The 288,358-nt window shown below is 42.8% G+C and overlaps 1 protein-coding gene across 9 annotated transcripts; it reads left to right on the forward strand.

Moving 5' to 3' along the window:
- Positions 1 to 2,208: 2,208 nt before the first annotated feature.
- On the forward strand, positions 2,209 to 233,326 carry QKI (QKI, KH domain containing RNA binding). 9 transcript variants are annotated; one of them, XR_009555581.1, is made up of 9 exons: positions 2,209 to 3,224; positions 68,823 to 68,965; positions 109,756 to 109,872; positions 144,229 to 144,372; positions 184,894 to 184,981; positions 222,082 to 222,105; positions 222,396 to 222,689; positions 224,961 to 225,797; positions 230,204 to 233,326. XR_009555581.1 is itself a non-coding variant. In XM_060241968.1 (9 exons), the coding sequence occupies exons 1-9, from the start codon at positions 3,083 to 3,085 to the stop codon at positions 230,218 to 230,220; spliced, it is 1,044 nt and encodes a 347-aa protein (XP_060097951.1). In that variant the 5' UTR covers positions 2,209 to 3,082; the 3' UTR covers positions 230,221 to 233,326. The 9 variants fall into 9 exon arrangements, 8 of the variants coding, with proteins under 8 accessions (XP_060097951.1, XP_060097970.1, XP_060098000.1 ...); XM_060241968.1 differs by having other exon boundaries at positions 225,723 to 225,797; XM_060241987.1 differs by having other exon boundaries at positions 222,417 to 222,689; positions 225,723 to 225,797.
- The last annotated feature ends 55,032 nt before the right edge of the window (positions 233,327 to 288,358 follow it).

A 288,358-nucleotide genomic window follows, 5' to 3' on the forward strand; every position in this document is an offset into this window, starting at 1 on the left:
ACTGGACTTTCAGGAAAATATGCTTGGTATAAGAAGCAATCATGAAAAAGTTTTCTTACCTAATCTATTTAGCTGTGCCTTTTACAATCTGGGCCTATGGATGTTTACTTGGAAGTAAGTTTTACTCTGCTTTATGGGCCTCACTCCCAAGTATGGAAGCACAAAATTGTGTTCACAGCAAAGATACCTTTTGAACACGAGAAATTAATAAGCCCTGACAAATTTAACGCATGACAGCACAGTCCAAACTTCCAGTTGGGAAAGACGAACTTCTCTGCTTCTACTGCCTCAGATTCAAACTACTGTTTATAATAACCCCAACATTTTAGGATTTTTTAAAAAGAGGGAAACGCATTGCGGAGAGCAGGAGATAGGCAGAGTTATTTCTAGCCTTCTGCCGCTGCGGAGCTCTTGTTAAGGTCTGAAAAGAAAGAAGGGCGAGGGGAGGCTACAAATACTGCAGACAGTGACATGTACAGGATCAGGTAACCAACGTCCTTGGCAGTAGGACACAGGAGTTCAAGGGAGGCAGTAAACGGCAGACCGTCACTTTTGCAGTCGACCCTGCCGGGCTAGCGGCGGACGCGAGAGTAGCTGCTCGAGCTGTTTTGTTGGAGGCGACAGGAGAGATCCTGACTGGCAGAAGCGCCACGGTTGCGCCCCAGCCCCAAAAGCCGCGTGACCTATCTTTGTCGGTTCGTAGCGTTCAAGAGAGCCGCTGCGAGCCCCTTGTCGTTCGGCGGCCGGACTTCAGGAAAGATGATACTATGACAGAGGGAAGCGTGCCAACCCGCTCCCGGGCGACCGAGGTCCCCTCAAGACATTCAAATCGGTCCCTCCGGCTTCGAGACTCGCCAGCCACAAGGAAACGGCACCAGCGGGAGGGGAGGGAGGCAGGCGGAGCGAGAGGCAAGGCGGCGGCGGCACCACCACCACCACCACCACCGTCTGGCAACTGAAAGGGAAACTTCTGTCCGGACTTGCAAACAGACCACAAGAGGCTAAGGAAAGAGCCGACTAGACAGACCCGGCAAGCGTGACTGAAAACTTCTCGTGCGAACGCACTAAGAGAGGGAGAGGCGTTCAGGTAGCCCGTGTGCATGGCCGCTACCAAACGGAGCACCAGCGGGTGCTCAAAACACGTCAGCCTTCGTGAGCCGAGCGGGGGTCGGTCTCATGTGTTGCTGGAAGAGGAAATGGCGCAGCTTTGTGTCAGAAACGTCAGACTCACAGACGTCTTCCCCCCGTGTAAGATATACACCTCACAACATGATTTCGCCGAGAACAAACGGAACACGCCGGAATCTGCTTAATAGGCCAGAGTGTAGGCTATTCTGCACCCCCCCCCTTCTTTCTCCAAGTGCTAGCTTGACCTCCACTGCCCGCAGCCACTTCCACAGGAACGCCGCTCTTCTAGGCGGCCCTCGGGGCCACTTTAAAGGGGTAGAGAACAAACTGCTCCTCGTGAAGCAACCCCCTCCTTGTGCCGCCCGCGCAAGCGCACCGTGCTCATCTCAGCCCCGCCTCATTCCTTACACCTTAGGAGAGGAAGGGCTGCGGCCGCCGCGACACAATTGAAAGCGCGAGCCCGCGCGCTCGCTCGCCCGCCCGCATATAAATAAATATATATCTGTGCGTAAGAAACCGTGTGAGAGAAAACACTGCACGCATGCGTGCTAGTTGTAACACAAAAATCGGGACTTCCCCCGCTAGCAGCACGTGACCGAGCACCTCCCCAACGTTAGGTCGGTGAAGTAACAGGAGTCCCCCCCCCCCCGCTCCCTGAGGAGTTTCTCGTGGTCTCTCTCATTAAAAACAGAGGGAAGGGGAACACGCACAGAGTTTTCACTCCCCTGCAAAAACCATCTGGAGCGTGAAAGTGTAGTAGGCAATACCGTGAGCCTTGCTGTGTATGTGGCCGCGCGCCAGTTAGTCACACCAAAGCACAGACAACTGGGGAACGGGAAGCCGCGAGCCCGCTCGCTCGCTCTGCGATTTTTTTCTGGCTCACACCAACAAGAACCTCTCTTTCCCCGGCCGTCCCCCTCGTGGGTAGTCAGCCGAGTCCCAAGTCTCTCAAGCGAGCGGCAGGGGCGGGGCGGGCTGAATCCGCCAAGTGGCGGCGCCGCCACCGCCCTCTGATTAACGGCCGCCCCGCCCCTGCTCCTTGGCTGCTCCCTCCCCGGCCCCTGTCCCCTCCCCTTCCCGCCGCTGTTGCCTGCCGCCGCCAGCACAGCCTGAACTGAAGCGAATTGAGGAGGAGGAAGAAGACGGAGACGACGACGACGAGAAAAGAGGTACGGCGGCTACAGCTCGGTTGAGATTCGCCAGCCACAAGGAAACGGCACCAGCGGGAGGGGAGGGAGGCAGGCGGAGCGAGAGGCGAGGCGGCGGCACCACCACCAGAAACAGAAGCACCACCGGTGACCGGGAACAGCCTTACAAGCAGTGGCGGCGGCGGGGACTCCTCGAGAAACAGTAGCCAAGCCCGCCCCCATTTGCCTGCCTGCCTCCCTCCCTCCCCTGCCGCGGAGACAGACCGGGGGGCGGCAGCAGCAGCAGCAGCAGCAGCAGCGCCGAGGAGAAGGAGCCGCGACCAGCGTCTGCGTGTGCTGAGGGGAAGGAGAGCCAGAGAGGAAGAGGAGGGGGAAATACCGACGACTGCGCCGGCCGCTGGCGCACGGCGCTGGGGAAAGGCTTCCAGTGGGAGCGGCTACAGGAAGAGGGAGAAACGGCGGCGGAAGATCTCTGAGTAAACGAGCTGGAGGAAGACTAGGGCGCAGCCCTCGACCGTGGCGAGAGCGGAGTAGGGGTTGGGGGGGTGGCGGTCTCCGACTTTCCCCCCGTATTTTTCTCCACCGCCTGGGACCCGGCGGCATCTTCCGGTGGCTTCTTGGTCGACGGTCACGGCACCCCCTTTTTCCCGCTCCCTCCTCCCCCTCCCCAGATTTTAGGGGGGGAAGAGGCCTTCCTCCCGCCCCACATACACACCCTGTCTCTTCCCCGCCTGGCGGGCGCCCAGTGCGGTGGTTGGGTGAGTGCTGGTGCGGGCGCTCGCTCGCTGTCTCCGTGCGCTTGGAATATGGTTGGGGAAATGGAAACCAAGGAGAAGCCCAAGCCGAGCCCCGATTACCTGATGCAGCTGATGAACGACAAGAAGCTCATGAGCAGCCTCCCCAACTTCTGTGGGATATTCAACCACCTCGAGAGACTGCTGGACGAAGGTAAAAACGGGTGGGGAGAGGCGGACACAGAGAGCGTCCAAAAGCAACTCTGTGATAGTGGCTGAGAAGAGGGTGGGGAACAGACTGACCCCCCCCCCCCCAGTTTAGGCCCTTGTACTCTTATATGGATCCCTTTTGCTCTTCCTATTTCTGGCCCGGAGATGAGGGCGGATTCTCTCCCCCCCCCTCACTTCGGCCCTTCAATGGCGCCTCTTGGCCTTGCATCCCGCCCCATAAACAAAAGACGGGAAGCGGGAAGTCTTTCCACCGAAGTTTCAGCCTTTCAGGGTTAAGAGCCTGGGAGTCAATGAAATCTCTCTTTGTGTGCTGGTGTTCTCTTGTTATTTTGCTCCTCAGGGGAGACGCAGACGCCGCATTTAGAGAGACGAGAAGTAAAAAGCCCGAGAGGTTATGGGGAGGGGGGGGGCGGCGGCAAAAGGGACACAGACTCCTGAATCCACGTTATGAAGTGCGAGAGCGTAGATGACTAAGTGGTGGGACTTGAAGAGGTTTTTATAGGCAACTTAGTTTTGTAGACTAAAGAAATGAGGAATGGGGTGATTTTGTTGAGATTTTGCTGTTGCTGGGAAGTGGTTGAAACGTACTGACAAGACCAGAAGGCTTAGTTCTCTCCAGGACATTTCCCGGTCGCAAAAAAGGAGTAAACCCTTTCAACTTGATGTGTGTAAACAGAGACTGAACTTCCCTGGCTTGTATCCTGAAGGATCTGCACTGGAACACCAAAAGTAAAACACTAAAAAGTGCTTGAATACTCACTCGAGATTCCAGCCTATACAGTGTGGGGTATACCTCTCTTCCACTATCTCCCAGATCAAGATCATGGTTGCAAAGAGTTATCTTGGTCACATTTTTGGTATGCAATCTTGAAACAGTTTATTCCAAATTGTTCTGTAGATTTAAATTACTTGAGGATTGCAACCAGAGGCTTCACAAAAATGTTTTCTAGTATATTGTCTTAATTATATATTGTATTGAGTTTACTTGGATTCTGTTCAAGATGTAGATTCTTTTATTTTTAGTCAAAATATGTGGAGCTTGATGGCTGGTAATCTTATGGTTGGATATGAAATGCATTGATTTGCAGTTTCAATTTCTGGTTGGGGTACTTTGATTTGCTTATTGTATGCAGAACTCTTCCTGCTCTTAAGTATTTCTTTACATTTGGAATGGAAATGGTATATTTAGCATTTGGTTGAAGCAAGTGGCTGCAGAGAGCAAATCAGACTGGAATTATATTCATGAATAATCGCTATTTTGATAGCTATGTTAAAAACTAGATAGGTAGTGCAAGGATGCTAGTTTGAAAGTTGTTTCCATTCATAAACATTTTATGGAAATATTCTGTAGTAAGAAGTTAAGAAATTAACTCAAACAGGGTCTAAAGAAATGAAATTGAATATTATTGCGTCAATGGATTTTTAAAAGTTTATGAGTTAACAAAATCTGTTTTTGGAAACAGAGATAACAGCACCTCTGTTACAGGAACTAAGGGAGTAGAATGTCTCTGCACTCAAAAATATACTGCAACAAGAATGTGAGGTCACAACACTTCTTGAATATGGAGCTATGTGTGTTTTTGTGTAGCAGAAAGTACTTTGTTTAAAAGTTCAAAGCCAGGACTAGAAGAAAACAAGGCTAAAACTTTTTCTTGTTCTGCCTCTTCCACCCAATCTATTCCCTTTCTAGGTAGCCCAAAGGAAAAGTTTAGCTGTCTCTTTAAATCTTTCTGCTTTTCCTGTTTGTGTTGGCTCATGGGTGGGAGAGCTGCAAAGGCAGAAAACTTTCTGGAATGTTAAAAAAAATGTTCTATGCAAATTCAGTGACTGATCTAAATGTTTTAATATTTGGACACTAAGGGGCGCCCGTTCTTTCTTTTCGGGGAAAAAAAGAGGTTAAAATCCAGTTAATTTATAAACCTTTATACCAAAATTAGCTAACTTGCAGAGGACTTTAGAATTGTGTGTGATGTGGAAGTTAAAACACTGACATACATGCTTTAGTTTTAACTTTGTTTAGTGATACACTTTCACACTCTCTTCTCTAAAACATGGTAGGTAGGTTGTGCAACTTTTAGAAGTCGACACAGTGCCATTAAATTAGTGTAAACACTAGTCTTCAGAAACTCTAGAGAAGAGAGAGTTATATTTTTTCCTTGGGGATATCTGGAAATTTTCATATTCATAGATATTTAATGAGAAACATTAAACACATTGATTGCTCAATATTTTTTAAAGTAGGAGACAGAAAGTTAACGTATAGCATTGGTGTAATTCGCTGTTATTTTTTACTCTTAACTATTAAGAAGGTTTTTGCCGCTATTCAAGCTTGGAAAAAACCATACAAAGCAAAAGCTGACCAGCCGAGGCTTAGAACATTTGATTGAAATGGTTAAAAACTGTATATCCTTTCATTACTAAAGGCTCAGGATTTATTACATAGTTTGAAATAACTTATCTTTTAAATATTATGAGGTAAAGGGAAGATATTTGAAATCATTTGCAGCGAGCAGGTTCTTATTCTCTTAAGCATTAAGTTTTTACTTGGTAGTAAACGTTGTATTTAATAGAAAGGATCTCTAGAGAGATGAATAAACATTAGCTTTTTCTGTTGGCTAATGGCAGCCTGTAGAGGAGAGGAGGAAGGCTTTCATTAAATTGAGGCTTTGTTTCCTGCAATTGTTTTCTGGGACCATGGATTTTTCACAGAAGCATTTTCAAAAGCGGAAGTTGTTCCCCCCAATGGAAAACATCAAATTCATCTTACATCATGGTCCCCCCCCCCCAATCATCTGAGTGAGATACTTAAATCTTTTGTAAGGGATCCAGGTATTATCTACCGACTAGCGGTATGTTAAAAGAACCAGATGTTGTACACATTTCAGATTTTCTTAAAATCTGGAATTTTAAATATATTTAGATTGAGGCCCCAGTGAATTTTAAGCCTTTAATATAATTTCAGAATTGAATTTAGTAAGAAATTAAAATGAGTGCATAAATGCTGCGGTCAGACATGACAGGTTTTTTTAAAAAAAACCAACTTCATGGCTAGTGCTACTTTCATATGGAATACATACCAGCAGAAAAAGAAAACCAGTTTTGTGTTCATGGATTCTGAATCTCAAAATGAAATTATTTGTGAAGTCTTTTAACTATTACAAATTTTGTTTACCAGAGCATTACCTTCAGGAAACTATTTAAAAACTGTACTTGTTGAAGGTGCTTGCTTTAGTAAACAAACTGAAGATAAATGATTTTGCAGTACTTGTAATATCTCTGACAGTGAAAAACAGGATGTTAATATCACCTGGAATCCCACTTACATGCTCAGTTATTAAAAGAATTGTTCTGAAGTCTTTATGCATCCAGTCCTTAGCTGGCTGTGGGAACTCGCTTTATTCCAGTCTTTATAAGAATCTTTCTTGAGGTTATAAATGGAAGCTTTTTAAAAATAGGAAGATTAAATTACAACTTCGATGAAACTGACATTTTCATCATAAACAAGAGCCTTGAAAGTAGTTCCCCTCATGTCTAGACAAACAGTAGCATGTATTAAAATATCATTTTCCCTATTGCTTTCATTCTTCATTGGGAAAACATTTAGGTTTTGGGTCTCAGTGGTGACATGTACAATTCTGGGCATGATGGTGGTGGAGTTTAAGCACCTTTTCAGACTATCTTGCTTTCCTTTTGTCTTTAGTGAGTCTTTTCCAAAACAACTTCTCTGTACGAGAGGACCCTTTGTATGTGTGTCAGTTTTTAGCAGAGATGAGCAATCAGAAGCCTAGTACCTTGGCTGTTGCAGTTTTTTCACCCAAAGTAGCACACACATGATCATTTCTGATGTCATATTTTATAGGCATTATCTGTTTTTTCCTCATATCTCTGCATGCTGTTGAACCGAAGCATGCAAGCAACTGACAATAAGGTTCTGCATCAGAATTTCATATCCAGCTGGCTTTCGTTGCAACTCTCTCTGACACATACTCTCTAGCAACTAAAATTCATCTCTCAGAAGTAAAAGTATGGCTCAGGCCTTGTGGTGTTTACACATTAGTAGTATACTATGTTCAGGTATTTAACCACTAAAAGGATCTTAATAAAGGCCACATTGTGGTCACACTAGAAACAAAACTACTTTTGCCCTTGAGAATGATCTGAAATATTCAATGTTTCTTACATGATATTAAAGTCAAGGCAAATACCATTTAGTAAGGAAACGTTTCCCCCCAGTTTGCTAAATAACACACAACTCCCTTTCCGTGTTCCCTCTAAACTGAGATAGCATGAGCTAGCTCACAGATTTTTAGCCTCCAGTTCACACATTTTTGACTTGGCTCAGGAAGGATGACCCCAGAGCACACTAATTTATGCAGTAGCTCACAATTTAGTGCCAGTAGCTCAGGAAGTAGAATTTTTGCTCACAAGACCCTGCAGCTTAGAGGGAACATTGCTCTGTTTGTAACTATAATGTTATAACATGGTTGAAAAAAAGTTGTACTTTTCATGGCTTGTGATATACTGGTGTGTCAGTTAGCATGGTTCCTTCTAGCATACCAAACTTTGGGATTTAATACTTTTTTTCTGTTTTAGTTTAGGGTAAGAAATTAATAAGTGCATGAGTTTCCAAATACACTTCATACTTTTATAGTTGAGCGATAAAAAACATTCTGCATGATATGGTAACTACAAGCTGTTGTAGTTTATTACTGTTGTATTGTGTATAGCATCTGGCTTTTTGAAAATATGTTTAACATCTATTCACTTAGAAGCACATGTAAATGTAGTTAGTTATATTTGAAAAATGTTAGTAACTCTTGATTTTACTCTGTGTTACTGAATGTGTTCGTTATTGCATATGAGGAGAGGTCCTTTATTTCTTGTTACATTTAGCTCATAGTATTCAGCAGAGGGAAATGTAAATCTAGAATTTTATGGATACATATTTATCAGAATTTCTTTCCAGTTACTGGTGTTTAAATTACTTCTGGGGTCCCTTTTAAGGTAAAGGGTAATATACCTGCTGCATGCAAACATCCAAGGAGCACGGGTTTTAATGTTTTTTCTTTCCCTTTAGTTACCAAGGCACTTTGGTATAATTGTTAAATGACAGGACCTATTTATTTTTTAGAAAAGAGAAGTTATGAAATACTCTGGGTTGGGTCCTGCATATCTGTTTTGGTAATAGTGGAACCTCTTCCTCTGATATAAGGAATAGTTTACTGGTAGAAGAGGTTTATCCACTGGTACAAGACTTCTTGAACTACTGGAATACTTTATGTGGGTTCCATTAGTGGAACTGAAATATAGGAACCAACATTTTGTGTTAATACTTGTTAAACAAAATTCTTTATGTGGGTTCCATTAGTGGAACTGAAATATAGGAACCAACATTTTGTGTTAATACTTGTTAAACAAAATTCTAGGACTTCAAAATTGTAGTAGGAGACTTTGCTGATAAACCAACTAGTTGTGTTAATCTTGTTAAAGCACAGGATACCCGTAATGTTGATCTTTTAGAATCCTTGCTGTGATAAAGCTAAGAAAAGAAACTAATGGATGAAATTTATGCTGCTTTTGATTAAATGGTACAAACTCACAAGAATTTTGGCATCCATTTGTTGTCCAGATCAGTAAGAATACATTGTTATTTACATGGAAAACTAGTGCTTATTTTAGAGAGAGAAACAACATAATCAAATTTATTTAAAGGAGGATCTCACCACTGCCTTTCTAGAATCTCCGCTTGTGTTACCCAAGTATCTCAGTGCTAGGGACAAATAGCACAAAGCATTATTCATGCAAACTTTCCTGTTAATCTTGTGAGTTTAGATTTCAATATAGTGCGACATTGTCAGTATTGTGAGTTACAAAGGTATAAACTAATGCTAAGTTATAGTGTTTATAGATATTTCAAGCAATTATTTTCTGCCTTTCTCCCTAGCATCATTTATGTTTGTGTATGTATAATACTCTGTAGAAATTATACATTGAAAAAGTACTTTGAAACTAGAGATTTATTGTAGGAGATTTATGCACTTTCTTATGATGGTTAGAAACGTGAAACATGTGATTGCATTTGTAAAATTATTAATAAATTAAAGTTTGGGAAATTCTGGCTCTGAGTTTGTTGGCAAATGGTACCAGGAAACTTGTGGTGGTAAGTTGCAGTAGCAAAAAAAACTAGTGGCGCAGTAAAAGAGTGACTTATTTGGTACAGTACAGTGTTCACTGCTTAGAACTTTACCTGGCCTGATGCTTGAAGCAGTATGGAAGTTGCTAGGGGCGACGGTGTGAGGACAAGGTAGGGAGCAGTTGAAGGAGGTTTATTTCTTACAATAACCTTGATTTTTACTGTGTTTCAGGGTTTTTGATTGACCCCAGAAAAGCTACCAAATTAATTTTGCATCCCCAAAAGGGATCTAATCTGGGTGTTTTTTTTTTCTTGAGGGGAAAGAAGTAGAAAACCCCACTGAGTATGCCCGAACAGTTTACTAAAATAGCTATTTAAATACCGGTCTTTGTTAGGCAGTGGTCCATTGTTAGCTGAATTGCAACAAGTAGAAAGAACAACTAAATCTTTTGAGGTGTTGCTTTTCTTCCAGAAGTAGGAGAAATTTAAATATTGAGCTGTGTAGGATAGATTTGATTTTCATTACTTACAAAACTGCTATATTGTGAATAAGTAAGAAATAACAGGCACTGTGAGCACGTCTTGTTTTTCAGAATATGTAAGGATGAAGAAATATTCTGAGTGTGTGTGCAGTGAGACCTTTTATGATAGGTCAGTTGTCTCAAATGGAATTCTGTCTCTTTACTTATGTGTTCAGAACTATTGTTTGGTGTCTGATGAAGGGAGATTTGACTCTGAAAAGCTTATATCCTGAAACTCTTGTTGATCTCTGAGGTGCTTCTGGGCTCAAATCTAACTGTTCTATTGCAGACCAACACGGATACCATCTGAAGCTATTTGGGGAGATTGAACTTGGAAGTATTTGTTGTAAAATTGCAAAATGTGATTTTATATGACATAAGAACTAGAAATATAGGTGCTCCTAAGGAATTATTGCATGTTTAAAACAGGATAGAAAGTGAGCACATAGTGTAAATAGCTGTGTTCTGAGTACAGATAATAAACAGTATGAGTATGCGAGCACAATACTGTAGCTGTTTTATAGTTCCTTGTGCGAAGTACCTTGTCTTGCTACTCTGTGGCTCCCCCACCATGTTTGAAATTACTAACATTTTATCGAGAATTATACATTACACAATGAAACAGAAAACCATGGGTATATCTGATAATTAAGTTTATGCATACATCATAGTTGTTGGGGTGGGTTGTCAAGGGGGATTTCTGGTTCCAGGCTTTGTAAAGTTATGTAAGGAAGTTTTTGTGTAAAAGGTAGTGTTTGCATTTGCTGGTGCTACTGCATTTGGTGAGGTGACAGTAGACCAGAAGAACCCCATTTTCTACAGTGATCTTTTGAAGACAGCAGTGTGCTTCTTTTTCAATCCATTGGTACATGCAGGTACATTTTCTCCATATGCCACACATCAAATGTCACCTTCTTTTGAGACTTTCATAGAAGCAGTCATTTTATTCCATAATGGTGTTGCAGCCTAAAATTTCAGCTTAAATAGAATTAATCCTATATTTGGGCTTTGCAGTTAGACTTACATGAAATTCTTGAAAAGTATGACGGGTGATTTATTTGGGCATTGTTACTTTGGTCATTAATGCAAACATAATAAAATGTCAGCAAAAGGTGCTCAACTTGTGGTGCAGAAACCCAGCAAGACACCTTCTGACACCATCTTATTATAGCCAGTTCTATTATTAGGGATATGGCCAAGTAGAAACTTTTGCTGTGTTTGATGGGAGTGTCCAACTATTCAGCAGTTTTCTGACTTGGCAGGTGATTTTTGTTCAAGAACTTGTCCATTTCAAATCTGGTATAAATGTCAAACTTGATGATGATGATATTGGATTTATATTGGATTTATATCCCGCCCTCCACTCCAAAGAGTCTCAGAGTGGCTCACAATCTCCTTTACCTTCCTCCCCCACAACAAACACCCTGTGAGGTGGGTGGGGCTGGAGAGGGCTCTCACAGCAGCTGTCCTTTCAAGGACAACTTCTGCCAGAGCTGTGGCTGACCCAAGGCCATGCTAGCAGGTAAAAGTGGAGGAGTGGGGAATCACATCTGGTTCTCCCAGATAAGAGTCCACACACTTAACCACTATACCAAACTTCCATTAGGTCACTTTTTTGAGGGAGGAGATTAAGAGGTTGCTCTTGCAGAAATGAGCCATTTTTCTAATGTTTGCATTCAGTTTTAGTGGCCATAAGTGACAAATGAAAATGCCAAGGCATATCATAATGGTGGATCTTGTTAGTCTGCAGTATTGTAGAGTTGAAATTGGGATGGGGAACTCATTTTTAAAATGGGTTTTTTAATTAAAATAAGATTTTAAATTATTTTGAAGCTTTAGCTTTTGTAACATTTAAAATAACAGATTTAACATGAAATCTGAATTTAATGCAAATATATCTCTTAAAATTGAGTCTTACCTCTTATGAAAGGCCTCTTTTCTTTGTAGAAAGAAAATACTTAAATTATGGCTTAGCAAGTGGGAGGACCTGCAGGGACTTGTGGGGGATATCTCATTTCCTACTTTATCCTCTTTACATTCCCTGAAAGCTCCAATAGCTCTCCCCTTTCCCCACTTCCATGTCTTTCCCACCCATTAGCCAATCTGCTTTTATCTGCCGCACTCTCTTCAGCTTTCCCTTCTTCCTTCCCTCCCTGAGAGGAAACCACATGGTTCTGTCCTCTGGGCTGGGCCAGTTGTGCAGTGGGGAATCTTCAGAGACTTGTGGGGGGCACTGCACTTACCCGATGTCTCCCTCCCCTTGCAATTTCCTCTTCCTAGCAGCCCCCGTAGCCTCATCTTACCTTCTTCCTGTTCTCCTTCCCACCCTCCAACCAACCTTTTATCTGCTCCTAATTTTCAGCTATATATTTTTTCTGTTACGTCACTGGATGACTATGAATTTTTGGAAGATGTCTGGAAATCAGTTTTAAGAGAGTATATCAAGAAGGTCCTGCTCTTTCTTCCTGCCTAAGATTCCAAGTACTGCTTAGAAATGAGAAGAACTAGGGGGAAAGGGGGGGGAAATAGGGAAAAGAAACATAACTTCTGAAATTCTTTTGGGTTTTTTTTCTGAATTAAAAATTGCATGATTTGGGGAGCAATGGGGTGGAACCCTCTGATGATATTTAAAACTTTTGGAATTAGTTAAATGCTTTCAAAGGCAAAGTTTACTAAAACTGTGTAGCATGAAAGCTATGTAGGACTGTTGTATGCAAATATACTGTTGCTGTATACCAGCTGTTTTGAAAAATACATTTATTGTTTAAACATGCATTTTTGTCAACAATTAACATTCTGTGGCATGTTTGATAATTAAAGATTTCAGTGTTTTCAGCATTACAAAGTTTTGTTTGATATTCCAGTATGCTAGTGACTGTATGAAACTGGCTGTTCAAGCAGACTTTCTATTCTTTATATGGAACTTGTTTTCTAATTTCAGCATCTCGGTTTCTCTACTGTTCTGATGGCAGAGAGCTAAGATGCATATGCTAGGGTAACAGAAGTTGCAACAGTTTGCATCTTTCTCAGCTATTGGGCATATTTACAATTTAGCTAATGGAAAACTAAGGCAAAAATGCATAAATATGCCAGCTAAAAACAGAAAAATAAATTGTACTTGATGGAAAAGTAGGTCTTTCATATATTCCCCCCTTGTCCCACATTTCTGTTTTTCAGAACTTCCAGAAATTTCACATCTTTGTTGTGAAATGTTTACAGCTTTGGGCAAGCCTTAGTTTCCATTTGTAGCCTTGCTTACAGGGTATTGGTAGAGTTTGCTGTTGTAGTACACATGAAGTGCTTTGAACACGTATTTCTATAGTGTTTTTCTTAAGCACTGTTTTTCTATTCATTCTTAAATCCATTTAGCCCTACACTTTGCCATGTTTACCCTTGATTCCCTCCTTGCCTCGATTTGTAAAATATTTCAATTGCTTAAGCCTTTTATTCTTGTAATTAGATGCACTGCAAACTATGTTTGTTTTATTGTACAGTACAAGTTTATATCCCCAGTCTATAATTTCAATTCAGTTTAAATTTTCAAAAGCAGATGGGTAAGGAGACTGTCAGGAGGTAAAGGGTAGTTGCATGAGAGGATTTTGTAGGGCAAGCAGGGGAATGTGGAAAAGGGTGCATTGGAAAGGAATTTGTTAAATTATGGAAGGCTTGCAGTGTATCAGGGTTGAACAGTGAGGGGTACCTTTAGAAGCTAACGGATAGCTCCTCTTTCCCATCAAAACCTTTCTTTGGGGAGGTGAAAAATCATTGAAGTGGCTGCTGAGCAGTTTGGTCCTTTATCCTTTTTGAGGTAGATATTCCTTATTTAAATTATTTTGGCAGCAGTCTGGCCATGATGATTTCTCTGCAAGTTTGTAAAACGTTAACATGTTTGAATATGTATTTTCATTTGTTTGGGATTATTCTTTTTAAATATTAAAGTTGAGCATATTTTCTAGTTCATAGTGCCTTATGGCTGTTGTACTGGTTTTCTTATGTGATTTACTAAACTGGCACTGAAGGGTTTGTACCAAAAATTCTGCTTTCTATTAATAGTTTACTTGGGGATATGTGCCTAATGCAGATCCTATATACTATTTTTGGATACTGTCTACTTAATCTTGAGATGGAAGTTAATTTGAAATATTGAAAAGTGACTATTAATGGGAACAGTAGATAACCCAAGAGAACTAGTATAAGGCCTATTCCACATTTATCTGCTAATAAAACTTTTTATTGTAAGGGCATTTTAGGCTGGTTCACTGTTTAAACAAGATGTATTATGGTTGTGTTGTTAGGGCATAATTTTAAGCAAGTAAAATGCTTTACTTTTTTACACAGTTTGTTTCTTACATTTGTGTATAATTAATTCATAAGACTTCAGGAAATATGTTGGTTTCCAGTGGGAGATTTAATACACACTGAGTCTACTTGGTAAGTACTGAGTTTTAATGTTGCCAAGAGCTTTTCAGTTCATAATGACACATTTACATCAGTTTCAGATTAACATAGGATGAATAGCAAAGTCATTTATCAGTCCAGAAGTGCTGAGTACTGTCAGCAAGTTAGTTGATGGTAATGAATTGAATGGAAGTTGGTGCTGTAGAAGATAGCCTCCTAAACTGCTTCTGAAGTTAGTCTTCAGGGATAGCAGCTAGTTAGTTATACGGAGGTAAGAGAGCCAGTTTGGTGTAGTGGCTAAGTGCATGGACTTTAATCTGGGAGAACCAGGTTTGATTCCCTACTACCACATACAGCTACTGGTACGACCTTGGGTCAGTCATAACTCTCTCAGAGCTGTTTCTCTCAAGCAGTTCTTGGAGAGCTCTCGCAGCCCCTCCTGCCTCACAATGTGTCTGTTGAAGGGAAAGGAGATCGTAAGCCACTGTTGAGATTCTGAGTGAATGGTGAGGTAGAAATCCAATCTCTTCTTCCTCCTTCTTCCTGACAGAGCAGTTCCTCAGTGGAACAGGCTTCCTCTGGAGGTGGTGAACTCTCCTTTCTTGGAGGTTTTTAAACAGAGGCTAGATGACCATCTGACAGCAATGCTGTTTCTGTGAATTAGGCAGATCATGAGAAGAAGAGCAGTACTTAGTTCTTGTGGCCCTTTCTTACACACCCAGGAAAATGCTGTGACACTGTGGAGTCAGTTAGAAATGTTTATCCAGGCTGGATTGGCAAGGGATCCTGGAGGATTATTTTTTTTTTGCTGTCTTTTAGGCTTGGAGCAGGGGTCATTGGGGAGTGTGTGTGTGTGTGTGTGTGTGTGAGAGGAGGTATTTGTGAATTTCCTGATTTGTGCAGGGGATTGGACTAGATGACCCTGGAGGTCCCTTCCAACTCTGATTCCTCCTCCTTGTGAGGGATTACAGTCCTGTGCTTTACTAAGTAAAAAAAGAAACATTCTGTCAGATTTCCATAGTTGTGTATTCAGGAGTCTAAAACTGACAGAGGCTGTAATGCCAGTAATCCTGATGTTTTCTGCTCTCATGGTAAAAGTGGAGGAGTGGTTACTCCCATCTTTAATTAATGAGAGTCTTGTAGCACCTTAAATAACACATTTTTATTGTAGCATAAGCTTTTGTAGACTAAATCCTGCTGTTGTTTTTTGGCTGCAGTAGCCTAACACTGGTTATTCTTGTGGAATTAGTGCCACCTTTGATTTGATTATAGCACAAAGGTGGTGGACCCCATATTTGTTTGTCTTAAAAATGTTTTGAAATATTAATCAGGAGTTAGGCACACAAACCATTGCATAATTAAAAATAAATGGCCATTTTCTTAATTTAACCAGGTATACTAGAGCACGTGCACCTGTGGTAATTCTTAATGATTATAACAGCAGCTTGTGTTGATAAAACTTATGATGTATTTTACTGTTTTTAAGATGTCCATTTGTAAAGTAAACATCTTCTATTGAAGGTATTCAGCATTCAAAATTTTTACATAGTAAGATTTTTTTATTTGAAAAGAAAAAAATACATCTTCAGGATAGACATTAAGATTGCTAAGGAAGTAAGACTCTATTAAAAGAGCACTCGTTTAGTCTTCTTGTAAAGATTTTAACATCTGTAAAACTGTTAGTGAATTGGATTGATTCATCTTTCCTAGTTGTTTGCGCAGCCTTTCACTAAGCTTCTTGTATGGGATATGACATTTGGGTTTTTTGAGTGATGAAATAAATTCAAACAACTCTAAAAGGGCATTTACCAGTCCTCAGCCTTCTATATGTTTAAATATAGCTAATGACTGAGCCATGAAACTAGATACTTATTAACAATCTGAATGCATGTTTATTCCCCCTAATGTGTATAGGACTGAGACAAATGAATAGAAAAGGATTAGTTGGATTGCAAATAATTGCAGTCGGAGGTTTGTCAGGTCTGATCTTTTGTCAGATTTTATTTTACTTTTGTTTTTCCATATTTTATAAAGTAACTTCTGCTTTTGTCTCAGTTTTTGGCTTGCATTGTTCAGCATGGCTGTTAATATTAACACATAGCATTACAGTTCTTGTGTTGATCAAAATATTCTGTGTTGGCAGTGGACTATGTACAGGGGTGTCAAACTAATGTTATAAAGGTCGTATTTGACATAAATGACACCTTATCGGACTGGGCCATGTGTGTTATAGAATGTAATACCAGGGAACGCAGATATAAACTTTATAAAGGGCATAAACAAACACAAAGTGTTTTTTTTTTTACTTAAGGTATGTTTAAAACATTAGCACTCTTGCAGTATTTCGTTTAACAGTCTCTGATAACTTCAAGTTTCAAGTTTATTTCAATTTATATCCCACCCTTCCCACTGAAGTGGCTCAGGGCGGCTCACAGCACATAAAATCTAACATAAAACATATAACAGTGGTCTATTAAAACTACACTCAGTTTCCAATGCCAGTTAGTTATAGGCCAGCCGGAAGAGGGCTGTCTTACAGCCCCTGCAGAACTGGCCAAGGTCCCGCAGGGCCCTCACCTCTTCCAGCAGCTGGTTCCACCAGAAAGGGGCCGTTACAGAGAAAGCCCTGTCCCTGGGCTTCCTTTGGCCCGGGGATAACGAGCAGATTTTGAGATCCCGATCTCAGTACACTCTGGGGATCATGTGGGGAGAGACGGTCCCTAAGGTCTTGCTCTGAACTGTTGCATCAAAAACTGGAGATAGTGTCTGAGTTGTAGCAATCTTGTGTATGCTGTTCAGGTGTTGTTCAGGTGTGTATCTGTAAGTTGCAAACCTACTTTTGATTTATTGACATTCATTACAGAAATCTCATGGTTACTGCTTCAATCCTAAAACCCAGTGGAAAACATGAAATAGCTGGGCATTGTGAGCTTTTGTACATGTTGTCCATCCCTGGACCAAAGGAAGCTCGGACTAGGGCTTTTTTGGTGGCGGCACCAGAAATGTGGAATGCCCTCCCAGAGGCCATAAGGGCCCTGTGGAATCTTTCACAATTCCGCAGGGCTTGTAAAACTGAACTGTTTTGACAGGCCTTCAACACCTGGATCCGGGAGAGAACCACCACCTCTCATCACTGAGGAGCTATGAATATCATGGGATCATCAACAGAAAAAGATCCCGCCATATCAAAATGTATAGCACTACAAAATGTTTTAAATGTATTTTATTGATTTTAAATAGTTCTACATAATTGATTGTTAGCCGCCCTGAGTCCGCTTGTGGAGAGGGCGGGATATAAATTTAAATAAATATTTATCTGCTATACCACACACTGGATTTCATAGGCTGGCTGCTGTTGAACAGTAGCCAGCAGCCAGGCCTAGTAGTTGAGTCATGCAATTTGGGTAGTATTAAGAGGTTTTTTCCAGACCTAAAGTTCCCAACCTCCAGGCGGGAGCCATAACAGAAACCAACACTGTGTTACAATAACTACTACTGTGTTATTATTGCATACATACAACAGTACCCTTAGTGTGCAATATAAATGTCATAGAAAATAGTTGCTTTGGGCAATTGCATTATATTCAGCTGGGGTCTCTCTGCTCCCCAAGCCTTGCCCTCTCAAACATCATCAGAAAATCCCCAGAAATTTCCCAACTTGGAGCTGGCAACCCTAGTTAGGCCTTGCTGTGATGGCTCCTCCCTCAAAGGCCAAAATAGGCCTATAAAGGCCCCTGCTCCTGCTTTTATTTATAAAGCTTGAAAACTGTGGTTGCCTAGCAAGAGCCACTTAGGGAGTCTGTTACTTAAACCTACAGTCACTGCTTTGATCATTTTGACATTATTTAAGCCACCTGAGTTTTTTTTAAAATAGATTTTATATTTCTCTTTAAATCTGAGGCCTTTTTCAGGTTTGTAGAAAGATCTGTTTTGTCCGTTCACAGCTCCAGTCACAGAATTTAAGTATCCAAACATGGGTTGACTTCGCTATTAGAGCAAAAGATTTTGATGTATGAAAATGAGAGCTTATAAACTCTTCAGGTTTGCTTGATGCCTCCATTCTTCTTCATCTGCCAGGTACAGATTGAAGACTTCCTCATTTGATGCAAATGGGGTTTCATTGTGACATATGAATTTGCCTGATTTAGAAGTGTCAAATTATGGTTTACATTAAACAGGAAGCTTTGAATCTGTCCCCAGATGAAAGAAGGAAGGTAGGGAGTGTGCTTATATTAATTACAAACTAAGTCTGTCTGTAGCCTGTGATGCTAATTTCAGCTGAGGTATGTCAAACTTCAGTGGTTTCCATTGTCAGTATGAAAGTCAGTTTCACCTTGCAAGGCAAAGTTATCTGCCAGCATTGTGTACAAACTGGAAGGAAAACAGAGGGAAGTAGTGTTCCTATGCAGCCTTCTTGGCAGTGGAATCTTTGAAAGTATAAAGTTTCTGCTTTTTTCAGCCCTGTGGATGGTAGGAATAAATATTTTAGTTTTATTTAAAGTATTGACGGTACTAACAGCTCAAAGCACATGTAAGAATATGATTTCTTAATAAACAAGAAATAGCAAAAGTTATCAAGTCATACTGAAAGTTATATTGTTAGCCTCTGCAGATCTGTATGTGACTTGTAAGATAATGTATACAGGAGTATGAAGTTTTTCTGTTTAGATGCTGATTGCTAAGATGTCAAAACTTGCCCTTGACAGATATGTAAAATTATTTCTATTTTTCTTGCAGTATGTCTGTTCCATCTTGTCTTCTTATTGGGCTGGTGTTGTGCCCTTCATTTGGCTTTTTGAAGTGTGGCAAAACTGAGACCTGAGTTGGGGTAGTAGATCATAGAGTGTTCATTTAAGTGGCAAAAGGGGGGAACAGAAATAAGGTGGAGGAATGAGAGATGAGCTGCTTTGACTTCTGCCTCTCCTGAGTGGAATCTAAATATTGTAAATTAAACATCCATGGCATTGATTTGTCAGACTGGTGGAAAACCCCCACAGTAAGGAATGATAATGGTGTTGTATAGCTCATTGAGATTTAAGTACAGGACAAGCTCAAACATAAGCAGTGTGAACTGTTGAGCTGACAGGAAAAACTTGGCGCTTGTATTTTTATGACTAGGTAAACATTAGGAGTTGCCTAATGGTTTTATGGTAAGGCTGTTAGGCTAATTAAATTTGTTTATAGCAGTGTATGTTTAGCATTATGTGATTTCTAAATTTTAGATGCTTGCCTTTCCTTGGCTCTTGGCCATTAAAGAAAGTTTACAAAGAAGCTATTGTATATGTATATTGTGTGTGTGTGTGTGTATTTATATATATATATATATACACACATACATAATTGGCTGAAAAGTTGTATCAAAGCAGGGTTGCCACTTTCTGGAAAGTCAGGGAAATGGAAATTGGTCCGGAAAAGTCAGGGAAATTGGTCTGAAGTCAGGGAAATTGTGATTGAAATATATTCAAGCTGTGGATTTTTGACCTGCTGCTGCAAGAGCATGATCTGCTCTTGTGGCAACTGGAATAGGGAAGTAGCAGAATACAAGTAAAACTTAATGATGCTATTTCCCAGCTCCACCTTTTTCTCAGCTCCACCCCCAGTAAGCAGCCTAATGTGTTTGTTGAGCTCTTTCCCTGCATGATTTCTAAGGCTAGTTTAAGTTTAGCAATATACAAGCTTTAAACATCTGTTTTTATCCCTACCTGATAGTATTGCATTTAACTTACATATAAAAATAAGCATGTTTTTGGGTCATGGTTGTGTATGGAATGAACGTTTTGTCTCTTTCTAAACCCAGCACAGAGTTGCAAATGAGTTTTGCCGCTGTTGGATTTCACAGACAGCTAGCACCATGCAAAGTACTCTGCACCATGCAAAGTAAATTTTGCAAATGTGATTGCTTGTTCCTGCTGGAGCTTACAGGCTCTCTCACCCTCTTTCCTGACTTCTCTCATGCATAAAGGTTGTAAATGAGGGTTGTCTGCTTCTCTAGATTGCAGAAACGCCACCTCCTGTCTTGCTGCTGATCTGCTCATTACACTTTCTGGAACCAAATCTGCTAACATCTTGGTGCCAGGCAGGTGGTTCTGTGTATGGCTGTATCTGAAACCACATTTTGAAGATGGCTTCTAAGAGGACAGTTTTAATATGCAGTGGCTGGATTTCAAGCTTCATCCTGACTTTGTTTTGTGGCTATCACCAGTTGCTGGAGACAAGTGCAAAGATTATTGTAAAGTGTGCTGCAAAACGTTTGAACTAAGTAATATGAAAATTAGAGCTGTGGAGTCTCATGCAAAAGGACCATTACATCAAAAGAACCTGAAAATTAAGTCAACAGTCCATTGTAATATGTTTAAGTTCAAAACCAAATACATGTTCAGATAGTAAAATCGGAGACAGACCCTGTGAAAACTGGAAAACATGATCAGAGTGATGAAAATGGCAAAGAATTACCCACCACACAAACTAGTATGACTGTCTATGTAATCAAGGACTGTGTCAGGACATCAAAGTGCCTGTGGGCTTTGCAACTGGTGATGAAGAAGATGTCATTTATCTCTTGTAACATCAGTGAGTTATTCAAGCGAATGTTCTCAGATAACCAGATACTCAACAGTTCCATGTTGGAAAAACAAAATCAATTGTATGTTGTTGTTTTTGGCTTGGCACCATATTTCTCTGATCTTTTACTGAAACAATGCCAAACATTTGTTATCTGTTTTGATGAAGCTTTGAATAAGGTGGTTCAAAAGGAACAGATGGATTTAGTGATTAGTTTTTGGGATGATTACTGTCATAAAGTTTCCACACAGTATCTAACCAGTGTTTTTCTTCAAACTGCTACTGCTGAAGACCCTCTTCAGAAGTTTCAAGAAGACATGTCTTTCTCAGTTGCAAAATTATTACAAGTATCTATGGATGGGCTAGATGTAAATCACTTTTTTCTGAGAAAACTAAAAGAAGAAATTAAAACCAATCTTGACTGTAAAGAAGGAAAAGAATTGATTGACTTTGGAACTTGTAGCCTTCATGTTGTACGTGAGAGTAAAAGGACAGGTAAGAACATAAGAACATAAGGTCCTCTTGTGGATCAAAAACTGGATAATTAATAGGAAGCAGAGTATAAATGGGCAGTCTTCGCAGTGGAGGACGGTGAGCAGTGGGGTGCCGCAGGGCTCTGTACTGGGTCCCATGCTCTTTAACTTGTTCATAAATGATTTGGAGTTGGGAGTGAGCAGTGAAGTGGCCAAGTTTGCAGATGACACTAAATTGTTCAGGGTGGTGAGAACCAGAGAGGATTGTGAGGTACTGCAAAGGGATCTGTTGAGGCTGGGTGAGTGGGCGTCATCGTGGCAGATGAGGTTCAATGTGGCCAAGTGCAAAGTAATGCACATTGGGGCCAAGAATCCCAGCTACAAATACAAGTTGATGGGGTGTGAACTGGCAGGCTGACCAAGAAAGCGATCTTGGGGTCGTGGTAGATAACTCACTGAAAATGTCAAGACAGTGTGCGCTTGCAATAAAAAAGGCCAACGCCATGCTGGGAATTATTAGGAAGGGAATTGAAAACAAATCAGCCAGTATCATAATGCCCATATTGACAAATGTTGGTCAGGGAAAGCCAGGGAAATGAAAAAAAATTTTTAGTGGCAACCCTGTAAAAGTCTACACATAATATGTATGTCCACATGAGATTGTGTTTTCTCAGTCTAGCGATGCAAAGGTGGGCTGAGTGGAAAAAATTAGGAAAATTATGGAAATCTGTAGCATAATGATACATCCTGAGTATACTGTAGACATATACAACATAATTTCATGTATATATTTATTTAAATGTGATTAATACTGCTCAAAGTTGGTATTCTGTAAAGTATATGATGACATTGCGCTATTGAAAGTACTATCTTTAAATGTACTTAGCCCTATTACAACTAGAGATGAAAAATTTCCAGAAATTGAAGCTGGGTGGGGGTGGAGTTTTTGTTCTTTTCAGGAAGAATGGAAATGTTGAAAAAATTGAAACATGTAGTGCTTTCCTTTCAAACATAAACTTTTGACTTGATTTATCATCATGTAATGAATGATTTATAGTTTAATATAATAAATATTATTTAGTGTAATATCTGGTATATTTATGGAATTTAAAAATATATATAAATGTCTTAGAGTTCTACAAGATAAATTGTGGCCCTGACCTGCATGATCCAGGTTAGTGTGGAAAATCCTGGAAGCTAAGCAGGGTAGGCCCTATTAGTATTTGAATAGAAGTCCACATGGAATACCAGGGTTGCTGTACAGAGGGGGGCAGTGGCAAACAACCTCTGAACATCTCTTGTGTTGAAGACCCTATGGGTCACTGTAAGTTGGCTGTGACTTGATGTGGAGGGGGGGATGATCAGTTGTGAGCATATCTAGTGTTATAGAAAGAGATGTAAACTGCTGCACCCTTTGCTACCATAGCATGTGTAGCTTAATTTTTACCATCTGGGAGGTAGGAAAAAAAATAGGTATTGAAGATAGAAAACAAATTCTGTAGCAAGCAAAACCCCCTATATTATTTTGACTGAAACACAATGAGTTAAACTTTACTTTTAAAAAACCCAGTGTTTCAATGTTATAATGTATTGTCATTAAGCATGAAACAGGTTAATTGTTCACCAAATTAGATACATTTAAACAAAAAATCTTGAAAATGCTATAGTGTCTACAGTATATGTAGGAATTGGCATTATCTAATGCTGTAAATTGTCTTAGGTTAAAACAACCCACAACATTTTATCTAAGGTTAAAAAAATGCAGTTGGAACAATGACACCCGAATTCATCTGCACAGCCTACTGTGCTGGCCTTCATCCTTGCCTTTACCATACAGTATTCCCACATGTACAGCCTTTTGCCCTGCTTACCTCTATCAACTGTCTCATCTTCAGCCATGCAAGGAAGTCACTTTTCTCTTCAATTTCGCCAATAAACATTTTTCCTTCTTCTTAACTGCTGCTCCTGTATAGCAGTGTGGAATATGATGCATCTGTGGCCATGAGAACAGCTGTATTTATTTGGTTTCATGTGGTGAATATAACTTCAGAAAATATTTTCACTAAGCTTGGAGTTAGTTGGAAAATAGGTGGACTTTTTTGTTCCAAAGTAACTTCAGATGTGTTTCTGTATACCTTCATGATGCTTTTACAGGTTTAGTTATTACTTAAGCATTGTATACAGCAGAATAAACATGTCCCTGACATAATATTTTATAATCTAACAAGCATAGTGCAGAGGGGGAGTAAAGAGAAGAGGTAATTAAACACATCGTGTACTGTTAAATAATGCTTACATAATGATCAGATAGAATTGTTATTGCTGGAGATAATTCTGGAGAAATGGTACTATATGGCAACAGGTCCTGGTTTATGCTCATGGCCTTGCTATTTTGCTTTCTCCTTGTAGCGTATTCAGATATGGATGAAGATAATTCCGGGAGAAGAACTAAAGTTGCATACATTTTAGATTGTGCACTTTAATAAGGCAGATGGGCAGTTATAGATATTAACTTTTCATTGTCTTCCTTTGCTGTATTTATATTATCTAATAAAAGGAGAGAAATCAGAGTGAATGGATTTTGAAATGTTTGATGTCAATCCTGTGCCTAACAATTAGATCAGATGTCCAGTTTTTATGGGATGTATATCAGGCATATGAGGTAGAATTTTCAATCTAGTTTATTGTTTTCTTTGCAACAGGTACAATTACTTTTGCCTGTGTGATACCACCATATTTGAAAACTATCCTTTTTGTGTTGGTGATATACCTGGTAATCTTTAATGTAATTGCTTTTATCAGGATAAAAACAGCCTTATCGCTTTTATGAGTTGCAGTAACTGTATGGTAGATTAAGCTGCTATACTCTTACCATGTAATCTGACTTTTGGTGAACATAAAAAGCTGCGTATAAATCAATACGTACCAAATTAGCCTACTGAAAATTATTTCTAAACTAGCTTCCAGTGAATCTTTGATATCTATGTTAAAGAATGTGCTGTTGGGGACAATTGCAGTGTAACAGGTAACAGGCAAATATACTTGGCTTCCCCCGTAGTTATGTGTAAGATACTGATCTGGTTTAGTTTTATTGATAAGACTTGAATGAAAGTTAGGGACAATCGTGCAAACCCTTCCCCTGACCCTTCTGTATGGTGACAGTTACTCCTGCTTTGGGACAGATCAGTTTGCCATTACATTCTTACTGCTACTGTTTGAAATTCTGGTTTGCAAAAAGTGCATCTTTTGGTCACCCAGTTCAGTAAGCCTGGAGTTTATTCAAAGCACACTTGTATAGTAATACTATAATATACAAATATGCTTGGTGTGTTAGTAAGAGCAACACCATTCTTTAACAAGAGTTATGCCTCATTATTATCTGCTGGTGATTATATCTTCAGATATTTACCTATCAGAGCCTCATATAAAATGGTAGCTCAGTGGATAGAACTAGACTCAAGAGACATCATAGAAGTTGGCCAATCCTTATTTTCTGGGAGATCTTCACAAAAATGGATGGTTTTTGTTCACTGCAGCTTGTCACATTCATCTTCCTTTGATGTTTTTCTTGTAGTATGCACATTTAGGAATAAAGGATGGGTTGCTTTTGACAATGTGTTCAGCCCAGGATTGAGCCAAGGCTAGCCACTGAATCTCTGGCAGATGATTCTTTTTAAAGGAATAGGAAGTCAAGCTAGTATTTTAAGAACAGTCATGCCAGTATTTAAAACCGTGCCCATGAATCAGTCAAGTCAGTTTGCGCACATTCTAGGCCTACCTCCTCAGTAAGAGAACCAATTTAATAGCATCATCCAATGCATTAATATGGTAAATGTGGCACTCATGAGGGATATTGGGTTTGCAGTTAATCAGATGTACACGGAAATGAAGTTTATTGCTCTGTTTATTGCCCCATCCAGAGAAATACGGCATCCAGATACCACTTCATTGAGAGCACCATGGCTACAGCCTTCACACCTACTGGGAACTCTTCACCTTCTCCCTGAGCCATAAACTAATCCTACTCAGCAGGCAGACAAGTTGGCCTCTGAGTCGGAGGCCATCTTGGGTGCTTTCCACCATCTTGTCAGGGAGGCAGGAAATAGAATAATTCTTCTTCCTCTTCCATGACCCTGGAGCACCAAGATCTCCTCAGTTTCTTTCCTGTCTCTAAAGGGAGAGCAACTAGTTAGATGAGCTCCTAACAGATAGGAAGCAGCTTATCCTTTTTTCTCTATTTTCTTACCTAATTCTTCACCTTTCAACCTTACTTTTTAAAAAATATTATACTCTTCTCTTCTTTACCTTCCATCTTCCCTCATACCTCCACAATCAGTGAGGGAGCGATGCTATCACGGCCGCTTTAAAGTGGCTGATTTTTTTTTTCTCCGCGGAGCACTGCAAGAGGAGGCAGATGGAAAGTTTCGGGGATGAATTTTTGGAAGACACGGCTTCCCTCAGCTCTCACTCCAGTACTGTGGGAATGGATTCTGGGACTGGCATGACTTCTCAGCTTGCTGTGGTTCCCGGCAATGTTTCCTGCTTGAGTGACTCTAGTCACCACGGGCTGAAGCATCCAGGGGCAACAGCGGATGGGCTTGAAGTCCCTCCCCATCAGAAACTTGCAGTTGGCAGCAGCCATCTTGAAGAAGGATTTTTGGCGCACTTTTCACCCGATAGGCGCCATGAGCCTTATGCTTCGCCCCATGGGATGGTTGCCAATCTCCAGCAGGGAGCCACCACAGGAGGCCAGCCCCTGTTGGATCAAGCCTCCACGGTTGACCCAGCCCTGATGCAACAGTGTGGTAATGTACTTCACCCCAAGGGGCCCTTCTCCCAAGAATTTATGTCTATGCTCCAGCAAACGATTAGGGCTGAGTTGTTTAATGCTTGCCAATCAAGGGCTATGGGCATGGGGTCAATGGGATCCAGATCTCCTTCCTCTCCTTCCTCCTCACCTCGCCCAGAGAGTGCACTTGGCCAACTAAGGCAGCCAGAAAAGAGATTACTAACTCTAGATTAATAGAGGAAGATTCAGAGGAGACTCATTCAGATGTGAAGTCACAATCCAAAGATCAAGAGAGTTTTATTTCAGATGAGGAGGTGGAGGATGTTTGTGTCCCGGAACAGTTAGTTCATTGCTTTAAAGCTGATGATTATCAATATTTATTAATCAGGGTTATGGCAGCACTGGCGCTTCAGGATTCTTCCTCTGAGGAGGAGAATACTAGTACCAATCCCAATCCCAGGAACAAGACTACTGGGGATAGGGAGTTTTTTCTAGGGTTACACACAACTACTAAGGTTTTTCCATTTCCACAATTCTTTGAGAGACAACTCAAAGCTGAATGGGGAAAACCTAACTCTAATCGTCAGTTTCCTGATTTTGTAAAAAAAGTTATATGATTCGCCTGTTTTTGCTAATGAGATGTTACAGGTTCCAGTAGTGGACGCCCCAGTGATGGCAATTCAGAACCCGGGCTTGGTGTCAGAAGACGGTCATGGTTCCATCAGAGATAATTGGGACAAGAAAATTGATCTGGCTCTAAAAAGATCTCACGAGGCGGTAACCATGGCAATAAAGGCATGTACAGTATCCTCTACTGTATCCAGAGCAGGTATAGTCTGGGCTAGGAGACTCACCCAGCTGTTACCAGAAAACAATAACAAGTTAATTGAGGGAACCACTAGGCTGCTTAAAGCAGCAGAATTCACGGCCAACACTTCCTTAGACACACTCACCTTTTGTTCCAGAGGTCTGGCCTCAGGGGCAGTAGCCAGAAGAGGCATCTGGCTGAGAGCATGGCCTGCAGACAACCAATCCAAGCAAATCGTGATATCTTATCCGTTTCAAGGAGAAAAACTTTTTGGTAGTGCCTTAGACAAGATTTTAGTGGAAACTAAAGACAAAAAGGCCATGTCAAAGAACATTCGGAGACCTGATAGAAGACATTTTTATTCTCAACCCTTTTGTTCCTCACACACCTTGGCCAGACCAAGACCATATTCAGATAACAAAAGATCATCTTGGAATCAACCAAGACAACCCTTCAAAAAAGGATTCAACAATCGATTCACCAAGCAGAACTCAGAACGTAGAGACAAGCAGGACCAGGAATCAAAGTTTAACAAGGCGTGACTGGACTTCAATTCCGGTAGGGGGAATACTACAGTATTTTCAAGACTCCTGGGAGACTTTCCAGACAGACTGCTGGACATTAGAGATCGTGTTTTGTGGTTATGCAATATAATTCAAAAACACCCCACTGGAACGTTTTCTGATATCCCCGATCTGAAAGAATTTGGCAAAAAGATCAATAATGAACAAGGCCATTACACATCTCCTATAAATCAATGCCATAGAATATGTACCAACAGAACAGGTGGGTCGAGGTGTGTATTCAATATTCTTCCCTGTCCCCAAGAAGAATGGGGATTGGAGAGCAATACTTGGCCTAAAGTTTCTCGATTCATTCATCTTCGGCACTTTCGTATGGAGACTCTGAAGTCAATTACAGAGGCTGTACAACCAGGAGAGTTCCTCACGTTATAGGATCTCACAGAAGCTTACCTTTACATCCCGATCATGTTATCGCATCAATGGTTCCTTCAATTCTGCGTGGGGCACAGACATTTCCAATTCAGAGCACTTCCCTTCAGCCTAGCCACAGCCCCCAGAGTCGTCACAAAAGTGATGGTGAACGTGGTGGCACATCTCAGGCAATGGGATTCATGTTCACCCATACCTAGATGAACTTTTGATCAGGTCAGCGTCCAATCGGAAAGCTCTGTCAGATGTCCAAACAACTATCCAGTGTCTACAGGAACATGGTTTTCTCATAAACCTAGCCAAGAGTTCTCTAGAGCCAACACAACGGTTGGAGCACCTGGGGATGATCAGACATGCGAAAGAATTCACTTTTTCTTCCAAACGACAAGATCCAGAGAACCAAACAGCTCGTGAATCTGGTCATCCGGAATGCCCACACTCGATTATTGACCTTAACCAAGTTATTTCAAACATAGATGCAGTTCAATGGGGCAGACTACATACAAGACTTTTGCAAAGCTTACTCCATTCCATCAATACCAGATCATGGAAAAACAGAATCCACAGATAAAGGTCACACAAGAAATTTCTCATGTGGTGGTCCAAGGACTCCAATCTTCGACAAGGGAGAGTTTACTACCTTCCCAGAGAAGTACAACTGTTCACAGATGCCAGTCTGTCAGGATGGGGAGCAACACTCGACATCATTCCAACACAGGGTTGCTGGTCACTGTCAGAGACTCAGCTCCCAATCAATGTATTAGAGTTACGAGCAATCCGTCTAGCCCTATTATTCTTCAGCGATCTAGTGCAGAACCGACACATTCTAGTACGAACAGACAATGTGGCTGCAAAGTCCTACCTGAACCATCAAGGGTGCTCGAGATCTTCAGCTCTGTCCAGAGAAACAAAGACGTTATTCAGCTGGGCAGAACACCACCTTCTGTCCCTTAGGGCAGAACACATCAAGGGCATTACCAACATCCAAGCAGATTGGCTCAGCCGAACGACCATACAACCAGGAGAATGGAGATTAAAGACATCGGTATTTCAACAGATAGTCGAACAGTTTGGCGAACCAATCGTGGACCTGTTTGCTTCTCACAAAAATTTTCTAGTACCAAGATTTTACACCAGGTTATTTCACCCGGCTGCAGCAGCAGTGGATGCTCTGACAGTGATTTGGCCTCAGGGCCTACTGTATGCCTTCCCTCCGATTCCAGTGTTATCAAGATTTCTTCGTCAGGTGCAGCACCAGAAAGCGCGGGTTATCCTAGTAGCTCCGTGGTGGCCACAATGCCCATGGTTCTCCGTGGTGGCCACAATGCCCATGGTATCGTTCACTCAACCCCTTCGGTTGGAGATCTCTCTAGACATGTTGACACAGGGTCCAGTTTGGCATCCACACCCAGAATGGCTGCAATTGACCGTGTGGAAATTTAATGGTCTACATTCCTGAAGTTAGGTTACTCTTCAGAGATTACTAACACATTATTGGCCTCCAGAAAGGAGTCCACCACCAGGATTTACAATACTATTTGAAAGGCTTTTCATAGGTGGTGCCGCAGAAAAGCAAGGGATCCACTAAACCCATCAATTCAATACATTTTGGAATTCTTACAAGATGGACTACAATCTGGTCTGAAACCAGCCACTTTACGTAGACAAGTAGCAGCATTAACTTCTGTATTGGGACTGATACAGGGAAAAGATGTCTCCAGGCACGCGCACGTACAGAGATTCCTAAGGGGGGCCACACTCAAGTGCCCTCCACAGACTCACAGATTTCCAACGTGGTGTTTACACTATCTTGTCCGCACTCGCAAAATCACCCTTTGAGCTTATTCAGGACATTTCTCTAAGATGGCTACGTTTGAAGACCATTTTCCTGATAGCGATCACATCAGCGAGAAGGGTTTCGGAGATTAATGCGTTGTCTGTAAAGAGCAAACTCTGTATTTTTCACAAAGACAAAGTGATCCTTCGTACAGATCTTACCTTTCAACCCAAGATTGTATCTAAATTTCACAAATCCCAGGAACTACATTTGCCATCATTCTGCCCAAATCCTAAACATCCCAGGGAGCGAATGTGGCACAACTTAGATGTTAGATGTTGTCTGAAGACATATTTAGTCAGGACTGATCCAATTCGGAAGATGGATGCCATGTTTATCAATATTACACAACCAAGATTGGGCCAGAAGATGTCAACCTCAGCCATCAGCTATGCTATTAGGCAATGTATCACGGAAGCATATAGAGTAATGAAATTAGAAGTACCCAGAGGGATTACAGCACATTCAGCCAGAAGTGCGGCAACTAATGCGGCCTTTAATAAATGCTTCAGTAGACGAAGTGTGCAGGGCTGCAACATGGTCTTCTATTTCAACATTTGTTCAACACTACAAATTAAACACAGTTCAGCAGAAGCAGCATTTGGCAGAAAAGTGTTACAACATGTGTTTCTAGAAGAGAGCGATGCCGCACCCAGTCATTAATCTACTGCTATAGGAGAACCCAAGATGGCCTCCGACTCAGAGGGAGAATGACCATTGGTACTTACCGTGAGGGGTCATTCTCCTCGGAGTACAGGAGGACATCTTGCCCACCACGTTGCATCGCTCATACTAGGGTCTGTTCTGCCATATCTTTTTCATTTTTTCTTGCTGCTTTACAGTTCTTTCTGTTATGCTTGTTGCATCTGAACTTGTTGTTATTACTGTTTAATTCTTCTGAGTAAAGTTGATAGTCTAGAAACTGCTTCTCGGAGTATCCCAGCTGAGGAGATCTGGGTGCTCCAGGGTCATGGAAGTGGAATAATAATAATAATAACTTTTTATTTGTATCCCGCCCTCCCCACACAAGCAGGCTCAGGGCGGCTCACAACATATAAATGTAATACAATATAATAAAATCATATAAACAATAAAATCATCTTAAATCAGTATACAGTTACATTAAAATTGACATTAAGGTGCTAAATGGATCTTAAATTCAGTAGAAGAGCAGAAAACATACACAGCGACGTTATCTTAGCTCGGCATGGGCGAAGGCTATTTTGAAGAGGTATGTCTTACAGGCCCTGCGAAATTGATTTACACATCACAGGGCCCGTACCTCCTCCGGGAGTTGGTTCCAGAGTAGGTAGTGGGGCCGCAACGGAGAAGGCCCGATCCCGGGTGGTCTTTAATCTGGCCTCCCTCAGCCCAGGGATATTCAGCTGGTGCTTACCAGCTGACCTCAGTGCTCTCTGGGGCTCATATGGGGAGAGACGGTCCCTCAGAAGAATTATTCTCTTTCCTGCCTCCCTGACAAGATGGTGGAAAGCACCCAAGATGTCCTCCTGTACTCAGAGGAGAATGATCCCTCATGGTAAGTACCAGTGGTCATTCTCCCTAAGCCATAAGCTAATCCTACTCAGCAGGCAGACAAGTTGGCTTCTGATAGCTTGAGGCAGCCTGAGGAGGAAGGAGGCTCAAAGGTGTCAAACTCATTTGTTATGAGGGCCAGATCTGACATAAATGCCACTCTGTTGGGCTGGGCCATGTGTGGCTTAAAATATAATGCCATATTCTGGAGATACAAACTTCATAAAGGACACAGGCAAACCCAATGTTTTTTACTCACAATGCAAACATACTTAAAACATTAACACTCTTATAGTATTTCCTTTATTTAACATTCTTTGATAACTGACATCTCTTGCTCTGAATTGTTGCATCAGAATTTGGAGCCTGTTTTAAATATTTGGTCACATGCTGGCAGGTGAAAGGGAAAGGCACTCTTCACTCCTTGGATTCTGCCCATAAGAGAAAGGGGAAGGGGGCAAGGCACCCAACAGCTCTGCAGCCATGGAATAGGTGCTTTTCAGTAGCACTGAAGAGGAAATGTGCCTGGGCAAGTGAGAGTTGCTCACGTGTTAGTGAGAAGGGACTGGGAGGGAAGTGCCATCCACAATAGTGGGCACTGGGTGGACTCTGCAGGGTTCAGTGGTGTGAGGAGGAACCAGCCAGCCAATCTACCTACATACCCACTGTAGCAAGAAAAAAAAGAAAATACCCCTGGGCAGGCCCAAAGCTAGAATTTATTTTTTGTTAGGGGACAATTTTTTTAAAGGGGGAAGCCACAGCAGAGAAAACACCCCACTCACAACACTCACATGGTTGCATCCAGGGGTGGTGAGGAGTGTAACTTGAGGTTTCCCCTCTTTGCAAATCCCTTTTTTTGTACTGCAGTTCGTCTTTTGGAGGCCGAGGCAGTATGTTGCTTTTAATTGGCAGGGGAGGAGGAATCCGGTCTTTTAGGTAATTTTCTTTTAGAGAAAAAAAGATAAAAAGGAAGCAGTTGGGGATCAAACAGATCATGGAAATTAAAGGGGAAGTTACGGGACTCTTGAGCTGTGCTTCTCTTAACTTTCATTTCAGATTTGTTCCCACAATGCCCTTCCTTCCACCCCCTGCAAATAGGCCTCTAAAGCCGGAGCATTTGATGGATGGGGCTTCCATTTCTCCCTGGTTAGGGGTGACAGTGGCAAGAGAAGATGCTGAGCTGTGTGTTCCTTGGCTGGGGTGAGGTGGGGGAAACTTGCGGGATTGAGTCTATCTACAGCTGCCTCTTCTTCCCTGTAGTTTTCCCCACCACACCACCCCTCTACCCTTTATGACTGACTGGCATGGTTCTGGATGTGACACCATGAGGGGGTGTTTCTGTTTTCCCACCCCACTCTGCTGTGTGTGCCTTCCCTATGCTCGTCTCCTGTAGAAGGCATGTGAACAATTAAGGCAACTGATATGAACCTCTTGGGATCTGTTTTCCTGACCAAACTCCCTATGCATAATGACCAGGGAGTAACTGAATGCAGAGGGGCTCACTTCCAAGTTGACTTTCCTAGGATTGCTCTTTTCACAATGCAGCCCTTATGTAGTAGGACTCTACGGATTTCAATAGACCCAAGTCACTCTGCAGAGGATCCAGACTAAGCACCACAAGCTCCAGTAAGGAACTAAGCAATTCGTAGTGGAGGCCAAAAGGTGACCAAGAGGCCTGACAGCCACTTGGTTAGGTTCCTCTGCAGCTTGGATGTGCCCTTGAGGCTGCTGCTTTGCACTGCAGGGAGGGACCTAGGGGGAATCTGCCCCACTGTTGGGTGCTGAGCATCCTGAGCACCATTCCAAGGGAGGAGGCCTCTTGGCCTGCTCCCCCAAGGCCTTGCTGAGAGAATGATTTGTGGGCTGACAGTTGGTGGGAGGGAGCTCTCCCTCTCCATGTGGTTGAGTGGGGAAGAAATCTATGAAAGTATTGAGGCTGGCCCTGACCCTTCTAGGTATAACAGAGGGGACCTTTTCCAAAGCCAACCTGCTGGCTGGGAAGGAGGGCACATTTGGAGTAAGGTGTTGCCCTTGTCAGCCTCGAGTCTGCCTCTGGGACTCACCTTTTGGACTCTTAGTTTTTGGTCATGCTGCTTGTCCCTTGTGCTACTCCAAGAAATGAGGGGTGGGATTTGAGTGGGAACAGAGAAGTGGTTTTTGGCTCTGTCCACTTCATTCATGTGGGGGAAAGAAGAGAGCCCCAAAACTCACACTTCCCTTGGCAGCTGAAAGGGTGGTTCTCTCCACTTTTCTCCCTCTTGCCACTTGTTTGTGGGATGGATTAAAGCCCTGGGTGGGTTGGTTCTGGCTCACAGGTCATACATTTGACACCCTACACTAGAGGATGTTGATCCCTGGCAGTGCTGCCTGTCAAAAGCCCAACAGAAGCTGGAGGCATCATAATGGGTGGTTAGAGAGGCAGGAAGAGAGTTCAAGCATGTTGAAAAAACCAAGGCAAGGTGGCTGAGAAGGAGGATCTTTGTAAGGTTTTGTTCTGAGCATCAGTCAAGTGGGTTTCTCAGGTGAATGCGGAAACAAACACTTATGGAAGGACAGCCTTTTCTTGCCAGAACTAAAGTAAAATGAAACTTTTGACCAGGGATATAAACTATTATTTATAGACAGATGACCTAACAGCCCCAGACTTACATGCCAGAATTCTAGGCAGGCATATCCAGCACCAAAATATATTTTAAAAGAGTTCTCAGGTCTATAATGTTTTGGATAAGTCATGGTTGCACATTCCAGTCCATAGCTATCCTCTGTCTTCTGTTTCTAGGAGATGGCGATAGCAGGCAATTCTCTCATGGTCACTTCCCTCTTTGGGGCCCCTTAAAGCAGTCTCTGTTGGTTACTCGGAAGTATTAGATATACAACATAACGGTTGATGAATACAAGTCTTATAGATATATCAGTTCATGATTCACATCAGATTATGCCACTATATAAACAATACGAGAATGTATGAACAACTCATAAGTAAGGACAATACAGCCAAGAATATGATTCATAAGCAGTGAAAACGCTACAGAGAATATCCAGTTAATCAGACCGATGCAACTTCACTATTAGCATACAGGACAATTGTCAGGAGCCCATCCTGATGATTTTGCTTTCTGGGGTGATTCTGGTTAACTGAATATTCTGGATAGAAGAGATTTTACTGTGCTTCAAAATGAGTGTTACTGACTTCAGATTAAAGTGTGTATGGTTGAAGCTTCAGGTGTTATACAGAAAACAGCACTGTTATTAGTCATATTGCATTTAGTGCCATAGAGCATGGTGATCTTTCTTTGCTGAAGATAAATAGGATTTTATAGGAGATCTGACTGCATTTGATAGTCATTATTCTTTGGCCAGCAATAAAGATTGATCAGACTATAGAAGAAATGAAAAGCAAAGGAAAACAAAAGTATTGTGACTGAGATAATAGTGCTGGGTGAGCTGTGACAAAGGAGCCAAAGGGAATGGAAAGATTCTCAGAGTTGGTGCCTAGCACTTTTGATGGAGTGATGATGAGAGGTAATAGATAGCGGTAGGAAATGCAGATGGCATAGACCTTATCACCTAATTTTTCTGAGAACAGTAATACTCCTATTAAGTGTCTGCTTTGGGACCAAGGTTGAAGGTATAGAGTCAGATTTAGGGGAAGGAAAACCGTGACTGAGGGAGAGACACAGATAATGGAGAGAAAAAGTCTGTCCCTCCTCTGCCATGCTAAGCAAGTGGAGAAATTATTTCACATATTAATAAGAAAGAAAATAAGCAGAAATAGATCACTTGAATAGAAATAGTGAAACAGCTTCAAGAGGGGAATGGATAAGCATATGGAGCAGAGGTCCATCAGTGGCTATTAGACACAGCTTATTGTTGGAACTCTCTGAGGCAGTGATGCTCTGTATTCTTGTGCTTGGGGGGTGCACAGTGGAAGGGCTTCTAGCCCCACTGGTGGCCCTCTTGATGGCACTTGGTTTTTTTGGCCACTGTGTGACACGGACTGGATTGGCCATTGGCCTGATCCAACATGGCTTCTCTTATGTTCCTATGTTCTCTTAGGTGCAATTCTGTTGATGATCTGAAAGTATTGTCAATAGTTCTTTGTGCTGTTTTTTTTTTTTTTTTTAAAATAAGCAATACAAGAGAATCACATGCTATTTTTACAGGTATTATTCCAGTAAAGGTAATTTGTACATAAAAATGGAATGTAACATGTTCTTATGTTAACTTTCCTGATCTGTTGCAAAGCAGCTGTTGATTGTGTTTGGTATGAGTGGGCATGAAACAAAAAAAATGAGGTTCATGGTTTGGGGATTTTCATGAATCACAAGTTTCCACAAACTGGTCAATTATATGAAAACTGGCTTAAGTTTTAAAATTGTAATATTCATTCTTCTGTTCAGGAATGAAATGCCTTCATTTAATATACTTTCAGTTATGTCAAAGGTTTGGTTTGTCGATTGATGCTGAATAAACCCTTACAGACAAGTTCTCAAAAGTTTTTGTCCCATTAATGTGTGCATTAGCTTCAGAAGCAGTAACAGTGGTAGTCTGCTGTATGGAAATAACAAAAGATGTGGCACCTTGAGGAGAAATTTATTGTGGCATAAGCTTCCATGAATCAGAATTTCTGTCATCTGGCACATGAAGTGGAAGTGTTGCATTCAGTTGGCAGAGAGATATATGCTCATAAATGGCAAAAGGGGTGGGGTGTGGGGAAGTAATATTAGAGTCCAGGAGGCCCAGTTTCCAAGAAAAAGATATGCTACATTACATTGCAGAGCATAGATGAAGATGAAGTCCAGTCAGGAATAAAATATCCACTTGGAGTTGGTTTTGAAAACTCCCAGATGTTGAAGAATAGGCAAAGTAAACTACAAGGAGTAGTTATTTATTGTAATGAGTAAACTATCCAAAGTTGCTGTATTGTCCAAGCTCATAGTTTTATCATATCAAACCTGCGTATAAATTCCAGTTCCAGGCCAGTTGCTGTATATCTCTTATTAGTGGTATGGGTTTTCTGGAAAAAAAATCTAGAAAATTTTCTGATGCTCTAAATGTGATCTGATTTTGCATATTTTGTTGATTCTTTTTCTCTCTCTTCAGCACACATTCTCCCTCGCCAGGCAACAACCCCCCCCCCCCCATATTTAGTAAACAGAACAAAAAATGTAGCCCTTGCTATTTTATATACAGTATAAATATATCAAAAGTTTTCCCAATAGATACAAAGGATTTGAACTAAAATTACAACTGAAAATCAGGAAGACAAAAGTAATGACTCCTAGGGAATTACACAATAGTAATGTTGATGACAGAGATTGAAATTGTTAAAGGTTTTCTGTACCCTGGCTCCATCAACTAAAAGAGAGACTGCAGCTAAGAAGTCAGAAGGAGACTGAAACTGAGAAGGGCAGGCATGAAGGAACTAAAAAAGATTTTAAAGTGTAAAAATGCATGTAATGGGCTGCCAAGTTCAAGTTAGTTCATGCCATAGTATTCCCCATTATTTTGCATGGGTGCGAAAATTGGACAGTTAAGAAAACTGATGGGAAGAAAACTGATTAATTTGAAGTGTGGTGTTGGAGGAAAGTTTTATGGATACCATGAACCACCAATAAGTAGGTTCTAGATTAAATCAAGCATGAACTGTTTCTAGAAGCTAAAATGACTTAACTGAAGCTATCATACTGGTCACATTGAGAAGACCAGAGTGACTGAAAAAGATAATAATCTTAGGAAAAGTTGAAGGCAGCAGGAAAGCGGAAGCACCAAGTGAGATGGGTAGACTTTATAGTGGAAAACATTGCCCTCAGTTTTCAAGACTTGGGTGAGGTTAGAACATTTTGGAGGTCATTAGTTCATAGTGTCACAATAAGAAATGAAATGAGTCAGAAACAAAACTTAACAAATCTTTGATTAGAGCAGGGATGGCCAAACAATTTAAGAGCCACATAGAATAAATGTCAGATGGAAAGAAGGAAGGAAAATTGATGGGGAAGAAGGTGAAAAGAAAGCAACTTTTAACTTTAAATGCATTTCCTAACCTGCCAGCTGGCTTGGCTTGGAGGAGTGATTTAAAGAGACAAATATCTGATCCAAGCCAGTTGATGGGGTGGTGGGGGCTTTGAGAGCCACACAATATGTGTGAAAGAACCGCATGTGACTTCCAAGCCACAGTTTGGTCACCTCTGGATTAGAGGAATATTAAATTAAGCCCATTATAGTTTAAATATTTTTTATACAGTATAAAGACATTGGAAGTTTTATGCGGAAACTATTTTAGTGGAGTACTTGTAAAAAGATTTCAGGTTTTCACGGCTGGTAACATCATTAGGGTTTGTAGAATCTTTCGGGCTCAAGTGCCGTGTACTACTGGAGAAAGTTTTTCTTCCAGACGTTTCGTTCTCGGCTGCGGAGAACATCCTCAGTGGCATTGCAGCCGGAGCAGGCTCTCTGCCCTTCTTGGCTGCTGTGCATTGAGTGAGGCCAGGGCTGCTGGAGAGCTGCTATTTCTAGGCTGGAGGGGGTGTGGTGAAAGGGGAATAGGTTTGTGGATGTGCCCATTGTTTGGTGGGGCTTCCTGGAAGGGTAGTGATAAGGAAACTGGCTGTTGAATGTGACCATTGTTCTGTGTTAATTGCTGGGAGGGTTGGAATGGGTGTGAAGATAAGGAAGATGGGTGTTGACTGTGCTGATTGTTCTGTGGAATGTACTGGTTGTTCTGTGAATTTCTGCAATTTATAGTCTGTAGGGTGTTTTGCAGAGCTGGATACCAAGATTGGTGGATGGAAATGCCTTCTTCCTTTCTGTTAAAGTTGTGCTGGTGTTTGTAAATCTCAATAGCTTCTCTGTTCAGGCGGGTATGATAATGTGAGGCCGTAGAAAGGACTTAAGTTCTTTCAAAGTGGATGATGTGGTCTCCTTCTTGAAGTGCATGTTCAGCTACAGCTGATTTTTCTGGCTGAAACAAGCGACAGTCTCTCTTGTGTTCGGTGAGGCGGGTGTTGATACTGCGTTGGGTAGTGCCAATGTAGACTGCACCACAAGAGCAGGGTATTTTGTAGACTCCAGGGGTTGAAAGTGGATCTCTCCCTCCAGCCTAGAAATAGCAGCTCTCCAGCAGCCCTGGCCTCACTCAATGCACAGCAGCCAAGAAGGTCAGAGCGCCTGCTCCGGCTGCAACGCCACTGAGGATGTTCTCCGCAGCCGAGAACAAAACGTCTGGAAGAAAAACTTTCTCCAGTAAAACACGGCACTTGAGCCCGAAAGATTCTACAAACCCTACTTGTAAAAAGGTAAAGAAGCATAGCTTATACTTCCGTTATATTTTTTGTTTACATATAAGAGAAACATGAAACAACTGAATGTACTATTTTTAGCATAGCCAAAGAGCTGTACCTCTTTCATTCTTACATTCAGGTCTTGAATTCAGCAGGAGCTCACAGGAGCACAGCTCCTGAAACTTTTGCTCCCCCTCCTCCTACCTATCTTGTCCATTGAAAGTAGGTGCAGCTGCATAATAATCCCTGGATGAGCTCCACCACCTGTTTTTTTACAAAATGATCCCTGCTTACATTTATAGAGTAAACAAATCTTAAGTAAACCATCCCCTTCTCAGCAGGATGAATAAGGCACTGCTCTTCGTGTTTGAGGCTAGTGAAACTAAAAGTCATCATAGTTTTAGCTTGTTTTACTTCCGCTGTTGTTGAATGCTAGCAAAAAAAAGGAGACAAATGCACCGTTTGCTTCTACAATGCACAAGAAGGAGCTGTTTTTCATTTCCTCCATGGGCAACTGAACTGAACATTGGGACTTGACAGTGTTTCGTATTCTACATATAGCCCACTTAATGTGATTGATTTACAGCACAACCTACCTGACAATGATAGATGAACAGAGACAAAATTTATATGTTCAGGGAGGAAATTTTTCTATAGAAAAATATATATAATTATAAAAATTCCTGCCCTACATCACTGATCTCCAATTCTAATTAAAATAATGCCAGCAAACACACCATGCATAACCCTGGTCAATGTACAAGGATTGGGGATTGCCCATTCTTCATATCGCACATTTAGAAAAATTGGTTTGGAGCACAGCAGCTCTGACAACTGCAGATAAACACGTGAAATTTGTATATGTGAGGCAGAAGAATTTTCACAGAAAAATATAGCATCACAACATTTTCTGCATTTTTTTAACCCTACTTTACTGTGGTTAGTGGTGTTTTGGAAGTATTCCTTCAGTCAAAGATGATAGGAAAAAAGAGTTTCCAAATTGCCACACAGCTATAATTTGTCTGAATTTGGTGGATCATTTGCCTTGCTCATCAAAGTTTGTAACTAGAAAGGTTGACAGCATTCCCAGTGGAGTCTATAATAGCTGTGCTGTAGTCCTTGTAGGGGTGTCTCTTTTTGTAGAGAGAACGCCCGCTGTAGGTAGTATGTTTTCTGTAGTAAAAGTCTTGTTAAGTGCAAACTTAGCCGGTATGTAAGCCAGTTCATTATCTGAGAGCCAATGTCTGAATGATGGTTCCTAACCATCTGTTACTTGCTGTGCAGTGGTTTCAGAAGATTTTACTCCAGTAGCACCTTAGAGACCAACATGAATTTCAGGGCATAAGCTTTTGAGAGTCAAAGCTCACTTCATCAGATACGAGTGAAAATGGACTCAGGTTGTCTGATGTATACTCTGGTTTAGCATGTTTATTTTGACTCACGCTTAATAAACACATTTAAAAAGTTTCTCATATTAATTTCTTATCCCGAAAGAAAGAAATTCTTGACTGGAAATATTTGAATAGGGGAAAATAAATCAAACATGCTTTCAATGGAAATGAGAAGATTAACATTCACTTCTCTTTTAAGAAAAAACTGTCATGCTGATTTAAGCACCGAAGAACTATTAATGATACACTGTGGATCATGTGGCCATTGTTTATCTGTTCAAACAATATTTAGGTCTGTTCCACAGAGATCTTTGGGGCATTTCATCAGTTGGATTGCTTTGTGGCTCTGTATCAGATTGATTACATCAGGAGAATTAATAATTTTTTTTAAAAATTGAATTATTAATGTATTGTGGTTGCTTCACTCTCTGCTATTTGCAAATCCATAAAACACTGTGTGTCTCACATGATTCCTAGTGATTATCATGTGATCAATAATAATTGTAACTGTAACCTGCCAGGCAGGGAGAATAAAACTCAGTGACTTTAAGAAAAATTAAAAATTGAATTTTGTTTGATAAAATGCTTTTTGAAGAAAAATCTAACTGAATATAGCTTTCTATTTAAGACTATATCCCAAGGTTTTTCATCATGGACTAATGTTATTTTGAATTATGTATAATGAGACTTTGTTCATGCAACGTTTACAATTTTTTGTAAATGAATTCCATTAATTCATTTATTAGGGGTCCAGTGCCATGCTCTCTCAGAAGTTTCTGTAAGATTATTTTAGGTAATTTTTCTATTGTCACAGATGTTTGGTTTTACAGCTCTCAAAACTGAGATTTTGTGTCCTCAGAGACAACATGCCATTTCTTAACAGCAAAAATGTTTTAAAATAATCATATGGAGTTGTTCCTCTGCATATCTATGTACACCAAATCAACCTTTTACTGAATCGAGGTCTGCAATCTTGTCTCAACGACCTTCCCAAGATCCTCCATGTGGTTTCCGGTGGTTCACTGCATCTCATGGTGGGGCATGTTGGCAGCATCCATGGCAGACACACTGGCACCAATAATTTACAATTGACAAAGCAAAAGGGGGCGGGAGGATGGACTTCTCCAGGCCTGGGAGCTCCAGTAGTGGCCCTCTAAGGCTCGACAGGCAGTGCTGGTGTGACGGACTGCACTTTTAAGAAGCTTAGAAGTGCTGTACAAACAGCTAAACGGGACAGTGAAGGGTTAATTCTTCACAGAATTCAGAAGGCCTTGAGTGATAGGCTGTTCCAAGCAATCAGATTTGTTAGCATTAGCTGAGCAGAGAAAGACTTCTGAATTGCATGCTGAGGAGAGATTCAGTCAGATTATTTTAAGGTAGTTTAGGGAATAATTCTAAGCAGGTCTACTCAGAAATAAGTCTCATGTTATTCAATACGATTTATCCCCAGGAATGTGTTTTTAGGATTGAGCTACAAGATGCTTGCACAACATCAAATCCAGATGGCCTTAAGAGAGCTCTCTCGCTGATAAGAGAGCTCCTATGGGAGCAGAATGACATAGACCATCAGCTCACACATAGCCATTGCTTTCCATTGGCAGCCAGCATGCCACATATTAGTTATAGAGGCATAGACAGTGAGGGAAGGGAACTGGCTGTGATTTCCCCAGAAAGCACTTTCCTGGAGGCACCTACTTTGGTGGACTGTTTCAGCCTCCCTAAATCTAGTCCTCCCCAAACTTGGAGGGCAGGTAGAGGAGAGTCAGCTGGAGACTTGCTGTGAGTTTGGCATCTGTAGCCCAAGGAGGGGGGGCAGTTCCTCCACATCACAAACCTCGTGAAACAAACCAGTTTCGTAAACAGGAAGGCCCATGAGGGGTCATGGTTTGTGTGGCCTCACTAACAAAATGAATGTCCATTTTCCCAGTTCATGCCCATCCCTACTCCAGAAGTCTTGAAATCTTTGTGAGTGTAGTGTCAAGAATATTTAAGCAAATACAAGAATACATACGCTATAGAATGTTACTGATTTAGTTATTATTGTTAATGTTTATTTTTCCTTCCAGTGAAGTGTAGCAGAAAAGTTGTCCATATACAACTAACCTAGTAAAGAAGAAGACTGAAGATTTATACCCCGTCTTTCTCTCTGAATCAGAGACTCAGAGCAGCTTACAATCTCTATATCTCTTCCTCCCACAACAGGCATCCTGTGAGATGGGTGGGGTTGAGAGGGCTCTCACAGCAGCTACCCTTTCAAGGACAAATCCTGTGATAGCTAAGGCTGAAGCTATGGCTGACCCAAGGCCATTCCAGCAGCTGTAAGTGGAGGAGTGGGGAATCAAACCCGGTTCTCCCAGATAACAGTCCTCACACTTAACCACTACACCAACTGAAAATAGTTCATATCACGGTGTTTTCAGAATTATTTGTTTCAAATGGTTAATAACCAAACAATCATTAGTTTTCTGACATAACTGTAAAACCAATCTAAAAGCTTATTCTAAAAATGAAACCTTAATCTGGTTTGTAAACATTAAGGTTATAAAAACCAGCAAGAATGTGAAAAGGGTGATGTAAATAGAAACTAACTAGTGATTTAAATTGTGATGTAAATCAGTTTGATTCAAATCAGTGAATATCTAGAAATGGAAAATAAAGTACCGTCTACTGGACCCTAATTGACAAATAGTCACACTCAGTGCATTCGTAGTAGGCTGCACTGAGTAGGCAGAAGGTACAAAATAATCTCTTTCTCTGGTTAGCACAACTTAATTGATGGGATAGGGAGAAAGGGCAGCTTAACCCTCTGGTCGGCATAGCTTTGACCTCCTTGGCCTGCTGTTGGAAGGAGAGGAACCTGACAAAGAACTCTAGTCCTTGTGCTGATAGGGATAGCTGGTTGAATCTAGTGATCTGTCTGCATAAGTTATTTTGTGAGGTTGATGGATTTTGTTTGGTCCTAGCTTTGCTTGTTTTGGTATTTTTTAAAATGTGTGTGTATGTATGTCTGCACCTGGAAGTCATGGCAATCTCTGGTGACTGATCCCTGCTAGATGTCCAGAGGATATTCAGAGATGTGGCTGAATAAAGATTGCCCCATCCTCTGGACTGTATTTCAAGGAGGTCTCTCATCCAAAGTTGACCCTGCTTAGCCTCCAAGATCTGACTGGGCTATCCAGTTCAGGGCATTGTTTTGACATATTACATCCTGAAAGGTTGGGGGACAAAGTTATTGTTGATTTAAAGGTTTATGTTGCTTTAATGGCATTTCTTATGCCATTACACTTGTAAGTGGATGAACACCTACTTTCAAATGTGCTAAATGCTCAGTAAGGATCACAATTTGCTAATCTAATTTCTGAAGGATCCCCAAATTGTGCTTTAGTACTCTGAACAAAGTATCATTGTCAGTGGAGTTTTACACACATATATTAGGTCTTCTGGAAGTAGTCATTCTTAGTATGAAGAATGTGTATGTTGGATTCAGGGATGTTTTCTCAATTCAAATAAATGAACAAGCTTGTCCAGATAATCAGGTAGTGCACTTTCTCTCATGAGTGATAAGTCTTGGTCATACTGGAGAAGTGAATATCTAAAGTAATGTGATAGAGTGAAACTGCTTTTACCACAGAAAAATATCTTTCTTACTGTTGTAGAGTGCAACACATTTTTATAATAAAGATGATGAATTTAATCACAAACTGGCAGCCAAATGGAAATTGCAAACCTCAATACTGGGAGAAAATTGCCTATAAAGCAACTCCTGAGAGAGCAGGCTTTAAATTTATCCACCCATTTCAACATTCAGTACAGGATAAGAATTGCAGGATATTTGCTTGTCCTGCTTAGTTTGGATGTATGTTGGGTAGTTCATTCTCCCTTTATTTATGGACTAGGGAGAGTTTGTTAAAAGAATGACCTTGTTGGCTTATATATAAAGCATTTGGCAAATGGCTTTATGAGGCTTTTGAATGTTTGTGCCTCAATGTATTATTTAATATCATTCACAAGTGGGAAAACTATTCATTGATTCTCATTATTTCTCAGTTTTTAGTTGCAGGACAGATGCAGTTTGAAGAAAGATTAAAAAATATGAAGCTGGCAAAATAATTTTGTAAGGTATCTGTTTGTTTTTGCACATTTTTAGGATTTTTGTAACTTCAGATTTCCATCCAAGGCATGAAGAATATTGCTTCCTAAATATATTAGGCTACACTGAGGACATCAGAACAAGGCCAAAAAAACTCTTCATAAATGTATCCAGCTCTGTCCTTGAAGTTAATGAGATTCTATGATCCTGGAGCTGTGCAGGGAAACTATTTCATATTTTAATGCTCCTAAATTTAACAAATCATTTTCAGATTCCTAATCTGAATTTTCTTATCTAGTTCTTCTGAGAGTATTTTGCAAAGCAATGCCATGTAGAATTACTCCAGCATAAGCCTGTCAAAAACTTTGTGTAAGAGAGCACAGTTAGATATTTTTCTCCCTATTGTGCCTTTTCCTAGATTATGACAAGCAGAAGTTCTTTGCTAAGATGTTACCCTGGTTGTGCTGTATGTACTCCTCTTGCAATGGATCAGTTTCCCAGAAGGGCTATCTATATTGAAGAAATGTTACCAAACCTTCTCCACCTTGATTATCACTGCTGCTGAAGAAGCCAAATTCAGCCATCTGTGTCCTAATAAGAGACCCTTTGCTATTGTTGTTTCTGCCCTCTGAAGGGAGAAAACAAAAATAAAGTTTCAAAGAAAAAAAAGGTAATCTTAATCAGGTAAAGGTTGCAAAAGCCATATCAGTTTAATTTCATAAATAGCAGTATGCATGCCAATGTAGGATGCATCCCACAGATTTTAGCAGTGTAATTGATAAGTTTTCCTCTTTTCTGAACTGTAAGGGTTCCTGCTACTGTTTGCAAAACAAGGTGAAACTAGTGACTTTGGGAATGTCATAGCAAGGGGGAACATAATTTTAGAATGGGTAAGGTTGGGGTGCTGGGTTACATATTATTAACAAGCATGTTACAAAGCTACAGGCTATATTTCTAAACCAAGGAGGTCCATCTCAGAAAGGACAGTGCTACAGGTATGATGAAAACTTGCAAAAAATGTCTGGACACATGGAAAAGAAGCCCTGGACATTATTGGCATTTTGTGACTTTTACCCCACCATCAACCCGACAATGAACCAATCTATGCAAGAAATACATTTTCTGGACACTACTGTAAAAATACACAATGGATGCATAGACACCACCTTATACCGGAAGCCTACTGACTGATAAACATACCTACATGCCTCCAGCCACCAGCCACAACATACAAAATGATCCATGGTATACAGCCAGGCTCTATGCTACAGCCACATCTGCTCCAATCCTACAGACAGAAATTCCCACCTGAGGGATGTACAACAACCCTTTTTGCAACTAAAGTATCCACTTGAAGTCAGGAAACAGATTAACAAAGCCAGAATGGTACCCAAAGAAAACCTGTTAAAAGACAGATCCAAAAGTGACCTCTAGTGGAACAGATCCAAAAGAACACCTCTAGTGGTCACATACAGCTCTCAACTCAAAACAGTGCAGCACATCATAAATGACTTACTCTACTGGACAGTGACAGCTTTCTTTAACAAGTACTGGGGGGCAAACCTCTTCTTGCACACAGACAACCCCCCAATCTCAAAACTGCTTACCCACAATAATGCAACATCTAATTTGATTATCGATACTGATATCAGAGCTTACAATAAACCCAGATGCTGACTTTGCTGCCACATACACCAAGACAAAACAGTCATTGGACCCAACAATGTCAACTACACCATCTCATGCTCATTTACTTGCTCATCTACTAACATTATATATGCCATTAAATGCTTACAGTGCCATTCAGTTCTCTACATTTGACAGACCTTGGGCCAAAGGATTAATGGACACAAATCTCACACCAGGAATCACAAGATTGGGAAACCTGTAGGAGAATGTTTTAACCTCCCAGAACATACAACAGGTGACCTCAAAGTAGCTGTTTTATTGCAGAGGAACTTCAGGAACAGAATGGAAAGGGAAATTGCTGAATTGCAAGTTATTACAACACTCAGAACAAACACCGATCCAGGACTTAACAGGGGTATTGGTTTCTTATCTCATTATATATACTAAATTAATTCTCACCAATAAGAACTATACATCTTCTCCATTTTATGCATTCCCCCCCCCCATAAATACTATATATCCTTTGTATTTTTATACATCCCCCAAGTAAGGACTATATATTCTATGATTTTTTATGCATTCCTATCTCTCTCTTCTCTTTTGAATAATATAATGGAAATACTGTTGGTAATAGAATGCAGTATATAGGTACAGATTTTTTCAACATATTGGTATAGTATTTAGAACAACATAGGAATTGTTACTTTCATGTTTGAGGGGAGGCAGATGGGCATCATAAAATTAACTTTCCTACAATTAGAAAATATTTTGACCCTGTGTATTAGGTTTATTGTCTCTGCTTCATCTCAAAATGCCTATATCATGTTATATCCTAGTTTGTTTTTCTTCCCCAACCCTGTCTATAAATTTGAATGGTTTTCTCCCATTTCATTGTATCCGAAGAAGTGTGTGTGTACACATAAAATCTTATACCTTGAATAAAACTTTGTTGGTCTTAAAGGTGTTACTGGATCCTAACTTTATTTAGCTATAAACCAGAAGTGCAGAAATCATTTAAGATTCTATCCAGGAAAAGCTATAACTTGGATAGCCCAGGCTAGCATGATCTCATCACATTTCAGAAAGTCCTATCCAAATATTGACTCAGACAAATACTGAGTCAGTATTTGGATAGGACCACTAAGTAATACTGGAGTTGCTACGTAGAGGCAGGCAATAAATAGAAAATTACCTTTGGATGTCTCCTGCCTTGAAAACTCTACAGGGTCACCATAAATTGGCTGCGACTTCAATCCCCTTCCCCCCAAAACAACAACAAAAACTGGCATTGCCATAGTTGGGAGAAATTTAGTCTGAATTCTTAGAAATAAATGAATGAGTTTATGGCATTGATGTCAGAAAGAACTCTTGTTTGGAAGCATTGTTTGATGTACTTAATAATGTGTGTGCCTATGTAAAATCATCCAGACTTGTCAGCTAAGCAGGGCATATAGCTTTTCAAAAGGAAAGTTTTGCATTTGTCTGATCAGTCACTCATATTTGCCACTTCAATATACAAGCTACCAAAAAGAAATATAACAGTTTAACTACTTCTTTGAATAAATTTATTAAATTTGCTTTTTCTCCATTGGAAATGCTTGTTGTAGTTAACATGCATTGTGGGCTGAGGATAGGAGATATGTCCATGCCACTGGACAATAATTGATAGATAGGCTTTGCTGTGTAATGTACAGAAATCATAGTTCTTTGTACTTATTATCTGACACCAGGGTGATTTTGGAGTCTTCCCCTGATTCAGCAGTTTTTAAAAATTGTATTTTGTTCAAATTATTTTAGGAAGATAATACATACAAGCTCACTGTTCCATCCAGTACAAATATATCCATTTTTGATGGAATTATCTTCCTTTTCTTGTAGAATAAGTTAATTTCGTTAGAAAACCAGGTATCTCTTTCCTATTATACTATTCCATAAGTGATGGTGCAGTCTTTGATTGTCACACATTTGTTATGCACATCTTTATTTCCATTATTGTCAGATCTATTACACTGTTCATTTCCCTCCAATAACAGTATTTGAAGTTCCTTTAGTATCTTACCACCTGTGATAGTTTTAATGCTCCCATAGCTGCTTCCCCCTTGCCCATTAATCTTTCTTACATTAGCTTAGAATCTCATGATGTATAACCTGCGCATCCTGGTCTGGTATCTTGCCACAGTTAACTGATCTGTAGACGGTTTGGAACTGCAATCAGGTTTAGGCTTGATTCTGTTCCATTGTCAAGCTAAGGTTTGTTGTTTAGGAGCATCCAAAAGTTCTTGCTTATACATTTTTCTGCTTATCTCAATTCCTCATTTTTGTATACACTTGGCTTTTCTATTGTCTAATGTTAACATCCACACTAGTTTAACCATAATTAGTCTTTAAACCAGGGATTGAATCTGCTCATTGGAGTAATTAATCAGCTTCCACTATTCAAAACCAGAATTTTCTACGTGGTTTACTCAGTATTAGAAAATTGGCAGAATGTTTATTAATTTATCTTTTTCAACCCAGAGCTTCTAAACATACTCATAGTTTAATAGATTATAGCATTTAAATTACCATGCTAATGTTACCTGTTTGTGTAAGTAAAGGTAACAGCTTGCTGAAGAATGGCATCTTCAGACATGCGCAAAACTCTGAATGAAATTGCAGAAAACCACAACATTGTCTATATTGAGAACAGTGTTGTGCGTCACATAAGAAATACAGCATTAATGTAATGTATCACAGAGGTACACTTTTGTTCCTTTGCTTTAAAATATTTTATAACATTTTAATAGAAATCTTATTGGGATTTCCACTCAAACATAAAACTAGAGTTTTGTGACACATTAAAAACCAAGAACTTACTACAGGATAAGTTTTTATGAACTGGAACCCACTCATCAGATGCATAAAGTGCTGTTTGATAGATTTATATGTATGTTCAGGATACAAGCAAGAAGCAGATGAGGTATGGGAATTACAATTATTAGCCACAGTGTGTGTGTGTGTGTGTGTGTGTGTATATATATATATATATATATATATATATATATATATATATATATATATATATATTGGCCACTATGTGACACAGAATGTTGGACTGGATGGGCCATTGGCCTGATCCAACATGGCTTCTCTTATGTTCTTACAAAGGGAAGCCAGAAGGCCCAGTGTTCCAAGGCATAGATTTTGTTATGATATATTTCAGAATATGAATGGGAGCTAGATCCAATCAAAAGAATAAACAGTTTTGTTGAAGCACATGTGATCTCTCCCAACTACTGATGAAAGGTTATGCAACAATAAATTTGTTCATCTTTAGAGTGCCATAAGAGGTTGTTCCTTTGGCTGCAGCAAATTAATAGGCTGTTCCTCTAGAGTTTGTCATGACAGGAGTGACTGCAAGTTGCATACTTTTTCTATCCTTCCTTTGTAGGTGGCAGCTGGCTAAAAATATCAGCAATGCAACTTGCTGATTTAGGTATTCCTCTTACTAAACCAGAAACTTCACTGAATGGTTTTATAAAAAATGGAATTTAAGGTTCTCTGCTCCCAAAATAGTCCAGTGACACCTGTTTACTTTAGCTTTTTTTGCACTGCGGGCTCTTGTCAAAGTCTTTCCATTCCTTTCTTTTTAAAAAAGTTTAAAACAAAGTGATGTAGGAGTAGGATACACTTTTTAAAGGACAAGTTCTTTCTCTGAGATAGAGGACATCTTGATTGAGGGTGATTCCCACTATCTGATTAAGAGAGGCAGGAAATAATTTTTCATTTTCCTGTTTCTAGTCTTGTGTGTGTGTGGGGTGGGTCCTTGTCTCTAGTTTGTTCTCTACCTCAGAAGGGAGAGCAAAAACAACAGAGTTCGGGTAGCACAGACACACACCGTATAGTCATTTGCTCATTATATTGCTCATTCCATATACAGAATCCATTCAAACATATTCTTAAAGTCCCATCCACAAAAGTCCACTATATTTCGAAATTTGCTTTGAGATGCAATCTTCAATTTCTTGTAAGAAGTGTTGGAGAAGAAAATAGAAACCGGTTTCGGCCACGCCTTTCTCAGTCATCACTCACAACGCAAATTGCTGTGTCCACCTTCTCCTTAATACAAAACAGAAAATAACACAACACAATATTCCAAGAAAATGCAAACAGCGATGTCAAAATACAAAGTATAAAATACAAAAACAGACCGCCCTTATCCTTCACCTACCAATTTTTTGGAACGATCATTCGCTAAATGGGACCCAGTCCTGCTACATTAATGGGCATCGCCTCACACAGATTCTACGGCTGGTTGCATCCCTAATCATCCATGGTCACCATTGAACCTCATATAGCCGCAGTAAGAACATCACTACTTATCACTACCCTTCCAGGAAGCCCCACCAAACAATGGGTACATCCACAAACCTATTGCCCTTTCACCACCCCCCCTCCAGCCTAGAAATAGCAGCTCTCCAGCAGCCCTGGCCTCACTCAGTGCACAGCAGCCAAGAAGGTCAGAGCGCCTGCACCGGCTGCAACGCCACTGAGGATGTTCTCCACAGCTGAGAACGAAATGTCTGGAAGAAAAACTTTCTCCAGTAGAACATGGCACTTGAGCCCGAAAGATTCTACAAACCCTACGAAAGAACATTGTTAAAACATTACAGCTGTGTTCATTTAAAGAGACATCCATACTAAATCATATTCATTCAACAAACATCCTATCCATATACAATGCTTTCTGTTTTTACTATAACAATAATGACTGAATCACCAGGAGTAACATGTAACTTACAAAAATACAGACCAATCCAAACTTTGATTCTAGCCTCTTGGCGTCATAGTTTTTAGTGTGTATTCAGTAACTTTCATGTCTCAGGAGATGTTTTTGTATATCAGTTCTAATGTAGGGGTGTGATTAAAATTTTCTAGCACCAAAAATGAAAAATCCGTAGCTAAATGGTTTGCTTCAGCAAAATGTTGACTTAAAGGAACATTGTTTTGTAAATTTCTTCATCTTGAATGGTGTTCACAAATTCTAGTCCATATAGTTCTAATTGTGGACCCCACATATAATTTGGAACATTTACATTTCAATAAGTACACAGTCCTTTTACTTCCACAATTTGTCCAAGCTGTTAATTTTTTCTTAAAATGTGGCAAATTTATTTCATTCATACGCCACACTAAATCACAAACTGAGCAACTTCCGCCAGGGAAGTGCCCTTTAAGTGTACTCATCTCCTCATTCCTTTCCATTTTTGCATCAGCTCTAATCAGCATATTTCTGATGCTTTTTGTTTTCTTTAAACCAATAAAAGGAAGATTCTCACATCCTGATAATCCTATACCAAATGCCAGTTCCTCTCTATGATTCTCTTTATTTCATAGGACCTGTCCCATCATTACACCTGCCTTACAAAATCTCCCTAATAGGTTGAGTTACATCGAACCCGCAAAATTGTCCATAGGGCAAAGAACTCATATTTGAGGTATAACTCACATCATCCATTACATTTATGCAAAAATTTGCCCTGTGGACAATTTTTGCAGGTTAGACGTAACTCAACCTATCAGGAAGATTTTGTAAGGCAGGCAGGTGTAATGATGGGACAGTTTTGAGATCGGGGTTACCCTAAACAGATTATAGACAAGGCAAAGGAAAGAGCAGAACAAGGGGATAGAAAACAATTATTAATGGATAACAAAAGAGAAAGGAAATCTGGGACTGTCTCATGCGCCTTTAATTTTGATAACAGGTCCTATGAAATAATGAGAATCATAGAGAGGAATTGAGGAAGCCTCAGCTCTTTTCAGGGCAAGGAGACCAGCCTCAGTAATGTAAGGCCCTTGGGCTCAGTTCAGTGTCCTCCTGATTTGTTGAATTTTCTCAAGCAAGCGGTGAGGGCGGAATTTAGGGATCTCTGGCATAGCCCTTCCCCAGGGGTCATAGAAAATCTAGATCCTCCAGCAGACAACATAACTCCTCTTCCTGTGCCTGTGGCACAGGAAGGCCTAGTAGGCACAGGTCACCTTGTCACCAAGCTTGGCCAACTTAAAAATCCAGAAATCTCATCACTCTGACAAAAAGGCAGCATGTGGCCATTGATATGGGCTCAGATTCTACCTCTGACTCAGAGTTGGTGGAAAGAGAAAGGGGATTTCTTATCTGATGAGCAAGATTAGAGTATGGAGATCCCAGAATGATGTTATTGGGGGGTTTTTTATGCTGAGGATTACCAATACTTACTCCCAAAGGCTGTGATTGCCCTAGATCTACATGAACCTTCAGAGAAGGACATGGCCTCTGTTTGACACAAAACAGAAATCTAGGCTCAAAAGGGAACAGAGACTTGTTCCTCAGATCAGATCTCCCAGAAAGAGTAGGTCCCTTTCCCAGAGTATTTTGAGAGACAGCTGAAATGGGAATGGGCTAACTCAGGAGTGTCGAATAATAATATACAATCAAAACAGCACAGCTGAATAAAATATAGCATGTAAAGGACACTGACAAACACAGTTAAAGATTTTTTTTTAAAAAAAACTTGAAATAAAACATGCTTAAAACATTAGGGGCGTTTCGCACTCACCTTCAGCCGGCGCGACCCCCCTTTTCACCGCGCAGGATCTGCGTGGATTTCGCACTAAATGCTGCGGAGCAGCCGGAAGAGCCGGAAGCTCCCGGCGCAAAAGCCGCTCAAACGTAAACCGCCAAAAAGCAGTCTCCGTTTGCGCGGCTTTTGCGACGGGAGTTTCCGGCTCTTCTGGCTGCTCCGCGGCATTTAGTGCGAAATCCGCGCAGATCCTGCGCGGTGAAGAGGGGGGTCGCGCCGGCTGAAGGTGAGTGCGAAAACGCCCTAGCACTTGTTGGTCTTAAAGGTGCTTTTCTTGTATTTCTCCCATGGGATCCAGGGAACTGGGCAAATAAATCTCTGACTCTTTCCTTCCTTCCTTCCCCGTGGGACCATGAGGGAGAGGAGCCTCAGTCAATAGAAGGAAGAATGGCTTGGCTTAGTAGCTCTGCTGTGTGATTGAGAAAGCCTGGCAAAGCAAGCTCTCCCTCCTGCCTTCCACCCCAAGGGAGGAGTCTCAGCCAATGGAGAAAATAGGGGTTTTGCTCTGTAGTTCCTGTGCTATTGAGCAAGCATTGCAAATCAAGCTGTTATGCTGAAAGGAGAGGGATAAGGAAGCAGACGACGGCCAGTTGCTTGGGGGCCTCATAGGAGCTCTCCGGGGGCCTGATTTGGCCCCCTGGCCACATGTTTGTTCACCAGGGGTTAGCCCAGGAGTGTCAATGTCCAAACCTCCTTAGGAAATCGTATGCCATTCCTTCATTTGCCGGTTAGCTTTTGCATGTACCGCTGGTAGCTTCCCCTTTTACAGCACTTCAGTTTTCAGGCCTTTTAACAGAAGATGGACAAGATAACATCAGGGAAGGCAGATTTCACCCTGAGAAAAGCTTACTAAGCCATAACAATGGTGATCAAGGCTTCCACAGTAGTATTTGTTATTTCTAGAGCTGCCATAATCTGGATCAGGAAGATATTACAGTTAGTACTGGAGTCCAATAAGCACTTGAAGGAAGGATCATCTAGAGCAGGGGCATCAGATGTGCAGTCCGGGGGCCAAATCAGGCCCCTCAGCAACTGGCTGTCATCTGCTTCCTTCTGCATCACTGCTTGCTTTGCAAGGCTTACTCAATTGCACAGGAGCTACACAGCAAAGCCTCTATTTTCTCCATTGTGTGAGGCTCCTCCCTTGGGGAGGAATAGCTTGCTTTGCCAGGCTCTTTCAGGTGTACAGCAGAGTTACTGAGCCAAGCCTCACTTCCTTCTATTGACTGAGGCTCCCCCCCCCCCCGGGGAAGGAAGGAAAAAGCCAGAGCTTCCTTTGCCCAGTTCCCTGGATCCCATGGGAGAAATACAAAGAAAGCATCTTTAAGACCAATGAGTACTAACGCTTTAAGCATGTTTTAAGTTTTTACAAAATACATTTGTGTTTGTGTCCTTATATCTCTGCTACTTAATCTTAAATAGGTACACACATGGCCTCGCCCAAACCAACATGGCCCGGCCCAACTTGGTCTCATTTATGTCAGATCCGGCCCTCATAACAAATGAGTTCGACACCTCTGATCTAGAATCCTTAAAGCAGTTCTTTTGTAGCAGACACTACTCTGGATTCCCTATCTTGGGCCATTTATAAGGTGATGTCGTCAACAGCCACATGACCAGCTGATCTTCACTCTAAGGCCTTAATCATTACTACTTCTTTACTGGAAGAACAGTCTTAGGTGATCGCATTATGCAGAGCTCACAAAGTGATGACCTATGCCATTATAGTTTCAGTTGCTACCTCCTGCATAGTTAGCGCTTGTATCATGGCTTTTGCAACTCTTGAGGGAAACTTCAAATTTATCAAGGAAGCCCACTGGCGGTCTCTCTAGAGCAGGGGTCCCCAACCACTTGGCCATGGGCCGGTACTGGTCCGTGGCCTGCTAGAAACAGGGCTGCAGAGCAAGGCAGAGGCATCGCACCCCTCCCTCGCCTGGGACCCAGGTGGACAAGAGAGGCAGCACAGCCTCACACCAAGGCAGGGAGACCTTGCTGCAAGGCTCCTGTGCCTAGCCCTCATTTATAGACTCCCACAGATCAGTTGATTGGCCTTCTGCCACCTGGCCACCTAGTGGGGAGGTGGCAGAAATAGCCCCAGTATCCCTCCCCCCATTTAAAGATCTCCATGGGGGTCAGGGATGAGGCATGGGTGGAGGGGGCAGCCTGGGGTGGCAAAAACCCCAGTTCTGCTTCCCCCACTAGTCCATGGAAAAATTGTCTTCCACAAAACCGGTCCCTGGTGCCAAAAAGGTTGGGAGTCACCGCTCTAGAGAACTGCAGCCTTCATTGCTGATGCCGTTTCTGATTTTGTGACATTTTCTTTGAAGACTGTAGCCTCCAGTGTGGCAGCAAGAAGGAATTTATGGTTGAAGAAGTGGATTGTGGATGCTGCTTCTTAGGTGAATGTAGCCATATGGTTCAGGGTGTGAACTATTTGGTAATGCCCTGGGTAATATAGAGACCAAGGATAAAAAGGAGACTATGCCCTTTTCCTCCAAGAGAGAGTATAGGTGACAGAAGGGGTTTAGCTCCGTGTCCTTTTGCAGTTCTAGGACTCTTCCCAGATTCTGTAGACTGTAAAAGACCGATGTAGTCCAAGCCAAAGTCTTCATTCCGGTCTAACTCTCAGTCCATCTAGGGCCAAAGCTCAAGCACAGAAGCAACAAGCCTCACTCATAGCACCCCTGATGCTAGGCCTCTGCCAATGGGGAGCAGATTTCAACTATTCTGGAAGAACTGGACTACATCAGCATTTGAACTGGGGTACAACTCACCATCAAGCAAGATTATGTGATCAAGTTCCCCTCCCCCCAATGCACAAACATTTCTTACATTCCAACAATCCTGCAAAACTGCATCAAAGGCATTCAGGTGTTTAATCTGGAGATGCTAAAATTAATTGTGGAGGAGATTAGACCAGGGGACTTTATGACATTGATAGACCTGAAAGAGACCTGTTTACATGTCCCACTTTCTCCACACACAGAAGTTAGTCTGCTTATTTTGGGGAAGGGTTCACTACTAGTTCAGGGTCATGTCCTTTGAATTAGCATTGGCCTCAAGGTTGTTCATAAAGGTGATTGTTGCCCTTCTAGCAAGTCTCAGATCTCACAGTATCCATTCACATATCTACCTGGATGATAGTTTTATCAGGTCGTCTTCAACAGAGAAGGCTGTCAGCTCTGGAACTATCCTCAAAGAAGGCTTCCAGTGTGATCAGAAAGTTGGCTTTATTGATAGATAGGACAGTAACAATACAAGACAGTGTCAGAACTGGCTCACCTGTGAGGTGGCTAGTGTTATATACCCTATCTTGGGCCATTAAGCAGCTCACCAAAACTACAATGCAAAAGCTTGTGCTTAGAAATACAAACCGGTTCCCACCAACACCTCTCTCATACCAGACAGTGAGCAGCAGAACTGCCTCTACAAAGAGATAATATGGCCTTGAAAGTCCAGCTTCATTCCCTTGAAGTGAAAGGCAAAGCAAAGTGAAAGGCAAAGCAGGAATGGCGCACCCTCCCCCATCCTTTATACATTCAACTCACAGAAATAGCAAAATGACAAGGGCCCTTGACAAAGGCTTCTCAGGATGTACAGTCCGCTATACATTATCTGTTGTCACATGGCTTTCTCATTAGCTTCAAAAAGAGCCAGTTGATCCTGTCATAGGTGGTGACTATCTTAAATGCAGTTGTGGATGCACCCACATGAAAGTCTTTTTTCCCACCAGAAAAAGTGACAAAGGATAAAGAGTGTAGCAAAACTAGCCATTGTCTCAAGGTTGGTAGACCTAATGTTTCTTACCTTGCTCCTGGACTCCACAATCCGTTTGCTACAATCCCATGGGCTCAAGTGCACTCCAGGAAACTTTAGTAGTTCTGACTTCCTCATCAGAAGTCAATTGCTCTCAAGCACCAGTTGAGACTGAGAGTTGATCCACAGTTGAGGAATTCCCTTCGTTGGTGGTCTGTCTCTTCATAAAGAGGTCACAGATTACCACAGATGCAAGCTTCTAGGGCTGCAGAGTCCACTGCACTCTGGGTCACATCCAGAGAATAGGGTCAATCTTAGAACAGGCCATGAGCATCAGTTTCCTAGAAATCAGGGCAATTTTCTTGGTGCTAAAATTCACTTGTGTATCAAGGGCTGAGAGTTTTACAGTTTTAAAATTCACTTGTGTATCAAAGGCTGAGTGTTTTACAGTGGTAGTGAAGTTACAATATCTCCTTGTAGCAGCCTTTCTTGGCATACCCTGGTAGTATTTTGATGTTTCATTTGCTGCTCACTATGTTGCCTGTTACTTTCGAAAAAAGTTTGCTATCAGAGATGGGGTATGAACTGAAGAATGAACCAAAATTTCTGCCGCATCTGGCCAGTTTGTGCTTCAGGAATGAGGGGTTTGGGAGAGCGTGTCTTCTCCCACAATCCAGCCATGAACCTCTATGAAGAAGAAGAAGAAGAAGAAGAAGAAGATATTGGATTGATATCCCGCCCTCTACTCCGAAGAGTCTCAGAGTGGCTCACAATCTCCTTTACCTTCCTCCCCCACAACAAACACCCTGTGAGGTGGTTGGGGCTGGAGAGGGCTCTCCCAGCAGCTGCCCTTTCAAGGACAACTTCTGCCAGAGCTATGGCTCACCCAAGGCCATTCCAGCAGGTGCAAGTGGAAGAGTGGGGAATCAAACCCGGTTCTCCCAGCTAAGAGTCCACACACTTAACCACTACACCAGATAAGAGTCCACACACTTAACCATTACACCAAACTGGCTTGAGGTTTGTGTCAGCTGTGAAGGCATTTATATACCTTTGGAGCTTCTAGTCCAGCAGCTTGGCCATAAATGAACTCTAAAGGCATTTAAATGCCTTCAGAACCCACTTCCAGGTTGGGCTAGCCTGACTGAGCCCCACAAGTGAGTTCTGAAGGCCCTTTATAGGCTTTTGGAGCTCGCTCTGGAAGCTCAGTTAAGTTGGGTTGCCTGACTCAACTGAGCTCTGAGCTCTGAAGGTATTTTTAGGGCTTCAGAGCCCACATGGGTGGGTGTGGCCTGTAAGTGGGTGCTGAAGCCCCATAATGACCATCAGAGAGTTCCAAAGCCGTTTACTCTCAAGAATATCTCTTGACATAAGCACATCCATGTTGGGGCCAGACAAATGCTGTAGCGGGAGCTGCTATTGAATGGAATTGCTGCGTTTAACCTGCTTGCTAGCTTATCAACAATATTATGTCTGTAACATCATACAAGTAGCCTTCTCACCCTGAGTGCATGGTACAACTTTGAGTTGAAGGCCACAGCTTTGGAGACCTTTGCTTTTGATGAGCTGGTTGTGATAACAATGTGTGTGGGGGGAGGGGAATGCTTCATTGGTAGGAAAAAGGCCCCTAGTGCTTCAAACTTGTAACGATCTGGGTCGCAAGGGTATAATTGTAATCCTGAGTGGCCCAGTCTCATCAAAGTCTTGGATCTGTAACATCTTCATTTAGTGAATAAAACCTACTCTGATTTCACCATAGATGTCGTCATTGATGGAGATTGTACAGCACCTGATATTTGCAGGCCTTCATAGTTCACTCTCAGAGCTCAGTTGGGGTGCTCTGACTGGGAGGTGGGCTCTGAAGGTATTTAAATGTCTTTGGGGCTCACCTCCAGTCTTGGGGCCTGACCTGGAAGTGGGCTCTGAAGGCATTTAAATGCATTTGGAGTTCACTCAGGTGAGGGTAATGTGCTACAACAGCATTTAAATGCTTTTGAAGGTTTCTTCCACAAACTCCGCAAAGCAGGAACTGGATTGTACAATGGAGAAGTTCATAGATGTTCATGCTTGAAGGTTCATAAGAACTCCCGAAGCATGAACTTCCACAAACCTTCATTTTTCCTGTTTGTGCCCATCCCTACATAAAGGCTTTGTTTATTGAGTTTCAGAATTCTGTTTTTATTTGGAAAATTTCTGTACCCTTGCTTCAGAGAACCTGCTTGAGACATTACATTTTTAGGCTTACATGGTGCAATTGTTTGTGCCCCTGCCCGATCCATCCATGTAAGGGAAACAAAACTTTTTCAATGACATCAGCTTACTTGCTGGTAGTAGCTGTGGGAGTGCTAGCTGCAAATCTCAGGGTGACCAATAGAATGGTATCTCAGTGTTCTAATGATATTATGTAATGTAATATGTAATAAGAGTATCTCTTGACAGTGTGATGTACTGCTTTTCTGGAGGTGCTGTAATGGTGTGGAAGTGGCTAAATGTAAAGCTAATTAAGGGGTTTGTATCAGTATTGATTGTAGTTTTTTGCAGTTTTAACTAACCAGTATATTTAAATTTAAGAACTCTCCAAGAACTCTGAATTATACTGCACCATTAATAGAATTTTGAGATGGCAGTGAAAAGTTACTAAGGGCAGTGTGTGTGTAGAGTACATCATTGGTAGAAATATGGCCAGTAATGCCTGCAAAAAACATGCAGAGGTTCATTTTTCTCTGTTGAATTTTCAATTTGTAAATATTGTTTCATAAAAATAACAATGCACGAGCATCATTGACAACACAATATTATGCTCGCATAGGAGCTTAAGAGTTGCAATTGCTAATTTTCAGGTGATTATTCCTAGGAGTTGTTGGAGTAAATGTGTATGTTTTGTAAACGGGTGTGCATGATAAAATCACAAATATGGAATTCCAATTTTAAAAATCAAGTTACAAATTCTCCTGGTTGGCTTGCTGGTCAAATCAAAACCAAAGCTAAAGTTCTTAAATTATGCTCCTTCTTTCATGGTGGAAGCGGTATCATAATTCCCAGTTGGATATGGAACACAAGAAATGCTAAGGGATACTATGTAGAGTAATAGCGAAATTAAGATGCAAATGGAAGATAGCTCAGTTTTGAACGGATGAGCAGACAACGATCATGGTATATGATGTGAAGCAGTGAAGTGGCTAAGTTTGCAGATGACACTAAATAGTTCAGGGTGGTAAGAACCAGAGAGGATTGTGAGGCACTCCAAAGGGATCTGTCGAGGCTGGGCAAGTGGATGTCAACATGGCAAATGAGGTTCAGTATGGCCAAGTGCAAAGTAATGCACATTGGGGTCAAAAATCCTAACTATAAATACAAGTTGATGGGGTGTGAAATGGTGGACACTGACCAAGAGAGAGATCTTGGGGTCATGGTAGATAACTCACTGAAAATGTCGAGACAGTGTGTGATTGCAGTAAAAAAGGCTAAGGTCATGCTGGGAATTATTAGGAAGGGAATTGAAAACAAATCAGCCAGTATAATAATGCCCCTGTATAAAGCGATGGTGTGGCCTCATTTGGAGTACTGTGTACAGTTCTGGTCACCACTCCTCAAAAAAGATATTATAGGATTGGGAAAAGTGCTGAAAAGGGCAACTAGAATGATAAAAGGGTTGGAACACTTTCCCTATGAAAAAAGCTTTAAAAAGCTCCTGGTTAATTAAAGCCTGCCGGGAGGAGTTAAGATGTCCTATATGGGACATCATAAATAGATCTCTTTCGGAGGGCTATTTTCCAACGCCCTTGAAGGAGGCAGTGGTCCGCCCTCTCCTGAAAAAGGTTACATCCGATCCGGCCGAATTGGCTCATTACCAGCCGGTCTCAAATTTGCCCTTTTGGGGCAAAATTATTGAGAGGGCTGTGGCGTTGCAGTTGCAGAGCTTTCTGGATGACACTTTCACCTTGGATCCATATCAGTCCGGCTTCCATCCGGGCCACGGGGTGGAGACGGTATTGGTCGCCCTCATGGGTGACCTCCGGCGACATCTGGATCGAGGCGGCTCGGCGGTATTGCTGCTGCTAGACCTATTGGCTGCGTTCAATATGGTCGATCATCGGCTGCTGACCCGCCGCCTCGCCGACGCAGGAATCCGGGGGTTAGCCTTACAGTGGCTTTCCTCCTTCCTTGAAGGTCGGGGACAAAGGGTGGCGGTTGGAGGAGAGATGTCCCAGAGACACCTACTTAATTGCGGGGTGCCTCAGGGGGCAGTTCTCTCCCCAATGTTGTTTAATATCTTTATGCGCCCCCTTGCCCAGATTGGCCTGGGCTGGGTTGCCATCAGTACGCTGATGACACTCAGCTCTATCTATTGATGGGCGGCCGACCACCGACACCCCTATAAATTTGGGCTGGGCGTTGCAGGCTGTGGCAGATTGGATAAGGCTGAGTGGGCTGAAGCTGAACCCAGCGAAGACAGAGGTCCTTTGTGTGGGTTGCTGCGGGCTGGGAGGGGAGATCTCCCTACCGGCCTTTGACAGTGTGTCACTGATACCAGTGTGCAGGGTCAGGAGCCTGGGAGTGCTACTGGAGCCTTCCCTGACAATGGAGGCACAGATAGCAGCCACTGCTAAATCCGCCTTCTTCCATCTTAGAAGGGCGAGACAGTTGGCCCCCTTCCTAGAACGTAGCGACCTAGCAGCAGTGATCCATGCAACGGTCACCTCGAGATTAGACTACTGTAATGCCCTCTACATGGGGCTGCCCCTGTGCCGAACTCGGAAGTTGCAGCTAGTGCAGAATGCGGCGGCCAGGCTGCTACTGGGACTACCTCGGTGGGAACATGTGCAGCCTGGGCTGAAGGAACTGCACTGGCTTCCAATTATATTCCGAGTTCGCTACAAGGTGCTGGTTATCACCTTTAAAGCCCTATATGGCCAAGGACCTGCCTACCTTAGGGACCGCCTCTCTCCACCTGTTCCCCAGAGAGCACTAAGATCTAGCTCCCAAAGTCTTTTAAGGATCCCTGGACCAAAGGAGGCCAAACTGAAAGTAACGAGGGAGCAGGCCTTCTCTATAATGGCCCCCCACTGGTGGAATCAACTACCGGAGGAAGTGCGAGCCCTGCGGGACTTTAATCAGTTCCGCAGGGCTTGCAAAACCACCCTCTTTCTGCAAGCTTATAAGGAACCCTGAAAGCGACATCTAGCCATCGGAATATACCTATTGAATATAGCACCTTAATTTATTGTAGTTTTAAAATTTTATGTAACTGTTTTTTAAATGTATTTATTAACTGTATTTTATAATTGTTTTATATAATATCATGGTATATACCATGTCCTGTTAGCCGCCCTGAGCCTGCTTCGGTGGGGAGGGCGGGATATAAATAAAATTTATTATTATTATTATTATTATTATTATTATTATTATTATTATTATTATTATTAAAATGCTTGGGGCTCTTTAGCTTGGAGAAGCATTGAGGGGTCACATGATAGAGGTTAAAACCTAGATGTGGAACTCTGCATTTTCCTTGTTAAATTGAATCTTGTTCACATCACCCGCTTTTCCAGGATGTTGAGATTTCATTGAATTTTATATCTTCTGGTGTGTTTTCTGTTTCTCCCATGGTGGTAGGGATTATGAAGGGAATGAAGGTAAATAAAAAATGCTCATTTTATTTAAGTTATGGAATACAGTAGAACATAACAAAACACATTGACCTACTGCATGCCTATTAGTGGTGAGTATCTGTGTGAGGAAAAGCCTACTGCCTGATGTCCTCCAAGAGAAAATATCATTGACTGATGTGAGGCGAGCTGTAAATCATTGATAGGTTGGAACACTTCTAGCTGGTGAGAATTGTACCTAAATATGATGGCCTGTCATTTCTCCTCCTTGTAATGTTCTGTAACTTCTGATAATCCATGTAGTCTTTTAGTTCTGTTTCTCTACTTAATTGGATGAGTATTGTAGTTTGGCAGATTCAGCTGCAGCTGAATTGTGTGATCTCTCTGATAGTGGAAGCATGCTGGTATACCTACAGATATAAAATTCTGGGAAATTTTGAAGTCATGGAATATACCTTTTTGGAAAAAACTGAAATACATACAGTATTTACTTTTCCTACCAACAGATATTACTGCTCCAACAACATGAAATTGATCATTTAGTTAACATACACAATTGCATTTTTTGGCATATTTATAAAATTTAAAAGTGTTAATACCTTAGTTTTCTACAATCATAATTGTGAAAACAGCCAACACGAGAGAGCTGCAAATTGCAGCACTGTGTGCCAGTTTGGCGTGTGGCTAATTTTTATAATCTGATAAGAAAGCCCCCTGTGAGGGATCAAATCAGAGGCTTACTCAGGAGGGGGACCACTTTAAATTTCTCCCTGGTCACCTTCCCTCAGTCCTTCAGTCAGACTCACAGAAATCCCGTCAGAACTCTTAATAATTGGCACCAGACGGTTTTAAAGTCAAAAACCACAAAATATTTATTAGGTAGCAAAAGGCCAGGGAGAGGGATAAAATAATATTAATTTTAACTGTTCACTGTTAAAAAGGTAAATCAGTTGGCAGCTGGTTGGCAGAATAAATCAATTACTAAATACAGAGACTTATCAGGCTGAGGTAAAATATAGCAATTACTTTGGCAGAAGATCTTAAAAATAAACAATAAACAGGCAGGCTTCAGAATCTTACTAGATTCTACTTCAGGCAGGCAGTGCCTCTGGGCACTCAGAATGCTGTTACTTCAGTTGTTTAACCCTAGCTTTGGCAAAGCCAAATCATAAAAATAACAAACTTTAATCACTCTCACACACACACACACATAGAGAGCTCCTGACTGGTGTCAGTATATTCTCCCTCACAGATCCTCCCACACTAGCTGTCTTCCAGGACTCGCACCCTTCAATACCGATGCGTCTCAACCCCACAGCTAGTCTTGGGTAACCCTGCTGACCACCAGAATCCAGTTCTCCCCTCAGTGTGTATTTGTGTGATCTAGTTTGTACTTGGAGATTGCCTGATGCACTGGCAAAATCTCCCTCAGAGAGTTTCAAACTGCCTGAAATCTCTCTCTTCCAGACAGAGACCACTCAGCTCTATCTCCCACAAGGAGCCCAGCCTCTCTGGTTGCTCTCAGCCCTCGTCCAGTTGGTTTTATGATTGCCCAGCCTAAGCCCACCATCTTCACTTTAGATTGGTTCTTTGAAGACTTCTCTCAAAGACTCCCTGGCTCAGATTCAAAATCTGAGGTGCTTTACTGCTGAGCAAACCTCAAATGGATACTTTTTTGTTGCTTGGGCAACGTTCCAGCCAATTGCTGCAAGCCTGCTCCCCAGCTACTCAGGCTAAGTTCCTGAGTCTGTCACCCCCCCCCCCATAAAAATAGAAAACATTGTCAGTGCTGTACATGATTTTGCCAAGTCTTCATGCTATACATTTTGTATGTCATAAAAAGCATTTTGCTCATATGTCTTCAAAGGAGAGAGCATTTCATAGGACATCTTTTAGTGTATTCAGGAGGGATTCTCCCCGCCCCCATTCACCCCCTTTCCCCCAGGTTTTTATGTCTCTCGTTACGTCTGGTGTCCAGTTAGTTTTTGATAAGATGGTATTTTGTTTGTACTGTGGTGTACATAGTGTGCATTCTGCCTGGATTAGTGTACATTTAGATTTATGATGAGATCTGAATCATTTCAGCACTGGTAGAATTCTACAGGGGCTTCCTTTCTGTGAATCCAGATAACATCACCAGTGTACTTGAGAGAGGGGAGAGAAGGTGTTGGGAAGCCAGAATTTTGTGACTAAACTGGCACAAGATTATTAGGAAATTGGGCTCATGAATTAAGCTTTGTCAGGAGGTATATACTCAACAGTGAAATCAAATGGGCAAATGATAAATGAGATGGAAAATTTTATTTTAAAACGATCAAGTCCTAAATGTAACAGTTAAAAACAAAGAGGGACAAGTGTCAGTAAAGTGATGCCAAACAAAACAAAAAATTTATCTGTTACATTGGGAAACAATGATAGATGGGGACAGATAAGGAGGAAGAAGTGAATTCTCCAGTTTTGTGTTGCTTAAGATACTCTAAGGCTTATACAAATTGGAAGAAGATATTGTATTTATATCCCGCCCTCCACTCCGAAGAGTCTCAGAGCGGCTCACAATCTCCTTTACCTTCCTCCCCCACAACAGACACCCTGTGAGGTGGGTGGGGCTGGAGAGGGCTCTCACAGCAGCTGCCCTTTCAAGGACAACCCATGCCAGAGCTACGGCTAACCCAAGGCCATGCTAGCAGGTGCAGGTGGAGGAGTGGGGAATCAAACCCGGTTCTCCCAGATAAGAGTCCGCACACTTAACCACTACACCAAACTGGCTCTCCAAATTGGAAGTAATGACAGACAAATGACAGACAAGTGGAAATAGTTTGGTATTTGCAAGCAACATCTGTGAATCTTTGAGCATTTTTAAATATCTGTAATTATAAACTTAATCCTGTAGGACAAATCAAAATAATCTACACAATGGGGCAGGAATAGAAAAATATTGTTTCCCCTAAAAATATGAAACCTCCATGTTTGCAACAACAATAACAACAAAACAGCAACCTGACGCCAACAGTTAAATGTTGAATTTTTGAAGGAGCTGAAAACCAGAGAAACTGTCTGTGGAAGTTCAGACATCATTCAGCTTTTTAGTGGCAATCTCATAAGATAAGATAAATTTATTTTTATATCCCGCCCTCCCCCGCCAAAGGCGGGCTCAGGGCGGCTCACAGACATGGAAGACCATGATATACGTGAAATACAATATAAATGAACAATTTTAAAATTACAATTCAGTTAAAATACAGTTACATGATTAATTAATTAAATAGATAAAACAGGTGCTATAAAGTGCTACAGATCACAATCATGGACAAGATGGCTGGATGGGTACAGATCCGTTTAGCCAGGTTCTTTCTCAAAAGCAAGTTGAAACAGAGAGGTTTTGCAAGCCCTGCGGAACTGATTCAGGTCCCGCAGGGCTCGCACCATCTCTGGAAGTTGATTCCACCATCGGGGGGCCATTGCTGAAAAGGCTTGCTCTCTAGTTATCTTCAGTCTAGCCTCTTTTGGCCCAGGGATTTTTAAAAGGTTTTGAGAGCTAGATCTCAGTGTTCTCTGGGGAACATATGGGGAGAGGCGGTCCCTAAGGTAGGCAGGTCCTCGGCCATGTAGGGCTTTAAAGGTGATAACCAGCACCTTATAGCGAACACGGTACACAACCGGCAGCCAGTGCAGATCCCGCAGCCCAGGCTGCACGTGTTCCCACCGAGGTAGTCCCATCAGCAGCCTGGCCGCCGCGTTCTGCACTACCTGGAGTTTCCGTGTTCGGTATAAGGGCAGCCCCATGTAGAGGGCATTGCAGTAGTCTAATCTCGAGGTGACCGTTGCGTGGATCACAGTTGCTAGGTCGCTGCGTTCCAAGAAGGGAGCCAACTGCCTCGCCCTCTTAAGGTGAAAGAAGGCGGCTCTAGCAGTGGCAGCTATCTGGGCCTCCATTGATAAAGAGGATTCCAGTAGCACTCCCAGGCTCTTGACCCTGCGCCCTGGTATCAGTGGCGCACCGTCAAAAGCCGGTAGGGTGACCTCCCCTCCCGGTCTGCCGCGGCCCACACAAAGGACCTCAGTCTTCGCCGGGTTCAACTTCAGCCCACTCAGCCTGAGCCAGTCAGCCACGGCTTGCAACGCCCGGTCCAGGTTTATAGAGACATCACCAGTCCGGTCATCCATCAATAGATAGAGCTGGGTATCATCAGCGTACTGATGACAACCAAGCCCGTACCTCCGTGCAATCTGGGCAAGGGGGCGCATAAAGATGTTGAACAACATTGGGGAGAGAACTGCCCCCTGAGGCACCCCACAATGAAGTGGGTGTCTCTGAGAGAGCTCCCCCCCAATTGCCACCCTCTGCCCCGACCTTCAAGGAAGGAGGAGAGCCACTGTAAGGCTAGCCCTTACAGTGGCAATAAGCATTGCAAGATCTCAGTGGCAACCAACAATAACCTAACTGATGATGGGAGGAGGGAGATGTTTGAAGGAGAGAGAGGTCTTCCTGTTTTCTGCTCCAAGCCACTGCTGTGACTGCTGACAGGGGGGTCTGGGCTTGGAGCAGAAAAAATATTGAATATGATTTCTGCTCCGAAGCCAGCTGCATAATGATTTGGATAGTGGAGGCACTATGAATCATTATACAAGGGCCAGCAGATGCTGCAAGAATGGGATGCCCCTTCCGCATGAGTCCTTGTGGGTTCCCTGCTTCTCCTAAGCTACTTTTAATATATTTGCATATTGTCACATGACTGGGAAGGGTGCAGCAGTACTTTGCTTAGGCAATCATTTGATACTCCCTTCTCTGCCGTGCATCATAATGCCATACATTAGCTTGCTAAAGGGCTGATTCCTATTTCATTTTTGTTAAAGACTGCAATTACATGATACTTGCCCAGCTGATGGGGTCTGCATGTAATTCCTGGCTGTACTGACTGCTTGAGTCATAATTCTCAGAAGGAGTCAAAATACTGTTTTGTGCATTACAGTAAAAGCATTCATGGGGAATGGGTGTATGTGTCAGTTAATCAAATATTATAGATACTCAAGCTTATTGCTGTGCCTCACCCCCTATCCAGAGGCATCTGCAGGAGCCAAGCCTTTCCCATTGGAAGTACCAGGGCAATAAGCCCCCATGTCTGGTAGGCCCTCCATTTGAGACATGGGCTAATTCTATGCAGCAGGTAGACAACTATGCTAAGTTCCTGGGAGTGCCATAGGAAAACTGGCCCCAGTCAGCTTCAGTGTTAGTCTGAGTGGGAAAGACACCCAAGGTCAATACCACTTGCGGATTTGGCTGCTAGGCCCCTAGCAATAACCAAAGGCATCATATTGATCAGCTGCAGAGGTGAGAGTGGCTCATATTCCTAAAGATGCAGTAGTATAGTGGCTGAGCGAGAAGAGCTTGCCTTTTGGGCAGTGCCAGTTAACTGAACTTTCTAGATAATCTGGGTCATAGTTTTTAAAAAGTCAATTTCATCAATTTACTTAGGAAGAGATGTATGCCCCACTTTCCTTTGTGGCTCAAAATTAAAAAATGTGCAAAATATAGTAAACCCCATAAACTCCCTTTCCCAGGAAAATGCCTGCATCTTAAATAACGTTACCGCCCCCCCACCCAAAAAGAATAAAAGCACATCTTAAAACTTCTTAAAAATGATGCCTCCTCACTTCCATGAGGGTGCTCATTCTGCAAGGCAGGAGCCACTATACTAAAGGAGTGTGCTCTGGTAGAAGCCAAGTGGGCCTTCAAGTAGGGCAATAAGTGCTCCAGTACAGCAGCTGACGTGAGTACCTTGAGGAATGTAGACCACATAAGCTTCAGATCATCAAATGAACCTATAATCTAACAACATAAACCCATTTCTAGGGCAAGGAAAGTCATATCGAACTACATTGGAGTACCGTAAACTGGGTAATGTTGCATACAGAATCTGTTTTTGAGAACTTTTCTCTATATGTCTATTTTAAAATGGGCTCATAGGTATGAATGGACTCATAAATTGTCTGAAAGTGGTGTCTTCAGGAGATCCGATAAGGAAGTGTTTCTTCCTTACCAGCAATAAAAGCTGGCTTTTTAAAGATGGTTTTGCCACAGATGACCGACGTGTAAGATATGTTTGTTTAGATGAGTTTAGAAAATATGTAAGCAGATAACACTCACGAACCTAATTTGCAATGCTGTTATTGAGACTTAGAGCATTTTCTTTTTATGTCAAGTGTATCTGTTAAATTTCTCTAAAACTTGACTTCTTTTTTTGAAAACAATTTAGTTATGATATTACACTTTCAGTTTGCTTACTTGAAAGTCCAGCTGTATTCCTGGTTTATTCTACTGTGCAGATTTCTGGTTAATGCAAAGTCATTTTCCAGCGAAACAGTCTTCTATGATCTGATCATAATAGTGTGTATTGCAAAGGGCAGATTGGACCGTAGTAGATGAACATCCAATGCTTGCTGAAATGGTTTATTCTGGATTCTTAGTTTATCACTTGATTCCTATAGATTGTTAGGAAGTTGTATGTGTTTGTATGTACATACATTCTTTCTCATATGTATCAGTGTATAAAGCTGACTTATAAGGAGTCAGTCCATTGGTCCACTTAGCTAAGTATTGTCTTTTGACAGGCAACAGGCCTCCCATATCTTAGAGACAGAAATGTCTTAATAGCTACTTTCCAGCTGAGATCCTTGAGAAATAATTGTGATTGAACCTGGAATTTTGTGCACGTAAACTGCTTTTAACATTTTTCAGAAAGAACAGAGAACAACAGTATTCCCCTGTGTCCCAAACACCTCCTCATTTCTGTAATGGGATATTAGTTTTGATCAGTTTAACAGTAAATATATAACATTGCTATAGCTTGCCAAATTGAAACTTAGCTGCTTTGAATGATTTGACATGGTGTTCCATACTGAACACTTAAATGGAGAAGGTCCATTTATTTCCTTTGTACCTTAACATAATTAAATGATAATTAATAGTCAACAGTATATGCAAAAATGCCCTTGTCAAGATACATTTGTACATATGCACTTACAATATTGTTGACTAGAGTGTAATATAATACATAAAGAAAATACAAATAAAATTTTCTGAGAGGAGTTTCTGTATCCAGCTTCTGAAAATTTTATAATTGGAAGTGTGTGAACTTCCCATAGAGAAGGCAGTGTAAGTAGTAGAATTTTTAATGTCTCAAATTATATTTTAATACACGGTGTATATTTTTCTTCCCACAGAAATTAGCAGAGTACGGAAGGATATGTATAACGACACGTTAAATGGTAGTACGGAGAAGAGAAGTGCAGAATTACCTGATGCTGTGGGACCTATTGTACAGTTGCAAGAGAAACTATATGTGCCTGTAAAAGAATATCCAGATGTAAGTACATACTTTTAGTGAACCTGTCTTCTGGCTTTGTTGATGCCTTCTCATGTGGTCTAATTTTTGTAAGTTTTGTTGATCCAAGAATTCTGCAATGAGGTAAAATCTGATAATTAGAGTAATCTTTATTTGCTATTTTATGGTAAGTGTTGCTTTTGCTGTTTTTCTTGATTTAGAGTAGGACAAGTAAAGCAGTCATGATGACATATAGCATTAGCTATGATCAAAATATACATTTACATTTTGCTGGATTGTAGACACTGTGCATGCAATTTTTTTAGGGTGCAAAGTTCTTCCTCACAGCAGCTGGCATTTATATGCTCTTGAACACACACTACCTGTCATACAGATGGTCCCCAAGGGCACCAATCACTTACTGTGTAAGTGGACAGGCCAAACCTAGCCCACATTTCAGATCAGATTTTACAAATTGTTTTGTTGTTTCTTCTAGACTGTGTGGACCTTCAGGAAGTACACTTAAAAGAACAGTGTGGTATTTTACCTGAATAACATATTTGAAACTTTAATTACTAGTTAATTTCTGTGTAACCCAATAAACGTTTTGAGCTTTTAAAATAAACAGTGTAATTTAGGAGCAGTTAATATTACTGAAGTATTTTAGTATAATGGTTTCTTCTGGACTTGTATTACTGTGAGAATCCTTAGATGGATGGTCATTTAATATTTTCGTTAGTATGTTATGAGATAAGACAGTAAACATTAACAATAAAATATGACCATGGTGAATCCGTTGAAGAAGCATCCAGACATTAGCCTTTCCCCACGGTGATTGGCAAAATATCTGCCATCACCTTCCCGCCCTTGGAAATCTTATGCTATGTTGGTGTGCTCTTAGGTAAAATATGAGTGTGGGTCCATCCCATCTCAGCTTCCCCCCTCAATTTTATTAGGATTTTTAACACAACATTCATTAAAAAGAGGAAAAAACCAGAAAGCACAAGAGATGGAATACAAAAAGAAAGGGAATAGAATAAACATAAGAAATAGGAGGGGGGGAATATTTTTGATTTTCATTTATGACAATTCTAATCACCTTCTCTATAGCTATGTAATAAAACTGTCCTTTATCTATAATCTTTTCCCTCTTATTCCTCAAAACCATAAATCATCAAATTCATCTTTTTCTGTTTCATTCAAAAAGTCTATAAGGGGTTTTCAGTTAGCAATAAATGTGGATTGTCTTTTCCAAAACCAAAGAAGTAAGTTCGACCATCATAGCAAGTTCCACCATCTTCACCAGCCATTCTTCTATTGTGGGTAGTATTGAAGATTTCCATTTCTTAGCATATAGTAATCTTGCTGCCATGATCATATATTAAAATAAAATTCCATATGTTTTTTCTAACTTTCTGTCCATCAATCCCAACAGAAAAGCTTCATGTTTCGACTGTTTGTTAATCTTTAAAATCTTCTGTATAGCTGCCCCATGGCACAGAGTGGTAAAGCTGCAGTACTACAGTCTGAACTCTCTGCTCACGACCTGAGTTCAATCCCAGCAGAAGCTGGTTTTAGGTAGCCAGCTCAGGTTGACTCAGCCATCCATCCTTCCGAGGTCGGTAAAATGAGTACCCAGCTTGCTGGAGGGAAAGTGTAGATGACTGGGGAAGGTAATGGCAAACCACCCCGTAAAAAGTCTGACGTGAAAATGTTGTTAAAGCAACGTCACCCCAGAGTCAGAAACGACTGGTGCTTGCACAGGGGACTACCTTTACTTTTATCTTTATATAGCTGTATGTATTCTAAAATATTTAGCTTTAGTGCATGTTCATCATAAATGCTAAAATCTCCCTTCTTGTTGGTCACATTTGCAATATTCCTTTGAAATATTTTTATACATTTTAGCTAATTTTTTGGGAGACATATACAATTAATACTTCATTTTATAAAAATTTCTTTCCCTGCAAGTGATGCTCTGTGTGTATTCTTGGTTCTGGTGTGGGGGGAAGCAACAGTGGGAGGGCTTCTAGTGCCCTGGCCCCACTGGTGGACATTCTGGTGCCTTTTGGGCACTGTGAGAGAATTTTGGACTGGATGTTCCACTGGCCTGATCCAACATGGCTTCTCTTATGTTCTTTCTTTCCATGTCTTTCTTTCCTTTTCCTTCCATTTCATTCTTTCCCTTTCCCTTTCTTTCTTTCCTTCCTTCCATTTTTACTGGATGAAACTTTTCTGTTCATCATAACTGTTGTTGCAGACATAGGAGACATAGAAGCTCTGCTGATGAAAAGTTGGGACCCTCACTTGTAGCCAGCTGGCCTTTCTATGAGATTTTTTCATGAGTGAGTTAGAGTGAGAGGTGTGGGGCAGAAAGAGATTATTGGAGATATACAGCAGTCATGGAAGTGATGGTACTATGAACTTGCTACCATTTTACTGCTCCTGCTTTTAACAGCTGTCTGACACCAAAATTAAGCTCCTCCTGTAGATATTAAAAAGGATGAAAGAAGTTCACTGGCTAAATATCTGCACAACAGGTTGCTTTTAAAGGCATGGGAAACACAGCCAGTAAAAAGCTGCAAGCCCCTCATAAATATCCTTTTTGGGATAACTGCAGAAAAACTTGTAAGAACTTAATATAACTTGAAATTAATACATTAATTGCAGTACAATTCTCTGCTACCTTTCACAGCAATTTCCCAGTGTTTCAACCAAGGAAAAGTATGCAAAATAGCTGTCGAAAGGTTTTCTTGAAACCAAGCAAGCTTGGTTGTAGCTTGAGGCAGGGTTCCAGTAGTAGCAGCTGAAGGAAGGGCCTATTAAATGTGTCAGCATATTTTGAGGCAGGGCAGCTGCCAGGGCCCAGTGTGGGCGATACACAGTGCTGCCATTCCTGATGGCAATGGCAACAGCTCTCCGAACTGCATACAGTGTCCAGTGCTGTTGAGGAAGGGGTGTGTAGGTGGTGCAGGCAATTGAACATGGGCATTAGGAGTGCTTGCAAGCTGGAGAAGATCACACAAATGGATTGGTACATGCAGGTGTGGGGTGGAAAGAGAGGACACTGGGAATGTATGAAAAAGTTGCAGACTGCCCACTTTCCACACCAATTTTGGCTCAGCATGAGTTTCAGAGAGATTTTTCTGAAAATGAAGTTACTTCAGAAGAAAAGGCAGGTTTGGGGGAGTGCCCTGGAAGTGACATTACAGGAAGAGGTGGAATTTTGGTTCTCCCTAAGAGGCGGAGGACATCTTGGGTGTTTCCCACCGTCCAATCAGGGAGGCAGGATCAAAAATCTTCCTCTTCCTGTGGCTGTGGGAACCACCCTCTTGCTCAGTTCATTTCCTGCCTCGACAAGGAGAGCAAGTTTCCAGGATAGGCTCCTATCCCTTTTTTCCTTACTTCTATTCTTATCTTACAAAAAAAAAAGATCCTTACCTTCCTCTTCTTCTTATAATTAATCCCTTTTTTACTTCTTGCCTTTTCTACCTTCCTTTCACCTTCTTTGGACTGTTTCCCCCCCCCCCCCCCTTTACCTCAACTCTGAGGGAAGGGAGCGCTGAAAAGGCTCAGGGCCCTTTAAGGGACAGCCGCGGCACGAAGAAAGGGCGGGATGCAGCGCCGTCCCAGGGACGACTTTATGGACGATCCCGAGTCAGATGCCTGGCACGGGGCCGAAGACCGGGGATCCTCCGGAGCTGGCATGACCCGAGGGCTTGCGGCGGCTACCGGCAACGGGCCCTGTAGGGGCGGGCCGCCGGCGAGCGGCAGAAAGCAGCACTGGTCGTCTTCGGCCACTGAAGAAGCGCGCGCTGCGCTCTCTTCCCCCGACGGCCATTTTGAGGCGCGAAAAATAGCGCGAAGCGGGCCCGGGCGGCGGCAGTCCTTTGCTGAGCAGCAAGGACTCCCAGAGGCCAACCTCCAGCCAGGCGACTTCGACCATGGCCTCCAAGAGAATGCGCAGACATCTCAGCCCCTGGGGGGGCAGGGTAACGTACCCACAATGGGAACTACTACTACTTCTTTTGCTTTTGATTTTTTAGAATGCATTAAACAGACGGTAGACAGTGCAGTCAGAACTGCAACTCATAAAAGACCCTATGCTGCAAGCTCTATCTCATCTTCCAGGTCCCCCTCCCCAAAGAGGCCCAAGAGTCGTGCCTGGCTCACCAAGGCACAGAAAAAGACCCTAGCAAGCGAAGGTGCAGGGAGAGTGGGATCACCCGAAGTGGATCAGTCAGAGGATTCTGAGAGGGAGGACCGGGAGGAGGGCGAGTTTATTTCAGATGAAGAGATAGAATGCAGTACAGACCCAGAGCCTTCCTTAAGGTTTTTTAAAGCAGAGGAGTACCAACCACTCCTAGCTAAAGTGCTGGCAGCTTTAGACCTCTACGAATCACCTGAAGAGCAGGAGGCTAGTTGCCCCCTAGCAAATCCTAAGAACAAGCCTAAGGGGAACACAGAGTTCTTCCCTCGGTACCGATCCATGGACAAGGTTTTTCCTTTCCCTGAGTTTTTTGAACGCCAGCTGAAGGCAGAGTGGGCAAAGCCCAATTCTAATCGCCAGGTGCCAGGCTTCATTAAAAAAATTGTATGCACTACCTTCTTTTGCCAGTGGCATGCTGCAGGTACCGCTGGTTGATGCACCAGTGTCGGCCCTACGGTCACACGGACTCCTGTCTGAAGACGGGCATGGATTGGTTCGAGACAGCTGGGACAGAAAGATCGACCTAGCTCTGAAAAGGAACCACGAGGCCACGGCCTTAGCAATTAAGGCAGCGGCTACAAACTCTATCGTGTTCCGTGCAGCAATCGTTTGGGTTCGCCGTCTAACCCAACTACTTCCCAACGCAGACAGGAGGATTCTCGAGGGCACCAACAGGCTTCTGAGAGCGGACGAGTTTTCTGCGGATGTTTCTTTGGATACACTTTCCTTCGCCGCCAGAGCAATGGCATCATCGGCAGTAGCGAGAAGGGGGCTGTGGCTTTGGGCCTGGCCGGCAGACATTCACTCTAAATCTATAGTGTCTTCCTATCCCTTCCAAGGTGAGAAGTTGTTTGGAAACGCTCTGGACAAGATCCTCGTGGAGACACGTGACAAAAAGAAGGCTATGCCTAAGTATCTCAGACGTCCGGATAGGAAGGGCTTCGGATCCAGCTCCTTTCGGACCTCATCCAACAACAACTCCAAACCGAAACAGGACTTTCGGAAACCACCCTGGGGGCAGACCAGACAGAACTTTCGCAAGAACTTCGGGAACCAGAGATTCCAGAGGCACCAGTCCGACAGATCGGATAAGCCAGACAGGGACTCCAAGTCCAGTAAAGCCTGACTGGACTTCCATTCCCATTGGGGGTCGCCTTCTACATTTTCATCAGGCTTGGGCGACCTCGCAAGCCGACTCTTGGACTTTAGAAATTGCCTCCCAGGGATATGCCATAGAGTTCCGGCGAACTCCCCAGATCGCTTCCTTGTCTCCCCTCTTTGTTCAAACCCAACCAGGAGAGACATCACTTTCAAGGCAATTCGTCACCTTCTGGAATGCGCGGCAATAGAGCCGGTACCGCAGAATCAGCGATGTCAAGGTGTCTATTCGATTTTTTTCACAGTTCCCAAGAAAAACGGGGACTGGAGAGCAATCCTGGACTTAAAATTTCTGAACAGAGCCATCAAACTCTGCCACTTTCGTATGGAGTCCATCAAATCCATAACGGAAGCTCTTCATCATCAGGACATCCTTGGACCTGACAGAGGCATACCTACACATACCGATTCTGCTGGCACTCCGCAAGTTCCTGTGTTTCTGCGTGAATGGGTCGCATTTCCAATTCAGGGCTTTACCCTTCGGCCTCGCAACGGCACCCAGGGTGTTCACCAAAGTACTGGTGAACATAGTAGCTCTCCTCAGACAACAGGGGATACATATACACCCGTATCTCGACGACCTGTTGATAAGATCACCATCAAGGAGGAGCGCCCTACGAGATGTCCAACACACCATCAATTGTCTGCAACAGCACGGTTTTATAGTCAACCTCTCCAAGAGCCACTTAAGCCCGACTCAGAGGTTGGAACACCTGGGCATGGTCATCGACACGAACCGGAACGCCCTCTTCCTTCCAGAGGACAAGGTGCTGAGAACCAAGACATTGGTACAACAGGTGATCAGGGAAAGGTCGTCATCCCTGCAGTCCTTAGCAAGGCTCATGGGGCTGTTGGTCTCGAATCTTGAGGCGGTCCAGTGGGGGCGTTTTCACACCAGGTCATTACAGATGTTTCTACGCCCTTACCAGCTTCAGATTATGGAGAAGCGTGCCTTGTCTCTCACAGTACCTCTAGAGGTGAAGGAGAACCTACATTGGTGGACAATAGATGCCAACCTACGCCAGGGGAAGATTTTCTGTGTGGAGAAGGAGATGCAGATCTTCTCGGATGCCAGCCTCTCAGGTTGGGGGGGGCGACCCTCAACGGGAAACCCACGCAGGGCCAGTGGTCCCCCAGGGAAACAAAGCTCCCGATCAACCTATTGGAGCTCCGGGCCATCTGGTTGGCACTGCTTCACTTCCAGGACCAGGTCATCGGTCAACATGTCTTAGTCCGGATGGACAACATAGTGGCCAAAGCCTACCTGAACAATCAAGGGGGATCCAGGTCCTCAGCTCTCTACAAGGAGACTGTGAAGTTGTTCAGCTGGGCGGAGGAGCATGTGAAGTCAGTCAGGGCAGAACACATTCAGGGAATCTGCAACATCAAGGCAGACTGGCTCAGCAGAGAGAGCATTCAATCCGGGGAGTGGTCACTCAACAAGATGTTCTTTCAAAGAATAGTGGATCACTTTGGTCTACCAGTCCTGGACCTATTTGCCTCAAGTCAAAATCACCAACTTCCAAGGTTCTTCACGAGGTTCTTCCACAAACAGGCAGAGGCCACAGACGCTCTAACATCCCCGTGGCATCAAGGTCTTCTTTATGCCTTTCCTCCGATCCTTGTCATTCCAAAACTTCTCAGAAGAGTCAAGCTACTGAGAGCTGAGATCTTGCTGGTTGCTCCCTGGTGGCTGCGGCGTTTGTGGTTTTCATCAATCCACCAGATGTCAATAACGGAACCGCTCCACCTGCCAATGTGGCCAGACGCGCTATTACAGGGACCGGTGTGGCACCCACATCCTGACTGGCTGCGATTGACCGCGTGGAGGTTGAGAGGAGATCGTTGCTAGATCTGGGCTATTCAACGGAGGTAGCAAGCACTATCCTAGCATCCAGAAAGGACTCTACTACGCGGATATACAACGCCTCATGGAAAGCCTTCCACAGATGGTGTCGGAGAAAGGAGGTGGACCCTTTACAGCCTACTATTCTGAAGATCCTTCAGTTTCTTCAGGATGGTTTACGTTCGGGGCTCAAGCCGGCCACACTTCAACGTCAGTTGGCAGCCCTATCATCCGTGCTTCAGCAGGTGGAGGGGGTCAAGTTGTCATCTCACCCTCACATTCGCCGTTTCCTGAGAGGAGCTTCGCTAACTTCTCCTCCTCAAACTCGTTTTCCTACATGGCGACTAAATCCAGTGCTGTCAGCTTTAACTAACCCACCATTCGAACCTCTAATGACGGTTCCTTTGAAGATGCTGCGTATGAAGGTTATCTTTCTGGTGGCAGTAACATCGGCCAGAAGGGTTTCCGAGCTCGGGGCTCTATCTGTCAAGCGGGAGCTATGCGTGTTTCACAAGGATAAGGTGGTCTTCTACACAGACCCTACCTTCCAGCCGAAGGTCTCCTCTAAATTCCATAAAAGCCAAGAAATCAACTTACCATCTTTTTGCCCAAATCCCAAGCATCACAAGGAGCGAGCATGGCATACACTTGATGTACACAGAGCAATCAAGATTTATCTTGTCAGAAGTGAGCAAATTCGCCAGTCAGAGTCTATGTTCATCAATATAACATCACCCAGACTGGGTCAGAAAATGTCCAAGGCAGCAATAAGTTATGCCATTAAACAGTGCATAGCGGAGGCTTACAAAGCTATGCATCTCAAGGTGCCCACTGGAATTACTGCTCATTCGACAAGAAGTGCAGCAACCAACGCGGCCTTTGAGAAGAACGCCTCAGTTGAAGAAGTTTGTAAAGCAGCCACGTGGTCATCTGTTTCCACATTCATTAGACATTACAAGCTAAACGCCTCTGCCTCTGCGGATGCAGCCTTTGGCAGAAGAATATTGCAGCATGTGCTGCCCGATTAGGGCGATCCCACCCTGACTAACACACTGCTCTGGGAGCACCCAAGATGTCCTCCACCCAAGATGTCCCCCTTGGCACTTACCGTGAGGGGTCCTTCTCCTAAGAGGATAGGAGAACATCTTGCCCTCCCGTCTATCGCCCTATCTGTGGAATGTTATTTCTCTTTTTTCCTTCTGTCTAGCACCAAATTTCCAATGTTTATTAGGTCAAGTACTATGACCTGTCCTTTTCTCTTTATACCAGTTGTTTTTTCACAGCAATATCTTTCAATTTAAAGTTGCAGTTTTTTGATGTTTATATATAGGTTAAGGTATTCATACTGCTGCTCGGAGTCACCCGAACTGAGCAAGAGGGTGGTTCACACAGCCACAGGAAGAGGAAGATTTTTGATCCTGCCTCTCTGATTGGACGGTGGGAAACACCCAAGATGTCCTCCTATCTTCTTAGGAGAAGGACCCCTCACGGTAAGTGCCAAGGGTCGTTCAGTGTGCTCTGGAAGTGACATCACTTGGCCGTTGACCTGGAAGTGACACCACAGGAAATGACATAATTCCTGTCTCCTGGCTCCACTCCAGAGTCTCCTGGTTCTACCCCTGAGTTTTAGTGGGCCACGAATGAGAAGTGTAAAAGTAACCGGGCCATGGGGGAGGGGGAAGTTTGGGAAACCCTGGTTTATACATTTCTGCAAAAACATGCTCATCATATACAGTTCTCTTTCTAATTCTGTCATACATTGTTGAAAACTATTAAGATAGAATCATAGAGTTGGAAGGGACCTTCAAGGTCATCTTGTCCAACCCCCTGCACAATGCAGGAAACTCATAAATACGTCCCCCTAAATTCACAGGATCTTAATTGCTGTCAGATGGTGTCAAAGACACACACACACACGAGGGAAACCTACAGCTGTTGTTGTTGTTACTAAAACACCCAGCTGCTGATTTATAATAAACTTAATAAAATGTAGGTTCTTTTTGGTCAGGGTGTTACCAGGTCGCAGGTCTACCAGGTAAAAAGACAAAACTTATAGAAAAATATATATAAATTTTATTCACAAGATAAGGGGAAAAGGAAAACACAAAATGGGATGATAAAAAGCAATTAAAACAAACATACTGTGCACAAAGGAACACTAAACAAAAACCTTAGGCAATTTGCCTATCTCCCTACACTGGACTGTGTAGTAGTCGGCTAATTCCCTGGACTAATACTCACTGATGTTTTTCTGCTGTCAGGCCCACAACACCAAAGAGACATGTTCCAAAGTCCCGTTCTCATTCCCCTGGTTGTGCTGTTACCTTCTCCTAGATCTCCTGGAGAAGACTCTTGGCTTCTGACTTGGAAAAGTAGAAGCTCCTCCTTTTGTGGGCACCTGGCCTGATTTTTTCCAGGCTGGCTGATTGGTCAGCCAATCACTGACAACATCTAATTTACAAGCCGTCATCTAACCTTGACTCTAGATACTAACCTGTCAAGGCTAGATCTAAACTATCTATTCACTTGTGGGCTGACTTCACAGGTGTATCTAGTTAGTCTCCACCTGGGACTACTTAAGTACCTATTAGCTTTGACATAATGTTGGTGCAAATCCTGAAACACTTATAAACATATAGACATTGAGTACACAAACACTTAGGTGTCTCTCAGTTTCTTCACAGATGGCCATCTACCCTCTGTTTAAAAACCTCCAAGGAAGGAGAGCCTACCACCTCCTGAGGAAGCCTGTTCCATTGAGGAACTGCTGTAACGGTCAGGAAGTTCTTTCTAATGTTGAGCTGGAAACTCTTGATTTAATTTCAACCCATTGGTTCTGGTCCTTCTGGGGCCACAGAAAACAATTCCACACCATCCTCTAAATCAGGGTTTCCCAACCCCCCCCCCCCCGGTGGCTCGGTTATTTTTATATTTCTTCTTCGTGGCCCACTAAAATTCGGGGGTGGAGCCTGGAGACTTTGCGGTGGAGCTGGGAGACAGGAAATGATAGCATTTCCTGTGGTGTCACTTCCAGGTCAAGGGCCAAGTGATGTCACTTCCGGGGCACAGTGAACCAAAACATCTTCTTCGTGGTCTCTGTGCATTCACACATATGGGTAATCCGCAGGATTGGCCCCGACCTCGGAGAGTTCAAAGCAATCTTGATCGTAGATCTGGCGCGCCTCCCACTTGTCCTGGGAGGAGACAGCTACTGCGCATGCCTGGACAAGGGGGAGGTGCTTAGCCACTCAGTTTCTTCCTTACCGCCGACCGGATCGCACCTTCCTCGTTGATCTCCAACTTCTTCATTGCAATCTCCAACAACTACCTTCTCTTCGCTTCAATTCTTCATCTTCTACTTCTCCTGGTATCGTATAAAAAAAAAAAAAAAAAAAAGCCTCCTCTTACTATCTTTCTGGACTTTCCCCCTCCCTCCCCCCCCCCTCCCGGGCGGATGGAAGGAAGGGACAAGATAATCTTTAAACGCTGTACCAGCTGCTCATCCAAAATCCCCTCGTCCGACGGCCACTCTCTTTGCCTGTTCTGCCTTGGAGAGGCACACCGTCCAGACTCCTGCGTGCACTGCAGCCAATTTGGTAAACAGGCCCGCAAGAACCGCGCCGCGAGACTCAAGAGCCACCTCATGGAAACCTCACTCCGACCGGCCATGCCGCGTGGCGGACAACAACAACCCGCGCCATCTTCCCCACACCTCGTGGGAGAGGCGCAGTCGGCAGCTTCCGTGGCACAGACTCCCTGTAAGCCTAAGACCGGCAAGCACTCTAAGAAGTCGGACGACCCCAAAAAGCGCCGCCGCTCCGATTCCGCCCACTCGGACCCGACGGGTAGCACTAGCTCAAAAAAGCATAAGACCCGCCCTCTCGACTCGGCCTCGAACCCGACCACCAAACCGAAGGCCCCGAACCCGACCGCCACTGCCTCCGGATCGATGCCGAAGACTCCGACGTCGAAGTCGACGGCAACACCGTCAATCACTCCGCTGGAAATCATCCGCATCTCATCAAAGTCGCCGTCCATTCCGAATTCCCCACCAGACCAGCTGCTGGATACGCACTCTACCACATCCGTTAGGACCCACACTCTCGACCCCACTAAATTCATAGATCTCTCACAGCCGATAGACGCCCACGCGCTCACCAGAGAACCCTCGACCCCGAGAGATCCCCTGACTAGACCTCGATCTCACAGTCGCAGACGCACCAGGTCCCGCAGTCGCCGACACACCAGGTCCCGCAGTCGCCGACGTACCAGGTCCCGCAGTCGCCGCCGCACCAGGTCCCGCAGTCGCCGCCGCACCAGGTCCCGCAGCCGCCGACGCTCTCGCAGCCACCGCAGGGGGAGACACTACTATTACTCTCCATCGAGATCTAGGTCTCCATCCCCACGGCACCGAAGACGGCACCGACGATCACCATCCCACGATCGCCATTACCACAGCTACCAAGAGTCTCCGCGCTACCGAGATCGCACACACAGACTCCAAACTGCATCGATCGAATCGCTTCACCACCATGACGACCCTACGGACCTCGGCGCCGAACCGAAGCTCCCGTCACCACTAGAATCCCTACACACGGCTCCCAAGACAACACCTCAGCCCGACCTACCTCAAGGAACCGACGACGGATCCGAGGAGGAACTCTCCGACTCCGACCACTCTTCGGGTTCGGACCTACAATCCCCAGACTCCGACATAGCCAAGCCAGCAGACTTATCACCGTCTGAAGGCCCAAGATCCTACCTCGACCTTGTAGCAAACATGGCAAGCTCGCTAAATCTAAAGCTCAATACAGACGCTCCCAGAGTCTCGGACGTCGTTTTTGATCTAGTCCACGCGGATCTTCCATCCAGCTCTTCTCTCCCAATGCTCCCCGTTCTACTAGAAACACTCAAAGAAGCATGGGACAAACCGGCATCGGTACCGCCAACATCCAAGAGGGTTGAAGCGCTGTACAAGATACACGCACCTGATTCCAAGTTCCTGTTCACCCACCCGGCTCCGAACTCGATCATTGTACATTCGTCCTCGAAGTCGAAGCAGACTAGACACCCGGTACCACCAGAACGGGAGGGCAAAAAACTCGACACGATCGGAAGAAAGATTTACGCCCTCACTACAGCCACAACCAAAATCCTCAACTACATGGCATGCTTCTCCGCATACACCCACAACCTGACCACCTCCCTCGCCGCATTGGTACCATCCCTGCCCGAGGCATCCCAAAAGTCAGCCACCACCACCCTGCAGGAGATGGCCAGAGTAACCAAACAGCAAATCAACACTGCCCGTCACGCTGCACAGTGTTCCTCCAGAACCTTGGCCTCAGCCATAGCACTCCGCAGACACGCGTGGCTCAGGTCCTCCTCCCTCCAACCAGACATCAAATACAAAGTTGAAGATTTGCCCTTTGATGGCCTTGGCCTGTTTAGCTCCTCTACAGATGACATCCTCACATCTGTAGACGATGGCAGGAAGAGGGCAAGACGACTGGGAGTCTCCCAACCTCTGACCCAAACCAATCGACAAAGGAACTGGAGGTCCAACCAATACAAAGGGAACAGATCCCCACGGCAACAGGAACCATGGAAGCGCAAACCACCGCAGTCCAAACCTTCCTTTCAACACAGACGCCAAACAACCAAGAAACCTTCAACCACACCCAAACCGTCTCTCTGACCTCCCTGCCCCGAGCCGTCCAGTCTCCCTCCATCAGCCAAACCCATCAACACGACTACAACCATTCTACACTGCCTGGAGGACCATAACATCGGACGCCTGGGTCCTCGCCATCATTCAAAGAGGCTACCTAATAGAGTTTACGTCCACTCCAAAGCACCACCGGTTCCTCACCACACCCCCGTCCGCACCCCTGCAGACGGAAATCGCGTCTCTGCTGGACAAAGGCGCGATAGAACCAGTCCCACCCCAATACCATCGCACCGGCTTCTACTCCCGGTACTTCCTGGTGCCAAAAAAGGACGGAGGACTCCGACCCATTCTCGACCTCCGCAAACTCAACCTACACATAACCTACAAGAAATTCCGTATGGTCACGCTTCAGGCAATCCTCCCGCTCATCCCAGAACGAGCATGGATGGCGTCCATAGACCTCCAGGACGCCTACTTCCACATTACAATCAACCATCATCACAGAAGATTCCTCAGGTTCGCCATAGGGAAGCAGCACTTCCAGTTCTGCTCCCTTCCCTTCGGTCTCTCCACAGCACCAAGGGTCTTCACCAAGTGCATGGCAGTAGTAGCAGCCACATTACGCCAGCAGCAGATATCAATCTTCCCGTACATAGACGACTGGCTGATCGTCGCCCATTCCAGGGAGCAACTACAACTGGACGTCTCGACCACCCTCTCCACCCTGGCCACCTTAGGCCTCCTAGTCAACCTCTCAAAATCCAAACTAGTCCCTACCCAGAGGATCCAATTCATAGGAGCAGACATCTCCACGCTCTCGCAAACGGCTTTCCTACCTCAGGACAGGGCACTCGCCATAATGTCACTGGCCAACACTATCATCGCCCAGCGCTCCCAAACAGCGCTCACCTTCCAGAGAATGCTAGGCCTCATGGCAGCAACCACAGCAGTTCTGCGGTTTGCGAAGCTGCACATGCGTCCCCTCCAAATGTGGTTCGTAAGAACTTTCCGCCCTCACACACAACATCAATCCACACTGCTCACCCTTCCACTACACATTGTACCATCCCTCAAATGGTGGACCAAGGAACGTCACCTCTACAAGGGCATGCCATTCAAGCAGACACCGCCCTCGGTGATTGTAACCACAGATGCCTCCAACTGGGGATGGGGAGCCCACTTGGAAGACCTCACGGTGCAGGGCCAGTGGACAGACTACGAACGCTCTCTCCACATAAACTGCCTGGAGCTCATCGCAGTGCACAAGGCTTTGCGGTCCTTCCTCCCATCGCTAAGGAACCAGCACGTCCAGATCACCTCCGACAACATCGCCACAGTCTTTTACATCAACAGGCAGGGCGGCACCGCCTCCGTCAGACTCTGCAAGAGAGCCCTAGCCCTGTGGCATTGGAGCATAAGCCAGGGCATCTTCCTCACGGCCGTACACCTACCAGGGGCCGAGAACACCCAGGCAGACGCCCTGAGCCGCCACTCCACCAACAACCACGAGTGGTCTATCAACAGCCGATACATCAGACAGATATTCAGCATCTTCGGACAACCGAAGATAGATGTATTTGCTTCACCGTCAAATGCCCAATGCACCCGCTTCTACATGAGAGGTCCTCCATCCCACCTCTCCAGGGGGGATGCCTTCATACAAACTTGGAAAGGAACACTCCACTACCTCTTTCCGCCCATTCCACTTATCACCAGAGTTCTACAGAAGATTCAGGTAGACCACACAAACTGCATCCTCATAACTCCATGGTGGCCGCGCCAACCCTGGTTTACGACCTTGCTGCTCCTGTCCAACAATACCTTCATCCAGCTCCCTCAAACACGGGATCTCCTCTCTCAACAGGGCGGCAGGGTCCTTCACCACAACCCGGCATCGCTCAAATTAACAGCCTGGAGAATCAGTTTCTAGACTTCCCTCCGGAGGTCCGTCAGGTCCTAGTGAACTCCAGAAAACCATCTACTAGGAAATCCTATCTATTTAAGTGGAAACGCTTCTCACACTATGCCTCACAGCACAACTTCGACCCCAACCTCGCCACTATACATCAGGTACTAACTTACACCCTAACGCTCTCCAGAGCGGGTCTGTCATATTCTTCCCTGAAGGTACACCTGGCAGCCATCTCTGCCTTCCACCCCCGCATCGATGGCACAACGGTATTCTCTCACCACGCGACCAGAGCTTTCCTCAAGGGCATCATTCGCCTACACCCACCAATCAAACAAGTTCTACCCACCTGGAGCCTGTCCCTAGTCCTGAGCCAACTCATGAAACCACCCTTCGAGCCCATGGCCTCCATCCCACTACACCTGCTGTCATGGAAGACGGCACTACTTACGGCCCTCACCACAGGCAAGAGGGCCAGTGACATCTGCGCATTCAGAGCAGACCCACCGTATACGATATTTCATAACAGTACGGTGGTCCTCCGACCTGACCCGACCTTCCTACCCAAGGTCGTCTCTACCTTTCACCTAGGAAGACAGTCCACTATACCAGCCTTCTTCCAGCACCCCGCGGACGCGGGACAAAGGGCACTCCACAACCTGGATGCACGGAGAGCCCTAGCCTTCTACATAGACAGAACCCGCCAAATCCGTAAAGACCCTAGACTCTTTGTCACCTACGCTACCCATAATAAGGGCAGCAGAATATCTACTCAGAGACTCTCCAAATGGATTGTTGCTGCCATCGAACTCTGTTACCAGCTGGCAAAACAACCAATCCCTCAACATATACGAGCCCACTCAACCAGAGCCGTGGCTACCTCGTCTGCCTTCATGAAAGGCATCCCTATAGAGGACATATGCGCTGCAGCCGTCTGGTCCTCCACATCTACCTTCGCCTCGCACTACGCTCTCGACGTCCGTGCCCGGCGAGATGCCTCCTTCGGACAAGCAGTGCTACGATCGATCTTCGACTAACCACTGTGAGTACCACTATCATTACGTTACGCTCTAACCCTTCATGTTCTTACAGGTCCAGCACCCACCTCCGAAGAAATGGCTCGCTAATCACCCATATGTGTGAATGCACAGAGACCACGAAGAAGATGGACAGGTTTCTTACCTGTAACTGGTGATCTTCGAGTGGTCATCTGTGCAATCACACAGACCCACCCAGCCTTCCCCGCTGCTGGAAGCTAGTAAGCACAGTTATTTCCACCTATCCGGCGGCGGGAAGAAACTGAGTGGCTAAGCACCTCCCCCTTGTCCAGGCATGCGCAGTAGCTGTCTCCTCCCAGGACAAGTGGGAGGCGCGCCAGATCTACGATCAAGATTGCTTTGAACTCTCCGAGGTCGGGGCCAATCCTGCGGATTACCCATATGTGTGATTGCACAGATGACCACTCGAAGATCACCAGTTACAGGTAAGAAACCTGTCCTTCACCTCTTTCTGTGATGCCCAATACAATGTCACTTGCTCATTGTTTTTTGGTTTGCTTTCTCATATTTAAATTGCAAACTACTTTTTGGCAACTAAACAGAAAGAGCAGTACATTCTTGCACTAAACACAGAAACAGATGCCCCAAATTCTGGAGAAATTCTCTAGTTTATAAATTTGAGTTTCATACCAACACGCATGGAAATTGCCTGGATCTGATGCTGTAGGACAGTCTTAATGATTGTATCATGTTTTTATATTCTATTTATGGTAAAATAATTGCTTATGTTTACAGTTGTTGTATCATGCCCTGAGCTTGCTGGGCAGGGAAAGCAGGTTAAAAATAGAATAAAACAAATAAATACATTCACAGCTGCTTATCACCAGTGTTCCCTCTAAGCTGGGTTAGTGTGAATTAAATCACAGTTTTTTAGCTTCCGGCTTGCACATTTTTGTCTTTGTTCAGGAAAAATGGCCTCAGAGCACATTAATTTATGGTATATTTATTATATAAACCTACAATACACAGATCTCAGGCACATATTCAGAGACACCCTCATGCCTGACAGGCATCAGCCAACTCCTCCCCCCACCATGTTTGGTGTGCACCACTTTAAGGTGGGGTGGGGGGGGGGAGGAGAAAGCCAAGATTTCTCCCTCTTCAGGAAGACAGTCAGCAGTATAAAAAACCTCTTCTCTGCTTGCTGTCAGAAACCATTACAAAGGGGTGGACTGTCTAAAATCCTGAATGTTCTTTTGGTGGCTCAGATTTATAGATCAACCTACCCACCTTGTTGCAGGTGATACAGCCCCTGTGAAGAATAGGGTTGCCACGTCTGTGTTGGAAAGTACCTGGAGACTTTGGGGGTGGATCCGGGAGAGGCTGGGGTTTGGGGAGGGGAGAGGCCTCAGGATGGTACAATGCCATGCAGTCAACCCTCCAAAGCAACCATTTTCTCTAGGGGAGCTGATCTCTGCCAGCTGGAAGTCAGTTGTAAAAGCAGGACATCTCCAAGCCCCACCTGGAGGCTGGCAACCCTAGAAGAACCACTATGCTAATTTATGGCTAGTGGATTGAAGGATGAAAACAAATACTTCACTCTGTGTAGGAATCTAAAAAACTGTTTCATACACGTATGGGCATAACATTAGGAAAAAATGAAGGCAGCGGAAAAAGAGGAAGACCCAACATGAGATGGATTGACCTGATCAAAGAAGCCCCAGCCCTTAGTTTGCAAGACTTGAGCAAGACTGTTAGCAAGAGGATGTTTTAGAAAACATTAAGTCAGACTTGACTCACTCAATAGACACACGTGTAGACTGAAGGCAGATAAACAGGTAAAAAGCCCAGTGATTGATGAGGGTCAGCAGGGCAGCCAGCGCAGTCCCCTCCTTCGTTAGTTAATGGTAAATGGAGATGATGTCTGAACAGCCTGTGAGAATGGGCAGCAGTGTGTCTTTCCGCACTAGTTTTAGACCAGCAAGAGAGAGACGACGCCCTCTAGCTCCGCCATCAACTTCCACCAGTTCAGCTTTTTGCACCCAATTTGGGACGTCTGCACTGAGCAGACTGAGATGCTGCATTATAGGAAGCACTGTCTGTGGGACAAAGAGCGACTTAAAGTCTTCCTTTCCACCACTACCACCCCCCCTCTAACCCCAGCTTTAGACGGCGCGTGCCTCCTTTCCTTCTGTTTTGCTTCACTTACCCTGCACTTTGGTAGGGTTGCATTTGTCCAGCAGCTGCGATCCCACCCTTCTTGAGAACTTTGGTGGCAGGGGAAGCCTCTGAAGATCCCATGGAGGGAAGAAGGGAGGGGAAGGAGAGCGAGGCAGACACTGAGTGCATCCACTGGCAGGGAAGGGGAGGGGCTTTACCTGCCTGGACGATTCTGGCAACAGCGCCAAGTGGATGAGTCACACACAAAGGAGGGTCAGGTCACTTTGCTGTTCAAAAGTCCTTTCCCCCAGGGAACAGAAAATCGTGGTGAGAGGAAAACGCGTGCGCAGTTGCTGAGTATCCGAATGGGAATAAATTCCCCCAGTGGGCTGTGAGGGGCGCCCAGCAAGACCCACCTTCAGTTTCACTTTTTCTTACACACGTGGCTGGCTTCCTTGAAAAGTTAGCCACTTGCCTCTTCCACGAGACAGCTGCAAAGTAGAAGCCCCAGGGCAGCTAGAAATGGTGCCATTCAAAAGAGTAAAAATGCATTGGGGCGAGATAAGATTACGTAGCCGCTGCTTCGCATAAGGCAGGCAGAGGGGAGGGGACGAAATGCCAAAAAGACACCCCTCCTCCCCAGTTAGGCAAATTTTAAATTCCAATAGGTTTGGACGGGTGATCTGTTAGAGCAGGCATAACAAGGAGCTTTGTGCAACTGTTAGACTAATGCAATTAGCGAGTCTTTAAGGGTCCCAAGTCAGCTTGGGGAGAGCAGAGACGGCGAGAGCAACGGTGGCAGCAAGGAGAGCAGGTCAGGGAGACCAACGGCAGTGGCGGGAAAAGCAGGGTGGGGAGAGCAATGGCGGCGGCAGGAAGGGCGGCGGCAGTGGGGAGAGCGAGGATAGCGAGAGCAACGGCAGGAGATCCCAGCGGGGAGAGCGGCGGCAGCGGCGGGAGAGCTGGATGGGGAGTCTAATGCGACCAGGTATCGAGGCATCCATGGCCTGGTACTGGGTCGGGACCCGGCAAATGAGAAACACTACTCTAGATTACAGCCCTTCAAGATGGTGATCATATCACTTCTCAGCCACCTTCTCTCCAGGCTAGACATGCCCAGCTCCTTCAACCTTTCTTCATAAGACTTGGTCTCCAGCCCTCTCACCATCTTTGTCGCCCTCCTCTGGACCCGTTCCAACTTGTCTATATCCTTCTTCAAATGTGGTGCCCAAAACTGAACGCAATGCTCTAGTTGAGGTCTTACCAGAGCAGAATAAAGCGATACCATCACTTCATGTGATCTGGACACTATACTTCTTGTTATCTATTTCAAACCTTTCCAATAGTTGAGCATAAAGAAACCACTGCCAGTTATATCCTTGTTCTATCAAGTCTTCCCTTGATTTCACTTTACAGTCTCCTTGTATAAATTCTAATATATCTCAGTATGTTAACCATTTGTGCTTGATTACCATCTCACATCTAAGAAAAGCTTCCTGTGTTGAAAGCTACAAATGTGCTTTTTGACAGAACCTAGGCTTATAGTTATTCCATATTTTCAGGATGGCACACCTAATATAACGGTTAGGTTATTAAAAATCAATATTAAGTTTTACTTTATCATACCACAGATATTGTTATCATTTCACCCATATCTCAATTCATGATCTTCTAGTTCTAAGAATTGTTTGTTTCTCAACAAAAGCCAGTCTTTTGTCCACATTAAGCAGCAAAGTATAATTTCAACTGTTGACCCAGTCCTCCTCTTTCTTTCACATCTTGCAAAATTCTTTATTTACTATGTGGTTTTTTTAACTTGCCATACAAATTTAGTTTATCAATTGTAATATTTTCTGCTAATTCTAAGTGTCCTGCAGGAATGAGTCTGTTTCCTAGTTGTCAGAAATATGTTTTCTTGAATATTTGCTCTCAGAATGGATGTGCAAATAGACCATGGCTTAAACTGGGCGGCTAAAAGAATAACAGAAGAACTCTGCTGAATCATAGAAGAGGTTCATCTAGTCTAGCACACTGCAAGAGACCCTGTTTCGTGCAGTGACCAATCATTGTCCTGGAGGGGCCAAGGCATTTCCCTGATGTTACATCCTTGCACTGGTATTCAATATACTGCGTCTGGTCTCGGAATACTTTAATCGCCATGGCTGCTAGCCACTGATGTACCTATCTGCTATAAATCTGTCTAATCCCTTCTTAAAGCAATCTGTGCTACTGGCCTACTTTGAGGTTAAATCTTTCCACTTCATTTTTTTCTCCCACTTCAGCACTTCCTTATGTTCTAAAAAAATTACCCTGTTTTATAGCAGATAGTATACTGACACTCCACCATTATACAAAGGGAATATATAAATGAAACTTACAAAAATGCAAATCCCTTCTCTCATAAAACCAGCCATGCTACACTCTCGCAGCAGGGCAGTCAACAGAAGTACTTTGGAGGTAGGATATACTCAGGTGGTCTTTTGATACTGTACTGTCATTGTGCTATAGCAGTCGTAACAGGATGTCTTATCACATTTGCGAAAGACTAATATAAATTGTCTTCCAAAGTTCTACTCTCTCTCTCTGCATCTTGAAAAAGTAAGGAGGTGTTATTTTGCCTGTGATTGTCATTCCTGTTGAGGTTCACTTGGTGACTACGTTCTTTTATGTGCCAAACAAAATTTTCTTTTCTGCCCAGACTTTTAATAAAGAATTGGTCTTTTAAAACTTTTTTTATAGAATATATTTTAATCTGGGAATTAGTTTACAAGATTTGTTTAATCAGAGTTTATTAGGAGGTTTGGAGTTGGATGTCACCATTATATAGATCAAGGAACAAGGTATACACCTCCGAAAAACCAGCCTAAAAAAAAAATAACAAATGATACCAATGTTTATAATATAGCAACCAAACATATAAAGTGAAATTAATCATGAAATAGATAAAGACCACGTTCACACTCAAGTCCCTTTATAGGCGAATTAACTCCAAGAAGATGAGTAGTCCAAGTTGTGGCAAAGGTAGGTTCTTCTAGGGAGTCCAACGCTCCAGGACGTCCTCATAAATTTTAAAAATGAAATAATCCAGTGCAGCAGGACACGAGAAACGCAACAGGGCCGTACTTGATCCCGTTTCACCAACAAGCTTCTATGAGCTTTGGAAAACCATCATACATTTTACAATAGAGCAGATCTTAACAACGTTTCTTGTGCCCTGTTGCACTGTTGCGTTTCTTGTGCCCTGCTGCACTGGATTATTTCATCTTTAAAATTCGTGAAGATGTCCTGGAGCGTTGGACTCCCTAGAAGAACTTACCTTTGCCACGACTTGGACTACTCTTCTCATCTTGGCGTTAATTCGCCTATAAAGGGACTTGAGTGTGAACATGGTCTTTGTCTGTTTCATGATTAATTTCACTTTATATGTTTGGTTGCTATATTTATAAACATTTGTATCATTTGTTATATTTTTTGAGGCTGGTTTTTCGCGGAGGTGTATATCTTGTTCCCTGCTCCATTTTTCCGTGAGTCTCTGTTGGTTGACCATTATATAGATGGCTCTCAGCTCTCCTTACTGCTGAATAAGCAGCAGACTGCACTGGCGGATCTGGCCTGTTGCCTTGAAGCTGTGATTCATTGGTTGAATAGAGTTGGTTGAAGTTAAATCAATTCAAGATGAAGATCATATGGCTGGGAAGGTCTGAACTTCCAGGGGGCCTTCAGCTCCCACCTCTTGATGGGGTCCAACTTTCATTAGTAAACTCTCTTAAGAGTTTGGGGGTCTGGCTTGACTCCTCCTTGTCCATGGAGAGGCAGGTGTCAGCACTATTTTGCTGTGCACCAAGCCTGCTAATTGTTTTCATATCTATCCCATTATGACCAACCCACAGTGATTCACACCATGGTCATTTCCCGCCTAGACTACTGTAATACATTCTGCATCGGCACTCTGAAAGTACAGACTGTCCAGAACACTGCAGCAAGATTGTTGACGGGTTCTCCTTGGAGAAACCATGCCTATCCTGTCTTGAAACAGCTGCAATGGCTGCCTGTTGAGTTCCAGAACAGATTGAAGGTGCTGGTGGTTACCATTAAAGCCCTAAACCGTCTGGGACCTTCACATCTGGCAGAGATCGCACTTCATATCTGGCAGAAATCTCACTTTTGACCTACGTTCTTCAACTTGCTGTGTGTGGTGCTTGGCCTGCAGGACATTCACCTGGCACCTGCTAGAACAAGGATCCCTTTCCTGGTGGAATCAGCTGTCAAGTGATACATGGGCCCTGCAACTTATCTAAGTTCCACTGGGCCTGTAAACAGAACTCTTCTGCTTGGCTTTTAGTTAATCAGGTTTTGGTTTATACAGGCTGCTTTCTAGTTTTATTTGGATTATATTTTTAACCTGAGATTCAGTGATGTTTTAGCTGTTATTAGCCTGCCTCAAGACTGTCTGGCATCAAGAGGAGGCATATGAATCTAATAAATATTTAATGCTCTTGCTGAGGTATTTAATTTTGAGTTTTTAATAGTTTGTTGATTTTAAACATTTTTAATGCTGTTTTATGTTATATTTTGTAAGCTACCTTGAGCAGGTTTTCTGGAGAGGTAATTTAGTTTTTTTCTAAATAATTTTTTTTATTTAGAAAATTTATGTTCTGCATATCCAGGTGATTCTCAAATTTAAAAAATGCCATAAAACATTAAACAGCACATTGTCAGTATTAATAACCATTTAAAAAAACATAACATTGAGTAGCCTAAAACAAAATTCGTAATGGTCATCAGGCTAGAAACAAATCACTATCATTTGGATACTAACACTTCAGTTCTCTTAAAGTTACAATACCATTTACATGCTTGCTCATGTATTTTGTCTATGTAATTTGTTTACTTGGTACTAGAAAGTGATGAAAATACATATTCATTTGGAACACGATGACAAAACATCATATAAATGTTTGATTCACAAAAATACATTTAACATGTTTAGCTAAAAAGGCTATATTTTCTCTATCACAGGATGTAATGTATGTCTAGAAGCATTATGTTCTTCACTTTCAGAAAAGCTGTATACTACCACAACTGGGCAATATGTTTGTTATTTGTATCTCTTTTTAACTAACAGCCCATAGAAGTTGCCTTCTCCCTAAGAGGCGGAGAACATCTTGGGTGTTTCCCACCGTCTAATCAGGGACGCAGGAATCTAAAATCTTCCTCTTCCTGCTGGCTGTGAGAACCACCCTCTTGTTTAGTTCATTTCTTGCCTCGACAGGGTGAGCAAGTTTTAGGGTAGGCTCCTAATAATAACCTTAACTTTCTTCCTATATTCTGTTTATTATATATATATATCTTTCTCCTCCTTTTAGTCTCTCAACTAAGCCCTTTCTTCAATTCTTCCTTCTCTTTAACCTTTTCTTCCACCCTCAATTACTGAGGGGAACAGCGCTGATGTGGCCTAGGGCCCTTTAAGAGGCAGCCGCAGCGTAAAGAGAAGGCGGGATGGCGTGTCGGCCAAGGGGCGATTTTCTGGATGACCCCGCGTCAGATGCCTGGCGCAGGGCTGAAGATCGGAGGTCTTCCGGAGCTGGCATGACCCTGGGGCTTGCGGTGGCTGCCAGCAACGTGCCCTGTAGGGGCAAGCCTCAAGTGGGCAGCAGAAGACAGCGCTGGTCTTCCTCGGCCACGGAAGAGGCGCGAGCTTCACTCATCCCTCCTGACGGCCATGTTGAGGCGCCAAATTTGGCGCGAAGTGGGGCCGAGCGGCGGCAGTCCTTTCCTGAGCGGCAAGGGCTCCCAGATGCCAACCTCCAGCCGGGAGACTTTGGGCAGGGCATTTTTCAACCTGAACAAGAGAGTGCATGGTCTTCTCAGCCGCATGGGGGGCCGGGTAATGTACCCACAATGGGATCTTCTTTTGTTTATGAATTTCTCGAATCAATTAAGCAAACTGTAGGCAATGCAGTTAGAGCAGCTTCTCATAAGAGACCCTATACCCCAAGCTCTCGCACATTGTCTAGGTCACCCTCTCCTAAGAGACCCAAGAGCCATGCCTGGCTCACTAAGGCACAGAAGAAGACCTTAGCAAGTGATCACCTGGGGGGTGAGAGATCACCGGAGGGGGCTCAGTCAGAGGACTCAGAGAGGACTGGGAGGAGGGCGAGTTTATATCTGATGAGGAGATAGAAAGCATTACAGTTCCAGAACCTTCCTTAAAGTTTTTCAAAGCAGAGGAGTACCAGCCTCTCTTAGCTAAGGTGCTGGCAGCGTTAGACCTTTATGAATCACCTGAAGAGCAGGAGGCCAACAGCCCTCTGACTAACCCAAAGAATAAGCCAAAGGGGAACATGGAGTTCTTCCCTCGGTACCGTTCTACGGATAAGGTTTTTCCTTTTCCTGAGTTTTTCGAGCGCCAGTTGAAGGCTGAGTGGGCAAAGCCAAGTGCTAATCATCAAGTTCCGAATTTTATTAAGAAGTTGTATGCATTGCCTTCCTTTGCTAATGAAATGTTGCAGGTACCTTTGGTTGATGCTCCAGTCTCAGCTCTACAGTTGCATGGGCTCCTGGCTGAGGACGGACACGGCTCGGTTCGAGACAACTGGGACAGGAAGATTGACCTGGCTCTGAAGAGGAGCCAAGAGGCCACGGCCTTAGCTATTAAGGCAGCAGCTACGAATTCTATAGTGTCTTGTGTAGCAATCGTATGGATTCGGCGCCTAACTCAACTGCTGCCCAATGCAGACAGGAGGATTCTCGAAGGCACCAACAGACTCCTTAGGGTGGCCAAATTTTCTGCAGATGCTTTCTTAGATACACTTACTTTTTCTGCCAGAGCAATGGCGTCAGCTGCGGTACCAAGAGGGGGTTTATTGCTTCGCGCCTGGCTGGCGGACATTCATTCGAAGTCTATAGTTTCATCCTATCCCTTTCAGGGTGAGAAGTTGTTCGGAGACGCTCTGGACAAGATCCTGGTGGAGACACAAGACAAAAAGGCTATGCCTAAGTATCTCAGATGTTCAGACGAAAGGGCTTCGGATCTAGTTCCTTTCTTGCTTCAAACAGCAACTCCAAGACAATACAAGAATTTAGAAAATCATCCTGGGGGCAGCCCAGACAAAACTTCCGCAAGAATTTTGCCAACCCGAGATTTCAGAGGCATCAGCCCAACAGATCAGACAAATCAGAGAGGGAACCCAAGCCTAATAAAGCCTGACTGGGATTCCATTCTGGTAGGGGGTCGCCTGCTACATTTTCATCAGGCGTGGGCGACCTCGCAAGCCGATTCTTGGACTCTAGAAATTGTATCTCAGGGTTATGCAATAGAGTTCAAGGAAGCCCCTCTGGATCATTTCCTTATCTCTCCTCTTCGTTCAAACCCAGCCTGGAGGGAGATCACCTTCAAAGCAGTTTGCCATCTATTGGAGATCGCAGCAATAGATCCTGTACCACGGAATCAGAGATGTCAAGGTGTCTATACAATTTTTTTCACGGTTCCCAAGAAGAACGGGGACTGGAGAGCAATTTTGGATTTAAAGTTTTTGAACAGAGCCATCAAACTTCGTCATTTTCGAATGGAGTCCATCAAAACCATAACGGAGGCTCTACACCATCAGGATTACATGACATCTCTGTACTGAACAGAAGCATATCTTCACATTCCGATTCTGCTGGCACACCGAAAATATCTTTGTTTTTGTGTGGGTGGATCTCACTTCCAGTTCAGAGCCCTGCCCTTTGGTCTGGCAACTGCTCCAAGAGTGTTCACCAAGGTATTGGTGAACCTGATAGCGCATCTCAGACAGAAGGGGATCCATGTGCATCCATACCTCGACGATTTGTTGATAAGGTTGACATCGAGGAGGAGCGCCACACAGGATGTCCAGCACACCATCAGTTGCCTTCAGCACAGCTTCATAGTCAACCTCTCCAAGAGTCACTTACAACCGACACAGAGGTTGGAACACCCGGGCATGGTCATAGACACGAACCTGAATTCCCTTTTTCTTCCAGAGGACAAGGTATTGAGGACCAAGACCTTGGTACAACAGGTGATCAGGGAGAGGTCATAGTCTCTCCAGACCCTGGCAAGACTTATGGGTCTACTAGTTTCGAATCTCGAAGTGGTTCAGTGGGGACGTTTTCATACCAGGTCGTTGCAGACGTTTCTCTGCCCTTACCAGTTTCATATCATGGAGAAGCGTGCCATGTCCCTTACGGTACCTATGGAGGTCAAGGAGAACCTGTCTTGGTGGACAATAGACGCCAACCTGCGCCAGGAGAAGATTTACTCTCTGAAGACAGAAATACAACTTTTCTCCGATGCCAGTCTTTCAGGTTGGGGGGTGACTCTCAACGAGAAACCCACACAGGGCCAGTGGTCTTCCAGAGAAGCAAATCTCCTGATCAACCTACTAGAGCTTCAGGCCATTCGATTGGCATTATTGCATTTCATGGACCAAGTCAGCAATCAGCATGTTTTAGTCCGGACAGACAACATAGTGGCAAAGGCATATCTAAACAATCAAGGGGGATCCAGGTCCATTTCCCTCCACAAGGAGGCTGTGAAGTTGTTCAGTTAGGCGGAGAATCACATGAAATCAGTCAGGGCGGAACACATCAGGGGAATCTGCAACATCAAGGCAGACTGGCTCAGCAGAGAGAGCATTCAGTCCGGGGAATGGTCACTCAACAAATCGTTGTTTCAGAAGATCGTGGATCATTTCGGTCTACCGACCCTGGACCTATTTGCATCGTCTCAGAATCACCAGCTCCCAAGGTTCTTCATGAGATTCTTCCACAGGCAGGCAGAATCTACAGATGCTCTGACATCTCCTTGGCCACAAGGTATTCTTTACGCCTTTCCTTTGATTCCAGTCATTCCAAAACTGCTCAGAAGAATCAATCCACTAAGAGCCGAAGTCCTGCTGGTTGCTCCTTGGTGGCCTTGATGTCCTTGGTTTTCATCAATCCATCGGATGTCAATAATGGAACCGCTTCATCTTCCAATTTGGCCAGACATGCTATTACAGGGGCCGGTTTGGCATCCACATCCCGACTGGCTGCGATTGACCATATGGAGGTTGAGAGGAGATCGTTATTAGATTTGGGATATACAAAGCAGGTAACAAACACTGTTTTAGCCTCCAGAAAGGACTCCACTACACAGATTTACAACGCTTCATGGAAAGCGTTCCACAGGTGGTGTCGACAGAAGGGCGTGGATCCCTTACAGCCTACCATCCCGAATATCCTTCAATTCCTCCAGGACAGTCCGGTCTTAAACCAGCTACACTTTGGCGTCAGTTGGCAGCTCTATCGTCTGTGCTTTAACAGGTGGATGAAGTCAAGTTATCATCCCATCCTCATATTTGGCATTTTCTTAGAGGGGCTTCACTGAGTTCTCTTCCACAAGTCCATCATTTTCCTACATGGTGACTCAATCCTATCAGCATTGACCAACTCACCATTCGAGCCCCTAATGTCGGTCCCATTGAAAATGCTCCGTATGAAGGTTATTTTTCTGGTGGCAGTAACTTCAGCTAGAAGGGTTTCCGAACTCAGAGCTTTATCTGTTAAGCAGGAGTTATGCGTGTTCCACAAAGACAAAGTGATTTTCTACCCAGATCCTACCTTTCAACCGAAGGTTTCCTCTAAATTTCATAGAAGTCAGGAAATTAATTTGCCATCGTTTTGTCCAGATCCCAAACATCACAAAGAGCGCATATGGCATACTCTCGATGTACGTAGAGAAATCAAGATTTACCTGATCAAAACTGAACCAATTCGCAAGTCCGATTCTATGTTTATCGACATAACAACACCCAGGTTGGGCCAGAAAATGTCTAAGTCAGCGATAAGTTATGCCATTAAACAGTGCATAGCAGAGGCATACAAGGCAATGCACCTCAAGTTACCCGACTAGAAGTGCAGCGACCAATGCAGCCTTTAATAAGAACGCCTCTGTTGAAGAAGTGTGTAAAGCAGCTACGTGGTCTTCCATATCCATGTTTATTCGCCATTACAAGTTAAATGCATATGCCTCCGCAGACGCAGCGTTTGGCAGAAGGATCTTGCAGCATGTACTGTCGGAATAGGGCGATCCCTCCCTGACTAACATACTGCTCTGGGAACACCCAAGATGTCCTCCGCCTCTTAGGGAGAACGACCCTTGGCACTTACCGTGAGGGGTCCTTCTCCTAAGAGGACAGGGGGACATCTTGCCCTCCCTTCTATCGCCCTATCTATTTGGAGGTTTTTCTTCTCCTTTCTTCTCCTTTCTTCTGACATCTGTTTCCAGTGTTTGATATTTCAGGTACCGTTACCTATTTTTTCCATGCATTAATGTTTCATAGCACAATTTTTTCTAAGTTGTCAGTTACTGAGTTTATATAGTTCAATTTTTTCTACACTGTTTCTCGGAGTCACCCAAACTGAGCAAGAGGGTGGTTCCCACAGCCAGCAGGAAGAGGAAGATTTTAGATCCCTGCCTCCCTGATTGGACGGTGGGAAATACCCAAGATGTCCTCCTGTCCTCTTAGGAGAAGGACCCCTCACGGTAAGTGCCAAGGGTCGTTTTCACGTTACTGCATTCTCTGTAAGGCTTTCACCCTGAAGACAAGTGCTGCTTTCCTTCTAGACTCACAAGACTAAAAGTTATCTTTTGCTACAGGATTAAAATCTTCAAATCCAGAATGGCAAATGAGAACTGTATATGTAGTTTTCATGAGTTAGAAGTAAGTACTATGAAGGCTGTATAACATGACTCTTACCACTGTATATTTATGGTTTTAATAGAAACTCCTTATTGCCTCAAACAGCTGAGCAGTTGCTAAATTTCAAGACTACTTTTAAAAAAGTGACATTAACATTCTAGTGATTCTGAACTCTGGAAAAGCTTCAGCCCACAGAGGTACCATTATGCATACTCTGTACAAAGTTCTAAAGAGTGATAAGATCCAGAGACTGTTGACAGCAGCTGATTATGAGAGAAAAGGGTGAAATGAGACTCTGAATTTAAGAGGATCCTGGATAAGAGTGAGATTTTGTGGGATGGGTTGGAATTTTAAATCCACTCTCCCCTCAGTGCAATTTCACAGAGTGCCTTTTCCACGTGTACAGTTTATTTACACTCTGACTTTTTCCCTTTAGCATATTTCCCCCTCATCAGGCTGTTTTTAAGGTCCCACCCTTCATTAATTTACAAAGCCACTCCACCCCCCCTAAATAGCAGGGGAGTTGCCCACATATGGAGAGTCCCTTGCCTGGTCTGTAGGTTATTGCTTTTGTTGCTTTTGTCATCTGACAGGAAACAGCCACTTGCCTATTAGATGAAATACATCACATTTGTGCAGGTAATCATACATTATCTGCCTGCCTCTACCTGCTACTTGAGAAGAATGCAGTTCAGGAGTACTGCTTTGTTTCCCCATGCAGGGTTTTAGGAGGTGATCAGAAATCCTATTCAGTTCCTGGCATGGGCTTAGTGTCCAGGTCTATAGTTTTTTGGATGCAACCACAAACTTGTTTACACTTGGCTGCCTGCAAGAATTGCTGTGCATTTACCAAATAATGTTATAGCTTGTGATGGTGGGGAGCTTGCCTCCTAAGAAAGCAGCATAACTTTAAAGTTTAGAGCAAGGAAGCACAATTTAAATCTTTGAGGAGCACTGTGGTTTAATCCATTGTAACCATACTAATTTGGGATAAAAGACCTGATGGCACAACTTGATTTTATCTCTTCGCTAATTTTTGGCTTCCTTATGCTGAAGAAGATACAAACAGTTTTCATAATGTTATGTTATACAATATGTAGGAGTTATGAAGTCAGGATATACAAACAATCTCAGGACATACTCATTACAATTCCTCAGAAACCCCTACTCTCACTCTCCTGGTGGACTACACAATCTCCTAGAGGGAATGCGATTCACTCTTCTTCCACCGACTGCCATCCAATGTTCCTTCTAAGCTGAGTTAGTGTGAGCTAGCTCACAATATTTTAGCTTCCAGCTTGCATGTTTTTTGTCTCAACTCAGGAAAAATAGCCCTAGAGCAAACTGATTTATGCAGTAGCTCACAACTTTAATGCCAGTAGCTCACAAGGTAGAATTTTTGCTCATAAGAATGCACAGCTTAGAGGGAACATTGCTGCCATCATGACTACAGACACCTCAGTGTGAGGCTGGGGAGCCCACTTAGAGGACAGGACTGTCAGAGTTCTTTGGACCCTATAAGAAAAGAAGTTGCACATCTGATCCTTCCTGCCTTCCCTAGCTTGTTGTCATGTTCAGATTTCTACAGACAACATGGCTACAGTTTTTTACATCAACAAGCAGGGGGGAACCAGATCCACCCATCTTTGTCAAATTGCCACTGTCCTCTGGGATTGGTGCATCATGAACAATATCTACCTGCCTGCTATTCATGTACCAGGAATGGAGAACATTTTGGCAGACTCCCTGAGCAGGATCTATCTTGACAACCATGAATGGTCTCTCAACCCTCTTTTTAAAAACCCTCCCACCAAAACTTGTTTGTTTTTTTGCGCTCTAACCTGTCCTTCTTTGGGTTGGTTGTAGTAGTCTGGTAAAGTTTAAGAGACTAGGTGATCCTGCTTCTACCTGGCTACAGATTTTAAAAGGCTATCTTGAATGAAGGCAATCCTTGTTATATCCTCCAGAGGTCGGAGTGCTGGAAGGCGGCTGTGGAGTGGCCCTACACACAAGTGTGGGGGGAAACTGATTCCTCCACCTCCACCTCCTGTCCTCGCAAACTAGAAATCAGTTGTCCCCTACAACTAGAGAGAAGCTGTGGTTTACCCTATGGAAATCTAAGGAAGCAGAGCTTTCAGTGGCTGAAAGCCAGATGCACTGCAACCCTAGTCTCTTTAAAAGGGAGCCTGAGGTAGCTTAGTAGTCAGGCTGCCTTTTATGAGAAACCAAAAATCTTTTTAAATTGCTGCTATCTGGCCTAGATGAATTTTGAAAGAAGATAAAGCCCTAAACTGGATTAATTTTTTTTTAAATTTTAAAAAACACAATCCCTAAAAACACTATTTTTAGTGGGGCAGCCTATTTAGTGGCCCTAGCCAAACAAAAAGCACCCACAGACTCCAAAAATAGCTCTATAAAAACATGAAAGTGACCCACCCCACACAGCCGACACACCAACCCCCACACCAACCAGAGATAATTTTAAAAAAAAGTGACAGAAAGAAACTTAACTTTTAACCCCCCCCCCTGCACCCCAAAACGAGAACCAGGAAAGGAACAAAGGACAGATCCAAAACCAACAGCAACAGATCCAAACAAATCCAACTGAGATAAGGCCAACAAACTCAACTGTTAACAAACTCAACTTTTACCAATATAAAACCTCAGGCCAAATCAGTCAACACCCCCGCCTCCAAAAAACCAGAACCAGGAAAAGGGACAACAGGACAGGATGCAAAACCAACACAACAGATCCAAACAAATCCAACTGAGAAAAGGCCAACAAATTCAAGTGTTAAAAAACTCAACTTTTTAGCAATAAAAAACCTCAGCCCAAATCAGTCAAAGCCCCCCCCCCCAAAACACAAAAAACAAAAAAACAAACCAGAACTAGGAAAAGGGACGACAGGATGCAAAAGCAATAATAACAGATCTAAACAAATCCAACTGAGAAAAGACCAACAAACTCAACTGTTAAAAAAACTCAACTTTTAAATAATAAAAATTAGGCCAAACAGCCCCCCAAGAACCAGAAGAGAAAACAGCAGCACAACACAGCAGCAACAAATAAAACACAGAATGCTTTTAAAACAGTAAAAAACTTGACTTTTAACAATACAGGAACTTAACCAACCCCTCCCCCCCAAAAAACCCCTTCACCCTAACCCCAAGAAATCCAAGCCACCCAAATCAGGAAAAGTAAAAGGACACTGCACTTTTAAAAGTCCTCTCACTAAAGTTAGATATAGGCAAATTGGCAAACCCCCCCACCCCAGGCCCCCACCCCCAGCAGAACCCCCTAACCCCAAATAAGCTACCCACCCACCCAAATCTGGATAAGTAAAGGGACTCTTAAAAAGTCCTTTACTTTTATCCTAACTAAAATAAAAACAAGAACCTCAAGACTGTCTTACCTTAGAAGTCTTCTCCAGGCAGGTCAGGCAAGGCTGTGAGAGAGCAACAGCAGCTGAGGCCAAGGGCCAGCACAGCACAATCTCTCATACCAACACAGCAGCAATGGAATGGAGTCCAGCCAGACAGACTCCTTAAAAAGGTTCTCTGGCCCTACACAGAGCAGTTTCAAAAAATACCACTGCTCTGCTCTGTGATTGGCCAGAGAACACTGTTTACTTGGATACCCAAGTAAACAAAAGAACAACAGTGTTGCTGATGGCTGGGGGATTAGCCCAGCCATCAGCTACACAACAGCCCTGCAAAGCATGCATTTGCAAATGCATGCTTTGGATTGGCTGCTGGGCCTCCTCTCTCCCTCCCCCTCCCTCCCTGATCCCAGGGTGGCTATGGGAGAGGCAGGAAAAGGCTTCCGAAGGCGGGAAAAGAGGCAAGCAGCTTCCCTGAGGCTGCAGAAGCTCCTTTCCTGCCTTTTACATTGAGTTCCGTATTCAGATCCCGTATAATGCCTTCCAATTGGATTTGGAATTATATGGCGCCGTATACTTCCGAATTGGGGTATTTGGTTCAGCCGAACCGAATGCACACCCCTACTCCCATCCCAAACTATCTCATGTTAACAAGTGCACACCTGTTGTTATGTCTAATGCGTAGAGCTTCATTGAAACAAATGATATCAAGATTGCTGCCTTGGGAACCTCCCAAAGACTAGTAGCTGTGGGAAGAAAGGGAAGGGGGGGCTTGCTAAGGTATATTACTGTCTGTATGATACTGTACTTCAGTTCTAACTCAGACATAGTCTGAGCACACTACCCACCTGAAGCCCATGAATAAACTGAACCTTTGAAATAAATGGACTGTTTATTGAGTGAACAGTAGGGATGTCTGACACCTGTTCTGGATGGCATTACAGGTTACTCCGGGTGTAGTACTGCAATGAATGCAACATTTGCTAGACAGGTCTCAGTCAATGAGATGTAAAAGGTGGCCACCTGGTCTTCCGTCTCCACATTCATTACACATTGCAAAATCCATATCTATTATTCGGCTGATGTGTCCTTTGGTCATGGAGTCTTACAACACACTCTGGGGAATAGAGATGGCGATCACCCTCTCATTGCCTAGGGACACTGTCTTAAGATGTTCCACAAGATGTCCTCTGCCTCAAGGGAGAACGACCATTGGATACTTACCATGAAGTGTCATTCTCCTCTGAGGACAGGAGGACAACATGGTCCTCCCAGGTTGCCATTGCTTTTCTCCTGTGTTTGCAAACTGTAAGACATATATTTAATGTGTGTGTGTGTGTGTGTATGTATATATATACAACAAACTTGAATAATAAGACTAGCAATCCCAGTTGCAAGGAAAAAATTGCATGGATTTTCCATTAAGGTCTCCGGGTGCAGAGACCCTAATGGAAAATCCATTCTATGTTTTCCTTGCATCTTTGCAAGCCCAGATCCCAGCAAAGACAAGGCAGAAGGAGCTGGGAATGTCGTTGGCAACCTCAGAAATTCAAAAGGTGAGGACAGGAGGAGGGGGCAAAAATTGCCAGTGGTCTGATTGAAGCCCTAGGCAGGCCGGGTGTGGCCTGCAGGCCAGGAGTTTGACAGTCCCGGTGTAGCAGTTTACAATTCTTTCTAATAGTGGGTATGTTTGTAATTCTGCATTTAGAAAAATAGATTATTTATATGTCAAGTTCTGTACATGTGCTAGAACACTTCTATGTGCCAGGTTATCTATAAATGATGGATTTTGTGTTACCAAGTAAAACTATTTGGGTAAAGAAAGTATTGCATATATTTCCATTTCCCTAATTTTCCAGTTCTTTATGGATTCAAAATCTCCAGAAACTTCACATTTCTTCTCTTGGAAAAAAACTGTTGTGATTAACATGAAGGTTGCTAGGTGGGCATTTCTTCAACTGTGCCAGGTTATGCAACTAGCTCCCTATCTGCTTGCTCTGACCTAGCCATGTAACCCATGTAACAGTCACGACCAGGATATACTTATTTGCTCTGTGTGGGCCTACTTTTGAGGCCGACCTGGAAACTCCCAACTTCTGTCTGGTGGAACACTCTGCTGGAGAACATCTGTACCCTGTGGGATCTGCTACCTTTCCTCAGGGCATGGAATGCAGAGATGTTCTGCCAGGCATTTAGTTGAGGACAGTGATGGTGAAGTATGAAGTCTGGCACTCTCATACTCTCTCATTCTCTGTCCCCCCCTCCCTCGCCCCAGGGCTTGCAAATTTGAATGCAGAACTTTCCCCACCATCTGGAATAGAGTGTTCTTATTTGGTTGGTATATGTTATAAATATTTTAGTGCAGGTTATTCTATCTATCTGTTGTATTTTGTATATGTTCTTGTTGTAAGCCACCCCCTGAACCCTGCTTGCAGGGAGGGGCAGCCCCAAAATTGAAATAAATAAATATTTTGAGTGGCCAAAGATTGATCCCACTGTTGATCCCATTGTTGCTTTGCATCATTTTGCTCTGAGAATGTGGCAGATTAATGAACAAAGCAGGAGTCAAGTTGCTCTTTTAAAACCAACCAAGTTTTATTCAGAACATAAGCTTTCGTGTGCTCTCTCTCTCATGAAAGCTTACGTTCTGAATAAAACTTGGTTGGTCTTAAAGGTGCGCTTGACTCCTGCTTTGTTCAACTGCTTCAGACCAACACGGCTGCCCACTTGGATCTGGCAAATTAATGGTGAGAGCAAAATGGTTTGCTCGTCCTTAGAGGCTGAGGTTTCAGTGGTGGTTGATGGTATGCCTCCTTCAGAAATTCTGGATGAGAACTTGTATCTAATTAACTTTATGTATATCTTACTGAGCCCTGACCTGGGTAACCTAGGTTAGCCCAATGTTGTTAGATTTTGGAAACCTGCTTTGTAGTTGCATATTGTCCTGCCTAGCAAACTGCTGTCAGCTGGTAAGAATGTCAGTAGGCAGCATCAGGAAGGGTACTTCATGGTTGTCACTGAGATAAGGCAATAAATGAGATCAGACCTAAATATATGTTTGTGACATTCTAGCAGTTAGTGTAAGCTCTGCTGTTTGTTACAGAGGTATGCTGGCCTTAAAAAGGAAGATAATGCATTGTAGCCCAGGGAGGGAAACAGCTGGTGGGCTTATCACTCTGGCTACTGACAGGAAAGGTCACGCAGTTTGGAGAAGTAAACATAAGTGTTAAGACATAGTTTTATGTTCATTATTTCAACAGTGAATGAAACAGGTCTCATTTTAAAATCTTAGTTATACCTGTAATCTTACAGATAATTTAATCATTTAGGTTTCTCTTGCTGTTCTGCAGACAGCTTTGCTGTAAAAGTATTTCTTTGATTTTGCAGAATTTGATTTATTCTGGAAAGACCCATCTACATATTACCCCTGATAATGCTTTGTTTTCTAGTGAGAAGCAGATAATACTTTGAAGTCAAATATCAGAACTGACACATTCTACATGAGGGGAAAAAATGGATGGCCAATCCACAGATGCCTAAAGATTTGGTGTGGGTCTTGCCATTCTAGTCGTGGCGGTTCATCCTGGTTTGAAACTATCATGAAAGACTTTCTGATCTTTGATGTGGGGTGATGATGCAAAGAACGTAAAGCCTGGGGTGTCAAATGTCTGACCCATGGACCAGAACCGGCCCACTCAGGGCTTTAATCAGGCCCCTGGGGATCTTTTCTCTCTCTCCCCCTCCTGTCTTCACCCTTTGAAGCTCCAAGTCTGCCAAAGTTCTCAGCTCCTTCTGCCTTATTTCTGTAGGCTGAAGCAGGAAGCAATTCTGGGCTTGCAAAGCTGCAAAGAAAATGCAGAATGGACTTTCCGTTAGGGTCTCTGTGCTGAGATAGACTACTCTAGGACTGTAACCAACCAGTAACTGTAACCAACCAGTTGCCAACAGTGTGTAGAGGCCAAAGAGAGAGAGAGAATCTCAGAGTTCAGTGGCACCTTAAAGATCATCAGCTTTCATTCCAGTATGTCCTTTCATGAGACAGAGCTCACTTTTCAGATACAATAGGAGACAGAAACCCCTGTACCTCAGTTCTACAGAAGGGGCGGCGGGGAGGAACATATGGAAAAGGGTGGAATGGAGCAGTGATAGGCTCAGTGCAATAAATAGAGATTTTCTATGTGGAGAGTTGAATAGCTGGAGTGGTTTAATGGATGATGGAAGAGGTCTGAGGTAAAGGTTAAAGACCTTTCCCTGATGTTGCTTCCTAGCAGTAGTATCCAGAGACTTAACAGCTTCTAAATATTTCTTTTACTCACCATGGCTAAGGAGATAGAAGACTAGGCTTGAAAGATGGCTTTTAGACACCTTGAATGCATAAAGCACTATCCATGGCTCCCTTGATCCCCCCCCCCCCCCCGAAAAAAATGTTTCACACATGATATGAAAATCATGGGGCTTCGTTGCAAAGCACAGAATGGCTGCATTATTTAGGAACAAAATAATATCAAAGTCTTGTTAAAACAATGTATTGTTGTGGCATTGACCTGGAAAACTATTCAAGCTTTATGCATTTGATTCGTAGTACATGAGATTATAAAGCTGTTTCCCAGTTAGTCTCAAACTATTCAGTACATGGGTTATTAGAGGTGAATAATGCAGATTAAAGGGATTTAGTAATTCACTCTAAATCTCCTAGTACATTTTTAGATGTTGTGTTTTGCTTAAATCTTTTAAAGCATGGGAGCACCTGCTGCTATATAGAATACTCATTTTATCAAGATCCCTGGGATAATCTGGTTAGTTTAGGTTACAGAATTAGTGATAAAACAATAATCCAGAGTCTTTGGAATTGATTGCCAGTCACATTTCTGGCCAAGATAGGAGATACAATTTGTTTTGAAGTGTTTCAGAAATTAAATACCTTGCCCAAATGTTCAGCATTTCCCTAGGAGAAAGTAGAAAGCAAGAGAAGTAGAACTGCTTCATGAAGGATTGAGAAATTTTTTATTTGTGAAGCTAATAAATAACAGAATTGTTTTAGGTTACTTTGATTTCCTATTTTAAAGGATCTTTGTGTAACATTGTGAATTATTTGTAGCCATGGTGACCTTGCAATTGAACGGTCTTAGATTTGTATTTAGATATCTATACAGTTCTGAAGGCAGGGAATTCTGTGTGCGTGTACAGCAGATCGGTTGCTTGAAGTACAAAGTACAAAATGGCCCAGGTGCCACAGCACTATAAAAACATTTCCATACCTTTATTATTGTATGTGTCAGCTGTATTCATGAATGCATACTATATACCAAAGCATTCAGTTTCTGTAGTTTGAGATGTGGTAATCTGGTGAACTGGCATATTGGGCACTATTCATTCATTTTTAGGCATGAAGTAGTAAGAGAGTTATGCATGTTCATAATTTTTTCCACTGAAACAAGAGACTTGAGATCCTGGCTAGATCATGCTTGTTGTTTAACATACCAGATGCATTCAGAAATGCATCTATATTCTCACTCTTCCTCCCTCCCCCATAGCCTTGAATTAATTAAATATTTAATAGCTACAATTGCAGGATTTGGGCCAAGCTGTTCTAGAAACAAGGGAATTCTGGTTTTGAGAGCCGGTCCCTATGGGCGTATAAAGCGTGACCCCATTAGAGACTCAGATCCTGGCTAAAGACTGTTATGCACATTTCAGTCAGATCTTTAGGATCCCTTCCTTTCCTCCTAGGAGCACAAGCTCCTTTTGTTGACCTAGCAGTCAAGGCACTAGTGATCTCCAGCATCAGCTTCTGAGATTAAAAGTTTGATCTCCTTCCTTTCTTCTGGCAAGGCCCTAGGGGAGGACATGATCCCCCCCTGAACTATTCAAATACTTCCCTGACAGATGGGCCCCAATTTTGGCCAAGCTGTTCACCCAGCTCAACATAACTTGTGTTCTCCCCTTAGAGTGGATATGCAGCATTGTTTAAAAACAGGGATAAACAGGTTCTCAGCATTTACTGTCCAATTAGCCTGCTGGGTATAGTCTCCAAAATGTACAGCAAAATATCTCTTGGGTAAGTTGGAGGACTGGGAAGCCTCCAACCAAATCATCTGCCCAGAAAAGGGCAAAATACAATTGATCATTGCCTGATTTTACGCCAGCTCACCCTAATGTCTGTTTGTGGGTTTTGCTGACTTTAAAAACTGCTTTTGACTCAGTGAATAGGGGCTGGCTTTGATTGAAGCTGGCAATTACAAGCATTGATAACGGCTACTGGTTTTGCTACTAAAACTACATAGCAATCTAACAACTAAAATGAAAGTGCACACCTCTGGATCACTAACTGAGGAGATCCCAGTCCTCAGATGGGTAAAACGGGGGTGTTTTTTTTAAGGTCCCCTGCTCTTCAACCTGTCCCTCAATGACTAATGGTGAGACTGACAGGCCCAGAGTTTATTCCACTTTTATTTGGCCAGCAGAAGGTATCCTTCTGTATGCTGATGTTATAATTCTATTGTCTCTCACATGAGTTGGCCTAATGAGGATGCTGCACAGCCTTAGCAACTTCTGCAAAGAAGAGTCTCTGTGTATCAATCACTCTAAGACTAAGGAGATTGTTTTTGGAAAAAAGCCCCATAAGTTCTGGTGGCATATAGACAGCATCCCAGTGGATCAGTGCTGCAGTTCTAAATACCTTGGTGTAATATCTTCTGAAAAATCTTTTCAGGAAATCTCATCTGGTGATAATGAAGTCCTCAGTTGCAAGATTAACACCAGACTATCCTTTAAAGGTGGCTTGATAGATTCTGTAAGGCCCCTAAATACCTCTGCAAAGGGTACACTGGCAACCCCCCCAATCTGTCAAAATCCTTCACCCCCAATTCTCTTAATGTACAAGTGCCAGCCATATTTGGGTTAAGAGGAAGCCAGAGTGTGAGCTGGAAGTGTACAATATAAACCAAGATGGAGAAGGACTAAATAAAATGGTTCCTAGCAGCAAACCACAAGTTATTTTGGCAGGTGGCTGTATGGCATCTCCAGGCTACAGGCTCCCCCCCCCCCCCGCCCCACACATCTAAAACAAAAGAGGTATTTCTGTTGTGGAGCACATAGGAAAGGTAAAACTCCTTATCACAAAAATCTAAAAATTTGGGTCCTCCTGTCCTAATCCTGTCAACTTAATTAATGGACCATCCCCACTACTTGGCAGCCTTTTCTCTCCAGCAATCTAGGATCATCATCAGGCATTAGCATTCTGACCTTCTTGGACAAATTACATTATGAAACATTAACAGTTCCTGCTTCCACCCAAAAACCCATCTCTTGGCCCCATTCTTTGACCAAACATAGAACATTACACTTTTGTATCTAGCACCTGGGAAACATTTAACTCACCCTCACTACAAAATGGAAATCTCATCAAACTATTGTATAAACCACTTAACACACTTAGCCAAACTTCCAGGTTATATTTTTGCCTATTTAAGGAGATACTCTGGACATGCTCAGTGTGTCTTGTCTTGTCATTCTACAGACTTGCACCCCCAAACTCTGTTTGGACCACTTTCCATATTCATATCCATTTTCTGTTACACTTGTGTGTTCGTTTCCAGTTGTTCAGTGACTATGTATCTGTGGTGCCCTGGAATTGGAGGATCTCTGTCATTATGTTCTGTTTTGTGACCTTTACTTGGTTCCCGGGGCCAAGTTCTTTGCAGCCATTTTAGCTAGGCTAGCCTTGCATTCAGTGGCAGGCTAAATAATCTACCTCTTATTTGATGATGGATCATTATGTCACCTATATGATGTCACTGTATGCACTGACTGCCAAGAAGATTTATGCAAAATTTTTGCCCTGACGTTCCACATGCTGTATTCTGTTACGTCCTGCTCCTGACAATTTTAACATTGTTTTTAACCTTGTTGAGTTTAATGCTTGACCAGCTATCATTATACTGTTGCAGTCTTTGGCCTCATGTAATAAAATCCTACCTACCTACCTACCTACCTACAATTTTAAATATTTTTGGAAGCTTTCCTGAAAATCTTTGATGATATAGCTGTAGAGCATGGTTTAACAGAGAGAATGTTGCCTACTGTAAAATGAATATTTTTACTTTTTTTCTTCCTTTATGAATTTTATTAAGAGTTTTGAACAAAGATAAAAAAATACATAGGAAAAGAATTTTTAAAAAAATAACAATTATAAATAGAAAAAAAGAATTACTGATTTTTTTTCTCTGACAGATAGCAAACCATTTACATGTTGCGCCCTTTCTCTAAAGTTACAAAGTTGCACCCATCTCCATAAGGAAATTCTACATATTAATTACTTAACATTGTCTAAAACCTTTTCAGTAAAATATATATGATACTAATTAATAAGTAACTATAATCTCTCACATTCTCCTGTCTCTTGAATTATTTCAGAGGGGACAAGTTTTATTTTCAGTTATCAACCTTTATCCATAATATGATTAGCTTGCCTTCCATTTCTGCTGAAATTCTTTAATTGGCGTTTTTGTTTAGTAGATTCATTAATTTTGCCATTATAGCATATTCAGCTATTTATCACTCCAAAATTCTTTCACTGGACAGTCTTCTGGCTTTTATTTGGATGCCAACAGTATTCTTGCCACAGTTAGCACATACCTGGATAAGTCTTTGTGATGTCCTTTCAGCATTATTGAATTGTGCTTTTTTCATGATATTGATTCTGATAGTAGTATAGTTGTACAATAATGTTTTCAGAACACTAATTTATTACAATATTTTAAGGCAGTAAACTGGCTTTTTTAAATTTCAGTTTAATTTTGTTGGAAGAATCCTTGGGCCTAGAGGACTAACAGCTAAACAACTTGAGGCTGAAACAGGATGTAAGATTATGGTCCGAGGCAAAGGGTCCATGAGAGACAAGAAAAAGGTAAGAGAAGTAACTATTCCTGATGAGATCTTGTTTAAAATTTCTTTAAGCATAATATTCACATAGTGGTAACATTCTCCAAATTTTATATTATTTAGAGTGGATTATATCCCATTTTGCATAAGTTTGTGAATGTCCATTGAAGTAAGCCTTGTTGCTTTTGTTTAACAGCAGACGTCTGTGTCTGGGTAGTAGTCTTAGATTCCCATACCCAGAGTTTTAGTACTGTTGCCAGTTCTTGACAATGTAATCAGCAGATGGCTTGACTTACAATTTGTGAAGAAACCTGTCATTTCAATTCCAGGTTACCTTTGTCCAACTTGTAAAGTTGTACATTAGTCTGGTTGGTCCCTTCGGCCTTAAATACTTTGAGTGAGCTTTCAGAGTAAGGGCTACATGTAACAGCATTCTCAGGCTGTGAATCTGCTGTTAAAGAGAGAGTGAAATCATCTTCTATTGTAAATGTGAATATCATTGTCTGGAATCACTGAAGTTCCTAGTCACCAACAGAAAGCTCCATCTCTATCCTAAACACTGGCACCTGCTTCTGTACTTCCACTTCCCCTCTTAATTACGTGTCACAATGCTAATCTGTGGATTGATAGAGCATAAAATAATAGAAGTTCAATTCATGTTAATATATCAGTGCTTGAACTTAATATGTTGGTTAGAGTGAGGGTTCTAACATCTGTAATTCTCAGCTTTTCAGTTCCACTTTAATAACTCATTAGATGATCTGTTTACCATATTATTAATGTTTTATTTAAAAAGCCAAATGCTGTCTCCCCTGTTTGTTCTTTATCTAGAAAAGTAGCCTTGTTGAAAATTTGAAATTGTTATGTTACAGGTTTTAAGCATGTACATATATAGATGAGGCTTTTAACATTTATAAGTTCAGATTTCCTTTTATAATATGTGCAAAATCAAAATAATTTGGGTGGCAAAATTAAAAACAACACAAAATAAAAATAACTCCCAACCCAAAATTACTGGTATCAAAAGTAACGATTTAAAAAGAAACATTTTCTCTCTTTTTTGGTTTTTTTCCTTTCCCCATTGTGCGCGCGTGTGTGTGTGCCTGCACCAGGAAGTCATGTTGACCTCTGGTGACTGACCCCTACTGCAGGCCTGTAGGGTATTCAGATAGGTGGCTGAATAAAGCCTGCCACTGTCCTCTTGACTGGGTATTCCAAGGTCTTCCATCCAAGTACTAACCAGAGTTGGGCCTTCTTGGCTTCTGTGTTCTAATGAGATCTATCCAAGTCAGGGAGAAAATAAACATTTTCAAATTCTTAAATTTGTATTAAAATGGGGTAAGGTGGGGCAGGTTGGTGCAGTGTTGGGTAAAGTTGAAGTACAACCCTTATGGTCTGTAAAAAAATAAAATAAAAATAAATATATTTGTTGCAGTATTTGCTACCTGGAAGTTGCAGGGATTGGCAGGAAAAGCCCATAAACAAAAACATTAGGTACTACAGAATACAAATTTCTTTTTATTTCGTTTTAGTGAAATTTGCCAGGGCCATACAGGACTGGTAGATTATTTACATCTTCATTGATGGTTTTTATTTTTTGCTAAGAGCTGCAAAACCAAATTATGCATATGAAGGAGATATAGAAGTTTAATGTGTACTAATTTTAGAGGAGTCAATCGGGCATCCATTGTGTATGTGTGTGTGGTGTGTGAATGTGTGTGGAAATCTATATCAATGAAATTTGTTTTTAAAGTAACTTTGAAATGATACTTTGCTCTCCGGATCAATTTAATTCTTCATCTTATGTCACTGTCAGTAATTGATGAATATCAAGTTTCACTGTGGAAGCTGAAACTGAAAGCTTCTGACTTACCCAAATAAATCAATAAGTTAGATTACTTAATAATGCTACATGAAAACTAGAGTAAATCATTTGCGCCACAAGAAACTAAAGATATCTCAACTTGCAAATAAAGAGATATAAAATATCCAGAAAGACATGGAAAACATGAAGACATGGAAAACTTTTCCCCTCTAGAAAACACATTCTGGGAAAAATAGAAATATATTGTGCCTAAACATCTCTTACTGCATAACTATATAGAATGTGTCATTTATAATTTAGTATGTAAAAGTATATTCATTAGATGTGTAGAGAAATATGTTTTAATTTGGAGGTTTGTACTGTACAAAACCTTCGGCTGGAAGGTTTCTCAAGAATATTAATGATATCCTTGTCTGGAGACAATGAAATGGTCAGCTCATACCTTCAGCTAGAAGCTGATACCTAACAGGGGAGAGAGATTTGGGAGGTTTAAGATGCTAGATCATATCTTCCTGGAGATTTTAGGAAAGGTTTCTTTGATCCACAAGGGAGTAGGCAAAACAAACTCTTTATTGTGGAGGGGGAAGTTATCTTTATATGATTTGGTCTAGGGAGAAGGAACTTTCACACTGGGCTCTTGCTGAAGGCTGCCATGGCCTTAACAAAGACTCCAAGGTAAATGGTAAGTTTTTTAGAACACTGTAACTGCTAAGTTAAAGAGCTTGTCTTAGAATAAGAACAGCTAGGGCATGCGCATAGTGCATAGACAGAATAGGTACAGGGAAAGCCTAGCCTACTGCTTTTCCCTACTGAGGCAGGAAAAGAACTGAAGTTGAGGGTGACTCCCACCAGGAACAGGAAGTGAAGAAATTTGTTCCTGCCTCCCTATATAAGTAGGATGCGATTCACCCACAAGATGTCCTCCTGTCCTCAGAAGAGAAGGACCCTTCATGGTAAGTATCCAGTGGTCATCCTAAGTTAAAGAGCTTGTCTTAGAATAAGAACAGCTAGGGCACGCAGAGTGAGGAACTAATAAAATGCGTATTTACAGTTTTCTCTTGTATTCCTTACTCAGTGTGTTGGTGTGCTGAGAGTATACATGGGGATATTTTCTTTTTACCAAATATTTTACAATTTTGAATACTGATAATTGTTCTCTATATCACATATATCTCCACCATTCAAACATGTTATTTAAAACGGGTGCCATGAGAAGCAGGGCAGTTAGTTGGCAAACTGCTAATGTCCCAGCGATGCCTAAGTGCTGCTGACTCCATTGTAACTAGATGCTGGGTAGTGGAAGATGCAGGCACAAGGTGAGGTCTTAGAACATCAACACCAGAAAGGGAAATTGGGAACACTGGTCCTCTAGGGTAATTCCTACAGTAGCCAGTTGGTGGCAGGAATGTACTGAAAGAGCAAGAGAAACCCTGTGAGAATTGGGAAAACTAGGAGAGTAGCTTGACCGCTGGTGCCTAGATGCCTCAGGAAGCAGGATGAAGCAGTGCCCGGGGGCCAGTGGGGCTGTTCTGCCACAGGCATATTTATGGAATTAAAAATAACATTTTTGTTCAGTGTTTCCTCAAAATTTCCCAGTTGAAAACTAAAGTCCTCAAACATTTTCATGCTCACATTTTGAGTGAGTAGAACTTGGTATTTTACTCAGGAAGGGGGTGAGATCTTATAGGAGTTTTTTTGCTGTATGTGCTTCATGAAACTTTCTATTTTTTTCAGTTCTTCAGTTCTCTCCTTGAAAAACATAGCTTTGTACTGTACAGAGAGCTAGCATGGTGTAGTGATTAAGAGTGGCAGACTGTAATCTGGAGAACGAGGTTTGATTCCCCACTCCTCCATATGAGGCCTGCTGAGTGACCTTGGGCCAGTCACAGTTCTCTCAGAACACTCTCAGCCCCACCTGCCTCATAAGGGGACTGTTATGGGGAAAGGGAGGGAAGATGATTGTAAACTGCTTGTTGGAGACTTCTTAAGGTAGTGAAAAGCAGGGTATAAAAATGTACTGTTCTGTTTTTTTCTGTATTATTATTCTGCAGTATGATATAGTGGATTCTGACATTTCCAAATGTAGTTGCTTCTGAAGCATGTGGCACCAGTGCAGACTATTTTAACATTACACCACTTGTGATACCTATTTGGACTGCAGAAATCTTCTTCGTGGTCTCTGTGCATCACACCGATGGGAGAAGGCGCCTGCGCCGATCACGATCGGTAAACTTCAAAGCTGCGGATTTCCGCGCCCCGCCCCAGTGCGCATGCCCGGGAGCCCCACCACGCATGCCCACTGGGACGGGAGCGGACATCCCGCCAGTTCTCTTCTGACCGCCGCGCTGATCAGTCGATCTTGGGCTACGGTCGGTGAACTTGTTCTATTTCTTTAGTTAGGTAGCTGGTAGTTAGTTTTCAGTTAGTCTAGCGATAGTTAGAGTAGAATTTGCTGCGCGGGAGAGTTGGGTGAGTTTTTTCCGCCCTCGGGCGGCCTCCCCGTCCACCTTCCCGCAATCCCTTTCCCGCCGTTTCTTTCCCTCGCATGGAAAGGCGGTGGGGTTTCTTCAGACGGTGCGCCGACTGTGGGAGCAAGATCGCACCGCCTGACGGACATTCATTGTGTCTGTTGTGCCTTGGAGAGCGCCACAAACCGGACTCGTGTGTGCATTGCTCCAAATTTTCTAAACAGACTCGGAAAAATCGGGCGGCGAGGCTAGCGGCGGCGCTAATGGAAAGGGCGCTTTCCCCCAGCAAAATGGCCGACGGCCAGAAAACCGCCACCGAACAGGTATCGGCGCCGAAGCAGGTCGATACCGAGCAGACCCCCTCCGATGCCGACCGCCCACAAAGACGTTCGGGCTCGGCGGAAAAGTCGGATTCCTCAGTGCCTGTTAAGCGGCACAAGGAGGATCGCGGGGAGCATAGCAAGAAGGCCAAAAAGGCTGAGAAGCCTAAGCCTCGTAAACCAACTCCGCCAATCTCACCGGAGTCGGAGGGCCCTTCGGACTCGGCGCGGACCGTCCCTCCTCTAAAGCTGTTTGCGTCGCCTCGTCGGCAAACCCCTTTGGCGTCCATGTCGACTCAGCTGATTATCTCGGATTCGGACTCTGAAATCGAACCGGCCCAACGCTCCGGTGTCGACAAGGGCCCTCTTCCTCGACTGGGGACCCCCCGTTCCCGAAGCCCTCGGGACCGATGGGATCCTTCCCGAGATCATCAATCAGAGGCCCACTCACCACGCCACATCGAGGGTGTCTGCTCTCCGCATCGGCCAGCGACCCAAGTCCCGTGGGACCAACGTCAATGGCAGTACTTATATGGCGCATATCCAATGCAACCGCCCTTCCCGTGGCTCCAGCCACGACAGACTGACTGGGATCAACGATCGGAGTCGTCGTATCGATCCCGGACGTCCTATCGTACTCCGAAGCACTCCGCATCGGCATCGATCTCGAAGCCCCCCGACCCCGAACCTCGTCGGGAACCGGTAAAGACCCCGGTGGTCGAACCGAAAGCCCCGGTCGACCCCGAGTCACCACCACCTCGCGACCCATCGGACCCCTCGCACTCCCCAGGGGACTCTACCAGGTCAGTGCGGGACTCTTCCCCAGAGGATCCGGAGGACTCTTCCCCGGCGGAACCCTCCCCCTCGGGGAAAACGTCGGAGGAAAAACCCATCTCCCCATCGGAGGACTTGAAGTCCTACGGGGACCTGATTAAGCGGATGGCACTGGTGCTATCGTTACCGACGGAGCAGCCACTACCGGAGATCACGGACACCGTGTTCGACATCGTCCAGCGCGATACCTCGACGGCGGTAGCGCTTCCTCTTACGAATGTGATGCTCCAGACGGCGAAGTCCTCATGGGACAAACCCACCTCGACACCGGTGTCTTCCCGCCGTCTCGATCACATGTATCGAATTCAGGAGAACACGGCAGATTTTTTGTACAACCACCCGAAGCCCAACTCGGTGGTTGTGTCAGCGTCTTCGAAGGCTAAGAAGACACACTCCACGCCCCCGGACAAGGAGGGCAGGAAGTTGGATTCTATTGGTCGCAGGCTTTACTCAGCAGGCTCTCTGGGTATGAAGATAGCCAACTACTCCGCATGCATGGGCAGGTACCAGTATGCGTTATGGGACCAGGTCACTGACATTTTGCTCACTTTGCCGGAACAAAGTAGGTCCGCACTCAGGAAGTTGCAGAGAGAGGGGATGCTGCTGGCTAAACAGCAGCTGAATGCCTCCAAGCACTCTGGAGACACCTGCTCGAAGGCGTTGACTACAGCAGTATCGCTGCGGCGTCATTCGTGGCTTAGATCTACTGCCCTCCAGCCGGACACCCAAGCTTACATTGAGGACCTCCCCTTCGATGGTTCGGGCCTTTTCAGCTCTAATACAGACTCTGTCCTTCAGGAGCTGGATAAGAGTATGAAGACGTCAAGAAACCTGGGGGTGTCAACGTCCCGCCCTACGACAAAGCGCCAGTGGACTAAGTCATGGCAGAGAAAACCCTACGCAAAGTCCCCAGAGCGCTCCTGGCGCTCGAAGCCAGCAGCTCCATTCCAGCGTCAGCAGTATTCTGCTAAGCCCAAGTACTCTCCACCTGCTACCCAGCAGGGCAGGCAGAAGGGTTCTAAGCAGCAGAAGCAGGGCCTTTGACTTCTCCCGGGCAGTTTGCCCACCCACGGCTGTGGACTCAATTCGCCTTTCCCCCTTCCTTTCGGCCTGGGGCCGCATTACATCGGACCTCTGGGTCCTGGCCATCATCCGGCGGGGATACAGAATGGAATTCCTCCAACCCCCTACGACACCCAAGTTCGTTTACACGTCGCCCTCTCCGACCCTCCGAGAGGAGGTGCAATCTCTGCTTCAAAAGAGGGCCATCGAGGTCGTACCAGTAAATCAGCGGGGCCAAGGCTTCTACTCCCGCTACTTTACGGTCCCAAAGCGGGATGGGGGCCTCCGGCCTATCATGGATCTCCGTGCGCTGAATGTCTTCGTCCGCTGCGACAAGTTTCGTCTGACCTCCCTGAAGTGTATTCTTCCCCTCCTCAGACCGGACACTTGGATGGCCACCCTAGACCTGAAGGATACGTATTTTCATGTATCCATTCATCCTTCCCATCGACAGTTCCTACGCTTCGCCATTGGGGACTCCCATTTCCAATATCGGGCCCTTCCCTTTGGCCTCTGCACTGCCCCGCGGGTTTTCACCAAGACCATGGTGGTCGTCGCTGCCCACCTGCGTCTGCAAGGGGTGACGGTGTTCCCGTATATCGACTACTGGTTGATAGTGGCGACTTCACGGGGCTCACTGCTGCGACACATCGACGTCACTCTTGCCCTCCTAGCAGACCTGGGCCTCCAGATCAATTGGAGCAAGTCTCATCTACAGCCCTCCCAACGGGTGCAATTTATCGGTGCAGTCCTGGACTCGGTGGCCTGCAGGGCCTTCCTTCCTCTAGACCGCGCACAGGTCATCATCAGGACGGTTTCCATCCTCCACCAGAACCCCACGGTGCGAGCTCGTCAGATTCAACGGCTTCTGGGACTAATGGCAGCTACGACCGGGGTCCTGGGTACGGCGAAGCTTCGCATGCGCCCGTTACAACTCTGGTTTCTTCGGGTCTTCAACTGCAACAGCGACCCGTTGTCTCGACTGCTGACAGTCCCTCCAGAGGTTTTGGACTCCCTGACTTGGTGGGGGACAGAATGCAACCTAGTGGAAGGGGTTCCCTTCCAGAGGCCCCCGCCCTCTATCACAGTGACGATGGACGCGTCCCTGTGGGGGTGGGGGGCCCACGCTTCGGGACTGTGCGTGGGAGCCCCATGGCCCAACCGGCTCCGAGATCAGCACATCAACTTCTTGGAGCTGATGGCAGTGTTTCACGCTTTGCACTCTTTCCAGACCCTGGTTCGGGGCAGGTCGGTGGCCATTATGACCGACAACACCACCGCCATGGCCTACCTGAACCGGCAAGGGGGCACGGTGTCCCGCAGTTTGTGCAGACTGGCAATGAGCATCTGGGAGATGTGCGGGTCCCTGGGGATGTCCCTGGTGGCCACTCACCTCCCGGGAGAGCAGAACGTTCGAGCGGACTTCCTCAGCCGCGGAGGGGCGCTCCTCCACGAGTGGGAGCTGAACTGGGACTATCTGGCACCGGTCTTCCAGCGTTGGGGCACACCGGACCTCGACGCCTTTGCGACGAGGGGCAACAAGAAGTGCAGGCTGTTCTGCAGCAGAGGGGGGGTAGACCCCATGTCTATGGGAGACGGCCTCCTCGTCCCGTGGCGCTGGCACAAGGTGTACCTGTTTCCCCCCGTTCCACTCATAACGAGGGTGCTGCAGAAGATTCTGCAGGACCGGCCGGTGGGTATCCTTGTAACACCGTGGTGGCCACGCCAACAGTGGTTTCCGCTTCTTCTGGAACTGGCCAGGGGAGAGTTTCACCACTTCCCGCAGGTGCAGAATCTCCTGCTGTCACATCAAGGCCGGGTACTCCACCACGATGTCCCGCACCTGAGGCTCACAGCATGGCGTTTGAGCCGCGACAGTTATCAGAGAGAGCGCGATTCGTTCTATTGAACAGCAGGAAGCTTTCCACGCGTAAGTCATACTCCTACAAGTGGGGCAGGTTCGTGCAGTTTGCGGAAGCGGCGGGGGCCCACCCGTATGAGGCGGGCCTACCTCTCATCTTTGACTTCCTACTCTCGCTGCTGGATACGGACTTGGCAGTATCGTCAGTACGTGTCTACCTGGCTGCCATCTCGGCAGGACATCCGCGGGTGGATGGACACTCTGTTTTTGCCCACCCGGACACTAAGAGGTTCCTGAAGGGCCTTGCCCGGCTTTATCCAGCAGTGCGGGTGCCCTCGCCAGCTTGGGACCTGGTCTTGGTTCTTAAGGCTTTGACTGGGAAACCATTTGAACCAATGGCTACCTGTGCTCCACACCTTCTGGCCTGGAAGGTGGCCTTCCTGGTTGCAATGACCTCGGCCAGACGTGTAGGTGAACAGGCGGCCCTCCGATGTGATACCCCCTATTTAACCTTCACTCCTGAGGGGGTGGTGCTCCGCCGGACATTACTTTCCTTCCGAAGGTCCTGTCATCCTTTCATCTCAATGCTGACATTTCGTTGCCAGCGTATTACCCCAATCCGGCTTCGGAGGCTGAGCGTCGGTTGCACGCTCTTGACGTGAAGAGAGCGTTATCCTTCTACGTGCACCGTACGAAGGACTCTCGGAAGGACCCTCGTTTGTTTGTGTCCTACGCGGCTGCGACGGAGGGTCAGAGGATATCGTCCCAGCGATTATCCAAATGGATTGTTGAGACAATCAGGCTGTGTTACCTGCTCCGCAAGACGCCGCTCCCGGGGCCGGTGCGGGCCCATTCCACCAGGGCGATGGCCACCTCGGCGGCATTCATGAAGGGCATACCTCTTCAGGACATCTGCAAGGCTGCTACGTGGGCGTCGCCACACACCTTCGTGTCGCATTATGCCCTGGACTTGAGCCGGCGTAGGGAGTCCTTAGTGGGCCGGGCAGTCCTGCAATCCGTTTCCTGCTGACGTACCGTGGCACCCTCCTCCAGGTATGCTGTAGCTTGCTAATCTCCCATCGGTGTGATGCACAGAGACCACGAAGAAGATAAACAGGTTTCCTACCTGTAACTGATGATCTTCGAGTGGTCATCTGTGCAGTCACACTACCCGCCCTCCTTCCCCTCTGCAGCCGGTCCGTCAGTGGGCTGACGCAGCGGTCAGAAGGAACTGGCGGGATGTCCGCTCCCGTCCCAGTGGGCATGCGTGGTGGGGCTCCCGGGCATGCGCACTGGGGCGGGGCGCGGAAATCCGCAGCTTTGAAGTTTACCGATCGTGATCGGCGCAGGCGCCTTCTCCCATCGGTGTGACTGCACAGATGACCACTCGAAGATCATCAGTTACAGGTAGGAAACCTGTTTTTCTTTACTGCCCATTTTTGTGTAGAATTTTTATAAAATTTATATCCCATCTTTCTGCCTTTGCAAAGGTTACCAGAGCAGCTACTTTAACTCTAGCTGGAACAATTCAGGAATATATAGATTTGTGTTGAATGCTAAAAAACACCTTTTCATGTAAAGTATACATAATAAAGAAGAAGTTCTGCAGAGACCTTACAGAGGTGCAGCTTCCCTGTTCATCTATTAAACAAGTAACGCAGAAGGCAGATATGCGTTATCATCGTATCCCTGGTATTTAGAACCACCCCCGGTTAATCTTGTTAGCACTAGGAATTAGCCTCCTAATGTGTTTGTGGCAGATTCACAATGAGGAAAGTTAATAGTTTTTTTAGAAAGCAATCCAACCCAGTTAAGAACCCTACTTGATGGGTCTGTATTTTAAGCAGTGCACATATACTTCTGGAAAGACCAAAAGCAGGGCATGAAGTTAGTAGTTTGTTCCACAGTTATTTAATAATAATAATAATAATAAATTTATTTTTGTATCCCGCCCTCCCCCGCCAAAGGGAGGGCGGGATGTTCAGAGAACCTCTGAATCTATGGAGGTTCCATTTGGCTATCATTTTGTAGCTGTTGATAGACTTAGAGTCTGTGCATTTTTATGTTCCTCTTTTAAAGCCCTCTGAGACAGTGACTATTATCACATCTTGTAGCTGTTGTCATGGATGTACTGTCAGTTTAGTTGAGTGAATAGTATTACAAGAGAGAAATTATTCTCATGCTCCACAGCTTTCATAAAGAATGTGCTCCATGATCATTTTGGTTGCCCCTTTCTGACATTGCTTGCAGCTATATGGCATATTTTGTTGAGGACAACTAGTGCTGTACCTAGTATTCTGAATTCATCCATGTGGGAATATTTTTAGTCTTTTGAAATCAATTATTTTTAATTAATATGAAATGTACTTATTTTCACTTCCAGAGCACACTAAATTGACAATTTCACTGTGTTATTGACTGTGACCCCTAATCTGTTGCACTGTCACAACTAGTTCAGGTTTGAACTAAGGTTCGGGTTTGTTTGTTTTTTTGCTTCAGCTGGCAACATATGAAGAATTTCATTTCCATGTTGTGACCCATTCACCCAATTTGGAGAGATCCTTCTGGATAACTACATACGCACTCTGAAATCACTGTAATCCACTATTCTAAATAATTTGCTGTCAACCACAACTCATTTACCTTGTTGCTCAGCTATAATTCTCTCCCTTATGATGGGTCTCCAGGCAGATCTCATGAGTGTACTGCATCTGCCTTCATTGTGAGAACTGTTAGCTCCTGATGTCTTTTGTTTGGTCACATATGTGGGCCTTGTGCTTACAGATAAGCAAGTGCCAGAGCTCCAGCTCAAGAACTGGCATTCCAGATCCCCTGCACTGATGGAGCTTTGCATTTTTGTGTGCACGCCTTGTGGGCAGGACTGAGTTTTTTTATTTTCTGTTCTTAACTGACTGCTGTTCTAGTAGCAGCTCCACAGTTGTTCTTCAATATTGCTTCACTTTCTGTTTCCTTTTTATTTCTCTTGAGCTTTAAGTCTTACACACACACCCAGGCTGCATATAGCACGTAACAGGCATTCTGAATCACTATCGTGTATGTGGGGGAAAACATGATATTTGTCATCTTTGCTCTTGAGGTACTCATGGTGCACTCTACACTCATTGTGCCAGGTTTATCAAACAAGTGAAAAAGAATAATATTACCTTCTTTTATTCCCTCCTTTTGGAAAAGTCTCTGGAATTGATTATCCTCTCAGAACTGTAGTGTTTAACTCACATTCTATGGCCTTGGCTAAAACCCTGAGCCTGAAGTATAGCTGCTGAGTCTCTGTCTCTTTGACAGGTTGCCTTTAACCCAGATGTCCTCTAAAATGACCATGTGTCTGAAGGGTTCAGAGACTAAAGGTCTGAGACTATAGACTATGGGGGGGTGGGGTGGCGACATTTCAATTCTCAGTGTTGAGGTGCAGTTTTGTATTGCTTTCCATTCTATATCTGCATTTTTTTGTATAAACGTTTATTATTAATGGTATAATAAATGTACAAATAACAAATATGTAAACAATATAAACATTCTTTGTCTCCTTTTCGACTTCCCCAACAACAACTAGTAATTATAACCTCTTGAGTTTAACTAATCCTTGAACCATTTCTGAAATAAATACAGATACCTGTTTCTGTAATAGCATTTTCACTCATTATCAAATTCAACTATTTAAAGTAGTGTTTTTCACCATTCTCTAGGAGTGTGGGATTGTTTTCTGATGGTAAAAGAGAAAGACCATTTTTAATACCACCTTCATCATGGTCTTTTTGTGGACCTCCAGTTTCACCCTTTAAAGTAATCAAAATCACCAAGACTGTGACACATTAGAAAAGGGAGGCTTTTGAATTCTTGGTAGAAAATGGAGATAAGGATTGCCACTGACAAAACAATTGGGTTATGTCTTGGTTGTTTTCAAGATCTCATTCCAAATCCCCATCTTGTCATGGTCAGTGTTCCCTCTGAGGTCCACAGTGTTATGAGCAAAAATTCTACCTTGTGAGTGAAAAAGCTAGTAATATTAAAGTTGTGAGTGATTGTACATTGGACTTTTGCATAAATTAGGGTTTTTAGAAGATTTCTATAATCTTGTTCAGAAAAACTCAATGAATTATTTTAAACTATTATTTAAACTGTAAGAGCCCCATGGCGCGGAGTGTTAAAGCTACAGTACTGCAGTCCTAAACTCTGCTCATGACCCGAGTTTGATCCTAGCGAAAGCTGGGTTTAGGTAGCTGACTTGAGGTTGACTCAGCCTTCTATCCTTCCGAGATCGGTAAAATGAGGACCCAGCTTGCTGGGGGGAAAGTGTAGATGACTGGGGAAGGCAATGGCAAACTACCTCGTAAAAAGCCTGCTGTGTAAACGTGAAAGCAACGTCACCCCAGAATCGGAAACGACTGGTGCTTGCCCAGGGGACTACCTTTACTTTTTTATTATTTAAACTATATTTTAAGAATAATTTAAGCATTATAAAAGAAAACAGAATCAAGTCAAATTTCATTACAGAAAATGTAATCGTCCTACCTGCCCCTTTCTACTGTAATGGTAGACCTGGCCTCCAGAAGTCTACCCTCCTCCTTTTACTATATTGGTAGATCTGGCCTCTGGAGATCAACCCTACCCATCCCTTTCTACTGTATTCCCCACTCGTCCATGTGCAACTGCTGGAATGACCTTGGATCAGTCATAACTCTGTCAGAGGTTCTTGAAAGAGAAGTTTCTGTCAGAGCACTCAACTCCATCCACCTCACAGGGTGACTGTTGTGGGGAGGGAAAGGGAAAGGAGATTGTAAGCCACTCTGAGACTCCCTTCAGGTAGTGAAAGTCAGGGTATAAATCCAATCTCCTTCTCCTTCAGCAGCAGGAGACTAGGCCTCTGGTCTGTCTGTCCCTTTCCACTATATTGGTAGGCCTGGCCTCAGACTGTTGGGCTGTGCTGAGCCTTAGAAGTTTATGAGGGGGACAGGACTTTTGCAGTCAACTTTGTTGTTGCCAGGGCTTTTTTTGAGCAGGAATGCAGTTCCACCTGGCTTGGTATCAGCAGGTGTAGCCTAATATGCAAATTAATTCATGCTGAGCTTTTTCTACAAAAAAAGCCCTGCACGGAACAATGGTGATGCCAGAGGGTGTGGCCTAATATGCAAATGAGTTCCTGCTGGGCATTTTCTACAAAAAAGCCCTAGTTGTTTTTAAGTGAAGTATGACAACCAGCATCACAGGTCAAGTATAAGAGAACTCATTTGTTATGAGGGCCAGATCTGATATAAATGAGACCTCGTTGAACCAGGCCATATGTGTCATAAAATGTGTTTGTTTCTCTTTTTTGTTGGCTTATAGGCTGATTTATACTGCTTTTTTTTAAAAAAATTGTTATGCCAGTAAAGGTTTTTGGAATTGTAAAATGTAATGCCAGGTAACAGAGATATAAACTTTCTAAAGGACACAAAGATTTTTTTAAAAAAGTTGAAAGAAAACATACTTTAAACATTAGCATTCTTGCAATATTTTGTTTATTTAACAGTCTCTAATAACTGACACCTCTTGCTCTGAATTATATCAAAAACTGGAGATGTGTCTGTGCTGTAGCAATCCTGAGTATAGTGTTCAGGTGTGTTTCTGTAAGTTGCAAATCTGCTTTTGATTTATTGACATTCATTACAGAAGTCTTATGGTCAATGCTTTGAGCCTAAAACCCCGAGGAAAGCACGAAATGATTGAATATTGTGAACTTTTTTAGATAAGCTGCTTTGTGTGCTGGTCAAATGTGAATGCACCATGACACAGACTGAGGGCTATGTGTCTACAAAACTATAGTCTTCTCCAGAGAAATAACTACAGCTCATGTGTGCAGTGCAAGAATAGAGAGGCAGCAATGTGTATAGTGGTCAGTATCAGCCTACAGTCTGGGAAGTTTAAATTCAGAATCCCCAGTTGACAGAGGAAATGGTACTGGGTGAACTTGGTCTGGACACACACACTCAGCCTAATCCACCTCACTGACTTGTCATTATTCCTCATCTATATATTTTACCTTGCTTTCCTACTGAAAAAGACTAGATCATGAGGTTAAGAATACAGTGAAAAAGAGGAGGGGTACCCAGTTGCATCCAGCAGAGCTTTGGCATAACATGCTCAACAAGACTCTCTCTCTGCCCCCCCCCCCAAAAAAAAAACCTTGAATAAAGCTTCATTAGTCTTAGACATGCTTTCTTTGTGTGTCTCCCATGCACGTGAAGGAACTGGGCAAAGCAAGCTCTTGCTCTTTCCCTGCCTCCCCGTCTCTTCCTCCCCATGGAATGACAGGGGGAGGAGTCTTTGCCAATGGAAGGAAGAGAGGCTTGGCTCAGTAACTCTGCTGTGTGATTGAGAAATACTGACAAAGTAAATTTTTGCTCTCTCCCCCCCCCCCCACCAAACCAATGTTCCCTCTAGGCTGCAGAGTCTTGTGAGCAAAAATTCTACTTTGTGAGCTACTGGTATTAAAGTTGTGAGCTATTGGCATTAAAGTTGTGAGCTACTGCATAAATTATTGTGCTCTGGGATCACCCTTCCTTAGCTAAGACAAAAATGTGTGAGCTGGAGGCTAAAAATCTGTGAGCTAGCTCATGCTAACTTAGCTTGGAGGGAACACTGCCCCCCACCAAGGGAGGAGCCTCAGCCAGTGGAGAGAAGACAGTCTTTGCTCTGTAGCTCCTTTGCAATTAAGAGCCTGGCAAAGCAAGCTATGATGCAGAAGAAAGCAAGAGAGAGGGAGAAGGAAGCAGATCACATCTCATTGCTCCCAGACTGCATACAAGCTCTGTGGGGACTAGACTTACCTTGCGGATCACACATTTGAGACCCCTGTTCCCTGTTCTCTTTCAGTAATTCATTTACATATTTTCTTGGTGATTCCAATGCCAATCTTAGGTTTTCCCTCCAGTTGTGCTTGTTTTTATTGTCTTCCATTGTTCAAGCTTTCTGCTTTATTGCTCTCCTTGGTATTCAGATTGGTGTTCTCTTGGATTTATTCATCTCTTCCATAACCTGTGGCATACATTTTTTCTGGCTTCTATTACCGGGGACTTTGTGTGTCCTACACAGTGCTTTTTTTTTTTTAGAAAAAGCCCAGCAGGGACTCATTTGCATATTAGGCCACACCCCCTGACATCACTAAAGTCACTCAGTAAGTTGCCCCATGAGGCGGCATAGCAGAAAGTCAATTTAAACTAGGTCTGCCAGATCTTAGTCTGATAGTCTAACGACCACGATTCATGAACTAAGTTTGAGTTCAGCGGCACTTTTAAGACTGAACTCAAACCTTGTACTACTGCTTCAGGCAAATATGGCTGCCCATCTGGATCAATGCATGAAGTGTTATCATTGTTTTGATTATGGCTTGTAAATTGTCAACCCAGTATATTTAACTGACTACAAGTATGCAGTATTTTAAGTACATGACTGTGTCTGCCATTCAAATTGGGTCCATTTGTGGCCTTGCTATGGTTATACGCATACCTCACACTTTCCTAGGGAACGTTTCCAGGTAAGGAATGCTCCCTTCTCTCCTAGATTGCCTTGCTAAAGCAATGCTGCCAGAGTGATGCCACATTCCTGGTGAATCAGCTCCCTCAGCTGCTGTAACACTATTCCTGAAAGTTCCCTTCTCGAGGGTGCCACTTTTGTGAATGCAAGTATAGAGTGCCTTCTGTTTTTAATTGGGAAAGCTGTGGACTGTGTTCACACGAAAACCTAAAAACATCTCTTTTTTCTAGATAAGAGAGTGCAATGGATCTACGGATCCAGCAAAAAAGACAAGACAAAGTACTTTCTTCCCTCTTTCTTTTCTAAATAAGTACAATGTGCTTTGAAGAGGATGAGGGAAAGGGAGAACTTGTGCTGAAACCCTGTATTGCCAATGGCACGGATCTGGATTTGGTATTGTGTGTTGGTATTTGTGTATTGGACGTGGTATTGCGTGTGTGTATGTTGACTCCATTTTTATAGCTTCAGATGTGTGCTCCGTTTACAGTTGAAAGAGATTCAGCCAAGCAAACACTCAGGCTGAAACTGGAGCTTACAAGGGCTGCATAACTCAGATTTACCAGCCCATTTGCAAGAAACACTCCAGTTAGCGCAGGCTTTTATTGCAAGCAGGGAAAGTATGTGCATGTATGAATGTATACTGTGTTTAAGATAAGGGCAGAAAGGCATGTCCAACTTGATCCCATGCCAAGTTATTCCAATGAGTTTTTTTGGGGGGGGGGGTACCACTTATTGTTTCACAAGATCAAGACTGCTTTTGTTTGTCTCTTTGGCAATCTGACCCCGGCCTGGATTCTTTCCTGTCCCATGAAGTTCCTTCCAAAACTTTTCCGGGTGCTGAAAATAAAAGCACACCAGCAGTGCGTGGGTATGAGAAGACTAGCAACAAGCAGTAGTAAGCTTTGTCTCCTCCAGCTGGCTGGTGTTCCTGCCGCCATCCTCCTCCTTGCCTCTTGGCTGGCCTGCACAATGTCGTGAAGTGGCACCAAGGCAAAGGGGCGCGACTAGACAGCACTGAGCCAGGGACTGGAGTACTCACCATGTCCGGGCCCCATGAGGCAACGGCTGGGGAGGCAGGATTCATGGCAGCCATGAGGCCCTCTGCTCCTGCTGGCTAGTGCGCCCACTGCCGCCCTTCTCCTTGTCCTCAATGTGACTGCAGCAGTGGTTGAAGGGGCTGCTAGACCTGCTGTTGAGCAGCAGGGCTTCCTGCTGGTGGCCTACTGGCATGGCTTTTTTTTTTTTTTTAGATGAAATGCTGGCCAAGCCAGCGGGAACAGTGTTCCGGTGTGTTGTGGCTCAAAAAAAAAGCCCTGGTCCTACAGATTTCTTCTCTCTGCTTTCTTAGTTTCCTTTAATTAATCCTTTAAACAGAGGCTAGGTGGCCATCTGACAGCAATGAAGATCCTGTGAATTTAGGGGGAGGTTTTTTGTGAGTTTCCTGCATTGTGCAGGGGGTTGGACTAGATGACCCTGGAGGTCCCTTCCAACTCTATGATTCTATTAATGTTTGGATTTGTTTCTTCCTTTGCAATTCACTGTGACCATGGTTTTTGTTTTGGTTTGTTTTTGGCCAGTTTTCTACGTTATAAGAATTGTGGTCACTGTTACTATGTGGTTCAAGAGCACTTACATCTTATGTCAGATTATTAGCACCCACTACTCCGATTTGCATTAAAGGTTGGCTTCCCCCTGTTCTATTGCACAATTATATATCATATGTACACATTTTCTTTCTGACTTTAATGAAGTAAGTGTGAATATGACATGTTATAGGAAGCTTAGCATTTTCTGAATTGGGGAGGACATGTGTCAGCATGCTGCCTCGACAGTATACAGGCAACTGAGTGAAGGTATAGGTTTTATGCCAGAAAGGGAAAGTAGCAGAAAGCTGGTTTCCCCAGTCAGCTGAATGTCCTATAATTATTCACAGTACTTAATTTGTCCCACCTTGATTTACATTAGGAAGGTCAAATGTCTGATTTAAGTAGAATGTCCCTCTCTGGAAGTATAATTCTTTGCCAGGTCATTTGGTCACACACCAAACTGGCTTGTGAAGAAATTAAAAGCAATTTGCCTTGCGTTGTATTCTTGTTTTGTGGATAGGGTTTTCTGTGTTTCCTTTGATCTTCTTCGTGGTCTCTGTGAATCACACTGATGGGATTAGGCGCCGATCTCGATTGGTAAACTCAAAAGCTGTGGATTTCTGCAACCACGTCTCAGTGTGAATGCCCAGAAGCCCCACTGCACATGCCCACTAAGGCAGGAGCGGACATCCTGCCAGTTCTCTTCTGACTGCCGCTCAGATCAGTCGATCATTTCTTATTTCTACTATTTCGACTAAAACTTACTGGATTTCTGCTAGATTTCTCTACTTAACGTTAAATTATGTTATTGCTTTCCATTCCCGGGATCGTCTCCACTTCCTGTGGGAGTGCGGGGAGGAAAGAACTTTTCCCGTCCTTCTCCCCCCCCCCCCAAAAGACCATTTGCATGGAAAGATGCTGGGGATTTTTCAAAAGGTGTACCAAATGCGGGAGTAAAATTGCCCCACCGGACAGACACACACTGTGCCTACTGTGCATTGGAGAACTTCACAGAACTGACTCGTGCACGCATTGTGCTAAATTCTCCAAGCAAACCAAGAAAAACAGAGCGGCCCACCTTGCAGCAGCTCTGATGGAACAGGCACTGTCCCCGTGAAGAATGTCTTCATCAACATCGATGGATCGGGCTGACCAACCGATCCCGGCTACCGGATCAGCGGCCTCGAAGACGGTCAATACCGATTGTTCCCCTTCCAACGCCGACCGCCCTTGTAAATCCTGTAAACGAGTGGGCTCAGCTGCTAGGTTGAAGTCCTCTATGCCTGCAAAAAGGCACAAAGAGGATAAGGGGTCTCACTCGGAGAAGAAGAAGAAAACGGAAAAGCTGAAACAGAGCAAACCCATTTCTCCAACTTCTCCGATGTCACCATCGGACCCAAAGGCACTGATAATTCCTCCATTGAAGCTCTTCGCTTCACCAGGTTGTCGGCCAAGCCCTCTGATACTCACCTCAATGTCCACCCAACTCGCTATGTCTTCAGACTCTGATCGTGACATTGATCTTACCCAGCGCTCCGGTACCTAGGGTAGCCCCTCCGATCCATTACACACAGTGGCTGAAACTCCTTGACCCCAAAGTCCTCCTTCCCGAGGTCAACCGCAGGAATTGCTGAGAGAATGATCTTCGCGGAGCCGCTCCCCGAGATATAGAGCCAGAGACGACTCTCCATCTTGCCGCATGCCACCACAGATCCCATGGGATCAACGTCAATGGCAGTACTTATTCGGGGCATACCTAATGCAATCGGCTCTCCCTTGGTTTCCTCCACGTCAAATGGACTGGGACCAATATTCGGAAGCCTCCGATCGATCCCGAACCTCCTACAGATCACCAAGGCGAGGTCCGTCTGTGTTGCTATCTAGACCACCCAACTCTGATTCAAATCAACAGTACAGAGATTCCGCACATCAGGGCTCTACGGAACAGATGCCTAAGATTACAACATCGGAACCCGTGTCGGCACTGATGCCTCACCTTTCGGAGCATTCTGACTCCCCTGAGGGTTCCCCGAGATCTGAGGAAGGATCGATACCGGAAGATCCAGAGCAGCTTCCTCGCTGGAAGAACCTTCTCCCTCTCAGAAAGTAACAGAGGAACAACCTATTTCCCCTTCAGAGGATTTGAAGTCATACAGAGACCTCATCAAACGTATGGCACAATCTCTGCCCCTACCTACGGTTCAACCACAACCCATCATTACAGACACCATCTTTGACATCGTACAAATGGACACCTCTACAGCTGTAGCCCTACCTCTATCTACTCTTATGCTTCACACTGCCAAATCCTCTTGGGAAAAACCAGCTTCTACCCCCATCTCATCCTGTAGACTGGATCACATGATTCAAGAATCTAGTGCAGACTTCCTCTTCTCCCACCCCAAACCCAACTCTGTGATGGTTTCTTCATCATCTAAAGCAAGGAAGACTCACTCTCTCCCCCCCCCCTCCGGATAAAGAAGGGAAGAAACTAGACCATTTAGGAAGGCGTTTCTATTCTGTGGGGTCACTGGGCATCAAGATTGCCAACTACTCAGCCTGCATGGGACGTTACCAATACGCCCTTTGGGAGCAACTCTCCAGCATATTGCCAGGCCTCCCGGAACAAAGCAGGGCTGCAATCAAGAAGATCCAAAGGGAGGGTATGACCCTTGCCAAGCAACAACTGAATTCCTCTAAACATTCTGGTGACATTTGTGCTAAGACCTTAACCACAGCCATTACTCTGAGACGACACTCTTGGCTTCGATCTACAGCCCTACAATCTGACACACAGGCCTACGTGGAAGATTTACTCTTTGATGGCAATGGCCTCTTCAGTTCTAACACCGATTCCGTTTTGCAAGAAATGGATAAAAGTATTCGAACCTCCAGGAACCTAGGAGTCCCCTCTTCATCACGCCCCCAGCACAAGCGTCCATGGTCTAAACCATGCAACAACTTTCTCCAAACCGCCTTATAGCTCTAAACCCAAATATTCTCCTACCCCGTTTCCCTGAAAATAAGACCTACCCCAAAAATAAGCCCTAGCAGGATTTCTATGCATTTGTTAAATATAAGCCCTACCCCGATAATAAGACCTAGTGATGGGCATGGCTATGCATCTTATCTGCATAGCCACGCCATGCATTTTGGCGCGGAGTGGTAAGGAAGACTGAAATGGAATTCTGGGTCCGGAGAGTTATGACAATGTTCCAGAAGATGACTTAACTGTATTTAAATAAATGTAGATTGTTGTTTCATACTTAATAAAAAATAAGACATCCCCTGAAAATAAGCCCTAGTGTGTCTTCTTGAGAAAAAATAAATATAAGACAGTGTCTTATTTTCAGGGAAACACGGTACATCCTCCCAGTCATCACGCCAGAAGGGTTCTAGACAGCCTAAACAGGGGCTTTGACTGCCTTTTCCTCCCTGCCACTTTCTACCCACCTTCTTCGGACCATACCCGCCTTTTCCCTTTCCTCCAGGCATGGTCCAAAATCACTTCATAATCCGTCAGGGTTGCGTGATCGAATTTCTTCAAAACCCACTCACTCCGACCTTCGTCTTCACCACCCCTTCACTCACATTATGGGAAGTGGTTCAAGCACTCACAAATCTGCCAACAGATGTCTTGTCTGGTTGAGTCCAGATCCCTGCTTTAGATAAAAATTCCTTAAATACATTTTCTACCAGTAAGTCTTCTAAATTATCATGACTTCATAGGACATATGTCAAGTCATCCTGATTCTTAGCACAGATGGGTGCAGTGGTTTAATGAAGATATTAAGTTGGTGTAGTTTGTCTAAATAAATTGCATGTATGTATCTTAAGCACTTGGCACAGCACTTTTGAGTGCTAAAGGAAGATTTCATCTAATTTCTATTGCATAGCACAGCAAATGCAGTGCTGTGCTATGCAATAGCAAAATTTCAGATGCATTTTTTTAACTGTAGAAAGCTAAATGTTGCATCTTGTGCTTATTATGCATTTTCTTAACTTCTTAACGTTTTAACAAGACATCTGTTGGCAGATTTGTGAGAAACAATTGTCTTCTAATGAGAGGCTTGTACCTATAGAAGAAAAAGAATAGGATTGATTGCTCATGATATAACTTTTAGAAGTTTTTTTTTATTTGCATATCTAATTGCTGCGCAATCAAAATTAACTTGAACTATAGCTACTTGAAACTGCAGAATGAAAGGCAATCATATGTATGATGGAAATACCACATTTACATGCAAGCCAGTCTGAATATTATTAGAGTTAGATTCTTCTTGTATTTAATTATAGGTGTCGGAAAAATGAATCTTATGCTTATGTATTGAAGGAATGAATGTGACCCTGAAACATCAGCTATTCTTTGTTGAAGCAGAGCAGTTGGCATTGAGAACTTAGCAGTGTTGTGTATTTGGGTGATAAGGGACTGTGACAGAGTAGTTGTTAATTACCTGCTTTTTTGATATGGAAAGTAGTGGCTCTGCACTTTTCTTCCTGGTAGTGCAAGTGCTCAGTTAAAACTTGTATTAACAGTGGTAATGCCATAGTTTTTGTGGTGATGAAGAACTTTAATAGAATTTTTATGTTTGCAGGCTTCTTTGCTTTGTGTGAATGTAGAGGGCTATTTGTTTACTACAGTTCGGCTATAGCATAAAGTCTTAAATACCTTAAAGTGCTGTGATTATGTAGGAAAAAAAGATAAATTGAATTTAGGTACCATAAGCATAAAATCAACTTCGCTAACACTCCATTTGCAGTATTAAGGGTCTCCCTTTGCTACTTTTTCATTACTCGGTCAAGAAAGTTTGTTTAATGCTTTGTATCACACTCTGAATCCTGGTATTAAAGTAGTGGTAGGGTATTGCAGATACATATTAAAGTACCTTTCAGAGATGCCTGAGAAGTTCTGTCAGATCTGAAAAAATACTGGTTGTCCTTAAACTGGGTACATATGTCTGGGAATCTTATCATTCTAACTCTCTTGATGGTTAAATGAGCATAATCCCTCCCTGGGGAGGGACAGTGGCTCAGCGGTAGAGCATCTGCTTGGGAAGCAGAAGGTCCCAGGTTCAATCCCTGGCATCTCCAAAAAAGGCTCCAGGCAAATAGGTGTGAAAAACCTCAGCTTGAGACCCTGGAGAGCCGCTGCCAGTCTGAGAAGACAATACTGACTTTGATGGACCAATGGTCTGATTCAGTATAAGGCAGCTTCATATGTTCATATGTTCATGTTCATTTACTCTTCAAGTACTTAATGCTCAGAGTACTTGAAGGGGTACCCAGGCATGACATGTATTGGGAATGTTGCAATACATGTTGGCTTCACAGATGTGGAGTGTTAATGGTCAGTCACTGTACCTGGACCTTTAGACTGGCTCTTCATACTAATTCTTTCTGATGGCAGTTTTTCATAATCTTATGACTTGGCCACTGTAATGTGTTTGAATTTGATAACTATTCAGAAGCTGTAGTTCAGAGATGGGGAACCTTTTTTTCTGCCAAGGGCCATTTGGATATTTATAACATCCTTCACAGGCCATACAAAATTATCAACTTAAAAGAATCCTCTGCCAAGGGAGAAGGTTTTGGGGCCAGCAAAATTAACACAAATAATTGTTTTTCCATTTGAAGTCATGTTGAGAGAGCCTAATTTGGCGCACGCACGCACACAAGGCCTGCCACCATAGGCAAATGCCTAGGTCCAGGGCTTTTTTTAAAAGAAAAAGCCCAGCAGGAACTCATTAGCATATTGGACCACATCCCCTAATATTAGCATATTATGTCTCACACTCATTAGTATGTTAGGCCACACCATCTGGGATAATCAAATGCAAATTGAACTGCTGGTAGCTGGCTCCCCCCCCCCCTGCCATCCCTCCCTTCATGCCGAAACTGCAGTTGCTCCCAGCAGAACTTTAAAGGCACCCACATACCCCAGCAGTAGTCCTTCACAATGCCCACCATTCAAGCTCCACAGAGAGAGAGAAAGGAGGGATGGAGGAAGAGAGGGAAGGAGGGAAGGGAAGAAAAATGGGAGGAAAACAGAGAAATGAAATGGAGGGAAGAAAAGGTAAAGGAAAAGAAAGAAATGAGGGGAAGAAAGGAAAATAAACAAATAAAGAAATGGGAATAAAGAGAAATAAAGAAATGAGGAAAAGGAAGAAAGGGAAATAAATAGGGGAAGAAAGAGAAATAAAGAAAGGGGTGAAGAAATGGAAATAAAGAAGGGGCAAGAAATGGAAAGAAATAAAGAAATGGGGGAAGAAAGGAAAATAAAGAAAGGGGAGAAGGAAGGGGAATAAAAGGAAAGAAAGAAATGGGAAGAAAGGGGTAATAAAGGGAAATAAAGAAATGAGGGGAAAACTTACTTGAGCTGTGACAGTGACTTTTCCAGGCCTTGCAGCAATCCTGGCGGGCTGGCCAGGCCCCAGGGAGGCTGCCGCACAGTGCGGCTGGGCCCTGCGATCCTTGCCAGCCAGCTAGGCCCCAGGGAGGCCACCACATATCTTGGCTTGGCCCAGCAATCCTTGAGGGATAGACCAAGTGATCTTGAGGGCGATAAACAGCCCTTGGGCTGGACGTTTCCCACCCCTGCTGTAGTTGATAAAGAATGTCTCATTCTCCCTCCTGATGGGTGGAGAGTACCTTCAGGAATGTTGTAACATTTTGACCTGTCTCTGGATAACTATTTTGTTCAAGGCGATTAAATAACTTTGTACTTAACATTTTAAAAATGCAAGCATATGAATCTCCCTTTATACCAAGCGAGACTATTTATCTATTTAGCTTGATATTGTCTTCTCTGGCAGTAAATCTCTGGAAGTGATCAGGTGGACAAAGATCTCTCTTTGCATATACCACTGAACCATAGCCCCTCAAAAGACAGGGGCCATTTAGAGACCCTCCTTATGATCCATCATAATCTTTAATCTAGCATGGTTCTTGAATCCTTACTGTTGTTGCTCATTGCCCTATTCATCTGTACGGTTCTATAGATGATTGCTGAAATACAACCTTAATAATTTCTAGGAATTTCTGAAATGAAATAATCAGAACCTTGTCGAACTGTTTTAGTTATATATAGTTAATTCCTTGCATACATTATTTTGCTTTTTACTGGATTTTGTTCTTGTAGTACAGCAAATCCTTTGTCACAGGATAAAGTAAGCAAAATACACTTCTTGCATTTTTTTGTTTAGCATGACTACTAACTGTCTAGAAGGATACTGCTGCTAAATAAAAATGTATAGAAACCAGGTCTTGAGTAATACAGTTATAATACCACAAAGTCGTATTAAAAAATCACTTAAAGTGGCAACAGAACAAATACTAAAGCAGATGCAGCAGACTAAAAAGAACCTAGTATAAGCAAAATCATTATAATTAATTCACTTGTCTGTCAATTATGGTAGAAGAGGTAAGGATAACTATGACTCTACAGACGGGATTCCATAATCTAGGAACAGTAGATGAAAACCATGTGTCTTGAATATCCGCTAGGCTGGCATCTGACAATTGTGCAATCTTCTTCGTGGTCTCTGTGCTTCACACTCATGGGATAGAGTGCTGATCCCCGAATCAGTACCTAAAAAGCCCGGGATTTTTTCGCGCTCGGCACCAGTGGGCATGCGCAGGCATCCCAGTACACATGCTCACTGGAGCCAGCGTGAGGATCCCGCCCTGTTCCTTCTTGACCACCGCGTTGAAAGGATCTTTCCTGGACTGCTCCGGTCGGTATATGGTAATCCTTCTGGATTTTCTATTATTGCCCGTTTTTTGTTTTTCCTAGTTAGTAGTTTGTTTGTTTTTTTAAAAAAAGAACTTTGTGTTGGACTTTGTCCCTCGGGGCTTTATCCCCCCCCCCTTCCCTCGTGGGTTCCAGTGCATATGGAAAGGCATTGGGGTATTTTCAAACGCTGCCTGAAGTGTGGTAGCAAAATTTCACCCCCTGACCATCACTCCCTCTGCTTGTTGTGCCTGGGCAAGGGACATCGTGTCAACTCGTGCCCGCATTGCTTGAGATTTTCAAGGCAAACACAGAAAAATCGGATGGCAAGGCTGTCGGCCTTAGTCGAATCGGCTCTTCGTCCAGGTCGGGGTCTCGTCGTCGGAATGACAGTGGTTTGGTATTGGAGGCCGAGGCTTCGGCACCAAGTGAACCTCTAGCACTACTTCCGCCTACTACAGGACGGAGAGAGTTCGAGTTGAGTGCTGTGATTCAACAGTTCCCGCCACCTCTTATGTGGGATCAACGTCAGTGGCCTTGCTCATTTGGGCTTTACCCATATCCATCGCCATATCCTTGGTACCCTCCCCGTGAGTTACCGGAATGGGACCAACGTTCAGAAGCTTCGCACTTCTTGATGGTTTCACATCACTTGGCCACTCGTCGTGCACCTTCAGCATCGGTGTCGATTCCTCCTGAGAGACGCAGAGAGTGGTCTGGGGTCCCGCAGGCTCCGTTGGTATCGCTCTGGTCACCCGAATGTGCTTCGACTCCAGTGTTATCCGGACACTCTGCAAGAAGAGATTCTTTGACATCGGATTCCAAGGTGGGTACCGATGATCCGGATAAGACAGCAGAACCTTCTCCAGACTCACATATAGCTGAGGACCTTCCGATACCGCCCTCAGAGGATCTCAAGTCATACGGGGTTCTGGTGAAGCGTATGGCACAGTCTCTCTCCCTCTCAGTTGTCCAACTGCAGCCAGTCGATGATACTGTATTCGATATAATGTAGAGAGACACATTGATGGCTGCGGCCCTTCCAGTGACCAAAGTCATTCTGCAGGCAGTGAAAGAGTCTTGGGCAAAGCCGGCATCCACACCAATTTCTTCACAACGCCTGGACCACATGTATCATGTCCAGGAGGCTGGTGCTTTTTGTTTTCCCACCCCAAACCCAATTTGGTGGTGGTTTCTTCATCCTCGAAGGCGCGCAAGACTCACTCTTCCCCACCTGACAAGGAGGGCAAGAAGATAGATAATGCTGGCAGACAGTTCTACTCAGTGGGAGCTTGGGGAGTAACAATCTCCAACTATGCTGCATGTATGGCATGCTACCAGTACTCTGTTTGGGAACAGCTCACACCATTGATGTCATCCATGAATGAGGAGAAGAGGGCTGCAGAGAGAGGGATTTGCTATGGCTAAACAACAGCTGGCCGCATCAAAACACATGGTGGATGTCTCTGCCAAGACCCTCACTTCCGCCGTCTCCCTGTGCCATCACTCTTGGTTACGGTCTGTGGCCCTTCAGCCTGACACCAGGGCCTATGTCGAAGACCTTCCCTTTGAAGGTAAAGGTCTGTTCAGCTCCACAACTGATAGTGTCCTACAGGAGATGGACAAAAGTATAAAGACCTCAAGGAGCCTTAGCATCCCTGCATCTACTCGGGCCAGCAAGCCTAAGCAGTGGCACAAACCTTGGCCCAAGAGGCCTTATCAGAAATTCTTCTCGGAACAAGCCTGGAGACCTCGCTCTTCACAGACTGAGAGTAGATCTCCTTATAGGGGAAATAACAAGTCCCGTTTTGCCTCGGCATCTGTGGCTACTAATAAATCCCGCCCTCAGAAGCAGGGCCTTTGACTTCTCTGCCGCACACATCACCACCCCTTCTTCTCACATCCTCCTCCATCACCATCTACTGGCTTGGGAGTCCATCTCCACAGACAGATGGGTCCTCTCCATCATATCAGAAGGTTACAAGATAGACTTTGTTCAGGTTCCGACTCAGTCAGTGATTGTCACACCTCCCCCCCCCCCTCTGCTAGAGGAGGTAAGTAACCTCTTGCAGAAACAAGCCATAGAACCGGTCCCTGTAGAGGCCAGAACGGGGGGGGGGGGGTCTATTCTCATTATTTCCTGGTTCCCAAACGGGATGGGGGATTGAGACAAATTATGGACCTTTGAAATCTGAACAAGTTTATCGTGTATCAGAAATTCCAAATGTCTACTCTGCAAACAGTCCTTCCCCTCATCAATCAAGGGGACTGGATGGCAACCTTGGATCTGAAGGATGCCTACTTCCATGTCAGCATCTATGCATCTTACAGGCATTTCCTCTGGTTTTCGATAGGCTCCAACCATTTTCAATTCAAAGCCCTTTCATTTGACCTGTGCACTGCACCGCGGGTGTTTACCAAGATGATAAGTGTTGTAGCCGCACATCTTCGGCTTCAAGGCATAGTCGTTTTTCTGTATATAGACTGACTTCTTGTGGCGGATTTGGAAGAACGTCTATCCGGCCATATTGCAGCCACTCTTCATCTTCTTCACACCTTAGGTCTGCAGGTCAACATGAAAAAGTCCCATCTGATACCATCAAGGACAGTTCAGTTTATCGGGGCTCTGCTAGACACAAATCTTCACCGCGCATTTCTGTCTCAGCAGAGGGCAGTGGATATTATCACTCTCATTCATTATTTCAAAACCGGAAATGGGGCTCAGCACAACAGCTGCAGTGGATGTTGGGGCTGATGGCGGCGACTACCTGTGTGCTGCTGTTTGTGAAACTGCACATGAGGGGGCTTCAACTTTGGTTCCTCAGAAAGTTTCGGCCTTTACTGGACTCACCTCAAAAGAGGTTCATGATTCCACCATTGATCCTTCAGGCCATGGAATGGTGGACATCCAGAGACAATATCTGTCAGGGAGCTCCTTTCCATCTGCCTGTGACAACAGTTACTATCACTACAGATGCGTCCTTATGGGGCTGGGCTGCTCACATGAACTCTCTATGTGTGGGGGGATCCGTGGCCTCCATAGCTGACTCATTGCCGTATAAACTATCTCGAACTGTTGGCAATTCATATCACCCTTCGGTCCTTCCGTCCCTTGGTGGCAGGGAAGGCTGTGGCCCTGTTGACGGACAATACTACAGCCCTTTATTATGTCAACAGGCAGGGCGGGATAGTCTCCCGACGGCTCTGTGCGCTAGCAATAGAACTGTGGCTGGAGTGTCTGGAGCACGGCATCTATGTGAAGGCTGCACATGTTCCAGGAGTACTCAATCTCCAAGCAGATTCGTTGAGCAGAGAAGTAGCATCTCCACACGAATGGGAGATGCAGTGGCGCTTCCTTCAACCTGTGTTCCAGCTCTGGGAGCATCCTCAGGTGGATGTTTTTGCCAAAGCCCTGAAATCAGAAGTGTCCTCTGTTCTGCAGCAGGGGAGGAACGGATCCGGCGTCCTTGGGAGACGGTCTAATGTTCCAGTGGAAGGGTTGGTTCCTGTATCTGTTTCCATCTCTTCCACTGCTGACAAAAGTTGTCAACAAGATAGCGAGAGAGAAACCGAGGTGCATACTAATCACGCCGTGGTGGCCTTGGCAAAACTGTTTTCCGATTTTGCTCCATTTGGCAAGGGGAGTTTTCCATCATTTTCCAGCAGAACCAGACCTTCTTTCGGCCCAGGAAGGGCAAGTGTTTCACCACAACGTTCCTCACTTGAAGTTGACAGTGTGGTTCATCGACCCTGTGAATTTTCAAGGAGAGTCAAGCACGTCTTTCTGAACAGTAGAAAGCTGTCTACCCGTGTTTCCTATGACAGGAAATGGGGGAAGTTTCTTCGGTTTTTGGCTAATTCTGCAGTCTCACCCCAACGGGTGGGTCTACCGGCAATTTTTGACTTTCTGTTGTCTTTGGTGGATGCTGGACTTTCCTTTTCTTCTGTCAAAGTTTATTTATCAGCTCACCATGAACCTGTTGAGGGGCATTCGGTGGTTGCTCATCCTCTTTCGAAGCAATTCTTGAAAGGATTGGTCAGATTGCATCCTCCGTCCAGATTATCTCCACAGTTGTGGGATTTGTCGTTAGTAAAGGACAGGTTGACTCGGTGTCCCTTTGAACCAATGGCAACCTGTTCTCTACAGCTTCTATCCTGGAAGTCTGCATTTTTGGTGGCGATCACATCGGCACGCCGTGTAGGAGACCTCATGGCTATGAGTTGTGACCACCCATATTTAGTCTTCCATGAGTTCGGAGTTTCGTTGGCTCCTGATGTTTCGTTTCTCCCTAAGGTGGTTTCCCAGTTTCACCTTAAGTTGGACGTTTGGTTACCTACCTTTTACCCCATGCCTTCCTCGGACGATGAACATCGATGGCATGTTTTGGATGTCAAGCGTGCGTTACTTTTTTATTTGAGTCGTTCTAAGAGTTTTCATCAGGACCAGCATCTTTTTGTTTCCTATGCTGCTCCTAGATTGGGTTCAAAAATTTCATCTCAGTGGCTTTCGAAGTGGCTTACTGAGACTATTCAACTGTGCTACTTGCCTGGACCCATTCGTGGACACTCTACTAGAGCGATGGCAACGTCGGTGGCATTTCTGAAAGGTGTTTCCTTGACGGACGTATGCAAGGCTGCCACCTGGTCCTCTCCTCATGCTTTCATGAAGCATTACGCTCTGGATGTGCATGCTCAGCACAGGACTCGTCTGGGAGCTATGGTGCTGCAAGCTGTCTCTTCTGGTTGACTATCTGCTCCTGCCTCCAGGTATGTCTTACTTGCTAATCTCCCATGAGTGTGAAGCACAGAGACCACGAAGAAGATAGACAGGTTGCTTACCTGTAACTGTAGATCTTCGAGTGGTCATCTGTGCATTCACACTACCCACCCTCCTTCCCCACTGCTGATGGTTTCCCAACGTTAGGGGCTTCCAGCAATCAGGAAGGAACTGGCGGGATCCTCATGCTGGCTTTGGTGAGCATGCGTACTGGGACGCCTGCACATGCCCACTAATGCCGTGCGCGAAAAAATCCCGGGCTTTTTAGGTACCAATTCGGGGATCGGCGTGGGCGCTCTATCCCATGAGTGTGAATGCACAGATGACCACTCGAAGATCTACAGTTACAGGTAAGCAACCTGTCTTTCTCTAGGCATAAGCAGCTGACCTCTGATCTCAGAAAACAAGTACTTTGAACCAATTATGGTGAACAGCAAATGACTCCAAATATGGCACAAAAAGCTATCTTTTTATATATAGACTTTTTGTGGGGCAAATGTTCCTCATTCTGACAACCATACTGTTTGTCTACTCTTCCTGGGTGAGGAGCATGTCCTCTCTGTCAGTAGTTTTCCTCCAAAAGCAAGACACAAGTGGTTTTCCCCCTTAAAAATGGCTTTATGGGAGAAAGTTCTCTCTGGCTCTGCTCTAGAAAGCTTTCCTAGCCCAGCATCTCTCCCAGTTTGGGAAAGAGGACAGCACACTTTTCATTGGTTCTGACAATTCTGAGACCAGTTTCAATGTTTTCGGATCTAGTTGGTGTAGCTCTGGAATCTCCCATTTTAGTTATTAAAGCACTGATTAATAGCCAGCTCTTCCCCCCCACTCCACACACACTCCCCATTTCCCAGCACATTTTTCAGTTCTTCTGTACAGCATGGGGAAGAGATGCTCTGCAACTTCTCTTTAAAGACGACTGTAGGCACAAAAGTTGAATAAAAATGCTCATGGAATGATTATAAGCAAATAATTTATTTCTGAACAGTTTACTGTGCGCCATATTATAGGTTTATTAGAGTCTTAAACCCACAAAACCTTTAAGTATATTAAGTTTGTACTCTTTGTGACTCTGCAGCACCATCTTTGCTTTTGTACAAATATAGATTTTAAATAATTTTTAAAGTAGCAAAAATGTGAAGTTTTCCACTGAAAGCATACATCAGTTTGCAGACTGAATGAGATTGTTTAAATAATGCTACTAGGGGAGACAGATATGATGTATTTGAAAGTCAAAGTCAGAGCAGTCTTTAATATTATATCTTCAAATCAAGAATCCTTTTTTACTGGGTGTTATAATTTTGTTCTCTAAGAGGAAATTCTGCACACTGAGGAGAATACCATTGTGTATTCAGAAAACAGGAAACCCTGCTGGTATATTTATAGAATTAGTAGCTAGCAACTAAATTTTTGGGGGATAGATGTGCCTTGATTGCCTGCATTTTCCTGTGGAATCTAGGCTCATGTAACCAAGGTTAGGAAATTGCAGATGAAGGGCTTTTATGATGAAAGCAGCAGTTCAAACACTATTTTTATACATTTATTACATGTTAGAATTTTGATGGATGCTTTTTGTTCTATGAATAGCCTCACACACTCAATTCACTGTCTTGTAACAGCATACATGTCTTTCTTAAAGTAACAGCATACATCTGTTTATGTGGTAGATTATGTGGTAGATTTCATTACCGGAGTAGTTTTTAAGAAACAACTTTGAAAACTTAATATCATTATACAGATGCGATTCTTCCACCTCTTGCTGACATGTCTCTTGATTTGTTGAAATGATTCTAACTGCTCTATAATTATATACAAGATCAGAATTGAGTGCTTAATGTATAAAATTAAGATGTTCTTTTCAATAATGCCATAGGTTTAAAAATGGTATTTCAATGTGAATTGCAAGGCTTATCTTTATAATTATGTAAGGAGAATATATACAGTGATATTAAATTACTGACTTACTGCTGTACAAGGAAAGGATACAAAAGAGAAACCAGAGGTCACATTATACTGGAACACACAAGTAAATTCTCTCCTTGTGTTTTTTTCAGTCTTTGTATTACACAGCAGCTTCCTGTGTGTGAAGTCTCATTGTCAGAAGCAAATCCATTTCCTTGCTTGGGTATAAATGTATGAACCAAACCATTGCATTAGCACCATTGCATTAGAAGGGGTGAAACAATCACTGTGTATTTACCCTTCAAGTAACAAAATTACTTCTGCACTTAGTGCACAATTTGAAACCTTTTGTCACAAGTGCATTCTTGACATGAAAAAGAATACGTCTAAACCTCTAGGTTTTGAATATTTGAATATTTTGAATGTATTTGAATAAAATGTCAGTTTAATGTCAGCTGTCTGTGTAGATAAGAAATTACTTTCTGAAACAATTCACAACAAATTTGACAGTGAAATAAAACTTGTTTTGGAGTATTCAGATGTGCCATAAATCTAGAAAGCTGTTATATAAGTGGTCTTACTTTAAGGGTGTCACCTGATAGTAATTGCAGAAATGATATGTCCCAGTCCTGCAGGAGCCAGCAGCACACATGCTCACTACCTCCCTCACTAATAGAATGGCTTAGTTCTTTCCAGAGAATGTCTGTCCCTTATTTTTCCAGTAAGCTTCTGGACTCTGTTCTTTGGCAGACCATATGATGACCCGAAGTAAAGAGTCCAGTAGCACCTTTAAGACTAACAAATTTTATTGCAGATAAGATTTTGAGAAACATAACTCTCTTTGTCTGATACATGTATACATTTCTTAATCTTAAAGGTGCTACTGGACACTTTACAGTTTTGCAGCAACAGAATAACATGGCTAACTCCTCTGGACATATGATGGCAGGAATCTAGGCAGAAGAAGAATAAAGGACCGAGTCTCACAGGTCTAGCCAGCATTGCTAGCTAGTCAAGGATTTCTGTAGCCTGATTTGAATTTTACCTGCTTGATGCAACTCCATGATGCAAAATCAGAAACAAAGCTTCTTGTGGAGTTGGGGTTTTTTCCCCTGCTGAGCTGTTTTAATTGTTGGTGCACAAGCCTACAGTTAATACACTAGGGTAGTGGCTCCCAACCTTTTTGGCACCAGGGACCGATTTCGTGGAAGACAATTTTTTCCATGGACTGGAGGGGCAGCACTGTGGTTTTGTCTGCCCCACGCCCCGTCCCTGCCCCCCATGGGGGTATATAAATGGGGGGGGAGACTGGGGCTGCTTCTGCCACCTCCCCGCTAAGCAGCTAGGTGGCAGAAGCAGCCAATTTGCCTCCCCCTCCCATTTAAATAGCCCCACTGATCAGCTGATCAGTAGGGGTCTTTAAATGAGAGGTTGGTGAAGGTCGCTGCCATACTGCCCCTTCCACCTGCCTGGGATTCAGGCAGACATAAGAGGTGGTGTGGCTTCGAAGTAAGGCCACACTGCCTCTTTCATCCGTCCAGTTGCTAACTGGCTACGGTCCGGGACCGGTCCAGGGGTTTGGTACCCCTGCACTTGGGAATCACATGAGGGTGATAGCTGAAAATTTATACTTTAACTTACAGAGGATTGTGAATTTAAACACAAGCACAGTGCTGTACTTTATAGGACCTTGAGCATTAATTGAGAATGTATGTGGTGCAAATCAAAGGTTGGATTCTTTCAAGTATGCTAGCAGTATGCTGTAAATGATAAATGCTTTACATTGAAAAACTCCTTCCTGAAGTAGCTGAACATTCTGCTGTATAATGGGGCTAAGTTCTGATTGCCTTATGCATCTGCCAAAATAGAAACCTTTCATACATATAAAGTTCTTAATTTGGCATTATTTAGTAGATAAAGTAATTACTTGTTTCCAGGATTTTAGTATAAATTCTCTAATGAACTGCCTGATGTATCCCGACCTGTCACTTCTTGTTAGTATTTGTCTCAGACTCAGGCGTTCTGTACGCAGTCTAGACTCAGTTTTCTGTAGCTTGTTAGATAGTTCTGTCCTGTTCATTGGTGGCAACTGATCCTGTTTTGAAAGGGTTTCTTTATATTCTTATGCATGACTGATGGGCCTGCACATACAAAAAAAACACAACAGGGCAGAAGACTTGGTGGGGATGATGGGAGATTCCTTGTGTACCCTTGCTGCAGTCTGTTGCCTCCATCTCAAATAAATTTGAACTGCTCTTAAGCCAATAATAATTTAAAATATTAGCTTGCATGCTTCCCTCTTCTTTTCTTGCATGTGAATTCCAGAGTCCCCTCACTTGAAATATTTTTCCTCATGGAACTTACACCTACCCACGTATTGTGCTAGCATAATAGAAATTATAAGAAATCAGCTTTTCTGGCCATGTTTTGTAAATCTTGTGCCTGCTGCTGTTGAGGTGAGAAATTTAATGTGTGTGTGTTTTTTTTCAGGAAGAACAAAACAGAGGCAAGCCGAACTGGGAACATCTGAATGAAGATTTGCATGTACTAATCACTGTGGAAGATGCTCAAAACAGAGCAGAAATCAAATTGAAGAGGGCTGTGGAGGAAGTAAAAAAATTACTGGTACCTGCAGTAAGTAACTATATTTAAGAAGTTATTTCAAGATGCATTATTTAAATTGAGAGCCCAGAGTATCTTTCATGTATATTGGATTATATGTATGTAGATAGAAACCAATGTGGAATAATAGTTAGGATGTTAGACTGAAAGGGGAGATGAAGATTCAGATTCTCACTCAGCCATGAAGCTCGCTAGGTAACCTCGGGCTATACTTGTGTAGCCTAACCTACCTCACAAGATTTCTAGGATAAAATTGGAGGAGGAAATGACTATGTATGCTGCCCAGACTTCCTTGGTAGAAGACTGAGATATAGACATTGGAAAGCGAAAAATAAATTTTAGTTGTAAAATATTAAAGTAGGCTTTGTCAACAGGCTGCACTGTAATATCAGAAAGCGTATTGAAATGTATATATCTCTTGGCTTTTTCTTACTGGAAAAAAAGATAACATTCTCTTATGAGGCACTTATAGCTTGATGATGATGGAAAACTGTTGATTACTTTAGATGCCTTTGTTCACAATCCAGAAACTGACTTCTTTAAGATCATTACTCATTTTTGCTGCTTGGAAAGTGAGTTTTTGATAATTCTCAAGTTTCAAAAGCAGTTTGCAGTATCTCATGGACACAAAAGGGGGGGGGGGAGGTCACAGTTCTGCTGGCAATGGACAGATTCTCAGGCACAGCTAAATTGTCTCTTTTGGTTGTGGTCAGGGATGTACAAATCCAAGTGCCCACTAGTCTCCAAAACATTTGACATGAAACCCATGTTGCTGTAGAGTTCAGGAGTCTGTTTTCTTTTGCCATTTGGATATTGTCACTGAGCAAGATTATTTCTCCTGAATTGCCTAGACTAGCCTGATGCTAAGCGGGGTTGGCCATGCTTAGTGTTTGGACATGAAACCACTGACGGGTTGCCATAAATCAGTTTAGACTTTGGCTCGTTGTCATCATCATCAACAACAACAACATATGAAGGCTTGATTTCGTAATTGTCAAATTGGTACAATCTTACAAAGAACTACATACAGTATGAATTTAGCATGAATTTCCCTAGTAGACTTAGAATCATGTGACAGAAACCTGTGTATGTAACTCTGTGAAGGTTCTCAGTGTAGAAATATGAATAGATTGTACAAATTATACGGGTTGTGACTAATTTTCCATGGCTCCAAAATTCAAAGCTACATATATATTCAAAGCTACTATATATATTAGCTACAACCTGTATAATTTGTACGGTCTATTCATATTTCCACACTGAGAACCTTCAATATATAATTATATTTTAGTCTAATGTACAAAACCTGCTGTTGGATTAGTACAGGAAGATTTCATTGTACCAGGAGAATAGTCACGTTAATCATGGGGGCAGATAAACAGTCAAAGTGTCTCACAAGAAAAAAAAATGTGCCATGAAATCATTTTAAAAAATCCCAGTGTACGCAAGGTGTAATAAAACAAAACATTGAGTAGCCTAAAAAAAAAGAAATCCACAGAATGAGCCTCAGATTAGAAGCAGACCATAAATAAACTGGAAAAGACTTCTTTGATTTCTTTTCTAAACTCTCTCTCTCTCTCTCTCTCTATATATATATATAAATTGTGAGGCATGCAGATGGGGGGCTTTCCAAAGGCACAGTGCCATCACTGAGAAAACACTGCCTCTAGTTGCCAACTGTCTCACTTCTTCAAGTAGGGGCACAGGGAATAAGGCTTGAGATGTGAATCATAACTGATAAACTATTGTGAGAACGAGGAGACGTAGATTCCTGGATCTTCTTATGTGTAAAAACTGGTCCAGTCTCATTGATCAACTAGTAGAGTTACTGTTCAACAACATAAAACTTGAAGCCTAGTTAATTTTAGTGAAATGAAGTAAGCACTGGTGATACAGTTGAATTAATCTTGGTAGGTCAGTGTGTGACTTTCATAGCGCAGCAGCTCAGCTGCTATTGAAATAATTAAACATTAAACTAATTATAAAATTCATGTAACCTCCATCACAAATGATGGTGAGATGTCAGTTTGGATCAAAAGAGGGGGGGCATAAATAGAACAGTTCTGAGACATGCACTAGCTGTAAATAGCGAGCCAGCAAAGTTTATTATAAACTAACACTGTGTCTTTAAATCATTCAGTTCTTTAAAACTCCAGTTATTGATTTTATTTTTGTATGTATCACTGTCAGTGCTTAAATGCATTTCAACAAGATTGGCTATTCTGTTTATACTTCAATTCTTTGCCATTTTTAAATTTGTATATGTTTGGAGATAATATGGGTGAATTTCTTTGGTTATGTTCAGCTTTGAAAGGGTGAGACTGATTACCTCTGTAACTAAATATAAGAAGCATGGTAGAATGCCTTCTACATTTGCTATTGAAAGTATGCCCAGGGAAGAAGGAGCAATTCGTAGAAATATTGCTGTTCATTTTTCTTCATTATTTCCTATCCTTAAACTGGCTTCCCTAGTATGAGCAAAAGTAATGCAGCACATGTATTGTGTACCTGTCCCTGCCATTATCTTTTTCAGTTCCTCTATGCTAAAGATCTTCTATTCAGTTTTCCCCAGAGAAAATTTACCAAGGGTGACATAAATGCATAGTGAAACACTTTCCAAACACTTCTCACTTTACTTTTCATTAGAAAGTTTTCAGTTTCTGAAGTTTCCTGGTTTATAAAATAAGTGACAATGAATGGATGGCACTGCTGATATAATTTTGTTTGTTTGCTTGCTTGTTTAGGAAATTTATATTCTGCCCTACCCTGTGAACGGGCTCAGGATAGATTACAACACAGTCGGATAAGGTCAATAGGATTAAAACTAGTAAAATCAGTACATTAAAACAATTAACCTCTTCATTACGCAGCAGGAGACAGAATAATTTTAGGCAAATTTGGCAATTTCAAAGTTGTAATTAAATGTTTTTCAGGTGATTGTCCTTAGGACTCATGTGAGTGAGTACATGTATGTTAATTTGTGAAATGGGAGAGAGAAGTAAAACCACAAATGCATGTAGTATTATAATTTTTTTCTTTAAATCAAGTTGTGAATTTTCCTGATTGGGCTGTGTAGGTCAAATAAAAATCAAACCTAGATTATTTACATCTCCCCTCACATGGGTAGAAGTGCATAATTTAAACCCCATTCTGATGTAGAATTAACAAGTGATAACATGTGAAGCTATATAGCAGGGGTTGTCAAACATGCAACCCAGGTGCCAAATCAAGCCCCTGAACAGCTGACTGTCATCTAGTTCCTTCTCCCTCTTTTTTGCTTCCTTCTGTATCGCAGCTTGATTTGCAAGGCTTGCTCAATTGCTTTGAAGCTACAGAGCAAAACCTCTCCATTGACTGAGGCTCCTCCCTTGGGGAAGAAGGGGGAGAGGCAGAGCTTGCTTTGCCAGGCTCCCTCAATTGTTCTGCAGAGCTACTGAGCCAGGTCTCTCTTCCTTCTATTGGCTGAGGCTTCTCCCCTTCCTGGTCCTCTGGGGATGGAAGGAAAGAGCCAGAGTTTCCTTTGCTCAGCTCCCTGGATCCCGTGGGAGAAATACAAAAAAAGCACCTTTAAAAGCAACAAGTGCTAATGTTTTAAGCATGTTTTATTTGAAAGTTTTTGAAATCTTAATTGTGTTTGCCACAAGAGCCAGTTTGGTGTAGTGGTTAAGTGTGCGGACTCTTATCTGGGAGAACCGGGTTTGATTCCCCACTCCTCCACTTGCACCTGCTAGCATGGCCTTGGGTCAGCCATAGCTCTGGCAGAGGTTGTCCTTGAAAGGGCAGCTGCTGTGAGAGCCCTCTCCAGCCCCACCCACCTCACAGGGTGTCTGTTGTGGGGGAGGAAGTAAAGGAGATTGTGAGCCGCTCTGAGACTCTTCGGAGTGGAGGGCGGGATAGAAATCCAATATCATCATCTTCTTCTTCTTCTTCTTCTTCTTCTTCTTCTTCTTCTTCTTCTTCTTCTTCTTCTTCTTCTTCTTCTTCTTCTTCTTCTTCTTCTTCTTCTTCTTCTTCTTCTTCTTCTTCTTCTTCTTCTTCTTCTTCTTCTTCTTCTTCTTCTTCTTCTTCTTCTTCTTCTTCTTCTTCTTCTTCTTCTTCTTCTTCTTCTTCTTCTTCTTCTTCTTCTTCTTCTTCTTCTTCTTCTTCTTCTTCTTCTTCTTCTTCTTCTTTCCTTTATAAAGTTTATATCTCTGCTGCGTAATCTTAAATAGGTACCATGGCCCGGCTGGACAAGGTCTCATTTATGTCAGATCCAGCCCTCATAACAAATGAGTTTGATACTCCTGCTATAGAGAGTGACACAGAAACTGAGTTGCATCATGATCCCCATGGAAGAGAGTAAATTGCCAGTTTGGTGTAGTGGTTAAGTGTGTGGACTCTTTTCTGGGAGAATGGAGTTTGATTCCCCACTCCTCCACTTATAGCTGCTGGGATGGCCTTAGGTTAGCCATAACTCTTGTAGGAGTTGTCCTTGAAAGGGCAGCTGCTGTGAGAGCCCTCTCAGCCCCACCCACCTCACCTGTTGTGGGGGGAGAATATATAGGAGATTGTAAGCCGCTCTGAGACTCTAATTTAGAGAGAAGGGCTGGGTATAAATCTGCAGTGTTCTTCTTTTTCTAAATTTTCTTTAAATGGATGAGTAGAAACCGGATCCAAATAATATCATGACAGTTCTTTGGGCATGCTAAAGGCAGTGTGTCAGCTACTCTTTTTTTTTTGGGGGGGGGGGGGGTTAAATTTAATGTAGGGGAAGTAAAAGCTGTATTGTAATCACCTGTTGGTGCTCATATATAGATCACATAATCTTGCTCCTACCACTTTTTACACATCTCTTTGAGAACAGAAAAGTATTTTAAACACATTAAGGGTTGGCAGCCAATTAAAGGAACTAATTATATGTTTGAATACAGTTGTATTTGTTCTTTATGAAGTAGTATTTTATAGCTGAGTCACTATTTAAGATTATATCAACTGACACTTGATCAAAATTATCAAGGTTTCATTAGGATGGGTTAAAATATGCATGACTGGAAGGAGATCAGTATGTGTATTTTTGGGGTTATAATATGGCAGTTTTCTTCCAGAGATGTTTGGAACTTAATTCTAGAGGAACTTGACTTCCTCTTCCTTGAACCTTGGACATTGTTCTACTGTGGTTGTTGTCCTTAGTCAAAAGGAGACAGATTTCCCAGATGAATCCTTAAATGCTGAGAGGACCAGACTTCCTTTGAGAAGTAACTTTTATTTTATTTGAAATACTTTCTCTCACATTATATAAGACCTAGGCTGCATTATATCCTTCAACAGATAAGGTGAGCCTTGTTCTGAAGAATTAATTACTACTTTTTAAGCACTGAGCTGCTCAACCAAAAATGCATTGTGGGAGACAGGTTGGTCTTCCAGTTCCTGTATGGTCTGTTGCTAATTGACCCACCTCAAAATCATTGGTAAGCCTCAAGCCTGACATGGTCTTTACCATCTTTTTTTTTTTTTTAAAATCCTTTGTGATTGTTCCGAACCTTGTTCAGGACTTGCTTCATGCTTGAATTTTGTGTGTCAGTATGATTTCATTAGTCATTCCACTGAACAGGCTTGACTTTTCTTCTAAAATGATTCCAAGTTGGCATTTTATCATGAATAATTGAAGCAAACTAGTGTGTAGCTTGTCTAGGAGGAAAAACACACCCATGACCTGTCAATTCATGCAGCCCTCCCCCAAAACAACAGATAATGCAATCCCTGCTTATCTATGTCCAAAATATGCTGGGACTGAATGCTATGTTTGGCTAAATGAGGTGCCTCGCTTCAGAGGGAAGCTTCTCAAAGGTAGTTTATAGGGTCCAACTCATGGACTTTAACATAGGTGAGATCTTTAAGACTTCGCTTCACAGCAGATGCAGGGATTTGGGAGACATGAGTGTATTGTACTTTTGTATTTCTTTAATGATTGAATCAGATCTTTGTAGGTTTATTCTATCTTGACAACTATCCTCATCTGTAAGAGTATTCTAAATGTGTTCCAATCAGATGATATTGGAGTGATCTTTTACAAGTACTGTTAGAAAGTACATTGGCTTTATTTGCAGAAGTTGACTGGAAGAATTTTCGCATGTGTGTTACAAAAGATCAGTGCCTTGACTTCTAATGGAGTGGAATAATAATGTGTCAGCTGGGTTGAGGGCCTGTGTAAATCCAGTGGAATTAACAAGAACTGCTTTCCCATTGAAAGAGACTAAAAAAATGTTTCAGCTTTCAGAACAAGTTTCTCTACTATTGCTACAATACTTGAATTACATAAGTATTGATGCATAAAGGTACTGTGCTTTTTAATTTTTTTCCTGCTTGAATTAAAAGCTTACAATCTGCTACATATTCTGAATGTATAAGTAGGTGGCAGGCTTATTTAAACAGATTATTGCTACTGATTAAAAAAATCAAATCAGTTGCATGTTTATCTAACAGTTTATAGTAGTGTATTTACTTCTTTCACTTTGAGTGTTTACTTCCTGAATTTCATTAAGCAATGACTGATTTATAAAACACTCTTAGTAGCTGTGGTTTTGCACTTTGTAGTTGAATCTTGCTCTTCTATTATAGAAAAACCTAGTCTGCTAATGTTTGAGTAGATGAGTTTTAATAGAGCATAGCTGGCATAAAGACTAAGGAGCTAATATATGGATTATATTGACTATTTTTAAAAGGATATTGAAGGCTATCTGCTTGTGACCAGAGATGCAGGTGTGTAACTGAAATTTTCTCAAATCTCTTTAGAGTACTCTAGGTCCAGGGATTCTTGCAGAGTTCCCGTCTGTTTCTCTTCCACGGGGTTGGACCTTGATGCCACAGCGTTGGCATACCCAGATTTGATTTTTTTATCACTTGTGAAATTCATTACTTGGCCTTGATTAGATTATATCTCTCAACATAAACTATCTTGATGAGCTCTGTAAATTCTATACTGTGTTCCTCAGGTAAAGTCAGTTGGGTGCAACATGTAGAAGGCAGGGATCATATCTTGCATGATGAGGGATAAATTTCCAACAGAATTCCTCAAAGCAGCCATTTTCTAGAAACATGTGAACTTGTCGGCTCCACTTAAACTTCCCTTTTCTAATGTACACGGGTTGAGTGAGCCTACTATTTCTCTTGCAGTACTGGTTGTTGGCTAGAAACTTAGCAAAGCAGATACTGCTTTCATCAGCCTTTTTTATTGTGATTGGACAGGGTCACCTTCATAAGAAGCGGGGGTTGCTTCCCTTTAAGCAGAGTTCTTCCAAAGTGCCAGTGTCTAGTCGGGTAGTCCTACTGATTACCTTCTTTTGGAAAATAATTTCTTAAAATAAGATTTAGGGAAGCAGAGGAGCTGATAATTAGCCCTTGTTTCCATATGCTAGATGGAGCTTCCTATGCATTGGTAGTTAAAAGGTTCCAGTGCTCCTACCTATTTACTCTGGCTAGACAGGGTCACTTAGGAAGAATTCTCCTAACAGGTAAGGAATTTCCCCGTTCTAACTCCAGTTTTTGTGTCATGTTCCAGGTCTTCCAAAGGTTGATAAGCCCCTCCCAGAAAAAGTAAGTTGGGATGTGATTTTTCTGATTTAAAAGTTGTAAAAAATAAAATTTAGTAGTTCCTGCCTCTTTATAACGTCATAAAAAGACTGGTGGTAGTAATTTACAGTTAGTCATTTTTGCAAGTAGTTTTCATTTCTTATGCAACTTCAACTCTGAAACAAAGTAAGGTCATTAAAATATTTTTAGTGATTGTGGATGAAAGTGTAGGGATTTTTTTATACTTCGATAGTTTATTTGAGGCACTTTAGCTTTGCAAATGGATACACTTTGTGTTTGAAAATTATTGGCTGTTTGTTTTAACATTTATGCTAAGGAGTAATATATAGAAATCTGTTGTGACTTTAGTGATCAGATTTAAACAGGTTCTGAATTTTAATAATACCATCTTCAGATGATGCTCAGTAGGTATGATAAGTTGACTGATCTGTGCTTATACTAAATATTTTTCCCTGTACCATTTTTGATATATTATCTTGTTCAGGTATTTTCTGCCATAAATAGTGAATACCTTTCCTTATTTCAAGACCAACTTCATGAAAACAAAACATCAGTCATTTTTAAAAAATCCATGATGTGTAGGAAATAATACAAGATATAGTATAGTTCTGGGTAGAGTGTTATCATCAGGAACAGTGAGACAAGATGTAAGATGTCTGTGATTGGGCTTTGTTTCTCGTAGTGTGTTGGCTGTGACAAATATTTCTTAGGGGGTTCTGCTAGGCTTGGGTTGTACCTATTTTATTATTTATTTAAGTGAGCGACTCATGAAAGCTCATACCCTGCCACAAATTTTGTTAGTTCTTAAGGTGCTGTTGTCCCCTTGCTCTTTCCTACTGTAAAAAACTTTGTTGTCCTGTTACACCCAGCACTCCTGTTGGGGAAAAATTACTAGTGGGGGTAGTTAAGAGTGCCTTTTTCTAATTGGATTTAGCATGGAAACCAGTTTCCCTTCTAGACATAGCTGACTTAGTCATACTTATCCATGCTGTAGTAATCTTCAGTCTGATATTGTAGACCACTCAGAAATTACAATAGGTCCAGTAAGTGGCAGTCTTGCTTTTGACCAAAATAAATTGTTTTATCCATATATAATATAATACTTGTGGTAAAGGTGCTACATTGGTCACTGATCTGTTTTGGGGTTCTATTCAAAGTGTTGTTTTTGATATTTAAAGACTTTCACAATCTGGGACACATACTTGAAGGACCTCTTCACCATGAATGTTCATGTACACTCCTGTTCATTCAGTGCAGCAGGATCTTTTGACTATCTGTTGCCTATTTTGGGGCTTTCTTGTTTAAGGTAGTGGACATACTGATTGGTGAGTCTTCCTATCAGATCTGGAGGCAGGCCTAACTTTCTTTTTTCCAAAGCGGAGGAAATCACCACCAGTCAGTTTGTTTGTTGCCTCAGCTAAGAAAGCAGAGTTTTGTGGGAGCTTTGGTTAGACAGTATATTCATAGGCTGTCTTTTTTAAAGTCTTTGTCTTTCCCCCTTCACTTGCTGGGACAGGGGAGCCCAACAAAAAATGTCTTACTGCTCTTGAAGTGATGAAAACATGGCAAGCTGGATTAGTTTTTTTCAACTCTGTCCTTTGAGGGGGCTTCGTGACAGGTTTTTCAGAGATCCAAATTAGAGGCTTTGGGCCAGGCAGAGTCCCTTCTTCTGACTGTAATGACAAGTTGAAAAGAGTACCCAGCAGCCAATAACAGGCTGGATGCAGTGGACATTACTGGCTCAAGCGGTGACTCTGCCCATTGTTGCTAGATACCTTTTTGCTTCTCACATAGCCCCAGATGAATGCCAGAGCACTAAGCCACTAAGTTGTAACTTCAGCATTTTTCCCTTTCCTTCTGCAGTTTGCTGATTGGTGACATAAGCTTTAAGATTGCCCCTCAGGGTAGTCTTGCTCAGGGAAGAGGTTGAAAAAGGTATTCTAACTAGGAGTGTTGGCTTGGTTATAGTGGACCTGGAAAATATTGGTGTTTCCTAATATTTCCAAATCCCAGTTACTGGTATAGTATTCAGATTTGGTAAATATTTCCTCTTTTTTTTCCAGGTCCATTGGAGCTGAGGAGGGGGGGAAAAAGAACTCCACCCTGCCCCAGCCGAGGGTTCTCTCTGCAAGGCTCTGTTAGGCAGCCTGGCTTAAACCAGACTGCCCAATAGAGCCACCCTCATCCTCCATTGTTTCCAACAATGGAGGGGGGATGCATTTAAAGGGACCATAGAGCATTTAAAGGGCTTGTGGTTCTTTAAATGCCTTCTCAGTGGAGAGTTCATCCAGAACTTCAGCTGTCTGGGAGTCCCAAAAACTCCTGAATATTTTTGGGGATTTTTCAGGTTGGCCATTTTTGTATAGCCAAATAAATTCTGGGCTCTGTTTGCAACTGAAAAAGATATCCAGGAAATACTGCTGAAGTATTTTTTTGATATTTATTCAGCTTGGTGTGGGACAAATTCGCATCCCTAGGACTGTATTTTGATTGATTTATCTTTTACTGTTGACAGTCCTAATTGGAGTTTTTAACCTGTAATTTTTACTTGCTGTGTTTCTTGTAATGTTTATTTATATTGTAAGCCACCTTGAATTCTGGAAGGGAGAAAGGCAGCTAATAAATGTTTTAAATAAATCAATCCATGGGAGAGGGGCTTTATTCTGGAGGATACTGAAAACAAACAAAAAAAGGTGGTGACGTATGGATCTACTTATAAATAATAATAATAAATCCCAGGCACTCCTGAACCATATTGATTAATTCTTAGGATCTTGCTACATATTATATAATGATACATGCAGGACTTTTTTAAAAAAAAACAGGAATGCAGTTCTGGCTGGTTTGGTGCTGGTGTGTGTGGCCTAATATGCAAATTAGCTTCTGCTGGGCTGCTTCTACAAAAACAAGCCCTGGATACATGTATTTGCCGGGGAGGGGGGGTTGTTCCTAGTTTTTGCCTTATTTTGGGAATACAGAAATGCAGCTGCTGAAGAATGTCACACTAAAACTGTGGAGGAGGGAAACCCCTGTAAACTGCATTCAATAATACTAGAATAGTTTAACATTTATTCCTTTACTTACTTCAACTAAAATTAATTTCCAGTATTGTTAATGTGACAGTTATATTTTATCTTTGATTTAAGCCTTTTAGGGACTTGTATGTTCCCTTTGGCAACAGACATTTGATCTACTACTGCTTTCATTTTTTTCATCTGCAGGGTTGCCAATTTCTGGAAAGTAAGGGAAATGGAAATTGGTCAGGGAAAGTCAGGAAAATTGGTTTGAAGTCAGGGAAAGTCAGGGGAATTGTGATTAAAATATATTCAAGCAGAGGATTTTTGACCTGCTGCTGCGATAGCATGATCTGTTCTTGTGACAACTGGAATAGAGAAGTAGCAGAATACAAATAAAAGTCAATGATGCCTTTTCCCAGCTCCACCTTTTTCTCAGCTCCACCCCCAGCAAGCAGCCTAATATGTTTGTTGAGCTCTGTCCCTGCATGATTTCCTAGGTCTTTCTGTAGCATTTGCAAAGCAAGACTAGTTTAAACATTTAGAAGTATACAAACTTTAAACATCAACTGTTTTCATCCCTACCTGCTAGCTTAATTTGACTGTTTGGGCCATTTAAACGTAACAGTTGAGCAGCACAGGTCAGCAGATGACCTGTTAGGTTTAAATGGCTGTCAGCCATTTAAACCTAACAGTGGGGTAGGTCTACCCATCAGCCACAGCTGGGAGAAATGGGGATCCAGACTGGCCAGGTCAGTTCACGGCATTTTTGGTTCAGTTCAGTTCAGTGGCCACCCTGAAACAGAACGTTTAGGTTTGTGCCCATCTCTATTCATGACTTCCTAAAAGCCTAGTATGAGCAAGAAGAGAAATCTGTGGGATGAAATAATTGCTTTCTTATTTAAAATGTGTATTTCTTATTTATAAATGTGTATTTCTTATAATAGGAATTTCAGTAAAATAAACTTCAACTTTTGTTGAAGTTTTAAATATTCCTAATACTATCCATGCCAGAATTAATCATCAATTTTGAATAAATCTATTTTTTCTTACATCTCATTTTTCACAGCCAGCTTCTACAAGTTAAAGCTTTACAAATCAGTTTCATAGGATTTTTAGTATAGATATTTCTATACAGTTGTCACCAGAACGATTATGTGGACTTGAGTCACTATTGCATTTTTCCAACAGGAAATTAAACCAAGACTGCCTGGTGAGTATTAGGACAAGGGGTAATTTAACCTCCTAAACCAGGGGTGTCAAACTCATTTGTTATGAGGGCTGGATTTGACATAAATGAGACCTTGTCGGGCCGGGCCATGAGTATCATAAAATGTAACACCAGGTAGCGGACATATAAACTTTATGAAGAGCACAGACACATAATTAAAGATTTTTTTTTACTTAAAATAAAACATGCTTAAAATATTAGCGCGCTTGCAATATTTTGTTTTACAGTCTCTGATAAATGTCTTCTCTCGCTATGAATTATTGCCTCAAAAACTGCAGACAATGTCTGTGCTGTACCAGTCTTGAATATGTGCTGTTCAGGTGTGCACATCTGTAAGTTGCAAACTTACTTTTGATTCATTGACATTCATTACAGAACATCTCATGGTCAATGCTTTGAGCCTAGGACTCAGAGGAACATGAAGCAGCTGGGCTTTGAGAGCTTTTGAACAGAAGTTGCTTCACGTACTAGTCAAGAGCATGTGAAGGCACCATGACACAGACTGAGGGCTACGTGATTGTTTACAAAAGTATAATTTTCCCCAGGAAAATGACTACAACTAAAAAGAAATACATCTCCCCCCCCAAAAAAAAAACCCCAACTACAAGAACAGAGGGACAGCCATGTACAGTGGTCAGTGTCAGCCTATTATCTGGGAAGTCTAAATTCAAGATCAAAGGAAAATGTGAAAGGAAAATTTGCTGGGTAGACCTGGGGTGGAACACACTCTCAGCCTAATGCTGATACTTCTCTTCTAAATAGTTCACATGCTTTTCTATTGAGCAAGACTGGAGGGGAACCCAGTTACACCCATAACAAGTCCAACAAATCTCTCTCTGTGTAGCAAGGCAAAAAGCTCATACCTTCACTAAAACGTTGCTCATCTTAAAAGCACTCTTTGTAGCTCTCCTGAAGGTGGGGACTGTCAAAGGAAGCTCTGGCTTTTTCTTTCCTTCCCCGGGGGCACAACAAGGAGGGGGAGGCGCCTCAGCCATTCATTAGAAGGAAGATAGGCTTGTCTCAGTAGCTCTGCAGGGTGATTAATTGAGCCTGACAAACTTAATCACCCAGCAGAGCTATAGAGCCAAGCTCCCTTATTGGCTGAGGCCACTCCTCCCTCCTTCTCCCTTTGGGAAAAGGGAGGGGGGAGAGGGAAAGACTGCTTTGCTGCTCTGGCTTATCTGGGGAGAAACACAAAATGGCGACCAACAAAAGCAGGCAAGGGAAAATGAAGCAAATGACAGCCAGTTGCTGGAGGGCCTGATTGGAGCCCTCTATGGGCCTGATTCGGCCCGCGGGCTGTAGTTTGACACCCCTGCCCTAAACTGTGTGGCTTAAAGCCCCGTGCAGCATTTTCATTTGTGAGAAATACTATTGTTAAACTCAGAAGTATTTACTGTGCGTTTAGCACACAGCCATAGCTATATCTCTGAGCACTGGAAATAATATAACACATCACAGGAGTATTGTACAATATAAGGTGGTATATAAAGGCATCTTGATTCTTCTTGTCAGGTCTGGAGGCAGCAGTTTTCCAGTTTACAGTTACCATTTGTAGAAGGGGTTGCCTTATACATTTTCTGCCTTGAGAGCAGGGAGTGTTAGAAGTTGTGCACTGGTGGTGCTCTTGGCCTAGGCTCGCTCAGTTTTTCTGTCCAACTTCAGTCTTATTTCTTTAGAATTTCCTTCAGTTATACCTGTTTAAACTGTCTCACCCTGAGTTTATGTTGGTAGGATGACCAGTGTTTTGCATCTGGAATCCCACTATGGAGAAATAGTGGGGGAAAGGATTAGTACTCATTCCACCCTTTCTACTTCTCTGCTGCTAATTGACTCCACGTAGTACAGCTTTAAACAGGAGACATGGCAGGGTTTCAAGACATGAGGTAGAAGCAAAAATTTTCTTTGCCATATGGGTAGTTGTTGAAATGAGTCTCCCACATATAAGGTTGGAATGTACAAAGTGGTAGGTTGCTGTTTAGTACATGGCTAAGTATATATTGTATTTAGTGAGTCTTAAATTTTGTTTTGTAATTGTCCTAGAACAATGTTGTAACACACTTTTAATCCCCACTGGGAAGAACAGTAAAGTATAAATAATTTTTAAAAATCTGTGACATCCCAGCCCCCTCTTATGAATACTTAGTTGAGGAAATCCTGAGTTCCCTTGTAAGTTAGCTTGGTGTTAAACTGAACGACACTTGATGGCTTAGCTGTAACTTGTACAAGTTACGCTGGACTCTTAACTTTATTCTTGGACTAGCCGTAGTAATGGACAATACCATCCTCAATCTGAGCAGTGTTCTCATGATATAGGTGGAACCAGGACTTTTTTTGTAGTAGCAACTCTTTTGCACCTGATGTAGCCAATCCTCCAAGAGTTTATAGGGCTCTTCTTACTGTAACCTCTTGGAAGACTGGCTACATCAGGGGTGTGTGGCCTAATATGCAAAGGAGTTCCTGCCACAAAAAAAGCCCTGGGTGGAACTAAAGACCTTGTTCTCTCTTTCATAGTTTCAGAAAACTGGCACTGTAACCTTTTATGTGTTTTACCTCAATTCCATAGATGATGAAACCTTTGGGTTGAAAAGGGATATATTGATTTTGCAATAACAGAGCCTTCCTAGTAGAAAGCTATGATGTGAAGAATGCATCCCCCTCATCTGTTTTTTTAAAAGGTATTGCTGCTGTTTCCAACCATGCAGGGCCATTTTAATCTGAATGGAAAATCTGTCTGGAGACCCAAAGTACAGTAATTAGCAGTCTCTTCAGAGTGTCAGAGCAGAATTTACCATTGTAATGGTTTAGCTGAAGGATAAAAGGATTGAATTTTGGTCCCTTTGACTGCCAAACTAAATGAGTTGCCATGGGAATTTTCAAATGTAAGAGGCGTTTACTTAGAGCAATTTGAAAGATTTGAATAAACTCATATATTATGAGTTTTTAAGGAAACATCTCTGCTTTTTCTGGCATAGGCTGAGCAGCAACATGAAGGCTGTTGGAAAGCTGCTTACATACTTAATGAGAATGAGTTGATCCATGCACCCCATGCAGACCACCACCTTATTAAAGCTAAACTGTTTCAGTTAAATACCGTACAGTAAGCACATTTCAAGTGAGACAGTTTGCAAGAAATCCCTAGAGTAAAAAGGAAAATCTGATTGCAGTAGATGTAAATTGAATTTCCCTTGTTGGATTAGATCTCTTTTCAAGTAATGCTATTAGAAGTGCTTCTTTATATTGTTTCAGTAAACATTAACTTGATTTTAACTTTCCCCTCTGCATGTAATATTTATTACAATCGTCAAATCTGACTATGAAGGGGAAGAAGGGCATTGAAGACTCCATTTGAAAGCAGATAAAATGGCTAGATTCTTTGAACTGGTTCTTTAAGATCATATACAAGTTTAAGAGGTGAGGTTTATATTCCTTCTAAAAATGATCTACTTTGATCTGCTGACTGGTTTGTCAGCGTTGGCATTAACTGAAATATGAGAAGCTGGACTCTTAGTTTTTTTTGCAAATGCCTGAGGTAATGAACATCACTTATGTTTGTTTTAACCTTCAGCTGTACTTGATGTTATGCTGAACTAGGAGCATGGTTTTAACTGAAGCCTTTGGCCAAACAATTGCAACACTGCAACCTTGTTAGTTCATGCATCTGCCCCACTCTTGTGTGAAACTGGGTGATGGGAGTCTGGTTTTTAAATCGGAAGGCATACCAAGAGATGTGAAGGCCTGGAAAAAGACAGAAAAATTTGGAAAAATTGAAAAAAGAAAAGAAAAAAAATTGATTATGGAATATTTTAGCATGAATATTTTAAGACAAGGTATTCAAATATTTTCCAAGTTATTTCTAAAAAATAGGTATGGTATCAGATTATTCTAATTTCTGCGCACTGAGGACAAGCAAGTCCTAGGTCATGCCCATTCATTGAAACTTAGTGTTACATTCCCTTCTATACACTTCCTTCCTCTTCAAGTCTTTTTATGAGAATAAGTTTTTTATTTTTATTTAATTCTGTGGAGAGGAAATATGAATAATTGTTACTTCTGGATTTATAAGAATTGTTTTGTGGAGGGTTTTATGTCTGTCCCACATAAACTAGTAAACAGTTCAAGAGATTGCTGCTCCATTCATTACAATTACAGACAAATATTATTTTAAAAGTATATTCTGTTTGTAATAATTGTTTGAATACACTATATTTTTAATATGCTCGTTGTGATAATTTCATGCAAGATAAAATTGTCCATAGTCATGTTTTATGTTCCTAAAGCAACAGAATTACTTTCAATTTGGAAAAGAAAAAATAAGTGCTAAAGTAGCATTTTTTTTTTAAGTTTTTTCAAAAATTTCCATTTTCCTCCAGAAAAAAAATGGGAAAAGCTGGGGTTTTTTCCAAGCTTCAAAATTTCCGGAAATTTTACATCTCTAAGCATACCACAAGTGAAGGGAATTGAACCCTTTCTGCCTTATCTCCTTGGCTGCATTGTTTCAAGTACTATTCTCACTCTCAGGCTCATTTCAAGTATCCATGAGGATTATGGGAAAGTTTCTAGGGCAGCAGAGTGGGGAGGGTTTGGTCACTCTCACTTGCGCACCTCTTCTGATAAAAAAGATTGAGTACTGAATCAGGTTCAAGATTTTTGTTACTTTAAGGACCACGAATGAGCCCATGGTGCAGAGTGGTAAGCTGCAGTACTGCAGTCCAACTCTGCTCACAACCTGTGTCCAGATCATGTGAAGTGATGGTATCGTTTTACTCTGCTCTGGTAAGACCTCACCTGGAGTATTGTGTTCAGTTTTGGGCTCCACATTGGATATAGAAGAGCTGGAACGGGTCCAGAGGAGGGCAACAAAGATGGCGAGGAGTCTGGAGACCAAGTCCTATGAAGAAAGGTTGAAGGAGCTGGGCATGTTTAGCCTGGAGAGAAGGCAGCTGAGAGGTGATATGATCACCATCTTCAAGTACTTGAAGGGCTGTCATCTAGAGGATGGTATGGGATTGTTTTCTGTGGCCCCAGAAGGTAGAACCAGAACCAACGGGTTGAAATTAAATGAAAAGAGTTTCCGGCTCAACATTAGGAAGAACTTCCTGACCTTTAGAGCGGTTCCTCAGTGGAACAGGCTTCCACAGGAGGTGGTTGGTTCTCCTTCCTTGGAGGTTTTTAAACAGAGGCTAGATGGCCATCTGACAGCAATGAAGATCCTGTGAATTTGGGGGAAGGTATTTGTGAGTTTCCTGCATTGTTCAGGGGGTTGGACTAGATGATCCTGGAGGTCCCTTCCAACTCTATCATTCTGTGATCCCAGCGGAAGCTGGGTTCAGGTAGCTGGCTCAAGGTTGACTCAGTCTTCCATCCTTCCAAAGTCAATAAAATGAGTACCCAGTTTGCTTGGGGGTAAAGTGTAGATGACAGGGGAAGACAGTGGCAAACCACCCAGTAAAAAGTGTGCCATGAAAACGTCATGATGCGACGTCACCCCAGAGTTGGAAATAACTGGTGCTTGCACAGGAGACTACCTTTTACCTTTTAAGAACCTAAATGATCTGGGATTATTATATCTATGAGACCGCCTGTCTCTGCATACGCCTCAGATAGCTTTACACCAGTCAGGTAACAACTTATTGGCAGTCCCCGCCCCCAAAGTGGTCTGACCGTTCTCAACCAGGACCAGGGCCTTTTCAGCTCTGGCTTGAACCTGTTGGAACTCTCTGTCTAGTGAGAAGAGGGCTCTGCAGAACTTAGCTCAATTCCGCAGGACCTGTAAGACCACTGGGCATATGATTGAGGACAGTGATGGTTAAAGATCAGCTAACCTCCGTATTTCTTCCCCCCTCCCTCCGTCTCCATTTTGCCCTTCTCCCACCCTGTTTGTTTTACCTTTCTTTATTGTTTTCCTTCCCTGGTCTTATCCTCCTTTTTCTCCTTCCTTGCCCTTTTTCTAGGGCTTGTCTTTTCCATGCAATGTTGGCAGTATTAACTGCCTTCTCAGTTGCTCACTTGTGATGCATTATAGGGGCACCATCTAATATAGTAGATTAACTGTCAGGTTTTTAACTGTGATATTTGACAGTAAAACGTTGCTTTTATTGTTTATTTAATTGTTGGGAACTGCCCTGAGCCCTGCTTGGCAAGGAAAGGAGCTGGATATAAGTTGGATGGATGGGTGAAATTGACTAGCCTTTTATATTTGAATGGAGTGGAATTTACACATGAACCAGAAACATGGGTGCTCTATGATATCTAATTTGTTCCATACACTTGTTATGTACATGAGACTTCAAGACTAGCACTTTTGCAATAGCTTGTTTTGCTACCTTTCAACGTTTTTGGTTATCTGCCAGTTTGTTCTCTTTTACTGCCACCTTTTTCCAGGATACAACAGTCTCAAAGATGAAATTACTTCATCCATGTGTACTTGCTCATGGTATCAAATTATCTATGTGCATGTCTCCACTGAGTGAAATGGAGATAGTGAGTTCCCAAGACAGTTTTTTGTGGTGGCCTCAGGGTTTGAAAATGCTTTACCCAAGAAATCCAATCTGGCCCCTTCACTCTGAGCCTTGAAGAGATCTTTAAATGGTGTTACTCAGCAGAGAGGGGGGAGGTGTTTAGTGAAAACTGAATCCGAATTTGGGAGTATGGGTTATAATTCTGAATACTGGATTTTACTTTTCCAGCTTCATATGGCTTGTTAATATAAGAACATAAGAGAAGCCATATTGGATCAGGCCAATGGCCCATCCAGTCCAACACTCTGTGTCACACAGCAGCAACCCCCCCCCCCAAGTGCCATCAGGAGGTTCACAAGTGGGGCTAGAAGCCCTTCCACCCCCCTCCCCCCAAGCACCAAGAATACAGAGCATCACTGCCCCAGACAGTTCCAACAATACGCTGTGGCTAATAGCCACTGATGGACCTCTGCTCCATATTTTTATCCAATCCCCTCTTGAAGCTGGGTATGCTTGTAGCCGCCACCACCTCCTGTGGCAGTGAATTCCACATGTTAATCACCCTTTGGGTGAAGAAGTACTTCTTTTTATCCGTTCTAACTCAACTGCTCAGCAATTCCATTGAATGCCCACGAGTTCTTGTATTGTGAGAATGGGAAAAAAGTACTTCCTTCTCTACTTTCTCCATCCCATCTTTCTCCATCTTGTAAACTTCTATCATGTCACCCCACAGTTGACGTTTCTCCAAGCTAAAGAGCCCCAAGCGTTTTAACCTTTCTTCATAGGGAAAGTGTTCCAAACCTTTAATCATTCTAGTTGCCTTTTTCTGGACTTTTTCCAATGCTATAATATCCTTTTTGAGATGCGGTGACCAGAATTGTACTCAGTATTCCAAATGAGACCGCACCATTGATTTATACAGGGGCATTATGATACTGGCTGATTTGTTTTCAGTTCCCTTCTTAATAATTCCCAGCATGGTGTTGGCCTTTTTTTATTACAATCGCACACTGTCTTGACATTTTCAGTGAGTTATCTACCACAACTCCAAGATCTCTCTCTTTGTCAGTCTCTGCCAGTTCACACCCCATCAACTTGTATTTGTAGCTGGGATTCTTGGCCCCAATGTGCATTACTTTGCACTTGGCCACATTGAACCTCATCTGCCAGCTCGAGAGTCATGGAGTAAAAGGACAAATCCTCTTGTGGATCAAAAACTGGCTAATTAATAGGAAGCAGAGAGTGAGTATAAATGGGCAGTCTTCACAGTGAAGGATGGTAAGCAGTGGAGTGCCACTGGGTCCCATGCTCTTTAACTTGTTCATAAATGATTTGGAGTTGAGAGTGAGCAGTGAAGTGGCCAAGTTTGCAGATGACACTAAATTGTTCAGGGTGGTGAGAACCAGAGAGGATTGTGAGGTACTCCAAAGGGATTTGTTGAGGCTGGGTAAGTGGGCGTCAACGTGGCAGATGAGGTTCAATGTGGCCGAGTGCAAAGTAATGCACATTGGGGCCAAGAATCCCAGCTACAAATACAAGTTGATGGGGTGTGAACTGGCAGAGATTGACAAAGAGAGAGATCTTGGGGTCGTGGTAGATAACTCACTGAAAATGTCAAGACAGTGTGCGATTCCGATAAAAAAAGGCCAACGCCATGCTGGCAATTATTAGGAAGGGAATTGAGAACAAATCAGCCAGTATCATAATGCCCCTATATAAATTGATGGTGCGGTCTCATTTGGAATACTGTGTGCAATTCTGGTCACCGCATCTCAAAAAGGATATTATAGCATTGGAAAAAGTCCAGAAAAGGGCAACTAGAATTATTAAAGGTTTGGAACACTTTCCCTATGAAGAAAGGTTAGAATGCTTGGGGCTCTTTAGCTTGGAGAAACATCGACTGTGGGGTGACATGATAGAGGTTTACAAGATAATGCATGGGATGGAGAAAATAGAGAAAGTTCTTTTCTTCCTTTCTCACAATACAAGAACTCGTGGGCATTCGATGAAACTGCTGAGCAGTCAGGTTAAAACAGGTAAAGGAAATACTTCTTCACCCAAAGGGTGATTAACATGTGTAATTCACTGCCACAGGAGGTGGTGGCGGCTACAAGCATAGACAGCTTCAAGAGGGGTTAGATAAAAATATGGAGTAGAGGTCCATCAGTGGCTATTAGCCACAGTGTGTGTATATATATATATGTGTGTGTGTGTGTGTGTGTGTGTGTATTTTGGCCACTGTATGACACAGAGTGTTGGACTGGATGGGCCATTGGTCTGATCCAACATGACTTCTCTTATGTTCTTATGACTGACAGATTCTTTCAAAGATACTTTCAATTCTTTGATGAAGAACCTTCAATTTTAGAAAGTAAAATAAAAGTTGCAGTCAAATTAGGACAAACGTAGCACCAGAAGTGGATGGGATATTAGTAGAGGTATTTCAAGTTACAGAAACTGGTTGCATCAAAATATTAAACAGAATATGCCAACATATATAGAAAAGAAAACAATGGTCCACAGACATGCTCAACTGAAAATAACCTACGTTCCGGTTCCAAGAGAGAGAAATGTTAAAGACTGCAGCAGCTATTGGACCATTACATTAATTTCCCATTCAATCAAAGTGATGTTCAAAATTTTAGAACAAAGAGTCTTACTATATATGAGATGAGAAATGCCAGGTATTCAAGCTGGATTCAGGAAGGGAAAAGTTAGTAGATTTCATACTGCAAATTTATGATGGTTACTGGGAGCATGCCTTAGAATTTCAGAAGACATCAGTTTGTGCTTCATAGATTACAGCAAAACTATCAGTTGTATGGATCATGAAAAGCTATGATTGGTTTTAAAAAGGGGGTGCACCAGAACGTCTTGGTTTAATGCATAAGCCAGGGGTGTCATGCAGCCTTGGGGCCGAATCAGGCCCCCAAAGGACTCCTATCAGGCCCCTGAGCAACTGGCTCCCGTCTGCTTCCTTTTCCCTCTGTCTTGCTCCATTCTGCATCACAGCTTGCTTCACCAGGCTTGCTCAATCACACAGGAGCAAAACCTCTGTTTTCTCTGTGACTGAGGCTCCTCCCTTGGGGTGGAAGGGGGGGGCAGAGCTTGCTTTGCCAGGCTCTCAATCACAAAACAGAGCTACTGAGCCAAGGTTCTCTTCCTTCTATTGGCTGAGGTTCCTCCCCCTCCTGGTCCCCTGGGGAAGGAATGAAAGAGCCAGCGTTTCCTTTGCCCAGTTCCCTGGATCCTGTGGGAAAGACACAAAGAAAGCACCTTTAAGACCAACGAGTGCTAATGTTGTAAGCAAGTGTTTGGTTTTTTTAAAAAAATAATAATCTTTAATTGTGTTTGTCTGTATCCTTTATAAAGTTTCTATGTCTGCTATCTAATAGGAACACACAAGGCCAGTCCAACATGGCCTGGCCCAACAAGGTCTCATTTATGTTAGTTCCTGCCGTCATAACAGATGAGTTTGACACCCCTGGCATAAGCTATATTCTGGTCAAGAGGTTAGTCATAGTACAGTGTATGGGGAAACAGTGGTTTCTGATTTGCAAAAGTGTCAGACAAGGATGCATATCATCTGTCTTTCTGTTCAGTCTGTATGCTGAGCATATAAGGAAACCTGGATTATATTTAGATGAAGCTGAAGTGAAAATTGATAGAAAGAACATTATCAATTTGAGATACACAGATGACACCATATGACTAGCAGAAAATAGTGAAAACTGCTGACGAAGGCTAAAGCAGAAAGTGTCCAAAGCAGGATTACAGCTGAACATCAAGAAGGCAAAAATAATGACTACTGAAGAATTACACTTTAATTCTGACAGTGAAGAAAATAAAATTGGTTAAAAAATTCTGTTCCTTGGTTCAGTCATAAACCAAAAGAATGACTCTAACTAAGAAATCATAAGTTTGAGACTTGGAAGGGCAGCCATGAAGGTTCTAGAAAAGATGCTTAAGAAAGTGTCGCTGGAGACCAGAATCATAACTCATACCTAACGTATTCCCATTGCTATGTATGGACATGGAAGTTGTTCCATGAAGAAAGTTGATACAAAGAAAGTAGATTCCTTTGAAATGTCATGTTAGAGGGGAGTTTTATGAATACCGTGTACTGACCTTCCCCCCAAATAATGGGTTCTAGATCAAGCAAGAATTTTCCCTAGAGGCTAAAATGCCAAACTGAGGCTGTTGTACTTACAAGAAGACAAGAGTTCCTTGGAAAGCAGTAATGCTAGAGAAAGAGAAAGACCTAACATTGGATGGATTGATTTGATAAAGGAAGCCACACCTTTCAGTTTACAAGACCTAAGCAATGCTGTCAATGATAAGATGTTTTGGAGGTCATTAATTCACAGGATTGCTATGAGTTGGAAGTTGCTTGGTGACGTATAATGCATACAATAAGTGATGCGAAAGACCTCTGCTTGAGACCTTGGAGAGTCACTGCCAGTTATAAAAGACAGCATAAGGCAGCTTCACTAGCATTCACATGCTCTTGTTAAAATGCTGTAAAATTATATGCATTGTTTGATTAAGGCTTTCACTTCAATTTCATAAAATTTCCTTAATTGCACAAGATTCTGTTTCTAAACATATTATACTAAGTTGGGGAGGGGGATATAAAACCAAGTTGATACAGGTAGAACATAAGAACATAAGAGAAGCCATGTTGGATCAGGCCAATGGCCCATCCAGTCCAACACTCTGTGTCACACAGTGGCAAAAAATTTTATATATACACACATACACTGTGGCTAATAGCCACTGATGGACCTGTGCTCCATATTTTTATCTAAACCCCTCTTGAAGGTGGCTATACTTGTGACCGCAATAGGAAAGAAGTTTCTTCCCTTGGCTTAACCTCTTGTTTCAGATTTTTATCTCCTAACTCAAAGTCTGTTTGTCTTCCTTACATAATTTAGAGGCTGAAGAGATTGCATGAGTGATACCTACCAAGGGTCTCCCTCATCATTCCTCCTCCACAAAACCCCTCATATCTATCATATTTAGCCACTAGTCGTATCTAATTAAACTAGTTCTTCAATTCTGTTGTGCTTGGATGTGACCAAAAATATTAACATGATGTAGAGTTATGCCAGCAAGAGAGGTCCTGACTTTGAATAGTTGCCCTTCAGTTTTTGACTACAATGTAATGCACAACCAATGAGGAAATGTGGTGCTGATTCAAAAAAATAAGTTTTCCTGTGCCAAAAGGCAACTGCTCATAATGAGTATCTGCTATTCATTTATGTGAAAAAAACATGCATGTTTGGCTCATTTGCAGTATGATCCTGATATTGTCTCCTGACATTAGGCAGTTCACCTTCTGTTGACAGGAATCCTTGTAGGGAGTGGATATGATGTGCTGCCACCAAAAATGTGCAAGCATTGGTAGTAAGTACTGTTTAACTGAGCTACCAAAGTCTATAAAGTAAATGTTTTGTTTGCACAGAAGTAATACACATTTCAAATGAGAATTTTCTCTTTTGTGCCATATTGTATAGGAATGCCCTTGGTACTGAAGCATTTAGGAGTAGACAGTACTATTGCATAATAGGAAAGCTGTTGATTCAACTTGGAAGGACAAGTGTTCTCACTTTTTAGCATTTTATCTTGTTATGTCATGGTAGAACTAGAAATAGGAACCCTAGAAAATGTTGCTGTTAAAGTGAGTATCATTAAGGGAGAAAAATGTCCAGGTGATGGAGAACTTAAGGAGATAATGCTAGCTTTCCCCCATAGTGTGTCTTTAACATTATGACCATTGAATTTGTCAAGTGAAACAGCAAACTACTCTTTGCATATCATTTGAACTGATAGCTCGCTTTGAAAAAAGATAAGAAAGTGGTGTTGGCAGAAAGAAAGAATGATGCCAATTTATCTTTGCTTGTCCTAAGCATTGTATGGATCGTGGTTTTGTTTTGAACAGTGAGCCATATTGCTGCAGTCCTGGTTTGTACATTTTTGAGGCTTACAGCCTGACCAGTACATGCCTAATTTTTGTATTTATTTATATTTTGCTTACCAATATGGTCCTAAGAAATGACAAAAATATTAATTACTAATACAGCCTTAATATTTAGAAAAAAAACTAAACGCCCAGAGTAGGATGGCAAAAGGCCTCTCCAGATATTACATTGGTAGGCTCAGGGTGGAACAGGCAACCCTTCAGGCATTTTGCCCAAACTGCAGGGTTTTAAAATCAAAACTCACACTTTGTATTAGGCCTAGAAACAAACTTGAAATCAGTGAAGAATAAGAAATTGCAGCCACCTTTTGTATTTGATTGATATTCTAATGCGGGGTGGCCAAACTTGCTTAATGTAAGAGCCTCATAGAATCAACATCAGATGTTTGAGAGCTGCAAGACATGAACATCAGATGTTTGAAAGCAGGAAGGAAGGAAAGCAAATAGATGGGGGAGAGAGGTGGAAAGAAAGCAGCTTTAATTTTAAATGCATTCTCCAAGCTGCTGGCTGGCTTGAAAAAGTGATTTAAAGAGACAGATGCCTTCCCCAAGCTGGCTGATGGGGTGGGGTGAGGGTTTCAAGAGCCACTCAGTAGTTCTTTGTAACAAACAGCACTGGTTAATGCTCAAAATAATTAGACGTGTATGCTTTTTGTTTTAATACAGTGCTTGTCAATTTGGCCATTTCAAAAACTTTCCTTAACTATTCTGCTATAGTTGGAATATTTTGTTCTCTGAGGCATGGCCCCAGTCCCTCCCCACAACAATTTATTATTGACTTGTCCTTTTGTCATAGGTTGTTAAACAATTGTAATATGTTGTTAGTTCAGATTTCTGTGCTTAGTGTATATAATAACACCTATTTTGATCTACATTGTAAAATTCTGACAAATTGCATCCCCTCCAAAGGCAGCAGAAGTCAGATTTTTGTCAAAGACGTCAAACACTTAAAACACAAAGAAAAGCTCTAATATTTTGCATGTTTTAAACATTAAATACAACATAGCAAAACCACCAGATCACGTCTTTTTTCTATGCATATTTTAGTAGAATTAAGAGTAGTCTTTTTTTGCCATAAAGAATGCTTGTAATGTTTTTTTTCAATTTCTTAAATTGCCCACTTTTCCCTCATTGTCCAGTTTATAGTGGTATGTATGGAACTGTTTAGAGTTGTTTTCTGTGGCTCCGGAAGGTAGGACCAGAACCAGTGGGTTGAAATTAAATCAAAAGAGTTTCCGGCTCAACATTAGGAAGAACTTCCTGACCGTTAAAGCGATTCCTCAGTGGAACAGGCTTCCTCGGGAGGTGGTGGGCTCTCCTTCCTTGGAGGTTTTTAAACAGACACTAGATGGCCATCTGACAGCAATGAAGATTCTGTGAATTTAGGAGGTGTTTGTGGGTTTCTTGCATTGTGCAGGGGTTTGGACTAGATGACCCTAGAGGTCACTTCCAACTCTATGATTCTATGATTAACTGTGCAGGAGGTCACTTCCAACTCTGTGATTCTATGATTAAGGTCAGGAGTTTAGGCGTGCTCCTTGAGTCCTCCCTTACAATGGAGGCCCAAGTAGCAGCCACTGTTAGATCTGCCTTTTTTCATCTTCGGTGGGCACGGCAGCTGGCTCCTTTTCTGGAGCACAACGATTTAGCGATGGTAATCCATGCTACGGTCACCTCAAGAATAGACTACTGTAATGCTCTCTACATGGGGCTACCCTTGACGCAAACCCGGAGACTACAGCTAGTGCAGAATGCTGCGGCACGGCTGCTAATGAGGCTGCCACGATGGGAGCACATTCAGCCAGTGCTGAAAGAGCTGCACTGGTGGCTACCTGTTGTGTTCCGAGTTCGCTTCAAGGTGTTGGTATTGACCTTTAAAGCCCTTTATGGTCAGGGACCTGCATATCTATGGGACCGCCTTTCTCCGCATATCCCCCAGAGAGCACTGCGTTCAGGGGCAAAAAACCTACTCTCGGTCCCCGGACCAAAAGAAGCCAGGCTATGCGTGACAAGATCTAGGGCTTTCTCGGTGGCAGCACCAGAGCTTTGGAATGCTCTTCCAGAAGCCATACGGGCCCTGCGGGATCTGTCTGCATTCCGCAGGGCCTGTAAGACCAAGTTGTTCAAGCAGGCCTTCGAGGCTTGACGAAGATGGCTGCCACCGAACATCACACAGAACGCCGGTGTTCACGGCTTGGAATTCTAATGCCGCTATAATGTATTCAGCACTATATAATGGTTTTAATAATCTCGAATTGTAATACGTTTTTAAACTGAAAATGTAAATTATGGTTTTATATATTTTATTTGTTTAATTGTGTAGATACTGTGAGCCGCCCTGAGTCCGCTTGCGGAGAGGGCGGGATATAAATCAAATGTAATTAATAAATGAAAGAATGAATGAATGATTAACTGTGCAGGCTGCTTTTGTTTTCTCTGACTTGCATAATTTGCCAACATCTGCAATTTAGCTACCTTCCTGCTTGTTCCTGATTCTAGATAATTTATAAATGTGTTATTTCAGAGAGCCGGTGGGGGTGGGGTGGATGACACTACTTTTTTTGAGATCATTAAGAAATTAGCCATTTATTCCTTGCATTTAGTTCCTGATTTTACCCAGTTGCAGTTTGTAAAAGGGCCATCTACCATTTATCTAGCTTGGTTACATAACCTGTTTGGATGACTTCTCACACTGAAGGAGAATAAACAAACTTTCTTCTCTTCAGTGGGGTGAAGCCATCCAATTTTTTCCCCACCACGGTCAAATCAATCAATAAGGAAGGAGGGGAGGATATATTTATAACATTAATGTTTTTTGGAGCTGGGGTATTTTATGACTGGAAGGACAGCCTCACTCTGTCCCAGGAAAGCCACACAAAATTTGCATATCCCTGTCTGTATTAAGAGGAGTTGTGACCTACTGAAGAGAACAAACCTTCAGGTATGTCCAATGTTTTGTTTGCTTTAGGAGTCTTTGAGGAAACTGTAAAAACTTTTTGGAAGTATATAATGACCATCAGATTGTCTATATCCGCTTCGGCGGGGGAGGGCGGGATACAAATAAAATTTTACCTTACCTTACCTATATGTATATTTTTGTGGGTATTATCAAAGGATGGCAAGATAGTTGTTCATCAGAGCCTTTTCCGGTTCTTAATTGTAACTCAAAGATGCTTCTTGCTCATTTACTTGATGAATATACAAGGTTAATGAGCATAAAATTTACGGAAATTCCCCTAGATCCCTTTTAAAAAGAATAACTGTTACATTTGCTATGTCCAGACCTTGGAGAAAGAGTCTTATGTTGCATTTAGGCATCATAATAAACCCTGACTTGATAAAATTCTTGATTTAATATGTTAGGTGAATGTTGCCTGCCCAAACTCTGGTAGTTTGGTGGGAGCTAAAATGGTGTTCTAAACCATAGTTCATCTGGCTTGAGTGGTTAGTTTAACCCTGGTTTGTTGTGATGTCTAAGAGACAAATCACAGTTTATTCAATAGCATCAATCCCGTTCAGTCACCTGTATAAGATTATTAATTAATTAAAGAATTAATAAAATTATGGTAGCATGGAGAAGGGAGGGGAAAATCTAGCCATTTCAGCTATATTAAGTGATTGATGGTGCTTTCCAAGGACATATTTTCCTTTTGTTTTTTTCTCCAGGCCTTTCCTCTCCTGCTAGTGGTTCCTCACTAAGCTGGACCATACAGTGGAGAAATTTAAATAGCGTTTAGACAGAAGAGCTCACTTAGATGGTTTTATTCCATTTGCCAGTGTACACAGTAGAAATTGCTTCTTAGAAAACAGTTACAATTCAGATATTGTCATAGCTTCCTCCATTTTAAGAGAGTCCCCCCTTCAAAGCTCCTTCTATTTCAGAAGAAAGCAAGTAGGTGGGTGACCTAACCATTATTGTTTGTTCCAATTTTCATTTTGTTTCTGAGGGAAAACAAGCTTAGAACATGTACAAAAACTGCAGAGACAAAAGAGTGGTGGTGTTCAGGGCTGTAAAAGATTTGTTTCATTTAAGAGTAAAAAATAATAATGGGGAATTCAATGAAAGACCCAAGGAGAAGAAGGATGGTTGATAATCCATAGAGGGAAGGGGAAATTAAGTTCCCTACGTGTTTCCTGCCTGTTTATTGCGGCTGATCATTCATAAGCTATCTGTCTATGTTGTGAAGTTTTGCCACTAGCCAAGTATGCAGGAAGTTTGTAGATTCTGCTTGTTAAAGGAAAAGCTTACCTGCATTTTTGCCATAACTTGTGTTCTACTATATATTTCTGGTAGACTATCCACAGGTTGTGACTTCTGAATGGAGCCTTGTTTTAGTTTTAGGTTGTGTGTTTTTGTTCATTAATTCCATATTTTGGTTTTCTTTCAACTCCTAAGTTTCTGCCTTACTGGTCTGTTTTTAATTTTTTTTAGCTAGTCCTCGTTTTCCATCACAAATCTACCTTTATTTGCCTTAGTGGTTTAGTTGCACTCCCTTGAAGAAAGCATCGCATATGTGAGTTATCTATGTGACTTCTTCCACAGTGAAAGCTATTGAAAAGAATTCATTTTCCTTCTCTGCAATTGCCTTGTCCTTTTTCAGTAACCTTTGTACACATGAGCATCTAAACATCCAACTATTTGTAGCAAGTTTGCACTTTTAGTTATATTGTCCTTGGCTTTGCTTGTTAACCACATGGGAGCCTTATTGGATTTTTCTGTACCTTTTCTATTTGCAAAACATATCTTGATCTATTATTGTGGCTTAATTAACTTTTTAAGTGTTCTGCTGGAAACCTCTGTTTTCAGGTTCCGTTTAACTTACCTTTCCCTTCATGTTTCAACAGATCTTCTCTTGAAATGTAGCATGACACTGTTGGGCATCTGAGAGGAATTGGTTGCTGGACTAGGTGGACCACTGGTCTGATATTGAAGGGCTCTTTTTATGTTCCTTGTTGAGAAGATGGTAGTGGCAGTGGGTTTTGTGCTCAAAACAAGCAGAGATGAGGTAGGAGCTGTTGCAGAGTAGGGAGAGGAGAGGCAGTAGTCATGTGATTGTGCAACAAGTTGTGGACCCATCAACTAAAATGCTGTATGTGCTTAGTGAAGATTTAGATAACACAATGACTGCATTAGCTGCATGTAGAAAAAGATACATAAGGTTTGTGCAGGGATGTTGTTGCAATTTTTGTATGTGTATAAACATACCAGAAGCTTTGTCTTGTACAAGTTTGGTCTAAAGTATTAAGACCAAATATCCATGAACTTTAATTTAAAAGCTTGTTTTAAAAACTATCTCCGTAAATACATACTGTATATATAAAACGGACTCTGGAGGAGCACAGAATCTAAGAATTAGTCATCAGGGAAAGTGATCCAGGTTACTCTTGGTTTAGTACAGTTAAAATGTTAGTTTTTCAGTAACTATATTTCCCACAAAGAAAATTATTTTAAAACATTAATATTTTTGCTGGGCTAATGAAGCATATTTCAAAAACTAAACAGAAGTAATTGCTCTGCAACCTTCCACGAGTTTTTACTTACAAAGTTGTTGTTTTTTAAGTTGTGTAACAGGAGCACATAGAATGTTTACTAGATCTGAAATCTGAACTTGAGCACAGCTGCTTGGAGAAGTTAATACCTTTAGGGACTTCCTGTTTGGCTGGAAGACAGTCTGCAGCTCCCTAACAGAGGGGGATTTTATTGTCACTGTTCAGGGTATTAAAGACCCCTGATAAGGTCTATGCTCATTAACCCTAGGCAAGGGTTAACCCAAGACGACTTATCTTCCTTTAATGCTGTTGATATCGAACTGGAGCAGTCAGGGAGCTGACTCCTTCATTTCTTGATGTCCGGCACTGGAATTTGTCAACCATCGTCTACAGTGACTCTAAAGTGACTTCGGTCACTTAAGGCTGTCGGAATCCAAGCACTCTAGAAGGACTGATTTTAATTGCAAGAAAATAACAGCCGGGGGAGTTGAGAACATCTAAAAGGTAGACTCATCATTCTTATCTTCACTCTGAGAGACTTTGAATATAGTTTAAACACTGAGTGGATTAATAACAGACGAAGGCAAAGCATAATTGAATGGAAAAAAAAAACTTTTACCTTGTTAAGCTGAGCTCTGTGGCTTTGGATGTGAACAACAGCAAAAAAAAAAAAAACCTTCAAGATAAGAGTGAAAGTTGGCAATGGGAGGCTGGTGACGCAGAAGAAAGAAAAGAGAGTTGCCGTGTATATATGCCCATAAACTGTAGAACCTAGAATGAACTGAGCTGAGGGGGGGCATAGCAGGAAAAGAATTCAGCTTGTGAAAATTGAACGTCGTAAAAACAATTGCCTTCAAAGATATTTTGGAGAAAAGACATATTGTTGTGGATTTTTGTGGTTGCGGTTTCTTCATGCAGCTCAAAAAACTGCGAGACTAGACACGAGATCAGTCTAAGCTGTGACAGGAAGTGAAACTAAAAGGGGCTGGACAATAAATCAGAGAAGTTAATACCTTTAAAGGCATGCAAATATCCACAGTCACCAACTGAGCATGTTTACATTATTCTGCTAAATGCAAATAAAAGCCACAAATAGATTACTAATGATTAACATGCTTAGCTTTTTATTTGGATTATAACTTATTTGGGTAACATAAATATATCTTTCCCTGACCTTATTTATAAAGCAAAAACACCAAGTTGATGCAATATCCTGTGATTGGTTTTATTCTTCTTTTATGTTACGTTGTAAATTCTTACCTTGCTTTAAGTATATTCAGTTGGAGATGCTGTGAGAGTCTGCATTTCTCCAGAGACATAATGAATTGTGGAGATATATAATCTTCAATTTAAATGGATAATGCGGTAGATTCCTTCTTTCCAAATAACATGAAAAAAATATATAATGCTGGTGAAATTTGAGAAACATCCTGTCTCATAGCTCTTGCACAGCTACTGTGTTTGAGTCTCTCCTTTCCTAGCAAACAGTGACGATCCTATTTCTATTAATTAGTGTCATAATGACAAATATGTGAATTTTAAATATATCTGTCCATGAATATGTATGATTTTTAAAAGTTCTGTTAAAAAGTATTATACTTTGAATAGAGAGTACCATTTGTATAGGATATTAATACTTTGTGCTCTTTGATCTAATTGCATGTAAGTTTTTTTTTCCTCATATAAATAAGTGTTCCATCCTGTGGAAGGCTTGACAGAGAACATTGATGATCATGAGTAATAATTCTATTTGTCTTACAATACAATTAAAGTTAGAGAAGGATTTGAGATGCATTTAATAATATTGCACAGAGGCTTAAGGCTTATCTATTTGAAAATTAATCTTGATGGCTGCAGTATCATTTAGCCTTTTGAAACAGTTAAATATCACTTGTTAGATTCTTCCAAAGAAACAGATTGCCTGCTGTATTAATTATCGGCCAAATGGTAAATGTATATCCATAACAAGTTGTAGCATATGGATAGAATAGTTGCTTTATAATTCCAGTGCTGGTCATTTTTTTAACAGCCTTTGAAGTTTGTGGTTTGGTTTGCCCTGTGCAGAGTCCTGGCAACTGCTTTATCACATCATTTGAGATCTACATGTAGAAATGTCTGGTTTTGCTTTTCCCCCGGAATCATGTTTTATTTATTTATTTTATCAAATTTGTATCCCGCCCTCTCCTAACGGGCTCAGGGCAGCTCACAACAGTTAAAAACAAACATAACATTTTAAAACAAGATATACAGTAAAATCATTTCCATAAATTTTACAATCTACATTCAAGATGCACATTGAAATTCTGATTATTTCGATGTTTCTGGCTTTGGTTCTGGTTTTGGGACTGTATATGAAATTTTCGCTTTTCTATCTTAATGTACATTTATTGGGAGTATCCTGAGCAGAAGTCTCAAAAGTTAGGTGTTTAATTACATATGAGAAGCTTCCACAGAGTTCCAGTACTCAACTAGTCCTTGATAGATGTATGAAGAAAGATTCAACAAAATTATGTTTATAAATTCCAGTACTCCTGAGGAGGGGAAAGTATAGCAGTGGAAACAGGTGCTTAGGTAAAAGAAGGGGACTAAGATGTCAGATGGCTTGGTCCCCTTCCAGCCTGCATCCCATCCAAAAGGTTGCAGACAGAAGAAGACGGCAGATTAGAGACTAGAGACTCAGAGCAGCTTACAGTCTCCTATATCTTCTCCCCCAACAACAGACACCCTGTGAGGTGGGTGGGGCTGAGAGGTCTCTCACAGCAGCTGCCCTTTCAAGGACAACTCCTGCGATAGCTGTGGCTATCCCAAGGCCATTCCAGCAGCTGTAAGTGGACGAGTGGGAAATCAAACCTGGTTCTTCCAGATAAGAGTCCGCACATTTAACCACTACACCATAGCATACCAAACCTTTAATGGCATAACAGTTGCAAATAAAAATACACAGAATATAAAAATTTAAACATTGGAGATAAAATCAAAATGAAACCGAGCTTACAGATGCATTCATACATGGTCAAATTTAAATTTAAGGATGTCAGCCAAAAATTTTGCCACAGCCTCACTAACCTCCCCCTTAGTATCGTTCAATAAATAATAACAGGGTGGCAAAATAGACAAATCTGGGGAGAAAGAAAGCTTGCAAAATAAATCTTTACCGAGATTTTGATAAAAGGAACAATCAAGCAATATATGCTGAATTGAGTCGGGAATATTTGCTCCACAGGAACAGAGTCTGTTGCCTAAAGGGACTCGATGATACCTCCCTTGTAAAACTTTGGAGGGAAACGCATTTAGTCTAGCCAACATAAATGCCCTGCGATGACTTGGAATGGTTAAGTCTGATAGATAATGGGGCATTTTGCCGCAGAAAGCATAAAGACCTAAGGAAGCTGGGGAGCAAATATAAGGGTCTGTTGGACGTAGTTTCGTTTCCTCCAACTCCAGCAGTCTCAGTTTAATAAATCTGAAGATATATGACTCATCAGAAGAAAAAAAATAATCAACCTCTATCCCCAACTGGTTAAGTTTTACATAAGAACTGCTGACCAGGATGAAATATATGGGTCTCTTTTCATACAATCAAGAAGGCTGTTAGGATCTGTTCTAAAGTGAATTTTGAGCCAGAATTTAAACACTGCAATCCAGGCTTTTTGTCTCCACTAAAGACTGACCCACTTCAGAGCAGAGAGCAAAGTAGGACACACATTTTGGCATACCAAGAATTTGTCTAAAGAATGAGGCTTGAATGCCCTCCACTTTCCTGGTAAATGCTGAGATGTATATACGGATACCATAGAGAATTTGGGCTAGCATTTTAGCTTTGAACACCTTAATTGCTGTCAGAACTAATTGGTTGCCCCTTGCAAAGAAAAACTGTTTAATTTGAGCAACCGAACATTTAGCCAAGTTGACGGTGTTGTTACGATGTGAAACCCAGCTTAACTTGTGATTAAAAGTGATCCCCAAGTATTTAAAATTGTTTGTTTGCTCAGTTGTTGAGTTGCCAATAAACCATCTCTGTGGGCGCCAGCAATTTGAAAAGAAACTACTTTAGATTTGGCATAATTGATAGAGAGTGAATTAGAATTACAGTAGTCATAGAAGGCATTCAAATACCTTTGCGGGCGCACACTTGTGCAAGAGAGGATGATAGTATCATTGGCATTAGCTTGGCCTGCTAGTTTAGGTAGATGACCATTAATAGGGTTCAAAAATTGTACTACACCCAACTGGCTCTCAGACAGCAGGGCTAGGTTAAGTAACTTGCCTCCAACATTGGCATTGTACAATGCCAGGTCCATCAATAAGTGCTTTGGGACTTCCTGCTGGAGCAGGACATAAACCCGGTTTGCATGACCAAGACCTGGGTGCGAGATGGGGAGACAGACAATGGCTCTTCCAGTTGCATCCCTCTCCTGGTTCTCAGTCCTCTACCAATTGCAGACTAGTGGCCAGGGGTGGGTGGGGTGGCTGTGTTTCTCCAGGAGGCTTACTCCTTCAGGGCACTCCCAGCACCAAAGATCACCAGCGTGGAATGTGTCAGCCTTGTGTTGGAAGCCGAGGAGAGTTTGTCTATCTGGCTGGTGTACTGACTGCCTAATACACCAGCCAGTGCCTTGCCATCTCTGATGGAGGCCATAACATGCTGGACGCTGGAACACCCTAGGCTTTTAGCCTTGGGTGACTTCACCATCCATCCCAGTAACACAACCTCCACACAGGCAGCAGACCCTAGGGTCATCCATGGTGGAACTAGGACTCTCCCGACATGGAAAGACTCTCACTCACAAGGCTGGACACACACTGGATTTGATCTTTGCGATGGGAGTTACAGTGGACCGGATTACTGCAGATGCAGTGCTGTGGTCAGACCACTTAAGTTCTGAAGGCCTGTATGAATGTCCCACCTCGCCCCTGTTTAGGCGGTGAGCATATTTTGGCTTGTCCAAGGAGTCAGATGGACCCCATGCAGTTCCAGATGGCTCTCTGGGATCCCTCGCCCCCTGGCGGCTAATTAGATGACCTAGCGGAAGACTGGTATAGCTGATTCTCTGCAGCTATCGATGAGATCACTCCCTGGCACGCTTTGCACTTCCATTCAAACTGGGCTCCACGGTACACCTCAGAGCTGCGGCTGATTAAACAGACACTCAGACAGTTAGAGAGGCAGCAGCAGCGTGCTAGTGGCAAGGAGACAAAAACATCTTATAGGTAATTTATGAGAACCTATGAGGTGGCAGTCAAGGCCACTAAGAAAGTTTACTTAATGGCCTTGATTGTGTCTGCGAACTCGTGCCCAGCACAGTTTAGAACAATTCTGTCTTTGACTACCCTGCTGCAGAGCAGACCAAATGCTAGGAAATTGGATATCTGCTGTGAGGCTTTTGTGAGCCTTTTCACAGATAAAGTCTGTTGCTCTGCCATGATCTCCCTGCCACAGTTAATAGTAAATGAGCTTAAGGCTCCATGCACGTCTTCTGGTCTGATTCTGGATCAATTCATTCAGTTCAGCATGGAGGAAGTTGACAGGATTCTCTCCACTGTTCACCTGACCACTTGCAGATTAGATCCATGCCCATCGTGACTAATTAAAGCTAGCTGGTGGAGCTATGGGACCCCCTAAGGGAAAATGTCAGTAAACCCTAACTGAACGGACTTTCCCTGGGGGCCCAAAGGAGGTAGTGGTTCACCCTCTCTTGAAAAAACCATCATTGGACCTGGCCATTTTGGCAAACTATCGACTGATGTCAAACTTGTCTTTTTTGGGCAAGATAATTGAGAGGGCAGTGGTAATTCAGTTGCAGAATTTTCTGGAGGACGCTTTCATATTAGATCCATACCAGTCAGACTTTCGCCCAGGTCACGGGATGGAGTTGGTACTAGTCACCCTCATGGATGACCTCCAAAGTCATCTGGATCAGGGAGTGGCCCTGGATTCCTCTTTAACTATGGAGGCCCAGGTAGCAGCCACTGTCAAATCTTCTTTTTACCACCTCTGGCTAGTTAGGCAGTTGGTTCCCTTCTTCGACCGTAGTGACCTAGTGACAGTGATCCACACTATGGTCACCTCAAGATTAGACTACTGCAGTGCTCTCTACATGGGACTGCACTTGTCTCAAATCCGGAAGCTTCAACTGGTGACGAATGCTGCAGGCAGGCTGTTATTGGGTCTCTCCTTGCAGGAACACATTCAGTCTGCTCTGAAAGCACTGCATTGGTTACCTGTTGCATACAAGATTCATTTCAAAGTGCTGGTTCTTACCTTTAAAGCCCTATATGGCCAGGGACTTGCATACCTATGGGGACCACCTTTCCCCACATGTTCCCCAGAGAGTACTATGATCAGGGTTTCAAAACCTTCTTTCGATCCCTGGCCCCAGAGTTGTCAGGCTGGCTGCAGCTATATCAAGGACCTTCTTGGTTGCAGTCCCACACTGGTGGAACAAGCTCCCCAAGGATGTTAAGGCCCTGAGGGATCTTCTAAATTCCTCAGGGCCTGTAACATGGAGCTCTTCCACCAAGCCTTTGTTCACTAAATCTGGAAACTGCCTGAACTAAATTGAGCTGGTCACCATGGTGCCTCGCCTTTCGATGTGATCTGTATTTGGAGGTTATGAATGTTTAATATCTGAAGAAAATTCACTGTACTACCATCATTAAAATAGCACTTTTAATGTTTATAATAGTTTTAAATGATTTTATTGCTTTAATTTATACCTATTGGCTTTGTTTGCCATCTTGAGCCTGCTTCAGCAGGGAGGGCGGGATATAAATGGAACTAACTAAATAAATTTATGTTTACATATCTGAGAGACCACCTCTCCCCATATGTGCCCTGAAGATCCTTGCGCTCATTGGACCAAGATCTAGCTAGTGTTTATCCCCGGCTCAAAAGACCTCTGATTGGCCTCAACCAGAGCCAGGGCTTTTCCGGCCAAGACCTGGTGGAATCAGCTCCCACTGGAGATCAGGGTCCTGCAGGACCTTCTGCCATTCCACAGGGCCTGTAAAATGGAGCTGTTCTTCCAGACCAGGGGTGGCCAAACTGTGGCTCGGGAGCCACATGTGGTTCTTCCACATATATTTTGTGGCTCTCAAAACCCCCACTGCCCTGTTGGCCAGCTTAGAGAAGGCATTTGTCCCTTTAAATCACTTCTCCTAGCCAAGCTAGTGAGCAGCTTGGAGAATGCATTTATAGTTAAAGTTGCTTTATTTCCACCTCTCCCTTCCTCCTCCCTCCTATTTACTTTCTCTCGCTGTCTTGTGGCTCTCAGACATCTAATATTCATGTCTTGTGGCTCTCAGACATCTGACGTTTATTCTATGTGGCTCTTAAGTTAAGCAAGTTTGGCCACCTCCACCTGTGTTCCAGACCTTTGGGTGAGGCAGTAGGTGTTGACAATGTTGGTCTCCCTGCTGCAGTCCTATCTGGCTTCCACTATATGTCACCTATGTAGCCTAAAGATGTCTTTATATAAAGTGCTGCCTACCTGTTTTAATCTACTGTTTTAACAATTTTATCCATATTTATTGCATATTGTAATAGCATATTGTGGTTTGTCTCTGTTGTGATCTGCCCTGAGCCCACTTGCAGGGAGGGTAGAATAAAAATTTGAACAAATAAATAAGAAGGTAAAGAAAAATCACACTATAGTTTGTAATATAAGCCTTAGCGCTAGATACCTTTTATTGAAGTATTTTACTTCAGTGGTTGAAACAGGAAGAAAACAGTCATTTTTAACAAACATAATTGTTTACACAGTATTTGAAAATTCTGAAGTTGTAAGCAGGAAAAAATGCTAACTATAAGACAGATTGCATGTATAAATGTTTTTAAATTGTCTTAAGATACAATTATATATATTTTTTATTTTCATTGAAGAGCCTTAAAAGAAAAACATAAGAAAAACAAGTCAAATTCAACCAGTCTCATTTTACAATTTGATAATTAATCCCTTTCGATCTAGACTTGGTGATACATCTGCTGCATAATTAGAGCAAATCTCGCAATAGATGATCTGGACATATATGGAAATGTCATTTTAGAACTTAAAAGTGTGACTAGCTCTTGAATTCTGCCTAGTGTTTTTCGTACTGGCCAAAGTTTTCAGATGAGTAAATGACAAATGTAGTGTTTGGGAGTAGTTAGTTTGTCTATACTTAGGAGTCTTGCCACATCGCATGCATTTTAGGGGAGAAAATCCAGTCGTCTTATGAATAATTGGACAACAGGTAAACAAAGTAGTCACTTAGTTCTGAAGTCTGTAGTAATGTCAGAGACCCTATTGAGGTTTTCCAGTCTTTTTTTTTTGGGGGGGGGGGGGGGGGTTGGTATATATTGTTTTTCCCAGATAATCCTTGTTTTTATGTAGTTCATACAATAAAACCTTATTGCATTTGCTCAAATTCAGCAAGTAATTTTGAATCTCATTTGAATGAAGAAATGTCAGTCAGTCAGTTTATTAATACAGTCATTGACCAGAACATATAAGTCATTTAGAACAGCCCTAAAAGTACATTATACAAAGTCCCACAAAGAGTCTACATATTAAGATTTGATGACTTGAGGGTTATAACAGTAAAAAAGAATATAACAGATTATTATTTAACCTTTTAAACCTTTTAAAAAGTCACTTTAAAATTTGTTAGAAGATTTACAGTTTGGCCTACTTGTCTTGCTTTTTGCGTTCTTTATAAACCTGGGAATGGAACCTAGCCACCTGTCTTGTTGTCTGGTGGTTCCTATCTGACAGAAGATAATCTGATTTGAGTTTATTTAATCTGCCAGGGAACCTTTCCAACAGCAGGCTAATAATTTCCCTTCGACTCACTGTATGAAAAGAACAATTAAAGAATATATGCTCCAGAGAATCTATTTCAGATTGGGAACAGGACTAGAGCCTAAGTGCATAAGGAGTCACTTTATACCTATGAAGGAAATTTCAGCAATAAAAGTATCTTTTGAATCCTTGTGTGCATTAGTGTTGTGTGTATGAAAGAGAAGGAAGATGTTCAATGATTAAGGGAGGGACGGTGGCTCAGTGGTAGAGCATCTGCTTGGTAAGCAGAAGGTCCCAGGTTCAATCCCCGGCATCTCCAACTACAAAGGGTTCAGGCAAGTAGGCATGAAAAACCTCAGCTTAGACCCTGGAGAACCGCTGCCAGTCTAAGTAGACAATACTGACTTTGATGGACTGAGGGTCTGATTCAGTATAAGGCAGCTTCACATGTTCATATATATGATGATAAAATGTTTGAATCAACTGCATAAGTTTAAACACAGTACCAACCATATTTAGTTCAGGGATTAAGTATGTTTGCTTACAGTTGTTATATCTTAATACAGATGATTAGAACCCATGGTACAGACTGTGTGGGCAGTGTATTGTCTCTTCAGAGATTATTTTATTTCTCTTGCACCTTATGTTTAGTGGAATGGAGAATGCCTGCAGAAATGGCTGAAGCTAAGAGAAATTGCACAAATGTGCTTTATTTGTCAACTGAGAACAGAGAAGAGATGAGTCAAATTGTGTTTGTGTTTGTTGTGTTTAATAGTTACAACTTGACATGCTTAGAAGTAAAGGTATAGGAATCAGAACTATGAACACTAGCCTTCAACTCTTTTAAGCAGCTGATTTTACCTGATTAACAGTACTACATACAAAAGGAAACTTGGCCGGTAAAGCAATCAATGACTATGCAAATGTATAAGCAAAATATGCAAATGAGTATAATTCTATGAAGCAGTAGTCATAGTTCATAATTTATCTATTGATGACAAAAGAGTGTTCCAGTTTTCACAGCTTAATTTAGAGATTGTTTCAGTTATGAGATCACACTTCAATATTGGTGCTTGCTGTATTTCCAGTTAGTGTTCCCGCTAAGTCAGCGTGAGCTAGCTCACAGAATTTTAGCCTCCAGCTCACACATTTTTGTCTTAGCTCAGGAAAAACAGCCCCAGAGGACAATAATTTATGCAGTAACTCACAACTTTAACACCAGTATCTCACAAGGTAGAATTTTTGCTCACAAGACTCTGCAGCTTAGAGGGAACATTGTTTCCAGTACATATTTATTGTTCCTAAGAATGTAAAGTTCATTTTTCATCTTCTTTGATGCCTTAGAGAATATAAACAACACATTATAAATATCTTGCTGTTTGTAGTTTGAGATCTCTCTATAAAAGAATATTCACTGTAACTCAGTAGTATGAAAATTGAACCTATTACAGGGTACGACGCTTAAAATAAAGATGAAAAAGGCATCTTTCCACATGGGCTAACTTGTAATCTACAAGTTACTTCTTTTCCAGAAGCAGAAACATTATCTAGTTTATGTCCTCTAACATACCTTCAATATAGGTAGTACAATAAATCAGTCACTTATCTAATTAATTGGGTGGAAGTATTGCCCCAGGCAAACTGGCAAGTTCCAGTTTTCACCTCTGACTTTGAAGTTAGTTGCTTTCTAAATTAAATGCCAACCAAATGTACTGCCCCTTTTTTGTGGAAGGGTGGTTATGAAGTTTCACTTTTCATGACCGTAGCTGTTTTAATGTGGAAGAAAGACCAAGTAAGCCTAGTGCAGCATTCTGTTGGAGGCAGGAGGCTGATACCTTCAGTGCTATGCTTTTTCACTATTGGAAACTTGTTACCTGTATTTTGCGGGTGTGGGAGGAGTGGTAAGTAGGTAGAGTGGTATTATAGGAGCATGTTTCTATCTTGTATGACACCTAAAACCAGCAGATGTACTAGTATTGTGAACTAATTTCCTGCTTTTTCTGTATAGGCAGAGGGAGAAGATAGCCTTAAAAAGATGCAGTTGATGGAACTTGCAATTCTCAATGGCACGTACAGAGACGCCAATATCAAATCACGTAAGTATTACAGAACTATGGTGCCTTACATATAAGGATTCTTACAAATCACCTTTGTTCACATAGAGCAGATAAAGTAGACAGAGCATGTATTCTTACTGAGCCCGGTTTTGGTAACCCCTTCAATGATCCTAATGACATATGGACTACATCCAACAGAACCAGCTTCCTATGTGTATTTATTTTTCAGATTTATAATCCACCCTCCCTGCAGGTGGGCTCAGGGTGGATCACAGACAAATATTTGGGCCATTCGACATCACATCAAGCAATAGATAATAAATAATTAAAACAGAAACATGTAAAAGCAGGTTGCAGCATTTATCATATGCATATTCTGCTGTGCTTTTCTAGAATGTACACATTTTCAGTTCACAGTTCTTCTCACTTTATGATACATTTACATGGGTGGGTGTATTTTAATATCATAGCATTATGCTATTTGGTGTTCTGCAGTTTCTGTAAGTACATGTCCCTGGTTGTAATTAGAGGCTCTTTAAACATTAACTCTCATCACATGAAAACCACTTTTCCATTAGTCACTTGTGCATTACTTCAAGTAACTCACCTGGGCAGGTTTACTGCTGGTCTTCTTCATAGAATTGGAAATATGTAAGGGAGATTTTATGGAGAGCACCCATAGGATTGTCCCCTTGCACATGTGATTTTGTCATCAAAAAGTTCTACTAACTGTATGGGGCACTTCACCTAGCAAGGATGCCCTTTAAAGGGCCCTTTAATATGATCTTAAAACACAAGATATTCAGCTGGTCAGTAAGTGAAATAAGCAAATTAATACTTTGCTTTTTAAGCTAGCAAAGATGTAGCATTCAACTACCGACTAATACTTACTAGCTAATCATTTAAAGAAGCCTGACCTGAATGGCCCAGACTAGGTTGATCTCATCAGATCTTGGAAGCTGAGCAGGGTTGGCCTTGGTTAATACTTGGGTGGAAGACCATCAGGGTTGCTATGCAGAGGCAGGCAGCAGCAAACCATTTCTGAATATCCCTTGTCTTGAAAACCTTATGGGGTCACCATAAGTTGGCTGCTAAATGATGTTAACTTTGCACATACACACAAACATTTCAAGTGTGTTTACATTGCAGGACTAGATTCTGAGTCACAGTAGTAGGCTGTTAGTCAGTGACCTTGACAGCTAACCCTGTGGGGATTCTGACTCACACACACACACATGCAGAGAGAGAGAACATTTTCATATGTTGTCCAGAAAGCTGGCTTTTTATTTCAGAGAAAATTAAAAATGTGAACATTTAGGCTAATATTTTGTTAAAGTTCAGAAAACTAAAGGGTTCCCACAAGAATTTCATGTTCAGTCATTCAGTGCTGTAATGTAGCTACATCATCTTAATTTTTATTAAATTTCACTTCTGAACACAAGGTTTTTGTACAGTTGAACTTTAAAAAATTGAAGTATTCAAAATGTATGTGGTATTTTCTGTGTAATGCTGCTCAGTTTGTGCATGTTTCCCCATTTTTCTCAGTTCTTCAACTGTGAGTTCTAAGATTAATTTTTTACAGCAGTTCCTAGTATGGTTCAGCATGTTTTCACAAATTGCATGAACATGAGTTAGCTTAAGTAAAATGCCCTGAATTTATTAATTTATTTTAGTCATATCAATTGTTGAAGGCAAACCTTTGAGGATAAGAACAGTCAGCCCAAACACAGGATAAGAACAGTCAGCCAAATAATAAATTTATCTGGGTATTAATTTTCACAGTCAGTGATTTATTGCACTTCACTGAACCACAGTTCTAAATAAAATTCAATGGGAACCTGCATAGTACAGTTTGGATGGTTTATTTTACCAACTTTCATACAGAGAGGGTTTTCTCATGTGCTGAGGAAGACTGAAATGTTTTTGGCCTTTGATCAGGAGTGAACTCCCTGTGCATGTATTTAAGAATGTAGTTCTATTGAAAGGATGTGGAAGAGAAATTTTAGCTATATTCTTTGTGCTGCATTTCATAATGAAATTTATGTAATACACTTAACCTATAACTAAATATAATAAGAGGAACTAAGGCAGGACTCTTAAGTGCACTTACACAGGAGTAGAGTCTAATAACATGCATTTTAAGTAGACATATATAATAACTTCCAAGTCTTGAAAGCTAATAAGTATTCAGAGCCTTTACATTTCATTAATTTTCAATGATTGTTGTCTGAATTTTAGGCATGTTCCTGTTGACTGTTGCAGTCAAATTGACTTTCACTTAGAAAACAATCCGTGCTTATAGTTAGATCTTAGAGAGCCAGTTTGGTGTAGTTGTTAAGTGCATGGACTCTTATCTGGGAGAACCGGGCTTGATTCCCCACTCCTCCACTTGCACCTGCTGGAATGGCCTTGGGTCAGCCATAGCTCTGGCAGAGACTGTCCTTGAAAGGGCAGCTGCTGTGGGAGCCTCTCAGCCTCACCCACCTCACAGGGTGTCTGTTGTTAGGGGAGAAGATATAGGCAGTTGTAAGCCACTCTGAGTCTCTGATTCCGAGAGAAGGGCGGGGTATAAAACTGCAGTCCTTCTTAGGACAAATGCAGTCCTTGGATTCAGTGGGAGGTCATAGGAGTGCAGCTCCTGAACCTTTCTGAGAATTCCACCTCCTTGTCCATTGAATAGTAGGTGCAGCTGCATAACAATTCCTGGATGAGCTCCACCACCTATTTTTCTACAAAATGACCCCTGGACAAATGTGTACATATTCTCCCAAAATCAAAAGAAACAAGTGTACTCTGATCTCATATTCTAGTCAGTGAATGGCTAGATTGTGTAGAAGATGATGGCTAGATTGTGTAAATTCTGGTATTGGCCAGAACCTGGAAGGAAATGGGATTGCAATTTTACCTCCTAAATCTGTACTCTGCAAAGATCTTCCTAGTTGGCAGGGGTTGTGTTGTCTCTGACATTGTGAGTTTCAAATGCACACTGCAATTTAGGGAGAAGGGCATAGTCTTCCTCCTCAGTTCTACAAGGGGGGTTCTGTTCCTATTGCACTGTTCTCAGAGATTCTGAGTCCTGTATGATCAGGTGGCCAGGAGTTTGTCAGGCCTTGTCCCTTTTAAATTTAAATTTGCTAGGACTAGCTTGCTCTATTTTCTCTCTTCTCCCTAAAGCCCAAAATATTCCTGAAAATCTGAGAGATAACTTTTTCCTGCTTCTAAAATTCCAGGAACGGTTGGGTTGTTTTGTATATCCTTGAGGTGAGCCAGAATGGTTAATTTTGGGGATTAAATACCTGCTAGGGCAGGGATGGCCAAACTTGCTTAATGTAAAAGCCCCATAGAATAAACATCAAATGCTTGAGAGCCGCAAGACATGAACAAATATTATACAGATTTTTATTACAACTCTTAATACTTTCTTTGCATAGTAAGATAAAATACATATGTAGGCACTTTACAACATGGCCATGCTGGAAGGAGACTTAAAAAAGAAAATAAAAGCTGGGAATAACGGTTCCCATAAGACCAGCATAGGGAAAGCTGAGGGAATTATTTTTTTGGCACCAGTGGGACAAGGAAACACATACCATATAAATCACTGACCACAATTTACATCATTCGTTATGCGTCTCTCTCTGCCTTGATGCCAATGTTAGTAAATACAGCTCCTCCTACAAGAGCTATAAAACTAAGGGGGAACCCTGCATGGCCCTCTTTAATTCCATCCCTCCATCCAGTGGGACGGCCTAATATGGGGGGAGGCACCCAGTGCAAAGTGTTACCTCAGGCAATATGAGGAACTCCACGACTTTGCTGCTTCTGCAGCTCCCTGGTACCTGGTAGGAGACTAGTTAACCTGCTTACTTCTAAAACCCAGCACAGGAGGGGGAAGTAGCAGTTTCCCTGTGTCCAGCAGGCCCGCAAACCTGTCAGGGGACAGCATCACTCAGCCAGTCACAGCCTCCAGCTACCAGGCCTGCACCAACTGGCCAGAAAAGGGAGGCTAATCCAGACTGTAGGGCCTACTATTGGCCATCCTAGTACACCTCACAGAGAAGGGATGAGGGTAGCCATTATCCTCCTCCCAATCACGTCGCCATCATCACTCACTTAGCCAAGGGCTACCACTGGCCTTAACCCTCTCGTATTTCTGCATTAAGTTCCTCATCGATCTCTGGGGCCACACAATATTTGTGAGAGAGCTGCATATGGCTTCCAAGCTGCACTTTGGCCATTCCATGCTAGGGTATATCCAAATGCATATCCCTAGAATTAAGTCTGCTTATCATTTAACATCAGAATTTTTTGTTGTATGGCATAAGAATGAATCTGTCTGAAATTCTTGTTAGTATTTTTTGTATGTTAACTTTACACTATTTGGTATAGTAGAAGAATTTGCTCTGTGTATTGGCTCCAGTATTCAATTAAATGTACCTTTTTAAAGCAATAATGAAATATGAGAAATTGGGGAAGAGTTAAGTTAGGGTTAGAGGTTAGCTTTTTGCATTGTGATTATGACAACCAGAGTTACCATGTTTATTACATGTTATAACATAGAATCATAGAGTTGGAAAGGGGTTGGACTAGATCATCTAGTCCAGCCCTCCCGTTCAATGCAGTATCAGCCTAGAGCAGGGGTGTCAAACATGTGGCCCGGGGGCCGAATCAGGCCCCTGGAGGGCTCCTATCAAGTCCCCAAGCAACTGGCTGTCATCTGCTTCCTTCTCCCTCTCTCTTGCTTCCTTCTGCAGTGCAGCCTGCTTTGCCACCCTTGCTCAATCAAAACCTATTTTCTCCATTGGCTGAGGCTCCTCCCTTGGGGAGGCGGGGGGAGGGAGAGCTTGCTTTGCCAGGCTCTCTCAATCACACTATTGAGCGAAGCCTCACTTCTTCTGTTGGCTGAGGCTCCTTCCCCTCCTGGTCCCCTGGGAAAGGAAGGAAAGAGTGAGAGCTTCCTTTGCCCAGTTCTCTGGATCCCACGGGAGAGATACAAAGAAAGCACCTTTAAGACCAACAAGTGCGAATGTTTTAAGCATGCGTTATTTTAAGTTTTTTTAAAAATCTTTAATTGTGTTTGTCTGTGTCCTTTATAAAGTTTATGTATCTGCTTCCTGGCATTACATATTACGATACATGTGGCCCGGCCCCACAAGATCATCTTTATGTCAGATCCAGCCCTCATAACAAATGAGTTTGACACCCCTGGCCTAGAGCAACCCTGACAAGTGTTCATCTTGAAGACTGCCAATGAGGGGTTACTCAATATCTCTCTAGGCAGCTGATTCCATTGCTGAACTACTCCTAGTAACATTTTTTCCTTCTATCAAGCAGTACTTTCCCACCAATAATTTAAACTCATTATTGCAAGTCCTATCCTCTGCTGCCAACAGGAATGGCTCCCTGCTGTCCTTTAAGTGACAGCCTTTAAAAAAATTAAATACTCACATTCCCCCCCCCCCAACCTCCTCTTCTCCAGATTGAATATTCCAAAATCCCTCAGTTTTTCCTCATAGGGCTTGGTCTCTGGGCCCCAAAGATCTCCATTGCTTTCCTCTGCACCCGCTCCATTCTGTTCACACCCTTTTTGAAGTGAGACCTCCAGAACTGCACAGAACTCCAGGTGCGGCTTGCCCAGTGTGGTGTACAGCAGGACTATGACATCTTGTGATCTGGTTGTTATGCCTCTGTTGATATACCCCAAGACTTCATTGGCCTTTCTTGCCACTGCATCACACTGACTGCTCATGTTTAGCTTTCATTTCACCCATGTCTCAAGATCTTCTTCTCTTGTGTCAAGGACTGCTCACCCCAAGCCTGGGATGAGGGCTCCTTGGTTAGGAAGGCAAGGCAAAACAAAGTTACAAAATACCAGAGAGAGACTCTGATCGATTCCACATTAGCCTTTGTCCTGGTCTTGTTCTTGGCTCTCAAGTTTGTGCAGGGCAGGGAGCAAGCAGGGAACATGCAGCCCCACTCCAGAGATCCCAGTACAGAATCTGGGGAAAAGAGCTGCAGTGAGGAGCCCCGCACAGAAAGGGGAGGCAAGTGCTAAGTACAGGGTCGGTTTAATTCTCATTCCAACCTGATATATCTGCCACTGGTCTTTTCTGACTCTTCCCAATGAGTGAAAAAACAAGCTCCTGGCCTCTCAGGAAATTAACAAAAAGTCAGCCCTGCAAGGTAGGATTGCAGTCTGAGCTTCATGGTCTGGTCCATGATTTCTAGACTTTAGCTTTTGAGGTTTCTGGAGACAAGCATTCACAACAGGTAAAAATGCCTGCCACATGGCCACCAAGTTAGAGCAAGGCAAAAAGCTAGCTGGCTTTATAGAAAGGATTCTGATGGGCTCCAGACTTGGATGAGCCAATCAAAAACCTGAGAGGTGATGTAATTCTCTCTCTGTTACTGACATGTGATTTGCAAGGAGGAGAGAAACCAAATTTACTGCAGATTGTCCCGCCTCTGTTTCCCAGGTGCAAAAGGCCATATCTCAGATGGTTGGCTTTGCCAATTAGGAGACCAAGGCAAGACTGGCACACCTCCTTGGCCAGCTGTAAGCTGTGGAGCTTGAAGGTCACAGCATCCATTGGTTCAACTAACTCTCTGGGGGAAATATCTAGGCCTCAAGCCTGAACCAGAAATTTTTAAATAAACAGAACTTCGAAATAAATCAGTTTTCTTTACAACTTGCACTGCTACCCAAAAGGGTATCCCCCATCCAGTATGTGTGCTTCTCATTTTGTCATCCAGGTGTAGAACTTTGTACTCAGCCTTGTTGAATTGCATCTTGTTTGCATCTGCCCACTTTTCCAGTGCATTCAGATCTCATTGAATAGTATATCCAGGATGTTCATTACTCCTCCCAATTTGGGGTCATCTGCAGATTCAGTGAGTAGTCATAAGAACATAAGAGAAGCCATGTTGATCAGGCCAGTGGCCCATCCAGTCCAACACTCTGTTCCACAGTGCCAAAAACAACAACAGGTGCCTCCAGGAGGTCCATTTAGTGGGACCAGGGCATTAGAAGCCCTCCCCCTGTTGCCCCTCCAAATACCAAGAATACAGAGCATCACTGCCCAGACAGAGGGTTCCATCTATACCCTGTGGCTAATAGCCACTGATGGACCTCTGCTCCATATGTTTATCCAATCCCCTCTCGAAGCTGGCTATGCTTGTAGCCACCACCACCACCTGTGGCAGTGAATTCCCTTTGGGCGAAGAAGTACTTCCTTTTCTCCATTCTGACCCACTGCTCAGCAATTTCATTGAGAGCCCACGAGTTCTTGTAGTGTAAGAAAAGGAGAAAAGTACTTCTTTCTCTACCTTCTCTATCCCATGCATAATCTTGTAAACCTCTGTCATGTCACCCCTCAGTCAACATTTTTCTCCCAAGCTAAAGATCCCCAAGCGCTTTAACTTTTCTTCATAGGGAAAGTGTTCCAACCCTTGAATCGTTGTAGTTGCTCTTTTCTGCACTTTTTTGAGGTGTGACGAGAAATGAACACAGTACTCAGATGGGCCTTAGAAAGCATTACTAACTATTCCTCAGTCTTTAACCAATCATGGTTCCCTCCTGGTAGCTCTTCCACTTTACTTGCAGTCTGGAAGACTGCAAAGATGACCTTTATTAAAGACATATCATCAAAATCCAATCTGCTTCCTAAAGAACACCTTGGAACAAAAACTAGGTCACCGTATTCCTTGGTTCTTTTATTTGCAGTTGAATCATGCCTTTTCTTCGCTTGATCTTCAAAGAATCTTCCACTCTAATTCTACTGAATTTGAACATCTGTTATATTCTATGCCTTCTCATAATAAAGGACTTATATATACGGTCTACAACATCTTAATCCGTTTAGAAGATAACAAACCAATGGGACTTAAAATTGTTTGGCAACAAGATTGTAATCTTTCTCTCCTGAGCAATGGTCTGACATCTACTCCTCACCTCTTTTTTCCTCCCCAGTTATGAGTACCAGACTACAATCATTTAAAATCCTTAATCACTGGTACCTTACACCAATTAGAATCTCCTTCTCCAAAACAAGTTCTCCCTTACGTTGGTGGAAATGTGGACAACTTGGAACTTACGCTCACTGCTGATGGGAGTGTCTATTTATACAGAAATTCTGGCAGGATGCTCTTCACCTAATTCAGTGTATTACCACTTATAATTTACCTCTCCAACCTGGCTTATTTCTAAATCAGTGGGACTCTATCTCTGTTCCAAAGATACGTCGTGAATTGATCACTAGTCTTCTAGTTGCTGCTAAGACCTCCATCGCATCTTACTGGAAGGCATCCAAAGCTCCTACAACAATTACATGGCTCTCAAAAGTCTGAGAGCATTTCATCATGGAAAAGATCACTGATAGTCTGCTAAGCTCTCCCTCACCTCACACACAATCGCACTTTACAGACAAATGGTTTCTTTTCATTGATTATGTCACTTCACAGGAACTTCCTCCTTACAATCCCTCAGAGATGGCTATGATCTACTTCTAGTTTCTCTTCTCACCTTCTTAGCTCTCTTATTTATCACTATCCATTTCAGTCCATCTTTCCAGGCACAGAAGTGGGTATCTACAATTCTATATATTTCAACTTCCACTTTAACTTTTTCTCTTATCCTACTTATTTGTCCTTTCTTTTTTTCTTAACTGTTTTAAATCTCATTTAAGTAGCAGATTGATTGAATGCTTTTCTTGAACGATACCAATAGAGATCATCCAACTTTTGTTTTGAAATGGTATTTGGCTTTACATTTTAATTAACATACTTAGGTTCCACTTTTATGCCTGTATCATTTGTTGTTGCATGTTATGTGATACCTCCTATACAGTATTGTATGATTTGGATCACTTTATTTTCAAATAAATTTCTTATTTAATTTTTTAAAGAAGAAAGCATTACTAGCAACAAAGTGAGCGGAGATGACGGTATCCCAGTTGATATATTCAAAGCCCTAAAAGACAATACTGTTAAAGTAATGCACTCATTATGTCAGCAAATTTGAAAAACGCAACAGTGGACAAAGGTTTGAAAAGGTCACTTTATATTCTAATCCCAAAGAAAGGTAATGCCAAGGAATGTTCAAACTATCACACCATTCTACTCATTTTACACGCCAGCAAGGTCATGTTAAAGATCCAAGCTAGATTTCAGCAGTATGTGGATCAGGAACTACCAGAAGTACAAGTTGGGTTTCGGAGAGGTAGAGGAACTAGAGATCAAATTGCCGACATTAGCTGGATTATGGAGAAAGCACAGGCGTACCAGGAAAAATGTCTATTTTTGCTTCATTGACTACATTAAAGCCTTTGATTGTGTGGATCAGAACAAACTGTGGCAAGTCCTTAAAGAGATGGGAGTACCAGCCCACCTCACATGTCTCCTGAGAAACCTTTACAAGGGTCAAGAAGCAACTGTCAGAACAGGATATGGAACAACTGATCGGTTTAGAATAGGAAAAGGAGTTCAACAAGGATGTATATTGTCACCCTGTTTATTTAATTTATATGCAGAGTACATCATGCGGAATGCTGGCCAGGATGAATCAGACGCCAGAATTAAGATTGCCGGGGAAAACGTCAACAACCTCAGATATGCAGATGACACCACTCTAATGGCAGAAAATGAAGAGGACCTAAAGAACCTCTTGTTGAGGGTGAAAGAGGAGAGCGCAAAAGTATGCTTGAAACTAAGATCATGGCATCCAGCCCCATCACTCCTTGGCAAATAAAAGGGGAAGACATGAAAGTAGTGACACATTTATGGGATCCAAGATCACTGCAGATGGTGACTGTAGCCATGAAAATAAAAGACGTTTGCTCCTTGGGAGGACAGCTATGGCAAACCTGGGCAGTATAATAAAAAGTAGAGACATCACCCTGCCAACAAAAGTCCGTATAGTCAACGTGATGGTATTCCCAGTAGTAATGTATGGCTGTGAGAGTTAGACCACAAGGAAGGCTGAGCGCAGAAGAATAGTTGCTTTTGAGTTATGGTGCTAGAGAAGAATCTTGAGAGTCCCTTGGACTGCAAGAAGATCAAATCAATCAGTTCTAAAGGAAATCAACCCTGATTGTTCCCTGGAAAGTCAGATGCTGAAGCTGAAGCTCAAATACTTTGGCCACCAGATGAGAAGGCAGCACTCCCTGGAGAAGACTTTGATGCTGGGAAAGACAGAAGGCAAAAGAAGAAGGGGATGGCAAAAGATGAGATGGCTGGACAGCGTTACTGATATAACTAACATGAATTTGAGCAGACTTCGAAGGATGGTGGAAGACAGAAGGGCCTGGAGTGACTTTGTCCATGGGGTCGCAAAGAGTTGGACTCGACTGTGTGACTGAACAACAACAACAAATTATGATACTGGCTCATTTGTTTTCAGTTCCCTTCCTAATAATCTCCAGTGTAACATTGGCTTTTTTTATTGCAGTCACACACTGTCTCGTCATTTTCAGTCAGTTATCTACCATGACCAAGATCTCTCTCTTGGTCAGTCTCTGCCAGTTCAAACCCCATCAGTTTATATTTATAGTTAGGATTTTTGGCCCCAGTGTGCAGTACTTTGCACTTGGCCACATTGAAACTCATCTGCCATGTTAACACTCACTTCAACAGATCCCTTTGGAGTGCCTCACAATCCTCCCTGGTTCTCACCACCCTGAACAATTTAGTGTCATCTGCAAATTTTGTGTCATCTGCAAACTTCACTGCTTACTCCCAACCAGTGTTCCCCAGAGTTAGCATGAGCTAGTTCACAGATTTTTAGCCTCCAGCTCACACATTTTTGTCTTAGCTCAGGAAGGATGACCCCAGAGCACACTAATTTATGCAATAGCTCACAACTTTCATGCCAGTAGCTCACAAAGTAGAATTTTTGTTCACAAGACTCTGCAGCTTAGAGTGAACATTGTCTCCAACTCCAAATCATTAATGAACAAATAAAAAATGATCAGACCCAGTACTGAGCCCTTTGGTACCCCACTGCTTGCCACTCTCCACTGTAAAAATTGCCCATTTATATTCACTCTCTGTTTCCTATTAGTTAGCCGTTTTTGATCCACAAGAGGACTTGTCCTTTTACCCCATGACTACTGAGCTGACTTAGGAGCCTTTGATGAGGAACTTTATCAAAAGCTTTCTGGAAGTCAAGGTAAACAACATCTATTGGGTCCCCCTTGTCTACATGTTTGTTCACCCCCTCAAAGAACTCTTAACAGTTAGTGAGACAAAATCTTCCCTTACAGAACCCATGCTGAGTCTTCCTCAATAGCTGTTGTTCATCAGTGTGCCTATTAATTCTCTCTTTAATAATAGTTTCCACCAACTTTCCCGGTATTGACATCAGACTGACTGGCCTGTAATTTCCCAGATCTCCTCTGGAACCCTTTTTAAAGATGGGGATGACATGAGCTGCCTTCCAGTCCTCAGGAATGGAGGCAGATTTTAATGAAAGATTACATATTTTTGTCAGATCCACAAGTTCACCTTTGAGTTCATTCAGAACTCTTGGATGTATGCTATCTGGGCCTGGTGATTTATCAGTTTTTAAATTGTCTATCACTCGTAGGACCTCCTGTCTCATCACCTCAATCCAACTCAGGTCTTTCAACACCCCTCCCAAAATCAGCAGTTCTGGAGTGGGCAAACATTTCTAATCTTCCACAGTGAAGATGGAGGAAAAAAATGCATTCAGCTTCTCAGCCATTTCCCTATGGTCCTTCAGTAATCCTTTTATCCCTTGGGTCTTCCAAGGGTCCCACTGCCTTCCTGGCTGGTTTCCTGCTTCTAATGTATTTGAAACAATGTTATTGTTGGCCGGCCTTTATTTTTTTGCAATATGCTCCTCATAGTCCCTTTTTGCCTGCTTGATCAAAGACTTGCATTTTTTTTCCTACATCCGGTGTTCCCTTTTGTTAACCTCACTTGGACTAGCTTTCCACCGCTTAAAGCAGGGATGTTCAACCTTTTGATTTCCCTGGGCTACATTGGAAGAAGAAGAATTGTCTTGGGCTGCACATAAAATACACAAACGCTAATGATAGCTGATGATACCCTCTGGTAGTGGGGATGTGCTAAAAAAGATCCATGCATAATTTTCATGATATCCGCCACCACAAATAAGCAGAAGGGGGGGGGGGGGTGATCAATAAAAAAAAATCCCATCCCTCTCAGAAACACAGGGCCTTAATGTCCTTTCTGCTTCCAAGTCCTCTGCAGAAGATCCAGAGCGGAAGCAGAAACTATGCCACATAGGCTCCACAAGGCAAAGACCAGGACGTAGTGAAGCACAAGAAAGGAGTAAAAAAAAAAATCATTCCATCCCTCCCAGAAACACAGGACCTTAATGTCCTTTCTGCTTCCATGTCCCGCTGCAGATGGCTTAGAGCTGAAACAGGAACCAGGCCATGCACTAAGCTAGGACTGGGAAAGGTTTCGTCTGGGGTAGGCAGCAGCCAGCAGCAGACCACCAGACTACCTCAGTCACCCACCACAACAGTAAAAGCGAAAAAAGCATCATCAGAAAATTTGCCAATGTGGTGCCTGCCAGAAGCAAGCAAGAACCAGTCCAGACTGTAGCAAGCCCCACCACAAGCCCAGACCTCCACAACAACTTCCACAAGACCAACCCCCCCCCCCCTCCCCAAAGCTCTCACTCTCTTACTGCAGGCTGCACACAGAAGAATAGGAGCACTGAAAATGTGGAACAGGCTCTGCTGGCCAGCAAATAAGAGAGGCTCAACAAGGCTGCAGTGCTCTGACTACTGCTAGTAGAATGTTAGTATCTTGTGGGCCTCTATGTCAGTGTAGAACCAGCCTACTTTTTAAACTGCCCAATTGAGAGCCTGATCCACTATGACAGCACTTTATACCAACAAATGGGGATAAATCCAGGAGAAAAATGGGAGAGTCACCCACTCTGCCTTCTTCATCATGAGTGGTTGTAATAAGGAAGCCCTACCCTGAATCTTCCCCTTCCAGCCAGCATAGCCTGCCTACTGCTCAAAATCCCTACCCTACCCCCCCCCCCCCCCCACACACACACTGCTCTCAGGAAAATGCCTGGCTTTCTGATTCTTCTTTTCTTTAAGAATGATCATTGAGAAATGGAGAGCAGAGCCGGGAAGGAACTTAAGTTTCAAGCACAACAAGCAAGTAATCTTTAAATGTCCTTTGCTTTCCAGAAAAAAATAGGGTTTGTTTGGTTTCCTTTGTCTGATACCAAACTCTTTACTACAAAGAATCAGTGGGCACTTTGGTTAGCAGGAACAAAGGGAGGAGCAAACTGCCCATTTGAAAGTGTGAGGCAGTGTGTGAGGGACTCGGGCTCTGCTTCTCCTTCTTCCTGTTTTGTCATCCTCCCTGCAGCCTTTCCCAGCCCAATTTAATCCTGCATTCAGTCTGCTTAGAACCAGTAGGTGATACAAATGAGGAGTCCAGAGGGGGCTGGAGAAACTGAGACTGCAAAGGGGGGTCCTTGATTTGTTCTTAAAGCAGGAGGCCTGTTTTTTCTACATGCTTTTTCTTAAAAAAAACCTCTTTCTCCAGATACTTCTTGTGGGGGGGGGGGGGCGGAGGAACCACCTGTTTCTGTGTGTCTCTTTTCCAATCCCAGCTACAGAGAAGGGTAAGGGGATTCTGGAACTCCCACAATGAAGAGATGGAGGGGGAATGCAACAGAATTCACCCTAGGCAGTGGAACATCTTCATTTTGGGGACAGCAAGCCCAGCTCCACCGCACACATTCCACCTCCAACCTTCACAGAGAGGGGACAGCAAGCCCCCCAACAGGGAAAACTTCCACCCCCACCCCACAAGCCCACCCAGGAGCTTGGGAGGCTGTCTCTGCTACTCCACAGCTTTCCCAGAGAAGGGCCCACAGCCACCCCTGATACCTCCAGAGCACAGCTGAGGGCTCTTTGTCCTGGGTGGGAGATGCAAAGGGGCCACAGCAGGAAGGAAGAAGAGCTTGAGAGTGCCCAGGAGCAAAAGAAGAGCACTCACACACACATGCTCTGAGTCAGTTCTGGCGCCCTCTCTGGTGGTAAGGGAAAAAAACAAGCAGGAGGAAAAAGCAACCAGATGTAGACTCAGTCTCAGGATCTGCTGCCGCTGCAGCACAGAGTTCCAGGTGCTGTTTTAAGAAAGTTTATGAGTTGTGTTGGGGCCGCATTCGAAGCCATCTTGGGCCGCAGGTTGGACAAGCTTGGCTTAAAGGATTCCTTCTTACCTTTTATAGTTTCCATTACTTTGTTAACCATGCAGACCTTTTTCTATACGTATTTGTGTCTTTCCTGACTTACAGTATATATTTTATCTGACCTTCTAGGATTGTCATTTTAAATAGCCTCCAAGTTTCCCCAAGGATTTTGACTGTATTTACCTTTTCTTTCAGTTTCCTCTTCACATGCCTCCTCATCTCAGAGAATTTACCCCTTTTAAAGTTAAACATGGTTGTGTTGGTCTTTTGGGGCAACTTCCTATTTATACAAATGGTGAAATCAACATTATGGTCACTGCTCCCAAGTGGTGCTATCACTTTTACATGTCTCACCTGGTCTTGGGCATTACTTAGGACCAAGTCCAGGATCACCTCATCCCTAGTAGGTTCTGTGACCATCTGCTCCGTAGCACAGTCATTGATAGTGTCTAGAAACTCAGTCTCTCTCCTCACCAGAACACATATTGTCCCAATCAACGTGTGGTTAGTTGAAATCACCTATTATGACACAGTTTTTATGTTTAGCTGCTATCTTTAACTCTTTCATAATTTTATAATCATTCTCTATCGTTTGATCCGATGGGCGATAACAAACTGCCAGAGTTAAGCTTCCATTTGGGTCCAGTATTTTGACCCAAAGCATTTCTAGAAGCAAATCTAATTCTCTTACCTTCTCAATCTTACTGGATTGTATACCCTCTCTGATATACAGAGCCACCCCACCTGCAATCCTTCTGATATATTTTATATCCAGGAATCACCGTGTCCCCCTGATTCTCCTCATCCCACCAAGTTTCTGAAATGCTCACAATGTCTTTATTTTCCCACAACACTAAGCATTCCAACTCCCTTATTTTATCTCAAACACTTCTAGCATTCCTATATAAACATCTATAATTTCCCAGGCACATTAGGCCTGCAACCTTCCTCCTGCTGCCTCAAGACCTTGCCAGGCAGTCAATACTGTTTGTCACCTTCTCAATGGACAAGTCTAATCCACTGTCCTGTAGAAAAGTAACAGCTAACCCTTCAACTCTTGATAAGCCATTCCAAACCAGAGACATTTCATCTCCGGACAGCTTTCCCCCAAGAGTCCCTCCCCCCCTTCATCCAGATCATTTATAAAAATACTGAATAGTACCAGTCCTAAACTGAACCCTGTGTCACTCACTGGACACCTCCCTTCAGTCAGATGAAGTGCCATTCACAGCTATTCTTTGGGTGGAGCTCTCCAGCCGGTTCTCTATCCACCTAGCTATTATAGAGTCCAGTCTGCAGTCTTCCAATTTTCCTGTCAGAAGAGTGCAGGGAACATGTCAAAAGCTTTACTGAAATCCAGGAAAACAATGTTGACAGTGTTTCCAGCCTAGCACTTGGATCAAAGAAGGAAACTAGATGGGTCTTGGAGGATCAGGACCTGTTGAGAACAAATCAGTGCTAACTTCCTCAGATCACCAAATTGCACTTTAGATGCTTGCAGATTGATCCCTTTAAAATCTGCTCTATCTTCCTTGGGATAGAGGTCAGGCTCACTTGGTTGTTTCCTTGGTAATTCTTCCTCCCTTTTTGAAGATTGGGGTAACATTTGCCCTCATCCAGACTTGCTGTGCATCTCTGCTCCTCCAAGAGTTCTTGAAGATGATGGACATATGCTGTGCATGTTCTCTAGAAAGTTCTTTGAGCACTCTTGGGTGCATACCATTTGGCCTTGATATTGGTACTCATCCAATGCAGACAGGTGCCTTTCAGCAGTCTCTCTGTGTCAACCAGCAGCCCAGGTGCTATGTTTTTCCTCCAACCATCTCTAAGCAAAACAAGCATTGAGCCTTTCTGCTTTCTCTCTGTCTTCTGTCAATTTCTCCATTTTCACTCAACAGTGGGCATATCACCTCCTTCACCTTGTGTTTGTTTTTCATATATCTGAAAAATCATTTTTTGTTGGAGCAACTAGCAAGCGTTCCTGGCTAGCCTCAGCTCACTCTGAGCTTTGGCATCTCTGATGGATACCTATAGTGCCTAACTACCCTCTGATAGTCTTCCCTCCATTTCTTGAACATTTCCTTTTTTGTCCTTGGATTGTCATAGAGTTCTCTATTGAAATACTGTTTGATACAAGGTTTTACTCCAAATGTATAATATGAATTTTATATAGTTTTCTATAGAAATATAACAATATATTTTCAATGATATATTGATGGTTGCTGAAATTATTTACATTTAAACAAGTTAATATGTTTAATCATAATAGAGTTGAGTGTTTTCAGTGTTATAAACTTGATATCCCAAAATAATGGTAATCCTGTATAAGAATAGTTTTGTGCATATAATACTTTACTTTGTTTATTACAGAATGGGTGCTGCCTTCAACTTTAATTGCTTCATGCCTCTCAGCAAAATTAAGATATATGCATTAAGTCCTCAGGGCCAGATGAACAGTATCCAAGAGTACTAAAAGAGCTTGCGGATGTAATTTCTGAGCGATGAAGATGTTGAGAGCTCTCAAGTCCATAATGGGTCAGAGGCCACCATCCCGCTTGGGGATTATAAAATATCGGGAATAAAAACCTTGTCCTTCCTGACTTGGTGGGACTGATTCTATTGCATTTTTGCGTAGAAGCGTTTGTACTTCTTCTCTTAGTGTCGGAGAGGGAGTAGTGTAGACGACTGAAGGGACGGTGGGTTGTTGATGAAACTCTGTTTGGTAGCCCATGTGAATTATAGACAAGACCCATCTGTCCGTAGTAATTTTGGACCATGCTGGGAAAAACGGGTAAAGTCTTGTCCGGTTGAAGAGGGACGGGGATGGGGAAATATGCAGTGGGGGACAGTCAAAGACCCTGTTTGGGTTGTCGATTCCCCTTCTGGCGTGGAGTTTGAGTTGACGTCGGTGAGTATTTAGTCTTGGAAGTATATTGTGTTTTTGAGAAAGAACCTGAGCCTTTGGGTCTCCACTGTTGGTCCCCTTGCTGTTTTGAAAAGGGCTTCTTATTCCAAGTTTTTGACCAAGGTCGTTTGGTCTGTGATTTGGATGAGATAGACACCCCCAGATTCCTAGATGTTCGAATGCTTTTGTCCATTTCCTGTAATACGGAGTCGGTATTGGCACTAAACAGTCCGCTGCCGTCGAATGGGAGATCTTCTATGTAGGACTGGGTGTCTGGTTGAAGGGCTGTTGACCTCAGCCAGGAGTGTCTTCTGAGAGTCACAGCTGAGGAGATGGTCTTGGCCCCAACGTCGCCTACATGTTTAGCAGAGCTTATTTGTTGCTTTGCCAGTGTAATTCCTTCTTTCTGTAGTTTTCTAACAGCTACTTTAGTTTGTTCCGGAAGAGTGGGTAAGATGGTGGATAGCTGGTCCCACAACGCATATTGGTAGCGTCCCATACATGCTGTATAGTTGGCCATCTTTACGCCCAGTGAGCCAGCTGTATAAAATCGCCTGCCCAGGTTGTCCAGTTTCTTACCCTCCCTATCTGGGGGGGTAGAATGGGTCTTCCTAGCTTTGGAAGATGAGGCTTAGGGTGGTTGAATAGAAATTCAGCTGTAGACTCCTGAATTCTATACATGTGGTCGAGTCTGCGCGAGGATATCGGTGTCGACGCAGGCTTGTCCCATGCGGATTTGGCTGTGTGTAGCATGACTGTAGTCAGGGGCAACGCCACTGCTGTGGAGGTGTCCAGTCGAAGACATTGTCTGTTACTACCGGTTGGGGTTGGACAGTGGTCAGGGCCAGTGTTTGGGCCATCCGTTTAATGAGGTCCCCATATGATTTGAGGTCCTCGGACGGGGATATGGGTTGTTCCTCCCCGACCTTCTGGGAAGGTGATGGTTGCTCAGGAGAGGAAAGGGTGCCTTGTTCCTCTGAGGCAGATTCTTCCTCCGATTTAGAATCTTCTGGTGATTCTGAGCGCTCCGACCTGGGACGGGGTGTGTCCGGAGTCTTGGTCGGCTCTGGAGTCGCTTTCTCTGACCCTCGGGAGCGAGGGGAGCTTCCCTTCTTAGCGGGCTTTTCGGTACCGGGGGGTTTCTACAGCGATGCCGACGGTACATGCCTCGGTGTATGGTACGATGTTCTTGATCTCACCGATGCCTCAGATTGTTGGTCCCAGTCCATCTGCCTGGGGGGCATCCAAGGGAAAACTGAAGGCATCGGATAGGATCCATATAGGTATTGCCACTGTCTCTGGTCCCATGGCACCGGAGGCGGTGGCTTTCTCAACGGGGAGCTTTCCCTAGGCTTCAGTCTCGGAGAATGATCGACCGGCGATCTAGCTTCGGTCGATTCTCGCGATCGGTGTTGACGTCTGGGGCTTCTGGAGCGGCTGCCGGATCGGTCCCGACGGGCGCTTCGGGATCGATGGCGAGGAGTGAGAGATCTTCTGCGTGGGCTGCGCGACCGACCTCGTAAAGGAGTAGTGCGGTTGCCCCCACTAGTTTGAGGGGATGGAGTCCGCAAACGATGACCTTCGAGAGGACTCTGTTCCGTTCCCGAGCGTTGAGCGAGCTCGATGTCGCGGTCTGAGTCCGACGAAATTGCTATCTGTGTCGACATGGAGGACAGCGCAGGTGGGCTGAGTCGACGACTCGGAGAGGCAAATAATCTCAAAGGTGGAACCGTTCCGGCTGCCTGTATCGATGGCGATGTCGGAGCGGAAGACGCAGAGTGCCTGCTGTGTTTGGGCTTTTCTGCTTTTTTCTTCCTCGGCTCGGTGTGGGCAGCCTTCTCCTCTCTAGGCCGTTTCGCGGGCGTAGAGGAGTCCGACTTCGATGCCTAGCCCGCTCTTTTGCTGGGGCGGTCGGCGTCGGTAAGGGCCCTGTCGGTACCGACCGACTCGGATGTCGACGGTCTAGGGGTGGTCAACATCTTTTTCGGTGAAAGCGCCTTCTCCATTAATGCAGCGGCCAGCCGGGCTGCTCGATTTTTCTTAGTCTGTTTCGAAAACTTCGAACAGTGCACACAGGAGTCAGGAATATGGGACTCTCCAAGGCAGAGTAGGCAGAGAGAATGTCCGTCCGGAGGGGCTATCTTGCTGCCACACCTCGTACACCTCCGGAAAAATCCCCAGCGCCTTTCCATGCGTGGCGGGAAAGGATGAGGGGGAGGAGGGGAAGGGGGGAGGTGGAAAGGGAAGGAAAAATCCAAATTTCACCCTTTCTCTGAACAAAGCGAAAACAATAAACTAAAACAAGAAAGAAAAATAAGAAAGATCTGGAAATCCACAATCCTGGTATAAATTATGAAAGAAGTACCGACCGTAGCGACTGATCGACTGATCCAAGCGGCGGTCAGAAGAGAACTGGCGGGATGTCCGCTCCGGGCCGGGTGAGCATGCACGGTGGGGGCTCTGCGCATGCGCACCGAGCCTGGGGCGCGGAAATCCGCAGCTTTTGAAGTTACCGATCGTGATCGGCGCAGGCGCCTTAATCCCATCAGTGTGATGCACAGAGACCACGAAGATGATCAAGTCATGTCAGACTAACCTGATCTCTCTTTTGGGGGGGGGGGGAGAAAGTGACTACCTTGCTGGATTAGGGGAATGCTGTAGTCATGATTTATCTTGATTTCACTAAGGCTTTTGATACGGTTCCACATACTATCCTTGTTGACAAGTTGGTAAAATGTGGTTTGAATCCTATTACCATTAGGTGGATCTAATTGGTTCACAGATCGCACCCAAAGAGTACTTGTGAATGGTTCCTTATCCTCTTGGAGAGGAGTGACAAGTGGAGTGCCTCAAGGATCTGTCCTGGGATCTGTTTTGTTCAACATCTTTAGCAATGATTTGGATGAAGGAATAGAGGGAATGCTTATTAAATTTGCAGATGATACTAAATTGAGAGGGTTTGCAAATACAGTAGAAGACGGAAATACGATACAGGACGATCTTGACAGGTTGGAAAACTGGGCTGAAACCAATAAAATGAATTTTAACAGGGATAAATGTAAAGTTCTGAATTTAGGTAAGAAAAAATCCCACGCATGGCTATAGGATAGGGGAGACCTGTCTGGGCAGTAGTATGTGCGAAAAGGATCTCAGGGTCTTATTGGACCATATGCTGAACATGAGTCAACAGAGTGATATGGTGACTAAAAAGGCAAATGCATTATTGGGCTGTATTAACAGAAGTATAGTGTTCAGATCACGTTAAGTGATGGTATCACTTTACTCTGCTCTGGTAAGACCTCACCTGGAGTATTGAGTTCAGTTTTGGGCATCACATTTTAAGAAGGATATAAACAAGCTGAAATGGGTCCAGAGGAGGGCAACAAAGATGGTTGAGAGGTCTGAGAGGAGCAGAGCAGAGCAGCTCTGATAGCTGAGACAGCTGGAGAAATTGCTGAGAATTTCTGAGTTTTGAAGGACTACATTCTAAGGTTTGTGGGGCTGCCTAAAATTCTAAGGTGTGATAGCTGGGGAACTGCTCTTTGTTTGGTTGACTGCCTTAAGGGTGAAAGAGATTGAGAGTGATTGCTGCTGATTGAGAGTGATTGCTGAGGAGTGCCTCTGCTCCACCTCTTTGCATTTTAAGCTGCGCCTTGCCAAAGGCGCGAGCCTTTGGCGCGAGCCGAAGGGCGAGAGCTAAAGGGCTCTTGGCCTGTGGCTCTTCGCCTAGGGGCTCCCTAAGGAACAGGAACCCAGATCCCTGGCTTCCTTGTTCTCCAAATAAGGTAAGTTCCCAATAAGGTAAGTTGAGGTAAGGTAAGTTGACCCACCAGAAGGGGAGCCACTTAAACAGCATTTAAAGAGGACTGTATATTTTAATATATATATATACATTGAAGATAGAATGCCAGCAGGGGGTTGGGGGCTTTCCAGTGTTTTGCACTGAGTGTCACATGTATGACTATCTGCCCAAAGGACAGAAGTCTTGGGTGTGTGCTCGATGCAAGGAGCTCCTGGTCCTCAGGGGACGAGTTCGTACCCTTGAGGCCGAGGTGACTGCCCTGGAGAAGCAGAGACGGTCAGTTAGGCACTTGGGGAAGACTCTCGGCGTATTAGATGAGCCCCGCTCTGAACGTAGCAGCCCCGTTGCTGCCAGAGAGCGTGAGGGTCGAGAGGGAACAGGGCACCGTGCTGAGGATAAGGGGAATGCGCCCTCAGAAGGGACCTCTTCTTCGGTTGGTGAGCGGGAATCCTTTCGCGCCAAGGAACCATCCCTGAGCAGGGGGAGAGGGGGGGTATTGGTAGTTGGTGATTCGATCATTAGGCAAGTAGACAGCCGGGTGGCGAAACTGCGTACTGACCGTATGGTGACTTGCCTGCCTGGTGCGAAGGTAGCGGACATTACGCGTGTAGTAGATAGACTGATAGACAGTGCTGGGGAGGAGCCTGTGGTCGTGGTGCATGTTGGCACCAACGATGTGGGGAAATGCAGTCGTGAGGTCCTGGAGGAAAAATTTAGGCTGCTAGGCAGGAGACTTAAGGCCAGGCCAGGACCTACAAGGTAGCCTTCTCGGAAGTGCTACCTGTTCCACGTGCAGGGCAGGAGAGACAGGCACAAATTAGAAGTCTCAATGTGTGGATGAGACGATGGTGTAAGGAGGAAGGGTTTAAGTTTGTTAGGCACTGGGATGCTTTCTGGAACAAGCGGGAGCTGTACAAAAGAGATGGTCTCCACTTGTCCCCAGATGGAACCAGGCTGCTGGCGCTTAAAATCAAAAAGGTGGCAGAGCAGTTTTTAAACTAAATCTTGGGGGAAAGCCGACAGGAGATGAAATGTCTCTGGTTCGGGAGGACTCGTCTCAAAGAGATGAAGGGTTAGCTACTATTTTTCTACCGGGTAACGGACCGGAGTTGTCCACTGTGAAGGTGACAAACAATATGGACTGCCTGCCAGTGTCTCGAGGTGGCAGGAGGAAGGTGGCGGGCCTAGCTCGCCTGGGAAATTATAGATGTTTGTATGCAAATGCTAGAAGTGTTCAAAGTAAAATTGGTGAATTGGAATGTTTAGTGTTGGGAGAAAACATAGACATTGTGGGAATTTCAGAAACTTGGTGGAATGAGGAGAATCAGTGGGACACGGTGATTCCTGGATATAAGCTATATCGGAAGGATAGGGAGGGAAGGGTTGGAGGTGGGGTGGCTCTGTATGTCAGAGAGGATATACGGTCCAGTAAGGCTGAGATCAGAGAATTAGATTCACTTTTAGAAATGCTTTGGGTTGAAATAGAGGGCCCAAAAGGAAATTTAACTATGGGAGTTTGTTATCGCCCACCAAATCAAAAGAGAGAGAACGGTTATAATATGATGGAAGGCTTAAAGATAGCGGCTAAACGTAAAAACTGTGTCGTAATAGGTGATTTTAACTACCCGCAGATTGATTGGGTCAATATGTGTTCTGGTCGAGAGAAAGAGATTGAGTTTCTTGATGCTCTCAATGACTGTGCTATGGAGCAGATGGTCTCAGAACCTACCAGGGGTGGGGCGATCCTGGATTTGGTCCTAAGTAATGCCCAAGACTTGGTGAGAGATGTAAAAGTGATTGCGCCGCTTGGGAGCAGTGACCATAATGTTATTGATTTCACCGTTTGTATAAATAGGGAGTTGTCCAAAAAGACCACCACAACCACGTTTAACTTTAAAAGGGGTAAATACACTGAGATGAGGAGGCATGTGAGGAAGAAACTGAAAGGAAAGGTACATACGGTCAAAACCCTTGGGGAAGCTTGGACGCTATTTCAAACTATAATCCTAGAAGCTCAGATAAAATACATACCACAAGTTAGGAAAGGCACAAACAGGCATAAGAAAAGGCCTGCGTGGTTAACAAACAAAGTAATGGAAGCTGTAAAAGGTAAGAAGGTAAGCGGTGGAAAACCAGTCCAAGTGAGATTAGTAAAAGGGAACACAGGCTGTGGCAAATCAAATGCAAGACTGTGATCAGGCAGGCAAAAAGGGACTATGAGGAGCATATTGCAAAAAACATAAAGACCAACAATAAAACTTTCTTCAAATATATTAGAAGTAGGAAACCAGCCAGGGAGGCAGTGGGGCCCTTGGATGACCATGGGATAAAAGGATTACTGAAGGAGGATAGGGAAATGGCTGAGAAGCTAAATGAATTTTTTGCCTCCGTCTTCACTGTAGAAGACGAGAACTTTTTGCCCGCCACAGAACCACTAATTTTGGAAGGGGTGTTGAAAGACCTGAGTCAGATTGAGGTGACAAATGAGGAGGTCCTACAACTGATAGACAAATTAAAAACTAATAATTCACCGGGTCCGGATGGCATACATCCGAGAGTTCTGAAGGAACTCAAAGTTGAACTTGTGGATCTTCTAACAAAAATCTGTAATCTTTCATTGAAATCTGCCTCCATTCCTGAGGACTGGAAGGTAGCAAATGTCACCCCCATCTTTAAAAAAGGTTCCAGAGGAGATCCGGGAAATTACAGGCCAGTCAGTCTGACTTCAATACCAGGAAAGTTGGTAGAAACCATTATCAAGGACAGAATGAGTAGGCACATTGATGAACACGGGTTATTGAGGAAGACTCAGCATGGGTTCTGCAAGGGAAGATCTTGCCTCACTAACCTGTTGCATTTCTTTGAGGGGGTGAACAAACATGTGGACAAAGGAGACCCGATAGATGTTGTTTACCTTGACTTCCAGAAAGCTTTTGATAAAGTTCCTCATCAAAGGCTCCTTAGAAAGCTTGAGAATCATGGAGTAAAAGGACAGGTCCTCTTGTGGATCAAAAACTGGCTGAGTAATAGGAAGCAGAGAGTGAGTATAAATGGGCAGTCTTCGCAGTGGAGGACGGTAAGCAGTGGGGTGCCACAGGGCTCGGTACTGGGTGCCATGCTCTTTAACTTGTTCATAAATGATTTAGAGTTGGGAGTGAGCAGTGAAGTGGCCAAGTTTGCGGATGACACTAAATTGTTCAGGGTGGTGAGAACCAGAGAGGATTGTGAGGAACTCCAAAGGGATCTGTTGAGGCTGGGTGAGTGGGCGTCAACGTGGCAGATGCGGTTCAATGTGGCCAAGTGCAAAGTAATGCACATTGGGGCTAAGAATCCCAGCTACAAATACAAGTTGATGGGGTGTGAACTGGCAGAGACTGATCAAGAGAGAGATCTTGGGGTCATGATAGATAATTCACTGAAAGTGTCAAGACAGTGTGCGTTTGCAATAAAAAAGGCCAATGCCATGCTGGGAATTATTAGGAAGGGAATTGAAAACAAATCAGCCAGTATCATAATGCCCCTGTATAAATCGATGGTGCGGTCTCATTTGGAGTACTGTGTGCAGTTCTGGTCGCCGCACCTCAAAAAGGATATTATAGCTTTAGAGAAGGTGCAGAGAAGGGCAACTAGAATGATTAAAGGGCTGGAGCACTTTCCCTATGAAGAAAGGTTGAAACGCTTGGGACTCTTTAGCTTGGAGAAACGTCGACTGCGGGGTGACATGATAGAGGTTTACAAGATAATGCATGGAATGGAGAAAGTAGAGAAAGAAGTACTTTTCTCCCTTTCTCACAATACAAGAACTCGTGGGCATTCGATGAAATTGCTGAGCAGACAGGTTAAGACGGATAAAAGGAAGTACTTCTTCACCCAAAGGGTGATTAACATGTGGAATTCACTGCCACAGGAGGTGGTGGCGGCCACAAGTATAGCCACCTTCAAGAGGGGTTTAGATAAAAATATGGAGCACAGGTCCATCAGTGGCTATTAGCCACAGTGTATGTGTGTATATAACATTTTTTGCCACTGTGTGACACAGAGTGTTGGACTTGATGGGCCGTTGGCCTGATCCAACATAGCTTCTCTTATGTTCTTATGAGGGGTCTGGAGATCAAGTCCTAAGAGGAAAGGTTGAAGGAGTTGGGCATGTTTAGCCTGGAGAGGAGGTGGCTAAGAGGTGATATGATCACCGTCTTCAAATACTTGAAGGGCTGTCATATAGAGGATGGTGCAGAATTGTTTCCTGGGCCCCAGAAAGTAGGACCAGAACCAATGGGTTGAAATAAAATCAAAAGAGTTTCTGGCTCCACATTAGGAAGAACTTCCTGATAGTTAGAGCAGTTGCTCAGTGGAACAGGCTTCCTTAGGAGGTGGTGGGCTCTCCTTCTTTGGAGGTTTTTAAACAGAGGCTGGATGGCCATCTAACAGCAATGTGGATCATGTGAATGGGGGAGGGGCAGTATTGTGAATTTCCTGCATTGTGTGCTGGGGGTTTGAACTAGATGACCCTATGATTCTGAGTTAGCACAGGGTTCAGCGTGCTGCTCTCTCCACATATTGGTAATTTCCAATTTTCCTTCTAGAAACTAGGGCATTTGTTTTTTCATATTCCATGGATATGCCAAAGCGTAAAATTTTATATTTTAAGTTTTTAACTATTCATTTATGATGATAGATCTGTAAAAGACGTATAGGCTGGACAGAAAAGCAAGCACTGCCTATATTTAATTCTCAGGTTTTCTTTTGTAAAAATTTGAGGAGTGTTTTTCCCTGTGGTTTCAAATTTCCAGAATGCAATCTAGAAAATATGGTTAGTCAAACATGGAACTTTAAAGGTTGAGAAATGATTCTTCCTCCTAAGTTTTTCGGAGGGGGTCCCAGCGTGTAAATTTTGTCAAGGCTCACTTGGAATGTGCATTGAAGTTGGGGGGGAATCAGTCTTTTTTTATTTGAATGTTGGGAATACTGTATTCTGGATTATTGAGGCTCCAGGCATTCAGATTCAGGTATTTTCTTTCAGAACTCTGAAATTTTGGTGGTCCACTGTTCCCTGTCGTACTCTTTCTGGAGTGGCTGATTTTCAAGCAAATCGCATTGACATTTTCAGGGAACCTACTCCTGTCTGTCCAATAAAGACCCCCAAATTTAAAATGAATTGGATCAAAAAGTTCATTTCTATAGGCCCCTGAATAAGGTGCCCCCCCAAGGCAGCCTCCTTGTCCCCATTGTTGTCTGAGAGGAAAATTCCATGTGTTCTCCAGGGCAAAGAAGTCAGTAGCCAAATCCCCAAAGCCTCCAAAAACAAAGCCCAACAGAACTAACATCAAACCAGAGAAACCCAGCAGAACCACAGGCCAGTGCAGCAAGCCCTGCACAATCAGATGTCAAACCAGAGAATCCAAACCAATATAAGCAAGGGACAGTGTTGCAAGCCCAACAGAACCAATGTGAAACCACTGAAGCCAAACATAACCTGAGATCATTGTGGGAAGCACAACAAACTAATGTCAATGCAGATAATTCAGACCAAACCAGTCTGACCAGCAGGTACCAAGGTATCTAGCTGTACCTGGCAAGACACACAGAGAGGCACATTAATAATCACTTCCCTTAGGAAAGCATCAGAAAGCAGGAGGAGGGTTACTTTGGGCACCCAAGTTCTCTCTCTGATGTCTGTAGTCTCTGTTGTCACTGTCACTCCTATTCTCTTCCATTTACTCTGTTAAAGAAGAAACACAAGAGCCATAGAGCATACATGAGTTTCATTTTAGCTGTTTTTATGAGTTCTGCTTGTTTTCATTGACATACTTGTCTACTTCATAACATGTTGTTCCGATGATGTTTGTGGGCTTTTTTCTTTGAGAGAGGCAAGAATAACATTTATGGAACTGTATTTATTTAATTTCTGCACAGAATTGTGCTGAGAGTGGTAAGCCCCACCCACCCCCATTCCACACAGCAGCTACAGTTCAGTTGAACATTTTGTCTTTTAAAACACAGTTTGAAATATGGATTTTATACAGTACTAACCAAATTGTATAATTTCTTCTGTCCAAAGAAATGTCTTAATTGGGGGGAAGGTGACAGCTTCTGAGTGTTGTTTTTTTCTGCAAGAACCCTTTTGGGGTTGCATTTATTATGCACTTAATGTTCTTATATGGATTCAAGTGAACAGATTGTGGGCTGTTATGCTATGTGTTTTGGGGAAAGCAGCTTTGTTAACCCTAAGTCTTTTCCTTTATGAATTCTAAAATACAGTATTTATCTTTGACACTGTAAACATGATAGTATAATGTTCCAGTATTTAGTCTTGAAATGTGCAACTAATGATGTGAAGAAAAATGATAGTTCTGTATATAGCCAGGACTATATCAAAGCAATTTTTACTATTTACAGACACAAATCTAAAATATTGATCATGTTCTGAGACTGCATGTTGTCTATTATAGAGCGCTATGGACATATGTTGAAATGAAAATAGGGTTGATAATATTTTGTTTGCAAAATTCTAAAACCTAAATATTGAGTGTTTCTGGTGCATTTACTCAAGACTGCCTGGGATAGCAGTGACCCAAGATGCTGCGCTCCTTAGAGGTGGCCTGGTTGACATGACAGGTAATGGCAGAAAAGCCATTGGCTGAGCAAGGGAGCTCAGGTGCTATTTGGGACTGGGTGGCGGCATGGCTGTATAGTAACTTAAAGACTGTACACTTACATATAATTTTGACTAATGTTGGGGGGTGTAGGGCAGACTGCAACGGTGTCTCCAACTGTACTGTGCACTTTTCCCCATAAAATTTTTCTATATAATCTGATGTTTTTCTTGTAACCTTGTAATTTTGAGAAATTAAATGGTCATGGACGTTATCGTTTTAAGATTTTTATTAAGTTTAGAAGAAAAAGAAGGACATGGGGAAAGGGGGGAAATGCAATTTACATAATACTTTTTCTACTTAATAGCTTCATCATTACATACCAAAGAAAAACAGAGAGAAAACCACTTCACAATACCTGCAAGTACTCAAACATTGGAAAAATACTACCCTCGTTTTCTATAGGCATTTTAAATCTTTATGTTGATAATATAAACTCCTGTAATCTTATACAAGATATTTAAACACAATTAACGGATCTCAGCTTGCATCATTTTCCATTAGCAGATTTCCATATCTCATTTGTCATTTTTCATTACCAAGTTCTTACATCCTCATCATCTTCTTAACAGAGAAATTCTGGTCATTAATCTAGAGAATGTATACTTTTAACATCTAAAAACCATTTATAGGAGTTTTCTAATACAGAAATCTTCTAGCTACAATATTTTAAAAGGTAGAGCTCCAAACTTAATGCTTCTTGCATTTAATTGGTCTCACAGTCACCCCCATAGTTATGTATGTTATTTATTTATTTATTTATTTATTTATTACTTTGCATTTATATCCCGCCCTCTCCGCAAGCGGACTCAGGGCGGCTTACAGTATCATAAAAACAATCAATTCCATAAAACATATAAAACCATAATACATTTATCAGTTTAAAACTATTGCTATTGTTAAGATCACAGTCTAAAGTTACTAATAACCAGTATCTTAAAAACTTATGACATTGTTCACACATGTACATATAGACTTCCTAATATAACATTAAGTTATCAATTTAAGAATTTATACCCCAAAATACTTTAAATTATAGATTTAATTTTCAAATTGTAAGGTTATCTTCTCAAAACTTCTAGATTCATGAAGAATATAAACTATTGAGTATCCATATCCAAAAAAAATTTTTAAGTTCCCATAGTCATTTGTAGTTATTTTATCCAACTAGTACTTATATCCAAAAACCATTTTACCTTCACAATCTTACTCTTAATGCTTTTGTAACATTAAACAACACAATCAAGGTTCACCTTTAAGATAGAGTATAACTTTTCACCTTATCAAATTTAAATTCCCTTATGCCACGTAATTATTAAACTTTTATTTTAAGTTTACAATTCATAAATCCCTAAAAAATCAAGCTTCCAGTTCAATTTAAAAATAAAAATACAGATAAAAATAAGAACAAGAATTCCATATTTTACAAATAAACCCTTATAATCTCCCATTTTGAATGTCACCATAAAAAACATTTTAATAAATAGCAATAACCCTTTTAACAAAAACCTTTTTTACCCTTTAATATTTAAATTTTTCTTATCAAATTATAAATATTTAGTATTTAAATTTTTACCTTATCAAATTATGCCACATAAATTTTAGGCCATAATTTTAAAATAAATTTATTTTAATTTTTTTTTTAAAAAAATAATTTTAATTAAAATATTAAAATTATATATCCATTAAGAATCAGAGTTCTAATTTTGTCTGAGAAATATCAAGCCCAAAGTCTCATACTGATTGGATGGTGCAGTCTTATTGTCTCTTCTTTTTGAGGGCCTTCCAGGTTTTAATCCTCTTGATTCTTGCAATAATCTTGTAGATTTTTATTGATTTGTCAAGCTTCTCCTTTCCATTTCTCACTAGCTTCACAAAAAGCATGGGAACCATGTTGAGTTCACTCCTCCACTCCTTGATGACTTGTGGTTTCTCTTCCTCCTGCAGAAATATGTTTCCCTGTTTCATTTTAGATTTGGGCAGCCCATTCTTAGACGATTGTGTTTCCACCTTTCCCGACTCATAAAACAGATTTTGAGCTCCTTGGGATGTTTGGTCCTTTGTATTTTCTAATTTATTACATTTATCGAGAAGCTTTTATATCTGGGCTGTTAAAAGATCCGCTAAGAGACCAATTTCCAGCTGTAAGGGGGGTATAGCAACCGTAAAATCTTTTTGAGTAATTTCAGCATCTGCTTGATATACCATCTTCCCCACGGTATAACTCAGTGCGATAGCAAAAACAGTTAAGACCAGAGAATCTACTCAAAATGTCCCCAATTGACAAATCTTTCCAAATTTTTATTTATAAGTCTATTTTCTTCTGGATTCCAGTTAGATTTATTTCAGTCCAAACAGATTCCAAAATAAGTATCTCACATATAATCACATTCAGCTTTTTATTGTATTGTATTGAAAGCCCAGTTCCTGCTTGTTTAATTTTAAACCAAATCAGTCGATGGATGGATGGATGGATGGATGGATGGATGGATGGATAATCAAATTTCTTCTTTAAAGTAATAGCAATAATTAAAAGTTGGTTCTTTTAAGTTTGAAATCTAATCTACTCCCTCTTTCCAAACAGTCAAGTTTGGTGTTATAATAGGAATTAAGTTGATGGGTAACATACAAAAGTAGACTTACTTGCAAGGTAAGTCTATAGTAGAATAGTAGTATAGAGTTATAGTAGAAAAATGCTTTAAATCCAATTATTTTAGGTGCCTAGTAGTCACGACTGGTGCCATTTCAAAATGGTGATTGCAGCGGCAAGGCTTCAAGACAGACAAAAGGTCCCAGGGTTCAGGCACTGCTAAACTCTCTGGATTTTGTTGTGCCCTATGCTTCAGAAACTCCTCTTCTGGAGTCCCTTTTGGAATCTGGGTGTCTGGACCCCCTCAATCCATGCAGTTGGGGGGGGGTCACAAGAACGAGCTCCACAATTCCTCCCCCCCCCCCATCGCGTCGCGTTGAAACCAGGAAGTCCAATCATGGACATTATCAATGGTTAAACCTTCCCCTTCTGGCAATCCCAGTCATTAACTGATCTAGTGTGCTCCCATTTATAAATCCATGCTAGACTGTGAGTTTTTAAAAAAGTTGTTGGGAGAGTGAAATACTTTGAATGCATGGTCTGGGCCACCAGTGTGGTGTTCAAAAAGAATGATATCTCAGCAGTACAGATACATGTTTTGTATGCAAAAAGTTCCATAATCTATGAAGGATCCAAATTCCATGTGATATCTGAATTCTTTTGTATTTGTATTCAGAATCACAACCCACTATACTACAGATGTGACCAGGTGTGACCTTAAGAATAATTGTTCTGTAAACACCTGTGTTGTTTGTATAACTGGCTTGGTGGCAATTGTAAATTACATAAATTTTCAAAGTCTATGCATATGTAATGTTTTGTAGTACATTGCTCAGAGCCTATGCATGTGTAATGTTTTGTAGTAGAAACAGTCTTTTTAGGATCAGCATAGTGCACAGGTGGCCAAATTGTGGCTCAGGAGCCACATGTATCTCTTTCACACATATTGTGTGGCTCTTGAAGCCCCCACCACCTCATTGGCCGGTTTGGAAAAGACATTTGTCTCTTTAAATCACTTCTCCAAGCCAGCTGGCAGCTTGGGAAATGCATTTAAAGTTGCTTTCTAACCACGTTTTCCTCCCAATCTATCTTCCTTCCTTCCTTCCTTCCTTCCTTCCTTCCTTCCTTCCTTCCTTCCTTCCTTCCTTCCTTCCTTCCTTCCTTCCTTCCTTCCTTCCTTCCTTCCTTGTTTTGCGTCTCTCAAACATCTGATGTTCATGTCTTGTGGCTCTCGTTCATCTGATGTTTATTCTATGTGGCTCTAACATTAAGCAAGTTTGGCCATCCCCTAACATTAAGCAAGTTTGGCCAAGAATAGTGCCTATTCTTTGGTTTGCTCTAGCTCAGAGGGTTTCCCAGGACAGTGACAGATCCCACTCCTTTAATACCAGCTTGAGTCCCAATGCTGTTATTGGTGACCATGCGTTCTCTTTGTCCTGAGAGAAATCCTGCACTGGGAGAGGCGTGAATGTAATGGGTTGTGTCTACCCTGTACAGGTTTCTAACACAATGCCAAGCTGTTAATAAAATCAGATTGCCTAATAAAACTTGGTTAATGTGTTAGTTGTTGAAAGATCATAAAGTCTGATGAGCCTGGCTCATGTTCTCTTTTTGTGTAAGACCTGATCACATCATACGGCAGCAAGGCTCTGTCCTTACTGTAAGTATCATCTGAGATCTGCATGAGACCCAATTTTTGTTAGGGCTTTTAAGCTCCCAATTACCAGGTAAACAGGGATCTAGTTGGGAAAACTTTTCTCCTCTCTCTCTATGCCCTGCCAGCCAGGTGATCAACAAATGTAGAAGATTCTTATCAAAGAGAAAGGTGACAACTATGGCTTCTGTACCGTAAGAACATAAGAGTCTGTTGGATCAGACCAGTGGTCCATCTAGAGCAGGGGTACCCAGCCCCTGGGTCGTGGACCAGTACGGGGCCATGGCATGTTAGCAACCAGGCCGCAGAGCAAGGCAGAGGCGCTGCATCACCACTTTTGAGACCCAGGCGGATAAAAGAGGCAGCATAGCCTTGCTCTGAGCACTGCCTCTTTCATCCACCTGGGTCCCAGGCAGTCGGAAGGGGCAGTGCGGCAGCGACCTTCACCTACCCCTCATTTAAAGACCCCCCCGCAGGGATGGGGCATGGTCAGGGGGCAGACTGGGGCAGCAAAAACCACAGCACTCCCCCCACCATTCCATGGAAAAATTGTCTTCCACAAAACCAGTCCCTGGTGCCAAAAAGGTTGGGAACCACTGATCTAGAGCATAGAGGCCTCCCACTTGTTGCCACCATCTTCTAATACTGGTATTCACAGGTTTGCTGCCTCTGTAGATGGAAGAACCCTTCAGTCACCATGGCTCATGGCTGCTGATGGACCTCTCCTCCATGAATCTGTCCAACTCCTTTTAACACTAATTATCCTTGTGGCCATTACTATCTTCCCTCACAGTTGTATTTAAAATTAGGATTTTTTTATACCAGTATGTGTCATGTTACAGTTACCCATGTAGAATTCAACTGGCTACATACTTGTCCATTCATCCAGATTGGAGAGCCTCCTGTAGTTTTTTCGAATCCACGTTTGGTTTCATCAGCTTGAATAATTTGATTTCATCTGCAGTCTTGGCTCCTACACTGCTCAGTCTAAATTCCAAATCATTTATGAACAAATTAAATAGTATCGGTCCCAATACTGATCTTTGTGAGACTCCACTGCACACTTCCCTCCTTGGCAACTGTCATTCCTGCTCTCCATATCCTGTCATTTAACCAGGGCTTTTTTTGCTGGGGGAATGTGAAGGAATGGAATTCAAGAACCACTTTATGGAAACAAAATTCTCAAAAAATGTTTAAAAGTTAATGAGGGGCACCCATGTATTTCTCCTTCATTTCCCTCTTGAGAGTCCTGGCACTTCTTTTTCCAGAAAAAAAAAGTTCTTTTAACCAACTTTTAATCCATAAGAGGATCTGTCATTTTATGCTGTTATGAATATAGACAAATTATATTTCCTGTTAAGGAGCTTTGATGTAAAGGCAATTCAAGTGCTCTTGATGAGCTTGGCCACTTACTTGTGGACTGCTCTTTTCTGCAGGTCCTCTGTCCAGTGGATACTTTTTCCCATAGATGTTTGCTGCAATTCCAGTGTTTTGGATGTGTAGAAATCCCATTGTGTGTTCTCTATACACAGAATAAGTTGACCAAATGTCCCTCATATTTTTCTTGGAATTGCTGATGGGATGTTGCCTGTGAGATGTGTTTTGTGTTGAAATTATTGGCATATGGATGGAACAGCAGAACCTGCCTGTTGTATGTATTTTATAGCAATGCCTTGTTTAGGATAAATCTCCAGGATTAGGGAATTATAGTAAAGCTTTGCTAGTGAGTCTGGTTGCTGCAGTTGAATATGTAGCCACTTCATCTTGAGCAGTCAGAAAGAGAGGAATTTGGCTTGTTTAAAAGCATGAATTAAGAAAATGGCTTTTAATATTTTAAACACCTGTTAAAAATATTTTACTTACTCACAAGTAGGTATGTGTAGGATTGAATCCTACAAATCCTGATAGTGAATTTCTCTTTTCCTCCTAGCAAAGGCTTTTTAAAAGACTAAATGAAGGAGTCTAATACACAGCCGCCAGATTTTTTTGAATTGAAGGAAATCTCTTTTCCATAGAATTTCTACTTCACCTTACTACTACTACTTAATTACTGTTTCCGTAACAAAAGTCATAAACATCACACACTAAAAGGAGGAAACCTAATATTTGCTACCAGAATTAGAGTGAGATTTACTACAGCCACCAAAAATGTAACCACAGTTACTTGTTTATCTTCATCCCTTAGTAACCAAGACTGCTTCTAAAGAGACAGATTCCTGCCTAAGCAAAGGGAAAATCAGTTCAGCTAACAAATCTGAAAATTCAGGACAATAAAAAATACAATTTATAGAGTCAATTTGGTTAGTCACATTCTCAGAGTCTATTTGAATGTGGAATGCCATTAAATCTTCCTAGCAACACTGCTGATGGCAAGGCATTCAAACAAAGCATAAATTTTCTTCTGTACTTTGGAAGGGATAATTCAAACAGGTAGTTTGGCATTTTTATTTTTTTTGGGGGGGGGGGGATGAATAACAACTGAAAAGAATGGACATACTCTGTGCCTTCTGACAGCATACATTTATAATTGAGATCCCTCAGATATCTTTTAATTGGCTAACTGAATTCACAGCTACTCACAGTTTCTATCATATTATAGAAACATAATTTAACTTCTAGGTATTTGTCCCAATCATCTGTTCGATGATCCAGCATACCTAAACCAAAAAGACCTGTTTCTAGATTTGATTTCAGCATCCTAAATTTCAGATTAAATGGTCTCCACCACGCCTTTTCATCAAAAGAAATATCCCCAATCTTAGCTCCCAGAGCTATCCCTGCCACACATCTCAGAGTTCTCAGAATGCTGGGTAAAATCCTTAGTTACAGTCCATCAATATAATCTGTTACCACACTAATCCAAACACCTACAGCATACAATAACTGTCCAGAAACTTAAGTATTAAATGCTTTAACTGCTGCAGGAATATAATGCCCACCAGAGTAATAATAAAATCTTGAAATAGCTTTCCCCAGTAGTCATGGCTGTTCTTATAACTGAGTTCAAATGCCCCTTCCAGGAAAGATTCACTTGAAATATAACTCCTAAGTATTTAAATTGATCTGAACTGCTACTGCAACTAGTATTTTCTCATCTGTCATTTTTTACTAAAGGGAAGGACCTTCAACTTAGAAACAGTGATACTTAGGCCCTTTTTGGAGCCATACCCTAAGAAGGAGGCTATAAATTTATGAAAGCCAACCAGATCTTGAAATAAGAGTTGTATCATCAGCACACAAGACAGAGAAACTTAACACAGACCAAGGAATCTAACACGTATACAAGTCAAATTTCTACTCTGTGTTCAGAGGCAGCAACACCAATGCTAAATGTCAGCGTAGGGTTCATGGACGCTCCAACAATGGACAGACTCTTTTCATTTGAAAAGTAAGTTTCATTTATTGGATACATACATGTTACTGCTACGAGAGTTCTTTGAAAGTGATAAGGTACACACAAACTAGCTTGGCCTTTATGGCCCAGGATCAAAGCTAGGGGGTTTCAGCCATTCTTACAATACCGTTGCATTCTACTTCTAAGAGGTACGAGGTTCACACCCTGATATCTTGCATAGCTAGCCGCGTCCGTTCTCTCTCCCCCACAGGCGGCCTTGCATCGGCTGAGAGCTGGCCACATAGTTTGCACTTCAAACACCTTTACAGCTCTTGGCGCCAAGCTCCTCTCCCCCCCCCCCCCCCACACTTCTCCTGCTCTCACAGCTAAATTATAGTTACAGGTCACAGGGTTAGTAAGCAATACAACAATTTAGGCATTCTGGTTAATATCAATTTGAACACAAGCTGACACTAAAAGGCAACATTGGGGGGGAAGAAGCAGTGTGAAATGGACTGCTGAATTACATGGATCACTTGTCTGACTCAGCAGAACTACTCTTATGTTCTTACTTTGACATAACTGAGGTCCTAAATGCCAAGCCATATAGCTGGAATAGGTGAGCCCAGAAGGCTACTTTCGGATGAACAAAAAGGCGGAAGAATTGTTTCCGTTTCCCCATTTTTATGGTATGTGGCAGAATTAAATACAGAGCAATTTATACAAAGTACCCATGATTTTGCAGTTCAGATTGCCTTTAGAGAAAATTCTACCTTGAAATGCTTTGTAAGACTTTGACCAATAGAGTGGGTAGTTAGTAATTAGTCACTTTTTCAATAATGTTTGTCAAGAAATGACTTTTTTTCTGTGTACAACATGGATTTATTTAACTGAGGCTCATTCTTAATAACTTCTCCACAAAAAATGATCAGTTTTTGTTACAGTGTAAAGTCAGTCTATATATAAACATTCTTTCACACATTTGGAATAATCTTGTGTTTGGTATTGCTGATCTATGTGAACAAAGGAGGACTAAAGAGACTTCACCTTTACTGTTCCTAACAGGAAAAAGCTGGTGCTAACAAAAATCCTTGGTATTTGTTGCAACAACCTCGCATGGCCACACCACTGCAACTTGTTATTCCTAGAAACTGAAATTAGATATTAATTAGAAACAAGGAGTCATCCACTGATGAAGCCATTTAGACCCCTATGCTTTTTTTTATATTCCACTTACACTACTATATTAGGTTTTAAAACCTAACTCTACTGCTCACAAAAATGATTTAACTCTCAATCAATTACTTGTGAATAAAATTTGAGAACATGTTTAATAAATTCTATTATGCTTTGTTTTAATTAGTCAAAACTAGACTTAACTCTAAGAAGGGATGATAGCTATCTAAAGTATGCACTTAGATGTACATTATGTACTAATGTGTGCAAAGGTTTACACAATGATAAATTGCTGTTTTTCTAGTATAAAGTCAGCTATAGCAGGGGTGGCCAACGGTAGCTCTCCAGATGTTTTTGCCCACAACTCCCATCAGTCCCAGCCATTGGCCCTGCTGGCTGGGGCTGATGGGAGTTGTAGGCAAAAAACATCTGGAGAGCTACTGTTGGCCACCCCTGAGCTATAGAGTTTTTCAGAAACCATAGGTTAGAATATTCTTATACCGGAGGAACAGAATCTTGATTGATAGGTTGGTATTTATCACAAGGGACCACTTAACAATGCTTAAGCAGTTTTCCATAAATACCCAGTCTCCACCTGTATCCAGCCATCCTGAAAATGGATAATGTTTATAGACACATTTTTATCTATGCATACTGAATAGAATGTTTATATTACAAGTAGCAGCTGAAATGTTTCATATTGTATGATATCTAAGCATAACTAAATTTCTTTGGACTCTATAATCTCACTATTTTTTAATATTCCATGTGCGATTACAACAGTATTTTCTTTGTTTCCTGCATGCCTCTCAGTCTCATGCAGTCTTGAAGGCATAGGTAATGAAAAAATATGTGGTCTAAATTGAGCTTTTGTGCTGTGTAACCTGTTTTAGAAATCTACTTTACCATTTGAAATCGGCTTTTATTTTGCATGGTCATACTTAATCACACTGGCAAATGGAAAGCTGTTTGCTTTTGAATGGTGTGCTTTGGCACTGTGATCAATGCATGTACTAATGATTTCCTTTTATTTTTCTTCTTTCCTACTTTTCTACTTTCCCCATCTTTCCATGTTTTGCACTGCTGTCTCCATACTTCCTTCTAAATTTCTTTGCTTACTGTAGCAGCCCTTGCCTTTTCTCTTGCAGCAACAGCCCAGGCTCCAAGGATTATCACAGGGCCTGCGCCTGTTCTCCCACCAGCTGCCCTGCGTACCCCTACGCCAGCTGGCCCTACCATAATGCCTTTGATCAGACAAATACAAACCGCTGTCATGCCAAATGGAACTCCTCACCCAACTGCTGCAATAGTTCCCCCAGGACCTGAAGCTGGTTTAATTTACACACCTTACGAGTATCCCTACACACTGGCACCTGCTACATCAATTCTTGAGTATCCTATTGAACCCAGTGGTGTATTAGGTAAGTATCTTCCAGATAAGGATCTGAAAGTAAATTTTTGAGGTGATATGTCATAGATGTGTAACTCGCTGGTTACTGAAAATGTCATTACATGGGAGTATAAGTCACGTATTTCTTTTTAAGTACATCATAATAGTCAAGACTTTGTCCAGTTTTTCAGTGTAACATTTAACGTAAGTTCAAGCAAGCATACATTTCTCAAGTAAGAGTATAAACTGATCGAGTTTGCTTTAAACACTTTGCAGATTTGAAAATGCTATTTTATGAAGCATGATGAAAATTAATCTAGAATATAATACTTTTTGTAGCATATTTTAGAGTAAAAATGATTTTCTATGTTTAGAGGGAATTGATGGATGAACTTATGCGATGGTATCCAAATTATATGACAAAGCGCATTAAATTTTAAATGCTTAAAAATTATCTGAATTCTTATATTCTGTTTTTCTGTCATGACATCATGTGACTTTGTAAGCTGTCCTGAACCCGATATGTGGGGAGGGCAGGATACAAATAGAAGAGATTATATAAAATATTAGTGTGCCACGTTAACGGGGGGTGAAACATATCTTGTAAAATTTAAGGTTCTTTCTTTACCACTCTGGGCACCCCAGATTGAAGGGGACTCAGAATCATTGAACCTCATCCATCTTGGCTGTGTGTGGGCAGTGATATCCTATATATGAAAGAAAAAAGATGCACTGCAGGAGACAGCCAAATTTAAAATGCACAATGCTGTTTCTGAGCAAAAGACACTACCACAAGGCAGCAGTATTAACTGGGCACAAGGTATGAGAAGTTTGGAAATACTGGACTTAGTGTTGAATATAATGGATTGTGGCAGTAAAGGGGGGAAGAGTAAATATTATAAATGAAGTTAGAGTAGGGGAGCATGATCTAATGGTTTGGGAACTTGAAATGATAGTCATTTTTGTTTTCCTGTTCTATTGACTTGCTGGATTTAGAATATAACTGCTGTCCAGCAATCAAAAGCCAAAACTAAACACGTAGAAGATCCTTTGCTTCAGCCCCCTCTGAAATGAGTGGGACTTAATTGTGCTTAATTTTTGGCCATTTCATGTTCATAATCTTATCACTGGATGCCCATCAAATAGAAAGAAAGTGAACTGAAAGAAATACAATTCCAGTAGTAAAAGTTAGTGAAAAGTAGATCTTCTGAATGCTTCAGCTCATATGATTCAATTGATCATGTGCAAGGAAAAAACCCCAGCTGTCAGACTCATGCTCGTTATTACTTTATACTAGTAGATTATATTTAAAATACTGCAGCAGGTATCCATTATAATACACTATTTTAAAATTAATGAAAACTATGATTTTGAGCCACTGCTGCAGTCCCTTTTGCTGCAGTCAATCCCTCATCATTTGGGTCCTTTCTTCTATGTAGCAGAAATTGGGAAGAAATACTAGTGGTGTAGGAGGTACCTGTTAGTTGCCAGTAACATCTTTTACATCACTGCATCCCAATCTTTTGCTGGTGTGTTTTACTGCAGTGTATACCTCACCCTGAATACTTGTTAATTTCAAGTTTTGGACCAGGCTACTGGTGAAAGCCACAATAATTGATGTCTTCAGATCACTGTCAGTTATGTGTTAAACAGTGTCTTAACTTGCAGACCATTCATTTAAAAATAGTATTACAGTATGGAAATAAACTTCTGTGTTGGCATCAACTAATGGGGAGAGGGGTGTTCCCCAAGATATGATAATTTTAAATAACTCCTGGAATTGTATGGAAGTACTAATTGTAATCTGTGGAGTCACCTTAGCTGACAAATTTGGAATAATAAACCCAGGCTACCAAGCATACAGTGCTCCTGCTGAGCAGCACAAGCTTTCCTTTTTTGGTTGTAATGGCAGCGTCAGGGCCATGTTCACAATGGTAGTGATTGTGTAACACTGATCCGGACAGTTGAAGTGAATGGGAAGCCTTTTGTACCTGGAAGAACAACACATGTAAGCTAGAGCTGCCCGGTACATGAAGAGCTGCTGTATTAAAACTGTATAAATGATGCTAACAGACTATGCTGCTATAGAAATTTAAAATACCATAGAGCTGAAGGCATAATATTAGAAGTCAGTCATGTTGGCTTGATTGTTACATGATTTTACCAAATGTTATGGTAAAATATTAGGGTAATTACATTTCTCAGAAGGATGACTATGAAAAGTATGTGATGTAACTGGAAGATTTACATTAGCATCAAATCTTAGTTGACTAATCTTCAATTCCCTTCCTTTTATCTTTAGGTATGGCTTTCCCAACGAAAGGCTAAGAATTCAAGAACGGTCTTAACTGAACTCTCTCATCAGAGCTGATTTTAACAAATAATTAGTTTTCAGCAGCCTTGAAAAATTGTAGCCTAGCAGTCAGTGACTTACTTGCACTTTTTTTGCACATAGAATTAAAAATGCTATTAATTTGGTGTAGCCTGTACTATATATGATAAACTAGCTGTGATTTATGAGTGTATGGTAGTGTACTGACTGCTATGTATTCTGTACTATTTGCTTTACTAATCACCTAATTCATTGCAGTTCACAGTTATTGACTTAGTTTTTAAACCACAGTCTGTAGGCTTGAGGAATTGCTTTAAAACTTTTTTTAAAAAAATGGTAAAAAAACTGGAAGTTGTTCTAAGATTAGCAAAGAATCATCAGTATTAAAAATGGCATTATTTAAAAATAGTCCTGCTTACAAGGAAGGCACTTCAGTGAATATGTGACTAGTAAAGCTCAAATATGCTTGGGTCTAATAGATTTCATGAAATACTGTAATCTTGAGTTTGTAAATGAATGGATAATGCAGGTTAAGGCCCAAATGCTTAAAAATGCAATATTAATTTGCAAAGTATGCTCCATATATTAAGAATTTGAAACTACTGTGCCTTAACTAGTTGCTTTCTTAAAATGAATTTTAGAAAGTGATCAATTTAAAACCATTTTGATAAGCCTGCTGTTAATGTTTTTGCAAATGTTTTCTAACTGTCTTGGTAATTGCAATTTAACTAGGTGCGGTGGCTACTAAAGTTCGAAGGCACGATATGCGTGTCCATCCTTACCAAAGGATTGTGACCGCAGACCGAGGTTAGTTTAGTTCTGCAGTTCTTGCTTATAAGAAATGCCTTGAGTGTACATGAAATTTGCAACACCACAGCTGGTTAACCAAATACTGTTTTGACCATTCTATGGATGTTTTATATCAATTGAAATGGTAATAATTTTAAACATCTGAAAGAATCTTGTAAACTACTGTACCTTACCATCTATATGAAATATATAAATGTCATTGTATTCAGTTTAAAATGCTATAACTTGTTCCCTTTTTAAGCACTATTTATGTTTTTTAATTCAAGCAGGACTCAAGACTTTAGTGTTGCATTAATAGTTGATTCTCCTATGTGACTCTCTATTATAGCAGATTGGTGTTGCAAAATAAAATGAATGAATGGGCGCTTAATGAGATAGAAGTAAATGCTTTCTATGTGTTTCAGGAGAAAGCTGAAGATTTAGTTTCCTCTTTGCTGATAAATGGTTTGTGCCACTGTACTATAATTTGATCCACTATGTGAGAACAAGATTCTTCTGTAAATTCAGCAAAGAACTGTGAAAATTACATATCAAAAGTTGGTTAGTGTTTGTTAGTAAAGATGCTTTCTTTAACTTTTCCTCTCCAAAATGAATTTTCAGTCTCAATATTTGCTGCTAAAATGCATTTCCTGAACTTATTGCAATTTTGATGCTTTTGTTAGCTAGGACAACTGTTTTGGGGCCCTGGTTGACTTCGTTAATGGAAAATAAATCTTCATCTTCTCCTTTTCATCAGATAAAATGTACAGTATTCAACTGTGGGACCCATGAACAAATTTAATCTTGTGAAAAGTGAGCATTCGGTTTATTGACATAGAGTAGACTACTGGAGGTTGTGCAATTGTTCATGTTTGCTCAGGAGCATTTATCTTAGTGGTGGTTCTAATTTGGTTTGCGTATTTGGCAGGTCACTATACTGTTTGTTTCCATATGAATGCTCCTTCCCTACCTCACAGGGGTGTTGTGGGGATTAATTTGTGGTACAGAGTTCTGAAACACCAGCCAGAATGAAGGTGCTAAGTAGTTACAGAGAACAGGGTTTCTTTCTTTAGGTATGTGTTTCAGTAAAGTGAATTCAGGCAATTAATGTTTTATCATAACTTATTAGAATGCTATATGCTGCCCAGGATTTTATTCTGTACATTTTAGCTAGTTTAGGGAGTTCACAACAAAGGAACACGTTATAAACATTCCATACCACAGATATACGCGAAAAAGGCACATTCTGGAGCATTTCAGAAATGATACACTATGTTCCCAAATATAGTTTCCCTGAAAAACTACTACTTCTACTTCCCTTATGTTTAATCACAATCCTGGTTCTGACAATCCCCCCCCCGCCAAATATCTTCTCCATATAAAGACAAGGGATCCATAGGCATTGCTGGTTTCTTATCTGTGAATACAACATTTGAATAGGGTTTACAGATGCAAAATAGAATGCATGTAGGCCCAAATTGTTTGGTTGACTCCTGGATTTTTGAGGAAGGAATTGGGCTGATATATACTGGCAATGCATACAATATACCCTATCCAAATGTTATACTGTTCAAGGTTGCTGGGTTTGGTGTAGATGTGCCTGTTGAAGAATGGAGTCACAGTCTCTTGCCACCATCATTGCCCCAATCATATATGTCAGAACATAGTGATGGTTCTTTTCTTAATCTTCTTGCTTGGCTTTTGTACCTGAAAGAATTGGCAACTGTGTGTTAATTTTTTAAAAAGAGGCTATGCTATCACCTGCTCTTTGATCATTGTGATTCACGCATCAGTGAACATTTTGCAGACTTCTTTGGTCAGATTTTTTTCTTCAAATAATTTGTAGCAGCAGGTTTTGTGGTTTTATTTATAATTGTCTTAAATACATGTAACATTTGGAGTTATTTTTTCTAAAGAGATGTTCTCAAGTGCCTTATGAATGATGACTCATAACTCCTTTAGTATAACCGATGACAGGTTTTCTTTAGTGGTGCTATGTGAGTTAGTAGTATGTACCATTAGTGAACATAGTAGATAATTTCAGATTTCATAAAGTTGAGCAGTAAACTACTGCAGTAAATTAGAGTAGTATGTCTACTCTAATCTCTTTAAGATTCTTAAGCATCTCTCTTGATACCTAGTTCAGAATTTATTGAACTTCTGGCCTACAGAAAAGCCAGAAGTAATTTTATCTTAAACGTTCTTCTAAAAAATTTTACCTAAAACATTCTTCCCATTAAATGTGTAAATTTGTGCTTTGATTTGTCCATTACTGGTATTAGTTAAAATATGTCAGTAAACCGAAATGTTTTCTTTTCATGAGGAAAAGCTATAAGCAGATTGATTTGTGTCTGCGGTAATTTTTTTTAAAAAAAATTGTAAAGCTATTATGTTTTCTCATTAAGCAAGCTTTTATTCTTAATGTTGGCTTACATGTAAGCATTCTGTTTAAAGCAAGAGCCTCCAGTATGTCAGTATTCATTCTCTCGGATTAGAATTGAAGAATTCAGCAGTACTTACTAAATTTCTGCTAAGGTTAAGGCACTGCTATATAAATAATACAAAACTGAATCTGATTCATGTAACTGAGAAACTGACTGATTTAATTGTAATAAACTGTAAATGGTGTTGCACAGTTAACAAACCTGTGTGTACTGTAGAAGGTCAGGGACTTGGCAGAGGATGTATCACAGGTGTACTGGTATCTTAAGATAGCTTGCATTGATTATATATACCACATGAATGGCAATGCTAAGACTGTAACTGAATGTTTTTTTTTCTGAAGCCAATTGTCACATAATTTATATATAAAATTGTAATACCTTTTTAAAATCAAAATTGTAGTAAGTACCAAGAATGCTTTAAGATTCCGAATATCTAGTATACATTTTAAGGTGGCAAGATTGTGCCACATTAAATATTTATTTTTATTTTATTTTTATTTTTTACAACTTTTTAACTTAAATCCCACTTTTCAGATTTTTTTTCAAAAAAAATCAGGGAACAGAAGGTCTCATTTAAGATACAGCAATAATGTTTAGTGTTCATGAACTGTAGCCTAAATGATAGGCCACAGAGAAACAATTTACCATGTGAAAGTAAATCCTACCCATGATGTAGGTCATTAAAAAGTGTGCTATCTGTGAACATTGCGCCTACTGATTTTATGAAATGGCACAAATCTGACTTTGCACTGAATACCTTTCTCACTTTCATCTCCTCTGCTTTAGTCAATGGCAACAGTACAAATACTCTTATCAAACCTCAGAATTTACTAGAGATGATTAAGCTGTTGAATGAGTCTTAAAATATGTACTACTGTAAAGTGGACCAAGTTGTTGAAGGAGAATGTGAGAGTCATTAAAGAAGGAACAGCTCAAGAACACTGAGAATGATAACTTTCCACTTGAGAACTTTTTTTTATGTTTTACTGTAATTTTTGTGTGTTTTGGAAAAGAAAATAGTATTTACAGGTGGCTTCTTTTAAAATATAAAAATATAAAGCAGGAATGTATATGAAATGTCAGATTTTATTGTATTTGCAGAGTATTAGCTTGAAAATAAAGAGCTGTTTGTAGTTTTTAAATGCCTTATTAGTATCAATTAGATTTCCTATATTTTTGATGTAACTAGAGCATTTTAAGTATAGAATTTAAAATGGCAGGACTTTTACAGTGTTTACATGCAAGTGCATTTTCTTAGTGTCCTATATATGTAAAATAGCATTTTCAGCAGGAAAACGCTATTTGGCCTTTTCCTGGTTTGACCTTTTCCTGGTTCCCATGATGATGCCTACACTTCTAGACTACAGTTTAGTATTGCTTTGTATCATGAAGCCAAGAAATTCAATGTTGTTTGTAAATAGAATAATTGAAAAGCAATAAAATTTATTGAACAAAAATCCCTTGTTTGGCCCATAGTTTATGTGGAACCAAATTGTTTATGACAAATCCTTAGATTCATTTCTTTTAATAACCAGTTATTAATAATCACATTCATCATTACTAGTTGCTTTGATGCTTGCAGATGGGAGAATACTAATGCTTAATAGCAGTCAGATACTGATTGGTACACTGACTGTTTTAAATTCTTTTATCAAGTTACAGAAACTGTTCATTGGGTTTTTGTTTGTTTTCTTTCATCGACTGCTACTAACCATTAGTTGTTATATTTTATTTCTATTTTTTCTTGTTAACCAGTTTTGTGGGAGTGGGCTCCTCCTTCACATGTTCAAATCATGATACTGTGCTGTCATGATTTTTATTGCATTCTGTAGATGGTGTCAAGCAGTATGTCAGAATTAAACATGCTTGTTTTTATTAGTTGTGATTAGTTTTCATGTTGTCATTAAGCCGTCACTAGCTGAAACTAATCTCTTCTCTATCTTTCTTTCTTTTTGTTTTGTTTTGTTTCTAACCACCCAGCCGCCACCGGCAACTAACCTATGACCTTCTGACCTCTGAACTCTTCACCCAATGATGACCTGACCATGCCTGCCTGCTGATCAGTTAACTGGTAATCGCCTTTGCTTGCCTGTCTTCAGTGCAGCGAGCTGAGGCACTTGTCCGTTCGTCTTACCATCTAACAAAAGACAAAGAACTTGTCCTCCAACTCAACTTTTTTTCCCTGTTTGGGTGAAAGTGGTTCTAGAACCTGCACTGAATAGTAGTAAAGCAATAAGGTCCAATTCATCCCTCCGCACTGATCATCCTTTAGTGTCCCACCCCAAATGAATGGTAAGAAGGGCCTCACTTAAGAGATAGAGGCAGATGTCCCTTAACTCCCTGATGACAGAGGCGGTTACTGTGAGACTTCTAGGAATCTTTTTCTTCTCATAAAGAAGTCAAAGCTCTCTTTGAATGTACTGTGTGATGATGCATCATGCATGAACCTTTGGTCAGGGATGTCATTGGTGAAGGGATTCCTAAAAGTATTCAAAATTTGACATGCAGTGTAGTCACTACCAATGCCCTCAAAGGGCAGAAGATGCAGCCTTTTTTATATTACCTGCCAAATTGGGTGTTTTTAAGGAAAAAAAAGTGCCATGAAAGATAGGTTACTGAATTTTTGAACCACATCAATGCATAAACAAACAGCAACACTATTTAAGCTAAACCTGAGATAAAGTTCCTTTTACTATACACCTTCCTTAAAAGATTACACGAGTACAAGGTACATGCATTATGTGTCACATTACTGGGCAAACTGTTCAAATATTTTTTTAAACCTCCCTGTATAGAGAAAATTCATTAAGGATGTAAAAGCCATGCTTGCCTATTTGCTGTATACATGTAATGAAATTGTAGATAAAGTGTAGTGCATTGAAACAAATTGAAAAAGTAGATACTTTTACTATACAAGGGTGCTGGTGCAGAAAAAAATATATTTTTGGAAATGTAGCATTTTATACTTTCAAGTGTTATAAAAAAGAAAAAGAACAAAGAAACCCTTTATTTCATTAAATGATTTTTTCTGGTGGTTGTCGAGAAACAAAAGACCAAAAGAGCCTTTTTGTCTTTCTTTTTTATTTTTTAAGTATTGGAATAAGTATAAAGAAAAGAAAGTGCCTTATTTTCTTCATGGTCATTTAGTCAGATGTCTTGTATAATCAGCTCCTCCCTCAGACAGCAAGTAAATGCATGCCACTCAGTCGCCCAGTATGTGAAAAGAAGCTGTGAAGAAAGATAAATAAGTTGACCGTTTAAATTACCTGATTTTTGCCATAACATGATGTAACTTTGCCAGGATATATACTGTGAAATAGAATTGTACCACCAACAGCCAGCTGCAATATTTTTGTAACATGTTCCCTCTTCAATTGTAGACAGTATATTTTTATAGTACTTGTTCAGCCTTAAACCAAAGGGTTCTAAGACTCAGTCTCATTATAAATCAATGCATTAAATGACAGTATTTATACAGTAGCAAGTGTTATTCCTCCCCCACCCCTTTGGACTCAGTTGTACTGATTCTATTTGAAATAGATGTGGAAAAGTACAGCAGAACTTAAACTTGCTACAGAATAATTTTGTCAGTGATTAAATTAAACATTCATACTGGCCATCTATCTTTGAAACATGTTTTAAGTTTTTAGGTGTTTGCTCTACAATGCCAAATAGTGTGCACAGTATGTAATTCTCATCAAACTCCTACTTGATGAATGTTAACTGCTGGTTGTGCTTTATTGAACAGATAAAAAGTATCAATTAACTATCTTGAAAGTCCAGTCATACTTCTAGTATCAGGATAAATACGTAGAACTGGGCTATTGTGAAACACTTTACGCACAAAAGTGAATCATAAAAATAATGAGTGAATAGTATTGTGCTAATGGCTTAATCATATTTGGCAAATATCAGGCAATAACTTCCCCCTCCATAGTGTATCAACTTCTTATCCTCCTAAAAATGCTCACAGCTTCCAAATCAAAGGTCAACAGTAAGTTAGGTATGAGGGCTTATTTTTTTAAGCACCTGCATGGTGACTTTGTCTAACATTGTGTCTCACCTGGAAACAAGTATCAGTTTATTTACTATGCAATAAACATTCATCCTTTTGTACTCAGCTAGCTTTTCTTTTATTCTGCCACTGGCTTTGTCTTCCTGTTACACATAGGGTTGTTTTGGTTTGACTTTCAGTATATGCTGTGCCATTTTGATTTTTGTTTGGTTGAATAAACTTGCGACACTCAAACATTTTGAAGAGAGAATTGCTTAAAAAAACACGTTACCAGTATTTGATCCAGTTTCATCTCAACTATGATAAACCTGGACATTTTTAGATGCTGATCAAAGGTCTCTTCTTGGGAGAAGTGTGACTTGTAATAGTAATGTTTGTTCTGGAAAAAGTTTGAAGACTTAGTTGACAACATTTTTGATCAACTTAAAGCATGAATTTTGAAATCTCTGAATGCCTTGGTTCTCAGTATTATCACTTATTGAATTTTTCTTTTATTAAAATATGTAGTTTAAGACTTTTTTCTGACAGTATTATGTAATTTTTTTAGAGTGGGTATATGGGAGTGTCGCTTGTATGTAACCGTACAGATGACATGTATTTGTCTATTCTTTATCTTAGTTTGATGCTATGTATGTACCATAACCAACCTATTGCCTATGAGAAACATGTAAGATAATGTATTTACAGCCATTGTTACAAGTTTATAATGTATTTTTCTATCTTGTTTTATATGTATGTTATATAACATTCAGAAGAATTTTTTTCCTGACTGAGAAAAGGATACAAAAATGCAAAACCCACAATTTTGATAACTGAAAATTGCCAATTGTTTTGCAGTACTTTATTATATTGGGAGTGTTGTCTTTCTTGGGCTTTTAGTTAGCTACTGGATTGAATACATTAGACATATTTGGGTTTTAGTTGGGTTTTTACATAGCTTGCATTTTAATTCTTTGGTTCTTTGCTGTTTCTATTAACCCATAGCATTATTTTAATAAATGTTATAATACCAACCTACTAACTCTGGACTATGTCAGTTTATTAACCATTACATGTTTAATTAAAATAAACAAGAAAAGACAGAAGAATGTAAAGTCTTGAGTTATTGGACTAACCCTGAAGAACGTGACCACGATAACACAACGTGACTTGTTTTATGTTGTTTGTTTGGCTGACATTCTGCACACTACTATTAAATTGGCTTTGGTTATTCTGGCCTCTTACTTTGGGGGGGGGGGGTGGTCAGTGCCAGTAGATTTGGGAACAAAGTAGCATTATTAAAAACATTCTTCTAAAGTCTTGCCACCTGCCTTTTAGCATCTGCATTACTAATTCCACACTTTCCTTCTCTGAAATAATCACTGTCAGCTCACAGCATAAGGGTAAAGATATGGTAGATAGTTACTTTCTGCCCAGAGAAACCAGTTTGATTCTTTGTTGAGCCATTCTGAGGCCACATGAAAGTTAAATGTGCCTGGACATTTTATGATTTAAAAGTATAATTCAGCATTCAAAAACAACTCTGCTATATTATACGCTGTTTTGAATATATCTAAAGTAGGAAATATTTTATCCTGATAAATCTGAGAGAATTTGTCTCTTTATTTTGTAACTCTAAAAATTATTTCAGTTGTGATCCTGCAGGCATTTAAGCTGCAGTTTTCAGACTATGTAATTCTTAGGTCATTTTACTGATTTCACTTCAACTGCTCATAAGCAATTTGAACAAAGCTCAAGTATCTTTAGGTCAGCACACTTATTTGTAAATCTACTGTAGTGTCTGAACACCACTTAGCTCAGGGTAATATAAATATCCAAAACATGCTAGCTGCAAAAAGTACACACAACATGTTGAAGTATAACCATTTCTTAGAATGCCTACTACTATGAAAATTATCTGAGGCATTTGTTCTTTTGGATGATGGTAGCAGAATGAGTACAGGTATGTAAACAGTAATAATTTAAACTTTCCCGGAGACTTCATTAGAAAAGAGTGGCTTATGTCATGCAATTCCAAATTCAAATATTTCTGTGCTTGAAATCAGTTTGTCCTCTTTCATTCAATATACATTTAGCTATCTTAGAATGAAAAGGGCCTTTAAAAGTAGGTTGGAGCTTAGCCATTTAGAAGGAGAAAAAATTAGGTGGCTGGCACATGAGTAAATCAGTTCTTCCTTAGCATTTTTAAAATGCCAGTGCCATGTTCAGCTGTATGCTTCATAATACATGTCACAACACATGTAAAATCTGTCATGTATTGTTAGGTAGAAATGGGATGATGCATCTGAAAAGTACTCAGGTGTTCTTCAATAAGTATGATTGACTGACACAATAAAAAATCCAAATGATTTAAATCCAGAGGGTCAGTGCTTAAATTTCTCTAGAGAACACTCAGTATTTGTGATTATCTGCAAAAAAAATGCACACTGTACTAAACTGTTCTCATAGGCAGGATAAAATGTAAACAAGTATATACAGTGAAGCTTAATGATCCACTTCAGTATTGTAGCTATAAAATTATAATCAATATGCTTTAAGGGTTTAGAGGATATTAACATTTTATGAGATCTAAAGTCAAGGATGTGTATACATTTATATGTAACAGCAACTAGCATTGATTAATTTTTTTAGAATATGGACAATGAGGAATGGCCATTTTTATGTTGTTGATGCCGCTTGCATTCCCTATACAGGGTAATATGCAAAATCTGCTATGTGTATTTCCATTTACATATGGGAACACAGGCATTATTTTCTCCATGTTATATTTCACGGAGCAGTGTTGTAGCTGGTCACCCCCCAAGTGAGGAGAACTGCTGTTAGAACCTGTGTGCAGTATGAGCTCCCAAGTGCAGTTTGCTTTCCTGCCATAATCTCACAAGAAAAATAATAAAATTTATTTTGGTGGTACGGTGATTAATCTCTCTCTGAGGACTTTAGCAACATTATTTTTATCACCATTGCACCAGGGCATTCCTGCATTTGACTAAAAATTATTGATAGCTATGTGGGGTTTTTTGGGGGGGGAAACATGGGAAGGATTTGTAGCTGGATTTTTATGCATTAAAAATATATTTTAGTAAGATATAAGAATATTGTTCATATGTAAATACACAATGGTAAAACTCCATGTAAAATGTAAATTGAAGAATACTTCTAATTTTAAAGATTGTAATACAAGTTGGTTATACTACTGAAAAACTACATTAATCTATTAATACAGAAATACCTAGATAAAGTGATAATTCGTAGTATATTTACTCAAGGGTATGCCCCACAAGCTTGTGGGTCTTCCAATTAAATGCGCTTTGGATCACGCCTGTACTTATAATAGTTAATCATATATAAAGATCAATTATGACTTTTGCTATTAAAGTGGAATTTGCATAGCAAGCTAGAGGTTTGGTTTACGTATTAAACTTCCAATATTAAAAACCTGAACTTTTTCAGGACATTAGGTCTTTAAATAATTTCTATAGTAAATACTAATTGGGGACAGTATGTTTGTATATTTTGACAGAGGTTTCTGAAACAGCCTATTGCACAGAATAAAGATAGAGCCATTGTTTTAAAACATTCCTTGACTACAAATTATGTATTTATTGTACTTGGGATTCCTAACTTCTGCTGTAGAATAAATATATATATATAGTGAACACAATTGCCAGTTAAATATTTTATGTGGTGATCAATGTTGAATCAAACTGGTTAACAAAAGAATGGTGCTCTGGTTCTTTTGACACTACTTGCTCACTAGCTGCAGGTGTAATACTTCTGCCTTGAAAGTGGGTATTGGAGAAGCTACAGATTGCTTTCTTGTAGTAGTCACGTTTTGCCAACCATTTTATGTCTTTTTAAAACAAGTAAATGAAACAGGAGAAACCACTCCCTAGACAAATCATTAGCATCCGGGGAACTAATTACAGAAGGATTTTTTAAATATATAAATATCCTTTAAGTTGTATTGCGACAGTATGTTTAAATAATTTAAAGTTTTTATTTTGTGCAACACAGCATGTACTAGGGAAAATGGACATTGCCCAAACACATGTAAATAAAAAATTACACCTGTACATGATGTGCAATAAAAACTGGAAAAAGTTACATGTGCTTTATCCTCAAAAGCCAATTGACAGCTGGCAGGGCTGCCATTAGTTTTATATTTTGAAAGTTTATTCTGTATCTGTATAGCAGAATAAAGAATCTATCTTTTGCACTCTGTTACAGTCATCAATGTTTTTAGCTTTGGAAAAGATTCCAGATTGCTGCCTGATCCCTATTGCTTGTCATAGTAGAGTCCATTGAATGGCCTGTCAGAATTAGAACAGAAGTGTGTGTGCATATTATCACTGAATTAATGTATAGGTATTCCTCTAAATGAACAAGAGAGCTGGAAGTTTGCAGTAAAACATAACAAATCCTTAAGTTTTCATGGTTATTGTGTGAGAATTAAATACAGTTCTCCTTTGTGATGCTTTGTTCAGGAATGCTTAACATTTGGCATTAATTAAAGTCTCTGTCCTGAAATTCCTGTTTTATATAAAAAAATCTACTTTGCCTCTCCATGTGTTCAAAGAAACTATTTATCTGGCTCTAGATTTCTACATAGTTTAATTGGGCCATTAATACTGACATTCTGGCCAGTATATTTATACTTACTAGTAATTGTGGGTATTTTTTTTCTGAGGGTCCAGTTGGCACTTTGTGTCATGTAGCTGTTTAAAAAGGTGCACACTTACTGACTTACACAAAGTCTATCAGAGAAACAAAGAGGTTTCTCTGTTTGCTTTATTCATAATTGCCCTTTCTCACTAAAACGGCAGATAAACAAAAGTTTAAAAATTCATCAAAAGCAGGACAAAGCAGAAAACAATTCAGTAAGAACAAGATAATGCAATAAACAGCATAATAAACCACAACCTATCCCCTTTATAAAATGGTCCTCCTGAACAATTCCATTATATACTGTACATTCTGGGGAATACATGAGTATTGCTGCCATCAATAATGTGTGTGCTGTTTTAAATGTCCTAAAGAATACCAAAATCTGCCTTGGTGTCTAATCTGGAATGTCTAGATCTTTTAACAGTAAAGATACAAGTAACACTTCAAAGGCAGAATTTCTTGCAAGATCTACAAACTCTTCCATCACCCACCTAAAGTGTGCAAACCTGGGGCAAAAAAGCAGATGGCAATTCATTTTCTGCAATATGCTCAGTTGTGCATCAGTCTTCCTCCTTATGCTAATAATCAGGGTTTGTAATCCAATAGCAGGGCCAGTGCATCTCAGTAGGCCAGATAAACTGCCACCTAGGGCACAACCTGGCCTCAGGGGTGGCTGGTGGTGCCCCCTCACGGTGCCCCTTCCCCACTCCTGCTGCATTTGCCCTTGCCACCACCTCACTGCCTCCCTGCAGGGAAAGAGCATCAGGAGTGGCACAGCACAGAGTACACTTCGAGGTGCTCAGAGCCAGGCTCCAAGTTCCTCCAAGTGCACGTGCCATCCCATCAACGCTGCTCAGCCTTCCTGCGTCTGTGCTTCCACCACTCTTGCCCTCGCTGCCATAGATGCAGGCTAGAAACCCTGGCACCAACCCTGTCCAATAGGCAATGTTAGTCCTTATTTTGGTCAGTTTGCTTACATTTACCTTGATTTTGTTGGTTGGACAGTAGTAGTCACCATCAAAATAATAGGCTATCATCTCCACTGCAGTGTGAACTATATCAGACTGCAGCACCTTTGTTATCTGGGTGCAGTTGTAAAAGAGAAGTTGAAAAGTTGGAGATTTTTACTTGCTTAGTTAGACATCATGTCTTGGCCAGAATGCAAATAAAAAAGAAATGTTACTTTACACAGCAAGTGATTAAAATGTGGAATTCGCAGCCAGAGGAAGTATTGATGGCCGCAGGAATCAACAATTTTAAAGGGAGATTAGATCAGAAGTGTCAAACTCATTTGTTATGAGGGCTGGATCTCACATAAATGAGACCTTGTCAGGCTGGGCCATCTGTCATAAAATGTAATGCCAGGTAGCGAAGATATACACTTTATAAAGGACACAGACAAGCACGATTTATTTATTTATTTAAAAAAACCTTAAACATGCTTAAAAGATGAGCGATCTTGCAATATTAACACTCTCTTGACAAGCAACACCTCTTGCTCTGAATTACTGCATCAAAATCTGGAGACAATGTGCTGTAGCAGTCTTGAGTATGCTGTTCAGGTGTGTATCTGTAAGTTGCAAACCTACTTTTGATTTATTGACATTCATTTCAGAAATGTCATGGTCAATGCTTTGAGTCTAAGACCCAGGGGAAAACATGAAATGGATAGCCACTGCAAGCTTTTGTACATAAGTTGCTTAAAGTGTTGGTCAAGAACATGTGAAGGCACCATGACACAGACTGAGGGCTATGTGTTTGTCTACAAAACTATAGTCTTCCCCAGAGAAATAACTATAACTCCTATGAGAAAATGCAAGAACAGAGAGATAGCCGTGTATATTGGTCAGTATCAGCCTACTACCTGGGAAGTCTTAAGTTTAAAAATCCCTAGTCTGCAAAGGAAATATACTGGGTGAACTTAGTCTGGACACACACCTCACTGGCTTGTTGGTATTCTTTATCTATAGTTTGCATTGCTTTCCTACTGAGAAAGACTGGATCATGAGAACATGAATTCAGTGAAAAAGAGGAGGCAAACCCAGTTACACCTAGGAGAGCACTGGCATAACGATCCAACAACACACACTTTGTAACAAGGCAAAAGCTCATTCCTTGAATAAACCTTTGTTGACCTTAAAGGTGTTTTGTATTGAGGGAACTGGGGAAATGAAGCTCTCTTTCCCTTCATCCCCAGGGTGACGAAGGGGAGGAGGCTCTGCCAATAGAAGGAAGAGAGGTTTGGCTCAGTAGCTCTGCTGTGCAATTGAGAGATCCTGGCAAGGCAAGCTCTTCCTCCCTGCCATTTTCCAAGGGATGAGCCTTAGGCAATGGAGAAGATAGAGGCCTTGCTTTGTAGCTCCTGTGCGATTCAGCAAGCTTGGCAAAGCAAGCCACGATGCAGAAGGAAGCAATAGAGAGGGGGAAGGAAGCAGACAACAGTCTGCTGCTAGCAGGTCTGATAACCCTCCGAGGCTGAGTGCAGCCCTTGGGCCACACATTTGACATCCCTGGATTAGATAGTTGGATGGGTCTATCAGTGGCTACTAACCATAGTGATTGAGGGGAACTTCCACATTCAGAAGTAGTCAGCCTCTGAATCCCAGTGCCAAGAGACAACATGAGGGTAAGGTCCCAGCATTTATTCCCTGTTGTTGGTGGTCCAGAGGAACTGGTTGGTCATTGTGTGAGACAGGATACTGGACTAGATGAATTGCTAGTCTGATCCAGCAGGGAAATTCTTACGTTCTTATATATGACTAGCAGTAAACCCCATTGTAGGAAGAAATACAATGGGCCCTAGAAAAAATATTTTGGAGGGGGGTGATGAATGTGTAGGTGGCAGGAAGGAAGATAGAATGAAAGAGAGAGAGACAGAGAAAGAATGGAAGGGAAAAGATCCAGATCTATTGAGCATTCAATCCACCTGCTACAAACTCGCATCATTCAAAATGATTCTACATTTAAAAATATGCTCCTCACCTTTTGAAGAGATTTACTTCTATATTTGAAAAGAAGGAAGCACCAGGCAAGAATTCCTGCCCCCCGCACAGTAGTGCACACGTTGCTGCTGCACGCTGCCTCTTTCACTTGCCTGGGACCCAGGCAGCTGAAGGGGGTGGCAGGGTGCCTCTCTGCCACTTGAAGGCTGCTTTCCTTTACCACCACCTCTTTTGCCTGCCCGAGACCCTGGCAGGCCCGGCACTAGGACCTCGGGTGCCCCTGTCTTGTTCCCCCCACCTGTGTCTGCCCTTCCACTGCAACCTTTCCCACAGGGAGACCTGGTGCAGTGGTGTGTAAGGAGGGGTGGGCAGACTCCGGCCAAGCCAGCTGTGTGCAGTGTGTTCATGGAGGCACAGAGCACCTCTGAAAGTGCACTGCAAAAGTGTTCTCCAAGTTTTGCTCGGAGAAGCCGTGCTGATGCCCCACCTGGCTCTGTTCACTTTGAAGGCAAGGGCAGCCAGGCAGGGTGTATTCTCTGAGTTGGGCCTCCCTTGCAAGGGAAGCCCGGCTCGGAGAAGCTTTGCTGACATCTCGCCCGGCTGCCTTCGCCTTGAAGGAGGAGAGCACATGTCAAGGAGCATATGTTGACGAACCTCTGAGCAGTTCACCTAGCGACTTCCTGAATCAGTGCTTTCGCAAGTGAATAATGGACAGGGCTTTGGGAAAGTAAGGTTTCCAATCCCCAGGTGGGGGCAGGGGATCCCCCAGGTTGGAGGCTCTCCCCTCACTTTAGGGACATCAGAAAGTGTGTGTGGGGGGGAAATGTCTGCTGGGTACTCCATTATTCCCTATGGAGACCAATTCCCATAGAGTATAATGAAGAATTGATCTGTGGGAATCTGGGGCTCTAGAGAAGTTGGGTTTTGTTTTTTTTTACATAGAGGCACAAAATTTGCAGCATCACATCTGGTGCCTCTCCTCAAAAAACTGTCCAAGTTTCAAAAAGATTCGAACAGGAGGTCCAATTCTCTGAGGACCCCAAAAGGTGCCCCTATCTTTCATTATTTCCAGTGGAGAGAAGGCATTTAAAAGATGTTTGGTCCCTTTAAATGTGATGACCAGAACTCACTCTGCAGTTCAATTATGCTTGTCATACCCTTGTTCCTGGCTCCACCCTGATGTCTAATTATATCTATTTTAACATGCTTCTTGAATTATAATTGTCACCTTACTTCCATCATAATTTTAAAATTACTTTCTCCTATGCGGCCACAGTGGCATGAAAATTTCCATCTGTCTGCTTTATATGCTTTGGTTATTTCCCCATTTTGTGGAGGAAAATATTAGAAAGTTTATCAAATCTTAAGAGTTCAGCAAAATTCTCACGGGATTTAAACAATAGAGCCCAGAAGCAAATATTGAAAAGGGGGGAGAATGTTAAGGAAAAAAGAGTGCAATAAAATGTAGAGGTTCTGGAGCTCCACTCTCATGACCTGCCCAAAATAAGGCCTGTGAGAGAGAGAAAGGAGAAGGAAGATAAAATGAAAGAAAAAGACAAAGACAGATAAAGAATGAGAGGAATGAGGTGAGAGTTATGTTAAAGTTTGGAAGAAAGGAATAAAATAAAGGGGAAGGGAGACAGAGATATGACAAGAAGTCAGGTGGGGAGGGGAGTGAAAGGAAGCCTTCAAATGGCTTCCTGCCTCTTAAAGCAAGCAGCAAACTGTGGCCTAATTTGAATAAAAAGAGTGAAGACTATTTGCAGGTGGAAAGGTGATACAGAGTCAGTACAGAGTCTGTTTCTGCTGCTGCTGAACTTCTCCCTACCTCCATTGTGATGGAACATTCCTTTTCTTTCACAGTTGAAGATGTTTTAATGGTTTTCTGTCAGAGTTTGCTTAAGTGTATATAGTTATTAAACAATGTTCAATGTTATTTAACCAAGTATGTCTGCCACATGATATTAGTTCACCCTGGATTCAACCACACACTGTGCTGTAAATGAAGAGGTGGAATATTGCCCCATAAGGAGGATTTTCTGGCATATTTATAAATAGAATATATATACCTCACCTCTCAAACAGTAGAGGCGGGGTGTGTGTACTGGGCGAGTGCAACTTTGGCGGGGAGTGTTAGTTGGAGGCAGCAAAACGGTGGAAGCGTTGTTTGGGTGTGGGGGGGAGAGATGAACTGAGGAGAGGCAGTAGTAATCAGTAAGGCTCCAGGAGAACCTTTTAGCAGAGAACTGTCTTGTTCAAAGGTCAGCTGGTCCTCTGATGGGGTTCTGGCCTGACAGGGCTGGCAGTAGGCAGGTCACAGTGAGGCTACCCAATAACAGGGGGAGTGGTGACAGTGCAAGGCCACTCCTGTGATAGCCACAACTTCCGATAAAAATTGTGGATCGAGCCACCCATTACATTTTTATTATATCTACTAGTTGTGAAGAAAATACAATGGGCTCTAGAAAAAGGCTCTGAGTGAGTGCCCACCGCACCCTTGCTGTCTTCCACGCACCCAAATGAAGGCATCTGCTCCCTCCCCCTGCACCTGAAGGGGAGCTGATGTCTGTCATCTGGAGAGCAGTTGTAATTCTGAATGACCTCCAGACCTCACCTGGATATTGGGAACCTTGGTTCCTCAGGAGGAAATGACATTGTATCTGTCTGAGGTCTCATCCCTCCTCAAACCCCACCTCTTAAATCTCCAGGAATTTCCTAACCTGGAGTTGGCAACTATATTTCCTCTTTATATGTCCCTCTTTCAGCTTTCCATTGCCTTCCCCCTCCCTGCAGCTTCTACAGAGTATCCAGGGCCGGCGCATGGGAGTAGGTGACCTAGGCAATTGCCTAGGGCAGTGATGGCTAACCTTTTCAGCTTGGTGTGTCGAAAATCGGGAAAAAGTGTAGTCTTCCTCGGGTCGCGTGTCACTTCACCGTGTCACTTCAAGAAATATCAATAATTTGATGATATTTGCAGCCCCAATAAAGAAAGAGGGTTGCCAAGTCCAATTTAAGAAATATCTGGGGGCTTTGGGGGCGGAGCCAGGAGACTTTGGGGGTGGAGCCAGGAGACATTGGGGTGGAGCCAGGAACAAGGGTGTGACAAGCATAACCAGGACCGGGTGGAGGAGGAGGAGGGGGGGACAGCCCCACAACAGGCCCAAGAGCGACGCCCCCTCGGGCATTGCACCCCCCACACACTGCTGCAATGCCATCTCTGCCTTCCCCCCCCAGCCGCTCTGTGCAAACAAACGGAAAAAAACACGCCTGCCTTGCTCCTGCATTTGCAAAGCCCCGGCATTGCAAAGGCGCAACCCGCCAAGGAGGGCACTTCTTTCCCCCCCTGCCTCTATTTTTGCAATGCTCTTTTTTTCTTTCTTGCTGTACCCACCTATTTCCTCAGGCCCCGGGGAGGGCGGGAAAAGGGGGTTGCAAAGCTCGGCCCTGTTGCGAGGAGGAGGAGGCGCGTTTGGCTGCCTCTGCTTTGGGTGGGGGACGGGTTGCGCCAGGAGGCTGTCTCCTCCCACCCCCAGGTCAAGGCGAGGCGCTGGAAGCATCGGCCAACCTTCCCTCCCACCCCCACCCCCGGCCTGGAGCCGGGGAAAGAGGCGGCGGCGGCCCGCTGCGCTGCTGCCGCCTCTTCTCGCCTTCACCTTAGCAGCTGCTGTTCCTCTGAGACGGGCTCAGCAGCCTCCGAAGGACTCGCAGCTCGCCACGCTCCTTGGTTTCCGGTGTGTCAGCCAAATTGCCTCGCGTGTCACCAGTGACACGTGTGTCATAGGTTCGCCATCATGGGCCTAGGGCATCAGCTCCTTCCCCATTCGCACCATCCCCGAGTCTCTAACTGGATGCTGTGGGGTCAGAAGAACTCCCTCACCCCTTAGCGCCCAGAAGCAACGGTGCTTTCAGGCCTCCGTGCTCTCCAAATTCAGAGAGGTCTGAGGCTTGAAAGCACAGCGCATTGTTTATGGGCACTGAGGAGTCAGAGGAATTCCCCCACCCCCTCTCATGCAAAAACTTTTCACCAGGGGGGAGGGGGGAGGTGCATCAGGGTTCTGCCTCAGGCGGCAGAACCCCACGTACCAACCCTGATAGTATCATCAGCATGCAGATGACACCCAGCTTTATCTATTGATGGGCCGGTCCAGCTGCGCCCCGGAAAATCTGGACCTGGCATTACAAGCCATAGTGAAATGGCTCAGGCAGTTGACTGAAATTGAATCCATCAAAGACAGAGGTTCTGTGCCTAAGCCGCAGCAGTCTGGGAAGGGAGATCCCTTTACCAACCTTTGATGGGGTACTTTTAGTGCCAGCTTCTAGGGTCAAGAGCCTAGGGGGTGCTTCTGGAGCCCTTATTAACTATGGAGACCCAGGTGGCAGCCACTGCCAAATCCACATTTTATCAGACGGATAAGGCAGTCCCATACCTAGAATGCGGCGACTTGGCAACAGTGATCCATGCGATGGTCACCTTGAGAATAGACTACTGTAATGTCCTCTGCATGGGGCTGCCCTTAAGCAATTTCAGAAGCTGAAACTGGTGCAAAACGCAGCAGCCAGGCTCTTAATGGAGCTACCTTTACGGGAGCACATTCAACCTGCACTGGAATCATTGCACTGGTTGCCTGTGGCATTCCGGGTTCACTTCAAGGTGCTGGTTATGACCTTTAAAGCCCTATACGGCCTGGGACCTGCCTACCTCCAGGACCACCTTTCCCCATATGAGCCTCAGAGAGCACTTTGATCAAGCTCACAAAATCTCCTCATGATCCCTGGGCCAAAAGAAGCTCAGCCGACCACCACTAGAGCGGGAGCCTTTTCGGTGGCAGCCCCTGCCATGTGAAACACCCTCCCCAAAAACATCAGGGCCTTGCAGAACTTGCCACAATTCTGCAGAGTCTGCAAGACAGAATTGTTTAGGCTGGCATTTAACATCTAATGGGGAGGTGACCACTATTCCACCATCCCACAGCACTGGTATTTGAACCTATCCTAGTATAAATGTAGAGCGTTAAACAACTCCTAGCATCTTTATTACATGTAGTGCTCAATAAGAACCACGCCATGTTGGAGTCTAGGGAATGTAACTGATAGGATTGTTCTAAATTGTACAAAATTATATGAAATGTTTAATGATTTTATTGTGATTTTATTTTAGCATTATGTTGTTTGTATTGTTGTCAGCTGCCCTGAGCCCATTAGGGGAGGGTGGGATACAAATATAATAAAATAAAAATAAAATAAAATAAATACATAGGAAAAGGAAAATCTGTCTTCACGTTGCTGGGGGGGGGGGCGGGGGCGGAGACCAAAGCAGTTTACATCATTCTCTCCCCACTTTGATCTGCACAACCTTGTAAGTTAGGTTAGGCTGAAAGCCTGTGACTGGCCCAAAATCACCCAGTCACTTCCACAGCAAAAACCTGGGTCTGGCAGATCCGGCTCTGAAGCCCCCCCACCCCAACCTTGGCTTTCACTCACCTCCTGCTGTCTTCCCACCCACCCTGCAGCTGAAACAGACACCGGCTTTCCATTCCCTCCCTTGCATATGTGTGTGTGTGTCCCTGTGTCTGTGGTGGCTCAAAGCCCTGAAACAAGTCCAGAATGCCAAGAAGGAAGAATAATGGGGGGGGGGGGGGTGTGCAGGGGAAGCATGACAATGGTCACACAGACACTGAAGCACATCATTCCTTTGTTTGCAGTGCATTATTGCCACCTTTTCCTGTCATATCGAGCCTTGTGGTGTTTAGCATTAGCATGAGCTTGTGGCATTTTTTTTTTTTAATTTTGGCCTGGCCTGGTTGTGTTATGGAATATACACCTCAAGGCAGATATTTTCTGCAGGGGATTATATCTGATTTCAGTTTTCCATCTTCTCCCCCCTCCCTACAGCACCTGCCTAGTAAAAGTACAGTCTTTCTGCACAATGGGGACAAAAGCAGGCAGCGAGCAACGTCAGCAGGGTATAATGACACAGCCCTCACCTGTCACACAGACACTGAAGCACATCATTCCTTTTGTTTGCAGTGCATTGTTGCCACCTTTTCCTGTCATATCGAGCCTTGTGGTGTTTAGCATTAGTGTGAGCTTGTGGCATTTTTTAAAAAAAGTTTGGCCTGGCCTGGTTTTGTTATAGAGTATGCACCTCAAGGCAAGTATTTTCTGCAAGGGAGTTTATCTGATTTCAGTTTTCCATCTTCTCCCCCTCCCTACAGCACCTGCCTAGTAAAAGTACAGTCTTTCTGCACAATGGGGACAAAAGCAAGAAGCGAGCAACCTCAGCAGGGTATAATGACACAGCCCTCATCTGGAGATTGGCAACAATGGTTCTCCCGGAAGAAATGGCTAATTTTGAGAGTGGATGCTATGCCATGGTACCTATCTGAGGTCCCATCCTTTATCAAACTCACCCTCTCCAGGCCGCACCCACCAAATCTCCAGGAATTTTCCAACCTGGAGTTGGCAACTGCTAATTCACATTGGCTGTCATAGAGGGACTGCTGCTGAACAGGCGCAAGCAGCTGGGCCTAGTTAAGTCATGCCAGCCAGGTGGCATCAAGTCACCCAGAGGTGCTGCCAGGCCTAGGGTAGCCAACCTCCAAGTGGAGCCTGAACATTTCCTGGGGTCAGAACTGAATTCCAGACAACAGATTTCTCTCCCCATCCTGGAGAAAATAACTGTGGATTGTATGCTATTCTATTCACCTGAGGTAGGGTTGCCAAGTCTAACTCAGATAATATCTCGAGACTTTGGGGGTGGGGCCAGGAGACTTTGGGGGTGGAGCCAGGGAGACTTTCCCTAAAATAAATAAAAACATAGCACTGCTCTCTCTCTCTCTCTCACACACACACACACACAGAAGCAAAAATAAAACAGTTTGCAATCCCACACTCATGTGGTCTCAGTGGGGCAATTTACTCATAAGTTGCTGACCTTCCAATAACACAGGGAAACCAAAGGTTCAAGTTTACCCTTTACTATGCAAACCATCTCTGAAAAGCTTGTACAACAAACGGAGGCTCTGGGTTGCTTCCACAGCTACTGGGAGCAGCCACGTTCTGCCTGCTCACCCCACCCCCCTTCAGCCTTAAAGACACAGACACACCATCCAAAAAGGAAGCCTTTGCAAACTTTCTCCTAGCATTCTGAAGGAAAAAGGCACATGGTAGCTGTGGGGGCAGAACTTCCCTCCGCTGACCAGCTGATTGGGGGCAGGAAGGAGCCTGGGAAAGTGGGAGAACCCCCACTGAGACTTGGGGATTGGCAAGCATAGCCTGAGACCTCACTTTTACTGAGAAAAGCAGCCAGGGTTGCCTAGCAACAGCCTCTGGCTACTACCTCCCTGGGGGAAATAAGAAGGGCCTTGCCTCCCTGGCTATTTGTGTAGCCTTTGGGGGCTGTGTGTGCTGGTAGGCCTTTTGTGAGGCCATAGTAGCTCTGCAGCCCTTTCTGAGGCTGGTTAACAGAGAGGACACAAAGAAGAGTTGGCTGTCTCTGAGGTAAGACTGTTAACATTCCTGGGCCTGCGTAGGCGGGAGCCAAGGAACATGTCTCTCACAGTTTACTGTTTGCTTTGCAGCAGCATTGTTTGTTTGTGTATGTGTGGGTGGGTGGGTGGGAGACAGACTATCCCAGACTTCTTATAACAGGCCCTGAGGAGAGGCAGTAGTAAGGCTCCAGGAGAACCTCTCAGCAGAGAACTGACTTGCTTAAAGGTCAGCAGCCTTCTGGCCTGACAGGGCCAGCAATAGGCAGGTCATAGTAGGCTTGCCAATCCCCAGGTCCCAGCGGGGGTTCTTCTGCTTTCCCAGGCTACTTCCTGCCCCCAGTCAGCTGGCCGGTGGGGGAAGCCCCGCCCCCAGAGGACCATGTGCCTTTCTCCCTCCTGAGGCTTCAGTCTCCGATTGAAAGGCTTCCTCTTGGGATGGGGTGTCTGTGTTACTTTGAAGAAGTTGACAGCAACTCATGAGTAGAGAAGTCAATCCCTCGCTTCAGTTGCCAGAAACGGGGGGGGGGGGGGGAGGGAAACGTCATTCCCTATGTGGAGATCGATTCTCATAGGGTATAATGGGGAATTAATCTGTAGGTTTCGGGGGCTCTGGGGGAGCTATTTTTTGAGGTAGAGGCACCAAATTTTCAGTATAGTATCAAGTGCCTCTCCCCAAAGTACCCCCCAAGTTTCAAAACGATTGGACCAGGGGGTCCAATTCTATGAGCCCCAAAAGAAAATGCCCCTATCCTTCATTATTTCCTATGGAAGGAAGACATTTTAAAAAGTGTGCTGTTCCTTTGAATGTGATGGCCAGAACTCCCTTGGAGTTCAATTATGCTTGTCACACCCTTGTTCCTGGCTCCAACCCCAATGTCTCCTGGCTCCACCCCCAAAGTCCCCAGATATTTCTTGAATTGGACTTAGCAATCCTAGGTCACAGCGAGGCTAACCAATGACAGGTGTGAGTGGTAACAGACAGAGTGCAAGGCCACTCCTGTGGTTGCCACAGCTTCCAATAAAAATTGAGGATCGAGCCAACACGTTCAGCTTTTATTATATCTATGATGATTCTGAGCAAAAATGCTAGTTTCCTGCTTCATGCACTTGATATTCAGGTCCCCATTATTCTCCGTCTTATTTTTGCAATGTGTTCTTCATGCTAAGCAAATACTTGCTGGGTCGCAAAGGCTGTGAATTGTGGCTGGAAAGCAGCTTGCTCTGCCCAAACTGTATGCTGCCATCTTGCTTTTGTGACTTGAGAACTGACAGAAAAAAAGGTCCTCCCATTTCTCTTGGCAACATATGGTAGATAATTTGGGCTTTGTTGCATATATAACAGATAGCACAGGTAGTTGTCAGATTCCTATTTTTCCCATGTCTTGGAAATGTTGAGCTTACTGAAGATGATAGGAAGGAAGAAGAGAATCAATGTATGAGGGAGCCATAGCAGCCATCATCTGAGCCTCACAGTGGAGCCAACGTTCTTGTTTAGAGCTTGAGGACAAACTGCATAAAACCAGGGATAATGTACTTTCTGCATTCACTGATCTCAAGAAATGAAAGCAGATATTTTTCATTGTGTCTGTAATGTACTGAGTGACGAGATGTGTTGAAAGCAACATACTTTATTGGCGAGTACATCACAAGAGAGAGAAACGCGGGCCGGGTCCTGATTATATATATGCCCCGGAACAACCCTCCATATGGCCTGGTCCAATTCTGGACAGTTAAACTTCCCGCCCCAGATCTTGATTGGCAGAGCGTATTAGCGAGCTACATCCGGGGACCAGTGGGTTTCCACTGGTTGCCTCTGTAGCCTTCGCTGTGTTGTACATGCAGACTTGGATGCAAGACATAACACTCCTCCCCCCCCCCCAGTTCAGGACACAAAGTCTTTCAAGTAGGCTGATGCCCGGCATTCCCTGGTCGACCTCCTCGAGGTTATTTGTGGAGTTGGAGCTGCCGCCATGGCTGGCGGGTCGGCGGTTTTCCTGGGTTGGGTTGATGCTGGAATAGGACTGTCCGCCACTGGTTGCTCTTCCGGAGATCCCTCTCTGGGGGGGGTCGCTCCCGCCACTGTGGTGCTCTTCCGCCTGTCTATTCGGTGCGGTTGGCATGGGCGGGGTAGCTACTGGGGGTGTTGCTGTCGGTTCTCCCCCGCTCCCCCCACCCCCCCCATTGCTGTCGGTTCCTCTGGCAAAGTGCGGTGGCGCAGCTTATCGATATGCCTCCTAAGGATCTGCCCCGCCTCCGTCGAGACCTCATAGGAGCGGGACCCGGTCACCCGCAGCACCTGGGCGGCTAACCACTCTGGGCCGCTTGCGAAGTTCTTAGCGTACACCGGATCCCCTGGAAAGAACCCCCTAGCGGCTTCCCTGGTTTCGAGGGAACTGCGGAGGTCTGTGGCCCAGTCTGGATGCAACTGGTCTAGCCTTCCTCCCCATTAGCAACTCAGCAGGGCTCAACCCGGTGACAGGGTTGGGGGTGACTCGGTTATCAAATAGGAAGGCTACCAGGCGGTGGTCCCAATCACCCTGTACAATGCACCCCAGGGCCTCTTTTGTGGTGCGCACCAAGCGCTCTGCTTGGCTGTTGGTGGCCGGATGGAAGGAGGCGGACCAGATGTGCTGTATTAAGTATCTATTCAGGAATTCCCGGGAGGTGAAAGCGATCCCATTGTCCGTGACGAGGGTATCAGGGATCCCATGCGTGCAAAAGACCCTACGCAAGGCTCTGACCGCCGCCACCGTGGAGGTGGAAGCTACGGGAATAACTTCCAACCACTTAGTATATGCATCTACCAGAATAAAGAATATTTGGCCCTGGTATGGGCCCGCAAAGTCTAGGTGTAACCGGGACCACGGCCTGCTATTGGACTCCCAGCGGTGGACAGGGGCACTGGGCGGATCAGGCCGAGACTCTTGGCAGGGTTGGCACCTACGAACCCACCCCTTAATCTCTTTGTCCATTCCCAGCCACCATACATAGCTGCGTGCCAGGGCCTTAATCCGCACTATTCCCGGATGTGTTTTGTGTAGGGCTTCCAGCACTTGTTTCTGCAATGGGGGAGGGGACCACCACCTTGCTTCCCTAGAGAAGGCACCCCTTGTGCGTGGACAGTTCCTCCCTGTGTGCTGCAAAGGCCGTGAATTCTGCGGCCTGTTTGCCCTCAGGCCATCCCCTTCCCACCCAGTCTAAAACACGAGCAAGGATGCAGTCTCTACCCATAGCCTTAGCTACTTCGGCAGTGTGGAGGGGCCTCTCTGGTAGAGTCTCTATAAGCATCACATGGTGGGCCGGGGCTGGGTCCGGGCCCACAGAGGGCAGCGGCAGGAGGCTGAGGGCATCAGCGTGTCCCATAGCTTTGCCTGGGCAGTGGACCAGGGCATATGTGTACGAGTTGAGGAACTGATTCCACTGCAGGACGTACTGCAACAGAATTTGCGGCATCTGGCGGTCTGGGGCGAGGAGGCCCAGGAGCGGCTTATGGTCCGTGGCGATCATGAAACGCCTACCATACAGGTAGTCGTTAAATTTATGCACCCCCACCACGATTGCTAAGGCCTCTTTGTCAATCTGGGCATAGTTGCACTCAGTGGGGGTTAAGGTCCTTGAATAATAGGCCACAGGAACCTCCCTCCCGTTCGGAAGCTGGTGCCCCAGGACGGCACCCAGCTCGTATGGGGAGGCATCGCACGCCAGAATCACTGGGAGGCATTTGTCAAAGTGGTGGAGCACAGTGTTAGAAACTAGGAGGCCCTTGACTGCCTGAAAAGCGGCAGCCTGCTGCTTTTCCCAGACCCACGGGGCATTTTTATCCAGGAGCCTATGAAGGGGTTCCGCAATGGCTGCTTTGTGGGACAAAAATGAATGGTAAAAGTTCAATAATCCTAAGAAACTTTGTAGCTCCGCCTTGCACGTGGAGGCCAGGACATGGACAATTGCCTTGGTCTTGTCGGCCGTCGGGTGGATTCCCGCAGTGTCTACTGCAAACCCCAAGAACTCTACCCTCGACACACCGAGGGAACACTTTTCCCGCTTAACTTTAAGTCCTGCCGCCTGGAAACGGCAGAGTACCTCACGCAGACGGCTGCTGAACCCCTCAGTGTCCAGGGTGGCGATCAGAACATCGTCAAAAAACGGTTGCACTCTGGGGATCCCTTTGGGGAGAGCATCCATTATGCTCTGAAAAATCCCCGGAGCCACACTGACCCCAAACAAATCAATCCCTCAGGGCTTCGTCCAGCTTGTCGAAGCTGCAGTTCCCCGCGATTTGGCAGAGGGCGGCCAGGTAGACTGCAGCCGTCTCTCCCACCCCTTGATCTCTCCTGTGGAAGAGAAATCGGTGGGCGATGAGGGATGGCTGGGGCAAGAAGTGCCCCGTCAGGAGTCTGACTATTTCCTTGTACATTTTCTCCATGATGTTTGCCGGGGCCGAGAGACCCTTTGCGATCTCGAATGTGGCCTCCCCGCAGACACTCAGGAGCACGTCTCTCTTATGGCTGTCGTCCGTGATCATGTTCGCTCTTAGGTAGCAGTCGACCCGCTTCGTGTAGGTCTCCCACCTATCAGGGTTGGCCGGGTCAAACTCTGCAAGGTGGCCTGTCGTCACGCTCGGGTTTGCCATGGCGGCGGTGGTGGCAACAGGCGCTTCAGTCTCCCTGGACTGCGTGCCTTCCTCATCTCCGGCTAGGTCAGTGAAGTCCGCTTTGAGAGTTACCTGGCTAGCATCCCACCTTCATCGCCACTGTAATGTACTGAGTGACGAGACGTGTTGAAGGCAACATACTTTATTGGCGAGTACATCACAAGAGAGAGAAACGCGGGCCGGGTCCCAATTATATACATGCCCCGGAACAACCCTCCGTCTGGCCTGGTCCAATCCTGGACAGTTAAACTTCCCGCCACAGATCTTGATTGGTGGAGCGTATTAGCGAGCTACATCTGGGGACCAGTGGGTTTCCACTGGTCGCCTCTGTAGCCTTTGCTGTGCTGTACATGCAGACTTGGATGCAAGACATAACAGTGTCAATCTCTGCATCTGTTGAAACTCAAAAGGATTACTATTTTACAACTGTCCCACAAAAGACCTTCAAAGAATCCAGGGTGTGTGTGTGGAAGAGAGACGATCCTATTTCACTAAATTCAAAGAAAAACTTCTAAGGAAACCAACAGGCTGTTTTTAATCACTTAGTGTGATGCTGTGAAAATCTGGATGTGTTCATTAGAACAAAGTTAAGGGAGCCTTTAAAAGCTGTGTAGCCACATGCTCTTGAGCTTAAAACTCAAATATATGATGGAACTAGGAGAGGGGACCTCTGCCAAGCAAAGGTTTGAATCTGAAACTCGCAAATCCAAATTGAGTGCATGATGTTTCAGCTTATTTAAGAGTTTAATATATACCCTTGTTTCTGTTCTTCTCTCTATATATTTTGAAAGAGACTGGGCACTTCTGTAGTGTTTCACAGTAACTTTGATTTTGAAGGTGGAGATGGGCAGGTGGAAGGCAACCAACAGGACATTGCAGCTTTTCTTTTCTCTTTGGCTGGAGAGTTTGCAATGACAGTTGAAGGGAAAAGTGATGAGTGTCAGCTGTACTTATCACAGTGAGCATGGCAGTCTAAATTGATGACAAATACCAACCTTTGCTGCTGGACATCAGGATTTCCTAGTGCCAATTGAGTGATAGGCACAACAGCTAATGTGCTGATTTTCGCAGTGCAGCAATCATAGTCAAACAGTAAAGTAATAGGGCTAGTCAAAAAGTGCTGATGATTTTCATAGGAATCAAATGCCCTCCTTGAATACCTGTGGGATATCAGCACATACTGAAAACTGCAAACATTTTGATCTAGTTACCTTTTTTCAGAATAAAAATATATTCTGACAACTTGGAGTATCTTGCTGTAGTTCAATAATCATCTGCATGCTTGAAGTTTGATGTAAAACTTCAAAATTGTCTTTTTATCTATAATCAAATGGCAGCATCAGAGCCAGTTCTATAAAGAATCCTGGTGACTTTATATCCCTGCTTTAAAATTCACATGCTAAACATAGGCAAAATCTGTCGCTTATGTGTCTGTGTGGATGAGGAAGCAGAGACCCCAAGTGTTCACACCAGCTTCTCCAAAATAAATTGGGTGATGTCCTTGTCCTCTAGACTTCCTTTATGTTTATGTCCCATCTTTTCTCCATGGTTCTTTAGAGCCATACTGTACTCTTAAATAGAAATGTTCTAGTATAGCTTAATTAGGGAGAATGATTTTGAATACTGTAGAGGGCTCACTCTTATAGTCTATCATGGCTTGTCGCTTAAAGCTTCTTTCTAGGGTAGAGAATACTTCTGAACACATGAAACTGCCTTTTCCTAAATCAGATTATCAGTCTATAAAGGTCAGTATTGTCTACTCAGTCTGGCAGCAGCTCTCCAGGGTCTCAGGCAGATGCCTCTCACATCACCTGCTACCTGATCCTTTTAACTGGAGAGGCTGGGGATTGAACCTGCATTTTCTCCATGCCAAGCAGATGCTCTGGCTCTGAGCCACAGCCCCTTAACCTAAGTACTGAGGCAGCTACTTTATAGTTAGATCATATCAGTACCCTTATTTTAGGTTTGATGATATGGTCAGGGAATTATAAACTAATTGGGCTTTTTGCTTATTCTGTTAGAAGGCTATCTGCTACCAATGGATTCAGCCCAATTTTCCCTGCCTGTAGTACTGTTGTCCATGGAACTGTTTATACACACTACATTGCCTTACTTCACTTGTTAATTTACACCTCTTGTTTAAAAAAAATGAGATCTGCAAAGTGATATTTTAAATGACCTGTCAACAACAAAACTTAGACAAAGTCAAAGGAGGGATGTCTTATTTTTAAAATGTCTTTGCTGCACCCAGGGCAGTTCACAACAATAACAACAACAAGATCACCAGATAACAGTTAAAAATGTAAAAGGACAAAAATACAATATGATCATGATGATAATCAAACACCAGTCAGAAATGGCTTGCAGGTATCACAAGCTGAAAGAGTTTATCTTTTCAGCTGCAAGACAGCCTAAAAAGAAAGTACCTTCTTTTCCTCTTTCACGTCTTCTGGGAGCCAATTCAAAACAGTGGCTATCATGCTCAAAAGCTGGGTCTGTGTCCACCTCTGGTTTTCCCTCAGGTGGCATGCACAGCAGGCCCCCGCTTTATTTGGGAGCTTCCACATGATGCCATGCAGCTCAGGATTCCTAGGATTTCTCCTTTTAAACCAGAGCAAAGAAAAAAAGTCCAATTTAAAGGGGAAATGGTACACTGGCTTCAGGCAGAGTCTCTGTATGAAAGGTCTGCCTGCAGCTAGCCAGGGGATTCATCTGTCAGAAGATAAGATTCTTGTCTGGTTGGCACCTGCACTGATGTGATGTGTGGAAAGAGCAGTGCCAGCAGCAAGTGGCACAGGGATGGGGCATGTGGATGCCATTCCTGTGGGCCTCCATTCCATACACTGCTGTTTCCACAATGAGGGTGACTTCTCTTGCACTTGTGTGGATGCAGCCCTGGTTCTGAGCCTCTCTGATGAAGGGGGTGAGGGGTTCAGCTTAATTAATATAGGAAAAAGTGAGAAATTTAGACCTCCAATGAACCAATTAAAATATAGAAGATAAATAATGCTACTATTTAAAAATCAGTTAAGATCTAAACCAGGGGTGTCAAACGTGTGGAATCCTTCTGCATCCCAGCTTACTTTGCCAGGTTTGCTCAGTCACACAGGAACTACAGAGCAAAGCCTCTATTTTCTCCATTGACTGAGGCTCCTCCCTTGGGGAGAAAGGGGGGAGGGATAGCTTGCTTTGCCAGGCTCTCTCAATCACACAGCAGAGCTACTGAACCAAGCCTCCCTTCTATTGGTTGAGGCTCCTCCTCCTGGTCCCCTGGGAAAGGAAGGAAAACTGCTCAGTTCCCTAGATCACATGGGAGAGATACAAAGAAAGGACCTTTAAGACCAACAAGTGCTAATGTGTTAAGCATGTTTTATTTTAAGTTTTAAAAAAATCTTTAATTGTGTTTGTCTGTGTCCTTTATAAAGTTTATACCTCCACTTCCTGGCATCACATTTTATGACACACATGACCTGGCCCAACAAGGTCTCATTTATGTCAGATCCAGCCCTCATAAAAAATGAGTTCGACACCCCATTCTAACCCATACCTTTAGTAAAAGTTCCCAAATAATCATAATACATGAATCATTCCTATAATCATAGGACAAGTGATCAAAGGTATTTCAGCATCATTGACTTCATTTCTCAGGCCTTGGGTCCTTTTAAACAAATCTTAATTGAAAGATAGAGTGAAATTTTAAACTATTAATATCCATTTGAATTAATAGAAGATTATGTTTGCCACAATAGGAGACTGTGTGTATACCTCAGATGCACATTTTGGAGGTTATACACTTCAAACAAGAGGAGGATTTTTGTCTCTTACAGGTTTTCTTTTTTCTGTCCCTGAATTAACATTGAGGGGGGAAATCAGTTTAAGTGTTTTATTGCAAAAGTTGATAGCTATGGGGTATGTTTGCTTCAAAATTAATTAATTTGTTTATGAGCCAACAATGATCATTGGTTCTATGATTGACAATAACGTGTTCCATATGTTTTAATTATTTTGGGGTTTTTTCATATTCATTAAAGCATACTTATTTAAGGTGAGGGTGTAATAGTTTCTATGTATACCCCCCCCTGCCCCCGCCTTCGCAACCTCTTGTGATTTCTGAGCTTATTTGGTGCCATGATTCATATGGGAAGAATTTTTTCTCCAGGCTGGTGGGTCCCAGGCATCAAAGGACTCACCAACTCGTTCCTTATCTGTCTGGCACAGACATTGCCACAGTAATTCATGCAATGATCACCTTGGGACAGGACTACTGTAACATGCTCTATGTAGGGCTACTTTTGAAGGTGCTGTGGGAACTGCAGGTGGTCCAGAACATAGCTGCCAGATTGCTGACTGGAGCATCTGGTCAGCATATTTAACTCCTATCCTACAGCTGCTGTGCTGGCTCCTAATTAGTTTCTGCTGCCAATTCAAAGTGTTGGCCCTTACTTTAACAGCCCGGGACCTTTATACCAGGAGTGACCAACAGTAGCTCTCCAGAAGTTTTTTTGCCTACAACTCCCATCAGCCCCAGCCAGCATGGCCAATGGCCGGGCCTGATGGGAGTTGTAGGCAAAAAACATCTGGAGAGCTACCGTTGGCCACCCCTGCTTTATACCTTTGGGATCACCTCTCTCAGCATGATCCTCATCTTCTCTGATCTTCATCTTGGAATTTATTGAAGGTCCCTGGTTCATGAATTGTCTGCCTTGTGTCAACAAGGGTGAGAACCTTCTCAATAGTGGCCCCTATCCTGCGGAACCAGCTGCCTGAAGAAGGACCTCCCTAGATTTTGCAGGGCATGCAAGACCACTCTTTTTCAGGCATCCTTTGGATGATTGTGATCTTCCCAGCAGCTGATAAATTATGTTTCAGCTACATCTTCATCATCCATGCAACCTACTCTGCTTGATAGTGGCTAGACTTTAACCAGGATAGATTTTAATCATTTAATATTTAAGCTTATTTATTGTATCTTTTTGTACTATTTTTCAGGTATATTTTATATGCTATTATCTGCCCTGAGTCCAATTCAGGGGAGAGGGAGCAGGATATAAATTTTATACATAAATAATGATTAACAACAGTAGCTACAATTCTAACTCACACACAAACTAGCAACCAACATAGCTGATGACAAACAAGCTGAATATATTCTGTCTCAAAGAGTGGACAAGTGTGTTATGTACAATACCATGAAGAAAATTCCCATGCAGCTATAATCAGAAATAGCAGGGGAGGCAGAGTCTCCTTTTCTTGGGATGACTCCTTTGAAAGCCAAGGTGACGGACTACTGCCCAGTTGGGAAAGAAATTTGTTCAACCTACCCCAAGTGCATCACTCAGTTATGCACTTGTTTCATTGTTACTATGGGTAGCCCCCCATGGCACAGAGTGTTAAAGCTGCAGTACTGCAGTCCTGCTCACGACCTGAGTTCGATCCCTGGTGGCAGCTGGTTTTTCAGGTAGCTGGCTCGAGGTTGACTCAGCCTTCCATCCTTCTGAGGTCAGTAAAATGAGTACCCAGATTGCTGGGGGGAAAGTGTAGATGACTGGGGAAGGCAATGGCAAACCACCCCATAAAAAGTCTACCGTGAAAACGTTGTGAAAGCAATGTCACCCCAGAGTCGGAAACAACTGGTGCTTGCACAGGGGACCTTTCCAAACTGGAGAGCCAGTTTGGAGTAGTGGTTAAGTGTGCGGACTCTTATCTGGGTAGAACTGGGTTTGATTCCCCACTCCTCCACTTGCACCTGCTGGCATGGCCTTGGGTCAGCTATAGCTCTGGCAGAGGTTGTCCTTGAAAGGGCAGCTGCTGTGAGAGCCCTCTCCAGCCCCACCCACCTCACAGGGTGTCTGTTGTGGGGGAGGAAGGTAAAGGAGATTGTGAGCCGCTCTGAGACTCTTTGGAGTGGAGGGCGGGATATAAATCCAATATCTTCTTCTTCCCTAAGGAAGCACAATCTGACCCACATTACGTTTTTATAACTGCTATGTGTCAGCTGTGGCCCTTAGAGAATAACAAAAAAAATTCTGGTTTAGGTCAGGGGTCTGATCTTTTTTATTTATTTGTGTGTGTGTACGCTCGCGCACGCATGCCTGGAAGTAATGGCGACTTTTGGTGACCCCTACTGGGACATAGAGGACATTTAGAGAAGTGCTTGATACATCCTGTCCCTGCCTCCCACTCTTGGTATTCCAAGGAGGTCACTCTTCCAAGTATTTGCCAGAGTCAGCCCTGCTTAACTTCCAAGATCTGACAAGATCAGGCTTCCCTGGGCTATGGGGCCTGATCTTGAAGGAGCAGTTTAGCCATTTCCCCACTTCTCACTTTCTTTCCTTGGCATCTTCATGTTCTTTTTTATTATCTCCATTCACTTATAGCTTCCTTTCAATCCTCTGACTTTGATTTTCAGTCAGCAGATTTTCAAATCTCATTCTTTCTGCATGTGCCAAGAGAGTATCCCCTTAAATTACCAAAGGTATCTCAGTAGCCTCATGCTGAATCAAATCAAGAGTTCATCTAGGTTGCTGCTGTCAGTGTCTACCCTGACTGGCAGAAGGTCTCCAGCGTCACATGCAAGATGTGTTTCCTGAAATGTTTTAGGCAGAGATGCCAAGGCTTGACCATATCGATAGTAAGCAGAACATCTGCACTTATAACTTGGCTATCTCCTCTCCCTATTTTGTTTTGAGTTTCTTGGGAGCAAATTGAAAAAGTCCTGGAAAATATTAGTAGGAATTTCCAAGTTTTGTATTTTGGCAAATAAACAGTAAAAGCCCTGATATTTACAAATCTATTCCTAGTCTCTTCTTTGCCTGAAACATCAGTTGTTTTTATCCTATGCACAGAGAACTGCTTTCTTTCTTGGCACAGAGTGGCATAAACAGCACCTGATTCTTGGGAGTCCATGTTCTATTGCCTACCAAAGTTGCCTGTCTAAATAAGGACAGTTTGCCTCATGTCCCACCTCCTGCATTTTTCATCAATGTGTATCAGGTCTGAGAGCCAGTTTGGTGTAGTGGTTAGTGGGCAGAGTCTTATCTGGGAGAACCAGGTTTGATTCCCCACTCCTCCACTTGCAGCTGCTGGAATGGCCTTGGGTCAGCCATAGCTCTCATAGAGCTGTCCTTGAAAGGGCAGCTGCTGTGAGAGCCCGCTCAGCCCCACCCACCTCACAGGGTGTCTGTTGTGTGGGGGAGAAGATATAGGAGATTGTAAGCCGCTCTGAGTCTCTGATTCAGAGAGAAGGGTGGGGTATAAATCTGCAATTCTTCTAATTCTTCTTCTACAATTTGCAGTGGGCACACATTTTTGAAGTCCAGGAATATCAAAGGTTTATTAAGGTGATGCTGGAAAGTTTGCCAAGTCCTTGCTGCACTGTCATACAAGTCTTTGGGGGGTAGTTGTACAGGATTGTTCTATATCCTTCCCTTTGTCCAATATTTATTGCCTAAACAGAGGCAATGCGCTCCCCCCCCCCCCACACACGCTTTCCATTGCTTAGATTGAAAGAGGGCAATTATTAACACCACTTCAGAATGAGAAAAGATCCAAAAAGCACAAATGAACAGCAACAAATCCTCCTTAGTGGCTTTGTTAACTTTGATTTGTGAGTCACTTTCAATAAATGAGATGTCTTCTGCTTCTAGATATGGTGACCTGCCCACCTCACATTCTCACAGATCCTCTGAGGAACCTCACCGCTTTGCTTAGCAAAGGGCTTTTTACAATCCCTTAGTAAAAAATCCTTTACAGAGGAACCACTGAGACATCACGTACTGCTGTGAAATGTAGAACATACTAATAAGATTGTTTCATGTTTTGAGTCAACAAACATTCAAAGCAAAACAAGAAAAAAAAAACCTTTACATGAGCTTCTGTCATGTTTCTTGGTCTCTGCTGAGCATTCTCATCAAATAACAAATCTGAATGAAAAGTGCCCTCATTCTTACATGTCTTTTAAATGAAGTACACTGGCTTATCTAGCCATGGTGGCAGTATTCTTTCTAGAGAGAAGTGTAAAATATGTCTAAACAAGTCTACCAATTTGTCCAGGAGGGTTGCTGATCAGCCCCAGCTGGTGTCATCAGTTATGCTTCCACTGGCCATGTCTGCTGACAGTATTACTGGTACATTTTCCACACCAGTGACTGTCAGGCTGCTCTCCCTCCTAGCTTGTGCACTAGGGTTACCAATCCCCAGCTGGGTGCAGGGGATCTCCTGGTTTGAAGGCCCTTCCCCTTCAGAGGTATCAGAAAATGGGGGGGGGGAGTGTTGAATGTCTGCTGGGCACTCCATTATACCCTATGGAGACTGGTCTCTATGGGGTATAAAGGAGAATCAATCTGTGGATATTTGGGGGTTTTTTGGGGGGGGCTACTTTTTGAGATAGAGGCACCAGTTTTTCAACATAGTGCCTCTTCTAGCAGCCCCCCCCCCCCAAGTTTCAAAAAGATTGGATGGGGGGGTCAATTCTATGAATCTCAAAAGAAGGTGCCCCCATCCTCCATTATTTCCAATGAAGGGAAGACATTTAAAAGGAGCAACAGAAGGGAAAGCACCGCCTCTGAGTTTTTGAGAGGAGTGGGGTTGCATCTGATTCACCTGTTGGTTGGGTGGTTGCTAGGGTTGCCAGGTCCAAATCAGGAATATCTGGGGACTTTGGTGTGAAGCCAGGAGACTTTGGGGGTAGAGCCAGGAGCATATGAACATACGAAGCTGTCTTATACTGAATCAGACCCTTGGTCCATCAAAGTCAGTATTGTCTTCTCAGACTGGCAACGGCTCTCCAGGGTCTCAAGCTGAGGTTTTTCACATCTATTTGCCTGGACCCTTTTTTGGAGATGCCAGGGATTGAACCTGGGACCTTCTGCTTCCCAAGCAGATGCTCTACCACTGAGCCACCGTCCCTCTCCTAAATAATTCTGGTGCCTTTTCCTAGGAATGAACATACGAAGCTGCCTTATACTGAATCAGACCCTCAGTCTATCAAAGTCAGTATTGTCTACTCAGACTGGTAGCAGCTCTCCAGGGTCTCAAGCTGAGGTTTTTCACGCCTACTTGTCTGAACCCTTTTTAGTTGGAGATGCCGAGGACTGAACCTGGGACTTTCTGCTTACCAAGCAGACGCTCTACCACTGAGCCACTGTCCCTCCCCAGCAAGGTTGTGACAAGCATGATTGAACTCCAAAGGGAGTTCTGGCTCTCAAAGGAGGAAGGAATGAAGGAAGATGGGGAGAGAGAGGTGGAAGGAAAGCAACTTTAAATGCATTCTCCAAACTATTGGCTGACTTGGCAAAGAGATTTAAAAAGAGAAATGCCTTCTCCAAGCTGGCCAATAGGATGGTAGAGGCTTCAAGAGCCACACAATATGTGTCAAAGAGCCACATGTTGCTCCTGAGCCACAGTTTGGCCACCCCTGCTCTAGGTGATTTATCTGGTACCTCCCATGCTCATATGTTAAAGTTCTCTGAGTCCCAAATATGGTGAGTGTGTGTGAGAGAGAGTGAGAGAGAGAGAGATCAATGGCTGACTATTAGACCTGCTTCTATCTATCAGCCTCTATGCTTGAGAAGGGATCATAGCTCCCTAGTAGAACACATGCTTGGTATGTAGTTCAATCCCTAATATCTCCAGTTGTAGGAACCTCCCAGCAGCAGAACTGAGAAAATCCTCTGCAAGGAGAGCCGTTGTCACTCAACGTGGACAATTCTGCATTAGACTAACAAAGGTCTGACTCAGTACAATAAAGCTTCACTTGTTGATAACAGTTCTGATGTCAGATAGGGTTGCCAGGTGTCTGGGATTATATCGAACAGTACAATATTTCCATGGACTGTCCGGGGGAAAAGCTGAGAAAATATTGGACACATGTCTTGTATTTTTAAGGCTGAGCAGTAACTAGGCCTGGAGGCATAACTAGCAGGCAGTGGTAGAGGCAGCAAAATGCAGCAAAGTCCATCATCTGCCAAAGCCTGGGCCAGTCACAGAAGCAGGACTCTGCCTTTTTCTCTGTCCCTCCTCATTCCAGTTTTTGCAAGTGAATGGAAGACTCACCAGAAGCTGGGAGAAAATTATATCATGAAGCAGTTTGTCTAGTGTGGATAAAAGATTGGGTGACGCTGTTGAATAAAAAACTTTTAACGTTGGAAGGTCATGGAAATAAATTCGGCTGGCACGCTTATATGTACTATGGAAAGAAAAAGTTGGATGTTTTTTTTCTCACCATAATATAAGAAATAATCTACTAAATGTTTGGATAAAGTATAAGAAATATGGTGATGAGAGAAAACCACTATGGATAGTGCCAGCAGAAGTAATAAGAATAACAGCTGAGACAGGAGAGGAAAAAGGGATGTCATATAATCAATTATTAAAAATACAAAGTGGCAAAATAGAATTGAAAACTGCTGAAGAGTTGAATAATAAGTATGATTGGTTTCAAATACAACAAATAAAAAAAAGTTTGGTGGAAAGCGATGTTAAAACTGAAGGAATAGGACAAGAACAAACAGAAATAGAAAAAGTTCTGCTTGGAAATAATGAAAAATTAATTTCGAAAATCTATAAGTTACTTTTAAAATGGTCTACGGAAGATGAAGTAGTGAAATCTCAAATGATTGTGGGCAATTAATGTAAATAAAGAAATACAGATGGACACATGGGAATATTTGTGGAAGAACTCTATGAAACTCTCAACATGTCAGAGTATTAAAGAAAACTATTTTAAGATGATGTACAGATGATATATGACTCCTAAAAAGTTGGCAAAGATGAACAATAAGATGCCAGATAGATGTTGGAAATGTAAAAACATGAAGGTTCTTTCTACCATATGTGGTGTACTTGTGAAAGAGTGAAAAAGTACTGGCAGATGATTCAACAAGAGATTTCTAAGATCTTGGGATACGAATTTAACAAGGTTGCAGAGACTTTTCTGTTGGGATTACAAATGGAAAAATTTCCAAAAGAAGACAGAACTTTAATTTGGTACTTGCTCTCAGCTGCTAGGACATTGTATGCGCAGTTGGGGAAGCAAGAAAAAATACCAGAGAAATGGGATTGGATTGTAAAAGTTATGACATGGAGTGAAATGGACAAGTTAACAAGGACCTTAAGAGACTATGATTTAGAAGTATTTAAGATGGAGTGGGAAAAGTTCAGAAGATACGTAGAAAAAGAGTGGAAAATAAAAGGACAATTTTTGATAATGACTAAGTACAAGAGAAATTGAAATTTATTACCATATGTTACTAATAAAATTGTTTGAAACAGAAGCTGGGAGAAGCCAGCCACTCTCTGTTCTTCAGCACATAGTCACTTCAAGCTACTCCTGCTGCCTTCAGGGAAACACACCAGAGTGTCTCCTGCATACCATTGCCTCATGCAGGTGGCCAAAGTTGGCTTTGTTCTGTTAGCCTGCAGAGCCAGAGCATTGGATGTTTTTGCCCAAAGAAGGAAAGTGAAACAGCCCCATTGCTGCTGCTCTGTGTCCAGACAGGGCTTCCCCTGAGTAGGGTTGCCAATCCCCAGGTGGGTAGCAGGGGAGCCCCTAAGGGTTCTGTGATTAAACCAGCCTCCAATATAATCAACAAATTTTCATTGAAATTTATAAAGGAACCATAAACAACCACTTAAAGCAGTGAATAGTACATAAGGTGAAATATTACAGTATACACAGTCCTTTGTAAAGACAAAATTAGGTGAAGTTATATAGTATGCACAGTCTTTCTTGGGACCAATAGGCCTCCAAATGATTTCAGCCAAAACTGGCAAAAGTAGAGTCTTCTTCACAAGTCAAACTGCTGTAGAAAAAAGCCAACAGTAGCAGACAGCTATGAAGGCAGCGCCTCTCTGCCTCCGTTTCTCTGAAGCTTCCACATGCTTAGTGAAGAGTGTATTCTTCTTCATTCTAATCAGGTATGCAGGTATTTTTTTAATTTTCCAACTATATGTTGTTGCAGGGTATTGTTTGCTTTGTAGCATTGTAAAAAGCATTGAACTCAGTTTATTTATTTATTTAAATTTATTTGTTCATTGACAACAGCTGTAGTTCTCAGTTACAAACTCTCACAGAAATGCATTTAGTGTTAGGATTAGACTTTGGTAGCAGCATGGACTCTCACAAACTGTTGTGCTAGTTATTCCATAACCAGATATTTATGAGCACCCTGAGGGTTGGGGAAGGGTGTGCAGTAAATGTACAGACAGGGAGGGAGAGTAATAGATCATAAAATATGAAAAAAGACCATCCTTCTAGCACTACCACAATCCTGGCTGAAACTATAAGGATGAAACAGTCAATTAAAAAGCAGAGTCCTTTCACAGAATCTGGGATAAGCCAGGCTGCAGAACTAGAGCACCCTTTGAGGGAAAGGGCAATGAAGGAGATCACCTTTTATTCCCATTTGAAAGTTGTAGAGCCTCCAAGATCAAATAAAGAAGACAGAATGCGCTTTATCAACACCCACAGATTCTCAAGGGCCAGCCCTGAAACCTATTCATGGTAATGCACTCTTTCCTTTAATTGTTCCCTTGCCACACTGCTTCTGTTTCCCTGAATACATTGGGGCTCACTGATCATATGGATTACATTGGCTAAATGCTACATGGAAATAGTTTCTTGGGTCATTACAACAGCCTATAATCCCCTGCTGGTTAATATATTGTCAACAACCATTTGATGTGTTAACAGTTTTGTAATTGGGACAGCATCTACCAGAAATGACTAAAGATATTTGCATAAGCAACATTGCTCTGTATGGAGCTGAGAATTAACTTCCTCCTCATTCTGCCTGATTATGAGTTCTCTGTAGCTGGCAAGTTAGCATGAATGGAAATCAGTCCAACAACTTCTACTGCTTTCCTTAGTATAGTCATCCACATCAACAAATTGAGTATAATTAGTGTGGAACGACAAGTCAGTAGTGAGGATCCTAGCTAAGATGGAACGTGCAAACACTGTGTATCTTGCATCTCAAAGACTGATGCTCCTTGGTTTTCCCAAATACTCTGAAGCTCAATGGCAATCTAAAATACATTACTAGGCTCAACCCATAGTAGCTGTGGACACCATATATAACATATTATTACTATGTGGCAGCGGAAACCTGAGCGCACACTTGAACAGAAGGAAAGAAAGAAGTATTGGGCAGAGGGAATATTTACACACATTTGGGACAGAGAAACAGCAGGTATAGAAAGGGTTAAATTCATTTCCCCTGCCCACTTTTCTATTTCTCAACAATACTTTATACAGTTGGCTTGTCCAGCTCAAAATGAGCTGTCATTGCACACATTTGCCATCAATGTGTAGTTTGCAGCTGAATATTTATAGAGCGTTAAAGAACAAAACTATTATTCATTTTGCCCAACACCATTTCCTTTTGGGTTTCTTCCCTGGTGAATAAACACCAGAGAATTTGCATAAAGAATTTATCGTTTCAAATTGAAATCTGTAATTAACTCTTAATTTCACCACCTGGGAGCTAACAAGTTCTAAGATGGATCCAGACTTCCTGCCATTGTTTTTCAAAGTCAATACGCATTGTTCATCACAGTCATTCAGCTGAGAGGAACCTGTTTGCCTGACTATTCACATGGGGTTGGATCCAAGCTGAATTGGCAGTTTCCACTGATTCCCTCTTCCCATGGTAAACTCCCATGCTGTTTCTCAGGGTCCACTATCACTCAGTAGTAATATTTTGTGGAGATCTGTGGGCTGCACTGGGAAGAAGGAGGACAGAAAGTTTCAATGGAAAATTTAGTCTGGATTCAGCTCATAAGATGACTATGACTGATTTCTTGTTTGGCTTGCAGGTAGGCTGTGACTACATACCGTGAGATTGCCCCCTTTATTGACTTGCCCTTTTCTTTCTATACAGCTTAAATCAATTACTATTCACATCTCTAGATTTTTGAAATGGGAGTAAATTGTGTACAATGAGGTTGATTAACAGGACCAAACTGCCCTTCTAGACCCATTTCTATGAATTAGGAGGGTCAAATATGAATTTTATAATGTCATCCGAAAATGAGTTACACCTTCCTATATTTATTGAAGTCAATGGGCTTAGAATGTTGTTACTCTGCTTTGGATGACACTGCCAGTCAACCAGATTTCTGTAGAATTCAGTGAGGCAGGCAGCATTTCATTTTCATCTCATCAATGAAGCTCTAATTGTGGAGGATTAAGTGTCAATTACCCCATAAGAGAGTGTGTTCACACCAGCTAAGCATGGGTGGTGGATCCACTCTAGCATAAGTCACAACTCTAAAAGTATTTCTGTTATGTCTTGCCATCAGGGAGAAGCTAACTATAGAGAAGGCACCATAAACTGTGAAATGAAAACAGCTCCTTTCCCTATGATAAGAGGAAGCTGGCATTGAACCTATTACTCAGATTATGGTGAATCTGAATTGCTTTCCCCTTGAGCTGCTTCGGAGATAGATCAGTCGGATTAAATTCCTCTCTCTTATGTAAAACAACTTAACTGGAATAGATAAAAAATGTAATATATTTTTGAAGATCTGTATGTTTCCTTGAATCTGGATAATATTCGGTCCTTGACTTACAAATATCTCCTTGATTGTTTAATGAATTATTTTCTCACTCTTAGGCTGCTACTGAATGGAACGCTATAATAAAACATTATATAAAAAGGCATGCATCTGTTACCTGAAATAATTCTAGTACATTGGTTTACTTGAGTAAATCAATGTGTGGTGCTATTTTCTTGCTGGTAAGTAGGAGTGCACATTCGGTTCGGCCAAATCGAAGAAACCTCCGAATCACCCCTGATTCGGAAGTATACGGCGCCGTATACTTCCGAATCCAATTGGAAGACATTATACAGGAGCCCTATACGGCTCCCCGTATACTTCTGAATCAATATTCGGAAGTATACAGAACTCCATGGAAAAGGCGGGAAAGGAGCTTCTGCAGCCTCAGGGGAGCTGCTTGCCTCCTTTCCTGACTTTGGAAGCCTTTTCCTGTCTCTCCCATAGCCTCCCTGGGATCAGGAAGGGAGGGGGAGGGGGAGAGGAGCCCCAGCAGCCAATCCAAAGCATGCATTTGCAAAATGCATTGCAAATGCATGCTTTGCAGGGCTGTTGTATAGCTGATGGCTGGGCTAATCCCCCAGCCATCAGCAACATTGTTATTCTTTTGTTTACTTGGGTATCCAAGTCAACAGTGTTCTCTGGCCAATGACAGAGCAGTGGTATTTTTTGAAACTGCTCTGTGTAGGGCCAGAGAGCCTTTTTAAGGTGTCTGCCTGGCTGGACTCCACTCCATTGCTGCTGTGTTGGTGTGTTGGTGTGAGAGAGAGATTGTGCTGCGCTGGCCCTTGGCCTCAGCTGCTGCTGCTCTCTCTCAGCCTTGCCTGACCTGCCTGGAGAAGAGAAGACCTCTAAGGTAAGACAGTCTTGGGCTTCTTGTTTTTATTTTAGTTAGTAAAAGGACTTTTTGAGACTCAGAGTCCTTTTACCTATCCAGATTTGGGTGGGTGAGTAATGGGTAGCTCATTTGGGGTTTGTGTTAGGGGGTTCTGCTGGGGATGGGGACCTTGGGTGGGGGAGTTGCCAATTTCCCCATATCTTACTTTAGCGAGAGAACTTTTAAAAGTGCAGTGTCCTTTTACTTCTCCTGATTTGGGTGGCTTGGATTTCTTGGGGTTAGGGTGAAGGTTTTTTTTGGGGGGAGGGGTTGGTAAAATTCCTGTATTGTTAAAAGGCAGCAGAAGAGGGGCCCTGGAGGCAAGGCCAAGGAGAAGACTAGAGGGGTGGAGGGGAGGAGGAGGACACAGTCTTCCCCCCACACACACACCTGTGCGTAGGGCCACTCCACAGCCGCCTTCCAGCACTCTGACCTCTGGCTGGAGTGTGATGAAGAAGTCCCACCTTGGGCCCTTCATCGAGGCTGCTGCTGGGGCACCCCCAGCAGAGGTGCCATTAGGTGCTGGCACTGAGCAGGGGTCTGCTGCTCAGGCAGTCTCTCATCCTGCTTGGTCTAAGCAGCCGGAGTAGGGTCAGCAAAAGCAGTCCTCCTTGGAGATGAGCTTTGGGGCAGTTTTCTGTCCAAAACGATCACCCCAAGGAGGGTGCAGATTGTCATGCAGGAGCTGGAGGAGAAGATGGTTGAGGAGGACCAGCCCCCCCTTCGGTTCCTTTGGGTACCAGCAGTTCTTCAGGGGATGGCCAGGAGAGGAGGCCGCATGGGGTGGAGGGGGAAGAAATGGAGACACACGAGGTGCCTCCATCTCCACCCACTTCCCCGCAGTGGCCAGCCCCTCCTGCCACCCCGAGACATGATGTGTCTCCCTCGAGGACCTCACAGAAGGTGGCTTGGGACACCCAAGCTGCCAGTCAGCTTGGGCATCCGTACATCTCTGAAGTCTGGAAGCACTTCCAACTTATGGAGGATCCACGCTATGTGCAGTGCCAACTGTGCAGGGCCTAGATCAATCATGGGCAGGGCCCTGCCCACCAGGTACGGCAGGAGGGTGATCACTTGGAACCTTGCCAGTTCGGTCGCCCATGGGCTTCCGTTTTCAGTGGTTGAGAATCCTGGGTTGCTAGCGTTGCTCGAGTACCTGGCGCCCTGGTACAAAGTTGCTGCTAGAACCACCATTAGCAGGACCATTGTGCCATCTGTTTTCAGGGTGACCAGATCTGTGGTGAAGGCGCATTTGTCCCGTGCTGCTGGGGGGACTGTTCATTTCACCTCAGATATCTGGAGCTCCCAACATGCGTTCGAGGGGTATCTCTCCCCGACTGCAGATTGGTGGCAACCCGGTGAGCTTCAGGGTGGGGGTGGCAGTAATGGCAGGCAGAATCAGGGCCACCAGGCCGGCTATTGCTGGGCCTTGCTGCATGCTGAAGCAGTTGACGCACTGCACACGACGGACACTCTTAGAGCCATCCTCTCACAGCAGTTAGAGGGCTGGGTAGGCAGTGGGGACATTGCCACGGGCTTTGTGGTGACTGACAGTGGCTCCAACATCAAGGCGACTGTCCAGCTTCAGGACCTACAATGCCTTCCTTGCGTGGCCCACCTTCACCACCTCATGGTTAAGGATGCATTGGGCCAGATGAAAAACCAGGATCATCGGTATCTAGCCACGACCCATGAGTACCAACTTCTGCTCCAGAAGTGTCGGCACATCACGGGTCACTTCTCACGCAGCAATACGGACTCATATCTGCTGCGTGAGAAACAGATACTGACAGGCGTGCCAGGGCACCGCCTGATCGGTGATGTCAGCACACGCCAGAACTCCACCTGTGCCATGCTGGAGCGCATGGTGGAGCAGAGAGCAGCCCTGGATGCCCTTGTCTCTGAGATGAGGGTCTTTTGGGATGTGAACCGTCTCACCCAAGAGGATTGGGTGGTCATTTCTCAGACTGTGGAGGTTCTTGGGCCCTTCAACACCCACACAGAAATGCTCTCGTCTGACACGGCGAGCATCGCGCTGGTCATTCCCATGGTCCACATGACCCGTGAGGACCGGCCTCGTTTCTAGTGCCAGCTCAAGGCCGTGCAGATGTTCTTCCAGTGGTGCGCGCCCTGGTTGTTAGGCTGCAGGAAGGGCTTGAGGCCCGCTTTTAGACTTTCACCCAGGATAAGGTCTACATGATTGCCGACCATGTTAGACCCCTGCCTTAAGGGCACGATCGCTGAGCAGGCCAATGAGCTTGATTGCTGGTGATACGAGCTCTCCCAGAAGGTCAAGCACTGCAGAGTCAGGGCAGGCCCAGTGCCGGTAGCTGAGGAGGAGGGGGGTAGAAGCAGCTCATCTGCCACTTCCACTGCTGTTCATCCCCAACCTCCCCAGCTAGGCAGTGTTTCCCACCAGACTCACACCACGAAAAGTCCCGAGATGACGCTCATCGGGCGGCTCATTGGCCCCTCTGGGAGCGGTAGGTCCCTGAGAGCGAAGACAGGTGTTGTGGTGGTGAGGGACTATCTTTCAGAGCCCAACGAGTCGCAGGAAATGTCTCCTTTGGACTACTGGGTCACGAAGGAGGGGGTCTGGCCGGCCCTCTCCTCCATGGCCAAGGCGTTGCTCTCATGCCCACCAATGAGCGTGCAGAGCGAGCGCGTCTTTTCACATATGGGTGACATTTTTTGCCCACATCGCAATCACCTGCAACCCTGGACAGTTGAGCAGTTGATCTTCCTGAAGGTCAACTTGCCTCTGTTCGGCTCCCTGAACATAGACTTTGAGAGTGAATGAAGTGAGCGCCTACTTGTGCCTGCATCCTTTCTTGGCCCATGCTTGGAAGGTGGTTGTAAAACGCTCTCCCACTAAACAGATTAGAGTCCAAAGACAGCCCAAAAACTCACTCACAAATTGATTGGCAGTGCACCCCTCCCCACCCCTCATCCATCCCCAAACCAAAAGTGAATGCTGGTTTAAAATCTGCAAAGCAATCCAAATTTCCTCAGTCCCCATCCACACATGCCTAATAATACTGAAAGAGCCATTGCAGCCCCCAACTGTAACCAACAGCACCCACAGGCCCAGCCAGGATAACCCAGTTTTTTTTCAGGGGCAGCAGGAAGAAAGAGGGAGGTGCCAGTGATGATGACAGGCAGCCAGCAGCCATACCAATGCTGAGATCCCTCTAATGGGACAGTGATAGCTGGTGTGTTGCTGCTGAGCTGAGAGAGAAGCAATGGTTCCCTTCCCTCACACAATCTAAGGGCCTCCCAGTGATCTTCCTCATTTGGGGTGCAACTCTGGCTTGCCTCCTCGTGGTGCACCCTGGGTAACGCAAAAGAACCTGGACCAGCCAACCATCCATCACTCAAGGTAAGTCTAAATGCTTCTTGCTTTGTGTCAGATACAGAATGATGTGGAGCTAGGTGTGGTCCACCGCTTCTCTTGTTTGAGAGTTGAGAGCTGGCATCTGTAGATTGCGTGTTCTGTGACAGGGAAGCTGGCATCTGGGTGAGAGACCCAGAACCAGCATGTTCGTTGTGCTTGGTCAGCTCTCCCTGCATTGTTTGGGGCAGGGCTGGAGAGCTGGCATCTGTAGATTGTGTGTTCTGTGGCAGGGAAACTGGCACCTGGGTGAGAGACCCAGAACCAGCATGCTTGTTGTGCTTGGCCAGCTCTCCCTGTGTTGTTTGGGGCAGGGTTGGAGAGCTGGCATCTGAGTTTGCTGCAGCCAGGTCTGCAGAGCAGACCTTGAGAAGATTGTGTTTTGTGTGGCAGTGATGTTGGCAACTGGGTTATATTGGTTCCAGGCCAGCAGGGTTTATAGAGTATATAGATGGATGTAGTGCATTTGGGTCCTATGGAGATTCTCTGGTGTGAAGTTAGGTTTGGCTTTGGGTGCCCCAGGAATTGGATCCCCTGGCCCAATCTTTTTGGGACTTCGGGGTTTTGTAGGGGAGAGTCCCCTGTGGGTTCCCTGCAGTTTTGGGGGCTCTTCCTCAAACCCCCTTTCCCCCAGTAGCCTCTAATTATGCCCTATGTTGCCATTGATTTCAGTGGCCCATAGGGTATAATTGTGGGATGGGGACATTGTCTTTGGCTGCCCCTGGAATGGAACCCCCTGGCCCAATCTTTTTGAGACCTGGGGGGTTTGTAGGGGAGCGTCCCCTGCAGGTCTCCTGCAAATTTGGGGGCTCTCCCTCAAACCCCCTCCCCTCCAGGCGGCTTCTAATATACCCTATTTTGCCATTGATTTCAATGGCCATAGGGTATAATGGGGCCATATATTCGGAAATAGCCGCACATCTACGGCTATTCCAAGTACCGGTATTCGGAAATATACGGTATTCCAAATTTTTTAGCCCCATATATTTCCGAATCCAATTTTTTTCTGATTTTTTTTTTTTTTGCACACCCCTACTGGTAAACATGCCCATCTCCTTAGACATGTTCATCATAACAACTGCAGAGAGCTTACACAACTACTTATGGAATGTACCATGCTTTTGCTGGGCTCCTGGTTGTACAATCAGAGCTTACATACCTACTGTCTATATAGACATGCAGGCTCTGTGCAGATATTATACTGAACAGATAAGGACAGGACAAGTGAGTCATTGTAATTTTGCTGTTGTACACATATCCAAAAGAACATTTGTCCAGGGCTGTTTTTCATGTCATTGTTCAAATCAAGTATTCATATATATGTAAATACATTCCAGGGAGTATTAGAAATAAAAGTACAATTACTTTCATTTAAAAACCTCTCACCCCACTCCCTCAGGGGAGAGCTATATGTGGAAGCAGACCTTTGTGAGGGTGACTGATGCATATATCCCACATAGGGGATCCTTCCTCTGGTCCCCACTGAAATAAGGTCAGTCTTTGATATGGGTGGAAATGAATAACTACACAAAGGACTGCTTAGTGTTACATAGCTATAGCTTTGCAGTGTTAGAACAGCTTTTGAAAGAAGGGTGAGGAACTACGGTTCTCTTAAAACCACAGAGATCCTGAGCAGTGTGAATAAAATAATTCCACGGACTGCTAAAATTGTGGTAAAGCTATGAAGAGTCTGGGCTATTTATTGTCTAGGCTATTTATCCTGTAGTGTAATTTAGGAAATCTAGGCAGATAAAATTAAGTTCAGTTTATTGACAATGCTTTTTAAAGGATGTCCTTTTTTAAAGTGAAAAATTGTTGAATATCAGCCCCAGCTTCATGCACTGAGGTGATGTGCAGCCCCAGTTCTACACTAGGCTTTCCTTTCCTGGTTTTGATTCATCAGCAGCACCTCTAGAGCCAGCCTGGTATTGTGATTAAGAGTGGCAGACTAATCTAGAAAACCAAGTTGATTCCCCACTCCTTTGCACAAGCCTTCTGGGTGACCTTGGGCAAGCCACAGTTCCCTCAGCCCCACCTATTGTGCCTGTTGGAGGGAGGGGAAGGGAATGTGATTGTTAACTGCTTTGAGATTCCTTAGGGCAGAGAAAAGCAAGGTATAAAAGCATAGGCTGGTAAATTATTAGTTAGTAAATTGTTGCTGCAGTTCGACAGACCCATATTACATTAAATAATTTCTTTTATTTTACCAGTGTGTCTTCACTGATAGACATTGGCCCAATCTATGTGCCTACCTTAAAAATAAACAGACATACATACAAACTTTTATCCCATATATGTCCACTGCTCATTTCTGCAAGTAATTCAGTTATCTGTATACGTCAATCATTTTGTGATGGTTGGGTTTCAGCCAGTTCATTCCCATTTACTTCTCACAGATCAGGGGAAATAAAAAAAAAGGCTGCTATGTCCAGGTGTGATTTTGCCTTGTGTGTCCTCCGCTTAGCCAGCTACATTTCCCTTCCTACTGCTGATCTTCACAGGAATCTATAGCATGTGTGCCTCACAGTTACTCCAATGAAGTAGGCCTCCAGTGAAGTAGGAAAGTGATTCCTGGAGCTAAGGAAACGAGGGACAAATAATCCTTTAGATCTTTGATACTATGGATGCAAAAACTCACATTTTGAAAATCAAAATTAAATTTAAATTTGGATTTTATTTTAATCTTTCATTACAATTTTTCCTATGGTGTATATGTGTGTTCACATTTTTTGTTAGATTTTTATCAGATATCTGCCAGCAAGAACACAGAAGACTTCCTCTCAGTTGCTCTGCAATACAGAGACACCTGGAACCTGAATCTCACTGTAAACAAAAATGTGGCCCACTTCAGTTTCTTGGCATTCAGTTCGGGAGCCTTCGAGTTCTGTTTACAAAACTTAAACTTTGTCTTTAAAAGTGCTTTGTAACCTTTACTCTCAATCTGCAATGTTTGGCAAATTCAGTATTTATGCAAAAGATCATTTCCTTTCTGACGATTTATTTTACATAACTCATTCTTCTCCTGAGGAACTCTGATTGGCTTATACATAGTTTCTAGAAACATTCCCACTTAGTCAGTTTTTTCTTTGGACAGCTCCCCAACACTGGAAGAAAGACATGAATTTACTGAGTTCTTGAGGTTATCTGGAGTGCTGAAAACATACCATGCTAGGTATGGGCCAATGCTTCCAGATTGCTTCTTCACTATTGAGGCTCAATGATGCTTTGGTTCATGTGTACTACTGCACAGTGCTGTAATCTTCTGATCTTTATTTAAGAAATATAAACCAAGGAGACTTTCTAGCAGTGTTTTCTCTTATCCCATTTATGCCTCTGCTGACCATGGACTAGATATTCTTTCTCAGGCCACCTAACCTACCTCACAACATTGTCTTAAAGATAAAATGGAGGAGGACAGAACCATATAGGCTACCCTGAGTTCCTTAGAGAAGAGTAATAATTAATAAACAGACAAGTCACTGGTTCTGCTCTCGTTTTTATTAAGCACAATTATAGTAGAAGCAGCAGAAGGAATACGCACCTCTATGCTTCATCATGTTTAAAAACAGACATGGCTCCCAAGATGTCTACCTGCTATTTGAAGCCCAGCTGACAAAAAGTTACATGCTACCATAGAATGAAGATGTGATCAAAATTGCTCAACACTTCCACAATTCTTGGTAAAATTGTGATCTTAGAGCTTCCGGAAACTCATTTGCCGATTGTGTAGCTGATGCTTGCTTTACTTGGGACTTCTCCACTGCCTAGTTAAACAGAAACCCTGCCTTCTCAGAGGAAAAAAATTCAGAGTCCTCCTCACAACTGGGTCTGCAGTCATTCTCCAGACTGCCTTTATTGTCTGTCGCTATGGCATGTATGTGGTGGTGACATATCTTTCAAATTCCTTTTAAATGTAAAATGGAACCAATCATAGCAGGGTAGGATTCTTCCTTTGACTGAAAAGCATGGCCAGCGCTCCCACTAGGCAACTTAGGCATTTGCCTAGGGCGCTGGAAGGGGGGTGCCAAATTGGACTCTCCCCCCCTCCTGGTGCCCTAGACAAACGTCTAATTTGCCCCCCCAAACCACCAGTTGCCCACAAGCCGGCAGGCCAGCAGGCCATCTTCCACATACACCCCATGCTGCTGCAATGGCTAAGGGCACACTATGAAGAGTGAAGCCAGCTTGCTTCTTGCAGGCTCCAATAGTGGGCTTCTGACTGTGGTTCTCTCTCTAAGACCATGCGGGCTGGGAGAGCCTTGTTTCCCCTCCCTTCCGGTTCCAGAAGGGAAGGGGAGTGGAACTCTCCTGGCCTGCACAGTCTTAGAGCGCCATAGTCAGAGCCCTGTTGAAGCAAGTAAAGAGCCCACTAGTGTCGCTCTTCTGAGCTCGCTGTATGTGTGCATGTGCATGAACACTTGGTGAACAAGAGCAGGGGGAAGGAAGGGAGGGTGAGGGTCAGTAGCATAGAGGAGGCTGGGAAGCTGGGGAAGGACCCCCACAGCCCTCAAGCCATGGGGGCCCATGGCTTTTCTGCCGTGTGGGTGGTGGGGTGCAGCCTTAGGGCTGGCCTGCTGAAGAGTAGCATTCCTCAGTATAGCCTTTAGTTGGATATGAAGCAAGTCTGCTTGACAGGCTCAGCTCTGAGGGAAGGGATAAGGGACTGAAACATGTCTAATTTGGGGCAGGGAGAAGGAGGCCTATTGGAATTTTTTACTCACCAAAATTTGCTGTCAAACTAGGTAAAGTCTGTGATAGGACATCAACAACCAGGGTTGCTTCTTCTGGCCCATGCTGCTGTCATAGCATCAGTAATAAATAAGGTGAGATGGGTTGCTACCAGATGAAGTTCTGGGTGTTGTGAATTGTTATGGCTGGATGAGGTTTAATAAACTGAAGGTTATTCCTGCCCAGCTTGGCTATGCAATTAAATCCATGTCTATAGATAAAGGCACAGTTTTTCTCTGGAGTACATATTTATTATTTTTTAAAAAAATTATGGGCATTTTCTGCCCTCTTAAGGGCCACCAAGGCAGTTAACAAATTAAAAAATGCATAATAAAATACTTTGAAACCAGTTAAACCAGCAAACCCCCCCCCCCCATATAATTAAACCAATACACATACTAAAACATAAAAACAACAAATTAAAACATGGGCAGGAAGGAGGGAACGTTGAGGGAATGCCAAATGGAACAACAAAAAAAGTCTTCACCTCCTGACAGAAGATGCAACAGAAGAGAACAGGCAACTCTCCTTGGGGAAAGAGCTCCAAAGTCTTACTGCCAAAACTGAAAATGTCCTCTCCTGAATCTCAGACAGGAGGGGAGCCCAAAGTAGAGCCTTGGGAAATGACTACAGTGGTCAGGTTGATTCAAATGGGAGTGAGAGATCCTTCAAGTATGTTGGTCCCAGACAATAAATTCAACACCAGCACCTTAAATTGTGCCCCGAAATTGAGAATCAATGTAGATAGGCTAAGACTGGAGTGATATTGTTCCTGTGACTCACTCCAGTCAAGAAGAAGAAGAAGAAGAAGATATTGGATTTATATCCCGCCCTCCACTCCGAAGAGTCTCAGAGCGGCTCACAATCTCCTTTACCTTCCTCCCCCACAACAGACACCCTGTGAGGTGGGTGGGGCTGGAGAGGGCTCTCACAGCAGCTGCCCTTTCAGCAGCTGCCCTGTGGTAGGAGTGATCTGTGGCCCTTCAGGCTTTGGTTCCTCCTCTTCAGTGGTTTTGGTTGTCCCCATAGCCTGGTTCTATTCACCAGACATCATAGGACTGGGTTTAGGCTGGTCAGGGGTGGTAGGAGTTCCGACAAAATGTCAGACCCAGAGGCAAGGAAAAGAAAAGTATAGTTCAAGATCTTTATTCCAGCATCATAGGCAGATACAGGCATTGTCGGAACTGGCTAGCCCGCCAGTTCCTTGCTCTTATAAACTTTTGCCCTGATCGTTAAAATTCAAGCCAAGCGCGCCAAGATGAAGTGAGGAGTTTTCACGGGTTCTTAATAATTCTATCATCTGTTGGGGTTACTATTAGCAGAGTAACATGGACATAGCCACGAATAACACAGCCAGGCACATGGTTTAGCTTAAGAATAAAAGTAGTTTACTTTTCTAATGAGGAAAAGGTATGACTGGGATTTCTAGAAAACAAAGAAGGATTCAATATCCTTTCTAGCTTCTAGGCTACATCTTGACTCTCTGGAGTCCTAACTTAAACTGCATGGAGATCTAAGGGCTTTACACAAAGGACAATAAAACTGACCAAATGGTTTCCCTTAGACCACCATCCAAATATATGGATTAGCCTATTAGGGCTCTCCCTGAATGGTTACTATGCATATTGACAACTAGCCGTGGTGGGAAGTACGTGCACACATTCTCATTGGCTCCACCTACTCACTGGTTAAACATCAGCATGCATATACAAACATTTAATTAACTCATGACAACAGGAAGTGAAATTGCATCAGAAACCCAACATCATCACCCCAGGTGTCCGTTATCAGCCCCTCGGTTACATCTCTGCAGCTCCCTTGACCTTGGTTGCGTAGTAGTTAGCCAGTCCCCAGACATGCCACTCTCCCCCTAAATAAGCAGCAAAAATGTTTCAAAGCCAACATAGCAAAGCACAAGCATTAGCATTGTATTAGCATTGGATACATATGGCAAGAGGAACAAAGATGGAGTGACTCTTCACACTAGGTTCAAGAGCACCTCCTAGACTATGGACTGCTCCTTCAAGAGGAGTGGAACCCCATCAAGAATGAGGGATGCCTTAAATCCTGAGATAGATTTTCCACTCATCAGTAGCACTTCCATCTTGCCAGGATTAAGCTTCAGTTTATTAGCCCACATCCACTACAAAACTCCCTTCAGGCACCAGTTCAGAGTTTCTTCAGCCTCCCTGGGGTCAGCACAGGGTAGAGCTGAGTGTCATTGGCATATTGGAAGACCTCACCCAGTTGTTTCATGTAGATGTTAAAGAGAACAGAATGGAGCCTTGTGGGACCCTACAGGCCAAAAGCCAAGGGGCTGATATGAAATCCTCTAGCACCACCTTCTGTAACCTATCTTCTAGGCCAGGAGTGTCAAACATACAGCCCAAGAGCCGGATCAGGCCCCCAGAGGATTCCTATCAGGCCTGCAAGCAACTCACTATCATCTGCTTCCTTCTTTTTCTCTTGCTTCTTTCTTCATCACAGCTTGCTTTGCCAGGCTTGTTCAATCGCACAGGAGCTACAGAGCAAAGCCTCTATTTTCTCCATTGGCAGACCAGCACATGAAGCAACTTGTGTACAAAAGCTCACAATGCCCAGCTATTTCATGTTTTCCTCTGGGTCTTAGGCTCAAAGCATTGACCATGAGATTTCTGTAATGATTATCAAAAAAATCAAAAGTAGGTTTCCAACTTATAGACACACACCTGAACAAAACCTGAACAGCCTATTCAAGATTGCTACAGCACAGGCATTGTCTCCAGATTTTGATGCAATAACTCAGCGCGTAGTGTAAGTTATCAAAAGCTGTTAAATCAAAATAGTGCAAGGGTGCTAATCTTTTAAGCATGTTTTAAGAAGAAGAAGACTGCAGATTTATACCCCACCCTTCTCTCTAAATCAGAGTCTCAGAGTGGCTTGCAATCTCCTTTATCTCCTTCCCGCACAACAGACACCCTGTGAGGTGGGTGGGGCTGAGAGAGCTCTCACAGAAGCTGCCCTTTCAAGGACAACTCCTAAGAGAGCTATGGCTGACCCAAGGCCATTCCAGCAGTTTCCATCTTGTCAGGATTAAACTTGTTTAAAAAAAATCTTGTGTTTGTCTGTGTTCTTTTTGTTTACATATCCATTACCTGGCATTACATTTTATGACACACATGAGCTGGCCTAACAAGGTCTCATTTATGTCAATTCTGGTCCTCATAACAAATGAGTTTCACCCCTAGTCTAGGCAGTACAAGCACCATTACAAAATGGTGCCTCTAAATCGCAGCCTGCAAAGGCAGTCCAGAAGGTTACTATGGTATTGAAAGTTGCTGAGAGGGTAAAAAAAAAATCAATAGAATTGCACTTCCTCTGTCCATTTCCCAGCGCACCCACCAGTGCAACCAAGGCTGTTTCAGTCCCATAACCAGGCCAGAAGCCAGACTGGAAATGATCTAAACAACCTACTTAAACCAGAGAAGCTTGAAGCTACTGCCCATTCAATCACCTTGTTCAAGAATGGAACATTTGAGACTGATCTACACTTATTGAGATGGCATAATGCCCTAACTCCAGTTCAGCTCATGGGCCAATGTGACCATTCATGAATCAATAGGTTAGGTATGGTTTATTCAATTTATATTCTGCCCTCTGCACTGAGGCAGGCTCAGGGTGGCTTATAGTTTGAGAGCCAGTTTGGTTGTATGGTTAAGTGTGTGGACTCTTATCTGGGAGAACCGGGTTTGATTCCCCACTCCTCCACTTGCAGCTGCTGGAAATGGCCTTGGGTCAGCCATAGCTCTCGCAGAGCTGTCATTGAAAGGGCAGCTTCTGGGAGAGCTCTCTCAGCTCCACCTACCTCACAGGGTGTTTGTTGTGGGGGAGGAGGGTAAAGGAGATTGTGACCACTCTGAGATTCAGATTATAGGGTGGGATATAAATCCAATTTCTTCTTCTTCTATAAAACAATAGCTCGTAATAAAACAACAATAAAAACATTAATTAATATAACATTCAGGTGCTAATTTCAATACAATTAAATAACATAGTAGCTAAATACATGAATGGCATTCAGTAATCTTAAAACATCCATTCAAATCCAATGTCCTCGGCAATGGCAGTCATTTCAGTTGATTCTAATTAATAATTAATTGCCATATGCTAGCTGAAATAGTGTAGTGTAGGCTTTGCAGAACTGGGCAAGGTCCCACAAAGCTCTGATATCCTCTGGCAGATGATTCCACCAATAAGGGGTGGTGATTAAGAAGGCTCTTTCATATGTTGTTTTCAGTCTTGCCTCCTTCAGTCTTGTCCCCGACCTTGAGTTCCCCATCTAAGTACCCTCTGGGGAACATGTGGGGGAGAGATGGTCCCTAAGGAAACAGGTCCTTGGGCATAAAGGGCTTTGGAGAAGGAGATGATGATATTGGATTTATATCCCTCCTCCCACTTCGAATCTCAGAGTCTCAGAGCGGCTCACAATATCCTTTATCTTCCTCCCCCACAACAGACACCCTGTGAGGTAGGTGGGGCTGAGAGGGCTCTCACAGCAGTTGCCCTTTCAAGGACAACCTCTGCCAGAGCTATGGCTGACCCAAGGCCATTCCAGCAGCTGCAAGTGGAGGAGCAGGGAATCAAACCCAGTTCTTCCAGATAAGAGTCCACATACTTAACCACTACACCAATAACCAGCACCTTGTAGCGAATCTGGTATGCCACAGGCAGCCCGTGCAGCACCTGCAGCCCAGGTTGTATGTGCTCCCACATGGAGAGCCACAATAGCAGCCTGGCTGCCACATTCTGCACTAGCTACAGCTTCCGGATTTGGGACAAGGGCAACCCTATATAGAGAGCATTACAGTAGTCCAGTCTTGAGGTGACCGTAGCATGGATCACAGTTGCTATGTCACCGCACTCGAGGAAGGGAACTGCCTAAGATGGTAAAAGGCAGATTTGGCAGTGGCTGCTCTCTGGGTCTTCATTGTAAGCGAAGGCTCCAGTAGCACCCGCAGGCACCCTGGACACCTTCACAAGTGGCGCTCTGTCAAAAGCCAGTAGGGGAATTTCCCTGCCAAGACCACTGCAACTCAGGCAAAGGGCCTCTGTCTTTGTTGGATTCAGCTTCAGTTGGCTCAGCCTGAGCCATCTCACCATGGCTTGCAGGTTCAGATTTTCCAGGACGCAGTCAGACCGGCCATTCATCAATAGATAGAGCTGGGTGTCATCCGCATATTGATGACACCCCAGCCGGTAACTCTGGGCAAGGGGGTGCATGTAGATGTTAAACAACATTGAGAAGAACACCACCCCTTGAGGCACACTGCAATTAAGCGGTTGCCTCCAGGACAACTGTCTCCCAATCGCCACCCTTTGTCCCCGACCTTGGAGTATATGACCATAGTTATACATGCTTTGATAATTTCTACATTTGAGTATTGCAATGCACTGTATATTGGACTGCATTTGTAGAACAGGGATGTCAAGTTTGTGGTTTGCGAACTAGGGTTTGTGGCAGGTCAACCAGCATGAACATTCCACCAACTTCCCTGCAGTTCATGGTGGTTTGTGAATGGATACATTTCTAGATACAGACTGTTTCCGCTCAATCAAAATGCTTATCAAACTTCAAAGCAACCGGGTGTGGGGGGGAGATTCTCCAGCCTTGGAAGCATTAATAGGGGCTCTCTAAAGCTTAACAGGCACTGCTGGCTGCCAATAACAGTTCCCATTTTGCTCTTTAGGATCAGAATGAACAGGCCCTTGTTCCTCAGAGCATCAAAACCTTTTCCTCCAGGCCACTGGACCCCTTCTCTAGCAGGGCATCATCAGGGGTCTTGGAGCTTCCTTCCACTGACCTGTTCCTGGGGCACTCCATAGAGGCAAAAGAGTTGTTAGCATTGTCCAAACACCAGCAGTTGCTAACATTCTTTGGAAAGGAGGGATCTGACAACAGTGATTCACAGGATGGCAGTGGGAAGCATTTTCCCCTTCCACATCCCAATTACCTGTTGCTGCTCCCTCCTTGAATACACTCTTCTGCGGTTCGTCTCAGCCCAGCACCAGAAAGCAGCTCTGCTTCCCACCTTCTCCAGTCCTGGGACACCATTTCCACAGTTTGGAAACATTTCTACACCATCTCCAAGGAAAGAGTGGCAGACAGTAGGAGGAAGAGGCCAATTCCCTCTCAGCAGGGAGAAGTGGAGGGGGAGCAGAAGTCCCCTCCAAGAAAGGCTCCCCACACTCTGAGTGGGACATCAAGGCAGGCCACCCTCCAAGAGGTCATTCCCCCAAGGACACCAACAGTGCCCTCCAAAATGGCTACATGGAGGGCCCAGGAAGTAGTCATAACAACATAAGAGAAGTCATGTTAGATCAGGCCAATGGGCCATCCATTCCAATGCTCTGTGTTACATAGTGGCCAAAAACCAGGTGCCAACAGAAGGTCTTGGAGCTTCCTTCCACTGATCTGTTCCTGGGGTCACTCACCCCATTGGCAAGATGATTGCTGTGGATGGCCAACCCTTCTCCCTCATGGAGGACATAACCTTTCTCCAGCTGCTGCAACACCTGGCCCCCTGGTTGTCATGGGCCAGCCTGAGTCCAGTGTGGCTGCAGACTCCTCAGGAATCAAGGAGCCGCATGCAGCCAGCTCTGAAACAGCTGAAGTTGGTGAATTGAGATTTACTGCCAGCAGCGGACCTTGACTCACCCATGTCTACCTCTGAAGTAGCCAACAAAATGCAGCTGCAGAATAGTAGCCCACCAAGCTCCCCATCCTGTTAATGAAACAGCAAAGCGAGAAGCCCTGGCAAGACTTAAGGGCACACAAACAAAGTGCTCACCTCATAGTTTCGTGTCAGCTGCTTGCTAATAACAGTTCTTCTGAGTAAGTGTAGGAGCATCTCCAAGTAGATGGCTGTAAATCAGGCTTGTTAAGGAATGCCTATATAAATCAGACCAGGATAGCTGCAGATTGTGGAAGCAACACATCAGAACCCTGTGAACTTTGTGGACTCTGCCTTGCAATCTGTGACTTTTGGACTGGGCCTTGTTTTTTGGACCTGCCTGAACCTTTCTGATCAACAACACTGGACTGCTTTCCTGAAAACCCCCCATGAACTATCGGCTGCTAAGAAGTTTGTGTAACACCTAAAAGATGGCTTGTGGCTCACAAATCAAGTACCATAAATCATGAACTGTCATGAATCTCATTTTCCCAGTTTGTGCCCATCTCCACTACAGAATGGATGAAGATATCAGTTTGGGATGTAATACCTAGACTTGTATGTGCCCCCATGTTAGGAAGTGAGATGAAAAGAGAAAGGAGCTTTTCTGTAGAAGCTCCTTGTACCAGTTTCAGGTATTGGATCAAATAATTGATTTACTTTATGTTTTCTAGGCTTTGTTTTCTTTAGGGGGTGTCTACATTTGATTTTCTTTCTCCTCTTTGGATAATGTTTTCTATACATTTTACTGGCTTTATGCTTACTGGTGCAGTTTGAAAAGATTTTTATTGACTGTTTTTATAAAAAAATATTTTACAGTACTCTTCACAACCACACCAGGAGCCAAATAGCTGAGGGGCAGCATATAAACCTCTTAAATAAATGCATATATTCATATTCTGTCCAGCAGGCAGTAAGGCAACAATAGCAAACAATTTCACTCTTTCTAGTTTAATTTCAAGGATTTCTTTTTCCCCCTACCACTTCACTTAGCATTGCCTCCTTGTGTCTCCAGATGACTCTTTTTCTTTTGCATGCTCCCTGCCTCTAGGTTAGCTTTGCTCTTCAACAGATAACAGGTTACTGATTTTAAAGAGAGGAGTACTGTCAGATTTTGTGGCTATGTGAAATCCAGTTTATCTACACATTTACAGGCTGAGGAGGAATAATAAGGATACAGTTGCAAGCTCAAGCAGTCCCTAGGAAAAAATCATTTCATGCAGGTCCACTCGCTGGAGCACAGAAGATAGACTTTCCCCCGGTCTCTCTTTTTTAGCATCTGAAATAACTCATATTTCCTCAGGCTTATAATTTTAAAGCCTGTGTATTCACATTAAAGTTTGGTTTGGGTAGCTCAAAATTCTTCTTCATCATCATCATCATCGTCATCATTTTCTTAAACTGAATCAGATGATTTCATCTTAGCCAACCAACCAGAAAAAACTCTTGTCTGGATTATTTTATTTTATTTGCTTTTAAAGCAAGTGGAAAAAAGATAGAGGTTGTCTTTTCCCCAGTCAGGTATTCCGGGAAAGATTCACACTAAGTGAATTAACAACTTGGGTGCTGGTCCAGAAGCCATTGTGGATAGTGCCAGCTGAAGTAATAATAATAATAATAATAATACTTTTTATTTATATCCCGCCCTCCCCGCACAAGCAGGCTCAGGGCGGCTCACAACGTATAATAAAAATAACGGCTGAAATAGGTGAAGAAAAGTGGTTGTCATATAATCAATTATTAAAAATACAAAGTGGCAAAATAGAATTGAAAACTGCTGAAGAGTTGAATAATAAATATGATTGGTTCCAAATGCAACAAATAAAGAGCTTGGTGGATAATGATATCAAAACTGAAGGAATAAGAAAAGAACAACAGAAATGGAAAAAGTTTTGCTTGGAGATAATGAAAAATTAATTTCAAAAATATATAAATTACTTTTAAAATGGTCTATGGAGGATGAAGTAGTGAAATCTCAAATGATTAAATGGGCAATTAATGTAAATAAAGAAATACAGATGGAAATTTGGGAATACTTGTGGAAGAATTCTATGAAGCTTTCGACGTGTCATAGTATTAAAGAGAACTGTTTTAAAATGATGTATAGATGGTATATGACTCCTAAAAAATTGACAAAGATGAACAATAAGATGCCAGACAGATGTTGGAAATGTAAAAAACATGAAGGTTCTTTTTAGCATATGTGGTGGACTTGTGAAAGAGCAAAAAACTATTGGCAGATGATTCAGCAAGAAATTTCTAAGATCTTGGGATATGAATTCAAGAAAGTTGCAGAGACTTTTCTGTTGGGATTACAAATGGAAAAATTTCCAAAAGAAGATAGAACTGTAATTTGGTACTTGCTTTCAGCTGCTAGGACATTATATGCGCAGTTGTAGAAGCAAGAAAAAATACCAGAGAAATGGGATTGGATTATAAAAGTTATTACATGGAGTGAAATAGACAAATTAACAAGAATATTAAGAGACTATGATTTAGAAGTTTTTAAGACGGAGTGGAAAAAGTTTAGAAGATATGTAGAAAAAGAGTGGAAAATAAAAGGACATTGGACAATTTTTGATAATGATTAAGTTTTTTTAAAAAAAGAATATAAGTTTTTGTTTTAATAGTTAAGGGTACCTTTAAATATTTGCATTTTAAGTAAATAACACCAGCTGGGGGTCAAGTAACGGGGGGAGGGGTGGGTAGAAAGTAATATATGGGGTAGATAAAATAAGTTTTTAAAGATGTAAGAAATAGATTTATTACCATATGTTACCAATAAAATTGTTTTAACTAAAAAACAGAAGCCATTGTGGAGCTCATATCCAACATCTGCCAAAACCTACTGGGAAATGCCAGATCCTGGCAGACTGCCCTTTCCCCCCCCCTGCCTCCTTCTGGATTCCAGAAGTTTTTGTTTGAACCCTATTTAGGTTGAGCTCTGCTCGAAAGATGGAGCTTATTGGCGAAGACAGTTCCTAGCTACATTAAACCACAGAATACATACATATGATATAGCAGTACTCCCTATCCCACCTCATAGATGTGGCAGATTTTTCTATTCTCCCTTAGAGAGATAGAGGGTGAGACATGTGAAAACGAAGAACAGACTCATACTGCACATCCATTCAGGAGTAGACATGATCACACCCAGGTCAGTCACTTAAACCTCCCTCACAGGGTGTTCTTGGGCATAGCTCCCACCCTCCTACCTTATTGATATAATCATAGCATGGGTCTAATCAATTGTTGAGATAAGATGAGTACGACTGGTGGGGGGAGGTTCCTCCTTTCCCCCCATCTGACTGTTGAGCAGGAACTTTTGCGATGAGGTGTCTGATGGAGGACTGAATTGGTGTTGTATTGTAAAGTCACAACAGTCAAATAGATTCATTACAGGCCAGAGAGATAAGGAGATTCAGGGAATAATTTCTGAGCACCTGAACATAAGAGAAGCCATGTTGGATAAGGCCAATGGCCCATCTAGTCCAACACTCTGTGTCACACAGTGGCCAAAAAACCAGGTGCCATCTGGAGGTCCTCCAGTGCCATCTGGAGGTCCTCCAGGTGCCATCTGGAGGTCCTCCAGGTGCCATCTGGAGGTCCCCGACAAGCACCAAGAAAACAGAGCATCACTGCCCCAGACAGAGAGTTCCATCAGTATGCTGTGGCTAATAGCCACTGGTGGACTTTTGCTCCATGTTTATCTAATCCCCACTTGAAGCTGTCTATGCTTGTAGCCACCGCCACCTCCTGTGGCAGTGCATTCCATGGGTCAATCACCCTTTGGGTGAAGAAATACTTCTTTTTATCCATTCTAACCCAACTGCCCAGCAATTTCATTGAATGTCCATGAGCTCTTGTATTGTGAGAAAGGGAGAAAAGTCCTTCTTTCTCTGTCTTTTGTATCCCATGCATAATCATGCAAACCTCTATCATATCACACCTCAGTTGGTGTTTCGCCAAGCTAAAGAGCCCCAAGCATTTTAACCTTTCCTCATAGGGAAAGCTTCTAACCCTTTAATTATTTTAGTTGCCCTTTTCTGCATTTTTTCCAATGCTATATCTTTTTTGAGATGTGGTGACCAGAATTGTACACAGTACTCCAAAAGAGGCCACACCACTGATTTATACAGGAGCATTATGATACTGGCTGATTTGTTTTCAATTCCTCATAGGGAAAGTCTTCTAACCCTTTAATCATTCTAGTTGCCCTTTTCTGCATCTTTTCCAATGCTATATCTTTTTTGAGATGTGGTGACCAGAACTGTACACAGTACTCCAAAAGAGGCCGCACCACTGATTTATACAGGAGCATTATGATACTGGCTGATTTGTTTTCAATTCCCTTCCTAATAATTGCCAGCATAGTATTGGCCTTTTTTATTGCAGTCGCCCACTGTCTTGGAATTTTCAGTGAGTTATCTACCACAACCCCAAAATCTCTCTCTTGGTCAGTCTCCGCCAGTTCATACCCCATCAGCATGTATTTATAGTTAGGATTTTTTGCCCCAATATGCATTACTTTGCACTTGGCCACATTGAACCTCGTTTGCCGCATTGATGCCCACTCACCCTGCCTTGACAGACCCCTTTGGAGTGCCTCAATCCTCTCTGGTTCTCACCACCCTGAACAATTTAGTGTCATAGCAAACTTAGCCACTTCACTGCTTACTCCCAACTGCAAATAATTAATGAACAAGTTAAAAAGAATCGAACTGAGTACTGAGCCCTGCAACACCCCACTGCTTACCACCTTCCTCTGAGAAAATTGCTCATTTTTACTGTTTCCTATTAATTAGCCTGTTTTTGATCCATGGGGAAAGGAGCCCCATGGTGCGGAGTGGTAAACTGCAGTACTGCAGTCCAAAGCTCTGCTCATGACCTGAGTTCGATCCCAGCAGAAGCTGGGTTCAGGTAGCCAGCTCATGGTTGACTCAGCCTTTCCTCCTTCCAAGGTCGTTAAAATGAGTACCCAGCTTGCTGGGGGGAAAGTGTAGATGACTGGGGAAGGCAATGGCAAACCACCCTGTAAAAAGTCTGCCGTGAAAACGTTGTGAAAGCAATGTCACCCCAGAGTCGGAAACGACTGGTGCTTGCACAGGAAAGTTGCTGGGGGGAAAGATTAGTTGACTGGGGAAGGCAATAGCAAACCACCCCGTAAAATGTCTGCCTTGAAAACATCGTGATGTGATATCACCCCAGAGTTGGAAATGACTGGTGCTTGCACAGTAGACTACCTTTACCTTTTTTTTTTATCCACAAGAGGACTTGTCCTTTTACCCCATGATTCTTGAGCTTACTTAGGAGCCTTTGATGAAGAACTTTATCAAAAGCTTTCTGGAAGTCAAGGTAAACAACATCTATTGGGTCTCCTTTGTCCACATGTTTGTTCACCCTCTCAAAGAACTCTAACAGGTAAATGAGACAAGATCTTCCTTTACAGAACCCATGCTGGTCTTCCTCAATAACTTTTGTTCATCAATGTGCCTACTAATTATCTCTTTAATAATGGTTTCCACCAACTTTCCCGGTATTGAAGTCAGACTGACTGGCCTGTAATTTCCCAGATCTCCTATGGAACCCTTTTTAAAGATGGAGATGACATGAGCTACCTTCCAGTCCTCAGGGATGGAGGCAGATTTTAATGAAAGATTACTTTTTTTTGTCAGGAGATCCGCAAGTTCACCTTTGAGTTCTTTCAGAACTCTTGGATGTATGCCATCTGAACTTGGTGACTTATCAGTTTTAAAATTGTCTATTAGTCATAAGACCATCTCTCTCGTCACTTCAATCTGACGCAGGTCTTTCAACACCCCTCCCAAAATCAGCAGTTCTGGAGTGGGCAAACACTTCTAATCTTCCACAGTGAAGACAAAGGCAAAAAATACATTCAGCTTCTCAGCCATTTCCCTATCGTCCTTCAGTAATCCTTTTACTCCTTGGTCATCCAAGGGCCCCACTGCCTTCCTGGCTGGTTTCCTGCTTCTAATTTATTTGAAGAAAGTTTTATTGTTGGCCTTTATGCTTTTTGCAATATAGTTCTCATAGTTCCTTTTTTGTCTGCCTGATCACAGACTTGCATTTTATTTGCCACATCCTGTGTT

This window comes from Heteronotia binoei, chromosome 1 (assembly GCF_032191835.1).
Source record: "Heteronotia binoei isolate CCM8104 ecotype False Entrance Well chromosome 1, APGP_CSIRO_Hbin_v1, whole genome shotgun sequence".
Taxonomy (NCBI): Eukaryota; Metazoa; Chordata; class Lepidosauria; order Squamata; family Gekkonidae; genus Heteronotia; species Heteronotia binoei.

Coding starts and splice junctions, on each gene's coding strand:
- QKI (XM_060241968.1), top strand. CDS start 3,083: ATGGTTGGGGAAATGGAAACCAAGGAGAAGCCCAAGCCGAGCCCCGAT. Junction 222,106..222,395: donor ATGCAGTCTTGAAGGCATAG/GTAATGAAAAAA, acceptor TTACTGTAGCAG/CCCTTGCCTTTTCTCTTGCA. Junction 222,690..225,722: donor TGAACCCAGTGGTGTATTAG/GTAAGTATCTTC, acceptor CAATTTAACTAG/GTGCGGTGGCTACTAAAGTT.